At 42.3% G+C, this 267,118-nt stretch overlaps 3 protein-coding genes and 1 long non-coding RNA gene across 11 annotated transcripts in view; 2 read left to right on the top strand and 2 right to left on the bottom strand.

Annotated features, from left to right (window-relative positions):
• Positions 1-23,266: 23,266 nt before the first annotated feature.
• ADGRG2 (adhesion G protein-coupled receptor G2) lies at positions 23,267-137,257 on the top strand. Its single transcript, XM_046673055.1, has 29 exons — positions 23,267-23,304; positions 58,322-58,366; positions 69,109-69,227; positions 92,793-92,828; positions 95,411-95,449; positions 95,547-95,570; positions 97,006-97,044; positions 99,265-99,306; positions 101,577-101,630; positions 104,646-104,701; positions 105,572-105,627; positions 108,135-108,174; positions 108,648-108,685; positions 109,952-110,046; positions 110,583-110,649; positions 116,036-116,427; positions 118,933-119,104; positions 119,306-119,462; positions 120,353-120,496; positions 121,092-121,214; positions 121,872-121,917; positions 122,021-122,124; positions 123,178-123,299; positions 124,426-124,694; positions 127,415-127,514; positions 128,085-128,368; positions 131,349-131,450; positions 132,431-132,583; positions 135,516-137,257. Exons 3-29 carry the CDS (start codon positions 69,110-69,112, stop codon positions 135,698-135,700), a joined length of 3,057 nt encoding a protein of 1,018 aa, XP_046529011.1. The 5' UTR covers positions 23,267-23,304; positions 58,322-58,366; position 69,109; the 3' UTR covers positions 135,701-137,257.
• Positions 137,258-141,054: 3,797 nt separating this feature from the next.
• On the top strand, positions 141,055-221,807 carry PHKA2 (phosphorylase kinase regulatory subunit alpha 2). Of its 4 annotated transcripts, none has more exons than XM_046673052.1 (33): positions 141,055-141,159; positions 141,593-141,815; positions 166,301-166,459; positions 169,229-169,276; positions 170,495-170,663; positions 172,580-172,662; positions 174,971-175,051; positions 176,177-176,275; positions 178,263-178,409; positions 179,900-179,953; positions 180,553-180,675; positions 183,176-183,271; positions 186,548-186,655; positions 188,692-188,770; positions 191,490-191,624; positions 192,517-192,626; positions 193,777-193,921; positions 194,174-194,252; positions 197,243-197,412; positions 198,183-198,362; positions 201,493-201,581; positions 202,556-202,689; positions 203,115-203,271; positions 204,024-204,103; positions 204,306-204,384; positions 204,491-204,620; positions 205,187-205,288; positions 207,602-207,720; positions 208,499-208,528; positions 212,136-212,306; positions 214,426-214,479; positions 215,175-215,375; positions 216,160-221,807. In XM_046673052.1, the coding sequence occupies exons 2-33, from the start codon at positions 141,738-141,740 to the stop codon at positions 216,328-216,330; spliced, it is 3,660 nt and encodes a 1,219-aa protein (XP_046529008.1). In that variant the 5' UTR covers positions 141,055-141,159; positions 141,593-141,737; the 3' UTR covers positions 216,331-221,807. The 4 variants fall into 4 exon arrangements, 3 of the variants coding, with proteins under 3 accessions (XP_046529008.1, XP_046529010.1, XP_046529009.1); XR_006890287.1 differs by lacking the exon at positions 141,055-141,159 and having other exon boundaries at positions 141,173-141,815; positions 216,160-221,135; positions 221,501-221,807; XM_046673053.1 differs by lacking the exons at positions 141,055-141,159; positions 186,548-186,655 and having other exon boundaries at positions 141,173-141,815.
• Positions 208,537-214,408, bottom strand: LOC124245599 (uncharacterized). The gene is made up of 3 exons (XR_006890288.1): positions 213,152-214,408; positions 211,855-211,909; positions 208,537-208,856 (listed from the first exon to the last, which is right to left on the bottom strand). It is a non-coding gene; the product is annotated as an uncharacterized LOC124245599 (long non-coding RNA).
• Positions 221,808-246,583: 24,776 nt separating the features above from the next.
• Positions 246,584-267,118, bottom strand: part of PPEF1 (protein phosphatase with EF-hand domain 1) — a 121,738-nt gene continuing 101,203 nt past the window's right edge. For all 5 annotated transcript variants that reach the window (XM_046672691.1, XM_046672689.1, XM_046672690.1 and 2 more), the window contains 6 exons: positions 265,234-265,419; positions 263,696-263,838; positions 256,636-256,742; positions 249,555-249,718; positions 248,349-248,433; positions 246,584-247,186 (listed from right to left, as the gene is read on the bottom strand). In XM_046672691.1, the coding sequence (XP_046528647.1) occupies positions 246,978-247,186; positions 248,349-248,433; positions 249,555-249,718; positions 256,636-256,742; positions 263,696-263,838; positions 265,234-265,419 (894 nt within the window). In that variant the 3' untranslated portion in view covers positions 246,584-246,977. The remainder of the gene's footprint in view (positions 247,187-248,348; positions 248,434-249,554; positions 249,719-256,635; positions 256,743-263,695; positions 263,839-265,233; positions 265,420-267,118) is intronic.

Raw genomic sequence — 267,118 nt, forward strand, 5'->3', positions numbered from 1 at the left:
CAGCGTGGTTTGATGAGCAGTGTCATGTCCGCGCCCAGGATTCGAACCAACGAAACACTGGGCCACCTGCAGCGGAGCGCACGGACTTAACCACTCGGCCACGGGGCCAGCCCCAAAAGGTACAGGGTTTTTATCAAAACCAATCAACTTGGTAATTAAGCATTTATATACTTATTTTAAAGTGTTTTTTTTTAACTTAACCATTTAAATGAATGATTGCATAAGAAAGAAACACTTTAAATGTTATTTTATAGATCAAATAACATTGCAGAGTAGCTAAGGTAGAAAATAGTTACAAAACACAGCTCCTAATTTTATAGATGTTAGGACTGCATTGCAAAAGGAATATAAAAATCTCCAAAAAGATCTGAGACCTCAAAATCCTATCTGCTGATTTCTGCCTGAAACTTTGGGATAGAGTTTCATTCTTTTAGGTTAAACTCTTAATGCCTGTTAAATGCAAATACCGCCCCTGGAAAGTAGTAGTTTGTATTAGATTTGGCTGCATGTAACTGAAAACCCAAAATAACAGTAGTTAAACACGTAGGAGCTTATTTTTCTCTCATGTATAATGAATCCTGAAGTAGGCAGTCCAACGCTGGGAAGGAAGGCCCATCATCATCAAGAATCCATTCCCCTTTAGTCTTTTTGCTTTATCATCCAAGGCACGTGCATTCCATCTCCAAGTTATAGTCAGAGCCCAAGATGGCTCCTGAAGCTCAAGCCATCATATATGTATCCCAGCCAGCAGGAGAGAAGAAAGAAAGAAAGGCAAAAGGCCCACGCCAGCCTCAATTCTCTTCTAAAGAGGTTTCCTGAACATACCATCCAACAACTTCTCTTTATATCACATTGGTCAACCCTAGCTGAAAGGTAGGTTGGGTAATGTAGTCTTCTCACTGGTCTCACTGAGATCTAGAATAACACTAAGATTCTGATCCTAAGGAAGGAAGGTAACAAGTGTTCTTGACCACAGAAGGATAATATTTTCAATCTTTTGTCAGTCATTTAAACATTAGTGGGGATAAAGGACCTGAATAAATTATAATAGGAAAGAATAGAAAAGCCCTGGGGTCTGAGAAGGGTAGAAGGAAGAAAGCAAAACTGGATTAGGGAAGGAAAGCTAAAGAGAAGATTCAGTGCTGGGCACTTCCTAGTTAAGCAAGAAGAATTTGTGCAAAGAAGGAGGAAGGGATAGAGAAATAAAGGAAGGAAGGATGTATGGAAGGAAGGAAGGACAGGAGGAGGTAAGGTAGGAAGGACGGAAGGAGGGATGGAAGGAAGGAATAGCTCTTTTGTAAATGCTTTGGAAATAGAGACCTGTTTTATGATTTTTCTATTCCTAAAAGCTCCCAGTCCATATTCTTGCCATTTAAGTAGTTTTGGAGTAAAGTTTCTCCTTTCTTTGAGATCTGACATATTTTGTTCTATCTTGATGATGTCACATCATTGTGTCATCTCCTTGTTTATATCACTCTCTCCCACTAAATCATGCATTCTCAATGGGAGCAATATGGCTCTCAAGGGACCAAAAATCTTAGATATGACAATGATTTATGGCCCTCCAAAGGGCCACAAATACGTAAACAGATGCACTGTGGATTTGAAATTTCATAGCGGAGGGTCTATTGGGGGAAAAAAGGTCCACAAAAGCTCCTTAAGGGGAAAATAATGAAAAAAGGGTTGAAGTCTGGAAAGAAATTTCATTTGTTATGTGTTGCCAGAATATGTTCCCTAGCATGGTACCTGGTACCCAGAAGGTAAATGAATGTTTGTTGAATCAATAAATAAATGTCCAGGGGGACAGCTTGAGAGAGAAGTCCAAAGATACAAAGAAATGTTTTATTAATATCAGCTTGGAACTGGATCTAACCTCTGCCCTCACCAATTATGCCAGACAGCAAATGAACTCCATCTGCCCACCCCAGAATGTAGGCATCTTGATACAAAGGTCGATGCAAAGATAGCTGCTGAAAGAGAGAACAAAGATGAAGGCAGAATTTAAGCAGGAGAAAAGGAGTAAAAAAGAAGTATTATTTCTAAAAGTAACAGAAGAATAGAAAAGAGAAGGCCAAAATGGGAAATGTCAACAATTCTCTGTCCCCATGTATCTCTTTAGTTTCCATCTCTCTCTTCTGTTTTAATATTTTCTCCTCTTATAAAAGTTCTTAGTTCTGAGCAATCCCCAGGAAGAGACTGAAACTTCAAAAGTAATTTGTCTTTTGGAACACTAGGGGGAATCTGAAAGGTACTTCTCACAATGGACACAATTTTATTTGAAGCAGGGGCTCCCAAGCTTTTTGGAGTTTTGATGTGTGGTTGTTTGAACATATCGACTAAATGCTGGTTGTATATAAATACATGTGTGAGTGTGCACACACACACACACACACAACAAATGTTTTGTTATCCTATAGAAATAACCCGAAAGGAAACACTTTCTGTGGGGCTTTACAATTTTGATCTCTCTGGGGATCCCTGATGTATTCATTTTGGTAAATCAGTTCTAGATCATTCCAGCTGATAGGGACTTAACCAACACCTTCTTACAAAATTTTTTCAATAACAGCTTTATTAAGATATAATTCACATAACATACAATTCACTCATTTGAAGTGTAAAATTCAGTGGTTTTGGTATATTCACAGGGTTGTGCAGCCATTACCACAATAAATTTAAGAACACTTCATTACTCTAAAAAGAAATCCTATACCCACCAGCAATCACTTCCCATTTTCCCTCAACCCTCCCCCTCTTGCCCCTGTTCCAGCCCTAGGCAATAACTAATCTACTTTCTGTCTCTATAAATTTGCTTATTCTGGACATTTCATATAAACGGAATCATGCAATATACAATATGTGGCCTTTTATGACTGACCTCTTTCACTTAGCATCATGTTTTCAAGGGCCATCCATGTGATAACATGTATCAGTACCTCATTCCTTTTCGTGGCCAAATAATATTTTATTGTATGGATATGCTGTATTTTGTTTAACCATTCATCAGTTGATGGACATTTGAGCTGTTTCCACTTTTTGGCTATTATAAATAATGCTACTGTGAACATTCATGTGCAAGTTTTTGTGCTGGCATATGTTTTTATTTCTCGTGGGTGTATACCAAAGAGTAGACTTGCTGGATATATGGTAACTCTATGTGAAACCTTCTTTCTTCTTTTGGAGGAAGATTGGCCCTGAGCTAACATCCGTGCCCATCTTCCTCTACTTTATATGTGGAGCACCTGCCACAGCATGGCTTGCCAAGCAGTGCATAGGTCTGCACCTGGGATCCAAACCTGTGAACCTTGGACCGCTGAAGCAGAACATGCGAACTTAACTGCTGTGCCACCGGGCTGGCTCCTGTGAAACCTTTAGCTGGAGATGGTATTTAAGGTGGTGTCTTGGGCCATTTCTGGGTGTTATTCATTTTTCCTGGGTTTCTCCCATGTATACTGGAGGTATACATGTTATTAAACTTCTGTTTGTTTTTCTCCTGTTAATCCGTCTTTTATTACAAGGGATCTCAGCTAAGAACCTAGAAGGGTAGAGGTAAAATTATTTTTCTTCCCCTACACAAACATTTTCTCCCATTCTACGAGTTGTCTTTTTATTTTCTTCATGCTTCCTTTGAAGCATGTCGATGCGAAATAACCAATAGCCATTCTATAGATAAGAGAAATAGAGGCCAGCCCCATGGCTAAGTGGTTAAGTTCATGCACTCCGCTTCAGTGGCCCAGGGTTTTGCCGGTTTGGATCCTGAGCGCGACCAAGCACCACTCATCAAGCCATGCCGAGGTGGCATCCCACATAGCAGAGCCAGAAGGACCTACAACTAGAATCTACAACTCTGCACTTGGGGGCTTTTGGGAGAAGACGGAAAAAAAACAGATTGGTAACAGATGTTAGCTCAGGTGCCAATCTTTAAAAAAAAGAGAGAGAGAAATAAGGTGAGTTTTACTTGAGCCAGAGTGAAGATTATAACCTGGGAAGGCCTTTTCCAGAAAGGAAGAGAGCATTCCAGAGAAGCATGGTTTTCAGTACAGCTTTATATCTTTTTAGAGCAAAGAACATACATTAAACACATCCAGGATACATTTTCAAAGTTTCAAAGAGGTATTTAGTTGCAAATTAGCAGGTCAACATGACCCCAATATCAGGAAAGAGACTCATATAGGTGTTACCATGCTTCAAGGAAATATGCCTTCTTATCTTAAGAGAGTGTGTTACCCAACAAAGGAGGTTGACTACCTGCCACAAGACAAGCCAATAGTCAAGAGGCAAGGAGGTAGGAGAGAAAGCGTTTTTTTATTACAGCTTGCTAGCAAGGGGGAAGATGGCCAACTAATGTCCAAAAGAACCATCTTAAGGGGGACACAGAACCTTGAAGCAGTTAGATAGGCCAGTGAGTTATAGGGAAGGGGGTTAAAAAATCTTGAACCCCCTGGTGTTGCAGACTGGGAGTTGCCTCATCAGATCTTTCAGTTGTCATGGATATCAGCATAGAATCTCTGTCCAGAGGCCATCACATTCCTAGAGCACTCAAAAGAACAAAGTTATCATCTTATCGCAGCTGGGAGGGGCCATAAAATCTACAGAGCCTGCAAATGCCCAGGAGACAGACCCTTATTTATCTAGGCAAACTAAAGCAAAGATTCAAAGGGGCTGGTGAATCAGAGTTATTCATAGTTCCAACATGGCGTTCTTCTATAAGATGGCTTCCCTTATGCTAACTTTCAACTATGCCCATATCAGTTAACTCAGCAGCGCTAACAAGTGCATTCTTTAGTGGTTAAAGTAGATGTGCAATGTATGTTTGATAGGCCATAAGTCAGGCTTCTTCAGTTCAAGGTGAATCAGTTTGAAGCCGAATAGTTACCCCATACACCTCAATATGTGAAAATCTCTTGACAAGCGTAACAATTTTTAATTTTGATAAAGTACAATTTATCTATTTTTTCTTTTGTTGCTTGTGCTTTTGGTATCATGTCTAAGAAACTATTGCCTAATCTAAGGCCAAGAAGATTTAGGCCTATGTTTTCTTCAAAGAGTTTTACACTTTTGGCTCTTGTATTTAAGTCTTTGATCCTTTTTGAGTTAGTTTTGGTATACAGTGTAACGTAGAGATCCAACTTGATTCTTTTGTATTGTGGGTATCCAGTTGCCCCAGCACCATTTGTTGAAAAGACTGTTCTTTCCCTATTGAATTGTTTTGGCACCCTTGTTAAAAATCAACTGACCGTAAATATGAGAGTTTATTTCTGGACTCAATTCTATTTCATTGATCTATGTGTCTGTACTTATGCCAATGCCACACTGTCTTGATTAATGTAGTTTTGTAGTAAGTTTTGAAATTGGTCAGTTTGAGTACAAATTTGTTATTCTTTTTAAAGATTGTTTTGGCTATTCTGGGTCACTTACATGTCCATATGAATTTTAGGAACAGCTTATCAATTTCTGTAAAAAAGACAGCCTAGATTTTAGTAAGGATTGTATTGAATCTATAGATCAACTTGGGGACTATTGCCATTTTAACAATGTTAATTCTTCTGATCCATGTACATGGATGTCTGTCCATATATTTATTTATATTTATTTATTTTTTTTTTGAGGAAGATTAGCCCTGAGCTAACTACTGCCAATCCTCTTCTTTTTTGCTGAGGAAGACTGGCCCTGAGCTAACATCCATGCCCATCTTCCTCTACTTTATATGTGGGATGCCTACCACAGCATGGCTTTTGCCAAGCGGTGCCATGTCCACACTCGGGATCTGAACCAGCGAACCCTGGGCCACCAAGAAGCAGAACGTGCGAACTTAACTGCTGCACCACCAGGCCGGCCCCTATATTTATGTTTTTTAAGGAAGATTAGCCCTGAGCTAACATCTGCCACCAATCCTCCTCTTTTTGCTGAGGAAGGCTGGCCCTGAGCTAACATCTTTGCCCATCTTCCTCTACTTTTTATGTGGGACGCCTGCCACAGCATGGCTTGACAAATCATATGTAGGTCCGCACCCAGGATCCAAAGCGGTGAACTCTGGGCCACCAGAGCAGAATGTGTGAACTTAACCACTGCACCACTGGGCTAGACCCTGTCCATTTATTTAGGTCTTCAATTTCTTTCAACAATGTTTTTTGTAGTTTTCAGAATATATTTTGAATTTCTATCTTTAATTTTATTCCCGAGTGTTTTATTCTGTTCAATGCTATTGTAAATGGAATTGTTTTAATTTCTTTTTCTGATTGTTCACTGTAAGTATATAGAAATACAATTGATTTTTGTATATTAATTTTGTATCCTGCAACCTTTCTAATCTTGTTTATTAGTTTGGATTTTAGGGGATTTTTTGAGATTTTCTATGTGTAAGGTCATGTTTTCTGTAAATATAGTTTTACTTCTTCCTTCCTGATCTGGCTGCCTTTATTTCTTTTTCTTGCCTAGAACTTCCAGTACAATGTTGAATTGAAGTATTGAGAGCAGATATCCTTGTCTTATTCCTGATTTTAGGAGAAGTCATTAAGTATGACACTAGCTGTGGTTTTTTTGTAGATGCTCTTTACCAGGTTGAGAAAATTCTCTTATATTCCTAGTTTGTTAGTGTTTTTATCATAAAGAGGTGTTGAACTTTTTCAAATGCTTTTTCTGCATCTATTGAGATGATCATATAGTTTTTGACCTTTATTTTATTAATATAATATATTACAGTAATTAATTTTTGTATGTTAAACCAACCTGCACTCCTGGGATAAACTGCACTTGGTCACAGTATATAATCCTTTTTATATGTTGCTGGATTTGTATTTTGTTGTGGATTTTTGCATCTGTATTTATGATAGACATTGGTCTGTAACTTTTCTTTATGATGTCTTAGTCTGGTTTTTTTGTTTTTGTTTTTTTGGTTTTTTTAGTGAGGAAGATTGGTTCTGAGCTAACATCTGTTACCAATCTTCTCTTTGTGCTTGAGGAAGATTGTTGCTGAGCTGACATCTGTGCCAATCTTTCTCTATTTTATATGTGGGACACCACCACAGCATGGCTTGATGAGTGGTGTGTAGGTCCACACTCAGTATCCAAACCCATGAATCCTGGGCCGCCGAAGTGGAGTGCGTGAACTTAACCACCACACCACCAGGCCGGCTCCTTAGTCTGGTTTTGATTTTAGGGTAATACTGGCCTCAGAATGAGTTAGAAAACATATCTTCCTCTTTTATTTTTTGCAAGAGTTTGTGAAGAATTGGTATTAGTTCTTTAAATATTTGGTAGAATTCACCAGTGAAGCCATCTGGGCCTGAGCTTTTCTTTGTGGGTAGTTTTCAAAATTATTTATTCAATCTCTTTACCTGTTAGAGGTCTACTCATATTTTCTATTCTAGAGTCAATTTAAGCAGTTTGTGTCTTTCTAGAAATTTGTCTATTTCATCTAAGTTATCTAATTTGTTGGCATACAATTGTTAATAGTATTCCTTTATAAATCTCTTTATTTCTTCAAAGTTGGTAGTAACATCTCCTCTTTCATTTCTGATTTTAGTAACTTGAGTCTTTTCTCTTTTCTTCTTGGTCAGTATACCTAAAGATTTGTCAATTTTGTTGATCTTGTCAAAGAACCAACTATTGTTTCCTTGATTCTCTCTATTGTTTTTCAAGTTTCTATTTTATTAATTTGCACTCTAATCTTTATTATTTCAATATTTTCTTTTATAGGTGAAAAAACCGTAACTCTAAGAGGCAAAGAGAGTTGCCCTAAGAAATTAACTCACATACATTTTATCCTTCCCTTTAAACGTAAGTCTTAAGCTTTGGAAGTATGAAATGAATTAAGTATCAAGACTGAAGATGCACAGTCCAGGGTTTTCATATGACCCTGCCCACCATAATTAATTAATCTTGTGTAAATGGGTGTGTTAGAGAGTGGCTAGCTAGTCACTAAAACTAGATCTTCTTCCTCCTGGGAACCTTGGTAGACTGCATTTCACAGCCTCCCTTGAGTTAGGTATGTCCATATAACTGAGCTCTAGCCTAGCCAATGAAATGCAAGCAAAAGTGAAGTGCACCATCCAGACCTGGCCCATAAAAACTACCCATTCACAGTCTTCTCTCCCTTTCCCCCATCTGCTGGCTGTATGTTAGCCCCCAGGGCAATCTTGAAAATCACAAGTTGAAGATGGCAGAGTCTTTCTTACTGGCTGTGTTTATCCTATTCATCCACACTCAAGAGTAGTGTAACCAAGTTCCTTTGTGATTTTTGTTAGAAAGAAGAAAGAATTGAAACTTTCCAGAAGTCAACCCTGAGATGACTCTAAACCCTGTAGGTGCAAAGTCTTCCCACTTGCATCTGCTGTAGCCTCTGTGTGCCTGGATCTTTAGAATTTGCATGGCAACTTAAGAGGTATAAAGGGCTGCCATATATTATCTCATTTAATCCTAAAAACAGCCTTAGACTGTAATGTCAATAAGAATGGACAATATGTATATCTTGGTCATCTCCTCATCCCTGGTGCCTCCCATAGTATCTGGCACATAATAGTTACTCAATAAATACTTGCTGAATGAAAGGATAGGCAACCTTGATTCATTTGAGGGCATGGAGAGAAGGATTTACAAGAACCTATTGGCAGTTTAAACCACAGTTTTTATGTCTAGAGCAATATTGAGTGTAAAATATCAGTGCTTGGCACATAGTAGGTATGCAATAATATATATTATATATATGTACTATATACATCATGTATTATATAGTATATATAATAATATTATTACATACTTTAGCATAATTTTACTAATTTATTTATATAAATGTATATGTTCCTCATCATAATTGGCATTAGAGTAACTTTAGAACTCAACCTTCTAGCTAGAGTAAACCGGACAAATATGCAGAATCCAATAGGAGGCATTTAAGTGTTTCAGCCCTCTGAGATAATACAAGATTTCATAATAGAGTGAAGCTGTAGATAGAATAGGTAAATCCAATCACATGGTAGAGCAATCTGGATTGAAAATTTTCGTTGACCCTTAGATGAAAAAGGCAAAAGCAGTCACAGAAGTAGATAAGCCTTGACTTGAACTTACTCAGGGAATTCTGAGAGCCAAACTAACCTTATTTATGGGATCTGAACTTGGAGTTGCCCATTGGGATAGCCACTATGAAAAAATGCATGTGTATGTGGTGCCATAAGGCAGTTTAGGTTGTAGGAAAGATCACTCTGAATGTCTGTAGCTCCAGATCTCATATTCTGACCACATCTCAGTCAACCGAGAAGGTAACCCTGAGATTCGCTAGGGGAGTAACACCAAATTGCTTGTGATGACATTATTGTCTCCTTAAATAGTACCTTCCACTCAGGGCATCTCCACCTCGGCAGTATTGGTATTTTGAGCTGGATAACTGCTGCGGGGCTGTCCTGTGTATTGCAGGCTGTTTAGCAGCATCCTTGGTCTCTACCCTCTAGATGCCAGCAGTACTTTTCTCTACCCCAGTTGCGACAATCAAAAATATCTCTGGACATTGGCATATATGCCCTGGGAGGCAAAATCACCTTCTGTGGAGAACCACTGCTTTAACCCTAAGAAGATTTACAGTTAAGTATATATAGAGAGAAACAAATCAAACCCATAGTGTTAATATTTTTGTCTTATGTGTGGGAATTCTCTGTGTATATCTACTTGGAATATTTAAGAGAATTTTGAGTATTTGTTTATCTAACAGATTAGCCGTATGTTTCTAATTTAAAACGTGTACATGAGTAATTGATTTAGGCTTGTGACAACCAGTTTACCAAGTTTGCAAATAGTATTGGAACATTTGAAGGGACTTATCTAGAAGTTTAATTTATTAGATTTATTAGAATCAGTGACATTCTTGAGGAATTTGTTTGTTAGGAAACATTTGATGTACTTAAACAAAAAAATAAAATATGATAAGTGTATACATTTGGTTTAAAATTATTTAAAGGAATTTAATTAATTAATTGTAAGAGTCCCTGTAAAATCATTGGTAAAATGCAGTTATATGTATGAAGAAAACACCAAGATTTGTAAGTTGAACTTAAAAGCTTAAGAAAGATCTTGGTTTTTAAGTTTTTAAATTTGTTAATTTAATTTGAATTGAATATTATTTCCAAGAACCAAATTAGCCTCTGAATAATATTTTCTGTGTGCAAAAGCCATCCTCGAGAACACAAAAGAACTTCACATTGATAATGAGAAGTGAGTTGCCTCATAAGGGGTGTGACCGATGGTTTTACAGTCCCTGGGGACTCTGAGGAACAGTCTTACGTCCCCTTATCTCACAGAATCACTTTCTGGAATGATGAATAAAACATATGACTAAAAATGAGAAAACTGAGGAGGATATTGTGGGGAAAAGTATTCTTTCAAAATGAGGGAAAACAGAAAGCATTAACATTTTGGGCTTTTTAAAATTTGAGAGAAAAAAATATTGAGGATAAGTTGTCAATATTCTCCTAAATCAATTTTTTAAAATAGGAAATAGGAAGATATTGTGTAAAAGTCTAGAATAGTCTTTCTTAACTTTTAATGTGCACACAAATCACTCAGGGATCTTGTGAAAATACCAATACTGCAATGTGACGGGAGGGAGGTGGTAGCTAACGCTATGGTGGTAATCATTTTGGAATATATAAATGTATCAAATCAACATGTTGTACACCTTAAACTTACACAATGATATGTGTCAATTGTATCTCAATAAGGCTGGAAAAAATTTTTAAAGTTTTTTTAGAGCTAAAAGCAACACAATTTTCAAGAGAGCTCTGTGTTTATAATTAGATATATATATGATATATATATGTTGTACTGTAAAGAAAAAAAATTATGATGCAGTAGATCTGGCGTGGGCCTGACATTCTGCATTTCTAACAAGCCCCCAGATGATGGTGTCAACACTAGTCCCCAGACCACACTTGAAATAGCAAGAAGTCAGAGGATCAGGCATTACAATTCTGTTCATTAAAGACAAGGTACCCTTAACCTTCATAAGCAAATACCAAAAGGACTTCTGCCCTCATAAGGGAGAGGAAAGGAGTGAGGAGGTTCTTAGCTGGTGACCTTCCTCATTCACATAGGTGCTGATGGAGGCTCCCATCCTCAGAGGCATGGATGCTAGCAGCCAATATCAACTCTCTTATGTTGGACCAAGATTGCTAAATGTCAACACTCTTAGATCCTCATATTGGGGCCAAGGACTTTGAGTATTCCAGAATACTCAATATTCTAGAACAGAGGGGTTAGGCCAGCAAAGAAAGTATAGAGTTTCTCTTCTTCCCACAAAACATCAAGGTCTTTGCATCTCAGTGTCTGACTTCTCTTGCTGGTTGAGCCTTGAGAATGTGAAATAAATGGGGCTGTGTCTGAAAATTCATGATCAGTAAAAATATTTAACAATCTTCTGGGTGAAAAACAAAAAGTAAAAATGAAGTGTTAGAAGAATGAGAAAATAACCTTACCATAAAATGAGACTCATTTGGTGAAGTGTCAGGTGGCAAATGCTATATTCAGTGAGCGTGGAGTTTAGGGTTATATTGATTTCTGAATCTATTTGATAATATGGGGACCCTAAGTCCAGAAAACACGAAATCTAGTCTTTTTTTAAATTACAATGTCAATGAGTTCTTTGGTTGTCAAATTTCACTTGCATATAGTTATCCTCAAAGGGTAGGTACAGCATTTGAAACAAAAATGAAAAACATTTAAACTAATAATGGTGTTCTTGCTGTCTGAATAAACTCCGCTTTTAAAATATACCAAACATGGTAGTTTTAAAGAACAATCCTAGTTATGTGAAATACATTTTTATTTTTCTATACTGAAAAAGAACTGTACAATTGTCAAGGGCACTGGAGATAAGCAACACAGAGATAGATTCTATTTAATTTACCAAAAAAAAAAAAAACAAAAAAACAAACCCAAAACTTGGTTATGGAGTATTTCCCCTTGTAATTAAAACATATTTGTAATTACATCTTTAATAATGAGTAACTTTGGAAATAAATATTTATTTTAGTTAAAGAACAGCCCAAAGACTAAAATATTAATGCTAGGTTTAGAAAAATTTGAAAGGCAGGGATGGAAATAGAATGATTTGAGAGTTATTAGTACAAATATTAGTAACGGCTAACATAGATTGAACATTTACTATGTGCTAGGTAGTCTATTAAATCTTCAACACCAATGCTTCTCAAATTGTAATGTGCATAAGAAGCATCTGGAGATCTTATTAAAACGCAGATTCTGTTTTAGTAGGTCTGGGGAGGGACCTGAGACTTTGCATTTCTAGGAAGCACCCAAGTGAGGCAGCTAACAGCTGGGTTGTGTACCACACTTTGAATAGCAAGGTTCTAGTTGGATCATCTCATTGAATTCTCACAATAACCCTATGTACTATTAACGTCTCCATTTTACAGATAGAGAAACTGAGTCCTGGGGAGATTAAGTGATTTGCCCAAGTAGTGGGGCTGGCATTCTGACTCTAAGTCTACATTTTTAAATTGGAATGATCTAGCCAGTGGTTCTCAACTCTGGCTGCACATTAGACCCACCTAGAGAACTTTTAAAAATACTGACGGCCCCACCATTTAAATCAGATTCTCTGAGGATGGGGCCTAAGCATCGGTATTTATTTCGAGTTCTCTAGGTGGTTCTATAGGGCAGTCAAGTCTGAGTACCACTAATCTGGGTCAATCCCACTCTTTGACAAATAAGGAAATTGAGGCCCTGCCCCCCAAGAGTCAATGTTTGTGACAAAGAAGTTAGGTCTCTTGATTCAGTAAATATCCTTTTAAAAAAAGCCATTGTAATACGGACTGGGGTTGGTGAGGGGGAGATGTTTAACTCTGTTGAGGAAAACTATAATTTATTTATTTATTTTTTGAGGAAGACTAGCCCTGAGCTAACATCTGCTGCCAATCCTCCTCTTTTTGCTGAGGAAGACTGGCCCTGAGTTAACATCCGTGCCCATCTTCCTCTACTTTATATGTGGGACGCCTACCACAACATGGCTTGCCAAGCAGTGCCATGTCCACATCTGGGATCCGAACCAGCGAACCCCAGGCCGCTGAAGCGGAACGTGCGCACTTAACCGCTGCACCACCAGGCCGGCCCCTATAATTTAAATCTTAATAAATTATCAACTAACAAAAACCTAGAGGGCACTCACTAAAAGATACTAAAGAGGATCTAAGTTAAAACTAATTTATGTTATTTTGAGGAAAAAAGGTACATGACTGTGTTTCCAAAAACAAAGCAGGATCAGAATGAGCCTCAGAAACCCAAAAGAATGTGAGGGGTGGTGGATGTGCTGGATCTTAGCACCTTTAGTCTCTCCTGGGAGAAAAAAAGAAAAGAAAAGAACAACAAACTGTACTTTAGTTGGGTACAGTAAAATTGTGAAAATCTCAAGAAATTTCACATTTACCCCTAGAGTGCACAGGAACACCAATTTTGAAGATTTCTGGATTCGCTAAGAAAAATTTATACTGTTCATGAAATGATTCATCCATTCATTCAACAAGTATTTGTTAAACACCTGTTATGTGCTAGGCACAAGATCCTACAAATATGGCAATGAACAAGACAGATATAGAAGTTATAGTCTGAGAAGAATGCTTCCCCTCCTAATGCTCCAGCCCCTGACTTCAAGGGGAGGCATGTGACATGGGCTTAGCCAATCATAACACTCTGTCCTCCTCACCATTTGATGGTCCAAGCCAGGCCAATGAGAGTCGTCCTTGGGATTATTATACAGCAAACCAGGGAGCAGGAGTTCTATTTCTTTTCTGGGGTTGCTATCTGGGCTAATATAAACTGGAGGTGTCTACAGCCATGCCTCATGCTGCTTAGCATGGAAGAAGCCCTGTATAGAAGGTAGAGATTGGGACCAAGTGCTAAGTGAGAAAAAGAGAGAGAGAGAAATTTGAAGACATAATCTAAATTACTGTATCCAGAATCCATTCCACCTCTGTTCTTCCCAGATATGTGAGCTCATAAATTCCCTTTCTGACTTAAGTTAGTTTGAGTCAAGTTTCTGTCACTTGCAACCAAAAGAGCCCTGACTCAGACTTATAGACTCATTGAATGAACAAGTGATGTGAACCTATGAGTTCACCTAATTCAGTGGCTCTCAAAGTGTGGTCCCTGAACCAGCAGCCTCGGCCTCACTTGGGAACTAGATAGAGATGCAAATCCTGGAATCTTACCCCAATCTTATTGAATCAGTAAGTCTGCAGAGAGGGCCCAGCCATCAGTTTTAACAAACCCTCCAGATGCTTTCTATCCACACTAAAGTTTGAGGAACTCTGTTGTAATACATCCCCTTCCATGAGATGTGAAACTAGAAGCCCAGAAAAAGGAGATAACTTGCTAAAGATCGCAAAACTAGCTAGTGGTGGCCCCAGACCCTCTTAGTAATCCAAGTACTGTTGGGTTTGGGAAAAGCGGGCCACTTGAGTTTTGAGGGAAGTAACACATGGATTGGCAAATAAGAGGGGGAAAATATTTTGGGTCAAATAATACAGTATGGTTGGAAACACTTGCTGTGTGTTTCCACAGGAGTTTAGAGAATATTTTACTCATCTTGGCTCCCCAGCTGAGCCAACAACAATGTGCTAAAGCTCCATGGCCAATGGCAGGAATCCAGGAGAGTCCTTTTTGTGTGCCAGCAAAGAGGAATTTCTTAGAAAAGCTACAGAAATTATGCTACTATCACATTTCGCTCTCTGAAGTGAAGGAATAAAGAAGGCGAAACAAAAAGCAAGGGATTGCAGTTATTCCTAAGAGTCCCACCTCTCCAGTTGGGAGAAAGGGATTTTATTGTTCTTGTCAGGGCAGACATTCCCGGGAGGGAAACTGGGCACGTAACCTGGTGACTTGGAGAATAACTTGCGTTTTTTGAACTTTTTTTTCAGGTGGAGGGAGAGAGCAGCAGTATTCCAGAGTGTCCCTGGAAACTCTATTTAGTAGCCTGCTTTCTGATGATTTCCCCAGCCTGCCCTGGGGATGTGGCCCATCCAGAGGCAAATCTAAGAGAAGAAAAGCTCTGGCACGAATGTTTCTGAAGCTTCTTTGTCTCTCCTTCTCCTGCTCTTGAGTCTACAGATTGGCATAGTCGGGAGCAGAGCAAAGGGTCAAGGGAAGTTGTTGGCACTACCAACTTTAGAGATGATAAGCTTTTAATAGTCAATATACACTTTTCCTTTGATACATTTATTCAGCCAAGGCCAATGCCATCCAGGAAGGCACCTGGTAAAAAAAAAACATATAAATTCATGATTCACACATTCATTCATTCATCAATTATTTATTGAATACCAACTATGTGCCAGGCACAGGTCTAGGAACTGGGACACAGCAGCAACAAAAATAGTTGGGGGAAAAAACCCAAATCAAAAAACTTTTTCCTTACGGAATGTATGGAACTTACTTTCTGTCTTTTAGGGGAGGGAAGCAATAAAAAAAAACAAGTAAGTAACATAAGTTAGTTGGCAATTAGTGCTATGGAGAAAAAATAAAGCAGAGAAAGAGTAGAGAGAGAGCCAGCAGTGGTGAAGGAGGGAGTTTGAAAGTATAAATAAAGAGGATGGTCAGGGAAGTCCTCACTGGAATCCAGTGTGTTCTTGGTCATCATCCCTCATGAAAGATCTCTTGAAGCTGGAAAGAGAAATAGATTCAAACTATTGCTCAAGAAATAACTACTGATACCTACTATGGTATAGATAAGTACTCATCAAATATTCCATGTGCTCCCTACATTTCCCAGCCTTCCCTGCAGTTAAGTTGGAGCCGTAGGACTAGTACCGGCCAATCAATTGTGAGCAGAAGTGATATGTATGAGGCCCAGGTGCCTTCTTCAGCCTTCTCTTCTCTGCCTTGGCCATCTTGGAGGCACACGTTCCTGATAGATTCCCTTTAGGATGGAGGAGGGTCCCGCCTCAGACTTCATGTGAGGGAGAAATACACCTTTGTGAAGTTAAGCCATTGAATTTTAGGGTTGCCACTGCAGCCAAGCCTAACTTTATTTGACAAATATGTTGACTATATCCAGACACAGGGGTGAAGACTGTAGGGGAAAAAGGAAACAGCAGGGCTTTCTCTCAAAGTACTACTATACTCTAGTCGAAGACTACAACTGTGACTTGAACTCAACATTCAAGGCCAGGAATCATCAGAGCTTAACAAATGGTGCAGACAATGAGGGCTTTGGAAATTAAGGGGAGGGAAGGCCATCTGAAGTTGCCTGGCACCCTGGGACTGGCAAATAATTGTAGAATCCATCGAGGAGAGGGCAGAGGAGGCTTTGAAGAAATAGATTTTGAACTTGCCCTTGAGAGAAGTGTAGGATTCAAAGAGGCAGAGGATGGGGAAGGACAATGTGGGTGAGGAGTAGAACAAACACAAAGATAAAGCTACGGGAATGGGCAGAGTGTGTGGGGATCCTGACTGGAGTTGAGGATTCACACAGGGGACTAGGTTGAGGACAGATCCCAAGGGCTATGAATGCCAAGGCAAGAAGTCTAGGCTGGATTCTATCATTGATAGGGAGCACTGTGGACTGGTCTAGGAGGCCAATCGGACCGTTCACAATTGAGATGCAGGGGAATCTGTCAGGAAGTTCCCGCACCACGTAGCTGTGGGGGACTGAAGACTTGAACCAGGGAAAGGGGGATGTAGTGCCTCTCCCTTCAGAGTGAGGTCCACGGACCAGCAGCAAAAGCATCACTTGGTAGAAATATAGAATCTCAGGCCCCACTCCAGATCTACTGAAACAGAATGTGCATTTTAACAAAATCCCCAAGTGATTCACGCACATTAAAGTTTGAGGAGCACTGGTTCGGTGGACACCAGCTGATGGTCTACCCTCAACCCATTCCTTTTTTCCCCTAGTTTTTCTCAGGCATTCCCCTCTCTTCCACACAGCCCATGTGACTCAGGGTACACTGATCCCCATCCCCAGCTGCAGAGTTAGTCCGATGGGTCTACCCCAGTGGTTCTCTAAGTGTGGTTCCCATGCTAATAACTTCAGCATCATTTGGGAACTTGTTAGAAACGTACAACGAAATGTCAATTCTCAGGCCCCACTCGAGACTCCTGAATCAGAAACTCTAGGGCTGGGGTCTTGCAATTTTTATTCTAATAAGCCCTCTCGGCGATTCTGATGGAGGCTTCTATTTGAGAAGCACTTGTCCTCAGCAATCACGTTAATCACATTCTCCTTGATAGTGATTGGTTATTGAATCTAGGCTTAAGCCAATCAGTGTCTGGCATTCCCCGGGCAGCTGAATTGGTTCAGAGGTAGTCATGTGACCTACGTTGGCCCAATCAGACTGAAGAGAAGGCTATTTACTCCACAGTTGGAGGAGAGTTTTTCCCTCTCCTTCCCCTTCTAGGACTCTGCTCCTTCCCTTACCCCTCTTGATGAACACAAGTGATTTTGCCGGTTGCCTTCTTTGCTGCTGACTGCCAACATGTGACCATGAGGGAAACTAGGCTGAGGGCAGAGTTGGAAGAATCACAGTGAAAAGGAGCCGGAATCCTTGCACTGTGCCTCTGGTCTTCCCATTCCCTGAGATAACAAATTTCCTTATGATTTAAGCCAGTTGAATTTGTGGTTTCTTGTACTTATAGCCAAAAATTTCATAACTACAGGTGAGACCAAGGAAGTATGGAGCCAATGGGCATACCAAAAATATTCTAGGATGATGAAGGATTTATTTAGTTAAGAGGCATTTTTTTCCCAACGTTTCCAAATACTAGACCCGGGGGGAATAACTGTTACAACTTCAAAAAAGCAACTTAGGACAAATAAAATGGAGCATTACTTCATGCGGTGGGTTCCCAATTGGTGACTTAGCTAAAAAATACACAAATAATCAAATAATTTTTTTTAAAGGGAGAAGGACTTAGGGCACCTTCTTAGGTGCAATGAGAAAAATGGAGTAATATATAAGATGAGCCTGGAGTACACTGGGGTTCCAGAAAGTAAGGAAGTGCTCACGAAAGGATAAGGACACAGAAACCAACCTGAAAGAGCTCCCAAGGACTGAAGCTGAGACAACACAATAAATAATGGTAGCATTGGATTTTAACCCACAGACTAAAATAATTACACACGAGCCCATTCTGATATAAATAAAAATAATTGATTAAGTAAAGAAATGGGAGGGAAAGTACAGCTCTTCCTATAGAAGAATTCCAATGAATTAATGTAGAAGGAATGAGAGAAATAGACAACCAGTAGAACACCACAGTAATCATCATTGCCGGCATGATCCACCGATGGTTGCCAAAATTAATGGGAGAAGGTTTGATGAGAAATAGGATATTTGCATAGTCTCAAAGTATCTTCTTCAGGGAGGGAAATGGACATATAAGACAAACTAGGGGGTTAGAAGGGTGTGTCTGTCCAGAATTTCCCCCTAAAATATGCCCTGCGGTTTCAGAGACAGGTAAAACAAAAGATTAGGTTTAAAATTGCATGAGTTCCTTCAAGAAACAAAAAGAGCCATCGCTGTTCAGAGATCTTCAGTTAGGACTGAGCTGAATGTGGCCTGTCCCAGAAAGCTGATTCCTGTCTCACTTCTGAAGAACGCAATGGGCTCATCTTCCTCCCCTCAATCTCCACTCCAACCCCCAAGGCCTTGGATTGCTCACTGCAGGCAGGGTGGTGGGGAGTTGCACAAGCTAATGCCAGCGTGCAGATCAACTGGGATGCACTTAGTTTCCTCTGGATTCTGGGGTTATTTGTGTTGGCACAGGGCCACGCTCAGCTCTTCCCAAGTTGGAACACATTCTCAGAAAGGGCTGGTCCCACCACCCTCATCTTGGTTGAGGCCAAAGTCTGGTTTCATTTTTCATTAAACTGCCATTTGTAATTTTCATCGAACAGAATGACAACATGTCCAACTGTCTTTATTCAGTATTTTCACAAGAGAGAGCCTTTTTGCCTCCCACGAGAGTGTGATTTATTTATCTCTGTCATTGTGCAATAGGTTCACTACCGTTAGAACTAGCGCAATGTTCTGGAGAAAAATTTTGCTGTATCACACGGTGACTTCACTCACATTGGCGATGACTGGTTTCTCACCTAAATCCACCAAATAGCACAGGGGATGGAATCGCAGTTCCAGAGACTTCTCTGGTTTGATTGAGAGTGCCTGGAGGGCTGGGACCACCTCTTGCCCATCTTCATCTGCCCAGGGTCTGGCACATAGTAAGTGTGGTCGTCATCAGTGCTGTTCGCCAAATACCTTCTACCTCTCCACTTCCTGGATCCTTGTGAGGCTGCATTTCCTGACCCTCTATGCCTGGGTGCAACTATGTGACAGTTCCAGCTGATGAGTTGGGAGCAGAAGTGTTGCACATCTGGGCTGGAGCATTTAAATGCTTGTGGTCCAGGGCTCTTTTCCTTCTAGCTCAGCAACAGCAGTGTTTGAGAAGGTGGCCCCTCAGTCAGCCTGGATCCCTGAGTGACTGTAGTAAGTAGAGCCCCACTGCTAACCTATGATGATCACATAGTGTGAGTCAGACATAAACCTTTGTCGTGATAACCACAGAAATTTTGAGAGTTGATTGTTACTGCAGCACAACCCAGGCTATCCTCACTGATACTATAGGTGTAAAATAAATGTTTGTTGAATGAATGAATGACTTAAGCCAGAAGAGACTTCTGAGCAGTGGTAGCTCTAGAATTTCTGTAAGGAGAAAGTCAAGTGTGGTAATCTGATTACAATTTTGTGGGAAGTGGAGGCCATGTGGGCTGGGGGACTTTTCTTGTTTTGTTTGTATAGTACACTGTTAGATGCCTTTTATTTGTGGTGTTGGAGTGTTGATGGAGATTATGGGGGGCCTAAAACATCCCAAACCAAGCCTTGGCACTACCACTGGAGTTTAGATTGGCCTCGTTGCCCCCTACATATTTTACAAACGGGAAAACTGAGACGCAGACTCAGTGTAGTCTAAGACTACACCGATTAGTTAGTGGCAAAGCTGGTAGACACCAACCCCCTCACTTCCTGATTCTTTATTTGGTGCTTTCGCCACCCCAACATTCCATCTTTCATATCTAGGCATTAAGACAGCAGGAGCTTGTGAGTCACACTGTGACTGATTGCGGTCCTGACTCTACCACTTACTAGTTGTGGATCTTAGGAAAAGCTACCTAACATCTCTGCGCCTCAGTTTCCTCAGCTGGACAATCCTCAGTGGGTTGCCATGAAGCTTTAGTAACAAAGTATAAAGTATGTTAAAACCTAACATGCCTGGCATGTAGCAAGTATAAAGTTAGTTATCATCATCATCGTCATCATGCTACTATCTCCTCATCCCACTATCTCAACTTGCACCCCAGTCTCATGTTCTCTTGGTGCCCGTTTCCCTTGGAAAACAATGAATCTGTTTGAGACCACTGTGTGATCTCACATTTTTAGACTGTTTGGCCACAGGTAAAGTTGCATTTGAAGTTCTAAGGAGTGAGCTGGGCCCTGAGCACTGGTGAGCTATCCTCCTCTGCCATCTCCCTTTGCCAAGAGAGCCCACACTAAGGGGTCCACCAGTGGGAGGGGGCAAGGAGACAAAGACTTCTGACCTCCCTACTCAGTCTGTCATGTTTCCTGATCGACCAATGCCTGGGGATCAACTCTATCACTGGCTAAAAGACCCTGGGGGGCAGGAGCCAAAATCACCCACTCTCCAGTTGCTGGGACATCAGCCCACCGGTTGTGGATAAGTTTCAACCGCAAATCCTGGGCACCCACAGTCTTCCTTCATGTCACCAGACAGGGCTTGTGTAGGAGGTGTGTGACCAGGACTCCCTCTCATGGAAAAGGCAGAGAGCCCCATGGCTGGAGGCGGGGGGAGGGGGGGCGGGGGGGGGAGCGGGGTGCTCCTCAGTCACAGGCTCTTTCCTCTTCTGTTGGTCCTGATGGCAGAGTTATGTTGATCTTTGATTTGAGAGTGTGTGTCAAGGAGAACGACAGTTTCACTGGAAGTGCATCAGAATATGAATTTCTAATTTTAGGCTAAAGAGTGTCTCATTTTTGTTTTTTAAACATATTTCCTTAAAGTGACTTTTTTAACAGCAAGATTGTTTAAAGGAAAAGTATACTTATTCACTTTAGAATATCACTCTTTAGAAATTCAGGCAACTCAATGTGAGCCATACATATTTTAGCTTTTTATTGAAGTAAAACATAAATAAAGAAAAGTGCGTGTATCATAGGTGAGCAGCTCAGTGAATTTTCACTAATAGATCCATGTAAGTACCCTATAAATGCTTCATATCCCCCTTGTAGCTCCCTCCAGTCAGCAACCCCTCAATGACCACCATCCTGACTTCCAACTTCATAGCTTGGTTTCGTATGTTTCCTACTTCGTACAAATGGAATCATGTAGTGTGTATGCATTCGTGTCTGACTTCCTTCGCTCAATATTGTTGATGAAGTCTGTCTATACTCAGCACAGCAGTGGTTTATGCATCCTCATTGCCGTCTGGCATTCCATTTTGTCACTATACCACCACAATATTGATGGACATTTGGGTAGCTTCCAGTCTGGGGCTATTACAAATACACTGCCATGAAGGTTCTCGTTCATGTTCTTTGGTAAACACATGCGCTCATTTCTGCTGAGTACACGCCTAGAAGGGGAATTGCTAGACATAGGGTAGTTGTACGCTCAATTTTAACAGATTCTGGCAAATAGTGGATGAGATTTCTGGTGCCTCTACACAATGTGAGCCCTGTTTTCTAATAAGTCAAACATATGCAGTGTTCAGCTAATGCAAATGGAAACAATTTAACCCTTTGGAGTAACATTGAATCTGTTTATTAAAATATACTGTTTTTCCTCTCATCATAATTCTGCCTCGAACTTGTTATGTAACCTGGATGAGCTTCCTGACCTCCACTCCCCCTTAATCCAACCAGTCAAAAGTCTCTCTGAAAACACTTTCCATTCATTTATCCAGTTAGAATGTTGTGAGTGTGAGTAAGTTGGTGTTTGCAAAACAAATCCAACCCCTCCTGCAAAGCGGAGTATATATCTCGCCTGTGTCGTGTCTAACATGGCAGAGTCAGCCAGGAGGTGCTCAGCAGATCCGCACTTTATAAAAATCCTCTCCAGAGCCGTGAATGCAATTCAGAATCTAGAATTTTGTTTGGGTGGTAAAGAAAAATGGAATATTCTCCTGTAGGTTTTAACAAAAGAGAATGGTGCTTTTAAAGTGATAAAGTATTTTGCAAAAATAGGAGTTATTTGACTCTAAAGAGGAGGGCTGGAGAGGGTAGTGGGGGGCAGTAAAAAGAGCCAGAGAAGGAATTCAGAGTGCTTACTTTTTTCCTGGTCTCCAATTCTTATTGGAGAACAGAGCCAAGCCCCCCCCCCTCCCCCCGCAGGCCTCCGTTATCCATCTACAACATGAGGTACTCTGATAAGCTGGTTAGGTGATCTGTAAATCCTATCCGCTCTGGTTTTTATTCTGTGACAATGCAGAGGGAGGAGATGCTGTCACACAGAAAGAGTAGAGGGGACCAGGGACAACTCACTTCATATTATCAGCCCCCCCCCCCCCCACACACACACACAGACACCCAGCAGGCAGAGCGCTGGGGATCCCAGTTTCTAGGTATCCGACGTAACATGTCCTTCACTAGATAACTATGGTGCTGAATCCTTTCCAAGGACGTTTTCCTTTTAGGGATCTCTCCAAATGCCCCTCCAAGTGGTCTGACATCTGATCTCTGCATCAGGAATATTGTGGCAGAGGGGCGACCTCAGGGTTCCCACCCATCACAGCGCACCGTGCTGAAAATGGTGGGACAGGCATTTGGGTACCAGGGCGACCCCTAAAGGTGAGCGGCTGGGTCTGAAGGTTGGGGTCACCAAGGAGCGCGGCGGACCGGACGCCGGGCATCCGAGGGTCTGGCGGTCCAGGGAGTCCAGAAGCACCGCTGGGGGCTTCTACTGCGGTGGGACGGGCCGCCGGGTCCGCGGACCCACTTCTCGCCCTGCCCTCCCGCCCGGAGCTCCCCGCAGGGCTCCGTCCAGCAGAGCCGCTCGCTCGCACCCTCCTCCCTCCGCGCCCCGCCCGCTCCCCACCTCCGCGTCCAGCCTCGCCGCCGCCGCGCGCCGGACGCGCCACGCCGCGCGGGCAGCTAGAGAGCGGGCGGGCGAGCGGTCCGCGAGCGCCGGGGGCGGCGCCCAGCCCGCGGGAGGGAGGAGGAGGGACGCGGCGGGAGGGAAAGGGGAAAAGGAGGGCCGGAGGGCGCCAGCAGCCAGCCCGTCGGCAGGGACCGGCAGGTAAGCGCGCGGCGCCGGGATGGGTCTGTTCCCTCAGGTTCCCGAGCCCCAGTCCGGGGAGCTGGCGACGGGCGCGGGAGGCTCGGGTGTAGCGCCTGGACCTGGAGGGCGACGGGACAGCGGGGCGAACGCTCCCTCCGCCCGGTTGCGGCTCTGAGCCGGGGCCAGGGCCACCCTGAAAGGCAGAGCCAGAGGGCCGAGCCCCGGGGGCTGGCACCCCGACAGTGGGAGAGTGCGCGCCGTGGGAAAGGGGGCTCCGGCGACGCGTTCTCCGAGGGGGGGACGTGTGTATTCGAAAGCTTCAAACGGACTCAAACTCTCCCCACCTCTGGGAAAAGGAACCGCCAGTCTTGTTCACGCGGGCGGTCTTCGAGACGCGACTTGCGAGGACTCAGTTTACCGCGCCAGGCAGTGGGTGCGTGGGAGCCTGCGGAGTGCGAACGCTCCCCGGGCCCGAGCCGGCTTGGCGCAGCGCTGCCTGGCGGGACCCAGAACAGGTGGCCCCGGGCGCGGCGGGATGGAAAGGCAGCCCGAATCCTGGGAATGAGCGTGGGGGAAGGAGGAGGCTGCAGTCTCGGGCGAGCGCATTTCGACTGGGACTTGCCATTTCGAGGCTCCGGAACTATCTCTAAGGGGAGAAGGAGAAAGAGAGGTCACGGGCTTCCCCAGAACCAGATAAGGCAGGCGGCACTTTTTAGTATGTACTGTTCACACGAATCCCCTGGGGATCTGGTTAAAATGCAGATTCTGATTTTGTAGATATGAGGTGGGGCCCGACAGTCTGCATTTCTAACAAGCCCCCAGATGATGCTGATGGTGCTGCTCCATTGACTGCACTTTATATGGCAGGCCCTGCGGAAGTACTTTTTGTCCAACAGGCTGAAAACCTTAGGAAAAGTGGGAGATTGGGAGAGGAGGTCCTAAGACTTTACAATCCCACCTCCACGCGCAACACACACATTAAAACGATTGCTACTCATTTAATAGCAAAATGCTTTACTTTCCTTACCAGGTTACTAGCCAAGTACATTATCTGGTGGAAGAGCTGGTTTCATGGGCATGCAACCTGTATTTGGTTTCATGCTCTGTTGTCGTTGTCAAAATTCTTAATAATTTTTGAACAAGGGGCCTCGCATTTTCATTTTGTACTGGGCCCCACAAATCATGTAGCTGATTCTGTCTAGCAGTTACCACAGGCAGAAAGAGCCTGTTTCTTTGATCAGGATTCAGAGCTGGTGGGTGATGGAAAGTGGTTTATTAAGGAAAGACTAGCTAGATGTCCCTCTAGCAGTTCCTCAACCTTTCTTGGCTATTTTAAGAAGTAAGCCTATGAGTATAACCTCAGTTACACATGGTATGCCAATATTTACTGCTTTATCAATAATTAACTGTTTATTAAGAGCTTAATTATTAATATGTACAATACAATTAAGTTTGATGTTATAATAAATCATAAATTAAGTGACAAAGTGTGTGTTATTTCCAAAGGATTTGAGGAATCGTTTTTAGTGTCTCAAAGTTTTGCTTAGTTAAGATCTAAAATGACCTGGACATTGCTTGCTTTGGCTACTTTGAGCAGCTCAAATGCAAAGCTGGAAAACAAAATGTTGCCAAATTTTGTAGCTGTTCAGGAGTATTGTTTTACAGGGCCTCAGTGCCATGCCAGCCTGGATCGGATTCTCTCTGCTTTTATCATTCCCACATCCCTGCAAGGTGACTTTCATTAGAAGGGGGATAGAGCAGATTTCGCTATTGAAAAACGCTGAAGAAATGCAAGGCCAGCTTAGTGTTTTCTCTGTGAATAATTCTTGCCAAACCCCCACAGATTCCAGGTGTGTGTGCTTTTCAAAAAAAAAAAAAAAAAAAAAAAAATTGGAAACACAGAGAAGAAAAAAAAAACTTGAACTTTAATTGTGGATATGATTTTGTTCAGCAGAGGGAGAAAAAGTCTGAGAAGTGGAATTTCATTGGCGGGTTTGGCAGGGTAGGGAGAGCTGCTGTGTTTTTGGTACCATGAACAAGCTTTCCAGAAATGGCAGAGCGAGTTTGCTCAGGTGTTAGGGAGAGCCAGTAAAGAAGCTGCTTTTCTATGGCCGACTGGGGCTCTGGTGTGGTTGCAGTGTGGCTGAGTCTGGTTTAGGACTCAGGGGGACATCACTACTAGGTTCCTGGTTCTTTCACTGCTCACATGAAACTGACAAACACGTTTTTGCATTTTGCTCCCTGAGAGTGCCAAGTCACTTTCAAATACACGCTACAAACTGGGAAGAGCACCATTATGTTTAAAAAAAAAGAAGGAAGGAAGAGAATGTGTTTCTGTGATGTCAGTAATTCTCGAGATAGAAAAGAGAGAATTTGTCTTTAAAAAAAATCCTGGGAGCTGGTTTCTATGCCTCTCTGAGGAAGACTTTCCCTACCTCAGAGAAAAAAAATTTTCTTTTAAAATCTTCATGGTTTTTAAAATATGTGGGTCTTTAATCCACGTTGAACTTATTTTAGGGGCATGGTATGAGGTGGGGGGGTATTGGAACTTAAGAAATGGGCTAAACATTTGGGGAAAATTATAATAAAATAAATTCCCTAAAATAAGATTCTGTGAACACTGTTCCATTTTATAAATCTACTTAATTCTTGAGTTGATTCCGTGTTTTTAAAATTGAGGTAAAATTTATTTATGACAGTCACTCCTTTAATGTAAAGTTCTATAAGTTTTTACAAGTACATATAGTCATGTAATGACCACCATATCAAGATACAGAAGAATTTCATCACTCTAAAAAATTCCTTATTGACCCTTTGTGGTCAATCCCTCCCACCACTCTTAGCCCCTGGCAACCACCGATTTGTTTTCTGTTGCTATAAATTTGTCTTTTCCAGAATGTCCTGTGGATGGGTTCATATACCATGTAGCCTTCTGAGTCTGACTTCTTTCCTGTAGCATAATGCATTTGAGATTCATCCATGTTGTTGTGCGACTCAGTAATTTGTTTTTTTTTTTCTTTTGAGGAAGATTAGCCCTGAGCTAACTGCTGCCAATCCTCCTCTTTTTGCTGAGGAAGACTGGCCCTGAGCTAACATTCGTGCTCATCTTCCTCTACCTTTATTTTATATGTGGGACGCCTACCACAGCATGGTGTGCCAAGTGGTGCCATGTCCGCACCCGGGATCTGAACTGGCGAACCCCGGGGCCGCGAGAGCGGAACGTGTGCACTTAACCACTGTGCCACCGGGGCGGCCCCTAATTTGTTCATTTTTATTGCTGAGTAACGTTCCACAGTTTGTTTATCCATTCACCAACTTTCAGTGATTATGACTAGGGCTAATATAAACATTAGCATACAGCTTTCTGTGTGGACATAAATTTTCATTTTACTCAGGTAAATACCTAGAAGTAAGATTGTTGCTGTATTGTATGATGAATTTAACTTTGTAAGAAACTGCTGAGCTTTTCCCAAGTGGCTGCACCACTGTGCATTCCCACCAGCAATGTATGAGAGGTCCAGTTGCTTGGCTTCCTTGTCAGCACTTGGTATTGTCAGTTTATTTTATTTCAGCCATTCCAGTGGGTTTGTGGTGTCATCTCTTTGTGGTTTTAGTTTGTACTTCCCTGATGACTAATGATGTTAAGCATCTTTTCATGTGCTTTTTGGTCATTTGTGTATCTTCTTTTATGAAATGTCTGGGGTTTTTTATTGTTTGTCTTATTACTGAATCATAAGAGTTCTTCATATATTGTATATCTGGATACAAGTTCTCTGTCAGATATATGCATTGCAAATATTTTCTTTTAGTCTGCTGCTTGCCTTTTCATTTTCTTTCTTTTTTTTTTTATTGTGGTAAGAACACTTAGCATGAGATCTACCCTCTTAACAAATTTTGAAGTGCACAATACAGTATTGTTAACTACAGGCACAATGTTATACAGTAGATCTCCAGAACTTACTCATCTTGCATAATTGAAACTTTATACTCATTGAGCAGGAACTCCCCATCCCTCCTCCCCCAGCCCCTGGCAACCACCATTCTACTCTCTGCTTCAATCAGTTTGACTATTTTATTTGACTTCTACCTCTTATAATTGAAATTAATGACTTTTTTTTTTAAGAGCAGAAGTTTCAAATTTTGATAAAGTCTACTTTATCAGGTTTTTTCCCCTATGGATAGCACTTTTAGTAGCCTGTCTAATAAATCTTTGTCTACCTCAAGTTTACCAAGATTTTCTCTTGTGTTTTCTTCTAGACATGTTACAGTTTTATCATTTACATGTAGGTTTCTGACTTCAAGTTAATTTTTTATGGGTCAAGGTTCACTTTTTTCCATATAGATAGCCAATTGTTCAACACTATTGGTTGAAAAGACTGTGCTTTCCCCCCATTGTATCCCCTTGGCCTCTTTGTAAAAAATTAATTGTCTGTATATGTATGGGTTTATTTTTGAATTCTATTCTGTTCCATTGATGTGTATGTCTGTCCTTATGCGAATACCACACTGTAGGTCTTACACATTCTTGTTAGGTGAATTTCTAGATTGTTTTGTGTACTTTTTATTGCTTTTGGACATTATGTCCTTTTTTTCCCATTTCATTTTATAATTACTATACTATTATATAGAAAGGCTATTTAATTTTTTGGTAAGTCTATCATATCCAAGCCATCTTACTGAACTTTTATTAGTTCTCATAGTTTTTCAGTTGGTTTTCTTGGGTTTTTAAGATAGACAACCAAACTCTCTGCAAATGGCAATAGTATAGGGATCCCCTCCCCCCAATATTTTTTCCTCAATTTTATTTGCTTGCCTTTGGGTAGGTTTCCTTCTAGGACAATGTTGAGGAGGGGTTTCTCATTTGGGTGGGAATCCTTCTAATAGTTTACCACTAGGTATTATGCTTACTATAGAGTTCTGGTCATTACCATTATTATCTTCAGCAGGTTTCTTTCCATTTTTAGCTTTTAAACGTCTAGAGTTTAATTTAAAAATTTCTTGTTCTTCTTGGAATTTTTTTCATTGAAAGCCTAACAGTTTTGAGGTGCGTCAGTCTCGCTGGCTTTGGAGGGTCATATTTTGATCTCCCTGGAGGAGAAGATAGCATGGCATAAGTCAATTCGTTTTATTTAGACTGCAAAGAAACTACCATTGGAGCTTTTTATAATGTTCTCATTTGGGGGGCTGCCAGGTACAGTGCTGAAGGGAGAGAATAAAGGGACAGTTTATAACCTAGTTATGCATAAATAAGGTAGCTTTTTGTGGTGGTTTTCAAACTTTCCTACCCACCATTCATAGTGAGAAATACATTTTGTAATTCAACTCAGTATGTACATACCTATGTATAATTCAAACAGAATCTCACAAAGTATTATGCACTTTTCCTTTGTGCCATATATTCTGATATTTTCAATTCTCTTCCATCTGTTCTATTTCATTTTAAAAGGATGATCATGACCCTCTAAACTAATTTGACCACTTTCATAAAACACTGGTTTATAAAACTGTACATTTAGTTTCTAAGCCCCTAAACTGCTGAACTGTCCAGGACAGATTCATTTTATATCAGATCCTGCTATGAGGCAAAGTGAGTTCATTTATAATACCCTGAGATAATCAGAGCTACCCACATTTCTCTCTTAAATTACTCTATAGCCTCTAAATGAGTCTCCCAGCATCCACCCTTGACCTCACAGAATAGCCAGTAAATGCAGTCTTGCAAACCCATTGCTCGAAACCCTCTAATCACCTCTACCACAGTTGGAATAAATCCCCAGATCCTCACTGTAGCCTCTGAGGCCCTCTGGGTCTTGACCCCAATTCCTCATACACTTCTCCAAGCACTCCAGCCTCCTTGCTGTTCCTCACCCAAGCCAAGCTTTGGCCTGCCTCCCAGCCTCTGCATTTGCTCTGTCACCCGCCTGGAGCACCGTTTCACTAGATATGCACATACCTTGTTCTCTTGTTTCATCAGGGTCTTTTCTAACCCTCATTCTAAAATAGCATTGCCCACCTACCACCAGAAATATCCACCCCCTCATCCCACTTTTGTTTTGTTGGCAACACTATTATCTGCAATTATATTATTTAATTATTTGTTGACTGATTCCATGTCTTTTTTTCCCTGCTAGATTATAAGTTCCAAGAAGGCAAGGGCTTTGTGTATCCTGCTCACTGTTGTATTCTCAGAACCTAGAAGAGTGGGGCATAGTAGATGCTCAATAAATATTTGTCGACTGGATGAATGAGTGTGCCTAGAATCTAGAACAAATCAGGCACTAATCCTAAGAGAAATTCAACACACTCTGCCTTTCTGTTTAATTTTAGTGTGGAAATTTCTTTTGGTTGCGCATGGGGTATATTTTAATGTAAGCAGTTCGTTAATCAGCAGACATCTGGCATCCACTACGTTTCTGACTCTGTGATAATAATAACGGTAGCTAATATTTATTGGGCAGGCACTGCTCTTCCTGCTTTAGATATGTTAACTCATTTATTCCTCCCAATTTCTCGAGGTAGGTACTATTATTACCATTTTATAGATGAGGAAACTGAGGCACAGAGAGGTTAGGTACTTTGCCGAAGGTCATACAAAATGTTAAGTAGTGGATCCAGGGTTTGAACACAGACCATCTGATTTCAGAGCCTGTGTTCTTAACCACAATGCTCATAGCAACAAGGAGTATACACAATTCCTGAACTTTATGAACATGTAATGTTTGTGGCCTTTGTTCTCTTACCATAGTGGTTCTCAACCAGGGCTGATTTTGCCCCCCTGGGGACATTTGCCAATGTCTGGAGACATTTCTGGTTGTCATGACTGGCAGGGTGGGGGGAAGTGCTACTGGCATCTAGTGGGTAGGGGCCAGGGATGTTGCTAGACATCCTACAATGCACAGGAACCACCCACCCCCCGCCGGTCCCTCTTACTCCCCAACAGAGAATTATCTGGCCCAAACGTCCATAGTGCTGAGGTTGAGAAACCCTGCCTTAGCACAGTAGTTCTGAAAGCTGGCTGCCCATTGGAATCACCTGGGGAGTTTTCAGAATAAATACTGATGTCTAGGTCCAGTTCGTGACCTTAATAAACCTTACATGGGCCCTCAGCAGTGCCCGGCAAGCCTCCCATGCTGGCAGAGTGGATTTGCTTTTCTAGTCCCCAAAACAGCTGTTTGACACCTTTTCTTTCCTCTGTCCCGCCTACAGTAGCTGCTGACTCTGGCTCATTGGACAGGAACCTCCTCATATTCTCACCACCCGAACTCCCAACATGTGTGTGTTTGAACAAATAGTCATGGTGCTCCCCACTGTTACTGTGGATCTGGGAATGAAACGTCCCCAATGTGTCAAAGACTGGCTTCTTTTCTGGGCTTTGGACCCCTCATCCTCTTTGCCTTCTCAAGGACATATTCTTTTTTTCATTTTTTAAAACTTTTTGTTTGGAAATTTCAAACTTTCCAAGTAAGTTGCAAAAGTAAAAATAGTACAGAGAATACTCATATACCCTTTGTCCAGATGCATCTATTGTTAACATTTTACATTTGCTTTATCATATGCGCTCTTGCTCAAGCACATAATGTTTTCCTGAACCATGTGAGGATAAGTTACATCCATCACGGACTTTACTCCTAAGCACTTCAGTATGGGTTTCCTAAGAATAAGAATATTCTCTTATATAACCATGGTACTGTTATCAACTTCAGTAAATTTAACATTGATACAATACTGTTATTTAATCTGCCATTTGTATTCCAATTTTGACAACAGACCTGATAACATCCGTTATAGCATTTTTCCTTCTAGTACAGATCTCGTCTAGGGTTGTTATGGCAGTTAGTTGTCATGTCTCTTAGCCTCTTTTAGTCTGGAACATTTCCACAGCCTTTCTTTGTCTTTTATGACATTGGCCTTGTGGGGAAGGAAAAATAATTTTCCCTCTACCCTTCTAGGTTCTTGGCTGAGACCCCCGTGTAATAAAAGATTAACAGGAGAAAAACAAACAGAAGTTTAACAACATGCATACCTCCTGTATACATGGGAGAGACCCAGGAAAAGTGAGAAACTCCCTGAAATGGCCCAAGCCACCACCTTAAATACCATCTCCAGCTAAAGACAAAAGAAGTGTTTGTGTGTGGGGGGGGGCAGTTATGGGAGGTGACCAGGCAAAGCATAGTAAATAAGGGTAAGGTTGTGATGCAGATTTAAGTCCTGCCTTCTCCATTGATAAAGAGTTTCTAGACATTTAAAGTTATCCTTCTCTTCCTAGTACAGAGAGGGAGACACCCTTACAAATGGAGATTTCTCTCATAAATGTCATGGTTTTCAGAGCTTCTCTGATGTCTGCTATTTCTTAAAAATAATCAGCTTGAAATAATCCTTATGCCAAAGAGGCATGTTTTGGGGTGGCATATTCTGCTCCCATTCAGCATTTAGGATGAATACACACCACCCCCCTCTCCTTTTTTAATAGAACATTCATTGTTTGGGGTTTGTCTGATGATTCTTGTGACTAGATACAAGTTAGGCATTTGGGGCCAGAATACTGCATAGACGATGTTGTGTCCTCAGGGTACCACATCTGGAGGTCCATGATGTCTGGATGTTCTTCTCTTCCTTGTTGGTGATGTTAATTTTGATCACCTGGTCAAGGTGCTGTCTAATTTCTCCACTGTGTAGTGACTGGCTTTTTCCTTCCTAATCATCAGTCTGTGGGAAGACACAAATAGCCTACTCCTTATCAGTATTTCCCACTAGATTTAGCATCCAGTGATGATTTTTGCCTGATCCAATCTTTAATATGATGGTTGAAAATAATGATTTCCAACTCTGGTATTCTCTCCACATTTACCAGTTGGCCCTCAGCAAGAGCCCTTCCTTCTCCCCTATTTATTTATTTATTCCTGTGTTTATTATCGGTATGGACTCAAGAATTCCTATTTTTTTCAGTGGTTTTCAATTCATTACTGTACTTAATTATTTTGGAGCTCAAGGTGTGAAGGACTTAATTCTTAATTCTATTTGCTTCTTTCTTTCCTGCTTTAGTGAACTTCCCTCTCTTCTTTTCTGGATCATTCCCATCAAGTTATAATCATGTTCTAATATGTAATATCTCCATTGGTTCTGCATCCCCTGCCAGTCGCCCCCACATTTCTAGTCATCCCTCCTCAGGGGAACCTCTTAAAAGGCTTCACTTACTTTATTGCCCCACATTCTTCCCTTGTCCAATCTAATGAGGGTCTTGTCCTGAGGCTCTTCTTGTCAGTCCTCAATGAACTCCTTGTTGCCAAATACAGCAGCTGTCACTTCTCTGACTTATCATACTTGACTTTGCAGCAGCATTTGACATAGTCATTCCTTCCTTCTTTGAACACTTTCTTCTTGTGGCTTCCATTATCCTACGCTCTCTTGGTTTTCCTACTCTTGCTGGTAACTCATTCTAGGTCTTCCTTTCTGGCTCCTCCTCATTGGCTCAACCTTCAAAGGTTGGTGTCCCTCCAGGGCCCTGGGACTCCCTTCTCTTCTCTTTGTACAGGCTCCTGAGATGTCCCCATCCAGTCTATGACTTTATATTCCATCTAGATGCCAGTACCTGCAGCCATGACCATTCCCACCACTCAAGATTTACTAATCCATTCTTTTAAAAGCTTTGTATGTACTGTCCCCCCCATCAGCTTTGTTGAGGTATAATTGACAAATAGGAATTGTATATATTTAAGGTGTACAATGTGATATTTTGATATATGTATACATTGTGAAATGATCACCACACTCTAACACATCCATCACCTCATAGTTACCTTTTGTGTGTGTGTGTGTGTGTATGGTAAGAACAGTTAGGATCTACCCTTCTAGCAAACTTCAAGTATACAATACACTATTGTTAATTGTAGTCACCCTGCTATACATTAGATCTCCAGAACTCATTCATTTACGCTGATTTTAAGAAAAAGTAAACTTCAGCCTCCTTAGCATGGCATTCAAACTGCATTACCACTATTAGATTAAAATGTAGAATTGATCTTATTGTGTAAGGGGAATCGTCTCAAAAATATCTTGGAGATCTTTATACTGGCTCAAAAATACCATTGGGAAATACTAGAAAAAAAGGTTGATAAATTGACTAATTCTAAGAATGTTGAAAGTTTTGGGGGAAACTGGAAACATTAAAAGGCTCAGAAATGAGAACTATAGAAATGAAAAATGGAAGAAAGCACAGGAAAAATCATGCTTTTAAACATTTTTGTGCTTTTTAAATATTAAAATTAAAAAATCTTGGAACTAACAAAGACTTACTAATCCACGTGGATATCAATAGGCATCTCAAACTCAGTATTTCCAAAGCAAAATCTTGGTTCCCTGCCATTCCTATGCCAAACCTGATTCTCTCCCAGTGAGGCCCTCCCAGTATATGGCACCACCATCCACCCAATTGTTCAAGCCTGTAAGTTTCGTGCTCCACACCCAACCCATCAACAAATCTTGTCCGCTTGGCTTCCAAAGTATATCACAAGTGTTCCCACTTCTCTCTACCCCGACTCCTCCACCATACTTCAGTCCACCACCGTCTCTTTCTTGGATAATTGTAGTGGCCTGCTATAATCCAATTCCAATAGGCAGCTAGAGCATCTTTTTAGAAACATTAATTGGATCATGTCACTCCCCTGCTGGATTATGTTGTGCCGTGTTCTGGCCCCTGCTGTTCACCTTTCCCTGTTGTGGACCCAGCTCCTCCTTTTGACTCTTCCAGCACATCAAGCTCCTTTTGGTCTTTTGTATTAAATGTTTGTTCTCCCTGGAATGTTGTCTCTACCCCCTCCCTCATCTTTCTATGACTGGTTTTTCATCATTCATATGTCAGTTTAAATATCAAATCTTGGATCACTTGATCTAAAATAGCCACCAAGTCTCCCTCTATATCGTTCGTACCTTACTTTAATTCTCAACACTGCACCTATATTAGTTTTCTTATTTGTATATTTATTGTTCTTCTCTCCCCTGCCTCCTCTCCCCATGCTAGAATGTGAGCAGGGTCCACACTTTGTCCCTAATGCCTACAGTAGTATTTGGTATGTAGTAGGTATTCAATAAATATTTGATAAATGAATGAATGATACATTTAAACTGGCTAACATGATGCCCAGCAAATGGAAGACACTCGATTAATATTCTTTCTCCTGTGAGTACACTCATGTTTCTGGGGCTAAGTCTAGAAGCTTTTGGTGAGAAGAGTGATCTGATAAACACATTTATATTTATGTGTTAGGATCCTAATTATTAGAGTCTCCAGACAAAGGGGAATTAGATTTTACTGAGAAAACAAAGTGATAGAATTACAGGAATCACCAGTGTCACATTTTTCAGTGGAGGACTTTCTTGGCCCTCCTAACTATAAGACTGGTTCTCAGATATTTTTAAAAAATTGACATATTTAACTTGAGTTTTAGACACATAAATTTTCTAAACCTTATGGATATTCATGAATATATGGGGGGAGGGGAAGAAAGATTGGGAGGATGTGTGCTAAAGTGGTTTCCCTTTTAGGCATTATTTAAAGATTAGCTTTGGGCTTTTTTGCAAACTTTTGTAGTGGATTCTGTATGGTACTAAAGCTTCCAGGAAAAATCAGTACAAATGAGCTCAACTAGTGATTTTCTTATGTAGGTGATTAGCAAAATGTTTTGGGATATTTGGAGAAACCATTACCTTCGACCCAGTAGGATTTATTTTTTTTAATTGGATCAAATGCTCATTGTATTTGCAGTTCATGAATCAACATGAATCAAGAGCATGTACCATTATTTACTTTTGTGATATTTATCACCTCTGCATCATTATTAGTCATTTTCTTTCTAGCAACCATCTTTAGTGAAGGTAGGCAAGTGTGTCAAGTAGCATTTCATGGCGATATTTTGAGTGAGTCTTATTCTTTTTGACTCATCTGTGAAAGTGGATTAAGTGTGTATACATAATTTTTTAAATTAAGCTTTTTATTGAAGTACATATTGATGTACACGTTATGCACATTATAAACGTACAGCTCAATGAATTTTCACAAACTGTGCATACCCCTGTCACCAGCCCCCAGATCAAGAATCAGAACATGAGCAGCTCCCAAAGGCCCCTTCATGTCTCCTTCCAGTCACTACCACCCTCCAAAAGTAACTACTATTCTGATTCTAATGTCATAGATTCATTTTGCCTATTCTTGAATTTTATATATATGGTACCACCCAGGATATCTGACTTTTTGCACTCAGTCTTGTTTGTGAGATTCATCCACATCGTTGTGTGTAGAGTTGCAGTTGCTGTATAGTATTCCGTTATATGACTGTATCACAATGTGTCCTTCCTACTATTGATGGGTCTTTGGTTTGTTTCCAGTTTTTGGCTTTTATGGACACTGCTGTGAGGAACACTCTTGTACATATCTTTTGATGAACACGTGTATTACTACTTGGCAAATACTGTAGGGGAGGAAAAATCATTTCCCCTCCACCCTTCTGGGTTCTTGCCTGAGACTCCCCTAATAAAAGACAGATTAACAGGAGAAAAACAAACAGAAGTTTAATAACATGTATACCTCCTGTAAACATGGGAGAGACCCAGGAAAACTGAGTAACTCCCCAAAATGGCCCAAGCCACCACCTTAAATACCATCTCCAGCTAAAGACAAAAGAAGATGGGTGGGCAGTTATGGATGGTAACTAGGAAAAGCACAGTAAACAAGAGTAAGGTCGTTGTGCAGACTTAAGTCCTGCTTTCTCCATTGATAAGAGTTTTGGGAGATTTAAAGTCATCCTCCCCTTCCTGGTACAGAGAGGGAGACACCCTTACAAACGGAGATTCCCCTTATAAATGTAAATATCTATTATAAAAGAGTAACTTCTACTCAGTTTTTAGAGCTTCTCTCGTGTCTACTGTTTCTTAAAAATAATCAGCCTCAAGGTAATCCTTATGCCAAATAAGCATATTTTGCGGTGGCATATTCTGCTCTCCTTTAATACCTAAAAGGACGCTTTAAATATATATCTAATCGCTTTCACAGTTGTCAGTTATTTTCTCAGATTAGTAGCCACCTTTGGACATATTCATACATCTGTATCCATATACAATGTTGGGGCTTTTAATTCACAACTTGAATTAAGCTTTAGCATCAATTGTTTTTCTACTTTAATTTTTTTCTAAGAGCCTGTTTCTATGCTCATTTATTCCCCTACCAACTACCTATATTAAAATGTCATTTCTAAATAAGAATTTTGGCTTGCTTTTTCTTGCCACCCCCCACACACACATTGGTATTTATTTTGAAACGAAAAACACTCATGGAACTGTTGAATGTATTGTGCAGATATTGAGGCAAAGGTTTACTCACCTGAATAGTCTTGGAATGGTACAGATTTATTAAGCACTGATTCTTTTATTTATTTATTATAATTGATTTTATTTTAATATACACACATGTAAATATGGACACATATGTTGATATACACTTAAAATATGTTTAGAAAGGCAGACAACAAATTATGTTTATTATGATATGGGATATGGTGAATTTAATTTCTTTTTTTATTGGTTTATAACATTTTATAAATTTCAGGTGTACATCGTTATATATTTTGAATTCTGTGTAGATTACACATGTTCACCACCCAAAGACTAATTACAATCCATCACCACACACATGTGCCTAATCACCCCTTTTGCCCTCCTCCCTCCCCCCTTCCCCTCTGGTAACCACCAATCCAATTTCTGTCTCTGTGCGATTGTTTGTCGTTGTTTTTATCTTCTGCTTATGAGTGAGATCACATGGTATTTGCCTTTCTCCCTCTGACTAATTTCATTCAGCATAATACCCTCAAGATCCATCCATGTTGTCACAAATGGCCGGATTTCATCATTTCTTATGGCTGAGTAATATTTCATTGTGTCTATATACCACATCTTCTTTAATCCATTCATCCCTTGATGGGCACCTGGGTTGCTTCCAAGTCTTGGCTATTGTGAATAATGCTGCGATGAACATAGAGATGCATGGATCTTTATGCATTCATAAGCACTGATTCTTAATTTTACCAACCGGAAATGAAGAAAGAAGTAAATGAGGAGTTTTTGAAAAACTAAAGTGTGGTTTATTTTGTTATGATTACTACAGGTCGGCAAGTTGACACTAGTGTCTCCCTTTGTCCCAAGTTGCAATAACTTACTCCATCCAGCAAATCTGAAGTTAATTCAACAAACTGGATAGAGCAAATATAGCCTGAAGTCGAGAAAATACCTTCTACTTGCTTTTGGTAGGAGACACAGTCGCTGAATGTACTCTATGCAGAGAATAATTAGCGAATAGTATTATCTACAGCAGTGCTTTTCCAATGTACAAATTGGTCACCTGGGAGTCTTGTTAAAATACAGATGTGGATTCTGTAGCTCTGGGGTGGGGCCGGAGAGTTCTGCTGTTCAAGGACCGCACTTTGAATAGTGAGATTTTAGAGCACAGCTGGGGGTCACCTGAAACCTTTGTCTATTGCCTATTTACCAATGCTAAACATCCCTGCCCAAGTGCCTCTCTGCGCTCTCTCGTCCTCCCAGCGTCTTCCTCAGAGCAGAGACAAAGCCCAGTGCTCTTTTAACTTCAAGTAGCGACTCCTTTCAACGCCTCCTTACCTAGTCTCTCCTCAAACATTCCAAACACCTGAAGAGAAACCACTGAACTACTCAAACGCACGCCAAACCAACACACACGCCTGCCCCACCCCCCAGGTACTGACCTGAAGAAAGGAGTGGGGCAGGGCAGGCGTGAAACCACCCTTTTCTCTCCTGGATTTAGTGTTTCGTACTTCCTCATTCATTCCAGGGAAACTGGGTGTCCATTTCAACATCCTGGCCCTGACCATTTCAGTACACACCAGCCGCCTTCGACCCACTAGCTGCACATTTCTCTGCCTGAGAGCCCGCTCTGCCTGCCCATGTGGCAGGTGGGAGTGCCAGGGAATTAACACTCCCCACCCCACCCCAGGAGCAGCCCTCAACCAATGCCTGATGAAACGTGGTAGGTAAATAGCACAGCCCCTTGGCCCGTGAGTAGGATAACTCTGAGACAGACGGATCTTCTTCACTGGCTCCCAGAGTTCCCCAGGACTGAGCTTCAGTTGCCCCCAGTGATAACTGGCTTGATAATGCACCTGTATTAGCTGCCTTCTTGCCCTTGTCTCACTTCCTCATTCTCCTGTTTCCTGGGATCACATCCTAAATAAACTGCTTGTTCTCTAGTCCTTCCCTCAGAGTTACCTTCTGGAGGAACTCAAACTAGGGCAGGGCTCTTTGAGGCCAACAGTCAGGAAGTACTTTTGTTCATTTTCATAAAACCTCATTACAAGATGACACAGGAGCCCAGTGGAATTTGTTTGGGGGGGACAGGTTTCACCAGTATCTGGTTATTTTGTTGGCGTGACACCAACCATTCAGATGGCTGGAAATAAGCCCAATAATGGAGAGAATGCTTCTGTGATCCTGGGCAACTTGGGGGATCATGTCAACAGAATTGATATTCTTGGCTCCCCAGCAGAGCTGATTCTGGTCTGTCTTGTATCTCTGAGTTCTGTCCCAGAGCCCTTGACCACATCTTGTGGCCCCTGCAAACTTCATTCTTGCTGCATCCTAGTTGCATCTTCCTTTCTCTAGGCCTCCTCCCTGAGGTGCTCTGTTGTGGGCTCTGCCCAGCCCCTTGGGACAATGAGTCCTCTTTTGGACCTTCACTTTACTGTGTGGAGGCCCTTAATGTTAAGTTTCAAGGATGTTCCCACACCTGTCTTCCAAGCTTTGAGTCTGTGGTCATTGCTCCTCCTAGCTGTCTTCAACTTGTGCCCCTCCCCCTACCTTCTTCCCCAAACTGGAAGTAGATCTGAACCTTGGCATAATTTAAGCTTCTCGGTACATTTTAGGGCTGCCTGAACCCAAATTGGGGTTCTTAGTCCTTCTATATGTTCAGAAGTGTGCTACGACCCAGCCTTCTCCCCTCCAGATCTTGTATGTAGAAAGCCCCCTCCTGTGTGTGGTTCCTTGCATGTGTGGAGCCCACTCCAAGCAGGGATGTTTGTGAGGGTGGCCTGACCTGGCACTCTGGACTGGATTTCTCACAGTCTTGCTCTGCCTCTGCCAGGGTGTGCTGCCCACCAGGCTGAACACCCATTTCTTTGTTTAGGCCCCTTGGTGTTCCTAACTAGAGACCCTTGGTCCTTTGGATTTGGTATTTCAAGGGTACATGCTACATCAACAGGGCTAGTTTTAATGTAAACATCCATGAAAGCATCAAGGATGGATGGTTAGGTGATTGCTTCCCTGTGACTTTGGGCTCTCTTCCAGGCTTGCAGACTTTTTTTTCTGTGTCTTCAAGTGGTGGGGAGAGAAAGAGAGAGAGCTAGAGAGAGAGCCTGAGATCAGCAAGCTTTCTCTTCTTAGAAGGCCACAGTCGTATTGGATTAGGGCCCCACCCTTATGACCTCATTTAACCATAATCACCTCCTAAAGACTATCTCCAGATAGGGTCACTCTGGGGGTTAGGGCTTCAACATATGAATTTTGGGTGGACGCAATCCAGTCCATAGCAGTAACTGTGCCCACATCTCCCCTCACACTCCCCGCCCCCCAGTATCTCACCTATTCATGTGGCTGAATCCTGAAATCCCACAATTAGAGATTCATTTCTTTGGTTAAAAGTTGTTAAAATATAAATGGGCACAGAATTTGTGGATGTGCCTCCATGTGAGGTCTTCTGAGAATCCATAAGAATTCAAAAAGTATGAGGTCATTAGGTACCAACAAGTTGGGAATGGGCCCCACCTAGAGGAGAAAAAGGGCACTAAAAAGGAAGTTGATTTTCTCCAAGTAATGTCTGTTAACTTTGCCAAGGCCTGTTCAACTTCTCAGAATTATTTTCTTATCAGTTCCTGTAAAATAACCCTTAAAATCAAAGAATTGGTACTTAGCCTTGCTTTCTTGGATCCATGAGCGATTTGGAAGACGCTGCTTTTTAGAGGGAGTCTTACTGACTCTAGGCAAAGGGAGAAGTAGGAGTACAACTTCTCATTGGTTTATCTAGCCTTCTATCAAAAACTTTTTATCAGCCAGCAAATTATGTAGAATGACAATGGATGTTTGTAGTAATGATTCTTACGTGTTGTTGGAGCCTAAAGTACTTTTTGAATCATCAAAGATTAAATTATGTGTGGGATAATTTTCATATTGTGATTTTGGTAACGTCTTGGTTACTGTTTGTTACCAAAATGGTAATCCTTCACCAACCGGGATATTTCCTCTTCAATACTTTATCTTACTCTTCTGCAAGCATCAAAATGGTGCCTGAGGCAAAGTGAGCTCTTCTTGTAGCTTGTTATTACTGGGATCAGCTGCTTGTGAATAATTAGCTCAGGTAATCAGAACACTCTGTATCAGTTAGGCACATAGCTTTGACCTCTGTGTGGCCTTTGCTTCTAGGGGGACCCACTGAGGGTGAGACAGTACTAGTTCAGTATCTGCTGGGGAAGGTGCATGGAATTCCATCCCCTTAGGACCTACGCCATCAATGGTGTCGTATGGAGGTCCTCAACCCTGGCCATACATTAGCTTTAAAAAAGTGCACAGAAGCAAGCACTATCCTGAATTTGGTGTTTATCTTCTCTTACATTCCTTTATATTTATGTCACATATGAATATATCCCTAAGCAAGAGAGAATGCTACTTGCATGCTTTTAAACTTAATATGATTGATATCTTTCTTATTGTCATATTCTTCTGCAACTTCATTTTCAATCAATGTTATTTTTGTGAGATTTGTCCTCGTTGCTACATGTAGCTCTGGCTCTTTTTTTTTCTTTGCTGTCTGATATTCCACTATGTAAATACATCATTTATTTATGCATTCTTCTATTAATGGTCATTTAGTTGTTTCCGTTTTTGTTATTAAAAATAAAGTTGCTCTGAGCAGCCTTGAACATGTTTCCTTGTGCTAATATATGACTGTTTCTTTAGGGATTGTATCCAGGAATGGAAGTACTGGGTGGTAGGTTTTATGCCTCTTCAGCTGTACTAGATGTTACCAGATTACTTTCCTAAGCAACATTGTAAGAGACTTCCTGTTGCTCAGCATCCTTGCCAACACAGCATAGTCAGACTTTGGAATATTGCTAGGATGATATTGTATCTCTTTTGGTTTTGGTTTGCATTTCCCTAGGCACTATTTTCACTGACTTCAAATTTCATCTTTGTGAAATTCTAGTTCAGGTTTTTTGCCTATTTTTTCTATCAGGTGGTCTGCATTTTTTAAAATTGATTTGTAGATGTTTATATATTCTGGTTGCTAATTTTTAGTGATGTATGTTATAGATAACATCTCCCAGTCTGCGGCTTATTTTTTACTTTTTATAGTATTTTCTGATAAACAAAGTTCTTACATTTAATATAGTCAAATTTCTTCTTTTATAAACATAAGAGACGCACTTTTTGTGTCCCTATCCCAAAGACATAAAGATATTCTTCTATATTGTCTCCTAAAAGTTTTAAATGTTGGCTGTTGAAATAATTTTAGTCTCATTGGAATTGAGGGAGGAATCTGCGTGTGAATTGTTTTTCCATGTGGAAAATCTATTGTCCCGGGATCACTTATTGAAGAATTTATCTTTGCCCTCCTGCACTGCATCTACCCTGGCACCTCCTTTGCGGATGTGCCTCCTTTGCTATATCAAATGCCCATATACGCGTGCGTCTGCTTCCAGGCTCGCTCAGATTTGGCTTCCTGATATATTTGTCTAACCCTGAGTGAATACCACACTGCCTTGATTGCTGTAGCTTCCCAATGAGTCTTGGTGTCCGGTAGGTCAAGCCCTCCTTTCTTGTTCTTCTTTGTCAAATTGTCTTAGGCACTTGCTTTTACAAATAGACCTTATAAGTACCCTATCAAGTTCCATAAAGAACCTCGAAAAGATTTTGACTGAGATCGCCTTGAATTTGTAGCATTATAGATTTTTTCCAAAACGACTTTCACATGGATTATCTCATTTGCATCACACAACAACTTGGGACGTAGGTTAATATTACTCCCCTTTCTCAGATGGGGAAACATAATTAGAGGAATTAAATGTCTTGCTCACAGCACAAAGCTAGTCAATGGAAGAGCCAGGTCTTGTACTTTTTTTAAAACTTTTTCTTTTCCCCCCATTTTTTGTTGGGAAATAGTTCACATACCATAAAATTCACTCTTTTAAAAGTGTAAAATTTAATGTTTTTTAGTATATTCACAAGGTTGTATAACCATCACCTCTATCTAATTTCAGAACATTTTCATCACCCCAGAGAGAAGCCCTGCACCCATTCGGAGTCACTGCCCATGTCCCCCTCCTCCGCCCAGCCCCTAGCAACCACTAATCTACTTTCTATCTCTATGGATTTTCCCATTCTGGACATTTCATATAAATATAATCGTTCATTATATGGCCTTCTGTGTCTAACCACTCTCACTTAGCATCATGCTTTCAAGGGTCCTCCATGTCATGAATCACAACTTCATTCCTTTTTCTTTTCCTTCTTCATTTTCATCTTCTTTTCTTTTTCATTCCATTCCTCTTCCTTCATTCCTTTAGCCAAGTCTTCTGACTCCAAGTCTGATGTTCTTTTCATAGTTATTGTATTAAATCAATCAGTAAGTGGAAATTTATTTCTTCAAGAAGTTAAGGACACAATGAAATTATTATTCGTGAGCCTAACAATGAAGTTCTTCAGCCTCACTCCCTTTTGGCATGCAGTAGGCACTCAAACCTAGAGGCGAGTGCACCAGAATATAGGATCAGTGTTGGAGTTCTTTAGAAGAATCTTGCCAATGTTGCTTACTCTATACTAAGCCAAAATTTTGCTAAGCACTGTGTCTGGAAAGCTGAATATTGTTTAGGTTGTGAGCTGTGCATTGGATATGCACACTTGCTTTTGTAGAAGTGAAGTACGATTTTCTTCCGGTGAACATCAGGTGGTTCAGTTGAACGTATTATATAGATCTTGCTTTGAAAGAATTACATAAATCACCTTATGTAAAGAACCCTTCTCTCTTTAGAGATGTACCTATTCAGTTAAGCAATATTTTGCTGTTAATTTTAACCATGAGCTTGAATTGAACTATGAAGAAAAATGAGAATGAATGACACTACAATTTGCCAAGCCCTGAACTAAACTAGGCACAAATATATATATTTCCCTGCAAAGCCTCCTGAATCTATTCCTTACCACTCCCCAGACCATTCCCAGTGAACAACTGAACCCACATTTGCCAGGGGAGGGGGAGGGGAGAGAAGGGATTAAACACACTCACATACTCATAATTAGTTGATCTGAAACAAACCTCAAGCTATTCTCTTAACTAAACCTAAATCAAGCCGATAATTCATTTAGATTTTAACCAGCTATTTTGGAAATTGTTTTCTAAGCCTTTAGTTCTTCCAAATGTTCACAACCCACAAAATTGGTTTTGGAAATGATCCTTTTTCCCTTTGCCTACAAGGAATTGCAGTTGAGTTTGAGTTCATGCAGTTTTTCTTCCCCTAGCATTTCAGATAGCGTTCTCTTTCTCTCTTTCCTTTTTTTACTTGCTGTGTATTTGCCCTTCTTTCCCAGTGGTATGTCCAGCTCCTTCAAAATCTCTCCATTCATTCATCCATGCATTCTTTCAACAAATATTTATAACGTTCCTACTATGTGCCAGGCCCTCTTCTTGGCACTGGGGACTCAACAGTGAACCAAACAGACAAAAACTCTGCCTTCAACAAAACTTCTTTTCCAGTGGTGGAAGCAGATAGTAAATAAGTAAAATATGCGTTATGTTAGATGGTGATTAGTGCTATCTGTGGAGAAAAATGAATCAGAAAAGAGGCACAGGGAGCATTGAGTGGTTGCAATTTTAAATGGCATTTCTCTAGGTCAGGGTTGGCTAACTATGGCCTGTGGCCCTCCACATCTTTCTGTAAATAAAGTTTTATTGGCATACAGCCACACTCGTTCATTTATAGATTGTGACCAATTTCATACTACAACAGTAGAGTTGCAACAGAGACCATATGGGTTGCAAAGCCTAAAATATTTATCATTTGGCCTTTTATAGAAAATATTTATTATTTGGTCCTTTGAGAGAAAATGCAGATTTTTATGTATGATAACTTTTTAGAATTAATATCCATGTTATGCTTTTCAGCTTCCAAAGCATTGTCACAAACACCACCTCATCTGAGTGTTGCAGCGGTGTTGTGAGGTAGGTCTCGGTAGCTTTATTTTACAGGTGACTGAACCAAGGCTTGGACAGGTTACTGTCGTCCAGGGCTGCTGACCATGTAAAGTGGTGGTGTTGAACTCTAAAAGCTAGTGCTTTTTCCAGCCTCATCGCCTACTCCTGATGATAACTACAACCCAGGTTTTTAGCATCAGGGGCTTCCTAGCATACAAAACACAGAGAGGCAATACTGTGTAGGCATCAAGAGTGTGGGTTCTGAAGAATGGCTGTCCAAGTTCAAATCCTCACTCTGCTATTTATCTCTGTGACCTCAGGCAAGTTATTTAACCTCTCTGTGCCATGCCTCAGTTTCCTGTTCTATAAAGCAGTTATAATAGTATGCCTTCTGGGTAGAGTGGTGACATACCCCGGTTTGTAGCCCTGATTTATGACTGTTTTCTCTGTATTAATTAATAGCGCCTCATTTTACTCACAGGTGCTGCAGTTTGGACGTTAAATTATTTAGGTACCCTAGCTAGGGGCATTGCAGGGATCCAGTTAGTATAAATAAAATGCTTAGAATCCTGCCCAACCAGAGCCTGTATATGCTAGACCTTGGGTATCATTTCTTCTCTCACTGCCATCCAACCCATCACTTAATTTCCTTCTGAGTCATTCCTTGGTTCCATTAAGTCCAGACTGATTCCTGTCTGAAGCGATTTTGTGTGTCTGGGGAAACAGGCAAGCGAGGATCCTCCTTGCAGGGCTCCGTGCCTTCTGCCTGGAGTGCTCATCCCCAGCGAGCCTGCCAGGTTCACTCCCTGACCTCTGCGGCAGGGACTTTGCTCAGGTGTCATCTTCATGATGCTTTCGCCGGCCACCTCTCAAAAATTGCCACCCCCTCCCACACACACTTCGTATCCACTTCCCTCCTTTAGTTTCTACTTAATACTTATTACCAACACACAGATTTTATTGAGCAGCGAATGATGTTTTTAGTGTAGTTTTGCTGCTACTTGGATAGAAAAAAATACATTATGCCTGTAAGGAGATTTATTTTTCTGTTTTTAAAAATACTGTATCTTTATTGTTAAAGTTTTAGGAATTACGGAAAACTATGATGAAACAAATATATCCACCCATAGTCCTACCTCTCCCCCTAGAGTTGGCATTTTGAGGTGTATTAAGAAGAAAGAAAGTTTACACCAGCTCTTGAGGGAATGCATTTTCTAGTCTAATCATACAACTTTAGCTAAACAGCTTACAAGCAAATGAAGATACACTATATTCTCTAAGTATTATAATTTTGATTCCTTTAAGATGAACGTTTCTACTCCATATTTTCATCTGAAACTGGTCTGAGAGAAAATATCAAAAGACTGGTCCAGCCTAGTCTCATCTCTAAAAGTAAAGAAAAAAAACAAGGGAGAGCAGCTGAGTAAAAAGGAATGTCCCCCACTTAGAGTTAAGGGTTCTCGGCATGTTGGCAAAGTGTTAGCCTGCCTCCTGCCAACAATGCACGTCCTAATAGAAATGATCATGTAGTGACATACTTTCTATTTGCTGACTTTCTTTATAATAGGGAGTAAGTTGCACATTCTTTCTGTGACATTGGCTCCTCTAAGGATATAATTCAGCTCCTTATATGTTTTCTTCACAGCCCTCTTTAAAACTTGCGATTGTTTCATGTATTTGTCCGTTTACATTTTTGTTTGAGTGCCCCACTGGCCTGTAAGTTCCAGAAGGGCACAGTTGGATCTGTCTTGCTCACCAGTGTGTTCCTAGCACCGCATGTAGTGCCTGGCACATGGTATTTACTCACTAAATATTTGTTGAATGAGAAGGTGCCCGAGCAGGGCAGCACACTCACCCTCCATACAGTGGGGCTGTCCTCCACCTGGGCTAGGGTGAGGATGACCCAGGTGGCCCTGGCCCCTCAAATATCATCCTCACTTTCTCCCCCCGACCCCAAATTCCTTTAACAAATAACAAAGTCATCAATTCAACCATCCGAGTTAGTTTGAAGTGCCAGTGCTTTTTGAGACAGGAGGTTCATTAGGACCTTCACTCAGGGATCAAGAACAGACATTCGCTATGATCCTGGAGGCGGATGTGATAGGGTGGGAATGAAGAGAAGAGCACAGGAAAGGGAGGCAGAGGAGGGGCTGGGCAAGGTGGGATGGCCAGGGAGGAAAGAGTGCAGAAAGAGCGGTGGGCCCACCGCCGACACAGTCTCTTCTAGAGAAGCATATTCGTTTTCACCCACTGTCCGGGCACGTGAAGCAATTAGCAGAGTGCCTGATGCACCTAAGCAGTTGATGACGGTGATCCCACTAGTAGCTAATATTTTTTCTGAGCATGTGCTATGAGCCCCACGCTATGCTGAGCACTCTTCCTGTACTTACTCAGTACTCCTTCACAAGAATTCCTGGACACAAATATGATGATTATCCTCATTTTACGGGTAAGGAATCTGAGGTAGAGAAGCTTTCAATATCCACAACTATTTCATCCTGCACCTTGTGGTAGGCTAAAATTAAATACTGGTCCTTCTTATGACTGAGTCAAAATATTTTGCTGCCTCCCCACGCCTCCCTTTTTTCTGCAGTATTGTATGTAAAAATGCTTTGATAAGTTTATCAATGATTTGCCACTATTACCGTAGAATAATTAAAGGCACCTTGTAATACTTTTGGGAACGTGAGTTTTAAATGCAGATATTTCGAGATATTGTACACTTGTTTTTACTCGCATGAACACACTACGTCTTCTTTATTCAGGCAGGATCATTTTCATATCAAATGCTATTTTCAATCTATATTTCTAAATATAATACTATTGATAGTTACTATCAATGATGTGATAATTACTATTTACTGAGCATTTGCTATGTACCAGGGGTTGTTTTACACGTATTGATACATTTATGTGTCCCAATAACTGTAAGATGGATGCTATTGATATTATCCCCATTTTACAGGTGAAGAAACTGAGGCACACAGAGGGACTGAGTTACATGCCTGAGGTTTTAGGGGCAGCAAATGGCAGAGCCAGAATTCAAAGGCAGGGACTTGCACCCCTGAAATGGTCTGCCATTTGCTTCGTGAGTGGGCATGGTGACCTTTCTTTCCTGTGGTTAATATTTATTGACAATTCAGAGAGAGTTAGGAAGTTACTGAATATTCCTTCCTGAGAAATGCCACTAGCTGTAACCTGACTTTCCCATTTTGGCCCATTTCCTTTTAGTCCGACCCTTTCTAATGAGAACCTGGGAGACTGATTGAAATATCCTGTTTCATATTCACCCTGCACTTTTTTTTTTTTTTGCTGTAAAATTCCTCATCCACCCCTACACTAACCTATGTGACCGTTATACTTCAGATGAGAGAAATCATGTTTACTTCTCCCTCAGCATTCTAGTCATCAAGTCACTAGTTTCACCAGTGGAATCCTTTTGGCATTCCATACGCTGACTAGCAAAGTGTGGATTGTTGGTCAAGGTCTGGGTGGCAGAGGGACTTGTAGGAACTGCTTCTGGAGAGTGGCCTTTCTGCTTCAGGTTTGCTGACTCCTCAGAGAGTTCAAGGTCACACTATTGGTGCACACACAGTATCACACTGCTTTCCCTGCAGTGTATTAAACTGAGTTACAGACCTCGTAACAGGCAGGCCCAATGCTCCTCACAGTTCATGGAGACTTTGGGGTTTGGTGGCAAGCGATTAGCTTTGGAGTCACTTCACTCATGTGGTCTGCTCCTGTTTTCCCCAAATCTCCTGGGAGTTAGTCTCTTACTGCAAGGAAAAAAAATAATCCTCCCACACCACTTGCAATACCTCAGTTTTGGAAAAATCACTTAAAAAAATACTGTGAAGCCACCCATGCTGCATCAGTGCTGAAGGGTCATTTGGGAAAAGGCAGCGTCCAGACGCTTGTGGGAGGTAGGATTTTTATGGGCTGTTTGTGTGTCCAGTTTCGCAGTCTTCAGAGGACTCCTTTGGGGCTGTCAATGAAAACCATTGAACCTGTCAAGTTGTTGTTTGCCAGGTCTCCTGGAAAAACACACTGACAAATCACAGCACTGGGCGGGTCAAAGAGGATCATACTAAAAAAAGAAGAAAATGGATGGCCCTGCTCTGGTGTGAGGCCAGGGCTTGGTGCCATGGCCAAGTTCCCTGGTGAGAGAGGAGTTTCCACCATCGGAGGCTTTCCCCACCCTACCTTACACCATCCAGTCTGCAAAAATAACTCCACTTCCGGTGGAGCCAAGTAGAGTCATTTGAAGGCAACGTAAGCGAAAGGAGCAGGTAGTGTTGATGCTTGAAGAGAACGTCCTGATGAGGGAGGGGAAAAAATAGAATGAGGAGAAGGCCATCCAGCAGCAGGGAGATTTTCCTGGATGTAGGAGAGCTGCTTGACTTCCAGTTTCTGAAGACCAGCTGAGGAAACCTAAACCTATAATGTAGGCAAAGCCCTCCTTGGGAGTCTCTTCCCTATTCCTCCTCACTTTGCCCTCTCTGAGCTAACAGCGGGTCCTGTCTCAGTGCTCCTGTTTTGTCCATGCCAGACCCCATTGGGCCGTCTCCAGCATCCATGCCTGCAGTATCCCTACTCACCATCAAAGCTGACCTGATCAATTAAGTCACACTCATCTGTTAATGACCACAGTAATTGAAATTTACATTCTTTAATGGGTTGCAATGCCTTACAAAAAATAAGCCTTAAGAGGTGGTCTTTTAGATATCAGTGAAAAATTAAGAACTTTTAGGGTGGGAGAGGTGTCCTCTCACCTCAAATAGCATAATCACTTCCTCATTCGTAGAGAGCAGTGCAAACTACTGCCCATGGGCCAAATCCCACCAGCCTCTTGTTTTTGTAAATGAAGTCGCATTGGCACACAGGCACGCCCATTCATTTACGTTTTGTCTAGGGCTATTTTCTTGCTGCAATGGCAGAGTTCAATAGTTGCAGCAGAGATCTTACAGCCTTCAAAGCTGGAAAACTGACTATCTGACCTTTTACAGAAAAGGTTTGCTGAAGCCTAGTGTAAAGGGAAAGCTGATTTATATAATTATTTTGAATCTTCCTCCTTTTCTGAACTCTAATTCCCGATATATTTCATTAGATTTTCATGTGTGTATGCATGTATGACATAAATAAATCTATAGTCTCCCTTCCTTGATTATACCTCTTCGTTTGGATTTTTGTTTTATTGAATTGCTTAGACCTTCAGAACAATGTCTGAGAATGGAGATCAGAAGTCCCAGACTAGACCCCCACTTCCACTCTGTTCCCCTACAATCCATTTTCCACTCAACAGCCAGAACAGTCTTGTTAAAATGTGAACACGTCACCCTCTGTTTAAAATCCTTCAGTGACTTTCCATTGCTCTCAGAACAAGACACACAGAAATCCTGACCTTGGCCACCAAGCCCCAATGTGAACTGAGTCTTGCTTCTTCCTCCAGCCTCATCCCTCAGAGTGCTCCCCCTGCCACCCTGTGTCCTGCCCACTCTAGCCTTTTTTCAGTTTCTTGCGTGGGCCCTACTTCCTCCTGCCACAGTACCTTTGCACATATTGCTGCCTCTACTTGGTATGGTCTTTCCCTGCCTCTTTGCTAGATTAACTCCTCCCACTTATCCTTCAGGTTTTAGCATTACTTCCACAGAGAAACCTTCCCTGACCCCCTAGGTCAAATCCCACTGTCTTCACCCAGAGGTCCGTATGCTTTTCTTGGTGGCACTTGTCACAGTTGCAGTTTTCTATTTCTTTTTGTTTTTAGGAAGATTAGCTTTGAGCTAACATTCGCCACTAATCCTCCTCTTTTTGCTGAGGAAGATTGGCCCTGATAAGCAGCGTGTAGGTCCATGCCCCTGATCCGAACCGGCGAACCCTGGGCTGCCAAAGCAGAGCGCGTGAACTTAACTGCTCCACCACCTGGCTGGCCCTCTAGTTTTGCATTTCTTGATGTTAATTTTTGTATCACATCTTTTTTTCCCCACTAGACAATAAGCTTCCTGAAGGCTGGACTTATTTTGCTTTCCAGTGTATCCCTAGTACCTAGCATGGGGTTAAGAATTTGCCTGGCAGCTTCTCTGTAAACATTTGTGGGTCAACTGGGATAATGTATGCAAAGGCATGTTGACTACCATAAATCACGGTACAAATAGAAGGGATTATTGCTATCAAGAACAGATGAGGAGGAGGAAAAGTAATTCTCTTTAGATGAGGAGGTTCTATAGACAGTTTGGGAACATAAGAAGGGAGATATTGGGATAGAGTCTTCCTCTGCTTGTCTGGAAGACAGCACGGAGAAATCTAGAAAAATCTTAGAAATGTGTTCCAGAGGATATACTTCTGATTTATTCTTGTTGATGGAAGCCATTAAAATCTCTATCTACCTGACATTTTGGTGGTGAGTTTCAAAATACATTCACACATGCACCTAGAGAAGAAGAGAACTTCTCCAGGGAATCCTAAGGGAGAAAAGAGTTCCATTTAAAATATAATTTTAAAAAATGAGTATTTATCCAACCCTGGCGTCTAATTTGACCTTTCTAAACATTAATGTTGTAACCACAAACAAATGGCAGGTTCCAGGACACTAGGGAAAAGTAAGCTTTTAAAAAGTCTGAAAAAACATCATTCAGGGGAAAAACTAAGTTAGAGTGGGAATAAAGTACAGACTGTAAGTGAAGAAGAGGAAAGAAAAGCATTTTAAGGAATGACCTTCTTCTGGCTTCTGAGTTGTACTGAGCGGTTTGATGTCATTAGCAAGATGATCCTATTGATTTTCTTTTATTCATGTAGTAAACAAATGGAAATCTAAGCATTTTACCACTCACAGTGCGTTGTTTCCTGTAGTTATAAATATATCTTGTACTCACTTATCCTGGGCAGCCACATGAGGGAAGTGGTCTTGGGCTATGCCCCTTAACCCTTGGGTGCCTGGCATGAAAGGCTTGTTTTTCTTGTTAGACCTCTCCTCTGGTAGCAAGGAGCGATGGATGGAGGGGAGGGCTAGAATACATCTCAGTAATCCACTCAACAGGTCACAGTGTCAAATGACTCTCTCAGGGGGTTATCACCAGCAAATGCCCAGAGATGGGCTGCAAACTCTGCCAAGACTCTAGCCTGTGGCCTGCTGGTCCCTGCGAACATCTTGCTGAATCACTTTATGAGTGGGGCCCGTGGACCATGCAAAGTCTGCAGAGTCTGCTTATGCAGGCTTCAGAGGGAGTGGATTAGAAGAAAATGAGGCAGGCTTCAAAGAGAACTAGCCCAGGCCAATGTCTTGTACCCAGTGGGCCCTTAAATGGGGACTTGCAGTACTTGTAGAAGGAAGAGGAAAAGCACAAAGTGCGAGGGGAAATAATGAAATGAAAGAAGAGTAGATAGAGAGGAAGAGAAAGAATGAAGAGGGGGGAAAGGAAGAAAGAAGGTATATAAGTTAATTTATTCCGTATAACAAAACACACCCAAGTTTTTATTGGTTCTAAGCCACAGTCATTTCAGTAGTTCCCAGTTCTAGAGTCTGCAATCTGGGCTGGATGGTCCTGCTGGTCTCAGTTGGGCTCACTCACACACCTGTAGTCAGCTGCCAGCCAGCTAAGTGACTCTGTGCCTGGCGGTTGGTGCAGTGGCGGTAACTGGGCATGTGTCTTTCACCATCTCGCAGGCTAGCTCAGGCTTGTTTGCATGCTGACCTGGTGGCCTGAGGTCCCAAGAGCAACAAGAGAGAGGAAACTTCCGTGCTCAAGGCCTTTTCAAGCTTCTGCTTGCTTCACATTTGCTCATATCCCGTTGGGCAAAGCAAGTGGCAAGGCCGGCCCACATTCAAGAGGTGGAGAACTAGACCCCACCTTTTGATAGGAGGAGCTGTAAAGTCACATTGCAAATGGACAGGCACACTGGGATGGGGGAATTTATGGCCAGTTTTGCTTTCTACCAAAGGAGGGCAGGGCTAGAAATTTTTTTTGCTGGTAAAGTCGGCAGAGACACAGCAGTGTAGAGGTTGAGTTTGAGGCTCTCACAGTGAATTAAAAAATGATATTAATAAATCACCAAGTTCCTATCTTTCACAGTTTATCTGTCAAATATGGCTAGATAATAATGTAGCTGCCTACTCATTTCCAGTGGGAACAATAGAAACTTTACGGTTTCCTCGTCTTTTACTCCCTGGAATTGGACTGAGGAGTAGTAGAGTGTTTAGTACGTCTCAAGCGGCAAGTATATTTGGAAATAGAAACATTTTAATGCACAAACCTTAAAGTCTAGCCAAAGTGTCAAATATACAACAAAAACTTAACAAAGGAAAAATTAATATGGTGGTTTTCTTAGTTACTTGGTGGGACCCATCCTCCATGTACAATTGTTTGTTTTTCCCTCATCCATGTATCTTTTAGTCATATTTTATTTCATTATTGAAAGTACAATATCAAAACATAGTTTAAAGAGAGGGAAATGCCCAGCATTTCTTGCTACCCAGTGGAAAGAGAAGGTAAGAGTTAATTAGAAAATATCAGGCATGGCAGCCAGGATTGATCTGAGGTTGTGGTAGTTATCTAAATTCAATTTTCCTAGTGAGATGTTTTCATACAAATGGAAGAAAGTTCACCTCCAGTTAACTTTGTATGAATACAGCTTAATGTAAGACTTGCATTAAAAAAGCAAGTATATAAGTATCCTTTTTGTGAAATAGTAAATTAATGCTCTGAGAAAGAATTAATTGGTATATCCTTGCATATGCATTTACTTTTAAGGTGGTAAGTGTTTATACCCTAAAGAAAGTCATGCCTTGCTTTTTTTTTCTGCCCAAAGCCCCAGTACATAGTTGTATATCCTAGTTGTACATCCTTCCATTTCTCCTATGTGAGATGCCGCCACAGCATGGCTTGATGAGCAGTGTGTAGGTCTGCCCCCAGAATCTGAGCTGGCAAACCCCAGGCCACTGAAGCAGAGTGCATGAACTTAAGCACTTGGCCACAGGGCCAGCCCCTCATGCCTTGTTTTGAAACACCTTTAGTTCTGCCACGTCACCATGTTGGGTGGAGGGCTGTGGTTGCCTCACCCAGATGGTTGGGTCTAGTGATCAGGGAATCATTTGAAGGTGGTCTCTCACCATGTGGTCTTTAACACCCTCTTCTCCAGTTCTGGGCAGAGGTAACCTGCAGCATTCTAGCCCCTGGAATCTGTTTGGCAAGCCTCAAGCTAGGTAAGGGGAGGGAAGGAAAAGAGGGAGACTAGGATGAAGGAAAGTAGAAGAAAGGAAGAGGGGAAGAGAAGACTGGAGAGAGGGGAGGAGAGAAAAAAAGCTTTCACTGCTGCAGAAAAGTAGCATGGTCCCAACAGTTGCAGGAGGTCCATCAGCTCCTTTTTCTGGCCTGGTTCCTTCCACCTTGACGTGCACCTCATCAGAGTGACTAAGAGGTCATCTTTTTAGATGTTTCAGAAAGCAAGACCAAAAGCTCCCTTAGTCACTTCTATGATATAACAATAATCGATAGCAGGACTTTCTTCCTCCTCCCTTGGATTGTGGTTTAAACGACCTTTTAGACATCATCTCTGCCCATGGTAGAGATGGAGAATGCCATTTTCTTTCTGTGAGTGCCTTGTATACATAGTGGATATTATTCATAATCCATCACAGCCTCCATTTGGACATGCAACGCGGATTTTTCCCAGCCTGTTTGCAGATGATATTTTAAATATGTTCCATCAGTTTTCTGCTCCATCTCTCCAGGGTCCCTTCTGGTTATTCTCTGCTTTGCTCTTTATGCTTTAGCAACATCAAACTGATTCCAAGTCCTGCCCACTCCATGCCAGTCTTTGGCTCTGTGTCTTGGTTTAGGCTATTTCCTCCTCTTTGGAATGTTCTTTCCCATTTCTTCATGTAAAGGGAGTTGCACATCCTTTAGGACTGTTACGTCCTTGAGGAAACTTTCCTGGATCCATTTCCCAGGGCACTGGCTTAGGTGCCCTTCCTCGGAGCTCCCAATATGCCTGTGACAGAGCCCGCAACTGGTTCATGTGGCACTTCCGGAAAACCTGGCATTCTGGATTTAGGCTCTAACGGTCCTCATGGCTGGGCACCTTTGTGCGGGGTGCAACCTGCACAACCGTACAGAGTGGCCCTGTTTTTTAGCATGTAGTAGGCATTCAGTAAATGTTTGTTGAATGAATTCTTTTTCGAGTTTTCCAGAGCCATCTCAGAATTTAACTCCTCTTGAATGGTGGTATCCAGAACTGAACAAACCAGTCTGTGTAGGTAAAGGTCCTATTAGGCAGGGTCTGATCAGTAATGGGGCCACCACAAGGTTCTAGAACCACTCTTGTTTGTTCCTCCATGGCAATACCTACCGCTCCACAGCCTGCATATCCTAGACCTTCTGAAGTATATGCCCACACACCTAACCTTCCCCATTGTTTCCATCTGTGCCATTTGCTTTTCCTACTAGTGTGGAGAAGCTTCTCTTTGCTTATTTCTGTCCCCATTTCCAATTTATCAAGGCCTCTTTGTCCTCTGGTCCTTTCTCCCATGGTGTTGGTGTCATCACAAGGAACCGTGAGCCATTCTCTGCCCCTCATTCTGGGCCACTAAATAATCATTAGGTTCTGAATGAAGCACTGAGTCCTTCAGGATGCTGCATATCACCAGGGTTTTTTTTTCTTGGTCCTTGGACCGGCATCACATTACCCCAGAGGGCAGTGGGGCAGCTGCCCAGGGCTGCTGTTACCTGTGCACTTTGCCCCTTGCTTTGCTTATTATCCCCAGGAGGCATGGGCCCTGTGGCCAGCACCCAGGGCCTCTGAGCAGCTTATGAGCACAGGAGTTCTGATTCTTGGATGCAGCCTCTCTAAGAGCTTCCTCGGCACTGGAGCTGGGCTTTAAGTACATACAGAGATAATTTCCTTCCCACTCAAACCACTAGTACAGTCTGCTTGCCCTGTTTTTTCTGGTCACGCTGGTATTACCCTGGGTTTTAGCCAGCTTGATAAATAGAGGAAGTTGGATGCATTTCCAGCCTCCCTGATGTCATGGTTTGGGGCAGTCTGCAACTGTGGGAGGTTTCAGTTAATCCTAGCAATTGGTGAGTTTGCTGTTCTTCTCTGAGAAGCTTCTCTGTTCCATGCTATGTCTTACATAAATCGATATGGTTCCTTTTGTGACTTGCCCTTTCTTTTCAATGATGTAAGAAGCCCAAACATTGGCAGTCACTATGTTTTGTTACTGGAGTGCTGGTGCCAATGGGATCCTGATTCCTGTTTACTTTCTCTAGGAGATAAAGGATGGTGGTGACAGCAGCAAGGAGGGATCCAGAGGCTGAAGGATGTGCAGTTCTTTAATTAAGTTTAGGCCTCTGTGTCCATCAGCTATTTTCACATCATTGCTTTTGACATTCTTTTCCACAACTTGCTCAAGTGAGTTCCTGCTCCCCTGCTGGGAAGCTGGTTTCTTGGCTCTGAGACCAGAAGCCTTTGTGTTCTCAGTTGGGCCTTTCTAATTGTGTTAGAGCAGGGCCAGGGGAGATGGCATCCTGCTGAGCAAGTGATGGCATTACCTCCCATTTAGCCCCTCTGAGCTTGATTTCAGAGCTCTCTTTGGAGAACCTGGATGACTTGGCCCTCCCTCTGTTCTGCTTTTCTTTGCTAGAAGAAATATATTTAATTGTATAAGTAATACATGAATATGTGTCTGTGTTCTATGGAGTAAAAATTGGGCTTCGTTCTTTCCCGTATCACACTCCTATCTGTGGAGACTTGGTGGGTTTCCTTCTAGGCTTTTCTGTATGCATTCACATTTATCACTGTATAAATAAGCACACACATATATATATGGCTTTCCTTGTTTCTTAACATATCCTAGTATATATATTATTAAGAAACTTGATTTTTTTCACTTGAATTACATGTACTGACAATCTCTATATGTCAATACATATAGATCAATTTCATTTTTTTAAGCATTGCATAATTTTCCATAATATAGATGGATCATCATTTATTTACCTATTCATCTACTGATGAATACTTAGGCTTTCTTTCCCCTCACACAAAGTTGCAATCTCAGTGTTTATATATTTTTGTGTATATGTGTCAATATTTCTGTAGAGACAATCTCTGGAATAGAATTTTTGGATCAAAGTGTATGCATATTTAAAATTTCAAAACATAGCTAAACTATTCTCTCAAAGTTTACATTTCCACCAATGGTGTATGCAAGTGTTCATTTTCCCACATCCTCTCCAGCTTTGGATGTTATTAGGATTTTTATATATTTCATCAAGTGGGCAAAACAAAATAAAAATTGCATTGTTTCTTGCCCTGTTTTTCTACTTGAAAGTGTTCCAAAGGAGCAAAGAGAGCCTCATGTTGTTTATTAATAAACTGGATTACCGGGGCTGGCCCCGTGGCAGAGTGGTTAAGTTCGCGCGCTCCGCTGCAGGCGGCCCAGTGTTTCGTTAGTTCGAATCCTGGGCGCGGACATGGCACTGCTCATCAGACCACGCTGAGGCAGCGTCCCACATGCCACAACTAGAAGAACCCACAACGAAGAATACACAACTATGTACTGGGGGGCTTTGGGGAGAAAAAGGAAAAAATAAAAATCTTTAAAAAAAAAAAATAAATAAAAAAATAAAAAAAATAAATAAATAAACTGGATTACCAGGAGCCGTTAAGTGTGTTTTATTGTGGTTATCAATAAGCTTTTGGAAGAGGAAATGTGGTTGAGTTGTGAAATTTCATCAAAAATCCCTATGTAGAAAATCCTCATTTGCACAAATGTTAAATGGAATTATTTCTATATTCAAGTCATAATCAATTTGTTTCTTTGAATGATGTTTTTTGGTTATTAATCCTACATTCATTCCACGTTGAGCATTTATTCCATCTTTCATTTCATATTCTGGATCCCTCCTTGAGCACTGAACTTGTGTCTTAATCTGTTGACTGAAGCCAGAAGCAGATCAGCTGCTTCCAAGATTACTCTATAGATTGTTTCCTCTTGCAAATCTTGATTTGAAAATCATTACGTCCGTATTTAACATGAGGAGATACCATTGTGTGAAGTGACTGTCATCTTCTAGCTGATAGCCGTACCAGTGTTTTGGTTTTGAAGCAAAGCACGATGGAATATTCTGAAAAATACAAGTTGGATTGTCAACACTCTCTGCCTTGGGTGGGCACACTATTTCCTTTCCCCACTGCATCTGCCTTGTCCTTCACTCATGTCATTGCCAATGCCCCCACCTTCCCCTTTCAACTCTGAGCCAAACTTAATAATCAATAGAGAGTTATTTATTTAGCCCCTCTGTGGAGAAAGAATTCTGCCTCTGGCTTTGGGGGCACAAGAGACGTAAATGACCCAGTCCTTGGTATCAAGGAGTTTAGGTTCTAGGGAAGTTAAGTCACAAAAGCATGAAGAAATATCTAACAAAGCATGGTCTCTAAAAGGGACCACCATGCCCCAGATCTAACCACTTCATTGTCTAGTGCCCCTATGATACTATTAATGAAGCCTGAGATGGAGCAGTAATACAATGCTAGTAAAACATTAACAAGGTCAGTCCCAAAACTAGCTTTGGGCTTGTTTTCCAGTTTATAATAAGTTCCTTAAGAGCAGCATTTGCATCCTCCATTTCTTTTGTAACTCTACTGCCAAATTCAAGTCTTGGTACACAGCAGGGGGTCTGTAGGGCCTCTGCCAGAAGGGCTGACTGCAGTATTGAAGCATTATGGCACCAAGAAGACTCACTTTTCATTGATCTAATTTTCTTTTCTCTTCTTCACTTTCAGGTTTGTGCAGAGTCTCTCCATCTTCTCTTCTGAACTTCCTGTCAGGTGAGTGAGGCTATTTGTATGTGATAATGTTGTAGAAATGATGAATGTGTTTGCTTGGGTTTTTGTTTTCCTTTCAAATTACCCCCCTTCATTCCATATCCCCATCCCCGTAACTACTTTATTCTTTTTTGTTTTGTTTGTTTTGTTTTTAACTCCTCATTCCCACTTGGAGCCTTCTTTTTCTTCAGACATTTTCTTTTCCTTGGGGATTCTATTGTTGACTCATTTCTTCTTGGTAATCCAATTGTTTTTAAATAGGTTTCAGTAATGGGTACAGATTTTGAAATTACATGGTGCAGTAAAATCCAGGGAAGGAGACGATTGTTGACATGGAACTCTTTGGGATTTTGTTTCACTGTTTTCCCCTTTCCTTCTCCCTGGACTGGCTTGCCTACCTCCAACAGCTCTTCTCATGTTTTTGTTTTTTTTTTTTTTAAAGATTTTATTTTTTTCCTTTTTCTCCCCAAAGCCCCCCAGTACATAGCTGTATATTCTTCATTGTGGGTCCTTCTAGTTGTGGCATGTGGGACGCTGCCTCAGCGTGGTTTGATGAGCAGCGCCATGTCCGCGCCCAGGATTCGAACCAACAAAACACTGGGCCGCCTGCAGCGGAGTGCGCGAACTTAACCACTTGGCCACCGGGCCAGCCCCTCTTCTTGTGTTTTGAAATGAACTATTGAAATATTCTCTCTCTTACCTAAAGTGCTGTGCACATGCAGCTTCCAAAGCCTCCTTCCTATTAGATTTCTGCTCCCAACTCCCTTGTACATAAAAATTCTGAAGCCACTCCTGACCTGCATTTCCTGTTTCCTTTGAGACTCATAAATAGTGGCTATTTCTGGGATTTTACTGGTATGAAAGAAATCTTCTAACCAATGCAAATATTCATTATAATTAATATAAATTATAATTATCCTATTATAATTTAGGTGATAAATAACACACATAGTTATTATAATAAGAGCTAATAAGTTATTGTTATAAACAAGGTTAAAATGCCTGAGCAGGGTCATACAGCTAGTAAATGGCCAAGCTGGGACTTGAAACAGGAGTTGGCATGGTGATGACAAAAGCAAGGAAGGGCAGAGAATATCGGTTGGTGGTTCACTTTCCTTAGTACCTCACTTCCTCTCAAATATGATCTCCTGATGATACAAACCATGTGCTTCTGCCCCATCTCTGCCTCCACCCACCCTGTGCAGGCCAACACCTTGAAGATACTTTTAAGGAGAGTCTCCTATTTCTCTCCTCTACATATTGATAGAATTATTGTGCAGCAAGAGATTCCGGACCAAGTTAATTAAAAAATCTTTTCTGAGTGCCTGCTGTGGGTGAAGTTGTGGGATTTGGTGTGAGGTGGAGACCAAGTCTGTGTAAGAGAGGATATTGTATTCTGGTGCCCTGTGTTTTTTTTGTCGTCGTTTGTTGTTTTTGTCTTTTTTTAGGCCAAGTTGAGTCTCATGAACTATGAAGAGAAAGCATCTTTTAAGTTAAAAAATGGTCACTATTTATTTGGCCACACAAATGACCAATGAATCTAAGTAGTGGCTGTAGGCTATTTATTTATTTAATTGCAGTAACATTGGATTATAACATTATATAGCTTTTGGATGTACATTGTAATATATTTCGAATTCCTTGTAGATTACATCACGTTCACTACCCAAAAACTAATTATAGTGCATCCCCTCACATGTGAGCCTAATCGCCCCTTTTCCCTCCCCCCTCCCCACTTCCCCTATGGTAACCACCAATCCAATCTCCATTGCTATGTGTTTGTTTGCCGTTGTTTTTAATCTTCTACTATGAGTGAGATCATATGGTATTTGACTCTCTCCCTCTGACTAATTTCACTCAGCATAATATCCTCAAGGACCATCCATGTTGTCACAAGTGGCCAGATTTCATCATTTCTCATGGCTGAGTAGTATTCCATTGTGCAGGCTGTAAGCTCTTGAGGGCAGGAAGGATATCTGTCTTGTTGCTTGTGGTATCTTGATTCCCTAGCATAGCACCTTGCATGTAAAAGAACCTCAATAAATATTTGTAAACTAGATGAATGAATGTAGGAAATAATTCTGAAGTCTATTTACATTTAGTACTGGAGTGTACTATAAACTTGTCTTCTAATTATGCTTGTGATAATAGCTAACACTTCTTGACTATACTAAGACCTTCATTATATTACCTCATTTCATCCCTACAGGAACCCTATGATGTCGATCCTATCAGTACCTCCGATTTTTCAGATGAAGTATTTAGGTCCAGAGAGGTTAAGGAACAGGCCAAGGTTATGCTGTAAGTGGTGGAGCTTGGATTTGAAGGCAGGCAGCTGGCTCTACCATGCATGCCCTTGCACCCTATGCTATTCGGCTTATTTGTGTGTGTTGAACATATATTTACTATGAGCATTGAGGGAGGAGCCTGAAGAGAGAGGGGAGAGAGAGAAAGTAGGCTGTTACTTTGCCCTGGGTAATTCTCACCTGGGTAATGGGAGATTGCAGGTAGGACAGTGGAGAAATTTGGAGATGAGTGAGGGAACCAAAAAATATAACACCTTTCACAAGGTTTTGTGAGTGTTTACTTTAAGTGCATAGTTTATTTCTAATCTTGCACATCTGATATTCACTTGTTTTATTGAATAAAGCTTTTCTTCTGCATTAGAAAGCACTTAATGCTTATTAAGAAAATCATTTTCCACTATAAAGACGAAACAAATCATTTTCCTTCCGCTTGTTCCTAGAGACCTGAAAGCTTCATATTACAATCATGCCATGCAGTTCACTATTGACTTTGCTTTGTGCTATGACAAATGATACACAGAGCTGCCGTCTTGGAGTTCATAGTCAGCACTCACCAGTTAACCCAGTTTCTGTCGTCTTTAAAACATAGTTTTCTTTGGCATATGGGATGCTGTTTCTCTTACGACCGCGTTGTTGGCTTTAGTTCTGGGTGACTTTATCTTCAAAAAATTTTATTGCTGAAGTTCAGAATGGTTCCTTTTGCCCTATATATTTATTCAAATTACCCCAATAAACAAGATTTGAAATTGCTGCTAGACATTTTTGTGAGCATTCCAGAGAATTCTGTAAATAGTATCATTTGATTTATAAAATGGAAAAAAAAAATGTGAGGAATTGTCAGGTTTTGGCACCAGTGTTATGCTAGCCTGGTAAAAATGAGTTAGTCTGTGGTCTCTCTCTCTATTCTTTGAGTTCTTGTGAGATTGGAATTCTTGTTCTTTAAAACTCCAGTGAAAACATCTGGGCCTGGAGTTTTCTTTGTGGGAAAATTTTTGAGACTTTTAATGGTTCTACATTTATTCAGGTTTGTTATTTCTTCTTGATTCCTTCTTGGTAAGTTGTATTTTTTCTAGGGATTTGCCCCTTACTATCTAGATTTTCAAAATTATTGAATAAAGTTATCCCTAAGATCTTTTTATCATTTTTATGTTTATAGCATCTTCAATTATGTTGCTTTTTAAAAATTCTTTCTATTGGTTATTTGCTTACACTCACTGCCTCTCTTTCCCTTCCCCTCCCTCCTTCCCTCTTGATTTTGCCAGAATTGTCTTTCCAAAGAACAATCTTGGCTTTGTTAATAACCTTTCTTTTATGTCTTTTCTTCTGTATCATTATTTTATGCTTTTATTTTTATTATTTCCTTTCTTTTCCTTCTTTGGGTTTATTTTGCTGTTCTTTTTCAAACTTCTTGAGAAGGAGCTTAACTCAATTTTGAGCCCTTCTCTTTTTCTAATATGTAAATTTAAAATATAAATTTCACTTTAAAGGTCTTTAGCTCTATCCCACATGTTTTGATATATAATGTTTTTATTATTGATCAAGTCAAATATTTTCTAATATACGTTATAACAACTTCTTTGACCCATGTTATTTGTTAAATAACAAATTTAACTTTTTGTTATTACAGCTTAATTGTGTGGTAGTCAGAGAACATGCTCCTGTCCCTTTTCCAATTCTGTAAAATGTTTTGAGCCTTCTTTTATAGCCTGGTTGGTTTTCATAAATATTCCGTGTGCACTTGAAAAGGTTATATACTCTGTAGTTGTTGAGTGGGGGGGGGGGGGGTTCATATATGGTCTTTAAGTCCAGTTGGTTGAATGTGTCATTCAAATATTCTATATCCTTAGTGACTTTCTTATTTGAATTTTATCAATTGCTCATAGAGGTGTGTGAATATCTGTCAATATGATTGTGAATTTGTTCTATTTCTCCTTGTATTCTGTCAAAAATACTGCTTTGTGTATTTTGAGGCTACATTATTAATTGCATTCATTTGTAAATTTGTTCAGTCTTCCTATTGAATTGAACCTTTTATGAATGAACCATTTTATTCATAGGTAATGTTTTTTGCTTTAAAGTATAATTTGTCCGATATTAGTATAAACACTAATTTTCTTTTAATTAGTATTGGCATTGCATATCTTTTCCATCCTTTTATTTTCAAACTTTCTGTATCATTATGTTCTAGTTGTGTCCTTGTAAATAGCATATAGTTAGATTTTGTATTTTTTTCAGTCTGATAATGCCTTTTAATTGAATCATTTAGTCTGTTTATATTTAAAGAATCGTTGATTTGTATGCGCGTTTACCATCTTCTATTTCCCTAACCATTCTTTGTTTCTTTTCCTCCCCTTTCTTGTCTCCTTTCAGATTGACTGAATATTCTAAATACCACTCTTCCCCTCCGCTAGTTAGGAAGATATATGCCCCACTTCTATTTTTAGTAGTTGCTATAGAAATTACAATATCTACTCAACTTTTCAATGTCTAAAGATAATCAATGCCTTTAGCCTCCTCTAGGATAATACAAGAACCTTGAAAGACTTTTAATTTTTTAATTTCAATTTTTCATCTCCTAATTGATATGTTATATATACTTCCTATATAATATACTATAATATAATGTATATAAATGTATATATAATATAGCTTCCATACTTTTATTCTATCATATTTCACTTATCCCTGTAGGATATTATTATTATTAATGTTTTATATAGCCAAAGTTCACTTAGATTTGCCAATATATAGTGCCAACCTTAGCTCTGGGCAGCTGGGGCCTCTGGCCTGTGTCTCATGCTTTAGAGGTCCCCTCTCTGGCCCTTCCCTAGTTGTACCCCTCTCTAAAGGGCAAGAAGTTTGTGACACCAAGAAGACATGCCTGCCTGGAACCTGCCTTCTTCCTCCCCCAACCCTTGCTTCGAGATGTTCTGCAAACCCAGGACCCTGGAATTCCCTGTCCAAACATTCTATGCCTTTTTCCAGGACCTGAGGAAGCCTCTTCCCTAGGGCAAGCCATGCTGCAGGTGTACCTACTTTTAGACCTAAGGGATGGCCAAGAGATAGCTGCTTGCAAGAGAGAGGGGAGTTTGGATATGTGGGCTGGAGTGTCCACATACATGTGCACAAAGCCTCTTGTAGTCTGAGATGGAGTAATAAGGACAAACTGGGCCTCCTTTTAAACTCTTGTCCTGTATATTACAAATGGTAGGAATGGGCCTGGCCACATACTAACCACTTTCTTTGTTCTTCACCCTTGTTGCATTTCAGATCTTATATCTTTCGCCAGAATACATCTTTTAGGATTTATTTCAGTGAGGATTTGCAGTAGTGAACAATATCATAGTTTTTGTTTGTCTGAAAATGTGTTTATTTTGCCCTCATTCTTGAAAAGTAATTTCATTAGGAGTAGAATTCTAGGTCAGCAGTTGTTTTCTCTTAGCACTTTGCATAACATTTCACTGTTTTCTGACTTCCATTGTTGCTTCTGAGAAGACAGCTGTCAGTCTAACAGCTGTTCCTTTGAAGGTTAACTGTCTTGTTTTCTCCAGCCACTTTCAAGATTTGCTCTGTCTTTGATTTTCTTCAGCTTCACTATGATCTATCTAGGTGTAGATCTCTTTTCATTTATTATAGAGATTCCTTGGGCTTCTTGAATCTGTGGATAGGTGTTTTGCACCAGTTTGGGGTCGTTCAGTCATTATCATTTCAAACATTGACTCTGCCTCATCCTCTCTGAATTTTGTTTAAGTGTATGTTAGACCTTGTATTTCTTTTCTCCGCGTCTCTGATTTTTCTTTTGTGCTTTGTATCTGGAGCTCAAGTTTGCCTGATTAGGCCTGTACCCTCTGGCATCATTGGCTCTTTTGCTTACGTTACCTCCCTGAGTTTGTGCTTTGGCTTCACCTTTGGCCTGACATTCTTTTCTATCTTGTCAGCTCTTTGATATATTTAAGAAAATGCTTTCAATATTTTAATCATGATTTTTAATTGCTTTCCGCGGAAGGTTTGGCCTAAAAACCTAACCCAACACATTCTTGGAACACTGAAGAAATTTTTTTTTCTGAGATATTTGCTGTATTAGGGTCTTTCAGTAGAGTTCAAATCAAAATTTAATTATGCTTTTACTAACAGTTTCCTGATTCTTTTTTTTAAGTAGTTAAACATATAACCGAGACTCTAAAAAAACCAGCCGTGGGATTCTCTGACTTCTTTGACAGTTGAATGATCCAAGTCACTTGCTTTTTCCCCTTTTAGTTCTTGCTTTATCTGCACTGAAAACCTCTTCAGTACTTCCCTTTTAGATTTCCCCTTGTGCCAGTCTTGTTACCCAACACTTATCATGACTCAGTGTAAATATCTCAAAAGCACAAAGTTTTCTAGAACACTTGAGGAACAATTATCAGAGCTCTTGTTACTCAGGTCAAAAATATCGATCATTGCATACACCATAGCAGCCATGCTGTGATCAAATTATGCCAGTTCCCAGAGGTGCCCAGACCTTCCCTACAGTGGTATCAAGCTAGTCCCCCTCCTGTTAAATCTTACACTTTAATTATTCTATATCTACATAAATATAGATTTGTCGTTTATTGCCATTCAGGGTTGCACTGATGATATAAACTTTTTAAAATATGATCGTGATACTATTTAATGAAATTAAAGAGATCTAGAACAATTTCCTGGAGAGGTACAAGCAGGACCATGGCATACAGTCATGTAGCTTGTGCTCTGTAAAACCCTAGGGGTTGCCATTTACATCAGAGCTCACAACCCTAAAAGGGGACCCTGGATCGAGATGAACCTGGGATAATCTTTAATGAATGGTTGTCTAGTGTCAAGGTCTAGATTTTACTGTTTAAATGCTGGCAAGGAGTTTTCTTTGTAATTGGTGCTATCTCATCAGCCATCCTTGGCATTTTGAAAATTTGCCAAGAATCAGTAACTGTTCAAATCATGTTTGTTGATGACCTAGATAGCGTTGCTAACCCAACCAGAAGATGAAGAAAAGTTCCAGCTGAAAAAGATAAAAATGACTTTTATGTATAATAAGTAAGAGTTACCAAATCCACAGATTTCCCTCTTTGACCAATGATCTTGGAGACCTTATGACTTAGGATGTTCTCTAGTTTATGCAGAAGGCAATAGGAGCTGCATTATTTCAAATACCATAAAACTTTTCCCCCTATTGGGAAATATTTATTCAGTTGAGGAGATATATTCCAGATTTGACAACTGAAAGCAGTCTTTTCAGTGGCATCCGGTTTGTAGTAAGTTCTTCTTGATCCATATTCTCTTTTCAGGATGATTGCTGGAATCTCCCTTCATTCTGGCCTTTCCTGCCATCATTTGGGAGTTGAGTACAAGCTCTCTTCAGTGAAAAGGCGTGGCTTCTTTTGATCAGTGGCCCAAGTCACAGCACATAGTAACCAGTCACTATGTACTATGACTAATTTAACTTTGACCATGTATTATACACCACTGAGGTCCTGCTCTAGGAACTGGCAAAGCTCAAGAATGAGTTTGCAGAAATTTTGAAATTGTATAATAGCATTTTGAATTTGTTGACTCATTTCACCTGATGGACTCAAAAGAGTTTACTTCCAAGGAGACAAATTCTCAGGAGGCCAGCACTGTGGCCTGGTGGAAAGAGTAGGAGTAGCACCAAACAGCCAAATGACCTTGACCCATCCCCTAGAGCACGTTGGGCCTTTTTCTTCTTCTGTAGAATGAGAGTTTGAGGCTAGGTGAATCCTGAGGTCCTTTCCAGAAATAAACTGCTCCGATACTCTTTCCAGAACTAAAATTAGATACTTGTGCAATAAACCTTCTAAGTCAGCTCTGTGAATCCCAGGGAGAGTCGAGCCTAAGGCATTTGTAAGAGTTTTTTTTGTAGAGGTGTAGTTCACTAAATAAATATAGTTGTTTTTAAAAGAAAAAAAGAGCAATGCTTTTGGAGGGGGAACTGAGTTCAGCAACAAAAAGTGGATTAATTGTTAAACTTTTAAATGAAACTTTTTATGACATACATGCAAGTTACAATTCAATGAATTTCAGGAAGTGAACACACTCATGTAACCAGCACACAGAATATTACCTGTACCTCAGAAGCCCCCTTGTGCCCACTTCTAATTATTACACCTTCTCCCCACTTCCAAGGATAACCACTCTCTTACTCCATCGATTACTTTTGCCTGCTTTTGTTCCTCATGTGAATGGAATCATGTACAGTATGCATTCATTTATGTCTGGCTCCTTTATCTAAGATGTATTTCTGAGATTCATCAATATTGTTGTGTGTAGCTGTAACAGACACTTAAATTTTCCTCCAGAGAGACTGCTACATCTTTGCACAACTATATGAACATTCTCGTTGGAGTGACTCATTTGGGAGGATCAATAATATGCCATTATGAACAGAGAGAGGATAAAATTGCTGAAGAGGATGGACAAACCAGAGCATTTTACCATATTAACATAATGTCTTATTAATATATAATACAATTTATTGATTTAAAAAATGTGAGTCCTCTTTGGAAGGAGGAGGATTTATCTCCTGGTCTGAGACATTATCATGCCATGTCCAAGGAAAGAGTCACCCCCCTGGTACTGGCGATGGCTATTAAATTACAGGATTCTTAAAGACTTCCAGCTTTTCCTTGAGACTGAGAAATCATGATTTATCCCCATCTTTCCATGCCCTCCTCCCTGTAATCCCTGCTCTATCTTACCTGCACATATTAGGTGCAAAATTGGTATTTGTTGACTGAATGAGTGAAAAGTACAGCTAGCGTTTATGGTGCCTTCACAGTGCCAGCCACTGTGTGAAGGTCTCTTGTTCACTCACCACAGCAACACTATCAGGTTGGTGTTATCACAATTTGTGAGATGGGAGATCTTGGCTGTTGGAAATAACTTGTCCAAAGTCATCTTATTATGCATGGCAGAGCCAGGACCTTTGAACTCATGCTCTTTAATCTTCACCACTGTTCATGCACACTCTATCTCAGGCTGGCAGAAGCTGCAGTGGTGTCTGGGTTCAGGGATGCCCTGTGGCCAGGAGCTCTGCCAGCTGAGAACACACAGCCTGGTCTGTCCTGGCCACTTTTCCTGTGTCCAAAGTCATCTTATTATGCGTGGCAGAGCCAGGACCTTTGAACTCATGCTCTTTAATCTTCACCACTGTTCATGCACACTCTATCTCAGGCTGGCAGAAGCTGCAGTGGTGTCTGGGTTCAGGGATGCCCTGTGGCCAGGAGCTCTGCCAGCTGAGAACACACAGCCTGGTCTGTCCTGGCCACTTTTCCTGTGGCCATGTAGAGGGTGCCTGCTCAGTGGGCTCTCACTGCCCCTCCGCTTGTGCCTGAGCCTGTGGGTGGGTTGTGGTTTCCTGGCTGCCTTCTTCCTCCCTCAGCACCCCACACTAGCCTCTGCTGCTGGTGCTGACTGCTCGTCATGGGGCTCTATTGGCCAACTCCTCTACCATAAGAGGAAGGGACACAGTCTTACCATTTGCAGTTCTCTCTGTGTGTCAAGCTCCCCCCAGCCCCTGCCCCACCTCCACCAGGTGTATTTCATCCACTTAACTCCCATTCAGCCCTCACATCTCATCAGGTATGTATTGGTCCTCAATAGATATTTGTTGAATGAATGAATAAAAGTGGTAAATGAGGCTTTTAAATTCAGTTCTGATATAAACTTTGCTTTTTAAAAATGTTGACTCTGACCTCCTGACTACTAAAAATGCAAGCAGTGATAATGCACTAATATGTAATAAATAGGAAATGCAATGTACCCATCCTATTACAGCATAAGACATAAATAGGAGTAGATTATTTATAAGATTCTGTAACCCCTTCTGATTCTTAGCATAGTTTTTTTATTTTATTTTATTTTTTTCCTTTTTCTCCCCAAAGCCCCCCGGTACATAGTTGTATATTCTTCGTTGTGGGTCCTTCTAGTTGTGGCATGTGGGACGCTGCCTCAGCGTGGTTTGATGAGCAGTGCCATGTCCGCGCCCAGGATTCAAACTGATGAAACACTGGGCCGCTTGCAGCGGAGCGCGCAAACCCAACCACTCAGCCACGGGGCCAGCCCCAGCATAGTTTTTAACCAGCCTGTATATGGTGGTCATAATTACATTTGCAGTGTTTTGTGTTTTTAATTTCTTCTCTTGATATTTTGTATGTGTTGATGTTTTCCATAAATTCACACGGACTACCTTGCTATCACTTTTAATATACTATCCCACTGGGTGGTCTTCTTATAATAAACATTGTTTTTGTAACCAGTGCCCACCTGGCACTGTCATTCTCTGGAGCCAGAGAAATTTAAAGGAAGCGGGATTGCAGGTTGCTTTGAGGAACTGACCTTTCGGGTATTGCTCTGTTGTGACTAAGGCAAGCTGTGATGATATGATTTCTCCTTATTTTATTCAAGGATGTTTTTCTTTGGCGGGCACTGTAGCCATGTTGGCAGACCTGAAGAACTTTTACTGACATTCAAGATATTCCTTGTCATCATTTGTCTCCATTTTGTTCTGGTTACATCCCTGGAAGGTAAGGTGCCTGTTTCCTTCATTTTTTTTTTCTGTTTTATCTGTGTGTGTGTTTATTTAGGATTTTTTTTACTGTGGTAAAATAAACATAACGTAAAACTTACCATTTTAACCATTTTTAAGTGTACAATTCACTGGCATTAAACTATATTCACACTTTTGTGCAACCATGACCACTATCCATTTCTAGAACATTTTTATCATCTCAAATAGAAACTCTGTACCCATTAAACAATAACTCCTATTCCTCCCTCCCCCAGTCCCTGGTAACCTCTATTCTTTCTGTCTCTGTGAATTTGCCTTTCTAGGTACCTCATATGAGTGAAATCACACAGTATTTGTCCTTTTGTGTCTGGCTTATTTCACTTAGCAGAATGTTTCCGAAGTTCATCCATGTTGTAGCATGTATCAGAATTTCATTCCTTTTTAAGGCTGAATAAGATTCCATTGCATGTACATACCACATTTTGTTTATCCATTCATCATTGATGGACATTTGGGTTATTTCCACCTTTTAGCTATTATAAATAATGCTACTATGAATGTTGGTGTACAAGTACCTGTTTGAGTCCTTGCTTTCAATTCTTTTAGGTATATGTAACCAGGAGTGGAATTGCTGGGTCATATGGTAACTCTATGTTTAACTTTTTGAGGATCTGCCAAACTGTTTCCCACAGTGTCTGCACCATTGTACGTTCCTACCAGCAAGGCACAAGGATTCCAGTTTCTCTATATCCTCACCAACACTTGTTATTTTCTGTTGTTTTGATAATGGGTGAGAAACGGTATCATTGTGGTTTTGATTTGCATTTCCTTAATGATTAGTAACGTTGAGAAGCTGTTCATGTGCTTACTAGCCATTTGTATATCTTCTTTGGAAAAATATTTATTCAAATCTTTCGCCCATTTTTGCATTGGGTTGTTTGGGAATTTTTTGTTGTTGAGTTTTAGGAGTTCTTTATACATTCTGGATATTAATCCTTTATCAGATATATGATTTGCAAATATTTTCTCCCATTCTGTGGGTTGTCTTTTCACTCTCTTAATAGTGTCCTTTGATGCACAAGAATTTTTAATTTTGATGAAGTCCAATTTATTTTACTTTGTTGCCTGTGCTTTTACTGTCATATCCAAGAAATCATTGCCAAATCCAGTGTCATGAAGATTTTCCCCTATGTTTTCTTCTAAGAGTTTTATAGGTTTAGCTCTTATGTTTAGGTTCTTTGATCCATTTTGAGTTCATTTTTGTATATGGTGTTAGGTTAGGGTCCAAATTCATTCTTTGCATGTGGATATCCAGTTTTCCCAGCACCATTTGTTGGAAAGACTGTTCTTCCCCCATTGAATGGTCTTGGCACCTTTGTCAAAAATCAATGAGCTATATATGTGAGGGTCTATTTCTGGTGTTTATTTGTTTTTAAAAGTATCTACTTGAAGGCATTTCTGCATCAGCCAAATGAAGCAGCATGGTTTTTAGAAGAGGATCTTTAGAAGCTTATGAAACAAGGAGGAAAAGATACCTGAAGAAGGCGGTAAAAAGGCCTGAAATCCTGAGGCTGCAATATCTGTGGGTACAACTGCCGAAAGAATACAGTGCTATGCAAATGTAAAGAATCGTCATTAGGAATGTTATTTAAGAGGACATTATTAAAGACACACACAGAAATACCTTTCTTATTCAGAAGAGAGTGGCAGGACCAAGAAATCTTCATTGGATAAAGCAAATATCTACCAGCAGCAAACAAGAACATAAAACACATGCACACAACACACACTCACACTCACACACACGTACATACATGCATAGAAACTAAGTGGAAAACTTCCCAGCAGGCTAACACAAAATTGACAATCCTTCAAAAAGTAGGCACTGGAGCATATTGTCAAGAAGCCATGATACCTTACAAAAAGAAATGATAAGAGCAAATGTGAACTGACTGCTTACAGTGTGCCTCTACGTGCTTTACACACATCCACTCTCTTAAGCTTCTCAACTAAATCTATGAAGAGGAGATCTTAGTCTTAGCCTCATTTCCCAGATCAAGAAACTGAGATTCAGAGAGATATGTAACTTGCTCAAGGAAGTGGCTGAGCTGGGATTTGTACCCAGCTCTGAACTTTGTGCTCATAACCGTGAATCCAGAATTTTTAAACTTGAATGTGCATCAGAATCACCTGGAGGGCTTGTTAGAACACAGATTTCTGGGTCCTTCCCCCAGAGTTTTTGATTTAGTAGGCCTGGGGTGGAACCTGAAAATTGACATTACTAACAAGCTCCCAGGTGATGTTGATGCGACTGCTTCAGAGACTTTGAGAACCACTTCCTACACAACCAGCGCAAGACATAAGGAGGGAGAGAAAACTCCTCCAGATATATGTCATGGGCTACAAATGCTCTCGTGGCCATGTGGCGTTCATGTAAACTGTGCTCACACACATCATCTCCTTGGGGCATTGAAACATCACTGTGGGATTGGCAGGGCAAAAATCAAATGTCCCCACTTTACTGATGAGTAAATGTCCCCAGGGACATTATTGGTTAGGAAGCGGCAAAGCCAGACTAGATACTAGATCCTCGGTCTCACGTTTCGGTGCTTTTCCCACCGCAAGGGTGAGTGAGGAAGGAAAGTGGAACACAAGGGAAAAAGTCATCAAAATGAAAGCTGCTTGGTAGAAATAAGTCATTTTGAAAAAGTATAATTAAAAATGATGAAAACAGGGCAGGTAAGCAGGAAAGTGCATGGCTCTGAAACAAACCTGAGCAGGGAAAACCTGAGTGGATGCTTAAGCCCACTGAATATATTTCTTGCTTTGCCTCTTTCATGAATTAATTTCCTAACATAGTGGTTCTCAAAGTGTGGCCCCCAGACTAGTAGCATCAGCATCACCTGGGAGCTTTTTGGAAGTGCAGATTCTCAGGCCTACCCTAGACCCGCTGAATCAGAAACTCTGAGGGTGGGGTCTGTGTTTTAATCAGCCTTCCAGGGGATGCTGATGCATGCCCAAGCGTGGATCCAGTCTTAAAGAATTGGCTAAAACATTGCTCCTGACGGCATGATAAAGTAGAAAGGTGGTGAGATCTAGGGCCAGAGCCCTCCCCATGCCTGCCACTTGCTGTTTGTGTGATCTTGATTTGCCACTAGACCAATATGAGCCTCTATTTTCTCATCTTCAAAATGGGTATAATTGTGAGCTCCCCTGACGGGCTCTTGTAAGGCTCAATATATTTAAAAAAAAAACTGTGAAGGCAAAGATTTTTTCCCTCCATCTTTATTGACATATAATTGACATATGACATTATGTATGCAAAGGTTTTCCTGAATGAAGTGTTTTGGGATCTGGAAAGGACTAACTAGGAGTTCTTTTTATTGTCTTTCAGAACTCCCACTAAGATATTTCTTTTACTTAATAATCACTTTGATTGCACTTACCACATGCCAGCCACTGTTCTGAGCCCATATAAAAGGCTAACTCATTTAAAGCTCACCCAATAACCCTTTGAAATAGGTATTATTAGTTATTAAGCTATTATTAGCTAATAATAATGGCTATTATTAGCTCCATTTTAAAGCTGAGAAAACTGAGGCACAGAGAAGGTAAGCAACTTGCCCTAGGTTAAACATTTCAGCTGCAGAGCTGCAATTCAAACTCGGAGCATCTCACCCAAAGTTTGTGTGTTTAACCACTACACCATCCTGTCTTTCAGCATTCTTAGCCTCTCTGTTATGCTAGGCTCAGTTGCTTGGTGGTTGTGTATCTCTAGATTAAAAATAAAGGTGGAATCCATAATCGTGAGAATCACAGAATGTTGGACTGGATCATCCAGATGGCTCATAAGCACCATCTGCCTGAACAGCTTTGGACTGAGGCAGGTTCTCTTCAGTTCAGGATATCTTAGGTCTGGTCTTTGATGAAGGCCAAGGGAACTGACCTGCTGCTTCTACACTGGATAATCAGTTGTACGGTAATGAGTGCCTGCTGTGTGCCTAACGTTACTGGCTGCTGGGAGAACATCATCTCTGACTCCAGGGAATTTGCACTCCAGTTGGAGGGATGTGACTATGACACATGAGAACAATACAAACTATAACTGAGTCCTAAAGTGTGAGTCAGTGCTGTAGGGTTCTAACATATGGCCTTTGGCCAAATCTGTGGAATAGGCTGGTTAAATGTTAAGCCACCTGTGGCAGATGCTATTGGTGCTGTCCATACCCCCTTGGCCCACCCTAGAAGTCACCTGCACATCGATCCTGTGCATGCTGATGGTTCCCATGTCTCTCTGACTGAGAAGGATCTGTGCCCATGGGACCATGCTTGGCCTGTGTATGGAATAAGCCAGAAGTGCCAGGGAGTTACCCCCAAAAAAGTGGGGGATGGAAGTTGGCATTTACCTATGCCAGCCAGCTTCCTCATCCCTTGGTGGGACAATGCTGAGGTGTGTTCTACACGCCTAGTAGATTGGCAGGTTGTGCCTCGGTTGCCCACAGTAGTAACTTGCTCATTAATGCACCCATTATTGGCTTTACTCCCTTCCCTCTCTTACTTCCCTACTCCCTCCCTCTGCTTCCTGGGGTCATCCCCATTGGAAACACACTCATCTTCCAAGGTCCAGCCAAATGTTACTACCTCTATAAAACTTGCTCTGACCGCTTCAGAAGAATTAAATCTCTCTCCCCAGTGATCCTCCTTCTCTTGATCCATATCTTTTTATACTTGTCACTTTGTCTCGTGTCATCATGTTTTTCCTTTGTGTCATGAGTCCTTTCAGTGCATTGTGAGTGCCGGGTGAGAAGGGAGAGTGAAGGTTTGGCAAGGTGGGTCAGAAACTAATGGGAGGAAAACTAATGAGTACTAAGAGCCTGCTCTGGGCCAGCTCCTTCTACGTGCTTTATGTACATCATCTCATTTAATCCTCACAAAAACTCTTCACGGTAGATGATTTTAGTCTCAGTTTGCAGATGAATAAACTGAGTGTCAAAGAGCTTACGTCCTTTGCCCAGAGTCACACAGCTAAGAGAATTCCCCATTGGAATCTGTAGCCTGTACTGTTCATACTATTCCAGGCTGCCCGGTAAGTGAAGACTGAATGAACATGTCACTGAGGCATGGGGAGAACATAGAGAGGAAGCCTGGGCTAAGCCGCCAGAGAGCAGCCATTCCCCCTGGCTCTGGGGAATCTGGACGGAAAACACAATAGCTTCACCCTGGAAGCCTGAGAGATGACTCAGTAGCTCTTGACAGCAAGGAGAGGTAGGTCTGACACTCTCTTCTTAGGCCACTGGCCAGCAGAGAGAATCCTTAGACCTTAACACTTTCAGTTGTGTAATTTGGTGATGTTTGAGGGAGTCATTCTTGGTCTACCAGAAGCCCAAATGAGCTTTGGCAGCTAACTATACTTACCTCTGGCTTCTAGCTCTCCTGGGCCGTGCCAATGCCATTTTTCTTTCTTTCTTTCTTTCTTTTGGTCTTCGAAGGAGGTCTTCTTTTAGGTACAACTATTTTCCAGAGGATGAGATGACATAATAGTGGAAGATGGTTATAATTTCATTCTTGCAGAGTTGTCTTCCCCATTTGGAAACAATTACACATTTGAGCCAGTTTGGTGATCTCATGAGCTATAATCCCCAACTTACTCTCTCTCTGGGCTGGGCCTAGATCTTTCTGTGCTGCAGGCATTTCCAGTGCTGGATTCCTCTATAATTCCCCTTCTCCAAGGCCTCACTGTCTTGTTTCCTTTTATCCTCTCATGCTTCCTCCACCCAAGTCTTTGTTTTTCCTTGTGCAGCACATGTTAGAGCTGTGGGAGGTAGACTATATGCTCCTGAATGCCAGGGAACCTGTCTTGTTTGACTTTGTCCTCCACTACCAAACCCAGTGCTGGTCTCCTCTCTCAATTCTCTATCTGTAAAAATGAGATTATAAATACCATGGCATTGATCTGATGCTCAGCCAATCTCACAACTTTCTAAAATCCCAATCCCCACACACAGGCATGAGGTCATTTCTGTTGGGCCCTGACTCTTTCCCTGGCAAGTAGAAGTACTGACAAGAAGTGATAGAGACTCTAGATAGGTTGAGGGGGAAACTGAAAGCAGAGGACACTGTGTCCCACTTTCCACTTAGAACTCCTGGTGAGAACTCCTCACAGGGGCCTGTACATTGAGAGGGGACAATGATAGAGATGAGAAATGCTGTAGGCAGAGAGAAGGCTGGAGATGGTCCTCTCCAGGTCTTTCTTGTCTCTTGTGTGGCAGGGTAAGGATTCCAAATTGCCTCCATGTTCTTAGTGAGTAACTGTGTTGAGAGACAGGGGCGGGGACAGGGCTGCAAAGACCATGGTGTGGACAGCTTAGACCAGGGGCCAGATGGAGGATGTGACAGACACTCAGTGGTGAGAGCTGAGGGGACCTAGGTCAGCAAGAGAGGGACCCCCAGGCTGGGATGGGATTCTGAGAGAATAGACCATGGGGACCACTGGACACAGCCTTCAGCAGTGGATGCCAGCTGGTTCCTGGGTAGGAACCCCTCAGGGTGAGGGAGATCTCTGGAGAGGCCATCAAGAACCTAGGGCTCAGCACAGAGTGAGCTCACAGATCCAGGCCCCTTCTCCCTGCTGCCAGAAGGATACTAGCAACCTGTTCCTGACCAGAAGCCATCTTGACTGCCAGAAGGAAAAGGGGGGAAAACAAAGATTGAGCATTTACCCAAAAGACATTGAGTTAGCTAGAGGCTATTTTAGAGCAAAAAAGAGCTACCTCACATCATCAGGTTTAGGGATTCCTTTCCTACAACCCTGGAACGAAGGCTCCAAAATGAGATGGAGCCATCCTAGACATCAAAAGAAGTTCAGGGAGTTTGTTTGTTTGTTTATTGTTGCTATTGTTTGTACATCTAAATTATGTCTATAAATTTTAAACTAACTCTAAAACAAATACATATTGAACACTTACAATGTGTCAGGACACTCTGCCAGGAATTGTTGAAGGCCATCATCATATCCTGAATTCTGCTCCTCCTCATGGTATGAAGAAATATCTAGTCAGGTCCTTGAGGGTAAGGGTGACATCTTTTTTCCTCTCTGTATCCTGCATAGTGCCTAGCACATAGTAAGTGCTCAATAAACTCTGGTTGTTTGATTGGTTTTGATTTGTGACTCTAGTCTAAAGCCTAGAGATACTCTAAATCACGGGCCTCTCCTATCAGCTTACATCACCAGCATTATCCTCATCTGAACCCAGTGAATTCTGATACAACATATATTACACCTCTAAACTTTTGCGTAGACTTCAGTGAGATGGCTGTACTTTGGCTAGAATTACCCTTGAAGAGTGTACTTCCTTTCCTGCATATGATGAAGGGGCTCAACTGATTGCCTGTTAAGATTCCTTCACACTCTGACATTCTGTGAGTTCAGTTACCCAGTGGAAGATAGTCTTCAGATTCCTCATTCACTGTCCTGGGATATCGGGGATCCTTGGGTTCTGCCTTGAACTGAGAACCACTCATCTCTGCAATCCCATTTTAAGGCTGCTCTCCTAGTCAAAGTTCCTAACGTGAAATTGGAAACAATTTTAAAGTTATATTTTTTCAAACTACGTTTTTTTACATGAGGCAATTTCAAAGGCTCTTAAAGTTACAACCAAGTCAGTGAATTGATAAAAGCTCCAGAAGTAGCTTTTGCTGATTGGTCAATCCCCCAGTGGCCAGTGCTATCCTTGCCTTGTTCTTCATGGAAAAATCCCAGTGTCTCTTGGTAGGATTCAGTAGCAACAGCTCATGGTACTGAACATTGAAACAGCAGCAGCAGGGGCTGGCCCCATGGTCGACGGGTTAAGTTCGCACGCTCCACTTTGGTGGCCCAGGGTTTCGCCAGTTCGGATCCTGCGCGTGGACATGGCGCCACTCATCAGGCCATGTTGAAGCAGCGTCCCACATGCCACAACTAGAAGGACCCACAACTAAAAGATACAACTATGTACTGGGGGGATTTGGGGAGAAAAAGTAGTTAAAAAAAAAAACAGCAGCAGCAGCAAACCAACTGGACATTTATGTAGGTCTTTGTGGTTTACGAAGCACCTTGGCATATTTCATCTCACCATAGGCCCCTGAGGTAGGCAGAGAAATCTGTGTTATCCCCACTTTGCTGATGAGAAGACTGAAGCTCAAAGCAATGGAGTAACTTTTCTCTAGGTTACCTAGCAAGAAACAGTATCAAAGACCTGAAAGCAGCTCTCCAGATCTCTCTCCTCTATACCAGCCTGTACAAAGTGCTTGTTTTGGCCATACAAGTACATTTTAGCCAAGATCTTTAACAATGGTGACTTTAACCCTAAGGAATGTCCTTGTAGACCAGGGTTTGGCAAACTTTTTCTATAAAGAGCCAGATAATAAATACTTTTGGCTTTGTGGACCATGGGGTCTCTGTGGCAACTACTACTGCAATACGTAAATGAATAGGCCTGACTTTGGTCCAATGAAACTTTATTTACAAGCCCAGTTGGTAGGCCAGATTTGGCCCGTGGACTATAGTTTATGGACCCCTGATCTAGATGGAGTGGAAGTGGGGCAGCACATACTACTGATCATTTATATGACAACCATTCCTTGCTTCTTTCTTGCTGGCTATAAGCCCTGGCTTCATAGAGTGCTCACCCCTTTCCACATGACTCAGGAGTAAATCCTGATTATTCTAAGCCAATCGTGGAACTGCCTGATTCAAAACCTTGCCAATATTTGATTTAGGAGTGGGCATGTGACCTGCTTTTGAGCAATAAGATACATGGGAAAATCTTCTGGGGGACTTCTAGGAAAAGTTTCCCTGCTCTTAAGATGAGATTCAAGGAAAACCAATTCTTCTTCCTTTGGACCTGCACTGTCCAATTCAATAGCCACTAGGCACAGGTGGCTATTTAAATGTAAATTAATTAAAATTAAGTGAAATTAAAAATTCAGTTTCTCAGTCATACTAGTCACATTTCAAGTCACATAGGGCTACTGGTTGCCATACTGGACAATGCAGATGTAGAATATTTCCATCATTGCAAAAAGTTCCATTGGATAGTGCTGTATCTGGACATTTTTGTGTTTGGATTTGATGCCTAAAACAGTGGTAGCTATCTTAAAAACATTGAAAGGAGCTAGTGAGTGCAGGTGGAAAATGGAGATAACCTGAGTTTATGATGATTTGAGTCCCTGAATTAACAGTATCCTGAGGACAGAAGGATGGAAAGGACCTGGGTCTTCATTGCTATCCCCGAGCTGCAGGACCAACCTTAGAACTGTCTGCTGTTGAATTCTTGTTAAGTGGGCTACATGAATGTCCTTAATGTTTATGGTTCTTTTAATTAGGTATTCTGTGACTTGCCCCTGAAAGCATTCTAACACATATGAATTAACTTGATAAAGGTTTACTATATGTCACATCATTATAAATGCTTCATGTGTCACCTTAGTGAATCCTGACAATAGCTACAATCAGGTATTAATCTCTCATTTTCTAGATGAGAGAACTGAGGTTTGGACAGTTTGAGTCACTCCCAAGTTCAAACAGCTGGAAAGTGGAGGTGGTGGGATTCTAGAACTTGTGTCCTTAACCACTCCCTCAGTGTTTAGTCCCTGAAGCAGTTGAAAATGGTTTTTACATGACTTTGAACAAAACTTTGCCACATTCATTCATCCTGGGATGGATTCATAGCCCCAAGGACTGGGTAAAAATTAAGAGAGATCTGAGGAATAAAAGCAATAGCTCCACTGATTTAATCTGTTAGGGAGTAAGTTAATGTTCCAAGAGAATATGTTGTTGAAATCTTCCTTGATGTGGATGCATCTTTACTTCAAGGAAATAACAAAAAACGCATTGATCTTGGCAAGAGGTCTCACGTTCATAAGATCACAGTGCTGTAAAAAAAAGCCATCAAGATAAATGGAGGCTGCTTTTGCAATGATGTCTGTGGCTAGTGTATTAGTTTTTAACATCAGTGTCCTATTTGACCTATATCCTTTCCACTTCTTTCCTTTTAGGAATGCACACAGCATAAAGTAAAAGTTATCTCTCGTTGCTATAGTATTTAGTCTAGTATAGAATCTTGTTAAAGAAGAGAGAAATGAAAAATATAAAATGGGCAATAGTCTTGCTTTAGTGAATAAATTAAAATTACTTATAATTATCTGATTAACTGAATCCATAGCTGTGTCGTGTTTCAACTATATAGCCTTTTTTGCCTTGCTCCTAATATAAATCATGATTTATTATTACGCTGATTTGGATTCACGGTAAAGTCTAACAAATTCTGATTTTGGGTGTACAGGCCAGAGGAGATAAGTTTGAATTAGTAAAGAATTTTCAGTTATAGGGCATTTTCAAAGTTTAATTTTAAAACTTTCAAGTGAGTTGCATAACGTCACTGGAATATAACCTTTATTTGAGGCCAGGGGCTTTGTTTTATTCCCTGTCATAAGCCCAGTGCCTGGTATACAGTGGGCCTTCAACAATTAGAATAAGTGGATAAACTTTGGGCAAATCCCGTCATGTTTTTGAGCTTGTTTCCTCACTTGTAGACTGAGGGGGTTGGACTAGTTGGGTATCTAGTCTTTTCCTTATCTATGACCTATTTTGTAATTCTTTTCTTCCAGCGAACTTCAACTCCTAAAAGATACTATCAAATGGCTTATTTAAGTAACATTTTTCCCCATTTTTGTGTTGAGCAAAGACGTTTATAACTGTATGCAGTGTTTGTGAAAGGCAGTAGAAAACCAGTGTACATATAATTTCAAACAAAACAAACATCACACTCTAATTTCCTCATGCAGCTTATTGTGGGTAAATAAACAACTTTTAAAATAACGAAATATAGTCTGAATACCTTGGACATTTTTCTAGATTTACAATATTGTACTAGGTCATCTTCAAGTCCCGTTCACCTCTGAAATGGATTTCTGTGAACTTCACTTTCCTGATGTGTAATGTGAAGAGATGGAACCCCATGGTCTTTCCGGGAGATGCTTTCTGATGATCCTAAGCTATGGAAACTTGAATTAGACAAACACAGTGTTGTAACAGATATTCTCACTAATCAAGCATTAGTGAATAAATAAAAATGTTTTACAGTAAGAATGGAAATCACATACATGCAAATCTTGGAAAGAAACCATTTTCATGATTTTTTAAATGCCCCTCTGCAAATTACTGATATCACATTGTTTGCATTAAGAAAAACAAACAGTTTATTACATAACGGTAAACTTTATACAAGGACACAGAATCCTGTTGTCTGAATTAATAATAATTATAACTTATTGTTGGAACTGTGATAAAATACTTTATGAATAATATAATTTCCTTCAAAGTAATCATCCCTATTTTACAGATGAAGAAATACAAGCAGAGAAATGTTGGAAACTTATTCAAGGCAGAGCCAGGATTTGAACCCAAGTTACTCTCCCTCAAGAGCCCAGTCTCTTAATCACATTTAAAGCTTGGTTGAGGAGGCATGCTCCTTCATACACTGGAAGTAAATGGACATGGGCATTTTATCCATATGGAGAAGATTACCAAGTCAAGAGTCACACGTTATTAAAAGTGAGGAATCCAAGATCAGACTTTCAAAGCTCATAAGAAGCCAAAGACAATATTAGGAGAAGACATTAGCATAGGAGCCACTGACATACAAAGACCTAGGGGCCTGCTAAGGATCTTCTACTTGGAAGTGCTACAGCAAAGGTTACATGGCTTCAAACAGAGGAAACTCAAAAATACAACTTTTCCAACTAAGTAGAATGCAGCATGAATATCCATAATTCCAGCCTTTCTCAGTGGCTTTTACTAGTATGTAGCTGTTTACAGAATTGGTTCATCACATGGGAGTCCCACTTGAGGGTCATGGAAAAACCATGATATGGATATTTGCTGGGAGCAAAGCTGGGGAGGTGAGTCATGAAGAAGGAGGGGAATTCATTCAGACTCAAAATAGCAAGGACTCCTCCTCTTCTGATTCATATGGATTCCCTGAATTTTGACCGTGTCAATATCATGACAAAGAACAAGAGAGAAAACGGTGGCTGGGGAACGTCATTTTAGCGTTAGTTTTGTCCTGTCATTAGTTTAAGGGATATTAATTACTCCACAGCACTCAAATTAAGTCTAATGTGGCAGAAATGGCTGGCAGCTCACCAAACTTTTTTTTTCTTCCTCGGCACACAGCTAGACTTCATTTCTCAGCCTCCCTTGCAAGTGGAAATGGCCATGTGACTGAGTTCTGGCCAATGGATGTGTGCAGAAGTCTAGCCATTAAAAATCTCCCACCTGATTCCCCTCAGTCTCTCTCTTTCTCCACTTGCCTGCTGGATGTTGCTCTCCAGAGCAGACTTAAAATCTTCACGTTGAAGATGGCAGTGCCTCTGTCAACCTGGGTCCCTGAATGACTGCATGGAGCAGATGTCCCTCTCTGTGCCCCACCCTGCCCTCTACTCTAGGCTGCTGATTGGACTTTACACATGGAAAACGAACTTCTATTTTTTTTAAGTCCCTGAGATTTCAGGGTTTATTTATTGCAGCAACTTGCCTTACCTTAGCTAATACATCTGACTATGACCCTTCTCACCAGGGTCGTTGGTACCTCTTCTTCTGCCATTGGAGGGTGGGGTGGGGCAGAGTTGGCATCTTTTCTTTCTTGAGATCATATAAGAACCCAGGTTCATACAATCTAAGAAAACTGGGGGAGTCCATTATGGTCACTACTGAGATGTTCGTTGTCCAATCAAGAGAGAGTCATTTGAGGGCAGGAGGCTCCACCAGAGCCACTCACTCCCTTTGTGCCAAGCCAGGCTAGTGGGACCTTCACAGTGTGGCATAAGGTTAAGACTACAGGCTCTGGACTTTCTGGGGTCAAATCTTACCTCTGCCATTTGTTAACTCTGACCATAACAAGGTATTTAATCATTGTGCTTCAATTTCCTTATCTGTAGAGTAGCAGTACCTCCCTCATAGAGTTATATGCAGATTAAATGAGTTAGTGCCTGTAAAACAGATGCTTGTAATGCATCTGACACATTGTGAGAACTCAGTAAACACTAGTTGTTATCACTAGAGACCAGCACAGTCTAGTAGAAAATTTCACCATAATGGAGGTATTCTATATCTGTGCTTCCTAATACAGTAGCCACCAACCACATGTGGCTACTGAGCACCTAAAACATGACTGAGGGAGTGAATTTTGAATTTCATTGAACTTTAATTAATTTAAATGTAAATAGCTATATGTGGCTAGTGGCTGCTATACTGAACAGTGCAGCTCTAGACCATTTGTTCTAACTGCTTCAGAATTTTTCTGTTTCATCTGTATAAACCAGGGTTCAATCACAGAAAGAGAATCGCTATGGACACATACACATGGGTCCATGCACACACACACTAAGGAATTTCTCACAAGGATTTGACCTTATACAACTGGGGGAGCTGGGTAAGCAGTCTCTGTAAAGCTGTTCTCTTCACATCTGATGCTAGGACTTGACATCTATGATTGGCAGGCAGTAGGGAAGGGAGGATCGATGTAAGATGGGGGAGAGCAAGAACAAGCTGGAACTCCCAAGCATGAACTGTAGCCACAAAACAGACTGAAAGCTGTGTCAGTTCTCGTTGCCTGTGACCTTGGTGGTATCCTTTCAGCACAAAATTGAATACACATCTGGCCCAGAAGTCAGAGGAGCCGAAGGAGGATCCAGGGGAAGGTGGAGCAGTTGCAGGCTGGCAGCTCCCTCATACTAATGAAGTGAGGCAGCTGATAATTACCAACCTGTGGGAGCTACAAAATGGCTGCTGCTCCACTTCTGCCCAAATTTCCCACAGGAAGCCCTCTTGTGTGCCTCACTAACCAAAAACATACAGGAAGGGGAATTTGGGCAAATATAGCTCAGCCTAGCCATGATGCTACATTTCAAAGCCACGACACATACTAGAAAGTAATGAGCTCAATTTTGTATCTGTTAATACTTCTAAATAAAACATGATGCTAACATCTCCCAGGGCTCTATCTAGTTGCTTCTGTTCTGCAGCTAGCCCAAAGATATTCTGAAGATCCTTACAGCCAGGCAACATTATCTCTAAGTGGTAAGATTATGAGTATCTTTTTAAAGTTTTTCCTTACACCTTTCTGTGGCTTAGAATTTTCTCCACATAAACCCACATTATTATTATTATCAGAAAAGAAATTATTGTTAATTTTTAGAAGCCAGCCTATGACCCTTAAGGAGACTACACATCCTACTAGAGGACAACCTAATAACATCATGATTAGCTGTGCCTTCCATTTTTTCTCTGAAACTTTGCCGGGTCTTGACTTTGTACAAGAACTTATGAAATGTAAGTTATGGTCACCAGATCTTCTAAAACCCTTTGACTTCTGCCTATTTCTTCACATGTTTCCAAAGTGATCCCAAGGATGTTTTGAAATTTGGAAGCAAATAATATAAAGAGAAAAGAAACTGGAGTGGAAGGCTTGCTCAATAGAAGGGAGAAATCATTTTTAGAAAGGTCACTAGGAAAATGAGGAATAGAGGCAGCATCATATTAATTACTGACATGAGCAGTATTTACTGTTCTTGCCGATACTGTAATAGTAGTTATCTGTGAAGTATGTCCCATTATGATTATCTCCATCCCTGCTTTCCAGATGGGAAACTGAATTGCAGATGAATTAAGTAAGTTGTCCAAAGTTACATAGTTAGCAAGTGGTGGATTTGGACCTAGGGTGTGTGGGTTTCGGGGTCTAGGTTCTTAACCTACCTACCACACTTGCAGGATTCAGCGCAATGTCACAAGGACTACTGGGATTTGATAGGTTAACGGTTGGCAGGCTGACTCCTGCTTCTCCCTCACCCCCACATCCCAGTGACGCCCCCCCCCCACAATTCTCTCATCTTATCCTAGAAGTGTCTGTTGAACCTCTCTTTTCATGCCAGCTTCCCAAGCACAAGTTCAAGTCCTCGTCGTCTCTTGCTCAATCTACCACAGTAGCCTGCTCTCTGGCCTTCCCACTTCAGATCACGCTCTTCATTTATTTCATAGCAATATAAAAAATATATTGTTTTGTGCCAGGGCCTACGGGGAGGGGAGAATGGGGAATCTATTTTGCACCCGAGTCCTTATCTTAGGCTCTGTGCTCCCAAAGAACCTAAACTAAGATGCCAAGTGGTCATTGCTTGACTATGAGCTGGCAAAGAGTGGCATAATCCAAGGGAGACTTGAGAACTCTCCATACCCTAACCACTGGTGCCCCCATCCCCACCATTCCAGGTGCTTCTGCACTTGACTCTTCCACAAGCAACTCTTGCTAACCCATAAATTTCAGGTGCTTTGGCATGAAAGAACACGTCAACTGACTAACAGCAGAATCACCTAGACCCTAGTGGGAATCAGGGAGGAGGGGGGCACCCAAGCAAATGTTGCTTTCCTTAGGCTGTATCTCTTCAGGAGGAAATGGAGATAGCCCTGGAGCACGCATTCTCTATGGAGGCAATATCGCCCCCATGGGAGTGAAAATTGGTTCTTGGAGGCAAAAAAAAATCTTATATATATATTACACAGGGCTGGGACTAGGGTGAGGCAAGTGAGGGGTCTAGGGCATAAAATGTTAGGAGACATCCACTCTTATGGCTGTGTGTATGTGTACACACCCATAAATATACACATACATACATATATATGTACTTGTTAGATGGCAAGGACTGCTGTGGATAAGGGGATGGGAAGGGCCAGGCAAAGGGGGAAAGTGTTGGGATTTTAAATAGAGTGGTCTGGGTCAGCCTCTCAGAGAAGGGGACATTTGAGCAAAATTTGAAGGAGGTGCCAGGGCAAACCAAGGGGCTCTCTGGAGGAAAAGTGTTCCAGGCAAAGGGAGCAGCAAGTGCAAAGGCCCTGAAATGGGAATATGCCCGGTGTGTTGGAGGAACAGCAGGGAGGCCAATGTGGCTGAGTGAGGGCAGGGTAGGAGAAGATGAGCTCTGGCTAAAGGGTCATCTGTTTCATGACAATGTGGGGAGATTACACAAAGAAGCACGGGTATAATGCCAGGGTAGTAAGTGTTCAATAAAAGCCAGTCTGCCTCCCTCCCTCCCCGGGGCCTGAAGCACTAAGCAACATATACCTATCAGACCGAAATAGCTCTAGACTGTGTACCACAGTCACACAAATCATGGCTAGCATTTTTAAAATGCAAAGCACAACCAAGATACTCCATATCTACACTGGCCTTGACCAGCAGCCTAGGTTACTATCTATGTGTTTAACTTCAGGAGCTCTGGGAAGAGGGGATGATGCCCTAATATCCCCTATCTGTCAGAAATAGCTTATTTCCGGGCTCTCGTCCTTCCTAAAGTGCACATCCCTCCCGGTGGAGCAGGGTGGACAGCCAGTAGGTCAGTGGCTCTTTGATTTTTTAGACCACAGCCCAAGATGAGAAGCAGCCCAGTATAGTGGGCCTGGAGAGCCTAGGCTCAGATCCTAGTTCTGCCCTTTTGCTAGTAATCTTGGGCATGTTACTTGGCCTCCCTGTGCCTCAGTTTCCCCATCTATAAAATGAGGATAACTTGCCTCATATGGTTGTTATGAGGACTAAACGAATTAATATTTATGAAGCGCCCAGTGATAGTAATGCTGTATAAATGCTTGTTAATTTAAGATAGACTCCCTTTTGGGACTCTACTTTTCCAAGAGAAAAATGCATATGAATACACACACAAATTTGCATTCAGTTTCAGGGAATTTATGGACATGCCAAAATGCATTGCTTAGACCCTTGGGGGAGGGATGGTCCGTAAAGCCCTGAGAGAGCCAAGATCATTTCTGGAGGGGTAAAGGGGCAAGGAGACAGGTGGGTGGTACTATGTGAGGGTGGGAGAAGAGCAAGAACCAGGGGCTGGGGGAGCTCAAGAACACATTTCACCCTCTTCCCATTTTGGCTAAGGCTCACCTAGAATTGCTGATTGTTTGCACTTTGGGAAGTTCCATCAGCTAGGAGCTGAAGTTTTCTTTAATGATGTCATTATTAATCATTTAATAAAAACGTTATGTCAGAGTATTTATTGAGCAGTGTTACGTGAGATGGTCACAGCTCAAGTAAACACGTTTTGGCTGTGCCAAAGTAGAAATGTTTTCATTCATTTTGCCGGTTATGTAGTAAAATCTGAAAATACAGTTCTTGGAAGAGTGTCTGTTGTCCCAAGCCCTGAAAGAGCCAATATAATAACAAAACAATATTATTTTGTTTGGGGCTCCCATATGAGTGCCTAGGCATGGTGCCTTGTTTTGAATCATCTCTCTATGGAACAGTAATTCAATCCAGAGAAGGACTGCCAGAAGTTTCAGTTGGACCTAAAATATTCATGCAAGGGGGGCTAAGTTGTATCCTTTTTAGATCCACTCTTAGAAAATTAAACCTTTATCTTTCCCATCCAACTTGACGGCGAATGTGTTAGAAGTAAATACTCATTAGTATTACCACAGTCACAGGTTTAAGACAACCAATCATCTCACGTTTTGTCTTACAACTCCTACAGTATCAAATAGTGGGGAGAAAAATGAAAACTTCAGAAACACTCAGACATGAGCTTGCATGACTTGGATGCAGGTAGTTTGTCTGAGAGGTAATCCAAGGAATCAGGAGTGAGGGAGCAGGAAGAGGGCATTAGGAAAAGAGGAAAAGTCAATAAAGGGTACATTATTGAGGTCACTGTTGTAGGCAATGGGGGCTCACAATTGCTGAACTTTTTATGTTGTTTGTGATATGTATTTGGCCACTTTAGTATACATCTATGAGATCTGTTATGCCATCTAAGTGCTGTGACTGGCGGTTATAACTACTTCTCCAAACTTCAGATTCTGAATAATGGCCATCAAAGTATTCTCAAGTCTTTCCTTCATGGACTCTGCCTCCTTGCTTTCAGATCCATTCCCCATCTTTCCCCTACTATGCTCTGTATCACAAAGACCTGACCCTTTGCAATATTTGCATTAAATTCCTGCTCTTGAACTACCTGTCATGGGTTCCTGACTGATCCCTGACTGACAGAGGCTCCTTAATGATGTCATCAGTCAATCCAAAAATATTCTGAATATCTACCAGATTCAAGGCACTGAACTGGATTCCTGGATGATAACAAATAAAGCATCAAGCAGCTTAGCATCTAATTGGGAAAACGAGACATACAGTGGAAAAGTTAAGTAACAATGCTCAATGGTGTATGTCTAAATGCCCAGTGAATGGTGTAGTTAATGAATAAACTTTAAGATATAAAGAAGAGAGTGCCCCCTCCAACAGCTTCTTCAGGCAAGGCATGATTTAGAAGACCAGAGAGCTGACATAAAGGGGTCGTCTTCTAAAACTCTCAATTTTGGAAGGGTGAAACTTTGGAATTTTATTTGAAATCTGACTTTTAAATGTTGGTAAGTAATTCAAACTTTCAAAAAACTTCAGTGTGATTCCCACTATGTGAGCAAGGTAGAACTTGTCTGGGAGCTGAATGGGGTTTGTGAGCCAATGATGTGCATTTGGTGGATGGCTTATTGCATTGGAGGAGAAGTCGGATGCAAACAATGTTAAAACCCCTTCCCGTTAGAAGATTCCAGGGTTCTAATATTTCACTCATGTATGAGGTGGTCAAAGCCTGAGCTTAGAAGGGGCCAGTGTGCATGGGAAGAAGGGACAGATGAGAGAGAGATTAGGGAATACTAATAATAATGCCCTACATTTATATAATAGTTTATGGTCTACAGAGTTTGTCATTGGAAGCAGGATAGAATAGAGGCCCAGAGGGTAGGCTCTGAAGTCAGACTTCCTGGGTTCAAATCCCACCTCTACAATGAAACCAATGAGGCCTTGAATAAGTCAGTAAACCTTGCCCAGCCTCAGTTTCTCAAGCACTAAGAAGGACTGATGCTAATGAATTCACATATCTCATAGAGTTGTTGGTTGATTAAATATTAAAATGTATATGAAGCCCTTAGTGCATTAGGCCTGGCTCATTATTTGCTATGGCTATTATCACACATACATCATCTCTCTTTAATCCTTGCAACAGCTTCATGTTGCAGTGAGAAGAATGCCCAGGGTGGATGACTGGATATGGAGGTGGGAGGTGGGGATGGGAGGAGTCAGGAGCAAGGCCAGAGGGTGAGCATCTGGTTTGTAGACTGAGCTCTATTGCTGGAACTAGCTCAGAGTTTCTGGGCCCTTTATTTAACCCCTGTGGGATTTCTCTTCATAAAGGCAGCTGCCACTCATAGTCTTCATAATTTTAGAAAACTGGATTTCTGAGTCTGGTAGGAAGAATAATGGCTCCCCAAAGACATTTATGCCCCAATGTGTGGAACCTGCAAATATGTTCCCTTACATGGCACGTTACCTTACATGACAGTGAAGATACTGAAATTGTTAAAGATTTTGTTTACCTTGGTTCGGTCATCACTTTAAATGGCGACTGCAGCCAAGAAATCAAGAGAAGACTGAGACTTGGAAGGGCAGCAATGAAAGAATTAGGAAAGACCATCAAGTGTAAGGAAGTGTCATCAGAGACTAAGGCCAAGATTATCCACACCTTTGTATTCTCAGTTATTATGTATGGTTCGAAAGCTGGACAGTGAAGAAGGCTGACAGGAAAAAAATTGATTCATTTGAAATATGGTGTTGGAGGAGAGCTCTATGGATAACCTGGACTGCCAGAAAGATGAACAACTGGGTCCTAGAGCAAATTAAGCCTGAATTATTGCTGGAGGCAAAAAATGATAAAACTGAGGCTGTCTTACTTTGGGCACATCATGAGAAGGCAGGATTCTTTGGAAAAGACAATAATGCTGGGAAAAGTACAAGGGGGCGGGACAAGAGGAAGAACAAATATGAGATGGATTGACTCCATAAAGGAAGCCACAGGCATGAGTCTACAAAAGCTGAGTAGGGTTGTTGAGGGCAGGACGTTGTGGACATCACTCACTCATAGAGTCACCAGGAATCAGAGCCAACTTGACGGTGTGTGACAATAACATAGCAAAAGGGATTTTGCAAATGTGATTAAAGTTAAGAACCTGAGATGGGGAGATTATCGTGGATTACCTGGGTGGGCTCAATCTAATCGCTAAATTCTTAAACGTGGAAGAGGAAGGCAGAGATACTGCATGAGAAGGACTCCCCCACCCCATCTCACTGTTGCTAGCTTTGAAGATGGAGGAATGGGGCATAAGCCAAGAACTGTGGGTGGCTTCTAGAATCTGGGAATGGCCCTCAATTTACAGCCAGCAAGAAAATGAGGAGCTTGGTCCTCAACTGCAAGGAATTGAATCCTGCCAATAACCCAAATAAGCAGGACACAGATTCTCCACTAGAGCCTCCAGAAAGGAATACAGCCTGTAGACACCTTGGTTTTAGTCTGGTGAGACCCGCACTGGACTTCTGACCCACAGAACTCTAACGTAACCAGTGTGCGTTGTCTTAAACCACTAAGTTCATGGTAATTTGTTATAGCAGCAACAGGAAACTGATACACTAAAGTTTCCAACTTAAATTGTTTGGCTGGTGTTACCAGCAATGCTATCAAATTCAAGAACTGACCAGGTTATGGAAGTGATGTGGGGTGATTAGGGGTGAGTTCTTGGCTATGTGGAGTTGGGGAGGCAATGACAGTAAGGCATTCACAGTGCTCAGACCCCACTTGGCCATGTGGGATTGGAGTTTGGGAGGTGGTGGCAATAACTTTGAAAGAAAGTGCCAGGGAGGCAAGGTAGGGAAAGAGACTCCATCAAGGGGGCCAGTTTCTTGAGTTTCTGGTTCCTGTGTTTGGCTTCTATTCCAAGCTTATGCACGCCAAGCTCCTGTTCGTTATAAGTGGAATATATGGACTTTGTTTGGAAAAATCACTAGGGAGTCGTGCTGAGTAAATTATATAGACAGATCACAACAATTTTATTTATTGACTTAAATTGAGACTTCAATGAATGAATAATGCCTTAAAATTGGCTCTTTGTAGGTTTCCAAAGGAAAATCTGAAAAACTTGAATGGTCTTTCTTTCTTTGTTTATGAATCTTTTTAACAATGGAAATGTTTTGTCTTCTAAGAGCGGCATGGAGCTCAAATATATGACTCATTGGAAATGACGACCACCTCTTTGGTTGTAACAAATGGGAAGTGAGTTAGGAGAGAGCCCAAGAGAAACAGAGGCTGATACTCAGGAAAATGTAAGGCCTATGGGGACATCTCTGTGTTGGACCAAAAGGAGTGATATGAAGCATCTTAATGAGAGACAGAAAAAGTGAATAAAATGTTAGTCACTGAGCAATTGGGCCCCTAGAATTTAAAAAACAAAATGCCCAAAGAAGAAAAAAACAGACAATAACAATTTAAAAATCTCTAGCTTTTATTTACCAGATTCCTTCCTTTCATCAATGTAGACCCCTGCTGGGAGCCCTGTATGTTCCATGATGGAAGAGGCCAGCTCTGCCTGTGGGCTGGGCTGGTCAAGCCCTTGATCTACATTTTGATCAGGTTTTACATCTTGATTGTGAGTCCGTGCCTATCAAACCTGTCTACTCGGAGATGGCTGACCAGGAAACTTCCTTCTCTGCTCTGGCTTTCCTATTACCCTTGAGTTGTCCATTTCCTCTAACATCTAAGAAAGAGGTGAAAATCAAATCAGCCCCCTTCCTTGTGAGTACACAGCTCTGGTCAAAGGATTTAGCAGTGGAGAAGGTTGGAATCATTGGTGGCTATGGTCAGCCACTGGGAAAAATCGTAAAGGAAGCAGTATTAGCCTCTGTTGCTCTTCAACATCACTCTCTATCCCTCTACTCTGGTACTCAAGTCTTCCTTGGTGCCTTCATGCTGTTCCCTGCCTGTGCCACATTTCTGCCCCATTCCACCTCACCTGCTTACACTGATAAGTGTCATTATCAGAATAGCCCAGATTGAATGTTGGTTCATCCCAGTACTTTTCAACATGGCCTAGTTTGGTATCATTTTGCTACATGATCAGAAGAATTCAGCCGATTGGAATTAATTCATACTAAGGTGTGAATGACTGATTTCCCTTAGTGCTCCTAAGAGTATTTTAAAAATTGAACTTCTGTTAACTCAACGGACTCTTTGATTAGTGGAATATTAAAGTAGCATGAGGGATATATTGAAGGACAGAGACTAAGAAGAGACAATTCCAATTAAATGAGGGCATCAAGGCATGAACCACTCTGTGTACATTTGCCTTGTTGGTTGCAAGGTAATTGGGAACTTGAGCATTCATTTAGTCTTGCTTTCAAGCAGAACTGTGTTTTAATTATCCCAGAAAATAATCAGAACCACCATTTAAGGAAAATAGGCTCCTGGAGGCTACCAGATATGTTTCACGGTGCAATTTTAGTTTCCAAACATAGTTATTCTTTCCTTTTCATTGTATCTCAAGATAGCACTATGGAAATAACTGTTCCTCTGTAATTAAAAGAAAAATTTTTAAATTTATAAGATAACACCCAGTGTGGGTGAAAGTTTGGGGGAGTAACACTCTCATGTACTGCAAAGGGCAGTATAAATTGCTTCGTTTTCTATAGGGCATTTTGGCAATCAAAATTCATGGAATTTCTGAAGGAAGTAGCCAAGTATGCATGCAAAAGTTTAGCCAAAAGGATTTATTGCAGCATTGTTTGTAATCATGAAAAATTCTACACACCAAAATGTCCATCAAAAGGAAATTTGTTATATAAATTAATGGTACATCCAATCAATGAATGCTATGCAGTCATCACAAATAGTATTGTGGAAAAGTGTTTAATGACATAGAACAATGTTCAGGATATACTGTCATGAGAAAAATCAGGTTATAAATAGTTTATGTGATATGACCTTTCTTATCATACATATAAATACATATATACACGTCTTCATATATCTATATACATATGTAGATATACATATACACATAGAAAGAGAAAAGAATGTATGCCAAAATGTTAATGTTGTTTATCTTTGGGTGGTGAAATTATAGGTGGTTTTAATTTTCTTCTTTTTGTTTATCTGTAATTTCTGAAGTTTCTACAATGTGGATATTATTTTTCATAGAGAAAAAAATTACTTTTCTTTTAAGGACTCTGAGCATCCTCCCAAAATAAATAACACAGCAGTTCTTGTAGTTTATACACCCAGAGGCATCTAATCCAGTTTAAGAAGAAAGAAGAAGCGGCTTAATAGGTATAGAAAGAAGCACAGTTAATGAAAGTTTAATTTATGCAGATTATACATTTACTTTCACAAATTCTGATGAATATTAGTCAACAACTAAAGTTCTTAGTCATCACTTTTAATTTAAAATGTACTAAACCATTATATAACAAAATACATAGAGTGCTGTCAATGGTTAAATTGGAAGAATTGCTTCACCAAAGACACGTCTTTGTAGAGAATTGAAAAGAAGTACTGATTAGGCTGTTGAAAATAATAGTAAATTAACATACTGCCCTCTTTTGGTAGCTATTTGCAACTCATTTTACAAATGCATGCACAAACTAAAGTAATTTTAAATTACCTTTTTCCTCAACAGAGAATGCTGATAATTCCAGTTTGTTATCACCATCTGGTAAGACTGTTATTTCATGACTTTGGGGAATTTCAGGAAAATATTTTTGGTTTTGTTTTTATTGAGGTAACACTGGTTTATAATGTTACATAAATTTCAGGTGTACATTATTATATTTTGATTTCTTTGTAGATTACATCGTGTCCACCTCCCAAAGAAAACATTCTAAAAGTTCTCCGTGCGATATAGTGTGTAGTCAGATACTGCAAAATTGTTTTCTTCCATGAAACTTAATTAAATTCTGTCATTAAACCTACATCTGAAAAATCAATAGCAAACACAGACAAGAGGACAGGCACATTGATCCCTCTACATTGCTGGACAATAAATTGTGGGTTTTCGTTACGGTAATTGCTTAAGTTCCTCAACTTTTTATTTTTAGTATTCTAGTTCACAAGTCCCCCGAAGAGTATCGAGAACATAAACATGCCAACTGTGCTTATTTTTGATGAGTGAGATGTTCTCTTAAATATACTTCCTTAGTACCGCACTGAACAAGTATTTTTCAAAAAGCTTCTGAGGGCTTAGCACTCATGAGAATGGGAAGGCAAATAAAGAGAAGTTCATAACTAGGGCCCATCTTGGCAGGAACCAGGAACAGAACCTGCATTCGAGACTGCTAGCCAGAATGGGACCTCAGGGATAAAGTGGTGCAGCCCCATCCATTAGTTGATAAGATAGTGAAGCCTGGAGCGGCTGAGTAACTTGTCTAAGGTCACACAGCTTCTTGCCCCACATCACACAGAGGCAGCACATGGCTTCACTGACTCCTGCTTCTACTGTTATTAAGTTATTCATTTAAATAAAATTAATAATAGCTATTATTTCTTGTGCATATACTATACCCCTGGGAGTCTTCAGATGTTTCATTCCGCTTCCAACCTTGCAGCATAGGGATCATTATGTTCACGTTATAGATGAGGAAACTGAGGGTCAGAGAGGATATGCTCATGTTCACACATTCTCTGGAGCCAGACTACTTGGGTTTGAATTTGGCCACCATCCTCCCACCCCCATTGCTAGCAATGTGACTTTGGGCAAGTTCCTTCACCTTTCTGTGCCTCAGTTTCTTTATCTGTAAATTGGGGAGAATAGCAGTGCCTGCTTCATTGGGTAGTTGTGAAGATGAAATGAGATAATGTATGTGCCTGGCACAGAGTAAACCCTCAATAAGTAATAACTATCATTATTAGGAGTTATTAAGTAACGGGGCAAAGATTCAAATCCAGGACTGCAAGTCTCCAAAACCCAGGCCAAATTTGCCCCCTCGTTGTTAAGTTTCTAGGGTAAAATGAGCCACTGTATTTTTCTTCAGGTACAATAGCCTTCATCAGAATTAATCATGGTGATATCTTTGCAAAATCCTGTTTGCATGGGATGGGGTATGGGGCTTTGGAAGCACACGCTGGTTCCAGTCGCAGCCTGGGTTCTGGGTGCCCTGGGGAGAGCTGCACCAACTGGAGGGGAAGAGCCAGTGCGCCAGGGATGGATGGGTGGCTGTGCCCACAGGCCTCTTCTTTGGGTGGCATCACCATTCATCAACATTCCGAAGAATTAATAGTCATTAATTAAAAACCAGCCTTGGCCAATTATTTTGTTCTCCAAGAGCAAAGGATCCCATATCCACACTTTGAATCTTATTGCTCTGGAACTGTCTTACTTCTCCAGAAATATCTTTTGTAATTACAAAAAAAAATGTAGTAAATGATGAAATATGGAAGCAATAATGTAGGACAGACAGGGTGTGTGTGTTTCAGCCAACGCATGAGCGCTCTAAAACAGACGGGCCAGCCAAGCGCCTTGACACACCCAAATGTTGTCCTTGCCTGCTGAATATCAGGCTCCCTACTGCAAAGCTTGTTTTGTTTGTAAAATGTTTGTGTTTACTTTTCCTGTGTGTGCTAGAGGTCAAGCCATTGGATCTTTTAAATATTTAAACAGGCAAAATGTGTGTAGTAGACTGACCTCTTAGCATAAGTGGAGTTATTCCACAGGAAATTTATAACTTGATTGATTGTCTTAATAGCAGCCATATTTTAAAATAACCTACCAGGAAATTGTGTTGGGTAGTACAGCATTGAGTGCTGGCAATGTTGGTTTTTTTTTTAAATCCTAAATTCACTATGGGAACAGTTGCCAGGCGTCATTATAACAGAATGACACCAATGTGCCAATAAGTTTCATAGTTCGACAAATTATTTAAAGTATAAAATGTTTCCTAGAACTCTCTGGCTGAAAAATTTTGAAAGTAGTATGTCTCATATCTTGTCGTGGTTTCTAAACTTATTTCCACAATATTCCATAGGTAGCAGCAGGCTCTGTGATCACGCGTGTCAGGTTCTGCCTTTGTAAAACGAGAGAGTTGCGCTCACTTCATCTCTTGGGTTCTTTCTCTACAATTCTCTGATTAAATGTAGACTCACTGAGTGATTATGGGACTTGCAGATTCAACTACGTAGTGGTCTGATAGCATGTTTTCTGCTTCTTTTCATAATTATATCTCAAAAGTTCTAACTCTTTAAAATTCAATAAATAACTACTTCAAAATATTCATTTGAAAATGTTTTTTTTCTCTCCTGCAGCTGAATCATCTCTTATTGGTTTTGTTCGCTACTCCAATGGTACTCCAGGCAAGATTTTGAAAAAATTTAAGCCCAATTTGTTAAGTTTTTGATTTAATTATACCTTTGTGTTATTTCTTTTTCCTCGGGACGAAAGAGGTTGAAACTACAAGCCTAAATGGTAAGAATTTTTCTGAAGCAAGTGAAAATTGATAACCCTTAATATGAATAGAAGGATAATGAAGGGCGTTGAAGGTTTCCATATTCAAATAACCAAACAAAGAAATACAGAAAAACCAAAAACTGTCCCGGGAGAGCGACCTAAACTTTCTGGTTAAATGATAAAATCCTTCTTATTGTGGAGGGAGGACAGACCTCCCCCACTCTATTGGGCACATTTTGAGCACCCTGTTTCACTTGCTCTCCAACACAGTGCCACCACATTTTATATGACAGATTGTTTAAATGTGAAAAGTACATCCAGTGACTTCAATGTGATTCAGCGTGGATTTGGAGGCACAGAGTGTTCAAAGACAGTCTTTTTACAGATGATTGTATCAATTTTTAAATAGTAGGAAATGAAAAAAAAAAACCTGGCTTCTTCATCATGCTAGAGAAAAGAGCAAAGAACTGGGCTGTGTTAGAGGGAGGTGGGCAGGGCAGCGCATTCTGTTCCCTTCCCTCTGTGGGGAGACAGCCTTCCATCTTACTGCAGTCAAAACCCAACACTTTGCACAATCCCTTAGTAAAAATAAAATCTCACCATGTGGTTGGTGGTTAAGGAGCTGAACAATCATACATGCAGTGCACACTGATGGAAACTGGTTTAAATTCATCTTTGGTCCAATGGGAAGGACCAGACCTTATCGTTTTTATGTGCCACTGACTTTTTTACAGTGAAAGAACATCTTCAAAATAGCTTTGGCAGTAGTTTTTGGATCCCATTTCATGTGAGTTTTTTTAAGTGTGATAATGTAAAACATGCCCTTTTTTCCTAAAGTTTCATCCAGAATAATAAATTATAGAATGATTTTTGTTTAAAGAAATACTAATAGAGTAGGGTTTTAACTGGATTTTTAAGTGAAACAAGATCAAAATGTGGTTTTCCTAAAATTTAGTTGAAGATAATGTTCAAGAACTCCAATTTAAACTAGAATTACTTAAAGATTGCTTTATAAGAGTGTACCATCAGGTAAAAATGTATTATGCATCCACAGGGCTCTATATTAAAGTTAGTGTTAACTGTGGAAATATATCCCTTAGGGACTTTCGTTAAAATGGAGAAAGAAAGGGACAAAATATTAAACAACATAAGTGGGTTTATTTAAATCTAATAATTATAGGAGTGTTGCTATGTTTTAGACACATAACGTGTTCAGGAAACACATTTTGAATGAATGAACACTTGCTCAGGAATTGTCTCTGGGGGTTGGAGAATGGATAGTGTGGTGAGGGGGGTGGGCAGCCAATACATTTGGTAGCGTCAATTGGCTTTTGCAAAACTCTCTAACTTCTCCAGGATTTTGGGAAAAGCGAAATGTTTAAGGAAACTAGGAAGATGCATGTTTTCATTAATCATGCCAATTGTTAGGCTAATTTTTATTATTATATTTCAGATGCTACTTCAAGCGTATTATCTACTTTAAACAAAACAGGTAAAATCAAGTTATTTCTAAATATAATAGCTTGTCTTCTGTGGCTTCTTGGGTTTCTCATTTGTGTGGTCTTCTGGGTTACTAAAGGTTATCTCCTTGCCCATTTCCTGTGCACTCAACTGGTGATTTATTACTCATTTCACCTTGACATTGAACTATAATTCTGGTGTCACAATACTCCTAAACTTCCAAACTGTTATAGCCATAGCAGTCCATTTAAAATAACATTTGTTATTTTTTTGATTATAATAGTAATACATCCTAGCTCATAAAAGATGGAGAATATAGAAAAATACAAAGAAGAGAAGAGAAATCATCTTTAATGTTACTTTCCTAAGACTATTACTGTTAATAATTTGGTATATTTCCGGGGCTGGCCCCGTGGCCGAGTGGTTAAGTTCACACGCTCCGCTGCAGGCGGCCCAGTGTTTCGTTGGTTCGAATCCTGGGCGTGGACATGGCACTGCTCATCAAACCATGCTGAGGCAGCATCTCACATGCCACAACTAGAAGGACCCACAACGAAGAGTATTCAACTGTGTACTGGGGTCTTTGGGGATAAAAAGGAAAAAAATAAAATCTTAAAAAAAAAAAAAAAATTTGGTATATTTCCATTCAGTATCATATATACATATACACTATATATATACGCACACATATATATCTTTTACACATTAGTCATAGTTTACATAGATTTTTATGTCTTGCCCTTTTGACTTCATATTAAATTATAAGTATTTTCCAATGTCCCTTACTATCAATGACTTGATAATATTCCATTGTGTACCATATGTTGAACATTAAAGTTGTTTCTACTTTTTTAGTAGAAATTGTGGCAATGAACGTCCTTGTGCCAACATCTTTACATTCATCCCTGATTTCTGTAGGATGCACTCCAAGGATTGGACTTAATGGGTCAGCATTATGAATATCTTATGGCCCTTGATATCTACTGCCCAATTACCTTCTAGAAAGGTCGTACCCAGCAACATTCCTGCCAGCAGTGGATGAAAATGTCTGTATCACTGTACCTTTGTTGAGAGCTGAGATTGTATCATATATTATTAGATCTTTCTCTCAATTCCTTAGGTTCTATTTTACATTCTTGATTATTGGTGAGGTTGAACATTTTTCCCCAAAAGCACTTTTGTTACTAGAACCAGAAGTTCATTTCACGATTGTGTTTTGTTTGCTCTGGAAAGTAAAGTATCAGGGGAAACAAAATAATATATTTAAAGGATGCTTAATGATCATGCAAAATGCTATCAGCCTCTATAATTTCCACGAATCATTGCCCATAGGTCAGTCACACATTGAAATAGAAACTCATCAATAATATATACACAATGAGGTTTCTGTAACTGTCACTATAACGTCATCATTCTTAAGGGCTTCCCCAAGATCTGAGCTTTGTGTTTTCTTCAGAAATTTCTACTCATCCTAAAAGACAGACCTTCTTTGCAAATATGTGCCCTGAACACAACCTCTTCTAATTGGCCATCCTTATAGCAAGGATTTCTGAACCTGATTTTCCATTATCTGGGAAATGAACCATGAGCTCTGTCTCCAAAGTGTGTTGGGAAGATATTCCTAAGGTTTGCTTCTTCTGAGTGTGTTAATATTTGCCTGTGAGTCATTGACTTTGAACAGGTCTGTCTTGGTTCTGCTGTGGGCCTGTTGTATGACTGTAGTTGGACAGTCTCAACCTCTCTGAGAGTAATTTTATCAATCAATACAATGGGGATAATATTGTATTAGCTCCTAAAGAAAATAGCAGGACACTTTCTTGATTTTAGAGTATAGTAGCAATATTTTAGATCCTGTGTTTACTGTTTCCATGAATCTTTATTCTGAATTACCTGTTTTTTACAACCTATCATGTGAAGGTCCTGACAGTGACTTAATTCTACATATCTGAAGTTTACATCCACGTTGATTTGTCTAGCAGCAGTGCATGGAAATTGCAGTAGAATTACACAAGCAGTGGGGTGTGTAATGGATGTGATCTAACTGGGTACAAATTCCAGACCCACCCTATGCCACTGCTATATGGTCCGTGTATGCGATTCCCATTCATTCTGCAACTGAGATAACCAATAGTGTTTTAAAGATGTCAACAGTATGATTTTCTTAGCAATTCACTAAAATGATACTCATGGCAAATTGTTTTTTAAAAACAAGCAACAATTCTGCTCTAATATTTAAATTGCTTCTTTGCAGAAAAAACTAAAATCACTATAGTAAAAACCTTCAATGCATCAGGTATGACTTATTATTAATATCAAGACTTTCTTTTTTATAACTAAAGTAAAATTAAACAAATGGCTGGTGTTTATGTTTTCTTTCTCTTTTTTCCTGCTTTTTAAAAATGAAATCTGTTCTTAATGAATAGATGTTTATGCACTGGGTACCTGAAGTTGTACTAAGTGTTTGGAGCTATATAATAATGATCAGACACAATGCCCACCCTCAAGAACCTTCTAGTCTATGAGAGAGTCAAGGCAAACAAACAGATAACTAACATGAACATGTAACATGTATGCAGATCAAGCCAATGATTACACAAGTGTTTCTGACATGGTTAAGAGGCATGGGAGATAGAAGGGCTGGTGCTAATGATTATCAACAGGATGCAATTTATGAAGGAAAGATTCTTAGTGGAGTGAACCTCAAGCTCTTTTTAAATCAAAACAGGGATGTATCCCTAGTACAAGGCTAGGATACATGATATGCTTAACAAAGGCTTCTGGTTGATTTAAAGCAAGGGTTGGCAAACTATGGCCTGCAGGCCAAATATGGCTTACTACCTGTTTTTGTAAATAAAATTTTATTGGAACGCTGCCATGCTCATTCGTTTCCATATTGTCTGTGGCTACTTTTCTTCTACAATGAACAGTAGAATTGAGTAGTTGCAACAGAGACTATATGGCCCACAAAGCCTAAAATATTTACTGTTTGACCCTTTACAAAGTTTTCTCATTGACAATTTAAAGGATGACCTGTGGTCATGTACTTGGGGGAAATTACAGATAACAACCTTAGCAATAGGAAAAAAAATTCTCAGCATGAATGAGCAGCAAAAGACACACACCATTGGAAATAAAGGTGCTGCTTAAATTCAGAGAAAGATGAGAGATGACAGAATGAAAAGCTTAGTGAGCAGTAGACCCATGGTTGTAAAGAACATTTAAAGTATTACTACCCACCATCTATATAGTCTGTAATATTTGCATAGTGTATATTTCTAGTGAGTTATGTCCATAAGCAAGTATATTTAAAATGAAACCTTTCTCTTTTGGTGTGGGTAACGTTGCTGGAAACGATCTAGAAATCTACGTGTCAGGTAACTTTTGGCACCTAAGTTCACTTTGCTCACAGAATCAAAACTTTCAGCTGAAGCATGATACACCAAACGTCAACTAAATCATTCTGGCAGAAACCACATCACATGCACTAACTCAAATTATAATTTTAGCTTGTGTCCAAACTAGGTCTCTTTGGAAAGAATTAAGCACTTATAAAGCGCAATGGAAATAAAATAGTAATCAGGCATTGCATACGTAATTCTCACCAAACCAGACCTACCAAGGACAGCCAAATATTCCTTAATATAACAACCTTTTCCCCTTGGCAGTTTTCTTAATACATTATCAGCATTTGCCCCTCACATTTTCTATAGATTTCTTATACTTCATCAAAAGGATGAAATTAATGAAGGAAAGATTCTTAGAGGAGTAAACCTTGAACTCTTTTCAAATCAAAGAAGAGATGTACTTCTCCTTTCACCAAAAGAGAAAGTGCTTCTCAGGTTAATATGTATAAAGTTTTCTGTTCTGACATGGCTTATTTCACCTCCCATTCATCACTGCCTCCTTTGTGTACACCTGTGAGGTCTGTGGTCCTAGATATCACTCCACTTTGCCCTCCTTATAACTTTTTATTTACTGGCTAGTATCACTCACTAGATTGTAAGCTCATTGAGGGCAGGGTCTGTATCTGGAAACTCCCAAAGCTTGCAGCATATGGTAGGTTCTTAGCAAATATTTTTTGAATTTTGTAGTCTTTGCCCATGTGAAATGATATCATGACATTGATATTTCATACATACATTTGCATAAGGAGTTAAGATCAGCATCAGAGTGTTCATGGATTCCCCTACCCAGGAAAGGAAGGAGGAGCTATGAGTAAGGGCTATTCCATTTAAAGTCTTGATATGTATTCATACTGTTCTGTTTATATTGGACAGGAGAGGGTTTAATTAGAAATGGGACATAGAAATTTTAGGGAGGAGTAGGGGATCAGACACTGACATACTAAAGAATAGTAAGAAATCAAGTTCCATAGCTAACCAACTGAGAAATGAAAACTCTCTCATTCCTTTAGTCTTTGTGGAATTCATCCAGCCAATTATATCCAACTTATAATATTTTTGGTCCACATTTGATGCCTAAATTTATGAATTCTCTTGACAATGTAGTATATGAGTGTAGGTGTTGATATGCTTAACTGGCTGGGTTGTATTTTCTTTGCAGGAGTCAAACCTCAGAGAAATATCTGCAATTTGTCATCTATTTGCAATGACTCAGGTTAGTTCTTGTGTACATTACACATTGTCAGATAAATTAGCTCCATAGAGAAAAATGGTTTCTTTTTCTCCTGTTGAGTATATGATATGTGCCTCTCTGATCTGCCTCTTTTCATACCACCTGGCTACTAAGAATCTCGAATGAAAACAAAAGCAAATTTTAGATCTGGCTTCCCATTGCCTAGTGAGATGATGGATTAGCTTCCTTAATATGAAAACACGAAGTTTTACACCAAATATTTTTCACCATGGCTGTAAATGTACATCTAATACTCAGAGTCGATTCACAAACATAATTAATAATGAACTTAATTATTGAAAGCTACTTCTTGTATATAAATCCCTCAGGCTTTTCCATAGGACCTTAAGTAGTATAGCTTAGAAACAGGATGTTGTCTTTTGCTAAAAATAAAACAAACCACTCTACTAGAGTGTTGAAAATCTCGTGTACACCTAGTTTAATTGGATGCTAATTCCAGGAGTGCCCATAGTGTATTTTGCCATCTCTAACTAAGACTGTCCACTATTTTTTAAAATTGAGATGGAAATCTCTTGAGAACATGCTATTTTTGAAATGGGAATATTTTCCCTTCTGCCATGGGCCAGAAGGAATGGAACACCACTCTTCTCACATTGGTTTGGCTCTCTGGGCTCCCTTCCTTGTTAAAACCAATGAAAGCAGACATGAAAAACAGAAAAACATGGTGTGGCAGGTCAGAACTGGATCATGGGAAGAGAGAAGAGGAAGGTAACAAAGTATTTTATAACGTTAAAGTCTTAGTATGACTCCATTCATATTAAAGAAAAACCCAATCATTATAGGAATGTTTTCCTTTTATTCTGTTACTTTTAGCAGTTTAATAATTTGAAAAACATAGGAAACAATTATAGGTAAAATAAGTTAAGGTTGGATAGTTTAGAAAACAAGAAGACTTTCTATTGAAAGAATGTTCCACAAATATTTTCTATTTCTGTGCATGTGAAATTTACTTATATGAGCTTTCTGCTGATAGTATGCTCCAGGTAGAATATAGCAGGAAAATATTAGCTAGTGTTGATTAAAGAGAAAAAACTTGTTGGATACATTTTACTTTCATATATTGTGGAACTCTCTTATTTCCTCCTCCTTCCTCTCTTACCCTTCTCTTTACTGAATTCTCCATAATTTCATTATTTTTATGCTTCATCTATGTTTTGGACTGGTGACTAATGTCTAGTTGAGTGTTGTGTCTACATGATGTTTGATAACTGTTTGAAAATTGAACACTTACTCAAAAGAAACTGGTCATCTTGAATAACAGATGCCAGGAAGCTGGTTGGAGTAATGTTTTCCCCAATTAAGTGACTGAATTGACCATTTGTTTTAGTGTCTGGTGAAAACAACCTCATCAGGGGACCAACTCTTTTGGCAGCAGAAATTCCACAATATCCTGCCAGCAACTAGAAACCTTCACTTCTTGCAGGTTCCAATCTGGGTTCATTAAGGGAAATGGAGGCTAGTGAAGAAACTGGGAGCTGACATGGCAGAGTTAGGCTGAGGGTCAATAGCTGGTGGCTTCCTGGTTTCTCTGCTACCACTGTGCCCCCAGCATATTTATAAAGCCCAGCATGTGCTCAACAAGACTGAAGGATGAACTTGGAGAATGGAGGAGTGAGGGAGAGAAATTGTGGGTGTCAGTGCACACACACACATGCACTAAGTTTTTAAAAGCTAAGATGTTTTTCAAAAATGGATAAGTAATTCTATGCATATATCAAGTATGTTTACTTTTAATAATTATGTACTGCATTAATTGAAATTTCAGTATCAATATGCAGAAGTTGAGGTTTCCAGTAAAAAGTTGCTGAAATAGATAAATCATGTTAGTCACTGGTCTGGTGGCTTTGTTTGGCCATTTTAAGTAGAAGTGGACCATTGGGTATTTGGCTATGGGAATCAGTTGTACTTTGGGGTGCAATTAAAGAAGATGAGATGAGGAGGCCTTCAACTCTCCAGCTCAGGAGTTGGCAAACTACTGCCCATAGTCAAATATAGCCTGCCACCTGTTTTTGTAAATAAAGTTTTATTGGAACACAGCCATGCCAATTCATTTACGTATTGGCTGCTTTCGTGCTACAACTGCAAAGTTGAGTAGTTTCAACAGAGACCACATGGCCCACAAAACCTCAAATATTTACTATCTGATCTTTTACAAAAAAAGTTGGCTGACCTCTGCTCTAGTTTATATGACATCTTTGCCTTCTGCTCAAGAGGCCACTTTTTTGTCTCTGTAGATTAAGAAGTGCACACAATATATTTCTGTTAAGGAGTCTCTATTTTGTTTGTTTTCAGGTAGTCAAAGCCCCTCCGAGGGCGCCCTGCAGGAAATAGGTTGACAGAAGCTGAGTTCAATATTTCCCAAAGTGAGCATTTTAAGAATAGGGTTTTCTGGCATTTCTGGGATGAAAGTCACAATGAGTTGTTCAACTGAAGAACAGATTTGCCCTGCGCACTATTTGGGTTTCAAAGCAACATCTCATTTGTTCCTAGGGAAGATACTGCATTGTTTAAAAAGAAACAAACAAAAATACCAGCAAGGAATAAATGGACTTTCATAAGGCTGCTAAACTGCTGAGAAACACTTTTTCCCTCTCTCCCTATCTATGTAACTGCAACTGTAACAACTAGAAGAGATTTTTTTTTTTTAGACGTTAACATTAGAGCCACAGTTCCCCCAGTTAGCATCTTTAAGGGAAACAAAGTTCTGATGAGAAGCATGTAGGGATAAAATTTCTTGACAAGGGGACAAGTTTTCTTTCTTTCCACATCCCCACATAAAATTTATAGTTCATATTTTCTGAAAATTATATTGGTAAGCATTGAGTAACTTTCTGATAGAAAAGAGAGTAAATATGAATAATAAAGAATTTGATAAAACTCTTTATAAAGTAATTTAATAATCTTTTTCTGTGTTGTGTTAATCCTCAAGCTCTAAGGATGCAAGTCTCAAATGTCTTTTTGAAAATTTATTTTTAGCATTTTTTAGAGGTGAGATAATGTTTCAATATGATGAAGAAAGCAATGTTACTGAGGTAGGTTTTAAAGATTTTTTAAATTGCAATCTTAAAAAGTGAATTCTCATGTATTTAAAGATTTGTTTAAGGTTCAGATTATTCATGATATTTGGCATATTTATTTTTATGACCAAATGTAAATAAAATATGTGCTGTTAAATCAGCTTTGTCAAGAGGGCTAGACTTCGTAATCATCATGGTATTTTGTTAATTATATTTTAGTTTTCACTAGGTTTGCTGTTGAATAAGAATGTTTATATGATACCATTCTATTACCTGTCAAAACTTAAAATTATATTAGAAACCTCTGGCAATAAGAAACTTCAAGCAATACATTTAATCTAAAAGTAATCTTCTGAATCTGATCGTGTTCACCCCATGGGGGATTCAGATACAGTAGCATCAGCCTTCCCATAACCTAGATGGGTTCAGAGGATCCCAGCTAACCATGGTTGGTTCATTCTGTGAATATTTCCTGAGCACCTACTATGTGCCAAGCAGTGAGCTAGGTGCTAGAAATGCAGTGATGGCTGCTATCAAGTTTACATTTTTGCATTGGGATCCTTTACTTAAGTTGGGGACCTTTCATGTAGAGAGCTTTTAATGGTGTTCTTTTGGGGGAACCCTTGGAATAACGAAAGAGAGACATTAGCACATCAGATTTGCTGATTCAGAATGTTTTTTAAAGAAAACCTAAAAACAAAAACTGGCTCAGTCAATATGGATTTGACCATTTGCTAGACAATATTCTGTGCAGTTAGGATTCACAGTCTTTGGGTTGTAGTTCTTTGGGTGGCCAAGAAAACTGAAGAACAACTTCTCGTTAGAGAGTGTAATAAAACAAAACAATATTTGTTGTATTCTTAATGATTTTATTGCTTTTAACAGAATCAAAATATGGCTAATGGCACCTTAACTGGAGTCCTGTCTCTAAGTGAATTGAAGTGAGTAATCTGCTGTTTGATTGAAAACTTAAGACATTAGCTGTGGAAAGATACTTGTTGAGCTATCTTTACTTTTGGAAACTGAAACTAGGAAAGAAACAGACCGAAAGGTTATAAGGAATTGGTTCTTGAGTTCTTTGCAAACTAGCCATAGTCACCTGTCATCAACTAATATAATAGCCCCATGGAGCTGTTCTCTTTGATGCTATGAAATTATGTAAGAGCTCCATTTGAACTGATATTTGAGTTTTAATGATTTTTGGTAGCCAGCAAGGTTGAAAGAAAAGTTCAAGGTAGGACTCCATTTATACCATTTGTTCATGTTTTCATGAAGCATCAGTGATTCAAAAGTCAGAGAGAGTACTTTGTTAAGTAGACCTCGGCTTACAAGTACAAGCACAGACAACGAGAAATGCCTTATGAATAAATGCTCCCAGTTAGACAATAGGTCAAAATATTGGCCAGCTTGTTGATCTAGGCTAGGAGACAGTCTTACCCTCACTGTCACTGGGAGGGGAAACTTCATGTCTTTGCCCTCATGCAGGGAAGCAGCCTCAGAGATAAATTCATCTACTCTCAACCTTGCCTCTACCTCTCAAATGAGATTTTTGCAAACTTTTGAACCAAATCCAAAAGCCCTGGGGAGTATCCCTGATGACACTGAAGAGAAAAACCTTTCCCAGGTAAAAACAAAACTCTTCTTAAGGGTCATCCTCTCAGTTAGCATTTTGACCTGCCTGCTCCTGATGATTCAGCAATGCCTGAGTGGAGAGGAACACCATGATTCCACCTGGTGGATATCGGACATCTCTAGGGCTCTTCTGAGTTTACAGTGGCAAAAAGTTTAGTGAGAACTGGTATGGGCAGGGGTATTGTTCATGTCTTTTATGTCTTTCTTTGACCTCTTGATGAAAATCTAACTTTTCTAACTATTCAAAGTATATATGTGAAATAAAAGGCAGAAGATATCAATGTCCCAGAAGGATTTTAAACTTTAGATGGACAAATAATAGTGATAAGAAACATTTTTTAAGCTCACAACTGTATGAATAGAACATAACTTAGAGTGCTTGTAAGTAATTCATCTTAATTACGAGATTTGAAATATAGATGAGGTCTTTTCAAACCACCAAGCATTTGTTGAGCACCTACTATGTGCTGGGCCTTGGGGATACAAATGAGGATGAACTCTCTGAGATGGAAAACTGGGTCTAGAGCAGTGCTTATCAACCCTGACTGCATATTAAAATCACCTGGGAAGCTTTTAAAAATCCTGATGCCCAGGCACATTCCATAACAATTAAATCAGTATTTGGGGGCTGAGACACAGGCATTGGTATTTTTGAATGCTTCCTGGGTGGTTCTAGCATGAGGCCAATTTTGAGGATCAGGAGTCTAGATTCCGGTAGGAAAAATGCAGGATGCAAACAAATGATAACAATACAGCATGATCCCTACAATGAAGATGACATGTACAGGGTACCAAAAGGTGTTCTAAGCATCTGCATATAGAGCAGGCGGAGTGGATGGACCTGACTTGAGGGGCCAGGGAAATCCCCAGAAAGAAGGTGACCTCTGAGCACAGTTATAGAGGAGTGGCTCCTGCCAGCTCAGAAAACTAGCTGACTACTATTGCCACAGTCCTTCTCTTCTTCCCTCCAGACCTTCCGTGAAGCCACCTAGAACTAGTGCCCATTCCTTGGAGCAGGGTTTCTCAGCCTCAGTACTATTGACATCTTGGGCCTAATAGTTCTTTGTTATGTGGGGCTGTGCTGTGCATTGTAGGATTTGTAACAGATCCCTGGCCCGTACCCACGAGATGCGAGTAGCACCCTGCCCCCAATTGTGACAATCGAAAATGTCTCCAGATATTTCCAGATGTCCCCTTGGAGGCAATCACCCCCAGTTAAGAACCACTGCCTTAGATTGAATTCTTTAAGTAGATTTCTTTCATCCTAACTCCATGTGAAGCTCTGCCATATTGAAGAAATCAAAGTGTTGTTGGAGTGGCATTGGAGGAGAGGAATAAGGGAAATTCCTAAAGAGGAGTCTTGAGGAGGGGAAGGCAGGGCTGGAGAGTGAGGAGGGCAGGTGGCATCAGTTGGAGAGGGAATGAGGAAGAAATCAGAGGCACAGGGCCCCCAGGGTGAGTAGCTGGTCCCTCTCAGAAATTTTGCCTGGGGCCAGCTCTTCTTCCTCTGGCCCTCTGCCAGAAGAAGCTGCCTGGGGGTTGCAGCAGCCTAATGAATAACAAAATTGTTCAACCATAATTTATATTTTGCTCTTAGCCAGAACAATATAGCTTCTGTCTGGTTAGTTTCTCTTGTCATATAAATAATTTATTTTTCCCACATAAGAATCTCTTATTATAAGCCGTGTTTCTTCAAAGTGAGTACTGCAAGCAATAAATATTATATGCTTAATTTAATTGCTAAAAATCTAACTCGTTTTAAATTTAACATCATTAATGATCTCCTTCATGTCAATTTCTCTCTTTTTGTTAACAGACGATCAGAACTCAACAAAACCCTGCAAGCCCTAAGTGAGGTAATCATAGTACATCCTGTACCTTGTTTATAATTATTGTTATTGTTTGGGAGAAAGCATGGAGTTCTGCATTCCTGAGGAGATTATGTATTCAAATTCCCTTAAATCTGTAGTGTAGAAGAGTGAATGGACTAGCTCCGTTATGCCAAAAATCAGAACTAGGCGCAATGGATGGATGTTACAAGGGGATAGATTTTTCTTTATATAAAACCAAAAGTTTCTTAAAACAAGGGCTCCAAGAGAATGAGCCCTTCTGTGGTGGATGAGTTCCCTGACACTGGAGGTATCCAAACAGAGCTCGTCTGGCCTGAATAGCTTTGATTATACATAGGGAATCGGGTACGAATGTGAATTGAATGGTCCCTAGGGGTTCTTATGGTTCTAAGATTCTCTGATGCTGTGATTGGTCTTGGGTCATCTTGTCTGACGTTTTCAACCGTCAAAGTAACATACATATATGTTTTTTGTTTCAGACTTATTTTATAGTGTGTGCTACAGCAGAGGCTCAAAGGTCAGTCATTTTTAATACTTTTATAAATATCATTTTTCCCTACTCATGAGAAATAAAGTATTGAAGAGTCTTAGGTTGCAAATTCAAAGGCATTCCTCCAAAATAAATACATATTAATGACATTTTGGATATATATGTTTTTATTCTTCCAAACACTGATCACTCGTGTCACATCCATCTTCTCATTTCTCTATGAAGCAGAGCAGTGGGTGGTGTCAAGCCCATTTGCCTCTAGTTCTATGAGGCTAAGGATCATCAGTGTCCTTAGCCCCAGTGACCACCAACATGACCAAGAAATGGCTTGCAGCGATCCAGTCAGGGTTAAGGCCAGACAGAGAAGAAAGAACATAATATGGAGCTTGGGAGAAGAAGGCGAGAAAGGAAAGGAAGAGATTGGAAAAAAAGAGAAAAGAAGAAACTAAAAAGTGCATGCAGGGGTAAATCAGAGATTACCCTCCAGTTATTTGAGTTTGTACAGATTATCATTTTAAATTGTGTCCATTGGCTGTCCTGGCTGCATAAGCCAAGGACTATAGGTCAATAATCTCACTATCTGAATTCTGAGCATTCCATGAGAGAAAAAATTCTAGAAAATGATGCTTTCTACTCATCAAACTATTTGTTGGTACAAATAATGGCAAGTCTTCCATGAAATTGTAGATCAAATCCCTATCCACCATATATATTTAGTTCATTTCTCTTCCACTTTTCATTATTTGCAACATAACATTTTTTCACCTAAACCAAGACTAAAGTAAAAAAGAAACAGAATGTCTTAAATTCCTAGTTATGTGATAATTTAGATAGAATTTCCAGAGAGATTTTGGATTTCAAAGACCTTGATGTTGATCTAGGCTGGTATGTGAAAGGGCTCTCATGATGGAAACTCAAATGCCTACAGACATCAGGCAAGTAGCCAGCTGGGGGTAGGACTCTAGATGTCAAGATGCTTGTCTTTGCGACCAAGTTTCATCCCTGCCTGTTCATTGTGTGGGCAGGCAAAACGAATCAGCAGCTCTGTGTGATCAGAGGGTCTCTGGTTTGCAACCTCTGTGAATGTAAACCTCTATGAATGTCTCATCGTAGAAAGTCTTTTGGGTAAAGTTCAGACCCTGGTAGGTGGGTGTTTACAAGCTTATCTGGGTGACTTTGCAAATTAGCAGTGTCAATGCCCCCTTTCCTCACTCTAAGTTTGAAAAAACAATTAGAAATATGTAAGTAGCTTTCCAATTAAGTAACATTCTGGTTTTATATTTCTTTTTACAGCACATTAAATTGTACATTCACAGTAAAACTGAATAAGACAGTGAACATATGTGCTGCAATGGTTGCTTTGAAAAAAGTAAACATTCGGCCAATGGGTAAGTTGTCTCTATCTTTATTGCTATGTTCATTTTCACATGACTTCGATGTGTTCTTTTTAAAATTGAAAGTATAATTAATAAATTTATGTGTGTTACAGCTTTCTGTTTTGACTCTTGTCCTTGGGCAGTTTTTAGGGAGCTCTAAAAGCTGATTTTCCCTGCTTTCTTAACAAACTTTCAGTATAACAGGATAAAATAAACCCTGTTGAGAGGGAGAATTCTATTTGGAGTGTTTGATCGATTGCTGCTGGAATATTTTTACTTCTGAATTCCTCTTAGGAGTTGCTGGAGAGCAATTGATATTGCGTGCATATAACCCCCCCAAAATTATTCACTCAATATTTTTGAGCACCAACTATGTATATGTAATTGTCAATATAATGGCATCCAATTTATTTTATCATCTGTGTTAGACAAATGCTCTTTAAAATGCAGTCAGTGTACGATCTGTGATACTTGATGGATCTGAGCTTCTGCCTTGCCTTCTTCCTGACCATGCGTTTTCTTCTTTCTTTACTTTTTGTTTCCTCCAGAACAGTGCTGCTGTTCCGTCAGCACACCCTGCCCTTCCTCCCCGGAAGAGTTAGAAAAACTGCAGTGGTATGTAGCAAAGATGCTGACCCTTTTCCTAAAAAATAATAACAATGATAACACTTAATTGCCACGCTGGCTAAGGAATCTTGGGATTTTGACCATGAAGAAGGGGCTTGTAATTTTAGGGAAAATGCACACTTTTCTGTTGTATGAAGTTTCCATTTACACCATTGCCTTAAACCAATGGTTTGCAGTCTTGGTTGGACGTTAGAATCACCTGGGGAGCATTGAAAATATTCTGATTCCCCACAGCCTCACCAACTGAATGTGGCATCATACTTTTAAATTTTTCCAGTGTGGTAGATGAGAAATGGTATCTCAGTATTATTTTAATTTGCACTTCTCTTATTAAGACTGTTTAAATGGTTTTTTCCCCATATGTTTGGGGGCCATTTTTGTATCTTTTTTGTGAATTGTGTGTTCATGTCTTCTTCCCATTTTTTTTTTACTGGATATTTGATCAATTTTTAAGAATCCTTTATATATTGTGGATATTAGCCCTTTGTCTGTGGTATATGTTGCAAATATTTTCTCCCAGCTTGTCCGCTCTCTTTTGACTTTGTTTATGATGTTTTTGTCATGCAAATTAAAAATTTTATGTAGTTAAATTTACCAGTCTTTTGTTTTAAACTGCTTGTAGATTTAGAGTCACAGTTAGAAAGCTCTTCCCCACACCCAGGTTAAAAGGAATTCACCCTGGTCTTTCTAGTACTTGTATTGTTTCTTCTTTTTTTTTTTTTTTTTTTTACATTAGATCCACTTGAAGTTTATTTTTGTGTGTGGTATGAGGTATGGATCTAATTTAATCTTTTCCCAGATGTCTACCCAGTGGTCCTGGCACCATTTATTAAAAAGCCCATCTTTTCCCCAGTGATTTGAGGTGCCACTTTTGTCATATGCTAAATTTTGATATCTATTTGGGTCTAATTCCATACATTAGATGTTAACATTGGGGGCAGCTGGGTGAGGGGTATACAGAACTCTCTGTATTATTTTTGCAATGTTTCTGTAAGCCTAAAATTAGTTCAAATTAAAAATCTTTTGCAAGTCTTGATTTCCAGTCTCCACCCTCAGCAATTCTGATTTAATTGGTCCAGGCACAGCCTAGGCATTCAGGGCTTTAAAAGCCCTCTTGGTGATTCTAATGTGCAATCCAAGTTGAGAATCACTGCCTTGAACTCACCACCTCACTGGAGGGAAGCTAGGAGATGGATGCTTCAAAATGGAGATGACTCCAAAAGTCACGGATAATGTGATCACATGTATACAAAAATATACGTGGAAAAAACCAGGAAGTGAATGAACGAAAATGCTCATGAGGGTTCCCAGGGATTGGCCTGCCTGCTGGCATTATGGGTGATATTTTCTTGTTTACTTTTTCTTTGCAGCATTTTCTATACTTTTCTACAGTCAGAAAAAATGTATTTAAAAAAAGGACATACATTTTTTCAATGTGAAGCTTCTCATATGGGAACAGAAGGCTAAGTGTTTGCTGTCTGCCCTGTGTGGACTACATTTCTGGGATATATTAAAACATTGGGCCTCGAGGAATAGCTAAAGGTCTTTAGTTAAGGATGTGTATCATTTTCTGTAATAAAAAGTAAAGAGTGTTTGAGTTTTAAGGTTAACATGCCCCCTTAAGCTGGAGGGTTGAGCCCGATTTGGGAGGTGGAATTTCTGGAAGTACCAGGATTGGATGAGGAGACTATGGCTCTTTTGAGGGAGCCCCACTGACCTCTGATGGCTGCCCATTCAGAAAGCTGTTAGGAAGAAGGACATAAAAAGACAGCAAAATGTGAACTTGATGTCTGTAGGGCTCAATTATTAACTAGCTGTATATCCAGGTGTGAGAGCAGGTGCTTCTTTACCTTTTGAAGTCTAAGTTCTTCCTCTGTAAAATGAGGAAGTGGACTAAATCAGCACTTCTCAACAGTCACTGCAAATATCAATCACTGAGGATCTTGTTAAAATGCAGATTATGGGGGCCGCCCAGTGGGGTAGTGGTTGGGTTCTCACGCTCTGCTTTGGCAGCCCAGGGTTTGCTGGTTCAGATCCTGGGTGGGGACCTGCACACTGCTTATCAAGCCATGCTGTGGCAGCATCACATAGAAGAACTAGAAGGACTTACAGCTAGGATAAACAACTATGTACTGGGGCTTTGGGGAGAAAGAAAAGAGGAAGATTGGTAACAGGTGTTAGCTCAGGGAGCATCTTCCTCACCAAAAACAAAAAAAAAATGCAGATTCTGATCTGGTAGGTCTGGGGCAGGGCCTGAGAGTCTGCATTTCTTTTTTTTAAGTTTTTAAAATTATTTTTTATCTTTTTATTGTTTTGAGGAAGATTAGCCTTGAGCTAACATCCGCCACCAACCCTCCTCTTTTTGCTGAGGAGGACTGGCCCTGAGATCACATCTGTACCCATCTTCCTCTACTTTATATGTAGGATGCCTGCTACAGCATGGCTTGATAAACGGTACTAGGTCCATGCCTGGGACTGGGCCAGCGAACCCTGGGCTGCTGAAGTGGAGCACACAGGCTGGCCCCGAGAGTCTGCATTTCTAACAGGCTCCCAAGTGAAGCTAGTGCTGCTGGTTCATGGACTCCACTTTGAGTAGCAGGGATCTAAACCATAGAGCAGTGGTTCTCAGTCCAGGCTGTACGTTGGAATCATCTGAGGAGTTTTAAAAACATCGATGCCTACCTCCCACCCTCAGAGATGGTGATGTCATTGGTCTGGGGTGCAGCCCAGGCTTCCAGATTTTTACAAACTCCTGGGTGGGGTGATTCTAATGTACAGCCAAATTTGAAAACCATTAGGCTAGAATTAGATGATGGCTCAGGGTCTTTCTGATACATTGGTTCTTAAGATTGGCTATACATTAGAAACACCCGGGGCGCTTTTAAAACATACTGATGTGTCAAAGTGGCCTTCTGGAGTGTTGGAAACACTCTATATTTTGATCTTGGTAGTGATGATATAGGTGTATACATAAAAATTCTTTGAGCTTTAAATATAAGATTAATACACTTTACAGTATATAGGCTACATACCTCAATAAAGAAGCACAGTAAAATGAATATTGATGCCTGCACACACTCCAGAGATTCCGGTTCAGTTGGCTTGGGGTGGGAGCCCCAGCACTCATGCTAAAGTGCTCCCTGTTTCTAATTACTGCTGGCATTGCCCACCACTGTTCTTCCGCTCCCTGTGTCCTCACCCAGTGGACGGAGCGCTCCGACTAGCAGAAGTGACAAGAGCAATACAGGGCAACCTCTTTATGGTTGAGCCCAGTGAATGGGAGCTCCATGCTAGGGGGTCTGGCTGCTGCAGGCCCCCAGATAAGTGGAAGGAAATTTAATTTACACCTTGCAAAGCACCTTTGCCACAGATGGGTTGCCACAGTATACAGGTTAGGGAACAGAGTCTCCGAGAAGTTGGGTGGATTGCCCAGAGGAGTAGTGAGAGTTGGAGTGCCAGCCAAGGCTTCTTGACTCATCATCTTTCTCACTGTCTGGCACCGTTTTGTCCACACTGCTGCTCTGAACCTTGGGCTGTGCAGAGAGGCCTCCAGCCAGATGGGACTGCTGGCATTTCTTTTTATGGGTGTGACTTGCCTCAGGTCCCTCAACCTACTATTCTTCCCTCCTCTCACCCAAGAGAAGCTCCAAGAACACATTCTCGTTGGTGTTCTAAGTCACCATCTAAAAATGGATCCATCAGAGGGTTCCCTGGGTGATAATTTGTTGCTCCCTCTAGTTGCTCCTCCCCCCACCCCAAGACTGGTGGATCTTGTGCCAGATAGTAGATGAGTTCTTCTTAACCTTCCGTGCCATGAAAATACATGAGCCTGGGAACCCCACCCTAAGACCAACTGAATCAGACACAGAAGAGTAGGCCACAGAAATCTCTCTATATTTTGTAAAGTCCTCTGGGAAATTCTCATGCACAGCCAAGGTTGAGAACCACTGGGCTAAAGCAACATTGAGGGCATAGCTGATTTACAAGTTGGGTACCAGCCCTTTGGCCCCAGCTTGATTCATTTTTTCATTCAACGCTTCTTGGTCACTTACTATGTGCCAGTTACTACAGTGACAGGCTACAGCAATATAAAGTTGATTCCAACAGATTCTTACGCTCATCAGTGAGTTGTTTCACACAATTTTACTGTACTGTTAAGTTCAAGTTCTTCTTGAAGCAAAATTCAATCAATTAAAGACAAAAAATTGGCAGTGTGATTTACCTTTCCCAGCCAATATCACACTGCATGTGAATGAGCTAAATTTGAAGTTTCATGGAAAGGAAAAGTTTATTTGTGACCCACCAAGACTAGCATGAGAATTTGCTGAGATTAAACATTCCAGGGACCGGCCCGGTGGCGCAGTGGTTAAGTGTGCACATTCCACTTCTTGGCGGCCCAGGGTTCACTGGTTCAGATCCCAGGTGTCGACATGGCACCACTTGGCAGAAGCCATGCTGTGGTAGGCATCCCATGAATAAAGTAGAGGAAGATGGGCATGGATGTTAGCTCAGGGCCAGTCTTCCTCAGCAAAAAGAGGAGGATTGGCAGTAGTTAGCTCAGGGCTAATCGTCCTCAAAAAAAAAAAAAAGATTCCATTATACAAATCAATAGTAATGATTTTTACACATTTTTCTAATGTGAGTCAATATGCAGAAGATTGTAATTGTAATTGACAGAATTATGTACTTTGGTTGCAAAAACTATAAGAAAAATTTGAAGAACGTTTTATTGTTACCGGTAAATTTAGAACAATTTATGCCATACCCTCAGTGAATCTGTTATGGACAGACATAATTTTGAAATGGATATGTTTTAGCTTCAGACTCAAATCAGTTTTAAAAATGATGAGCCAGTTTTGTCAATGTGGATTTGAATATTAAAGGAAAATAATATTTTGGTATTTAATTCAGTTTTTAGAAAACTTTAAGTATGTTCGGAACAGTTTGGGCATGTGATTCTACTTTTTGGAGAATAAGTTTTGTAAAATCTAAAATATGGAAACCACTAGTTGGGGCACAGGGCATTTAACAGCTCCTCTCCCCCTGAAGCACATAGAAGTGTCACAAGATCCCCTGAATTGAGTGATAAGTGATAAATGATAGAGACCCAGAACAGCAGTGAACCAGAAGTGGGCATTCATAAAAGAGCATCCCTCCTGGCTAATTCCTCTCCCAAGGACGAGGTGGTGGAAGTGGGAAGGGGCAGGGGGCCAGGGGCAGGTGCACAGAGGGTGTGCAGTGGCAGAGGCTGGGACTGGCAGGTCCTTGATGGAGCCACGTCACTTGGTGGTATCAGATGGTTGTCAGAGGAGGAGATTCGCCTCTCTGTAGCTCATTTGTGTCTCACGTGCATCTCTCTGATTCTTTCCTTTAGTGACCTGCAGGATCCCATTGTGTGTCTTGCTAGTCATCCACACGGCCCACCATTTTACTCTTCCAGCAATTCCATCCCAGTCGCTCCTCAGGCCACCATTCTTTCCCAGGTCTCCAGTACCTTCTCTTTTGCCGAACCTCTAGATCAACCACCTGTTACCCAGAGCCCTCCTTCTCCAACAGGAGTGATTCACCTTCCTTCTCCCCAGCCTTCAACTCCTGTAGCTTCCAGCGCTGCCACTGATATGCCCCTCCAATCTGGAGCTCTCTCTTCCCCTATCCCCCAAACTGATCTTTCCCACACCCTGCCACCTGTGAAATCCTCACTTCCGTCTCCCACCACGTCTGCCCCTGTGAATGTCATCACGACCAGCACACCTCCTGACAAGACAGGTAAATATGAGGAGCCAAGCTGCTCCAACGTCTGTGGTAATTCTGGCTACCTGAAATGCAGCTGCCAACCTGCCAAATCAAGATATCTATAATAAGACCATGTTGAGCCTTTATGATGTCTGGCTGATTTCGAGAGCTTTCCTTCAGGCTTTCAGAGAACATAGATATGGCTGAGTTTGATTGTTTTGACCAAGAGAGTGGAGAAATAGCTCTGAGGCAAGCAGAGATCTCATTTTATCGAGATGAGTTATTTTATAGGTTTCTTTCGCCTACAAAAGGTTTTTGGGTCACTGTTTTCAACATTCTGAAGAGAAAGCTTTTGAACTATTAAACACAGTAGCTCCATTTAGACAGAAGACAAAAGAAAAAATTGTTCTTGAAAATCAGTCAGTCACAGAGTGGCAGAGTTGGGACTGAGCCAAGGTAGCCGCGAGGAGGGGAGAAAGACTCAGAAGGCCTAGGCATGGGTCTGCACAGGCCCTCACAGCCAGCTTGATCAGGGGTAAGCCATTTAGCTCCTCCTGACTCAGCCTGCTCTGCTTAAAGATGGAAATAATCACGCTACTGCACTAGGTTGAGAACGACAGTGTATGTGAGAATGCCATGGAAACTGCAAAGGGCTCCCCGGACCCAGAGTAGGCTTAGGGTAAAGAGATAGAAGAGGGAAAGAAGCAGAGAGAATTCTGGATACTCTCAATTTCAACTCGGTAAATAAGAAGCAGGTCTTCCTCTAGGATTTGGAGGGTAGGAGGCAAAACCAAATTCTTGGTGACGGGAGATTGGAGCTTAGTCTATGGTCCCTGCCTCCTCCACCACAGTGGATTTGGAGCATCTGTCAAATGACTTGATAGTTCTTCGAATTTGCACTTCTCTCTCTTAAATAATTTTCAAAATAAATATGGACATTTTAGACCAAATGAAAAAATCATTGAGGCTGTAGTCAAGAGGAGGTTCAAAGGCTGATGAAGTATAAAGTAAAATTTAAGTCATTGGCCTGGGCCTAAAATGCCCACCTTTCCAAAGCTATTCCCACTGACCCTCAGAATCAACCTAACAGACTACACAGAAAGGCCAGCAAAGTGGCCTCCTGTGTCAGTGCTTCTACTCCCAGGACTTGGGTTTCAGCCAATGAGACAACAGAAGCAAAGTGACATAGGCATAAAAGATGTGTTGGGGTATTACCTGCTAGCTAAAAAGTAGATATAACAACGATTCCACAAGAGAGGAATGATGAAATATGATATGTCACCTCAACACAATGACTATTACACAGCCCTGCCTAAGAAAAGCTAAACAGAAACTTGGGGGCATTTTTCAAGTCTTGAGTGAAGTGAAGATAGCAAAATAATAAATAGTTTGCACACCATTTTTATAACAGTATTTTATAATACGTGGATAAAGATTAAAAGGGAATATGCAAAATAAATAGGATGTTAGGAGGTGGAATTAAGAGAACATTTTGTTGTTGGACAGGTTTATATCATTGTTTACCAATTAAAAACACTATTAAAAATCAGGCTTACAGCTGGTAGTCCAGCTATTAATTTCATAATATTCTCTTTTCCACAAAAGAGCTTCTAGTGACCCACACAAAATCCTATACATATGATAGAAATTAAATAGTCACATGTCGCTTAACAGGGACAAGTTCTGAGAAATATTAGGCGATTTTGTCATTGTGCAAACATCATAGAGTGTACTTACAGAAATCTAGATGGTATCGCTTACTACACACCTAGGCTATATGGTACTCTTCTTATGGGACCACCGTCACATATGCGGTCCATTGTTGACCGAAATGTTGTTATGCAGTACATGACTGTACAAGTATATTTGTGCTTATATGAATATACCCTAAATACACTGATGTGCTTTTGCATTTATTTTAAGTTAGGTTTCTTGAAGTATAATTTATATACAGTAAAATTCAGAATGAAATTTTTACAGTTCTGTGAGGTTGGATAAACACCCACAATCACATAACCACTATCATGATATATAACATTTCCACTATCCCCAAAGTTGCCTTGTGTCTCTTTGTTGTCACCTCCTACCCACTACCCCCAGCCCCTGGCTACCACTGATCTGTTTTGTTTCCCTATAGTTTCAATTTTTCTAGAATGTCACATGAAGAGAATCATACAACATGTGGCCTTTCTAGTCTGTCTTCTTTTACTTAACATAACACATTGGAGAATTGGAGATCCATCCATGCTGTTGCATGTATCAGTAGCTCATTCCCTTTTATTACTGAAAAATGTCCATTGTGTGGATGGACCAGAGTTTATCAATTCTCCAGCTGATGGTCATTTAGGTTGTTTCCAGTTTGGGACTATTATGAAAAAGGCCACTATAAACATTCATAAACAAATCTTAAGACATGTTTTCATTTCCCTGGAGCAAACATCTAGGGGTGGGTTTGCCAGGTCACAGAGTCTATGTATATTTCTTTGTTAGTGATTTTTCCATTATGTGTTCATAAAGTGATTTGGCTCTCTGTTATAGAAATTGTTCACAACAGCAGTATCAGTGTTTCTGATCTTGAGAACCAAGTGTCCCAGATGGAGAAGGCTCTGTCCTTAGGCAGCTTGGAGCCTAACCTTGCAGAAGAAATGATAAACCAAGTCAGCAAACTCCTTCGTTCCCCGCCCGCCTTGCTGGCCCCTCTGGCCCAAAGGTATGACTTAGCAAACACACATGGTCATGAGAGGGGACCCTCTAATGATAACGATGCTTCTTACATGATTAATTATAGCCAAGTATTTTTCTCCCATGTATGAGGTTCATAATGATTTGTTAAGTTGCTACTCTATATTCCTCTTAGAATGGGGAGAACAAAGTGGGAGTGCTGAATGTGAACTGCCACTTATCTTTACAGATTGCTGAAAGTAGTGGATGACATTGGCTTACAGCTGAATTTTTCAACCAAGACCATAAGTTTAACCTCCCCTTCTTTGGCTCTGGCCGTGATAAGAGTGAATGCCAGTAATTTCGACACTACTACCTTTGCTGCCCAAGACCCTGAAAATCTTCAGGTACCTCCTAATTTATTGTGGAAAAAGCCTTTTCTTGTATATGACTGTAGTCCCTGTGCACTTCATGATTGAGGCGATTACTGCTTATAGTCAGGGGTGATGTTCAAAATATTTAACATCTAGAACAATGAGGCAGCACAAAATCAAAAAGAGGACATTGGTCTTGGCTGGAGCAGGATCTCAGAGGTCCTTGTTGCTCCCAGTGTTAACCCTTTAGCAGCTGGATTGTGGAAGTTTCGGGTGGGGGTGAAATGGGGGAGGTGTCCAGCGGAGGGGTCTAGGCAGTTGGGAGAGAGCAGGAACATCAGCTACTCATCAACCCACTTCAGTATTTTAACAAGCGTTATGACTACCCTGGTGTGACTAGTGGGACTGAATATCAATCCCACTTCTAGTGTTTTCTATCCAACTCTTAGAGGAATTGGGGGCTGGAAATGCCCAAGTAAAACCAAGTCTTGCCTTTTAATTTAATTTTTATAGTCTTCCCTTTACAAGCCTAGTGCATGTGGTTCTATGAAGACTTTGCCCTAACAGGTCACCAAATTGATGTGTCTGCTGCTGTGGTCTCTGGGCTCTGCAGTTATCCTGCACTTTTTCTTTTTTTCCCCAGCTTTATTGAGATACAATTGACATGTAATATCCTGCACTTTCTGACTGTTTCTGTGTATCCTTAATATGTTTCCCTTCCTGCTCTCAGGCCTCATCTCCCTATTCCACGTCCTCTCTAGTTTCACAGCAATCAGAGAAATGGAAGAAGAACTGATTTTACACAGAGACACCACAGATAAATGCCCTTACAAAGGATCCTCCAGCTTAATTAGTTGTAGTGTTTTCCATCTCTTCATTGCACTGACCCCAGACAATTTTATTATCTTTTACTTGATTTTCAGGTTTCTCTGGAAACTCAGGCTCCTGAGAATAGTATTGGCGTTATTACTCTGCCTTCATCCCTGATGAGTAATTTACCAGCTAATGATGTGGAGCTGGCTTCCAGGGTTCAGTTCAACTTTTTTGAAACACCTGCCCTGTTTCAGGTAAAGTTGCCATGAACTGCTTTTGGTTCGGGTTTTATTTGTGGGTGGGGGCATTTTGTTTCTTTTAGTTCTCACATATTCTTAAGTGTGCTATAAGTCAAATGAATTGCTGAAAAATTGCAGTTTATTTTTAAACAGAACCTAATGATGCTGGTTATGATAACAATTACTGACACTTGCATAGCATTTACCAATTGTTGAGCACTATTCTAAGCACTTACAAATGTTAACTCTAATCCTCTTAACAACCCTGTGAGGAAGGAACTATTAAACTGTTATCCGCATTTACAGACGAGGACATGGAGACACAGAGAGGTTAAGTAACTTGCTCAAGGACAGACAGCTTAAATGGCTTAATGTTATGTTCCTTTTGAGATTCATGAGGGTCCTGTTGTGTCAATCTGTGAAATTTAACTCAGTATTTAGAGCATCGTGTAGTGGAACAAGCTCTGCTCCTTGGGAAAGTCACTTTACTCCCTGACCCTCAGTTTCTGACTAGGTTGTATAAACAGTCTTTAGGGTCCCTTCTAGCTCTCAAACTCTTTGATAACATTTCTTTTTCCCCTGCCTTCTTGTTGATTCTTGGGTGTGCTAGGACCCGGCCCTGGAGAACCTCTCTCTGATCAGCTACGTCATATCCTCCAGTGTTGCGAACCTGACTGTCAAGAACTTGACAAGAAATGTAACGGTTACATTAAAGCACATCGACCCGAGCCAGGTGGGAGAGGCCAGTCTGGTCTGGACATTGACCAGAAACACCTTGTGCAAAGTATGCCTGTAAGACTTGGCCTGAAAAAGGCAGATCTAGCAGAACCTTAAATTCAGTTAGGGCAGTATGTAAGACTAGAATCATGTAGTCACTCCATTGGGTTTTAGCCTGCCTAATAATTGACCACCTAATTTCTAAGAAGGAGCAGTGCAAAAGCAAGCTCTTGTCAATTGCTGAATTTCCATGCATTTAGATCTGTGGCTGCTGCTCTGATTCTCACCTCCAAAGAGAAAATCTCTCTCAGTTCAGTTCATATTGAGCGGCATCTATGACCTCACTACTCAAAGTGTGGTCTGCAGACCCACAGCATCAGCATCACCTGGGAGCTTGCTAGAAATGCAGACTCTCAGGCCCCACCCCGGATCCACTGAATCAGAATATGCATTTTAACAAGGTCTCGGGATGATTACTATGCACGATTGCTGAGTTTAAGAAGTGCTAACCGATAGGAGACTCACTTGCTTCTAGGGACCAGTATAAAATAACTCTCCAAAAAATCAAGAATGAGATTCTGAAATGAAAAATATCATAGTATTTTTTCCAAATTGCTTTTCAGTTTTTTCAGTTCAGCAAATTAATCATTTGTAATTTATCTTTTTACTGCAGGATGACTTAACAGTAAGATGTGTATTTTGGGATTTGGGCAGAAATGGTATGTTCCAGTTATAACTTTTTCAAAGTCTTGAGTGGATGGGGGAGGGTCATTGGTGCTGTGGCCTTGCTAATGGGACAGATATTCTTCCCAATGCCAACAGGTGGTAGAGGAGGCTGGTCATCTGATGGCTGCTCTGTCAAAGACAGGAGGCTGAATGAAACCATCTGTACCTGTAGCCACCTCACAAGCTTCGGCGTCCTATTGGTAATATTCCCGCACTACTTGGCCTTGGATTCTGGGTATGAGGGGTAGCTGGGCATCATACCATGATATCTAATCTGATGGATGACTTTGATAGACCCACAGATATCATGATATTGTGGCAAAGTTATAAACCAATGAACTTACTCTTCTAATAAGCAAATGTACTTAAAGGAAAATATTTCAACATGGAAGTATTTTTACACATTCTATTTTTACACTTACTGTTTTCTTTTTTAAGTAGCTAGGTGGGCTAGGGAATTCAGATTAAAATGGGTAATAAAAACTGTTTAGTTTGCAATGCACTTTAAAATTTTGTAAAACACTGCATAAATGATCTTATTTAATATTCACGACAGTCCTACAAGATAGGCAGAATGGGGTGTTGTTATTGTTACTTTAATGAAGTCAGAATTAAGACTCATTTGTTAGGTAACTGTCCACAGTCATAGAACTAAGAAATGTAAGAGCCAGGAGCCAAATTCAAGTCTTTAGGCTCGTAGCCCAGTGCTTTTCTAGTGCACCATAATGCAATGATCAAGAACATGGGCTTTGGAATCAGCCAGACCTGAATTTGGATCCTGGCTTCTCCACTTCCTCGCTGTGTAACCTTGGGCAAATTACTTAACCTCTGTGGGCCTCAGTTTCATTATCTTTACATGATGATAATTGTGCATACCTTGTAGATTTGCTGAACAAACTATGAATGGGCACTTAGAACAGTCAATAAATATAAATCATGACCCTTTTATTTATTTAAAAATATTTGGTCTTGATGGGGCTGGCCTGGTGGTGTGGTGGTTAAGTTCGGGCGCTCCACTTCAGCAGCCTGGGGTTTGTTGGTTTGGATCCTGGGTGTGGACCTACATACTGCTCATCAAGCCATGCTGTGGTTGTGTCCCATATACAAAATATAGGAAGATTAGCACAGATGTTAGTTCAGTGACAATCTTTCTCAAGCAAAAAGAGGAAGATTGGCAATAGATGTTAGCTCAGTGATGATCTCCTCACCAAAAAAAAAAAAAAAGGTCTTGAAAGCAATATTTTATTTTTCAGGACCTATCTCGAACATCCTTGCCACCTGCTCAGATGATGGCTTTGACGTTTATCACATATATTGGTTGTGGGCTTTCATCGATTTTTCTGTCAGTTACTCTTGTAACCTACATAGCCTTTGAGTGAGTATCCACAACTGGAAACTTGGATTATGGGATGCAGTGCTCACCTCCATTGCTAAAGTGTATTGATTAAGCACACTCCTCAGCCTACCTTATCCTGTCCACCCATCTAGTGGGGCCACGTTAAAACGTCATGGGACTTTTTGATTTATGTACTTGCTTCCTTCCACTAGTCTGTGCACTCACTGAAGGCAAGGGTTGTGTCTTACTCATCTCTGTGCTCCAGAATGATGCCTGGTACCTAGTTGACCTTGTTGGTCAAAGCAAGAATGACATTCCAAATAATAGCATCTCCTTCTTGGCCTACCAGAAGGGTCCCTTTGGTCACTTTTAGGGGAGAATTCCAACAAATTCCATTGGAAAAGGAGGAAATAGGCACTTTTACTACATTAACTAAATGAAACAATATGTATATGTAAGTTCTGGGATTTAGATTTTGGACACTGATCAGAAAATGCACAAATTTACTTTCAGTGCCAAACTTAGGGTCCAGCTGTGACTACAGATCTTCTAGTGGGCCTTTGGAAATTTTAATAATGAGACTAAATTACCTAAGGCCAGCCATTACTCAGAATGATTTCACCAGATCTAATTTCACACACACATAAACATGTACATGTCATCAATTAGCTGTATTTTCCTATGGCTGTTTCATTTAGCTATAGTTTAAACTCTTCTTTCCATGATCTCATTTTAACTAAAAACATAAGATAATAGGGAAGTCTGGCTGTGTTTTAAAGATCTGAATATAGGAGCCTATTATATGAGAAGCAGCAGCAATGCTTCTCAAAGTAGCTTGGGAGAAATAGGGGTGGGTACTCAGTAGATTCCACGACAAACTATTTAAAAGGATGGGTCAACAGTCAGCATGTAAAAAGTTCCACAGAAACATAAACGAATGTCCCATATGATTATCATAGATGATTCTGTTTAGATTTTTCCTTTGTTGTTGTTAATTGTTGGTTTTGATGTCCTCCCACACAATACACACATGCACTCAAAGAAAGGAAGTTTATGCATGTAGATGTTTAACAAAGAATATCACTAAATTGCTTAGAACTCAGATATGCTCACAGAAGGGTTGGCAGAATGTGATGCTAATTCTTCTCTTGTCCTTTCCTTTTAGAAAGATCCGGAGAGATTACCCTTCCAAAATCCTCATTCAGCTGTGTGCAGCTCTGCTCCTGCTGAACCTGGTGTTCCTCTTGGACTCGTGGATTGCTCTGTATGACATGCGAGGCCTCTGCATCTCAGTGGCTGTATTTCTGCATTATTTTCTCTTGGTTTCATTCACATGGATGGGACTGGAAGCATTCCATATGTACCTGGCCCTTGTCAAAGTGTTTAATACTTACATCCGAAAATACATCCTTAAATTCTGCATTGTCGGTTGGGGTATGTATAATTTTGCTTGCACATTGCCTGGGCTTTCTCTGCTTTTTCTCCAGTGTTTTGGTTTTTAATCAGGTAGAGACAACGATGAAGCAGGTCACACTTGGTGGGTTTCTAAAACAGCTCTATTCTTCTTACGTGTTGCACTTCCCAAAGAGCAACCTTGTCAAGTCTCTTTCTAGAACACCTGTATATTTCCCCTGGATTGGTTATGAACATAAAACCCTTTGAGGTTGGGGCTATGAATCTTCTTTGTATCTCCAGCAATTAGAATTGGGGCCGGTACACAGAAAGGTGCTAAATGAATTGAAAAATTTAGCTTGGTGATAATGAGGCCAAACTCTCAGTCCCCGAGCTCCCAGCTAGCCTCCCTCTGTTCTGTACCTCCCAGATATCACACACATATGACAGAATGCTCAGAAAGGCAAAGTGAGAGAATGTACAGATAAAACCTAATTAACTTCATCATCACACTGGCACAATATTTCAGAGCATGCCACCTGTGGGCGGTGGGTCACAAAGTTTTAGACTCTCCAAAGATCTTGAAGGTTTCTTCATTCAACTCCCCAATTGTAGGAGCCTCCTCGACTTGATTTATCCTTGACTAAAGATAATCTAACCTCTGCTTGAACACTTCTTTTATTGAGGAGCTCATTACCTTTGTTGAAAAACAAAATTCAACTGAGTAAATTTTAAAGATCTTATTGACTTTATTCAGCAATTCATGAATTGGGCAGCATCCAATCTAGCAGACAGAAAGGAGCTCTGAGGAGCTGTACAAAGTGAAAGACTTTTATAGGCAAAAGGGAGCAGGAACAAGGAAGTTATACTAGCAAAAAACTGGGCCGGTTATTGCAAGGTCACCTTCCTTTAGGGGACAGCAGGAATCTATCAGGTGGATTACCTCATAGTGACGATCAGACGATTCCTGATTGGCTGGTTTAAGATTCCATTTCTGAAAGAGATGAAAATGTAACTAAGTCTTGGTTTGGTGATGTGGAGCTTGGTAAGCCACTCCATTTGGGGCCAGTTGTCTTGTGTTTGATACCTTACAAAGCAGCCAATAACCACTTTCTAAAGCTCTACAGTTCTGTTTTTCCAATAAGTTCATTTGGCTCCCTGGTGGCACTTAATCAGGGTCTTGGTTTTGCTCTCTCAAGCAAAAAAATAATAAGCTGATAACCTCTTCTGCCAGAGTCCTTTAGATTTTCCACAAGTAATATTTAACATTATGTATGATGCCCTATTTTTCAATGCATTTTCACACAAGTAACTCCGTGAATGACAAGCCAGTAAGGTTAGCAAGGCAGTTATTGCTAACATCAGGTAAAGAAACCAGCTCAAAGTGATGACGTGATTTATCCCAATTTACACAGCTTCAAGAACAGCCGAGCCTGGCTGTCTGATTTCTTATGCATATCCCTTTCACTATATGACAGCCACCATTCCTCCCAGGCTCCCTCCTCTTCTTCAGGCTAAATATTTCTTTCACATATTCCCTACACAACAGGATTGCAGACCCTTTGTTACCCTTGTTACCCTCCTGTCATTATATTTTTGTGAAGAATAACGGAATACCACCTTTCCAGAAAGATAAGTCACTTCTTCCCAGAAAAATAAGTCACTGCTTCTGACACTGGGTACAGATTCTATCTTTTTTGTAGATGCCTGAAAGGTTGGACTCCCATATCAAGGACAAAATCCACACTTCCAATATTTTAGTTTTTGGAAAGTGTCTCACTTAGGAAGTCATATGCCAGTGTCTCCAAAAGGTACAAATATAAAAGAATTAAATGAAATATTATGTTAGATCGTACCAGGCACCTCAACCTCTCTGTGAGAAGGAATTGTTTTTTATTTACCACAGCCTTGAGACTGGATGTCAGGGTGGTCTCTGTGTATAGTGTGTGGTGTCAGCGTGGGGTGGGGGGAGGTGATGGGGTGGAGGGATGAGAAGGATGCCTTCCCAGCCATTTTAAGCTGGGAGGAGCCTTCCCATTGTGTTTCCTCTTAGCAGAAGTGCCCATGGGCCCTTGAAAGAGCTAGCATAGTGGCAGTCACCACCCCCAAATCAACCAGGTCAGGCTCCTCAGTCCATCAATGGGTTCCAGATAGTCAATTGAGGACTTTTGGTTCATAATGAAAGATTGATAACCCTAGTATGTTGACTATTTGGTTTACAGTTTGGAGTCCTTCACTTTGCCTGCCACTTGACTCTTAAAATTACATTCCAGATGTGTATAAGTTAAGGGTAACACTAGCTGCTGTAGCAGACAAACCCTGAAATCTCAGGAGAAGATAATTACTCACTCATGCACAATCCAGTTAGCAGAAACAGAGGGGTCTTTGGTCTTGCAGTTATTGAGGATCCAAGCTGCTAGAGACTCTGCCTCAAGACAGGGCTTCCAAGGTTGCCCTGAATTTGGGAGAAAAGAGAGTAGAGGATCTCACAGGAGGTTTTTATGGGACAGGCCTAGAGGTGGAGCCAATCACTTCTGGCTCCACCATATCTCATTGGCCAAGAAGTCATGTAGCCACACATACCTAGCTGCAAGGGAGGCTGGGAGATGTCTAGCCATGTGCCAAGAAGGAAAAGAAATTGGGTTTGCTGAACAGCTCACCAGTCTCTGCTACTAGAATGAAATAGAACGTGATCTCTATTCTTTCTTCTCACCACCTTTGGTTATTAGAACTGTGTGTGACCAGTGTTTCCCATCTTCCAGGGGTACCAGCTGTGGTTGTGACCATTGTCCTGATTATATCCCCAGATAACTATGGGCTTGGATCCTATGGGAAATTCCCCAATGGCTCGCCCGATGACTTGTGAGTACAAAGCCCCCAAGGGAATGTTAAGTGAACTGGAAAACAAAATTCTCCAAGAAAGTGGAGGATCTAATCAGCATATCAACTCCAGCTCTCATCCTAATAAAATCCAGGAACATTTACAGCTGGCTTCACAGTTATATATGTAATGAGATAAGCTAGTTGGAAATGTTGTGCTACTACTTAAGTATTCAAGAAACAAGTTAGAAAGAAGTATTTCGAAAATACTTTCATAAGTCTCTAATGAAAATGAAATACCAGCTACATTATATTAGTAAAGATTCATGGAATAGAGTAACTAGGAGTTCAAGGGGGTAAAATCCTGAATATTTTCAAAGAATATTTTTTAAATACCTTCAATCACCAAGTGTCCTAAAATAAACTAACTCTCTTCGATTTTTTTTCCTAGAGCTATAAATGGTTCTGGAAAACAGTGGCTTTATCTTTTTTTCTCTTTTGTACTTGTAGGAAATATTTCAGTAAAGTGATATAGATTTTCATTGTATCGTTTTGAACCATATTTCAGCATTGTAATATGTTTTCCCCTGTTTTCTGCCCCCCAAATTCCAGTTGCTGGATCAACAGCAATGCTGTATTCTATATTACGGTTGTAGGATATTTCTGTGTGATATTTTTGCTGAACGTCAGCATGTTCATTGTGGTCCTGGTTCAGCTCTGTCGAATTAAAAAGAAGAAGCAGTTGGGAGCTCAGCGAAAAACCAGTATTCAAGACCTCAGAAGCGTTGCTGGCCTTACGTTTTTACTGGGAATTACTTGGGGTTTTGCCTTCTTTGCCTGGGGACCAGTTAACGTCACCTTCATGTATCTCTTTGCCATCTTTAACACCTTACAAGGTAAGCTGTACAGCACACTGAATGATGCCAGTTGAACTTAAAAATATCGCTACTAAAAGTTATCTGCAAAGTGGCTTATTTAGTAGTTTAAGATATATGCACTGAAAAACAGATTTATCTTTGAGAAGGGGCGTTTTGAGATCCTTGGAAGAAAGGCATCCACTAAATTCGAGAAGTGGTACTTTTTTCTTCCTATCCATCATTATCCCCTTGGAGAGAACATATTGAAGGGAACCTGCCAGGAGCTCTTTCTGGGAGAGTCAATTACTCTTCCTTCACTTGGTTCCTCACCTTCTGTATTTTTTCACTTTTTACTGAAGTAGAACATGCATACAGAAAAGTGTACATACCATAAATGTCCCTGTGAGGTCTCACCACTCGGACCTAGTAGCTCTGTGTTTCAGTTGAAGACAATGATAAATGTCAAGTCAATAGACAGACCCAAGTGGCAGCAGCCTGGCCCAGTGGCTAATCCTGACAAGTTGGTCTGCTGGGACATGCAGCAGGAAAGGGGCAGGCTCTGTGTGTCGCCCTCTGCTTCTGCACTTCCCATTGTTAATAAAGTCCAGCTGCAAGTCATTTAGGAATCCTCTTGGTATTCTTTAGAAAAGCAAATTACTAGTTCTTTTAGCACAGTGTTATAAAACTTGTCAGCTGTGATTAATTTTTGTGTGTGTGAGGAAGATTGGCCCTGAGCTAACATCTGTGCCAATCTTCCTCTATTTTGTATGTGGGACGCCACCACAGCATGGGTTGATGAGCGGTGTGTAGGTCCACACCCAGGATCTGAACCCTTGAACCCCAGGCCGCCGAAGCAGAGCATGTGAACCTAACCACTAGGACACCAGGCTGACCCAGCTGTGATTAATTTTTGTTTTTGAGAAAGATTAGCCCTGAGTTAACATCTGCCACCAATCCTCCTCTTTTTGCTGAGGAAGATTGGCCCTGAGCTAACATGTGTGCCCACCCTCCTCTATTTTATATGTTGGACACCTGCCACAGCATGCCTTGATAAGCAGTGCATAGGTCCATGCCTGGGATCTCAACTGGTGAACCCTGGGCCACTGAAGCTGAGTGCACAAACTTAACCTCTACACCACCGAGCTGGCCCCAAGTGATTTTTTTTTTTTTTTTGAGGAAGATTAGCCCTGAGCTAACCACTGCCAGTCCTCCTCTTTTTGCTGAGGAAACCTGGCCCTGAGCTAACATCCGTGCCCATCTTCCTCTACTTTTTTTATATGTGGGACCCCTACCACAGCCTGGCATGCCAAGTGGTGTCATGTCCGCACCTGGGATTGGAACCGGCAAACACCGGGCCGCTGAGAAGTGGAACGTGCGAACTTAACCACTGTGCCACCGGGCCGGCCCCCCCAAGTGATTAATTTTTAATGGAAGTACTTTGACATTAGAAGCTGAACAGGCTAATAGGTTTACATTACAATAACAGTTCATGTCCCTTGGTTTCCTTTTATTTCAAATCCTCGTTGGGATGCCTTTTAATTGCATTCTCATCTGCTTGTTTTCATTTTTTCCATTTGCTGTTAGCTTCCATAGCATCCTCCTGTAGGTAGGTCAAGGAATAGATCATGTTGCTGGTTTTCAAAGAAACTCCAACCTGAGATGGAATTGAAATGCCTAATTTGGCTATCAGTTCTTATTTGGAGGAAGCCAGTTAATATGCTTGTTGGTTACATACAGTTGTTCATTTTTACCTACAATTGGTATATCCAGGTGTTATACTACTATTAAAGAGAAAAGTTTTATTTGCCAACAGTGTCCTGTGAAAGTAAGAGACACTTTAAGAGAAAAAAATACCTGCCCAAATCACACTAATCCTAAACAGGAAAGCAAGGTACCTACTCTCACATATTTCGTGTGGAAACTGAACCTGCCTCTTTCTCTTCCTTTCCCCAGAATGTCTTCTCATTAGAATATGAATGGATAGAAGGAGTGTATTGCTTCAGTTATAAAAGGAGACAATGCCTAATTCACAGGGCTTTGGGGGTGATTAAAGGAGACAGGTGTGCAGGTTCTGATTTGGGACTTGGGAACCCCATTTTCATCTCACTCATACACGTTGTTTCTCCCCTAATGCAACCGAGGGTAGCCACCCAGGGTGGCAAATGAACAAAGGTGTACAGTAGTCAAGATATCAGTCCTTGGGATGGGAATGGGTACCCGACTAGAAGCAAACCTGATATTTTAAAATGAAGATTTTAAAGTAGATAGGTTGGGGGTTGGGGAGAGGGAGAACTCAGAATTCATCCATTCATTCAGCAAATATTTATTGGCAAAAACCTTGAGGAGTGTTAGCAATGGGGCTGTGTGGGAGCCCTGTGCCTGCCTGACCTGGACAGAGGTAGGTGGCAGGCGAAGCCTGAGGGCCGCTTCAAGTCTGTAGTGTTGCCCTCTTCTTGGCCTGGATGCCAGTGGAGAATTTCCTTGAGCAGGTTAGAGGGAAAGTGGAAGGCAGACAAGGAGTGACTGCAGTGCCCCAGGCTAGGGAAGGAGAAGGGAAGGCTCAGGCAAGGGACAAGGCTGTGGGCTGGAGAGGAGTAGTGAGGGATGAGGGATGTGAGACTAACAGAGGAGATGGCAACTGACAAAACTTGGAAATTGATTATAAATACAGATGGGTGGACAGGTAGAAGCCTAGGTACCAGCTGGCATCCCGGGTGGATGGCTTGTACTTCCAAAGATAGGGAAAGCTAAGGACAAGATGTGAGAGGAGAGACAGTGAGTTTAATTTTGGAAATATGGAGTAATCATTCCTTTCATAAGTATTTTTTATCTTACAAAAAGAGTCCTTCTAGGGTGCCTTTCAGTAGCAAATTTTCCCAGGGCTTTGGACTTTTTTTCAATTTGCAAAATTTCACTTTGCCTATAGCTGCCAAAGATATTATCTTTTGTGCAAAGCAAACTCAAGACATTCAAGTCTCAGTTTGGAATTCATTGTGTTATGGGTTTTTTTTCCCTATAGGATTTTTCATATTCATCTTTTACTGTGTAGCAAAAGAGAACGTCAGAAAGCAATGGAGGCGGTATCTTTGTTGTGGAAAGTTACGGCTGGCTGAAAATTCTGGTACAGATTTACCTTACTTTTTCTCCTTCTCTTAAATCTTGAGGAAAACATTGTATAAGTTAAGATCCAAAGTAATCAGTGCCAAAGAGCTATCAGATCTGGAAATCAATGAACGGAACCTGCCCAACAGAAAATTTCGGTTATGAACACTAGGGAAAAAACCTAGTGAATTAAAAAATAATTACTCATCTCTGGGAACTTAGTGAGCAATAGAATTAATGGGCTGGCTGCTTCTTGAATGAGGCAACAGTGAAATTTTTAGAATTTATTTCCTTTTGAGCTCGTTTTCCATTTACCCAAAGTAATTCTTAATATTTACCTTCATAACTTTTTAAGTCTTGACTCAACCTTTTCTCCACAGGTCTTGGTTGTAAGTTGCTTAATTTGTTACTGGGCCAGGCTTTGTATATAAGCTTTAGCATACATTTGGTTGTTTTGAAGTTTTTTTCCAGGTATGTCCTACTGAGTTGTAGAGCAAATAGCTCATTTTTAAGAAAATAAGAAAAATGAAGTGCTGTTTGAAAACCTAAATTCTTTTTGTATGAATACAACCTTTGCAGTATTTCAAAGATCTGGTTGCATAAGATCTGTACTCAGAAAATGGCAGTATATATAGTTCAATCATTTGCTTGGATTTAAGAACCATTAGTCATCACAACACAGTCGATTTGTCTTCTTGTGAAGACAGTCCTTGGCTCTGAAGTACTACCTAATTCAGTGGATATTTATAGACACAATCAAATTAGCTTGGCCTTTAGTTCCAAGAGAATATAGGTAACTTTTAAGCAGGCAATCATTTAAAGGAAAAATGTATATGGTCATAAATGAAAATACATTTTATCACACCCACTTGTGAGATGCGTGATTTCTCTGTAAGATCTGGAAGTGAGAGATCAGTTGCTAGAGGGGGTCACACTCTGTCTCTTGTATTTGAGCTTCAACATTCCCCTTGTTTTCCTGTAATGCTTATTCTGCTGTAGACTGGAGTAAAACTGCTACTAACGGTTTAAAGAAGCAGACTGTAAACCAAGGAGTGTCCAGCTCTTCAAATTCCTTACAGTCGAACAGCAACTCCACCCACTCCACCACGCTGCTAGTGAATAACGACTGCTCAGGACTCTCGAGCGGGAATGGTATGTCTCAATATAGGATTTCTCAAGCTAGTTTTATCCTTTAATGGCATTTTTGCTAAGCAGAGTGAATAATTACATATATGACTAGTGGATCAAAATGTGGTTCCCTTATAAAAGAGAAAGTTTATTAATCCAAATTGATTCATTTTAGAGCAAATACCAGAACAATTGTTTTGTTTTCTTTTTTTAAGATTTTGTTTTTCATGATGGGAATGGATGATGACCTAAAAGTTTTAACGCTGCAAATCCTGATTTAAGTATTGCCCAAGGACTTCAGTGCTGTGCTATTTCTGTGCAATCAGTGCCTAAAATAGCTGATAAGACTATATAGATTTTTAGTACATCTATACTCATACACATCTTCAACACTTTTAAACCTTCCTATTTTTTGCCTGTCACGTTTGTTCATTCTTTTCCACACTGTGGCTGCCTTGTGACAGTGCCCAAATCCCCATGGATATATAAAATACTGAATGATGAATTGTGACCAGTATTGGTGACCATATATGTCACCAATATATGAACAGATTATTGCTGCCACACCTCCTTTACTCACTAATTCTGACATTTCTAGCTAAAACTTCCAGTATGTTTTCTTTCATAAGACTGGGGCTGTTCATGCCTCATAAAAGCTTATCTATTTCTATCTTCTTAATATATCTTTTGCATTTTTATAAAAACTTAAATTCTGCTAGTATACTTTCTCCTTCCCTGGAGAATTTGCCTTTATTCATTATTTGAGGATATTAGTTATTTTCATGACAAATTCAAATAAATTTGTGAGAAGGTTCATACACCTGCCAGATAGTTTTCCAACCACCCAAAGATGGGAGGTCCTGTTGGTTTGCATAGACTTTTAAAATACAACAGGATGCCTCTAAATCAAGGTTTCTCAACCTTGGCACAATTGACATCTGGGGCTAGATAACTCTTTGTTGTGGGGGCTGTCCTGTGCATTTGGGGATGTTTAGCAATATCCTTGGTCTCCACCCACCATATACCAGTAGCACCCACCCATTCACCCTCAGTTATGACAACCAAAAATGTCTTCAGACATTGCAAAATGTCCCCTGGGGGGTAAAATTGCCCCCTTCCCCTTTGTTGAGAACCACTGCTGTATGAGAAACAGCTGCCATGTGGCCTTAGCTCTTTACTATAGATACTAGAGGGAGAGCTCTGGGTTCTGTGCCAAATGGCTATATCAGGAATGACTCAATGTAGGTAAACAGAGTAGAGGCAGTGGTAATCAAGGCTAGTTAATAAGTAAGTGTGAGAAAGTAAGTTCAAAGTAGGGAAATCAGAGGTGTGAGGTAAGTCATCAAGAAGCCTCAGAATCACAACATATCAGTAAAGCCTACCGGCTTGGATAAAAGTGTTTGGGGCTCTTACAGCCAGATTTTTCCATATTCTAGAAAGAACTCAAAGATGAAGGCTCACTTGCCTAGCCTATCAATATGCTGCCATCCTTTGGACAGTCAGATTTGACGGAAGCAGCACATTTTGCACAGGTGTTTGACATGGCTGATTTGACACAGCTATTTTTGATGGCTGGCAGTGGGGGTGGGGGTGCATTTGAGGCCACCAAAATGGCCAAGTGTTTAATGCCATGTACCAGAGGCGTCAGACAGACATCCCTAACTCCCCAGTCTGCACACCAGGATCTGGGATGGATGAGGAATGGGATAGGCAATTTGAAAAAAGCAGCTGGAAGTTTAATGGTTTGTTTATGATACCAGGTCAGATTGTTCCTGCACCAAAATGCCTAGCTCAGGGCAGCTGCCTCAGACAGTCACATGCCCTATTTGAGCTGTGCCCAGAAATGGAGCTATGTTAACCACCTAGTTTGGGTGAATAGTACATATTTCAGTTATGTCTTAGAGGCTTGGGTACCAGCAGCCATCTCACTTGGTACACGAGGCCCCAAGTCACAGTTTGGAAGAAACATCACATGTTGACTCCTTTATTTCTGAGCCATGTAACTTTGAACAAAGCTTAATTTCTGAAACCTTTCCATCATCTGTGAAATGGGGCTAATAATAGCACCCATCCCGTAGGGTGATAAATGAGATGAAACTGATGAAGTTCTCAGCACTGTTAATCGTTATTACTATTATAATTATGGCATGAACTAACGAATGGGCTTATTATTCAGCTTTCCACATTGTATTCCAATGGTATAATGGTCAGAAGGATGGTGTCAAGTAGCTAGAGGGTCTCAGTAGCTGCGCCACCGCCCCCCCTGCCCCCCCCCCCCCCCGGCCAAATCAGGGCTTGCTCAGGGTAGCAGAGGCCCAGGTCCAAACCACAATTTCTTTAGAATGCCTAGCTTCTCCCTGGCCTGGACTCTGAGGCAGAATTGGTGGTTTGCTCTTGGGAATCAGTCCTATTCTGATTTGGTCAGAGGGGCTGGTTTAGCCTGTGAGAGACAATTTTTTCTTGCCATGACTGTTGTCGATCTGAGTTTCTCTGGTACAGAGTTTTATTTTATAGGAATCTTAGAGAACCAAGAACCTTGTAAGGGGACGTATGGGGATCTCTGTTAACCTGAACTTTTGGGGGGAGACCAGAATATTACACTCGGTTATCTTACACATATGCTACTACTTGAAATCAATATATGTTCACCCAGAGTTAGGAAATGGGCCTTTTAAAATCAAATATATTGCTTTGCTTCATATTTTGACCATTTCTTTTTTTTAAAAAACTGCCATAGAGAACTGGTTTCTGAATCATTCTCCAGTTTGTTTTGCCTACTTTCAGTGGCCTTAGGGAAAAAATGAAAAGTAAATAAAATATGACAATATAGCACAAATATTTTTTTAAAAGACATACTCTATGTGTGCATACTGAAGAATAAAGTGATGTTTAAGTTTACTTTTTAAATGCTTTCTGTGGATGCTTCATGACGCCAGTTTTGTTGCTCCTTACATAGGGAATGCTTCTACAGACAAGAATGGTGTTTCTTTCAGCGTTCAGAATGGAGACGTGTGCCTCCATGATTTCACTGGAAAACAGCACATGTTTAATGAGAGAGAAGATTCCTGCAATGGCAAAAGCCGTATCGCTCTCAGAAGGACTTCAAAGCGGGGAAGTTTACACTTTATTGAGCAAATGTGATTCCTTTTTCTAAAATCAAAGCATGATGCTTGAGAGTGTGAAAATGTCCAATTTTACCTTTTACACAATGTGAGATGTATGAAAATCAACTAATTTTATACTCAGCAACCTCTGGAGGAGCATAAACTAATTGAGGGCAATGGTTACTATTAGAAGAGGAAACCAAGACATTATACCATGGTTTTTAGACATTTGCAATTTGGTTTCACATCTTTCATTTTAAAAGAAGATTGCTTTTAAACAACACACTAAGAATAAGACTCATTTAAAAAACAATCAAAAGTAGTTCACTTCCAGCCACATTTTAAAGAGGCTAAGTTATCTTTGATAACATCAGATAAAGGAACTGTTGACTTCAGCCTGTCGGTGAGTTTAGTTGTGCATGCCTTTGTTGTAAATAAGCTAAATTCTAGTGACCCACATGTCAAAAATCTTACTTCTACATTTTTTGTATTTATTTTCTACTGTGTAAATTTATTTCTTTGTAGAATTGTGGTTGCGTTATGTCTAATGTGATAATTCAGAAAATCCTTGCTGGTTCAGTGAATTCTAAAGCTCCTTTTGGAGATTACATGGGATGTGAAATACAGAAACGTCACTGAAATCAGGAAATAATGATGCCAGCCAGACTGGAAAAATGTAAGCAGACAGTGCCACAATTAGCTCATACAGTGCCTTTGAGTGAGCTATAAAAAGGTGCCCCCACTGGGCAGACACAGCCCCATGGGCTCATGGTTTGACAAACAGAGTGGGGGCCATATTTTAGCCCCACTCACTCACCCTCTTGGATGTACCCTTGTGCAGGGTACAACCTGAACAACCATACACGGCATCCAATACCGATACCCATCTCCTGACCTCATCCCTAGTCATCAGATTATGGAATCTGCACCAAGATGTTTAGCTTAATACCTTGGCCACAGAGAGGGATGGAACTGTAATCTAGACCATATGTCAGGAAAATTGTGAATGTGGAGGAGATACATACACTGCCACTTCTCAAGTCCCCAGAGCCTTTCAGAAAAGGGGAGTAGAGTAGGATTACTTTTTAAAAGAGATGTATATAAGGAAAATAATCATATTGCTGTTCTTTAAAAGACAACTGCATGGTACTTTGTTGATTGTTATGACTGGTACACTCTGGCCCAGCCAGAGCTATAATTATTTTCTAAAAGGTATCAAGTTTTGACGAGTGTATAGTGACAAGAGGGAGCAGCTACTGGGAATGGTGAACTATCCTGCAATGCTATTGTTTCCATATGTATCAAACCCTGATTGCTCCTAGCTATAGAGGGTCCATCTGGCTTCCCACCTACAGCTGCCTGAGCAGTGCCTCAAGTATGTCCTTATTAGGAACATTTCAAAACCCTTTAGTTTAGTCTTTCCCTAAGGTTCCCTTGCATATATTTCAAGTGAATGTTGTATCCCAGACTAACTGTAGTAATAATGTAATACACTTCCATGAGTGCTGATTTGCCTTTGCAATATTTCTTCTCCGATTTATTTAATTGTCTTGTATTTATACGTTAAAATCGCCAAAATAAATTTGCAATTAAGTCCTTTGAGAACTTTCACAAACAGAAAACGTTTGAGATCTCTTTCCCTGGCGGCATGGCATGGAAGCGGTTGGACGGGTCTGATTAAGACGAACACACGGTAACATCTTTTGGCAAACAGCAGGCACACTGTGACTGTGAAGTTAGAGCAAGGATTGTTCTGCCTCACGAGATCAGTTGCTGAGGTTTCTTTTTCTTTTTTCCCTTACTCTTTCAAGATTATCTCTTTAACACACGTCGCCATTGGCCCACACAAGCCCCAGATTTGGATCCCCTCCAAGTGTCTGCTTCCTCAGCATCAAACAGAATTTCAAGAAGGTGAGGACAGGATTTGGGGTTTCTGGGGAGCACAGGAAAGCCACAAACATGGAAGCTGGCCTCAACTCCACAAGAGTTCTCTGAGCAATCTCTCCTTCCCCGATGCTCAGCTGCCTCAAAGATGTTGAGTACTAAATTGATGAGGAAAGTGGTGAGATAGTCTAGATTTGGGAGGCAAGATCTCAGAAACCAAATCTCCTGAAGCAGATTATGTAACCAAAGTGTACACACAAAAGGATGCACAATGTCCTATGTCTTTTAGATCCCGCCCCCTCCCTTATTTTCTTATTGTCTTTTGTGTCTGGGCTGCAGTCCTTAAGCCAAATTCTCTTGTCTACTTTTTTACTTCAGACAGCAAAGGGCAGGGCAGAGAGAATGTTCCTGAGAAGCATCCTCCTTTGGGTTTAAAATTGTTCCCACAATCTAAGACTCTACTGAAGGAGACAGAAGTGGTGCCAATATGAGGAGGCAAGGAGTGTCACAGCAGTGGCCAGTATTTGAAGAAGTATTTCCTCAGAACATTCGAGAAGTTTTTTCCCAAAACACACTGCAATCAGTAGTGTTTGCATAACTTCAATGAGCAGCATCATGATTGTTCTCAGCAAAAATGGTGAAATGGCTTCATTTGGGATACTGGGTTGTGTCTGACGAGGTCACTTAGGAGACAGGTGAGTTTGTTGAAGGCCATTTCGATGAAGAACTAATTTAGTGAATGAGCAATTTACCAAATGGACTAGTGTGTTGTCATTTTGTCTCCATAACAGCATTTTAAGGACTATTTAGTTTGTCTCTGCCTCAGCTGCTTGCTGCTGCGGTTGGAGGCTGAGGACAGGAAAAGGAAAGACTGAGTGGACTTAAGAACATGGATGGGAAGAATTCTTATCAGTATATTCTTTTTTCTTTTCACCTCAGCCTCTAGGTACAACATCAAAAAGTTGAGGCAGACAAAAATTGAATACCCTCTTCCAGAATATATTCTTTTAAATATATTTATAAATATATTCTTCACTATGAAGAAATCTTATGCTCCCTGGTGTTTCCTCTCTTTACTGCTCAGTTTCCAACTAGCTACAGGAAGCTGAAACAGAGGCAAATTCAACATTCTTTAAAATATTGTGATGAAAAACAAAATGATTTCCAGTTAACTAAAATTGCCATAGAAGTAACTAAATTTGGCAAATTGGCTATGTTCAGCTAATTGATTCAGAATGGACCCTCTCCTCTATGTCAAAGATGGAGTGCTTTTCTTTAGAGTCAAAGACCTGAATCCTCCAGGACAAACATTTGTTGGTTTCCACTTTGGACAGTGACATGTGGCTCTCTGGGAACTTCCTTGGCAGAAGCCCCTGTGGCAGAACAATGAGCAGACCCTCTGGCTGGGGTCAGAAGGGTCATACAAGGTATCACTCTAGGGTCCAGTTTTGGGTTTTCATCCTTATGAAGATCATGAATCAGCTTCAGAAACAACAACATACCCCATCACATTCCATATCTGATTCCTCACAAATGTTTGAGAAATGACTTGGAGACAGGTTTATATTGGGTCACAACCAGAGAAAGGCTTCATGCATCTGGGAACGAAGATATAGAGGTTTTGTATTTCAGGGACATAGGATACTAAGATACGAGTCTGGTTTTTATATAGCACAGCTTCTAGTCCAAAATGAATCACTAAAGTTCACTTGGAAATTTAAAAGCTAAAAAGTAGCTTCTTGGTTTTATCTGAATTTCAAGCTTATTGAAAACTGTAGCTTATATGATAATATGTATTAAAGCATAGATCAAAGCCTAAGAATGTAGGCTGGCTACACACCGAAAGGGGTGCATGTTTGTATAGCAGAATTTACGAAGAATGAGATAAGAAACTGAAAATGTTTCTATACTGGATGGAAATGCCAGGTAATGAGCAAAGGTCATCAGTTATTTCCCCCATGGCTGCAAAATGGACTCTTGAAGAAGCATTCAGTGTGAACAAAAGCAGTAATGAAAAGAAGCAATGATCCCAGCTTTTAGATGCAGAAGAATGCATGAGAGTTCTCGTAAGAGTACACAGTCAGATTCCAAAAGAGCTTTAATGGTGATAACAATGTCTCGTTTTATTTACCTCTAGACCATAGCAAATTCTGCATGGAAGCACATCACATGGATTGCTGCATAATTTAAGAGCCAAATAGTATGTGAGATAATGAGGGGTTTGGTGCTTTAGTTGAGCAACACAGATTTATGTTATGAAATTTCTAAAATGAACTTAATTAAGGACTGTACATAGGGGACCCAGCTGAGCAGGACTAATTTTCTTTCTTTCAACACTAATTGAGCTACAACTACGTGCTCAACACTGTACCCAGCATGGTAGGAGATAGCAAAGACTGTTTCAGTGAATACTTACAATCCACTTAGAAAAACATACTTCACATGAAAACAAAAATAACTATATGAGGCAATATGTTAGTGTCAAATGATGATGAAAACAGCTATGATTTATGAAGTACTTTTCTATAAGTCAGGCATGGTGCTAAGGGCTTTACATTCATCCTCTTGATCAGAGTCACCCTAGGAGGTAGGTGCTATTATTATCCCCATTTTACTGATGAGAATATTGAATTTCAAACAACTAAAACAGCATACTGAAGTCCACACTACTGTGTAAATGGCAGAACTGGAATTTGAACTCACTTTGAACTGACTCCAAGATCTAAGTTCTTACTAAAGAAATTGTTATGGGAATTCAGAGAATGGGGAGGCAGGAGGTGAGCTAGCCCTTAAAGAAAAGATAGGCTTGAGAGAAGCAAGGAGGAGAAGGGCTCACGTTGTCAAGCGTACAGTAAACGCATGGAGACTAGCAAAGAAGCTTGTGCAAATGATTACATTGGCCAAGGTGTCCAGGAGAATTCATATAGGGCCAGATTTTGGTGGAAAATGAATACTGGGCCGAAGATTGTGAACTGTAGGTAATTTGCGGCCATGAGCAACTGTAATGCCAACTTGCAAGTTGTAGGCCTGTAGGAGATGGACTGCAGGCCTGGCCTGGTGAGCGGCGCCCAGGTGATTAGGGGCGAGGCTGCAGGCGCCGGGGGCAGCTGGGGGACCCTGCCCCGGTCGCCCCCTTTCCCTTCCCGGCTGTGCCCCGCTACTCGGCTTCCGCTCGGCAGCGGAGACGCGGCCCGCGGAGGGGCGCCCAAGCGGCTGCAGTGGGGGGCCCTATTTCTCCCGCCTCTGGTGAGCTTGGCTACCCTGCCCCGGGGCCTTCTCCGGGCCGCTGGATGAGGCAGCCTCATCCACTGCTCGGAGGGCTCGGATCCGCTGCGGGGGCGTATCTGGGGGCGGGGCCAGGGACCTGACTGTGAGCTCATCGCAGGGCGGGGCCGCAAGCGACGCACGGTGTTAGGAGCGTTCCGGGTCCCTAGAGGAGCGGTCCCCTTACCTTCCTCCTCAGGCCCGCTCCGCGGGTTCCGCTCCGCGCCAGGGGCGGAGCCGGAGGCGGGCCCAGGGGCGGGGCCGAGGGCGGGTCCAGGGCGTCCAGGTGGCCGCCGCGGAAGGGCCTGTTTCTCCAGCTTCCACTTGGGGTGAACGGCCGGCGGGGAGGTAAAGGGCTCAGGGATGCAAACTAGTTCCCGTCCGGAGTCAAGCTCTCTGCTGCTTCCGCGGGCCACCCCTTTTTTCTTCCCCCTCAGGCGGGGCCTCGGAGTGTTCCGTTCCGCGCCGGGGGCGGGGCGGGGCTGCGTGGGCCGGGGCTGGCGGGTGGGATAGGCTTGGCAGCCCGCCCGGGGGCCTCCGCCGGACCGCCTGAAGACAAAAAAGTCTCGGCTGGGGCATCGGCGCCCCACTCCCAGAACCCGGTTCCCCTCTTCTCCCGCGGGGCCGCGTGGGACCCGCGAACGTCGGGAGCGCTGCGGGCCTGGTCCAGGCGGGGCCGCCGTAGCGCTAGCCCCTGTGGCCACCCCCGCGCCTTCCAGCTGTGCGAAAACGCTGGTTGGCTTGCTTTCCAATCGAACTTTGGTTCTATCATTTTAAAAAGTTCCGACCTCCTACTGTCGAGTTCCATCCCGAAAACCGACTGAGGCTCTAACTATTTGGGAACCAGGCCGTCTTGGCGGCTGCAGCCCTGGTGTCCCACCTCCGCGCAGCAGGTCGGGCGCCGCGGCCCCGGGAGCCTCGCGGAGATGAGGAGCAGGAGCAATTCCGGGGTTCGCTTGGACGGATACGCGCGGCTGGTGCAGCAGACCATCCTGTGCTATCAGGTAAGGAGGGGCCACCCCGCGCTGATCTCTCGTGGCACATTCTCTACCCAGTCCCCTTTCGTGTCCTGAGACTGCAGTTCAGAGGTTTCCTCTTTAAATCCAGTCCTTGCTGGCCGGTAGTTACCCCCACCCCGTCCTCTTTACGAGTCAGGAGACCGAAGGGCTGTGCGGCTCCCCTTTGCCGAATTCTTTGACCACTGTTTGGGACCGAAGACAGAAAGAGCTCCCTGGGTGCCCTAGTACAAAATGCGTCTTTTTGCATTGCCTCTGATTCTTTCGGGTGAGGGAGGAGGTGTGTGTAGGTTGGACAGAGCGCACTGAATGATGACGGTGAACTCTGGACTGCGAGGGCAGTAGACAAGCGCAAAGAAGCTCCTGAGGTTTGCATCCCGCTCTGGAGTGTTGAGCGACTGCTGCCGCCCATCCCATGAGTTACCTTGTTAGGAGACCCACCTGCGAGGGTCGTAGGGCTTACCCTAGTTGCTATTTTACAGTTGAGAAAACTGCAGGCCAAAAAGGTTACTGCATGTAGTAGGGAGACCCAAATGCACGTCTTCTACTTCCAAGTTCAAGGGCACCTGTGAGGCTGACCATGTGGTCTGTGGTGTGAATATGCCTGCTGTTTTGTATTACTGGGCTAATGGCCCATCATGTAAGACCACTGGACTATTTTTATTCCTATTGAAGACAGCATCTATGTTGCTTGCCCTCAATCAACAGCAACTATTTATAGGACCTCCGTGTCGGAGAAGGAAGTAGCATTCCATGGTTAGAGGCCCGGCATGCAAGTTGGGAGCAATGGTTACTCCCAAGCCACTGAGTGTTTTCCCTACTTAGCCAGTTTCTCAGCTTAGTTTCCTCGTTCAGGAAATATTTATTGTGTACCTATTATATGCAAGGCACTCTGTCAGATGCTGGGCTTACAAAGAAGAACAAGTGCTTGTAATGCAGAGAAATTTATGCGTAAGGTATAGGTTCAGAGTCCCTTGTCTGAAACCCTTGGGGCCAGATGTGGTTTGCAAGTCAGAAATGTCCAAATTTTAGAAAGGTAATATACATATATTATATATTCTATAATAACTTCAGTGGGCAGCACTCCTTAATCAAACACATTATTATTCCCACGTCAGAATGTGACTGTTCACACTGAGTAGGAAAAGTAAAGGACAGCAAGTAGTTTCACATCAGTTCACGTTATCTTTTGCCACTGAACGAGCTTGCTGCAAACACTTTAAATTTTCAGAGCTTATTGGCTTTTTGGCTTATTGGCTTTTGAAATGGGCACAAAGGATTATGGTCCTTATTTGGGGAGTTTAGCCCAGTTTGGGGAGCAGAGGAGGAGCCCTGGAAGAGATGATGTTCCAGATGAGAACTGAAGAACGAGTAGGCAGGCAAATGGAGGTTATTTTTTGCCTTCCTCTTTGGAATATATTATAATTACATCTACAAAGTGTTTTAAAATCCGAGTTGAAAGGCCTTTCTCTTCATTACTGTGATGGAAGGGGCTGTATGGAGCTTGCTTCTTGTGTCACACCTGGGGTTGAGCCCCTAGCTCTGCCTTGAATGACATATGCAATCTTTACTCAACCTCTCTGAGTCCAAGCCCTCATCTGTAAAATGGGGATAATAACACCTGTCTCCACTGAGATATTGTGAAGAAAAAGTTATTGCCCTGTATGTTGCCTGGGACCCAGTAGGCAATCAGTAAATAGTGAATGCTATAGGTGGTGTTATGACTCTGATTTAGGCCACACATTGCCAGGCCACACGTCCTTGCCTCACCACCCTGGGCCATCACGCTCCCTTTCCTGAATGCCCTGATACAGCTACTAATTGCTTTCTGATCTTTGAACATAATTATGTCTCCCCATTGATGCGGTGCGATCCTTAAGCACAGAGACCTCACCAGTTTCTTCCTTTTGTATCAAGCAGTGCTCCAGGCACATGAGAGGTCCCCTTAAGGCCTTGTTGATAAAATACTTCCTGCAGGCTCTCAGCCATCCTAATGACCCAGCTATTGATCCAGGCTTGTCTTCCCTCAGGAGCAAAAGAACTGTTTTCTCATCAAAGCAAATCTGCAGCGTTGGACTTTCCTCTCCAACATTTTAATGATTAAAGAAAAGTTGTCTGAGCCTTTAGTTGTATTTAATTTGGGGGTAGTTGGTGAGAAGTCCCTATGTTTGCCCTCTTTTCTCGTGCTGACTGCATCATCAAAGTCTTTTGGCTAACCGAAATCCTCCAAGTGCCTTCTGCTGGGAACTCCCATGAGCCTGCACGTGCAGAGTCGCACTCCTTCCCACCTTCTGCCTCGCACCCATCCCGCCCCAGCAGCTCGTCTTCACAGTCGTAGAGCCCTAACCCATTTAGGGCCTCGTCATCTTTTCTGAGTGATCCTAGGCAGGTCACCTACCCACTTTAAAAATGAATGAGCAATTTTATGTTATGCATATTTTACCACAATAAAAAAATGAGCTGGACTAGTGATTTCTAAAGTTGGTGCTGTATCTCCCCATCTCCTGTAGATATGTGCAGATGTTAATGAGGCATTTTTCGGTGTCAGCTGTTATAAGCTCTGAACTCAGTTTCTCATTTGCTTTTTAAATGAAGATCGACTTACACTGATTTCACTTCTTAGAAATCATTCAGTGTTTAATATGTCAAACTCAATCATTCTGTTAGATCCAGTAGTTTGTTCATTGTAGCTAGCGTGTCAACTAATTCTTTTTTCTGCATCTGTGAAAGAGAAGCACTTTCTCCATTAGTCATTTTCCAAATATACTTGCTACTAAGTATTATTTGAATCTTTAAGACACTAAAGGAAAGAGATATGTTTATAAAAGGGTCTTTTTGCAGGTTTGGTTTTGTAAATAGAGAGAGTATAAATATACAATCTAGGGAGTTTCTTCAAATATTTATTAACTTAAAAAACAAAAGAAACTCCTAAATTTATTTTGGCCCCAATACTAACTTCATATGTTTCTTCAATATCAGCTCTGTTGGAAGGCTCATTAATAAAAATGTTAAGTACGAAGTGGTGATAAGAGCATATGGATCAGAAAGAAAAATAATGATCAAGGGAGTGTTCACTGTAACTAAAGAATATTTCGTATAAAAAGCAGACAATTAAGAGACCAGGACAGTAACTAAAAATTGCTGTTTAGTGGCAATGGAGTTTAAAATGAGAAGAATAGGGTAACTAAAACATGGAGTATGGAACAAATAGTGACAATAAGAAAGACTAATTTGGGGGAAAGTTTTAAAAAGATATGATTAAATACTAGAAAATAATAACATGGCAGAAGAATGAGAGGAGACTGGGGTTAAAGCATTCTAAGGCCCTTATCATGTTAAGAAGGAAGGATAGAGGTATTATATATTTTAAGTCAAGAGTTCATATTTAAGCATTACCACTTAAGTGATATAAATGGAATATATAACTTAAAACAATGAAGGAATAAAGAAAATTTGATCATTCCAAGAGAAGGAAGGAAAAGAGTGTTTGAGGAGAGAGGGAAGGAAAACAAAACAAACCAAAGCATAGTAAGTGTAAAGGACAAAACAAGAAGATTGAAATAAGTCCAGCTATATTAGTAATCACAAGAAATGTAAATGCTTAAATTAGCCAGATAATAGAAATTATTAACATATTTTTATTGTGGTCATAATAGTTTATAACATTGTGAAATTTCAGTTGTACATTATTCTTTGTCAGACACCATATAAATGTGCCTCTTCACCCCTTGTGCCTACGGCCCAAGCCCTTTCCCCCTGGCAACCACTAACCTGTTCTCTTTGTCTGTAAGTTTGTTTATCTTCCACAAATGAGCAAAATCATATGGTGTTTGTCTTTCTCTGTCTGGTTTATTTTGCTTAATGTAATACCCTCAAAGTCCATCCATGTGGTTGCAAATGGGATGATTTTGTCTTTTTTATGACGGAGTAGTATTCCACTGTATACATATACCACATCTTCTTTATCCATTCATCAGTCGACGGGCACTTGGGTTGCTTCCACGTCTCGGCTGTTGTGAATAATGCTGCAGTGAACACTGGGGTGCATAAGTCTCTTTGTATTGTTGATTTCATGTTCTTTGGATAAATACCCAGAAGTGGGATAGCTGGGTCATATGGTATTTCTATTTTTAATTTTTTGGGAAATCTCCATACTATTTTCCATAGTGGCTGCACTAGTTTGCATTCCCACCAGCAGCGTATGAGGGTCCCCTTTTCTCCACATCCTCTCCAACATTTTTTATTTTTTGTCTTGGTGATTAATAGCCATTCTAATGGGCATAAGGTGATATCTAAGTGTAGTTTTGATTTGCATTTCCCTGATGATTAGGGATGTTGAGCATCTTTTCATTTGCCTATTGGCCATCTGTATATCTTCTTTGGAAAAATGTCTGTTCGTATCCTCTGCCCACTTTTTGATTGAGTTATTTGTCTTTTTGTAGTTCAATTGTGTGAGTTCTTTATATATTATGGAGAGTAACCTCTTGTTGGATATATGATTTGCAAATATTTTCTCCTACTTGGTGGGTTTTCTCATTTTGATCCTGGTTTCCTTTGCCTTCTAGAAGCTCTTTAGTCCGATGAAGTCCCACTCGTTTATTTTTTCTTTTGTTTCCCTTGTCTGAGAAGACATGGTATTCGAAAAGATCCTTTTAAGGCTGATGTCAAAGAGTGTACTGCCTATATTTTCTTCTAGAAGTTTTATGGGTTCAGGTCTTACCTTCAAGTCTTTGGTCCATTTTGAGTCTATTGTTGTGTATGAAGAAAGATAATGGTCTACTTTCATTCTTTTGCATGTGGCTGTCCAGTTTTCCCATCACCATTTATTGAAGAGGCTTTCCTTTCTCCATTGTATGTTCTTGTCGAAGATTAGCTGTCCATAGATGTGTGGTTTTATTTCTGGGCTTTCAATTCTGTCCCATTGATCTGTGTGCCTATTTTTGTACCAGTACCATGCTGTTTTGATTACTATAGTTTTGTAATATGTTTTGAAGTCAGGGATTGCGATGCCACCACCTTTGTTCTTCTTTCTCAGGTTTGCTTTGGTTATTTGGGGGGTTTTTGTTGCCCCATATGAATTTTAAGATTCTTTGTTCTACTTCTGTAAAGAATGTCATTGGGATTCTGATTGGGATTGCTTTGAATCTGTAGATTGCTTTAGGTAGTGTGGACATTTTAACTATGTTTATTCTTGCAATCCATGTGCATGGATATCTTTCCATTTCTTTATCTCATTATCAATTTCTTTTAGTAATGTCTTATAGTTTTCCTTGTATAGGTCTTTCACCTCCTTGGTTAAATTTATTCCTAGATATTTTATTCTTTTTGTTGCGATTGTAAATGGGATTGTATTCTTGAGTTATTCATTGTGTTAGTTTGTTATTGGAGTATAGAAATGCCACTGATTTTTGTCAGTTGACTTTGTACCCTGCAACTTTGCTGTAGTTGTTGATTATTTCTAATAGTTTTCCAATGTATTCTTTGGGGTTTTCTATATATAAAATCATGTCATCTGCAAACAGTGAGAGTTTCAATTCTTCATTGCCTATTTGAATTCCTTTTATTTCTTTTTCTTGCCTAATTGCTCTGGCCAAAACCTCCAGTACTATGTTGAATAAGAGTGATGAGAGTGGGCACTCTTGTCTTGTTCCTGTTCTCAGAGGGATGGCTTTCAGTTTTTTCCCATTGAGTATGATGTTTGCTGTGGGTTTGTCATATATGGCCTTTATTATGTTGAAGTACTTTCCTTCTATACCCATTTTATTGAGAGTTTTTTGTCATGAATGGATGTTGGATCTTGTCAAATGCTTTCTCTGTGTCTATTGAGATTGTCATGTGGTTTTTGTTCCTCATTTTGTTAATGTGGTGTATCACATTGATTGATTTGCAGATATTGAACCATCCCTGTGTCCCTGGTATGAATTCCACTTGATCATGGTGTATGATCTTTTTAATGTATTACTGTATTCAGTTTGCCAATATTTTGTTGAGGATTTTTGCATCTATGTTCATTAGCGATATTGACCTGTAATTTCCCTTCTTTGTGTTGTCCTTGTCTGGCTTTGGTATTAGGGTGATGTTGGTCTCGTAGAATATGTTAGGAATTTTCCTGTGTTCCTCAATTTTTTGGGATAGTTTGAGAAGGATAGGTAATAAATCTTCTTTGGATGTTTGGTAGAATTCTCCAGAGAAGCTGTCTGGTCCTGAACTTTTATTTTTTGGGATGTTTTTGATTACTGTTTCAATCTCTTTACTTGTGATCTGTCTATTCAGATTCTTTATTTCTTCTTGATTAACAAATTTTTTTAAAAGATATATGTGGTTTATAAGAGATAAAACCTAAAATAGGATACTGAAAGGTTGAAAGTAATTTAGTGGGACAAGATATACCAACAAATGCTAACCAAAAAGAAACTGGTGGACTTGTACTAATATCAAACAGTAGATTTTGAAATTTAAAAAGTTATTAGGGATAAAGAATGTTATTACTAGATGATAAAAGGATAATTCACCAAGAAAATAAAGCAGTTTTAAATCCACAGAATACTAACAACATAGCTTCAAAATGTATACAGCAAAACTTGACCTAATTGTAGGAGAAGTTAACATATCCATAATCATAGTGGGAATTTTACAACTCCCCTCTCTCAGATACTAATAGTTCAAGCAGAGAAATAATTAGGACATAGAAAATTTGAGCACCATAAGAAAGAAACTTGATCAAGCATACACATGTAGAACTCTGCACCCCGCCAATAGAGAATACTTATTTGTTTCAGCCTTGCAAAGTATATTTTTCAAAAATTCATTACAAATTAGGGTATGAAGGAAGTCTCAAAAATTACTGAGGAATCAGCTTTATACGCACCACATTTTTTGGCCAAAATGCAAGAAAATTAGCAATACAAAATGACTGCTAAAGCCCCCCCAAATATGTTTGGAATCTTACTAAGCCCACTTCTAAATATATCTAAATAGGTCATGGATATATATATATATTATATGTATATACCGACACACACACACACACACACACACACACATATATGTCATGGATCTAAAAATAAATTATAATAGAAATTATGAAATGTCTAGCACTGAATAACAACAAAAGCATTCCAAATATACAAATTTATGGGATATAGCTAAAGTGGGATTTGAAAAGAAATTTGTATCCTGAAGTCTATATATTAGAAAAGAGGAAAGATTTAAAAAATAGTGAACTCAAGATTGAGAAAAGGTCAACAGAATGCACCCAAGAAAATAGAAGAAAGGAAATAATAAAGATAGGAGCAACAATTAATATAATATAAAACAAATAATAAAGATTGACAAAACCGAAAGCTGTTTTTTAGAAAAGACTAATTAAATAGATAAACTTCTGGCAGGGTTGATGGGAACAGGGGAGGAGGGACAAATAAAGAATATTAGGAGAAAATGGAAGATGGAAAAATACTATGAATAATTTTGGGCATTAAATTTGAAAATGTAAATGGGCAGTTTTCTTGATAAATGTTACCAATGTTAACCCAAGAAAAAATTAAATCTTAGTTAGACCTATAACCATTAAAGAAATTGAATGAGTCGAAAAAAGTCTAGTCCAAGATGGGTTTATAGACTAGGACCAAGGAACATAAAGAGGTTTATGTATTCATTCATCTTTGAAAGTGAAGGAATTTGGCTTCTGTTCTGAGTGGGAAGGGAAGCCATGAGAGGCTTTTGAGCAGATGAATGACATCTGAATAGTGTTTGAAAAATCTCACTTCACTGGCTGCATGGAATATTGACTGTAAGGAGCAAAGGAGTGTAGCAAGGTGACCAGTTAGGAAGCTTCTGCAGCTGGAGCATGATGGCTCAGACAAGGGTGGGGGCAGTGGAGACAGCTGGGAGTAGTGGAATTTGGGGGAAATTTTAAAGATAGAGATAATAGGACTTACTGGTGGATTGGCTCTAAGATGTGTAGAAATAAAGAAGTCAAGAATGACGCCAAGCTTTTTGGCTTGACAACCGGTAGGATGGAATTGCCATTTACTGAGATGAGAAGATTGTAGAGGAGCAAGTTTGGGGAGGAAGATAAGGAGTTTCTTAAGTCTGAGGTACCCATTAGGCATCCAAGTAGAAGTGGTAAGTAGGCGGTTGAATATATGAGTCTAGAAGTCAAGGAAGAGGTCTGAGCTGGAGATAAAAATCTGGGAGTTATTGGTATATATGTAGTGTTTAAAAGGCCATGAGGCTTTATGAAATCACAGGAGTGAGTATAAACAGAAAAGAGATGATGTTCAAAGAGGAGCTTTCCAAAAATGGAGAGATCCAGAAGATGAGGAGGAGCCACCAAGGGAGACTGAGGAGAAGCAGTGTGAGAATTACTGGAGCAAAGTGCTCGAGTGAGTAAGAGGGCTGGAGTGTAGCACACATGTGGTGGGTGACCTTAGAGAGGAGCACAGAGAGTTTATCTGTTAAAACAAGAGGGAAGGCAGGGTACATGGGCACCATGGTCTCTTTCAGTTGTTTCTACTTTCTCATCGAAACACGAGGCATGGTCATTAGCTGAGAGGGAAGATAGGGAGGAGTTACCGGAGGTTTGAAGAAAGAGGAGAAGGTTTGAAATAGTCCTTTAGGAGAAGAAGGGAATGATGGACCAGGGATTTCCAGTATGATTGTTGGACAGTGCTAGGGGTCATTAATTTTGAGTGAGTTCAATCAGTATGGCTGTGTGTTTTTCTCCAGCCACATTTAGCTGCACAGGTGCACCCCTAGAGTAGGCGAAGAGTCAGATTTAACCAGAGCTAGAGTTTTGCCCCGTGAGCACAATGGAATGAGAAGGAGCAAGGGATCAACAGATAACCCCTATCTTAAATAAACTTTCAGATAAAAGATAAAGAGGGTTAACTCCCAACTCCTTTTATATGACCAGTATCCCAAGATACCACAGTCGAACAAGACATATGAAAAATAATATTTATGGAGGAAATTCACCTATGAATATTGATGCAGAAATACAAAGTAGAATACTAATAAAATCCAGCAATGTATAAAAAGGTACATCATGATCAAGTGGAGTTTACCCAGGAATACAAGGACATTTACTGTAAGAAAATCTCTTAATGTAACTTACCACATTAAGAAATTAAAGGAGAAAAATCATGTGATCATCTCAATAGATGTAGAAAAGCATTTGATAAAATTCAGCATCTATAAATAATTTTTTAAAAGCACCTCTTCGCAAACTAGGCTATCATGGGAATTTTATTATCCTGATAAAAGATAATCTTAAAAAAATAACCTACAAACATCATAACTAAAGTATTGGTGAAAGATTAGAAAAAATCTCTTTAAAGTCAGGAACATCTGAGATCCTCACTATCACTCCTTCTATTCAGCATTGTAATTGTGACCCATGTAACAGACATGAAAAAGAAATGAGAGGTAGGGGCCGGCCCGGTGGCGCAGCAGTTAAGGTCACACGTTCCGCTTCTTGGCGGCCTGGGGTTCGCCGGTCCCGCTCCCGGGTGCGGACATGGTACCGCTTGGCAAAAGCCATGCTGTGGTAGGCGTCCCACGTATAAAGTAGAGGAAGATGGGCATGGATGTTAGCTCAGGGCCAGTCTTCCTCAGCAAAAAGAGGAGGACTGGCAGTAGTTAGCTGAGGGCTAATCTTCCTCAAAAAAAAAAAAAAGAAATGAGAGGTATAGAGATGATCGTTATTTGCAGATAGAAGTGCCATAGAAAACCCCAAACTACTGGAACTAGAGTTCTCAATTTTTAGAGTAAGTTTTGGGGTGATTTTTTATGCAGCAATAAATAACTAATACAGAAGCTTAGTCCTGAGAGAATCTTTGGGGAACCAGCCACTTATTTAGTTGATTGGATTCAAGTTTCAATCTTACTTGAGAGCTTGTTTCAGTTTGGTTAGATAGCAGGTGACATCATTGCTTAGCTTCTGGGTTTGTGAATATTCTCTTTTCATTACTTCTCTTAATAGCAAAGAGAAGTTCCAGAATAACCAAAAAATATTTTAAGTCCAACTCTCCTCTTTCACGGTTTCCCTTTAATTAAGTTGATTCCCTTCATCATTTATAGTAATTTTATGTATTATATTTCTATGATTGTATTCTACAGTACAAGCAATTCACAGAAGAGGAAACTAATTAATATGTGAAATGATGGCTCAACCTCACTAGTAATCTGAGAAAGTAAAGCAAATCAAAACAATAAATTCAGACTGACAGATTGATAATTATAAAGCATAATTCTAAGTGTTGGCAAGGTTGTAGAGAAGGGGTAATTCTCATACACTACTCATAGGAAAATGTATTAATTAAGACAGACTAACTGCTAAAACAAACAAAGCCCGAAATTTCATTGACTAAACACAGAAGTTTATTTTTCACTTATAAAACAGCCTAGTGTGGGTCCAGGTCAGTAGAGGTGTCATCCAGAGACTTGGGCTACCATTGGCTCTGGCATCTTCAATGTGAAGCTCCTGAGGTCACCCTTGATGTTGACATCCAGCTGGTGGGTCAGGAAAGGGTATGGAAGATTGTTTATGAGAGAGTTTTACGGCCAAGGCATGGAAGTTGTGTACTTCACTTCCACTCACATTCCTTTGGCTAGAACTCAAACACATGGTCACATCTAACTGCAAGGGAGGATGAAGAATGTAATATAGCTGAATGCCTAGGAGGAAGAGGAAATTCAGTTAGTGATTAGCTAGTAGTCTACGCCATAGAATGTAAGTTAGACTATTAATTGGTATAATCACCTTAGAAAACAATTTGGAGATATTGATGAAACTGAAGCTAATGCATACCCTATGACCCAAGAGGTCCAGGTCTAGAAATATATGGTAATGATGTGTTCTTGCACATTACCCAAGGACTTTTGTTGAAGCATTGTTTGTAAAAGGGAAAAATGAGAGACAATCTAAATGTTCATCAGTTTGGAAATGGACAAATAGAGATCTAGCCACACAATGGAATACTATACAACAGTTAAAAGGAATGGCCTAGACTTACATGCATCAAATTGGATAACCTTCAGAAATTTAAAGTTGAGTGAAAGAAGAAGTTATAGAAGAATAAGTATGGTATGCTACTGTGTGTGGAGAACTTTAAAAACACCCAGAATAATGTTCTGTCTTGCTTATGGATGCATATATTTGTTGTAGGAATTTTTAAAACATGGACAGGAAAAATACACTCCAACTTTGGAGTAGTATAGTAGTTCTCAGAGTGTGGTCCCCAGATTCCTTAGGATCCCTGAGCCCTTTTCAGGGCTGATGGATGGTTGTCTGGTCCGTGTGTCGACTTGAGAAAGAAAGTGCTCAATGGATAACGTTTTCCCCTTTCTGGTGTAATCCAGTGCCCTGCCTTCTGCCACCTCCTACTTCAACTCCTTTCAGGTGCAGCCAGGAGGAGGGTTTTTGCTGTGTCCTTTTTAGGACAACCTTTAAATATTTTAGTGCCAGATAAAAACATTTGAGTAATTCAGTGAAAAAAGTCCTTGAATCCTCCATTTACAAATAGAAGACTGTAATCCATACAAGGGAGAGGTTTAGAATTGTCTCAAGTTTCAGGTTCCAAAAGATCACCTGGTCAGTTCACCTAGTCTCGTATAACTTGTGAAGACTCCCAGCCAAGATTGTTGAGGAGACCTTTTTCAAGATCATCCTGCTGGTGAGCTCGCAGCCCCATGATAAGCACTCTGTTTTGTTGGAAACAGCCCGGAGTGGAGATAAATACTTTAGATAGACCAGACTGCTGTGAATGCCAAATAAAGTTGCAGTCTCCTTACTTTGCATGTTAAAATAGTGAAACTTTAAAAGGCTATTTCTTTAAATATCATGAGGCAGATGTGAGATTTATTTCGTGAATTTTACTAACAGAGTGAAATAAGTCTCACATTTGCCTCACAATGGGTAGGTAGAACATAATTAATGTTCATAAAATACATTTAGAGAGCAATTCTTAATCAAGTGGGTTACAGGCCCGTTTGAGAACTAGATGAAGGCTGAGTATCCTATCCTCTCCTGAGAAAAATGCTCACACAAAGATTCCAGGAGTCTCATGGACCTCTATCTCCCTGCCCACCACGGCCCATCTATGGGCTCTGAGCAGATCCTCTAGAGAGCCCAGATTCCAAGTGACATGTGTGATGCTTCCGTGCTGTGAACCCAAACCTAATGGAATAAAAGTCAGTCTCATAATTGAAAATATCAAATAGTGACACTCACGATTCTTCTGCTCAGGTGAAAGGTTACTAGAGTGGCACCCAGGGAATCCAATATCTCAAACTTCAGGTGTCAGCCAGAAAAAGACTGACGGCCCTACTGAGTTTGAATGTGTTCTGAAAGTTTCCACAACACCAGGCTAAGGACTAACATCTCAGTAATCCCACACTTACTACAGGAATTGGCAAGAGAGGCAAAGAATTAAAATCTCCTAAGAGAGTGGTAAAGTCATTTGCACATTTGATTATAGCTAAAGGGCTCAGAATGGTTTCTGTGAGTTTTGAAAGTTTTAAGAGGAGCAGTGGGATCTGGAACAAAGACGGAATAATGCTGGAATAAAGTGGAGCCTGCAATGCTTGGCTCTCCTCCCAGTTTATTTCCCTAGAAGCCGTCATTCAGTCGTAAGAGGTGGTGCACATGCCCAGGCCTGGGACAGCTTGTAGTTTGTGCAGTCTTTGTAAACTCAGAGGGGGAAAATCTAATAAGCAGCAGTTTAGAAAAAGACATCATTTGAAAGTGAGAATTACACACCTGTGATCTTCTTAGGTAAAGCATGAGGCTGCTTCATGTTAGAGCTTAAGTTTTCAACATTATTCTCTGAATGCCTGAAGATTGCATATCAAATTATACACAATTTATCTTTGCATATCAAATTATACAAAACCTATCTTTTAAACTAATGGAAAAAGAAATTGTTGCTCACACAATCAGTAGTCTCAATTACAGATGTAATCATTTTAAAACAAATGCTATTGTAATTCCCACTTTGAAAAACATCTCAGGCTGGCCCCCTGGCACAGTGGGTAGGGTTGGTGTGCTCTGCTTCGGCAGTCTGGGTTCATAGGTTCAGATCCCCGGTGCAGACTTACACCACTCGTCAGCCATGCTGTGGCTGTGACCTACATATAAAGTGGAGGGAGATTGGCTTAGGTGTTAACTCAGGGCTAATCTTCCCCAGCAAAAAAAAAAAAAAAAAAAAACCACAAGTCCAAGGCATTGCCCTTTCCCATCACCTTTAATATTTTGAGCAGTAGTTGCTAGAACAAAATTCCAGTACAACAAATGAATTTAACTGGTTTAGAGAGTTTTTATAAGAGAATGTTTCACTTTCTATTTTTTGCTTTACCAACACAGGGGCAGTGGGAGGTGATGGTGAGTAATCATGTATTTTCAGCATTTATCCTAGTCTCTTGTGGGTATTTGATTTGAATAATTGAACAGTACTTTCCTCCCTTGAAACTGAGCAAGGCAGTGACATGCACTTAGCAATTCTGAATCTAAAGGAAAAAGGACCCAGGGTAGGGGTTGGCTGGAGGCCTCTGACCTCTGTCCCTAAGAGCATAGGAAAGGGAGTTCTGGGAGAGGCTTCACAGAGGAGGGAGCTTGTGAAGGAGAGGTGTTTGCCAGGAGGCCATTACAGGCAGAGGGAAGAGCATGTGCACAGGCTCAGAAGTGCAAGAGCAGAGCATGTGCAGGCAATATGAATTTGGGTGTTCTGGGGGGCTAAGGAGGGAGTATCAGGTGATTAGACTGGATGTGAGGGGAAGAGCCAGCACATGATGAGCCTCACATGGCAATCTAAGGGGCTTGTATTCTAGTTTGTAGGATTGGAGAATTCTGAGCAGGGCAGTGAAGTCTTGAGATTTGAAGTCTTCCTGTGCCCCCCTTTGTGGAGGATGGTTTGGAAGGAACCAGTACTAGAGGCAGGGAGATCAGTGAGGAGCTCTTCCAGTTTTCCTGTGGGACCAAGGTAGGGGAAGAGGGGATTCATACTCTCTGTGCCATTTTTGGTACGTAGAGGACAGGATTCATCTCTTTGCCCTTCAGCTAGAAATTGAATTGCAAAATGTTAAATTAAGTAGTTTGGTGCTTCCATCAAGCGTATGTATTTTGCCCTAATATTACCTCAATCTTGGATGTCTTTAATAGCATCAGATAAATGTTCTTACAGTATTTAGTTCCCATGACCATATAAGCATTTGCCATTGTATTTGTCAGGATTCTTTCAGTTGTAAGTGACAGAAATCCACCTCAAATGGCCTTTAAGCACAAAACAGAATTTATTGCTCAGATAACTGAAAATTCCAAGGGATTGTTCTGGATTCAGGCATAGCTGAATTCAGGAGCTCAAATGATCAAGTATTTCTCTTTTCATTTCTTGGCCCTGTTTGACTCAGAGTGGGCTTTATTCTCTGGCAGGCTCATCCCATGTGGTGGCAGAGGTGCCTCCTGGGCAGCTCCAGGTTATATTCTGCTAGACTGGTGGCCTCTGCAGAAAGAAACCTTTTCCTGTAGTGACTCCAGCGAAAGTCCTGACTGAGAATGACTCTCAGTTGGTCCAGCTTGGGTTGTCTGCTCATCCCTGAGCTGTGCCCAGATTGGCCAGGCCTGGGTCACATGTCCTTCCTTGCAGCTGGGGCCAGGGCCAGGAGGCAGGCACTGATGGGTCAGGCCCACCAGAATCACACTGAGTCAGAGCAGGGGAATTGTAGTCCACTACCAGAAAAAGGGGGAACGGTGCTGGACAGGCAGAGGCAACAGCATTTCCATTAGGGTGGGGATGAAGTAAAGAACCCAAGGAGACCCATGCTTTCCAATCTGCTTTGGACCGTACTTTTTTTTTTTTTTTTTTTTTGGAAGATTAGCCCTGAGCTAACATCTGCCGCCAATCTTCTTCTTTTTTCTGAGGAAGATGGTCGTGAGCTAACATCTGTGCCCATCTTCCTCTGTTTTATGTGAGATGCCTGCCGCAGCATGGCTTGACAAGCGGTGCATAGGTCTGCACCCAGGATCCAAACCAGTGAACCCTGGGCTGCTGAAGCGGAGCATGCACACTTAACCACTGTGCCACCGGGCTGGCCCCTGAACCCTATTTTTTATAAAAAGGGAAACCAAGGCCCAGAGAAGTTAAATAATTTGCCAAGATCAAACAGCTAATAAGTGACAGAGCAGAGATTTGAACCTAGGTGTGTCTTACACTGAGTATTGCCCTTAATCACTACATTATATCCTACACCTCCCTGTGGGATGGCCCTCAGAGTCCTTCTGCCCAAATAATGCCAGAGACTGAGCCCACATTACTTATAGCCCTATACATTCTATTTGGAAAATTCTAAATGTTAGGAAGTTCTTTTATTGAGTTGAAATCTGACTTGAGTTTGGTAGCCAAAAAAATCAAATCCCTCTTTCAGAGGATAGTCTTTCAGCTCTTTGAAGGTGCTAACTTGCTCTCCCCTAAGCCTTCTCTAAACACCCATATTCCTCCCCTGTTCCCATGAGATGTGGCTTTTAGCCTCTTCATAGCCCTGATCACCCTCTGGGTATGTCCCAGATAGTGAATGTCTCTTTTAAAACATGGTGCTTGTTAGTGACAAAATATACCAGATGTGCTCTGCCAGGCTGAGGTTCATTGAGACTTATTTCCTTTGTTCTGAAAACCCTACTTCCATTAACACAGCATTGGCTTTCTGGTATCCTCTCACATGTAGTTGGTAGGTTGCTATTAAAACTTGCAATCAGTGTTGTACAGTTGAAGTTTCTCGTACCTAAGTGTTGGGGCAAGATGTGCCTGGGTCACAGGGGAGCTGCTGGGGTCGGGCAGGGAGGGTGATTTGGAAAAGAGAGAAGAGGTTCTGTTGAAAGATTTGTTGGGGTCCTGGGGGTGGGAGTGTATGTGTAAAGGGAGTTGGGTCAATTCAAATGTGTGGGAGTGATGGCTAATAAAACTAGTTCAGTGGACATTTGTTAAACACATGAGCCCAATAAAGAAATTCTTGCTGAATTCTGTCTAGTTTGTTTTGACCTACTGTCCAAGTCCATAAGCATTCTGCTGTTCCACTATTGGCTCAGCATCCACTTTGCAGCCCTTACCTGTCTCTCCCCTCCCATGCACACATCCTCTAAGGAGCAGTGGATGTCACCATTCAACATCTCTGCTCTCTTCAGTTGTTAAAATCTGCCCCATCCCCTGCTTGCTTTGAGAATCATCTTTGTATTGCCACCAGCCAAGAATATTGTGTAAGTGTTGTTTCTTGAGCTTGTGTAATGGAGACTCTTTTATTTTTTTCATTTTTCAAGTAGGTAATTAGAATATTGAATATGTGTTTTTAAACTACACACATACCACCCTAGGGAGTCATGTACCCTAACTTCTCTGGTCATCCTCTACCACTGTACCTCTCCCCCCACTGAAATTCACTGCTCTACCTTCTGCCTCCTTAAACTTCACCTCCATCCTGTGAGGTTACTATTCTCTATTTCACCCATCTCACCTCTGAGTCCAGCAGTAAGCCATTTCCTGTGTTTGAAGCAGCTCCTTGTTTTATTCACTTTTCTACTTTTAAAGCAAAAATGAGGCTTTACCTCCTGTTTGAAACATTCCCAAGGTTCATGCTGTGCATGCCTGACTTGCTTCTTCAGGATTTCCTGAAGAAAGATTGAACAGAAGAACATGCATAATAATAAAACAAGCATTCCTAAAGGGAAAATTACTAGTATTAGGTATGCATAATACAAATATAGCTAGATAGATAGTATCTACACTTTTAGTATCTTTGAAAAGATACTTCAGACTATAAATCAGTAAAAATATAGCCTTTATTAAATATTTGTTCATTTATTTATTTAGCACTTAACTAGGCAGGAACCTTGTATTAGAGTGGTAAACAAAAAAGACAGACTTTGCCCTTAGGAAACTTAAAGTGTGGAAACAATGCTTAAGATTGTGCCAGAAAGATATCCCATATTCATGGATCAGAAGACTTCATACAGTTGAGATAGCTTTACTGCCTAAACTGATCAACAGATTCAATGCAATCCTGTCAAGATCCCAGCTGCTTTTTTGCAGAAATTGACAAGCTGATCCTAAAATTGATATGGAAATGCAAGGGACCTAGAATGGCCCAAACTTGAAAAAGAAGAACAAAGTTGGAGGACTCACACTTCCTGATTTCAAAACTCACCAGAAAGCTAACAGTAATGAAGACAGTGTGGTACTGGCATAAGGATAGACATACAGATCAATGGAACAGAACAGAATTGAGAGTTTAGAAATAAACCATTACATTTTTGGTCAGTTGATTTTCCACAAGGGTGCCAAGACAATTAATTGGGGAAAGAATACTCTTTTCAACAAATGGTGCTGAGATACTTGGATATCTACATGCAAAAGAATGAAGTTGGATCCCTTCTTTATACCATACATAAAAATTAACTCCAAATAGACCATAAAGCTAAATGTAAGAGCTAAAATTATAGAACTCTTAGAAGAAAACATAGGAATAAATCTTCCTGACTTTAGGGTAAACAAAACCTCCTTAGTACAATATCAAAAGCATAAGTGACAAAAGAAAAAGATAAATTGGACCTCATTAAAATTAAAAACTATTGTGCTGCTAATGATACCATCAAGATAGTAAAAAGACAAGCCACAGAATGGGAGAAAATACTTGCAAATCATATATATGTTAAGAGACTTGAATTCTTACAACTCAATATTAAAAAGATAAATAGCTCTATTTAAATATTGGAAAAGGATCTGAATAGACATTTCTCCAAAGAAGATATACAAATGACCAATAAGCACATGTAAAGATGCCAAATATCATTAAGCTATCAAGGAAATGTAAATCAAAACCACAGCAAGATACCATTTTACACCCATTCTCATAGCCGCAATCAAAAAGACAGTAATAAGTTTTGGCAAGGGTATGGAGAAATTGGAACCCTTACTCATTGCTGGTAGAAATGTAAAATGGTATAGCTGCTTTGAAAAGCAGTTTTTCAGTTCCTCAAAATGTTATACACAGAGTTGCCATATAACCCAGCAATTCCACTCCTAGGTATATACCCAAGAGAACTGGAAACACACATCCACACAAAAACTTGTATGTGAACGTTCATAGCAGCATTATTTATAATATCCAAAAAGTGGAAACAACCAAAATGTCGATCAAGTGATGAGTGGAAATACAAAATGTGGTATGTCCATACAATGGAATATTATTTGCAATAAAAAAGGGATGAAGTAGTGATACACGTATAACATTGATGGACCTTGAAAACGTTATGTGAAGTGAAAGAAGCCAATCACAAAAGACCATTCATTGTCTCATTCCATTTATATGAAATGTCCAGAACAGGCAAATCTATAGAGATAGAAAGTAGATTAGTGGTTGCCTAGGCTGGGGGATTCAGCATGGGGACAGATGGGAAGTGACTGCTAGTGTGTATGGAGTTTCTTTTTGGAGTGATGAAATTGTTCTAAAATGATTGTGCTGATGTTTACATAAGTCTGTGACTGTAGCAAAAACCATTGAATTGTACCCTTTAAATGGGTAAAATGTATAGTATGTGAATTGTATCTCAATAAAGCTGTTTTTTAAAAAAAGAATGTGCCGGAAATCACAGAATACATTTTTTTCTCCATCACTATAGTTTTGTCTTTTCAAGAATGTCATGTAGGTGGAATCATATGGTATGTAACCTTTGAGGGTGGCTTCTTTCACTTAGCCTAATGCCTGTGAAATTCATTCAAGTTGTGCATATTAGCAGTTTGTTCTTTTTCATTGCTGTGAGTAGTGGTCTTTATATGGACATATCACAGTGTGTTTATCCTTCCCCTGTTGAAGGACATTTGAGTTGTTTCCAGTTTTTGGCAGTTATGAATTGAGCTGCTTTAAAGGTGCCTGTAGAGGTCTTCATTTCTCTAGGGTAGATACCCAGAAGCAGGATTGCTGGGTCATAGGGTAAGTGTATGTTCAACTTTATTAGAAACTGCCAAACTGTTTTCTAGAGTGGCAGCACCGTTTTGTATTCCCACCAGCAATATATGAGGATTCTGGTGGTTCCGCATCCCTGGTAACACTTAGCATTGGCAGTATTTTTTTTTTAGCCATTTTAATAGGTATATAGTGGTATCTCATAGTGGTTTTAATTTGTATTCCCTTAATAGCTAGTGATATTGACCTTCTTATGTGCTTATTTGTCATTCATATATCCTCTTTGGTGAAGTGTCATTCAAGTGTTTTTGTTTTGTTTTGTTTTTTACCAATTGTTAAATTAGGTTGTTTCTTTTCTTACCATTGAGTTTTGAGAGTGCTTTGTGTATTCTGGGTACAATTCCTTTGTTGAAAATGTGACTTGCAAATAGTTTCTCCCAGTCTGTAGCTTGTCTTTCTATCTCTTAACAGTGTTTTTTAAAGAGCAAAAATTTTTAATTTTGATAAAGTCCAGTTTATTGATTTTTCTTCTGTGGATGGTGCTTAACTCTAGGTCGTGAAGATTGTTCATCTATATTTTCTTATAAAAGTTTTATAGGTTTACATTTTACATTTAGATCTATGGCCCATTTTGAGTTAATGTCTGTATAAGGTATGGGATTTAGATTGAGATTCCTTTTCTTGCATGTGGATGTCCAATTTTTCCAGCACCATTTATTAAAAAGGCAATTGTTTCTCCCCTTGTCTTTAGACCTTTGTCAAAAATCAATTTCTCATATTTGTGTGGATCTATTTCTGGACTCTTTTCTGTTCTAGCTACTATGTGTCTATCTCTTCACCTCTGGTTAGATACATACACATTTAGGATTGTTATGTCTTCATGGTGAACTGACCCTTTCATTATTATGTAGCATCCTTCTGTATCCCTGGTGATTTTCTTTCCTGTGAAGTCTACTTTGTCTGATATTAATATCTCAATTCCTTTTCCCTCTTTCCCCTACCCTAAAGAATAAGAATTTCAGTTTATTTTAATACTTTTTTATAAGCCAAAAAGCAAAATGCCAGTGGTTCATCACCATCATTATCTCTGATCACTTCAGATTCAGTGATGGGTGGGCTGTCGGGGGGGGGGGGGGGGGGGCCCTCCCCCCCCACCCCCGGGGGGGGGGGTCACCATGACAGCACAGTTCACAATTATTCACATAATAATTGTTCACGTGATAGTTGTTAACAATTATTTGTTCCCATCACTGGAAGAGGATTCCACATCCCTACCCTGTTGAACTCAGGAGTGGCCATGTGTCTTGCTTTCTCTGACAAGTTGGGGGAGGAAGTGATATGTGTCACTTCTTAACCAGCAGCCTTAAAAGGCAGCTCATGGTTCTCTGTGTGTTTCTTCTTCTCTGCTGTGAGATGGGCAGTGTTGTGGGTACAGGCTGCTTCAGTAGCCTGGTTCCTAGAGGGAGGGTAGTGCAGAGCAGAACCACAGCTGGCCAGGGATGGACATGAGGTATGGACCAGAAATAAACGTTGTTATTATAAGCTACTGAGATTTTTGTGCAGTGTGTTACCACAGCACAGGGGCCAAGCCCTGGGCCCAATCCATTCTAGGCCTTAGGGCCCTACTCTTTTCTCATAAACAGAAGCCAAGAAGGGCACTTTCCCTAAATTAGAAACGAAGAAGTGGTGGAGAAGCTAAGAGGGGCCAGCAAATGACTGAAGTTAAAGGACAAACTGCCCAGCTGTTGGCCCCTTGCCCTAATGAAACACAATTTATGTTCGGCTCATCTGTCTTGAGCCTCTTCTCCTAGAGTTTCAGGATGTCATTGTCACTTCCCCTGCAGCAGGGGCACAGGCCTGTGCTATCTAATCCTGTGTTGACATTACTGTTGACTCTTCATAGCTCTGCTTGTAGTGGCTGTTCACTGGGATCCCCCCTGTCCTCTTCCTTCGTGACCCCACACCTGTCACCTCAGGAAATAGTTGTCGAGTGGCTCTTATTACAGAATTTATCACTGATATTAATTTATTTTTTCAGGTGAAGTACATACAGTTTAGTAAAATAAAACAAAGAGAAGATTTATATGAGTGAGCAAAATTCAGGGCTAACGAAGGGGAAGGACAAAGACCCAGGGGTGAGAGCATGCAGAGTTGCCAGGGTTTTTATCTCAAACATACCAATGGGATAAATACATCCACTAGCAGTATTTACAATAAAAATAAAAGAGGGCACCCAGGCTTTGTTTTTTCCTAATAAAAATAATGATGGTTACATTGAACTAACTTATAAATTCTTCCCCTAACCACGTATCTTCATCTGATTTCCTGAAATAACTATATGAAAAAGAAATAATGTGAATGATATTAATATAGTTAGCAGTTATTAAGCACTGATTTGTGCCAGACACAATCCAAGATGCTTGATACGAATTAACTCATTTATCCTCACAAACAACCCTATGAGGTCTAGGTACTGTTCTGATCTCCATTTGATAGATGGAGACACTGAAGTAATTTGCTCAGGGTCACAGCTGGATTGTGGTAGAGCTTTGAACACAAGCAGTCTGTTTTCAGTGCCTGTGCTCTTAAATACAATACACGAAAGTTATGTGTGGGTATAGCTACAATTAAATTATATTTTTAAAAGATTGGAAAGCAGCATATGGTTAAAATCTTCATATCTGTAGCCAAAGGCTTAGCCTGGACAAATCTACACCTTCCTCCTGTTGCCTGCAATTTGCCTGTTTGTGTTTAGCTTGTAAAATGGCATCAGATATAGAGGCCTTTTGTTCCCTCTCCCTTTAGATAGCTAATGAAGGCAAAAGACCCCAGAGCTCTAAAGAGATGGACCTGTTGGGTGGTTTAAAAAAATCAGTGAGTGAGAATGCAGGCGATGCAGCACAGTCCACCTCTAACTAGGGGAGTAACTCGAAGACAAAACCCCAGGAACGTCCTTCTAAGAAGAGACAGCCGACCGGGGATCACAGAATATCTCCCGGTCTGTGGTCATTTCTGTTGCTATAAATCACATCAAAATGGAACCTCCCACATCTTCTTCCAACGCAATGCGTTCTTTTTTATAGACTTAAAAAGAGAAGCAAGTCTTAGCTGGGGCTGCTGTAACAAAATGCCATCAACTGGGTGGCTTAAACAAACAACTGTATTTCTCAAAGTTCTGGGAGCTGAGAAGTCCAACATCAGGGCACCAGCATGATCGGTTTCTGGTGAGAGTTCTCCTCCGGGTTGCAGGCAGCTGACTTGTATCCTCGCATGGCAGAAAGAGCAAGCTAGCCCTCCGGGGCACTAATAAGGGTACTAATCCCCTTCATTAGGGCTCTGCACTCATGACTCTAAAGGCCCCCACCTCCAAATACCGTCACATTGGGAATTAGATTTCAACATATGAATTTTGGGGAGACACAAACATTCAGTCCATACAGTAAATATTCTTTTTGTTGAGTGCGGTAGCACCCCAATTTAACATGGGCTGCGTGTGCAGTTTTGAGTGTGAGGATCTCCGAAACACCCAGACTTCTTCTCTATAGTGGAACAAGGGGTTCAGATAGTCTAGCTCTGGGTGGGGATAAACTCATCCATTTCAACAGTAAGCCCAAACTAAAGAATCAAAAAAAGTCAAAAAAAAAAAGTCACTAAAGGTGACTTTCAGTTAACAGGGCAGTGACATTTCATAATCCAAACCACATTTAGTGCTGTGTGTAAGCAGTCACTGCTGTGTCATCGGAAGGCTGTTTGTCTCGGTGGACTCACGGTTGATGAGTACACCGGGAAGGAGCTGAGTTCTTTCTCTGGATCTCCTGATGCTTTCCTATTCTGGGGTTAGCCAGCTGACCTCAGAACAGATAAAGATGCTTGTGTTATACATTGTTGGTGCAAAGTGATTCTTTAAAAAAGAACTCCAATAGTCCACTAGTGGACGAGGGCTTGGACCTTTACTTAGCCATTCCTAGACTTCAGTTCTAATCGACTTTAAAATCATTGATGTGTAGTTGTTGGCTAAAAAACTATGTCAATACACTGAATGCTGTTGCCCCTGAGGGCAGTATCAGTTGAATTTTAGATGTTTTTGAAGAGGGCATAAATTAGTTAAAGGAGAAAGTCAAATATTTAATTCCTTAGGTGGGACCATTTGAAACTATGCCAGTGTGTTTTTACTTAATGACCTTGGCAGTATCGCTTTGAAAGGACCCAACAGAGTTTTTTCATGAGCGCTCGTCTAAATAATTTGGTACCCTTTTGAGTAATATATTTTTTAAGCTGTCAAGGCTCTAATTGTTATATAGTTTATTACGTACATATTTCTTTGCATATTTTCAGGAAAAATTAATAGGCTTTATCTTTATGTGAGTCTTTTCCTACCTTATACATTTTATTTCTAGGCACCGAGTTTATTAGAAGTGGCTTAAAAAAAATAATAGCTTTATTGAGATATAATTTACTTACCATACAATTCATCTATTTAAAGTATATAATTAATGGTTTTTAGTATATTCACAGAGTTGTGTATCATCACCACAATCAATTTTACAACACTTTTATCACCCCAGAAAGGAAAAAAACTGTTAACGGTCACTCACCCCCCATTTCCTTTCACCGCACCTTCTACCCCCAGCCCTAGACAACCACTAACCTAATTTCTACCTCTATAGATTTGCCTATTCTGGACATTTCAAACAAATGGAATCATACAATATATTGTCGTTTGTGACTGGCTTCTTCTAGTTAGCATGTTTTCAAGGATCATCCATGTTGTAGCATATATTAGCACTTCATTCCTTTTTATCGCTGAATAATATTTCATTGTTTGTATAGACCACATTTTGATTATCCATTCATTGATTGATGGACATTTGTGTTTTTTCCACTTTGGGGCTATTATGAATAATGCTGTTATGAACATTGTGTACACTTTTTTGTGTGTGAAGATCTGGCTTTTTAGAGACTCAGCCGCCCTTTTAAATACCAGTGACATCATAGCTAAATAGGACCCCTGATGTCATCTTGCTCAGTGCCTCCTTTTCAGGGTAGGTGCCTTCTCTGGACACACACAGCTAGAATGATGGAGTGGGGCCCCACATCCAGGTCTCTTGCTCCCAGGTTCAGTGCTTTACCAATTGGTGTGGAAACGTGAAAGCCAAAGAAGACCTAAAGCCCACAGTGCACAGATTTGTAAAAGGCTTGCAGGCTTTTTCTGTTTACTGTTTCTTCTGTTTGTCACTTAACAATAGTGTGATCTGGTCTGAAAGCAAAAGAACAAGAACTTCAAAGTTAGAAAGTTCCTTAGAGATTTTCTAGTTTAGTATCCTCATTATACAGATGAGGAAACCCCAGAGAAGTGATGTCACTTCTCTCCCCAAATCACGCTGTTGGCGGCTGAGCAAGGACTGGAACTCCCGTCTCTTTACTCCTTGTCCCGGCCATCATTGTGCCTCCTTAGGGTGAGCATTCATTGCTCAGGAGCTGGGTGAAGGGTGTTGCTGAGTCATTTTGTGTCTCTTCTCTAATAGAATCCCGTCACAGGGCTGCTGTCTGCCAGTCATGAGCAGAAGGATGCCTGGGTGCGGGATAACATCTACAGCATCCTGGCCGTGTGGGGTCTGGGCATGGCCTACCGCAAGAATGCCGACCGTGATGAGGACAAGGCCAAGGCGTACGAGTTGGAGCAGGTAATGCTGGCTGGCAGCCATGTCTTGGCTGCTCAGCACCTTTTCCTTGAACTAAAAAGCCTGCAGGGAATTAGCTAAGTGTGCAGAACAGTCTGGTGCAGGTGTCCCCTCAATTTCTGCTATAGAATATTTTGGGGAGGCACTTAAATGGTCTCAAGCTCTCATTTGTCTTTCTCTTTGAGAATTTTCCCTCCATAAAAGAACCCCAAAATCCCACTGAATAAGAAAATGAAGCATCCAAGTTTCTAACATTTCTCTCACACATGCTCTGTCAATTTTATACATACATGTATATGAGATGTCATTATAAACTAACATGATTATTTTTAAAGAGTCAGCACACCAGAACTACACGTTCCGAAGTGTATATTCTTCAAAGTAGTCCTGTTGAAAGAGTATTTATCCAAACAGTATTGCCGTGGCTTAAAACATTTTTGGAATGTCCCTTAAAAATGCCTTTCTAGTTTGAGCCATTCCAAAACAGTCTTACTAATTTATAATCACCTTTTAATTTTGAACCACATTGATGTTGTCCAATTTTTGTGCCTATGTTATCATACAGCACAATCAAGTCCTTTTATTGTTTTCCAAAATCAGAAATCAACATACACACCAAAGCAAAGATTTGCCATCACTGAGTATGTAAGAAACTCATCTGCCCCTGAGCACAGGAGGTATTTTCAGAGTGTTTTGAGCAATAACATTGAGGTAGGGAGCATTGATATATAAAAGTGTAGTTCTCTTGGCATGAGAGCCTTTGGGATTTATCTTTGACTCACACAGTCCTCGTGGCCCTCACAGCTGGTGGATCGTCAGGTCTAAGGAGAGTTCTTACAGTCCAGTCGGTGCTTGTTTATAGCAACCCAAGTGGGCGTGAGTGGCAGGCAGCCTTGACAGCAGTGGGGAGCCTACGAGAGGAAGCCTGCCTGTGGGAACAAGAGAAGGGCAGTTTGGGTTTGCCTAGACGTGCTGAGTGTGAGGTGATGAAATCACCCAGTCTTGGAGGTAAGGCATACAGCAAGCATTGACTGCTCCTCCAAGAATTTGGATGGGTATTACGTAAGTGAATCATCATTTAACAGTATAATAATTTGATGTCAATATCCTCCAAACTTCCATCCTCCTTTGAGACAAAAGTCAAAGTAAAGCCGTGCCTATACACACACACACACACACACACACACACACACACACCCTCTACCTCTCCTCTGTAAGTGATTTCTCATCCGTGTTAGAGTTCATTAGATTTTCTGCTCTGTGATTGACAATAACGAGGCATGAACAGGCCATCTTCTTTTATTTGTTGAGTGTGGTTAATGACTAAGGGAGACATCTCCCTTGATTATGGAAAATAACACGGTATCTTCCAGTGATCTTCAACAGGGATGCTATTGCATTTGGGGCTTGGGCGGTACAGTTATTCATTGTGAGACTCTCCCATGCATTGCAGGACACTTAGGGTTCTTGGTCCTTACTCACTAAATGCCAGTTGCCCCCACTCCCATCATGGTGACAATAAAAATACCTCCAACTCCACATTTCCAGATGCCCCCTCCAAGGGATGGAAATGTCACCCCCAGTTGGGCACCACCATGCTTCTTCATAATGAAAAATAACTTCTTTATTTGAGGGAAAGTCAATTGACAAATGTTCCTGCTATACACTCCAGGAAATGTTAATTATACCTCAAAAGAGTTTATGACGTAAAGTGAGATTATATTCCAGAATCTTAGGATTTTAGCGGCGGAAGGATATGAAGGGTGATACATTCCAGATTTTTCTCTGGCAATTAACTTTTGTGACCCTTCACTGCATCCTCCCCTGCAAACCATGTACATTCTGTAAGAGAGGAAATGCCCATGGCCCTAGGTGCGAGCTTCTTTCAGCCAAGCTACTTTGGCCTACAGAATATCCCATTCTCCGGCCACTTGTGACGTAGTTTTGTAGTGTTTTAATAGGACTTATTAAGACCAGTCTTTCAGTGGGCCTGAATTGTGAAGGAAGTGGGAGGCAACATAATGTATTGACTAAGAGCTCGGACTCTGAAGTCAGACGGCCTGAGCTCTGTCCCTGCTCTGCCCCCTGCCAGCTGGGAGACTTGAGCAATGTTGCTTCATCTCTCTCAGCATCAGGTTCCTCATCTCTAAAGTGGGGTAATAACGCCCACCTCGTTAGGTTGTTGCAAGAATTAGAGAGAATCCAGGTAAAGTGTTTTGCACAATGCCTAGACAGAATGTCTGATTATCATAGTGTTATTGTTATTATTTATAATGATAATAATTGGTTGCAATACATATTATTAAGAAACCTTGGCAGCTACTCGTATTTTGTAAGAACTTTACTCAATAGTCTAGTAATGGTGTCACAAATGGCTATTTTGGCAAAGCATCAGTACTTTGAGGCAGGCATAGTGGACTTAATTCATCCTTAGCATAACAAAAATACATTACTAAGAATTATGACATAAAGCTCTAGGGTACTAGGCTTATAAAAATTGTTTTGCTAAAATATCAGTGAGGAGTCACTGGATTTCAGAGCTGGGAGGTGGCGTCTGCCTTTATTTGGGATTAGTCACTTCATCAGGATTTTCTTTCTTTGTGATGGAGCAGAGAGGTGGAAATCATCTAAACAGAATACTTGTGTGTGCTCGGGATCTGCCCTCTCAGGGAAGTCTCCAGGCAGTGCTGGTTGACTGGCCACGTGGTGAGGAGGTTGTTTTCATGGAGCAGGGAAGCCAGCCTTGTTACTGATCCTACTTTATTTCTGCAGAACGTGGTGAAACTGATGCGGGGTCTTCTCCAGTGCATGATGAGACAGGTAGGCGGAAAACGAAAAATGTGTTTGCAGGTCATCTGAGTGGGCGTTTTGTCATTTTCATGGTGACAACTAACATTCTTAAAGCATTTTTAACTTTTCTTCTCAAGATGAAGACAAATTGAAAATGTTTTGCTTACTTTCTCCTTTTAAAAGTATCTTCAATAATTTTATTATACTATAGGATCACAGATACAAAGGATACTGTTTCTCAGAATCTGTTTTGAAGAGTTACTTGTGTAAAAGGAGAACATGCCCTTTTTTTAAAATGGGGAAGAAAACATTGTTTTTAAAAGCCACTCCTAGAAAGCCATGTACTATTGTTTATTCTGTTGAGTTTATTAAAGAGTTTCTTTTCATTTGAGTTGACATGTGTGAGTGTTTAAAACTTGACATTACTGTTTACTGGTATTTTCAGTGAGGGGTAAATAAAACAATGCATTGAGCATGTACTGTATACGGAACAGTGGGCTAGGATCTGCACAGATTCGAAGATGAATATGATGGGGCCAGCCCAGTGGTGTAGTGGTTAGGGTTGCACGCTCCACTTCGGCAGCCTGGGGTTGGCAGGTTCGGATCCCAGGCGATACCTAGCACTGCTTGTCAAGCCATGCTGTGGTGGCATCCCATATAAAACAGAGGAAGATTGGCACAAGTGTTAGCTCAGCGACAGTCTTCCTCAAGCAAAAAGAGAAGATTGGCAACAGACGTTAGCTCAGGGCCAGTCTTCCTCACACACACAAAAAAGATGAATATGATACCATCCCCATCCTTAATCAGCACACGCCCTGTTAGTCTTCACAGACATAGTTACTCTTTTCCTTTCAACGTAAGGAAACAAGAAGTTGAAATTTAAACAGGTCCTCTTCCTCCCCTACTTCTCTCTCTCTCTCTTTCCCTTTCTTTCTCATTGAGGGCCTGCTGTGTATCACAACTCGTGCTGGGGATACGCAGACAAGGAAACCCTTTGGCTTGACTCCTCACCCCTGCAGAACTTGTTAAAATCCCACTGGGCTGGAACATATCCGGAGATGGGCAGGAAGAATCCTCTCACACAGCACCTCTGTGTGGTGCTCACTAGTGAACACCCACTGCCTTCTTTCCCTCTGGCACCCAGAGGTAGCAGATGAGAGGCCTAGATCCAGGAGAGTGACCCTGGGTGTGGCCTCTGCCAGCCATGAACCCCTTAGCTATGTGGAGCCAGCTTGCTTTTTCCCTCAGGTGGATAAAGTGGAGAAGTTCAAGCACACTCAGAGTACCAAGGACAGCCTGCACGCCAAGTACAACACCGCCACCTGCAGCACCGTGGTGGGCGACGACCAGTGGGGCCACCTCCAGGTGGATGCCACCTCCCTCTTCCTCCTGTTCCTGGCCCAGATGACTGCCTCTGGTGAGCCAGGGCCATTTGAGCCCGTTGTAAAGGGAGTGACAATCCAGAAGGGGCGAGGAGGAGCAGGCATTGATCAGTATTCAAAATAAGCTATTTCTGTAAATAAAAAGCATGCTTCTTTATGCTATTATGTGCATTGACTCTGTGATGTGCCAGCAGTCAGCATCCTAAGCACTTGTAGAATGTAGGCTGTTGAGCCAGCTCTATTAGCGTCTCTCTGATTGATCCCAACGCTTCCTTGCTGTCACTGTCACCTAATTACTGGAGCAACCTAGATCAAATCTGCCTTCAACAGTTCAAATATCTGCAGACAGTCATGCCTCTCTTAGAGTTTTCTTCTCCACGATTAACAGGACTGGCCCTTTAGCTCTTCTTCTCACTACCCTGGTCATGCTCTTCTAGACACACCCTCCCTTATCCAAATTATATTCAAATAACATAATTTCTAGAACTCGGCAGTGTGCCCAGAGTGGTCAGTCAGTCCATAGCACTCATGCTGTGAGTGAGCCCAAAACTTCCAGACGGTGAGCATTGTTCCTCTTGCAGCCCGAGCTGTTGGCTTCCATGGTGGCTTGGACACCAGGCCTCCAAAGGTCCAGGCTTGGTCCGTCTCTGTGACCCAAATGGCCTCTCCCACAAGGGAGTCTGCTGCGATGCTCCCCTGGGGGTTAGGTCACTTAGCTACTGTCTCCCAGAGTTCTTATCACCAGTCCAGTAAACTGATGCTCCTGCGTTCAAGGCTTCCTATTTATGTCAGACTGTAAGTGTGAAACTCTAAAAATAGCAGAAATCAGCAAGTAAGAAGAGCTTTGTGAATAAACCAATTTATAAAAAATACTTTCTGGTTGTGAAAGTTAATATCAGCTCACTGTAGATATGTTAGAAAATATTAACAAAATACAAAGAAAAAAATCCCACTGCCAATTTTCATTTGGATGTGTCTTCTCCAAGTATTTTTTTTTGGTCTTTTTTTACATATTTAAGGTCATATGCATAAATATAGTCTTTTTATTACATAGCATTATAACTTAAGCATTTCCCCCATGATCTTATAAACATGCACTTTTATGTTTAAGCTCTTCACAAATATGATTTTGGTAACTTTATCAATGGATATATCATAGTTAATTGAATTATTCCTTTATTCCTTTTTTTTTTTTTTTGCAATTACTACTAATGTTGCAATACCAACTTTGACCCCCATCTCTGTTTGCTTCCTTCTGTTAGATATCCTTCAAAGGCTATTCTTACGTATTGCCAAATTGTTTCCAGAACAGTTTACTAGTTAAACTCCCCCCAGCAATGTAAGAGTGCATATCTTACCATACCCATACCAGCTTCAGGAATTCATACTTAAAATATGTGTATTTGCCATAACCGACTAAACATTCAAGGACCCAGCAAAAATCCAGCTCTCTTGGTCACTGTCTGCTTCAGCGCATTGATGCAGCCCCCTGGCAGGTCCTGGGAACTGGCCTTTCCGCAGGGTGAAGGGCATCTTCTGAAGGTGGGGGCTCTACTTTCCCTATCTGCCATTGGAGAAAAGGACCCACCCTTTGGCTCACTCAAGGATAGGACAGTGTCTGGTTGCTGTGGGCCACAATCCTTGCTTTCTTAGAACCTTCTCTGTACAAATCCAACACCTACCAGAAGGCCCTACACCTCTTTCAGTCCTTTCTGCTCATAGGCACAGGCACAAAAGTGGAGCCCTTCCTTCCTTCCTCCCTCCCTCCCTTCCATCCATTAGACATTCACTGTTATGATTTACTTCAGACTTAATTTTTGATGCCCTAGTAAGAAAGATGAAAATGGGTATAAAAGGATTTATTTCCCAGTGTGATATTTGTAATTTGTAATTGGCAGCTAGCTATCGCTTCACAACATAACTCCATAACTTCTTTGTTTTTCTTTACTAGGTTTACGTATTATTTTCACCCTCGATGAGGTGGCCTTTGTACAGAATCTTGTTTTTTACATAGAAGCTGCATATAAAGTTGCTGTAAGTATCAACCCCGGTAGTTTTTTCAGATGTCCCAGTTGTCAAAAGAATAAAAATCATATAGTTCTTTGAGGGCCAGGCTGTTTGGGGCTGACCAGAAGCTTAGCAAGATTCGAGCTGCAAGATTATGTCATCTCTGCTTACAAAGTGCACATTTGGGTCCCGGGACGCAGTCCGGGAGTTTATGTTTTTGGAATATACCACATGCTGTGCTTGACTCCGTTATGCTTACTTTCAATAAGACCCTCAAATGTCCTATGGCACGTACATGGGCCACCCTGAATTGGCGTACAGGCAGCAGCGTCAGTACCTCGGTAGGAGCTGCAGTGCCATGGGGATCTCCCCCGGTGGCCCACAGGTAGAGGAGTGGAGCCAGGTGTATGCCCCAGGCCAGGTGTGTGCGTGTGCAAATGTGCATAAACCCCGGTCCCTCCAGGCTTCTGTCTGGTATGGAAGGTGGAGCCTGACGTACTTCCAGAGAACTAAACTGCAAAGCTGACTGTGAGGGCAATGAGGAAAGGGTGGAGTTGATTTCAACACAAAAAGGCCACTATACTCCAAAGCAGGGGTCAGCAAACTTTTTCTGTAAAGGGCCAGAGAGTAAATATTTTCAGCTTTGCAGTCCCTTCAGTCTCTGTTGCCACTATTCAACTCTGCCACTGCAGCAGGAAAGCAGCTGCAGATGACATGTGAACATGCGAACATGGCTGTGTCCCAAGTAGGCCTTACTTACAAAAACAGGTGGCAGACTAGATTTGGTCTAAGGGTTGTAGTTTGCTGACCCCAGATCTAAAGCGGCAATTCTCAACCAGGGGCAATCTTCCCCTCCCAAGGGACATTTGGCAATGTCTGGAGACATTTTTGGTTGTCACACTGCAGAGGGTGCTACTGGCATCCAGTGAGTGGAGGTCAGGGATGCTGCTGAACATCCTACAGTGCACGGGACAGCCCCCCAACAAAGAATGATCCAGCCCCAAATGTCAGTAGTGCTGAGATTGACCAACCATGGTCTAAAGAAACTTGAGGAGTCTTTGTGGAAAAGGTGGGACTTTAGTTGGACCTCGGAGGATGAGCAGGGTTTAAATAAGCAGAGGGGAAGGGAAAGGACATTTTGGGTGCGGGAATAGCAGTCACAGAGGCTCTGCGGGTGCGAAGGGTGCTTGAGGAAAGGGAGTGCAGAGTGAAGGAGTGGACTTAGGGTAAAAATGAGTACAGGAGAATAGTAGAAAATAAGGTCAGCTTGTGGGCGTGCAGGGGGCACAGGCCAGATAGTGGAGGTGTGGCCATCCAGAGAGATTTGAATGGGATCCACTAGGGAATAAACACTTCGTCATTTTAGACTCTTACGCGTGGGAGTGAGCTGACTAAAGCAGTTTTTGAAGGTGAGTCACTTGACTCTGGGGTTGGAGTGAAGCTGGGTTGGCACAGAAAGGCCCAGAGGCGAGGGGTACTCAAGGAGGGAGTCCTGGAGCCCGGCTCGAGGGTGTGCACGGCAGGGGAGAGTGTAAAGTCGCTCTGGTGTGTCTAAGTCTCAATTTTCACATTTTGAAAATGTTCATCTTTGGAGATCAAGTAATAAATACTGACATTTTGGCGCGGGTCCTGTTCTTATTGGGTTATCTTTCCATAGTGCACGTAGCATGATTTCAAAACAGTATCCAGTGCTTGGGTTTCTTAAATGAGAGTGTGAATTACAAAAGCTAGGTATGTGTGTATCAAATCTCTATGTGCACCGAGTGTTCTCAGCTAGTTCATACAAGTCAATTTTAAAAGAGCAGGGAGGTTCAGATATTCTGTGCCTCCATTTTGACGTTGGCTCCTGTTACTTGCTGAGCATTTTTTCCCCTCAATAGGTAATGCTAGAAATGGGTATTAAATTATTTAAAATGGTTTGGTTGGCTTCAACCATTTATAACTCATTTCTTAAAGTTCTTTATTTTATCTTACAATTTAGTATAAGTTCAAAGAGATTAGCTAAAGGGAGGGGCAGCATTTTATTTGATTTTAAGATAAGTAAAATATTTCATTCTCTACAAATCAAGAGTTCCTTACAAATTAACTTTTAGGAATATGAAAATTGAGAGCATTTTTGTCTCACTTGAGTATTTGCTTCCAAAATTCTGCACAGAGGTCAAATGAACTGAAATCGAGGAAGAACACAGTCTGAGTATGTAAATGAATTTGGGAGCCTTCAAGAAGAGATATTCATGTTTCATTATGTCTACGATAACATAAAGAAATCATTTTTCCATAGCACTTCTCATATACCTCTTTCTCCTGCTTTGATTACTACCTTTTTATCCTGCAGGATTATGGAATGTGGGAACGTGGAGATAAGACTAATCAAGGCATTCCAGAATTGAATGCAAGCTCTGTAGGAATGGCCAAGGTGACAGTCTCATCCTGTTTGTTCTTCTTTCTGTGCGTTTTTACTGCTTTAATTTCGTTCTCTAGGAATTTGGATTTAATCTGATTAGCATACTTTTCAAAAGTCAACAGCAAGTTTGAAATTCAGGTGGCACATGTACCCCGGCCAACTGAAATTGTAGGTAAAGAATGTAGGTTTCCTACACTGAAGTCTGCATATGCGTGAAGATCAGTGCACTCCCTCCTTATCATCCATTGTTATCACCCACAGGTCTAAGCTCTGGCTGTTGTCTCAGAAGCTGCTGGATGTATGATGTCCAGTCTTCTTTTCTGGGTCATAAAGAGGGCTGAGGAAGATGACCACTTTGTAGGGCAGGGCTCACAAGTTCAAAAGTCTACAGGGTCAGGTCAGGCAAGTAACATAAGGAAGTGAAGCTGACCAGATAGAAAGATATTGGGGAGTTATTGGGGACACTGGGAACTTTCTCTAAAGGTATTACAATTCAAAATCATTTAAAAAAAGTTCTTCAGGCCAAACAAAGCACACCTGTGGGGCAGATGGAGCCTGCCAGCCACTACTTTACATCTCTCCCCCTAGACATTTCGCAGGCCTCCCTCTTTCTCAAGACTGAAGTGTATTTTTGGACAAAGTAAAGACTCCAGAGCTAGAATTTTTAAAGCAACAATAAGTATGTTAAGGTCAACTGACAGAAACATACTTAATGCTAAAAGAATTAACTATCTAAAGTGCAAGATATACTAATATTAGAAGTTAACCTCTAAAATAGGTGAAAGAAAAGCTGCCCATGAATTTAATGCCCCTTCACACACACACCCACAGCATCATGAACTTATTAATATTTCATTTTTTGGTGGAATACTAATTTCATTTTGGGAAATGTTTTTCTATTTTCTTTTTCTTGTTCCTGCATTGAGCAGCAACATACAGGAAAGCTCTGATCCACTGAAAATAAGCATAGAACACGACCGTAGGACACTGTAGCTGGATTTTAAAAATGTGTTTCATCACCTTTGGGAAAACATGTATGCTTTCCCAAACATGTAACCTGCTTAATGAAAAAGAAGTACTAGATATGGGAATGTATGTTTACTAGAAAGAAAAAGTAATTCATACCTGTGCTTGTAGGCAGCTCTTGAGGCAATTGACGAACTGGACCTTTTTGGAGCTCATGGAGGACGCAAGTCAGTGATCCACGTCTTGCCCGATGACGTCGAACACTGCCAGGTAACAGCTGAAGCCTCTCTCGCTCCAGAGAGTAGGAAGGAGACTCATGGCACAGTTCAGATTCCTCACCTTGCTAGTTTGGGGGTCTCGGCTTCTTTGCGCTTCAGTTCCCTCATCCATAAAATGGGCATACTGGGACCTTCCCCTCCTGCTGCATAAGGTGGTCATAAGGATCAGAGTAAGTCAACTTAATTTGTCAGGGCACTTTGTCAGCCAGAAAGTATATGCAAACATAGACACAACAACAATGTTGAATATATGGAGTGGACAGTCAAGGCAACCTTGTATTGCTAGAGGCAGAATCTGTTTTATGTTTTTTGAGCACGTAGGTGGTTTTCTCTCGTGTTTATTTCATAATGCCCCCAAGTCAAATGACTAGCAAGCAGTAGTTCGCTTGGGGGCGGGCGGGATGGGCAGAATGAATAGTGGAGGAGAGATGAGATGGGAGAAATGGCAAATTGGTAGAACTTCCATGAATACAAGTCAGAGAAAGGAGTGATTTGATGCGCGTTAGGGGACTCCATTAAGCAGACAGTAGGTCACCAATTGCTGGTTAATCAGCAGGCTTATTTAGTGAGGGCCCACTGTGAGCCAGGTGCTATGCTTGGGCTGTGGGAGTGAGATACATGAAAACTTGTAGGCAGAGAGCCTCCAGTGGGAGTGCATGTTTCCAGGCAGAGAGAGCCTAGGGAAGAGGGACTAGTTAAAGAACTGGGCTTGGGGGGTTAGTTGGCTATAGGAAATGAAGCTTTATTCTGAAGCTAAAGCGTTCCCCCCACTTTATCCCCCCTTCCAGCTCACTCCATTTTCCCCCGTTAAATAGTCCTTACTGGGGAATCTGCTATTTCTGGGGTATGGTTTAATAGAGTCAAGCTAGTGTGCATCTTAATAGTTGTGTAGTCTAGTGGAAATTGCCTGAGCTTTGTAGCCAGCTGGGCCTGGGTTAGAATCCCACTTCTGTTGCCTACTAGCTACATGCCCTTAGGCACGAGTCTCTGTGTCTCAGTCCTCGTATATGAATTGGACTTGGTGCCTGAATTCCTTCTTCATATGGAAGATTTAATAAGCTTATGTTTGCAGGGGTCTAGCCCCTTGTCTGTACATGTTAGATCCCAGTGTTAGCCCCTGTCTCTTCCCAAACTTTGCCTTATAATCTCAACTTCCTTCAGTTTACAGTGCCTAATCCAACCACCTTATAATTAGTCCATATTACAGTGCCTCTAAGAAACCCATTCTTTCTGGGACTGAACTAATTCTGTTGTTTACCATTTTTCCTGAGTGTTCACGCAGTCTTTCTGGATTTGACTGCTTCTTTTAAGTGGTTTCTGGGTCACCTAGTCCAACTTGTCACATTCCACACAAGCTAGACATTTCTCTGTGCTAGCCCCATATGTGTATCCTTCTCTGTCTCTATCTTCACAGCCAGGACACCCTAGCGTGCTGACACAGGTAGCCCTTAGTTCCTCCCCTGCATGTCCTAAAGGCCCAGCAAAGTCAACAGAAGGCATGGAAGGAAGGGAGAAAAGCAGTTCTTGGAGCTGGCCCTGTGGCCGAGTGGTTAAGTTCGTGTGCTCCGCTTTGGCAGCCCAGGGTTTCTCCAGTTCGGATCCTGGGCGCGGACATGGCACCGCTCATCAAACCACTCTGAGGCAGCGTCCCACGTGCCACAACTAGAAGGACCAACAACTAAAATATACAACTAGGTACTGGGGGACTTTGGGGAGAAAGGAAAGAAAAAAAAGCAGTTCTCAGCAAGGACTCCAGGCAGTACCGTGCTCTCCTCGATCCTCTTCTCTCCTGCAAGAAACAGGAGTCATTGGCTGGGTAGGTGAGATGGCCCAGCAGGGGCCATGTTGGTAGGACAAAACTCTGCTCAAAGTTGGCAGACTCACTCACATGTTCCCTTGTGAAGATAAGGTCATGGTCTCTAGATACTGTATGTACCTATTAGTGCTTCCCAGGTTAAAGCCACCTCTTTGTTTTTCAGTCTATTCTGTTCTCCATGCTGCCAAGAGCATCGACTTCTAAAGAGATTGATGCTGGACTTCTTTCCATTATTTCTTTCCCGGCCTTTGCAGTGGAAGATGTGAACCTTGTGAATGTGACCAAAAATGAAATTATTTCCAAGCTCCAGGTAAGCATTGGTCACTCTGGCGCCCTCCTGCCGTGTGATAAGCGCCCCTTTTACACGATGACGTGGAGCGGCTCACCCAGGCCTTAGTTCTCCATGAGGTCAATGGCTTGGTTTCTCTAAGTGGACTCAGAGAGCGAGGCATCCAAAGCTGAGTCTACAGGTGAGAAAAGGAAGTGTCGTGTGCTCAGGTGCTTTGGTTCTCTTCCTAAGTGGCTGAGCTTGACCTCAGGCGAGCACCTCTGCACCCCAGTTCGTACCACCCCTGTACTTCTAAGGCAGAGCTTCTTAACCTGTTAGAGATCACAGACAGACTCCTTTGAGAATCTCTTGAAAGCTATAAACTCTCTGCCAGAAAAAAATGCACATGTCCCAATATCCTCAAACTTTACACGCAATTTCTGGGAACTTGGCAATCCCAAAGTTAAGTTGAGGTTAAACAAATCCCTGCTCTGAGGTGAAATGCAGGATCTGTGACACGTTACAGCAGACTGAGAATGTTAAATACGCCAGCCAACTGAAGTTATCGGTCAAATGATCAAAGAACGTAAGTTCCCTAAGCCGAATTCTGCATGTTGATGATCCTACTTAGAGTCAGTGAAAAATGCTTTTAGCCCTTGGAAACAAAGGAGTCGAAGGGTCTTCTATCATATCTCCAAAAGAAAGTGTCTCAGTCAGAGTTCAATGGAGAAAAAGGAACCTCTAGCTTGTCCAAGTTGGCAGGGAGTTAATGCAGGCAATGGAGTGTTTAAAGGGAGCAGGTTCTAGGCCAGGACTCCCAGAACGCTATGGGGCTGGCCGCTGGGAGTCACTTGCCTCCACAGCCAAAGCTAGAGCAGCCCCCATGCCCTTAAGAAACTGGGGAAGGGACACCCAAAACTGTTATCCAGGGATTAGGGAGGCAGATTAAGAGAGCACTGCCACGGCCCTTCTTTCTTGACACCCAGGAAGCTGGAGAGGAACCCTGGAGCCGGCAGCAGGAAAACCAGCAGCCGGGGCCCTAAGCCACAGGAAGCGCCCTTTACCTCCCTGCCCTGCTCCTTGCAGGACGCAGGCTCCTTTGCATCCAGAGCCTAACTGTGAGGAGTCCGGAATGTCCTGTTGGCTTTCCAGGCTTTCAGCTAGAAGCAGTCCAGTCCAAGTATCTGTCTCAGTGGCTTCTCCAAGCAGTGAGGGTCCCTTTGCATCTTTGCATCGTACAGCAAATCAGAATGAAAGGATGGTCATTCACTGAACTCTCGGTCCTTCCTCTGGCAGCCCTGATACTCTCATGGAAAGTTTTGGCATTCCCTTCCAAGCACTGATCAAACCTGAATTTACTTTGCTTATTACTTAAAAATAATTTTTTGTACTGATACCAAAGAGCACTTGGATCCACATTTCATCACTAAAAGATTCATGCGAAAGGGGGTGAGAGGCTGACCTGAATCAAAATAAAAAGGCAAAAAGATTCTTCTGTTTCATCAAATGCATTTTTTTCTTTATCTTCTTAGGGGCGTTATGGATGCTGTCGCTTCCTCCGGGATGGTTATAAAACTCCAAGAGAGGTTGTATTTAAATACTGTTTCTTATGATTCCACAACTGCTTCATATCTAAGTTGCCACTGTGGTGGTCTCCCTCTATTGATTATAAATGATGTGTTGGAATATTGAAAAGAGAAGTCTTAATTTTAGAGTCAGCAAGCCTGGAGTTAAGCAATAGCTAGTAAGATCATCAGGAGGACAGCAAGCTGGTGGTTTAAAACCAGCTTGTAGACAGGGACAAACAGTTCTGTGGCTCACACGTTGTTTTAAAAACCAACCCTGGCCTCTTCCTTGGGTTTCTTTGCCATAGTGACTGATACAATGATACCAATAAAACAGCTAGTCGCTGAGCACTGTGAGAGGCAATTTGCTATTTATTTGTAAGACATATAGGAAGCTTAATATAATAAACTACCAAGGAGTCTTGTGTACGTTTCTGATTTAATTTTCTGAAATTTTACTGTGGAAAACGGCCAAGAATAGCATCTCCTCATAGCAGAATCCTTATCGTACCAACCTCAAAGCTGCATTGAATCAAAAGTGAGGGAAACCTAGTGGGGTACAATAGCGTTATGTATGTAATCTGACATCACCTTTCAGAAGGTTTACTGTTTGATTCCAGGACCCAAACCGATTGCATTATGACCCTGCTGAACTCAAGCTCTTTGAAAACATTGAATGTGAATGGCCTGTGTTCTGGACGTATTTCATAATAGATGGGGTCTTCAATGGTGATGCTGTTCAGGTGAGAAAATGCTGGGTGTTGTGTTGAGCATCAGCATTTTCATCCCACTGGTATGCTGATTATTGTTAGAACATAGGGTTATGCAAGAATTTAGGACACTGTTTCACTTATCTGTTGCCACTTGACAAACTTTCCCAAAACTTAGTAAATTGCAGGAACAACTATTTTATTTATTTGCCCGTGAGTCTGCAGTTTGGGCAGGGCTCAGCAAGGGCAGGTTGCCTCTGCTTCACCTGGTATCAGCTGGGGCGGTTCAGTGGGGCTGGAGGATCTACTTCAGAGAAGGCCTCGCTCACATGGCTGGCAGCTGGATGCTGGCCGTTGGCCGGGAGCTCAGGTGGCCTGTTGGCCTGCTCTGTAGTTCTCCACATGGCTAGCTTGGGCTTCTCACAGCATTGTAGTCTCTGGGCAGTTAGGCTTTTTACATGGTGGTCCTCTTGCCCCAAATGCAAAAGCAGAAGCTGCCAAGCTTTCTTGAAGCTTTGGCCTGGAATTGGCAGAGTGCCACTTCTGTTGCATTCTTTTGTTTAAAGAGCTGTCCCATATTCAAGGGGAGGGGACTCTACTAGGGCATGAGTACTAGGAGGCGGGGAGCATCTGGGACCACCAAACAGTTTCCCACAGACAGGTGGCAGTGTTGCCGTAGTTCTTTTCAGATCAGCCTGTGGTTTCGCTGTCTTTAGCTCTAGTGTAAGGGTACTCACAGCCACAGTCTATTTAATATAACAGCCTCCTAGCTGGTCTCCCAGCCTCCAGCCTTGCTCCCTGCTGTTTCCATTCTCTGCACCACCCTTGCCAGGGTGATCTTCTTAAAAGGCAAATTAGATTATGCTACTGCCTTGCTTAAAAGCATTGAATGGCTTCCTGATTGCTTTTGGGTGAAATACAAGCTCTTCATGTGTTTTTTAGGGCCGTAAGATCTGGCCCTCGTTTTCACCACTATAGCTCAATTTCTTACTCCTTACTTCCTTTTTTGAGTTCTTTGAGCCAAGCACACTGAAGTCCTTTCAGTCTTTTGAACTGGCCGTGCTATCTTTCCCCTCTTCTCAAATGCCAAGACATGCTTTTTAACCCCCACTGCCCCTCCCTCCTTCGCTTGATTCTTTCTAAGTGTCTCTTCTTTCAGAAAGCCTTCTCTAACCCTGAAAGCTGGGTCTGGTACCCATTTTCTATGCCCATGGCTCTTATAACAGCGTGGCACCTATAACTGTATTTAATCTCCACTTACCTGTCCAAGGACCCTGGTAGAGGGGGTCTCTATCCAGTTCACCAATATATTCCCCATGTCTAGTGTACTTAGTAAGTGCTCAGTAACTATTTGTTAATGCAACAAATCTGTTCAAGACAGGTTTCTTTAGCATTTGCTGCCGTGCATTCTTGGGCAAGCAGAACAGAACTGTCCTTATGAAGCTTATATGAATGATTGACAAACTCAAATGCTTTGTCAGGTCTTTTAACCTTTTTGGATCACGTGTTCTGGGGTGGGATGAGTAATCTAAGATTTATTTTGGTTTTTGAAAGCTGCCTCTGCTCGGGAATGCCAAGGGGCTTCAGAAGTGGCAGTAAGCTTGAAATGTTAGTGTTCCTCCATTGTTGCTTCTTACTCTTGTGCTTTAGTGATTATCTTGGGTCTTATGTTTCCTGTCTTAATATCCCAGAACTGAAAGATCTCAAAAGGATTGAGTTGAAAAAAAAAAAAAAAACTAAGACAAGAAGGACTCTGCTTAGTACCGTATTTTCTAGGTCTCTCAGAATTTGCTACTCTTATGCCTACACTGTCTTTCCCACTTGCTGTCAGATGACATTTAAAAAATGATGCACATGCTTTGCTGTCCATAACTTTTAAAAGAAAAGAAACGGAGATCTGGAAGGCATTTGACTGGGCTCTCCAAAGATAAAATGTATTAAATAGCTGGCTGGTTGGTTAAGGGTTTTTTCCCCCTTTCTTCTTTTCCCTTTTGATATGTAGGTTTTTATCATTGCCTTTTTAATTTAATGGAAATGTTTACATCAAGAGCTTTTATTATATTGAGTAGTGCATCCTAAGAGTCGGGGTACATGGATCATAGTACATACACTTCCTTTTCTTCACGTCAAATTCATTCAGCAAATATTTCTTCAGCAATAAATGTTTGAATGAGGGCCTTTTAGGTGAAAAACTACCCATAGGTGGAAATGGGATGCACTACTTAAGATCTGGCCTCTGCTCCAAGAAGATTGTAGTCTAGCTAATAAGACAAAATTTAAATATGTGAGAAGTTAAGAGTGAAATATTTAAATCATGAGTTAAAGACAACTGGAAAGACCAATTGCATTTAGCTCCTCCTAACATTTGCTGTCAGCAGGACTCCCAGTTCCTCCTACACGCCTTGAGCTTTTCTTGGCCCTGTGTCCTGTTTCTAACCTGTTTATTGCCAAGAGAGCTGTTTTGCTATGCTGCACTGTCGTTACAGCACTAATGATCCCTCTTTCGTGCCACGGGGGATGGGCTATTTTCCAGGTCCAAGAATACCGGGAGGCCCTGGAGGGAATATTAATCAGAGGCAAGAACGGGATCCACCTGGTGCCAGAGCTCTACGCCATCCCGCCTAACAAGGTAACCAGGCGCTGCTTAGCTGGAGCGAAGTGAGTCGGCGCTTGGCCTTTTGGTATTTTTCATCCCCCTTTCAGACCTAACACTTTTTCTCCAGGAGAAGTGGTTTCTAAAGCCTTCAGTAGTGTTCCTGTCTATCACAGGAGTTACGGCTTCAGAGCCATTCTTGACCAGGGCTGCCCAAGAGAGGCATCGGTTGAGGACCTTCAGAGGATACCTCTCCCCCTGCCGGGCCCAAGGCCGAACAAGCCCTAAAAAGCACAAAGCACTGTTGGGCACCAAGTTCTCACACATTTCCATGGAAGAAGAAACCAGACACACTCCCCCTGGGGAAGGGGAAGAGCTGTATCGGGATAGTTGAGAATCTCCTCCTTTGAGTCAAGCAGTTCCTGAGCTGGAGCCTGAGCAGTCAGTTAGAAGCCATTCTATATCAGGGAGAGAGAAACCGGTCAGTTCTGAGAGGATGCCCAAAGAGAGTTTTCTTCTATCCAGTTTCCTAAGTTGGATCATGATGGACCTATATATCGTGGTGGGAAGATTTCCCTGTACATTTCTCATGTTTAGAAGAAAAACATTCTCGATTCAAGTCTGTTTGTCCTTTGGATGTTCCTGTTGCTTCAAAGCTTCATCATTGCATGTGCTGGAGGAACAGACTTCAGAGAGCAGCATCTTGCCCCAGTTGACAGGGCTTCAGGAGATCGTAACCCAGCAGAAGCTGTCATGCAGCAGCCTGGGTTTAGGGGTTCTGTGGTTGAATCAGGCCCACACGCACATGGTCAGGGGACTGGCAGGGCCCTTCGAAATTATCTGCCTCAGCTCAGAGAGGCTGTGGAACCTGTCAGAGCTCAGACAGCACTGGGCTTCGCCTGGTACTAGGCCCCAGGTTCAGGGCCTCCCCACAACCCCACACTTCCTCCTAATGGGTGATACATTTCCAGGTGATGGAAAGTCCCTCACTGTACGATCAGGCCATGGAGCCTACAGGGCTGTTTTCTCTCTAAGTAGCAGAGACCTAGATTTCCTGCAAATGTATTCATTTGACTATGCATGATATGCATATGTTATTGGGGGAGGGGTTGTTGGTGGGGGTTGGCTAGTTACTTTCCAGCAACTACGTGTTCAAGTTGCCCCTTTTCTGGTACTGAGGCATTTGGCAAAACAAAATTAGTAATGGGAGGTAACGTGGAACGTGGAAGCAGAGCAAGGGAAAATATGTGATTTCAGGGGTATTTTACCAATTTTATAGTAGAGAATAACCATCCATCTGTGTTCTACTAAAAGGCACATTTTTCTGACTCTAGTAAATGCTAGGTGTTATAAACTATACTTTTCTTTCTGATGAACAGTGCTGGCAAGCATCGTGAGAAGTTACTCTGTATCTTTCTTCTAAACTCCACACTGACCTTTGGGTTTCTGCTGGTCATTACAACATCCTCCTTTATCTAGCGTGTTTACACATCAGCTATGCACCAATTTGAGGCACTATTTTATGTTGACCACAGTTTGTGTTGGCTGCTTCCAGGTAACAGCTGGGAGGTTTCACCCATGACCTCAGTAACATGTAGAGACCACTGGGATGTAGAGACGGCTATAGAAGGCCACCCAGACCCAAATGGCGCCTTTGTACAAATTAGAAAAAGGGCCTCATCCTTGGAGTAGCTGCAGACCCGGGCCTAGGTGGCATCCAGCCTGGATTTCAGCCTCACTCACTTCCTCAGCTAGACATGTTGTACAAGGCACCACCACCCACGGGGCCCTCCACTGGATAGCTTGAGACTAATGCAAGTGTGCCCCGTAAATGTGTCTCTAGCGGCTGCTCCGGGCCAGGCTCCAGGCTGGGTACTGGGGCCCAAAGATGGTTTCACCAGCTCTGCCTCTGTGGGTTTGCAGGCCTAGTGGAAGTTGGAGGAGCTAGTCTGTGGCATGGAGGGCAGAAACAGGAGTGGCAGCGGGAAAGGCCTGGTGCATCAGAGGAACTGCAAGCAGATCGGAAGGACTGACGTGGAGAGGGAGAGACGGATGCCTCCACAGGGAGGCAGGAGCCAGCCCATGGGTCGGGGAGGGCAGAGCCAGGCTGTCTTTTGATCCAGACACCTTATCTGCCTTGACTGTCTCTCATTCCAGATCTTTGTGGTCTTTCTAAACACGTTACTTACCTTTCAAATAGCTTTAACGTACAATCTGATTGTAAATGTCATCTTGCACACTGCAAAACCTCCAGGATTCTGTAGAAAGAAGAAAATAACTTATCTCTAATCTTCCTACTCAAAGATAACCACTAGGACATTTTGGAACATCTCCTTCCACACTATTATCCTATTTGATTATTGGTGATGCTCAATTCTGTTCAGTTTATGAGCTTAAGGCTTTCTTAATGTTTACTGCTACAGCCAATTTAAAAATTTTTACTAAATATATTAATAACATCACTGATTAATCCACGAGCAGAGAATGACTCCCCTCGTGGTGTGATTTTCCCCTTTGCAGAAAGATAAGTCATATTTCCTTCGATTGGCTTACATTTTCTGGAGGAAAAAAGTGGTCACTAACACTACCTGCAGCCAATGTTGTAATGACGAAAATACCAAAGGTCAGCATGGAGTTGACAACAGAGAAAGTTGCAGAGTGACTTTTACAACATGGAGCCAGCACTGTCCATCAGAAAGAGAACTGTAGCTTATTTTAATGAGTCAGAAGCCCCCACTGGATTCAACTTTTTGAGTCCCTGATGGGAAATTAGTGATCTGTTAGTACAATTGTTTTTCCTCAATAAATAAACAGTGCCACCTTCTGGGATTTTCTTGCATAGGCACACAGAGTTTATGGACCCCTGGGGATAGCATGATAGAGGACGCCTGACTTAGCCTCCAGCGATGCACTGCCATGGCTGTGGGCTGATGTTTTAGACCATTGCACCCATAATACACCCAGATGTACGCAGGAGCTGTGAAACTTCTTATTGCCCGGAGCTGTGCTCAAAGAAGGCAGGCCAGGCTTCCAATGCCTATCTCTCTGTCTTTTACCACCAGTGTGCTTGTAGGAAGAGCACTGGCCTATAACCAGGCCTAGATTGGAGTTCCACCTCGGCTGCTTGTAGCTGGGTGGCCCCCTGTGCAAGGCTCTTAGCCTCCTCAGCCTCCCATCCCAGCTCTCACATACAGTTGGTCTGGAGGATCAAATGAATGGCAATTTATACATCCTCAGTGTGCTCCCCAGTGTACGGTGACCTTGGCCTTTTTATCCTCTGACATTCTGACTGGGTTTTTCTCTCTTTGCCAGGTAGATGAAGAGTATAAGAACCCTCACACGGTGGACAGAGTTCCTCAGGGGAAGCTGCCCCATCTGTGGGGTCAGTCCTTGTACATCCTTAGCTCACTGTTGGCAGAGGTAGGGGACTTGGGGTCTTCACACACTGGAAACCGTCTGATTTAAGGTGCAGGGGACCCCGGAAGAGCACAGGGGCTCTCTGTGGCTGTGATGTCTTTGGCATCTTCATGGCTTTAAAGTCCGATGGACTGGGTTGTCTCTGAGGCTTGATGGCTGGGCTTACGTGTCCATATTTATAGTAAACCACTTCGGAGTCGACTGCATGCCAAGGACTGTCTATCTCCTCCCCCTCTGCCTCCGCCCCCCAGCGTTCCTGGTCTGTGGCTAGAACCTGGTTGAACTGATGGTCAGCAGGAGGCCAGAAGCTTCTCAGCCAGGATCAGCATGTGTGTGAAAGATACAGGCTTTGGGAAACCATAGGTCTGCTTCCAGTCGCCCTGGCGCAGTCCTAGGCACAGGAAGCAGAAGGACTCTACAGTGCTCTCTTTATGAGGGGGCAGCGGGCTGGTTTTTCTGTTGTGAATTTTGTGTCAGGTATTCCCTCAGCCCACAACACCCCCACACAGAAGATCTACTGCCTCTGACTCATTTCTTCTTGTTAAGCATTTTCTTGACCCCAAGCTTAAGTTTTTAAAATGCAAATGCTTTTGTGCCAACTAAAAATGAATTCCGCTCCTCAGTTCTAAGTGTGGGTGACTTTATCAGATGCGTCCATCTTTCCTGAGAGGCTCCTGCCCAGCTGAGCCCCCCGGGCCCCTGCGGAGGGGTGTGGGGGAAAGAACCCAGGACCTCTGAGTTGGGGTGTGGGGCTGGCCCAGTCCAGTGTGTTCTGCCAGACTCTAGAAATGGGGGAGGGAGCAGTGGGTCAGATACCACTGGGGTTCCTAGCATGTAAAAGAAGACCAAGAATAAAGTTATCACAGTGGAAGTGGCCCTTAGGAGCTAGGGGTGCTGAGGTGGAGCAGTTGTTCCATGGGCATGATCGTCTCCCCAATTTCATGGTCGTGTTCTCGGGGGTAGGAACTGTGTCTTAATCTTTTGCCTTTAGTAGTAGGGAAAACGCGTCTATCTCCTTTGGAAAGCCAGCCCTGCCTCTGACTAACTCTGTGACCTCAGGCAGCTCTCTTAACTTCTCTGGGCCTCACTTAAAGTGAAGAGATTGGGCTTGATCATCTCTGTGATACCTTCCAGCTCTGATTTCTGTAGCAGTGGGATGGGAAACAACTCTGCCCGTGTTTCTTCCTCTTCAATGTAAAGGCCTTCATCTTGGCCCAGCATTAGGTCCAGTTCCTCCTCAGAACTCCCAGAACGCCTTGATCCCCTCGTAGGGCTCTGATCATTTATAGACAGTGTGCGGAGCTCCACATTCAAAGAGCACTCTGCAGGCAGGAGGGAGCTTTGTGTCTCAAGACGGTCAGCCCTGGGCCAAGTCCCTGCTCTTCCACTTACCATAAGCATGTTACCTTGGTTTCCCCGCCTGTAAAATGGTAATAATGGTAGTGCCTACCTGTTAGGAGGCCTGAATGTGACAGTGCTCGTACAGGGGCTCAGCACAGTACCCAGCGCAGAGTAAGGGCTCAGGAAGTGTTAGTTACCATTGTTCTTTTCACTCATACAAGATGGTAGTGGACTTGACCAGCCCTGGAGAGCCAGGTTCCGAAAACATGATACATTTTTCAGTGGCTATCTAAATGGTATACTATGTTTCAGAGAAAATAAGCAATTGACTTGAAAAATATAAAGGAATTGGGGCTGGCCCCGTGGCCGAGTGGTTAAGTTCGCGCAATCCGCTGCAGGCAGCCCAGTGTTTCGTTGGTTCGAATTCTGGGCATGGACACAGCACTGCTCATCAGACCATGCTGAGGCAGCGTCCCACATGCCACAACTAGAAGGACCCGCAGTGAAGAATATACAACTATGCACCGAGGGGCTTTGGGGAGAAAAAGGAAAAAATAAAATCTTTAAAAAAAAAAAAAATATAAAGGAGTAAAATACTGAAAATTTTGAGCCCCCAAATATTTCACTTTCAAACTTAGGTTTAAGGTGAAATTTTAGTTAATCAGTATTTCCTAATGTTGATGCTCCTCTTTTCCTAGGGATTCCTTGCCACTGGTGAAATTGATCCCTTAAATAGAAGATTTTCCACTTCTGTCAAACCTGATGTCGTAGTACAAGGTTTGCAAGCGTGTTTACTATTCGTATTTAACTTTGTAAAACCAGTGTTATTTTTAATGCAAATTGTTCCCTATTTAGTTTGTTTAAAAGTGTATATGTATGTATGCTTTGGCCTATATCAGTTCTGTGAAATCCCTTCTATGACTCAGTACCTCCCAAAGGCAACAATATCTTTCCCAACCACAAAGTTACTTTCTACAAAGCATTTGTTTTCTTAAATCTAAATCTTGATTGCCACTGGGGCACAAGTGATTCATTAAGCCTCATTTTTCCTAACTGCCAGTCTCTAGAAAGGAGAACATGACTCTGGGGAAAACTCAGAACCCAAGTGAGGTTCACTCGTTCCTCCCTTTGAGGTCTGACTTCTTTCCAGAGCTGCAGGCCCCTGTTTTCCCCTGCCTCCGCCTGCCTCCCTTCTTCTCTGGCCAGCAGCTCTTCCAGAGAGCTGGAAGGCCAGCCTGGGCTGTGGCGGTGGTGGCACTGTCTCTACCTCCCTACATGACGTCACCTCTGTGCCTTGGGGTCCTCATGACCGGCACCCCTCACAGTGTGGTCTTGAGGTAGACTGAGGTTGCCACAGGGAAAGCCCTCAGTGCAGGGCCCAGCCTGGTAGGCACCCAGCTCACCCTCTCCCTAATTTCCCTCCTAGGGAAGACTCCCAAGGAGCTCCTGTGCCTCATAGAGCACCTCCTGTACCAGCTACTCTCATAGCACATTGTGTATAAACCTTCTTTCCTCTAGATTAACACTGTATGTCTCTTAAGCACAAGGCCCATGTCATTCTTACAGCTTCTATGTTGATTGACACACACCCACTCAGTACATTGGAAACAGTTATTGAACAAAGGAAAGGCAGTTCTCTTTGTGGCCACAGACTCATTTCACTGCGCCTGCCTGTGATGCAGCAAGAGGCCCTGCAGGTCATCGCCCAGTTGGTACGGTGCACCAAGCCCTCCGCAGGACACACCCGACCATCACAACATTCTGGTCAGGTCGAAGTTGTGACGGTTATGATTATCATCCCCATCTTACACGAGGCTTAAAGGTTAATGGACTCAAGGACCCACAGCCGACAGTTCTGAGTGCAGACACGCAGATCCAGCCTGACTCCACAGCCTACGCACTTGTCCAGAGCGTGTGCTGCCAGGTGTCCCGGAAAACCACAAGGCTGCTTTGCCACCTGCAGCCTGGGACATTGAGTGGGCCTGAGCAGCACTTTTTTTTCATGTAATACACTAGAACAGAGTAGAAAATATCCGAGGGTCTGGCCTGGAGGAAGGGCCAGTGCGGTTTCAGAAACTTCTTCACGTACGGCTGTGTCAGATCAGGAGGCTCACGGGGCTCACAGGTCTGGGTTGCACCACTGCTCTAAAAGAGTCGCTTCTCCAGAGAGTGACCGCTGTGTGACTCTGATACGTGCAGCTCCCTGCACAGCATTGGAAGCTTCAGAAGAGACAGATGTGAAGGGAAGCCACCCCCCAGGCCTGCATGGCTGATGCTCCCATTTGCTGAGGGCCTGGGATTAGCTTCCATCCCCAGTTCAGCTACAGCTGCCCAGGTGAGCATGTAAGGCTCCCCCTCAGGGCCTTGTTGTGAAGCTCGGAAGAGATCATGGATTTTAAAATACTTTGAAAAAGCATCATATGCTACGTAAATTTAAAGAGGTGACATTCAGGTCTCAATGGCATCTATATGTGTTGTATGTTCAGGTGCTGCCGGCCTGTGGGTACAATGGTGGGGTTCAGGGCGCTACCTTAACAGTAACTGAGTTCTTCCTCTGGCCTGAGCACCGCCCTGAGCCCCTCCAGTTCCCAGCAGGCTCTGCTGCAGCTGGACACAGCACCAGTCACTCTCTGGCCAGAACTCCCCTTCTCCAGTCCCCTCCCCGGGGCTCCTTTCCTTTGCCAAAGCACTGTCCACTCTCTTAGAAGCCAGCAGTACAGCAGGTACAGCAGGTGCAGGGGTCTGAGCCTCCCTTTGAGTCCCTGCGCCCTGGGCACTCTGAGCTCCCTGCCTGCTGTGGAGCCAGCTGCTCAGCCTCACCCACCGGAGACGGGGCCCAGGCTGGCCCATTGCGGGTGCAGGGCTTAGCTCTGGGGTGGCTCTTCCCTACCAGCAGGGCCCTGTGCTATGCTTCCGGGTAGGCCAGGCTGCCCCACTACCACCAACAACCTACTAGCAGGCCCACTTTCCCTTGTCTCAGGAGGGGGGAACCTCCCCCGCCTCCCCATCGGTCAGAGTATCCCTGCTAGCGCATGCCAGCATATTGCTCTTCTTTTCTGTCCTTTGAGAGCAGGGGCACAGGCTTCTCCTGGCATCCCCCATGCAGAGCTGTATCCGCTCCTGACTCCGTGTGGAAAGAACACAAAGCAGGTTTAGAATAAATGCAGACCCAGAGAGCAGCAAGACATCATTTGAGATGGGGTAACTTGGCTTGAGACCTATTGAAGACCATTTCTAGAAGTCTCTTATCGGACTATCTTGCACTTTGAGCACACTTGATAAATATGCATTGTAGTGTTGAGGGGAGGGGAGGCCAGAGAGAACCGGGAATAGCGGCAGGATGAGTGCTGTTGCTTTCAAAGCCACCCAGTGTGTGGAGAGCATGCTAATGTGTATATCACAGGCCAAAGAAGAGATCAGTCAATAATGATGCACATCCATGTTAGGAGACAAGGGCCACAATCTAATGCAGATTCTGCGTTCTTCTCGTTCCCAGTTACTGTTCTGGCAGAGAACAACCACATTAAGGAGTTGTTGAGGAATCATGGGGTAAACGTCCAGACTATTGCTGACGTTCGTCCAATCCGAGTCCAGCCAGGGCGGATTCTTAGTCACATATACGCCAAGCTCGGTGGGTTTGGGGAAATAGCAGGGTGTTTTGGTGCGGGGGCATCTTGGTTCTAGATTTTGGGTCTGGGGGAGACTGTAATATGTGTAAATTCTACAGAATTGGGCAAAGCACTACAGCAGGTGGTTCGACTGCTTCAACATGAAGGGGGATGGCTGAACAAGCACGTTCTTCTCATGCCCGAACGTTCAGTAGATGTCGCCACAGGTTGGCTGTGCGATTTGCCAGATCTGTTGTAAAATAAGGAGCCACCTGGGCCAGCCTCGGTGGCCTAGTGGTTAAGTTCACCATGCTCCACTTTAGCGGCCCAGTTTCAGTTCCCAGGCGCGGACATACACCACTGTCTATCAGTGGCCATGCTGTGGTGGCAGCTCACAAAAAGAGGCAGATTGGCAACAGGTGTTAGCTCAGGGCAAATCTTCCTCAGCAGATAAATAAATAAATAAAATAAGGAGCCACCTTTGAAAATTCACAATTGGAACAGTCATTTGTGTGTTGATAATGTGTCTAACTTTTATGTGTAGTTTCAGAAAATGCTCATTTACCCATTAAAATGGGAGAGAGTTCTCATTATTTTTTCTAAAATCTGACTTTGTTTAGTATTATGGTTCAATACTAAATAAATTAAAAGTAAACATTAATAAAGTCCTTTTAATAGTTCTAGTCCATATAGATGTTGAACCGGGTGCTATTCACATACATGCCTGAAAAGAAGGGGGGAGGATTGTTTGTCATTCATCCTTATCCTATTGTAAAGAAGGATGATGGTATTAGAAAAACCAAACCCCAAAGTGGGTTGTTTAACATAAAGATAAGCCCACTCTTAGCTGAAGTCACTTGGATTAGATGTTACTGTATTTGTTCTAACTCCAATTTCTCTTTATTTTTCAAATAGGACGGAATAAGAATATGAAATTGAGTGGGCGCCCATATCGGCACATTGGCGTCCTTGGAACATCTAAACTATACGTGATTAGGAACCAAATCTTTACTTTCACACCCCAGGTGAGAAGAGCAGGCCAGTAGTAAACCCACAAGCATCCGTTCATTAAGCTCTCTTTTCTGTCTGGTGAGCTACTTTGAATGTGGCAGAATGTGCATGCATGTGTTCAAATAGAGACATATGACACCTGGTACTTAGTAAAATTCTTTACTCATAGTAGGTGCTCAGTAAATGTGGCTTCAGTCGAATTGAGTGTGCCGTCACTTCCAGTCATGAGTCATGGTGAAATTCACACTGCTTTACAAATTTGCTGGTGACATGTCACTTGACTCACAGCCCTTGTGCACCTAATCACAGTAGTCTCTCACTCTTGCTTAGGTTGACATCAGACCCTCTCTCTAACACACAGCAAGTCTGATTTTCAGGCCCCAACCCTCTTGATGGGATCCTGAATATACTGATTATGAAACTTTTCTTCAGAGTTTTTGTTTCCAAAGGAAACTAGTCCTGTGAAACCCAAACCAAAAGTTTTTCATCCCATTCGGGCAGCAGCAGACCAACTGTGGGACAGGCCCCCCCCCACACACCTGCCTGGGCACACGGTCAGCTGTGGGGTCATGGGTCAGTAGCCCCAACTTGCTCTTTTTCAGCCTAGCCATTGCTGCTTGCTTAAATCTTGGGAGTTATTTCCCTTCGTAACAAATTTCAGACCAGAGCTGAGCATGGACTAGTCCAGAGGCCAGGAGAACCATTTGATTTTCATTGACGTCAGGCAACAGTGCCTTTAGTTCATGTTGGCCAGGCCATCAATCAGGTAAACACAGTCTCCACCTCTCACCTGCTCTCAGTGCCCTCACTTGGAGAGCGTCTCCGAGCCAGCAGCTCTGAAAGGAGTGGGAATGAGGGAGTTATTGATTTCCTTTCAGAGGCAGCGCTGTTGGGCCAGGTGCTTAAATCCCCATCTGAGGAACTGTAAATAGATCTAGCTGTGCACCTTTCTCTTCCCCACCAATGTAGCCACGACTCCTGGGCAGGCGACAGATCAGTTTGTCTGATCATGAGGAAAGCCCCAGGATGGGGTGGATTGCAGCCAGGATTGAGCCTCTTCTCCGGAAACAGAACACAAGGATTGGTGCTGCCGTGAATGACAGCTGGGGTTGTGTCGAGGGAAATGAAGGGACAGCCTTTTATCTGGTCTGTTCTGACTTGCAGTTCACTGACCAGCATCACTTCTACCTGGCCCTGGACAACGAGATGATCGTGGAGATGCTGAGGATCGAGCTGGCCTACCTGTGCACTTGCTGGCGGATGACGGGCAGACCCACGCTCACCTTCCCTATCGCCCACACCATGCTCAGTAATTCCGTGGGCTTGATCTGCCTGATTCATGTCCCGCTGTTGGTTTGCGCCCTTTTCAAAGTGTTTAAAATGAGTCCCGTGGACAGAGCTAAGTACTGGAGCCGGTTCTTAGCAGTTCGGTTTCTTAGCTTGGGACTCTTCTATGCTCTGCATATTTTAATTGGATTGTTTGATGAAAACATTGCAGTGCATGCCCCCCAAAAAAGCATTACCAGATTAAGTAAACTAATTTGTCTTTTTTTTCCCTTAGCAAATGACGGGTCAGATATTCACCCTGCAGTTCTTTCTACAATTAGAAAACTAGAGGATGGATATTTTGGAGGAGCTAGGTAATTTGTGATTTTTTTAAAAAATAAAAGTAACATTGACCTTTCTTACTTTTGCCGCCCTTCTCACATTTTTCATATCAACTGCTGAACATAGAAGCATGGCACTTTAGAGTAAAAGAGGAAGTTAAAGTTTATCTAATCCAGTCCCCGTGTGAAACTGCAATCAGCTCTACAGCAGCATTCTCTTGCATGTTGCTGAAGTTTTTACAGGTGCCAGGAGGCCTGGGGCATAGGGAGAGAAACATCAAGTCTCTCTGACCTGGCATCCATGGATGCATGTGTGGAATGCTGTGTCTGCTTCTAGTAAAAGGTGTGGAAGAAAACCCCCAGTGCCCAGGATCTAGCAGGTCCTCAATAAACACTCCTTGAATTGGCTTGGATGTGCTGTCACCTCAAGAATAATTCACAGAACTATACAAATTCCCTAGTGGCCCTCAGAGCAGAGCACCTGAATGGGGCTGCCTTGACCGTTATCCCCTCATTCTCCGTGGAATGATACCCATGCTGGTTTGCAGGCGCACAGTACAGCAGATGCTCCCAGGTATTATGAGTAAGCACCTTGAGTGATGGGGGCTCACCTCCCAGGAAAACCCCTTTTGTTTTTATACCCTATAACTGTCACAAGGTAGAGGTTTTCTCTGTAGCATCTATGCCCTGACCTCTCCGAATCCCCTGGAATATTCCAGAAGGGCCCCAGGAGACCCTCACCATCCAGCCGGCTCCAAGTGAAATGTGGCCTTTCCCAGGCTCTGGGAGGCTTCCATTTGGTCCCTGATGGAATGCCAGTTGCTAAAAGTGTTTGGGCATTGAAGTCAGCCCTTCTTCTCACATCCTCCCCCACCAGGGACCCTGCTGCCACGGTCATTTTTTTTAATTGTGGTAAAATACACAAAAGATAAAATTTACCATCTTAACCGTTTTAAAGTGTACGGTTCAGTGATATTAAACACGTTCACCTTGTTGTGCAGCCTATCTCCAGAACTCTTTTCATCTTGCAAAACTGAAACTCTGTACCCATCAAACAACTCTCCATTTTCTCTACCCCTGGCCCCTGGCAACCGCCGTTCTCCTTTCTGTCTCTAGGTATCTCATCTAAGTGGACTCTTGCAGTATTTGTCTCTTTGTGACTGGCTTATTTCTCTTAGCCTGATGTTCTCAGGGTTGAGTCACTATTTCTAAGTGCTGGGGTTGGCACCTCTGCTCACAGAGCTTGCTGTGGGTTTTGCTGTAGACTTGAAGTGGCCCTCACCCCAAGCTTCTCCTGACCTCTCTCAGGAGTGTCAGCAAGACTGTCCCCAGCATTTTGCCATCTCCATTTCCAGTGCTAGCGCTGTAACTGCAGTTGCACATTTCACCTCTAGTTTGGATAAGTTACCACTTGGTGTATGGCACCATAACCAAGAGGAAATGCCATACACCCGTAATTAACTGTTTTTCAAAATAAACTCGTTAACTGAAATCTAATCATTGTCGTAAGGATACTGTCTGCAGTTAATTTGAGTGCTTGCAGTGTGTTCTTTATTGCTTTGTATGGATTGTCTCATTTAGTCTTCCCTTTGTCATGTGGGCTGTATTCCCATTTTACAGACGAGGAGCTGTAGGCTCAGAGGGCTGGGGGCACAAGACAAACAGGTGCAGAAGCTCTGTGTGAATCCAGAAACAGAGCCCTGACCACCCTGCTGAGCTAGGTGAGGGCTTACAGGAATCAGGAGGGCCTCCTGCTTCTAGAGGATGGCAGAGGAGTCAGAGAACCACAGAAAGGAACAATGCCGCTCCATCAGCTCCCTTTCCTAATAAGTTCTTGATAATTAAAATTGACTCATCTGGGCTTTTTTTCCTTTTGGTCTGAAGGTCTTTAAAAACTGAATTGACTGGGTAGCTTGCTATCAGAAGCCTTTTTTAATTACTGCCTTTCCGCCTTTGACCTTACTCCTTTCAACTCATCAGAGAGAAACTTTCCGTTGTCATTTTCCCCTGCTCCACTTCACCTCCTCCTGTTCTCCAACCTCAGGGTAAAGCAGTCATTAGAACTGGCCCCAGGGCTCCAGGGGGAAAAAGTTTTTGCTTTATTAAAGGGAGACTTTCCTTTCCCTCAGGCCATGTTTTTTTCATGTAGTTCATTTGCCCGTTGAAGCTCAAGCACCTATGAATTCATTTGCATTGCATCCTTCAATTTACTCCCTAAACGTTTCTCTCAGCTGTTTGAACTACGTCATAATCTGATGCTGGTAGCTCCGAGGCATCCTATTGTTTTCTGCCTCTGGATCTGACATTTTAAGAAGCATGAGGTGCCGGCTTTCTTTCTGTAGGGTGGACATCCTAGTGCTCCCCTAACCTGGGGGTGGACCTGCAGAACTGGAGGCTGCTGCCCTTGCAGCGGGACCCCACACTCCCAAACCCGGTTCCCAGTTATCAGTGGATCTTTCTCAGCCTGACAATGTGATAGGGCCACTCTAGGCAGCTGCTGCAGTCTGGGGATGGCCCGCCCATCACATTGCTTCTAGAGAGAACTTTGGCTCTGAGACTTGCCTCGCATCATAATACCTGTGCCTGTGTGACCATATTGCGTGGCAGACACTCATAAATGATGGCTTGAGTGCTCCCAGAGAATTGTTGCTTATGGTTTTGTTCTGGTCCAGTCATTTTAGGGCAAAAAATCCCCAAGGGTTGGTTCTGGTTAAAAGTAGTTTGCTCAATATGTTCTGTTAAACTTTGGTTGGTTCAGTAAAATAGATTTATATTTGCTTTGGGTTTGAGAGTAAGAAATCAGAATGATTCATTTTGGCTTTTAATATGCCATGTGTTGACACTTCTTACTTGCTACTGAATTTTCATTGTCATTTCTTGACTGAGTACTTATATGGGGAAGTCTGCAGAGTGATGTTATTGACTCTGGCCGAAGCTCCACCTGGGTGTTGAAAAGTCTCTCAACTCGTAGTGGAAGTTTGTCCACATGCACCTGTATCTCTAACATAGTGTCTTCTTGGCAGAGTAAAATTGGGGAGCCTTTCAGAATTTCTCACCACATCTTTCTACACGTATCTGACCTTCCTGGATCCAGACTGTGAAGAGAAGTTGTTTGATGATACCGGTGAAGGGAACTTCAGTCCTGATAGTGATTCCGATTTGGGGGGATATTTGGAAGACGCCTATAATCAAGGTACGGCTTGGAGTGCCTTTGCAGACGGTTCATTGAATTTATTTAAACCTTGGCATTGTGATAATATTGCCCTAAGACTGAAGCACAGAAAATGATTGGTAATTAACATGACAAAAAGAGGCTTTGGAATATTAAAATGAATAAAATGCAGGTTTAAAAACCTAAACTGCAAAAGTGGGGCTTTTTTAAACCTAGAGGGACAAAGAGTTTCAGGAATGAGGACTTTTCACAAAATATATTCTGAAGACAGAAACATACTGCCTGAATTTTCAAAGGAATGGTAGAATGATCTAGGTTTGGTTGCATATGAGTGATGAAATCCTATGTATATAAAATTTCTCTAACTGAACAAGATTTTGGGTTGAAGTGACCTGTTTTTTACTTTTAGATAGTACTTGAGATTGGGGCTGGGGTTCTATAATGCTTAGCTCACTCATGGCAAATTAAAACAAAAAGATCGGGTGTTGGCTGCTGGCCCTCAGGTTGTCTTACATTATCAGTTCATCTTGGGATAATGTGCTGTAAACACTGTCTTGACCTGTATTTTCTTTTCCTAGGATGAAGTTTTCCAAACAGTAACTTTATAAATACATACATTATCTATGTAAATCTCTTTATTCTTCGCGGGTGGGGTTGGGGTGCAAATATCTATATCAAAATGTTGACTTCCACCACATCTACTCAGCACTGTGTGATACGCACAATCACTCTTATGCATTTGGAATATTTCTGCAGCTTATTTTCATTGGCTCTTTTTCTTGCTTGTCCAGTCACAGAAAGCCAGGACGAACTTGACCAGTATATCAACCACCTCCTGCAAAGCACATCATTGAAGTGCTATCTGCCTCCTCTTTGTAAGAGAACCGAAGACAGCCACGTTTTCAGTGCCATCCACTCCACTTGGGATATTCTTTCTGTGATGGCAAAAGCAAAGGGTTTGGAAATTCCATGTACGTTATTAACTCTTTTCTGCCTGTTAAAATAACATCTTTTATCAAAGTAATGCATGAGCATAATTTAAAAGTCAAAGAATTCTAAAAGACAACAAAATGCAGATGTTTCCTGCCTCACCCCATCCCTCCCCTCTGCCCCCAGTTTCTACTTAGAAGCAACCACTTTCATCTCTTAGCTGTTTCTTCTGGTATTTACGTCTCTCCATATTTCTAAAATAATGTGTGTATGCCACTGTCTTTTGATGCATTGACTTGATTCAGTATCTGTTGCCTTTCCCTTATGTGGGTGAGGATTTAGCTATCTTAAATCACCACTCCTCTATTTCGCTTTCCCTAAACTACCAATGTAGTTGTGTTAAAGTTTGATTAAACCAGTATTCACTCTTTGTATTATTTTATGTATGAAAATATTATTTCCAACTGAGCATTATAGTATACTATTATTATATTATTGTTTATACTTTTTGTTTTTTCTAAAGTTAATAGTTGCCCTATCTTTTAATTTGCCTTCCTTTCTACACCTTCTAATGGGCTTGCAATACAAATTCCCACAAGGTCAATCATATCCATGAATCTCTTCGTTCCACTACTTTTCTTAGAGCCCACAAGTCTCCTTCTGTCTGGCTGATTGCACTCTAGGCCTGTTGCATACCTGGCATCCTGGGATTTCTCTTTACTGTAATCCTTGGAATCTCCTTTGCTTATCTCTTCAGTTGGGTTTCCTGTTTCCTGAATCTGACGTGTTCCCCTTTCCCAATTTATTCCTTTGGCAGAGCACATTCTAGAATAGTTTCAATAGGTTAAAAACATGGTACAATGGAAGAGGGTGTGGTGATATTTCTGAAGTTCACTTCCCCTTTTGGCCTGGTTGCCCTCCATATCCGGAATGTAGATTTTATCCTTGGCTCTTCCTTCACCGTCATCCTGGAGAGTTCTTTGAGACATCCTTGGCTCTTGTGTTGGCTCTCCTCTTTTCTGTATCTCAACTTTTCCTCTTTTTTAGCTTACTCTCTTATTTTGGTAGTTGAGAAACAGTGCATGGTTAGTAACATTGTTGAGATCTTGCAAGTCTGAAAATATCTACAGATATTCTATATCCATTTGAGAGTTTGGCTGGGTATAGAATTCTAGATTGAAAATAAATTTCTCTTCAGAATTTTGAAAGCATCACTTCATTGTCTTCTTGCTATGAGTGTTCCTATTGAGAAATCTAAACCCACTCTGATTTCTAATCCTTCAAATATAAACTGTTTTTTCCTTTGAAAGTTTTTAGGATCTTCTCTGCTCCCAGGTTCTGAAATTTCAGTGATGTGCCTTGATCTGGGTGTATTTTCATCCACTGTGTTGGGTACTCAGTTGGCCTTTTTAATCTGGAAACTTATGTTTTTCAGTCCTGTAAAGTTTTTCTGAGAAATTTCTTGACTCATTCCCTCCCCTACATTTTCTCTGATCTCTCTTTCTGGTATTCTGTGATTCCAATGTTGACCTCCTGGAGATGCCCTCATCCTTTCTCTTCTGTCTTCCATTTCTCTATCTTTGGCTCTGTTCTGAGGACAATTGCTTCAACTTTTTGTTCCGCCCCCTCAGTTGAGGTTTTTTTCACTTTTGCTATCATGTTTCAAATCCTTGTCTTCTGAATTACATCTGTTCTTATTTCCTGCATGCAATATAATTTCTCATTACTCTAAGAATATTAATAGCAGGGCTTTTTATTTTTGGTTGTTTGTTTTTACATGTTCTTCTCCCTAAATGGCTTCCATTTCCCCCAAGTCAATTTTTCCTTGTTTTTTTGGTTTAGAGTCTTTCCTCCAATGCTGGGTGTTCCTTGGTTATCTGCTCATGCATGAGACTCTCCAAGCATGTTGGCGGGGCCTGTTGGGTTTGTGGGTATAGTCTGGGTGGATTTCCCATAGATAGTCTCTAATCTCCTTTGCCATCTCTTTTTTGACAGGTAAGGATCTTGTTGCCTGGAGCTATACAGTTACTTATCCCCCCTAAGAAATGTCCCCAGGCCTTCAGACATGCTGGTCAGCACCCCCTCCAGAGGCACACCCCTTTTTTCCCTCTTCAAAAAGACCCACCAGTCTTCTGTCAGGGTGAACAGGGCAGTGCCAGGCTGTGTGGAGTTGAGGAAGGCATCTTGGGAGCTCAAGATGGAGCTTGGGAGCTTCTCACACAGCTTCTGCCCAGTCTTCCTTATTTTGGACACCCTCTTTGGACCCCCTAGTTCCAGAGGTATGCGGAGCAGCAAGCTCCTGAGACTTCTGAGGATCCTCTGATGTAAATCTGACTGGTTCTTGGTTTTTCACACTGCAAACTTGAGGTTTGGTTGCCTTGTATCTGGTAAATCAGTTATCTTTCATCCATCAGCTTTCTTGCTTCCAAAACGTTGTTAACTATTGTCTTCTCTCGTGCTTTCCCCTATTTTTGAGGATTTGTCTTTTTTAAAAAATATATATATTATTTTCTGTAGTGTTAATGGGGGGTTGAGAGGAAGTAAAGTTAAAATATATGTTTGATTCACTAGGGTAACCTGGAGGTCTATAAATAACTTTTAAATATGCCTCATCTTTACCTTTAAAACTTCCTCTTTTCCCAAGATGATATGATGTAGCCTGGAAGACACTGATGGCTTAATGAATAAATATTGATAATCATAACATCCAAAGGTGGTGAAAAAAACAGAAGCCCTAACACTAGGTAGTGGCAAATTGAAACACATACTGGACAGGAAGCTGGGACACCTTGATTATGAGAAGGCCAATGATCTTGGACAAATGGTCTACCTTCTTTGGTTCTCAGTTTCCGCATCTGAAAGAAAAAGAGGTCAGGCTCAGTCATTCCTAAGGCTCCTTTCAGTCCCAAGATGCTGTGTAATTTTCCCTGAATTCCAGGAAGGAAAAGAGAAATTCAACTCCTCAGCCAGAAAGCAAGATCCAAGTCCTGCTCACTTCTTGCTCCCAGATTTAACACATGATGTGGCTACACGATAAATTCTTGTTGAAATTAATTGAACTAAGTAATCATTTCTTTAATTGGTTTGTATTGAATAAGAAGTACCTCTCAAAAGAGGTATTTTATCTTTCCTCCTCCTTAGAAGAGGTCTCATAAGTCTTTTGTTTTCCAGTTGTTCCTATGACTTTGCCAACTAAAGTTCTAAGTGCCCACCGGAAATCACTGAATCTTGTTGATTCTCCTCAGCCACTCCTAAAAAAGGTAAAGTGTGTAGAATCGCTTTTTGAAAAAGTGTAATGCTCTTCAATGCTTGTGTAGTCCCAAGAACTCTTTTGAATGGTTGAACTCAAAAGAAAGCATATTTCTTGAGATCCAGGACTTTTAGGGTTAGACGTTCTGGGTTTCCTTGTGAACCGGCTCACTTAGTTGGCTGGAATCTGCTTTGTGTCAGTATGCACAATGAATTTGATGTGAACCTTTATATTTTGCATCTAGGAAAATACTGACTTTCTGGCTGCTCGTCAGAATCTGTGTCACACTAGAGGAAAGAAGCTAGCTCACTATCTAGCCCTGTCCTGTGCCAGCCAGCCAAGGCCGGCTACTTGCAGAGTAGGGTACAAAACTGGAAAAAGATTCCTCAGGAGAATAAAATCTCAAGGCATTCCCCACTGGTTCCCATAATTTGTTCTTTTATCCAGAAGTCTTTCTTGATTTTATCCCACATGAATAGAAAGATTCAGCATCTGTGGGAGAATATTTTAACCTCAATTTTAGGTTAAAACTCACATGCTTTTTGTATTTGATTTGCTTTTTCAAAATTATTTTCTTGAAATCTAACATACATAGGGAACAGTGTATGAGGTGTAAGTGTAGAGCTCAGTGAGTCATCGCTGAGCCGATAGACCAACCACCCTTCCCGTCCGCTCCAAAGGTAACTGCTGCCATGAGTTCTCACACCAGGGGTTAGTTTTGCCTGTTTTTGAGCTTTGCATAGATAAAACTTACACATATTTTAACCTGTTCAGTCCAGCCTCTTGCAAACATTGACTAACACAGTGATTCACTGGTCCAAAATAGTAAAGCATATAAATAAAAAGCTACAAAAGATCCACTGAAAGCTTGGAGATGGGTGCAGCCACAAAGTTCCAAGACCAGGTTGGTGTGTCACTTCCTGATCTTCTAAAAGATCACACCCTCAACCCATCTCCCCTGCTCTTTGTCTGCCGTGTGGCCAGGCCCCCGAAGCTGACTCCCAGTGGCCCAGAGATGACCGTGGTGATGTGGACTGTGAGAAGCTGGTTAAGCAGCTGAAAGATTGTTCGAACCTACAGGACCAAGCAGACATTCTATACATTCTGTATGTAATAAAGTAAGTTTACCATCTTCACTAGGTTGAACTTTCTCCGTTCTCCTTGACTCTCTCTCCTACTCTTCTTGGCCTTCCAGCAAGCCAGGTCATGATTTTATTCACCCAGATTACCCAGGATCACCATGAACAGTCTTCCGTCCCCTTCCCTGCCTGCCCTTCCATTCCCTTCCCTGCTGGCTTGCTGGCCTCCCAGGACGAGAACGCTGGGTGAGGCCAGGATCTCACCATTTTCCAATGTTAGACTTCTGTTTCAGATAGGAGGAGTGCTTTGGTGAGATGCAACCCTCTCGGTGAGACACAGAGGCACTGGGAGGGCCCCTAGCACTTGGCAGAATGCACAGTGACTCATTCCCCTGCTTGCCGAGTGAGCTCTGCTGCAAGAGAATCTGGCCTTTAAACATTCCGGGTTTTCTCTCTCTCGACAGGGGCCCCAGCTGGGACACAAATCTCTCCGGACAGCACGGGGTCACCGTTCACAACCTCCTCAGTGAGCTCTATGGGAAAGCTGGCCTGAACCAGGAGTGGGGTTTGATTCGCTATATCTCTGGTCTGCTCAGGAAGAAAGTGGAGGTCCTGGCCGAGGTCAGAGGCATTGCGCACGAGCTGTCCATTTGTCCTTTTTAACCCCATGCCCTCTTCCACTTCCAATCTTCCTATTACGAAAGCTGGAGGCAAGCACCTCTTATTTGTAAAGGAAACCAGTTATTTAATATATAGATGGAGCAGGCCCTCCTCTCCTGACCTCCCACTGCTCTTGGAAGGCAATGAAATTCAAGTTGATTAGTTTTGTTCCTTCTTAGCTACAGAAAAAGATTTACCAAGAAATAAAATGAAAACGCTCTGGCCTGGCCCCCTCTTAAACAGAACTCTCTTATGTCTGCACATCTGCAGTACAATCAGCATTAGTATTTTAACCCCTAGGCGGGCCCTGCAAAATCCGGAACTGCTTTCTTAGAGTTCAGTGTTGTGGTAAGGTGACAGTATTTGTTATCTATGGATTATGGTGAAACTGGCAATTTAGGACTCTACTGTGGTCATTAACCCTTAACATCAGTATCTTAGGACTCATAACAGCCCATCCTGCTTGTGGCATATAAGGGCCAGGCCTAGGGCCACATCCTGGGGACACAAAGATCACTGGGACCCAGCCCTGCCTGGGTTGCTCAGTGTGGGGGTCTATGTATGAATTTTTCAAGTAAGTGGCAACATGGGTCATAAAGTTTGTAAAGGAAAATTTATGATCTTATTGGTGGTGGTGCTTCCCTGTTGGCTTTGCTAATATCTGTTTCTTCCCTCACCCCCTTGCCGCCTCGCCCTTTTTCCTAAATGGATAGGCCTGCACGGACCTGCTGTCACACCAGAAGCAGCTCACAGTGGGCCTGCCACCAGAGCCCCGGGAGAAGATCATCTCTGCGTAAGTCATCAGCCTGGGGGCCTCAGGTTTGTGGTGGATCGTGGGGAAAACATCAGTGCCATCCACTGGTCAGGAAGAGGGTCTTTTAAAAGACACTATCACTTGGGAGCTTCCAGCACGGAAAATGGGGACCTTCCCCGGAGGGCGAGGAGGCAGCCCTCCTGGGCATCTTTCATGGTGTTTGTGTCCTGCTTCTTCCTAGGCCCCTTCCCCCCGAGGAGCTCACAAAACTTATCTACGAAGCCAGTGGGCAGGACATCAGCATCGCCGTCCTCACACAGGTCAGCTGGCCAGGGAGGGACAGGGCTGCGGCCTTCTCTGGGTGGCAGGGGCCCCTCTGCCACCGCCTGGGCTCTAAAACGCTGTCTCCACATGTGTCTGCGTCAGGAGATTGTGGTTTACCTGGCGATGTACGTCAGGGCGCAGCCCAGCCTCTTCGTGGAGATGCTCAGACTCCGGATTGGACTGATCATTCAAGTGATGGCCACCGAGCTGGCACGGAGCCTGAACTGTTCAGGTGTGGTATGCGGGGGCAGACTCTCCAGCGGCTCCCACAGCTCCCGCACCCACCCGCCCTGCCTTCTGGGGAGCCCTGCCCAAGTATGCTGGAATCCAGGCTCCTGAGCCTTTGCGTGTGCTCCTGCTTTACCAGGTTCTCTTATTTAGATGTACCTTCCACCAAGCCGTCCAGCACAGGGTGGGGAATTTCGTATGTCAGGGAGAATGAGGCACTAGAATCTTCCACTCTGCTCCTGACATCTAAGTCCGTTACTGTGTCTCCTTGTGGTGAGATGTCATCCCCCATTTAATGACACCTACGCTGGGAGAAAGCCTACCGACTTTAAATATGTAAGTCAACTGTCAGATGCCTAACACTGGGATCATTACAGCATGAAAAATTATACAGTTTAAACAGCAGCATTTAGAATCACCAAGGATCAGCACATTTCAGCCCTGAATAAGTGGTGAGGTGATCCTGAGCAGAGAGGCCTGCCACAGCATCCTTTGTCACTCCCTCCCAACTCATCCTTCACCTACTGCCAGCCCAGTGTCTGGGACACTTAACAAGATGTTTGTTTTTAGGAGAAGAAGCTTCTGAAAGTTTGATGAACCTCAGCCCATTCGATATGAAAAGTCTCTTGCACCATATTCTAAGTGGAAAGGAGTTTGGAGTTGAAAGAAGTGGTAAGTAAATGCTTGTTTTATCTCTGTGGGGAGGGGACCTGACATGTCCAGCGTCGCCTGGAACTGCGTCATTTGTGTACCAGTCGACATCAGTAATCGCGATTTGAGACATAACGTATGAGGGTAAGGTCCTAATTTACTGAGAGGAACACAGTCCTAGGTTGGAGGTTGCCCTTGCAGGGCTTTGTGACCCCTCGTAGGCTTGCTGAGAGAGCTGTGGTCGCTCATGGGTGTGGTGTGCACACCGCTGCATCCTGGCCTGCTGCCCGCCTCCTGCTGCCATAGGTCCAGGTGCCATCACTTGCGCACAGGTGTTAGGAAGTGGTGAGGTGACCAGACTGTCAGGATGAAAGGGCTATCTTTTTACATCACCTGAGCACCCCGCCTTTGGTTTGGGTAGAACCATTCTCAACCAGTGCCTCCTTAGCTAACTTCACGGGGCCGGGAGAAGAACCCTCTACAACCCCACAGCACCTGCTTGCTGAGTGAGTTCGCCTTGGCCCCATCTTGTTGGCTCAGTCTTATCTCCACCGGAACCCTGTTTGCACTGCTAGGAAATACAATCGCCTGAGTCCTGGTGGAATTCTGTTCTCAAATGCTCCCTAATTATAATTGAAGCAATTATCATTTCTCCTCTTCATAATAAAGTGAAATGATTTGCAGACACATTTGTGAATTTATTTCATCAAGTCAAAGAAATGCAGTGTGGGCTGTCATTCTTTTTCTTTAATAAGGAGGACATCGAGTACTTCATGTTTTTTCCCCAGAGTGTGTGCCCACCGGCAGACAAAGACAGCCTCATGCAATCAGATGTGTTTCGGTGGCTTTTCTCCTTTCCTGAAGGAAGAGCGCTCGAGATCCTTTTCCAAAAGTCATTTTCAGTTCTTTCAAATGCACAGTCCTTGACACGTAAATAGACAAGATAAATATTTAATGGGTTCTGTTCATCAAAATAATATACATGATTTGACACAGATAATTACTAAAAATTTGTTATTAGATATAAAGCTGTAGATGCTTACAAAACTAGGACCAGAGTAATGTCACTTTTGAGTGACAAAATATGTCTAACTGCAAGTTAGGCCAGAAGAGGTCCCATCTTTTTACATAACATCATTTTGTTAATTGTCCTTGGCAGTTGTTCAATTTTTATGAATTAAGCTGAAACAGTCTTAGAATTTTGATTAAATCCTGAGATGTCTAAGAAATATTTCCAGCTAATGCCCACCCCATACAAGTCCCACTCTAGCTTCCCAGACCCCTTTGGCTTCTGTTTTCCACTTTCCTGGTGTCCCTCCCTCCTCCCTTTCTGGTAATGATCGAGTTTCCTTGGTGGGTTCTTCCTTTTCTGCTGTCCTTTAAATATTGGTGTCCCCGACTCCTTATTTGTCTCAACTCCAGGGGAGTGCCCTCCACTCCCATGGCTTCAGTGGTGGGTTGGGTGGGAAGGTGGTGCATGCAAGGGGTGCTGCCCGAGGAAGTGATCTTTGAGCTGGGCCTGCAGACAGGGAGGATGTGCCTGACAGAGGGAAACAGGACAGGAGGGAGCAGCACGTGCAAATGCCCAGCAGTGTATGGCTGGCCCAGAGTGGAGAGCTAAGAGGGGCAGGTGGGGCTCAAGTCGCTGGGGCTTTGTGTACCGCTGGGAAGATTGTTTGGGCTTTATCCTGAAGACAGAGCTAGGCCTGGAGCGATTCCAAGTGGGCAGTGACATGATCACACTTGCCTTTTAGAGTGATCACTGTGACCACAGCATGGAGAACTGGTTAGTGGGGGGCAGGGCCGCAGACAGGCGTGGTCCCAAGGCTGCTGCAGCAGGTGGGAAGTGAGGTGATGGAGGCCTCCCTGCCTGTGATGGCAGCAGCGCACTGACCCTCAGGCAGCCACATCTCCTCCGCCTCCAGCCCTCGGTCAGCTTGTTCTCCTAGGACTTCCCTCTCCAGCCCAAGGCCCCTTAATTGGGTGGTCTCAGTTTTCTACAAGGAAACTTTTGGAGAAATAAAAAATTATTTTAAAAAAATATACCCAATTCATGAAAGGGTTTTATGGCCACTCACTTTTTTCTACATGCTGCTTAAGTGATGTTCTTTCATCCATTTCCTCAAACAAGTATTGAGCTTGCGCTGTGTAGCAGGTCCTGTTCCAGGTGCTGGAAGCAAACAGCACTGGCCAGGGCAGATGAGGCCTTCCTCCTCTAACAGAGTTTCTAATCAAGGGGGGAGATCGACACAGATGAAAATGAGCACGTCACATGCATTCATCTCAGGGTGGATGCTGTGTACTTCCTAAGACCCACGTGTGTTTCCTCTCCAGTGCGACCGATCCATTCCTCCGCATCCAGCCCCGCCATCTCAATCCACGAGGTGGGCCATACTGGAGTCACCAAAACCGAGAGGAGTGGCATTAACAGGCTGAGGAGTGAGATGAAACAGGTAAGAAGAGCTCTTGGCGGTGGCAGCCAGGAAAGAAGTGGCTTCCTACCTGGGCTCAGCTCAGAAAGTGATAGAAATTGGGGCATGCAGGGTGCAGCCTGCTCTTTTTAGAGGACATGAGATCCCTCCTGTCCTGGAATCTGAGCACACCTCTGTACCCAGATATCCCAGAGCCACTCACGTGCGGTCACACGTGGTAACATATTACGTGAACATTCTGGAAAACACCCTTCCCCATGTTTGCCTCTGTTGGCGAGAGCCACTCTTTCAAGTGGGCCACAGCCGTTTAAAAAGTAGGGTCATGCAAAAGCTCGTTGAATCATCTCTCCATCAAACGTGGCCTTCAAATGAAATAAGAAGAGGAATCTAGAAATAGGATGGAATGCTTGTGATACCTGTAGTCCCCACCAGCCACAGGTGTCTCTTTTCTTTGTTTACCTTTATTTAATTCACAATAAATTCCTTCTGAACTGACCCCACAGGACTGCAAGTCAACAGCTTTTTGGTCCTAATGTGCCGGGTCCTGTGCTAGAACTTGACCATAAGCTACAGTAGGAAATAGTTTCCTTCTGACCATGACCTGCAGGGGGAAACGCACCCAGATTTTCTTCTCCATTTCAAATGATGGCTCACTCGATTGAGTCCGTGAGGCACTGGTGGGCCTCACCCTGTAGTTGGACCAACACTTCCCTGGACTGTCTAGAGGGTGGTAGAAGTAGGAGGCATCCTTGATTCGAAAGTGCTTTTTGTTTACTGCCTGCTGTATTTTTATTTTCAGATGACTAGGCGATTTAGTGCTGACGAACAGGTGAAACATCTGTCTTGTTCCATCCCTTACTGTGTGTGCTTCATGTTCTTTCTCGCTTGAATGTAGAAAGCGAGGCTGTCAATATGGAGAATCTGAATGCGTGGAGAATGGGTCTGCCCATCAAACAGGCTTGGATGGAGGGCACTCCGCAGGTGGTGGCAGGCAGCCCCAGGGACAGGCAGCCCTGGGGACAGGCAGAGTGCTGGACTTGAAAGCAGGAGAAATGACCTTGCCCCATGCCTTTAAGAAAAATCCATGTATCAGATTCTTGGGTTTTGCAGGATACTTTTTGAAAGAGATGGTCCCGGCTCTGCCTTGGCAGGAGTTTCTGTTCAGACAAAGGGAAACAAATAGGGAAAAGTAAAATGTGGTCATTGTTTATAATAGTAGAAAGAAAACTGCTATTCTTGTCCCCAGATTGCCTGGGGGAATTTCACCCTAGAAGGAAAAGAAAGAAATGTAAGAATACCGTTCTCTTATTACCCTTGGGACACTCCTCCTCCTCCTCCTTCCAGAAAATTGGAGTCACATTCCTAATGATTTAATGGCTCCATGACTGAGAGAGCGTACAGGAATCACATAATGACGTGCAGATTCTATACTTCATCCCAGGGAAAAACATACGTGCTCGCTTCTTCTAATTTATGCCCTTTTCAAGTAAGAACAGACTTTCCAAACATCTTCCTTTGCCAGCCACTCGGTGGCACCATCTCTCTGGTTACCCACATGCTGATGGCGGCTGACGGAGGGTGAATGTGGGTGCTTCCTCCTGCCTCCATTTAATGCCATCCTTGCATGTTATGGGGACAAAACGATCACCTTTCTTCTTTGATGGGTTTAGACTCAGTACGAGTTTTGTATTTGGCCACTTACATCAAGGACATATATTATTCTGTATCCCAAACTTAATAGATGCCGTGGCATTTTAAATTTATATTCACTTTTGTTTTTTCTGGGGAAGATGAGCCTTGAGGTAACGTCTGTGCCAGTCTTCCTCTATTTTATATGTGGGATGCTGCCACAGCAAGGCTGACGAGTGGCACAGGTCCACACCCGGGATCCCAACCTGCAAACCCGGGCCGCCAAAGGGGAGCGCATCAAACCCACCTAGGCCATGGGGCTGGCCCCCTCTATTTACTTTTGCGAGAACACCATGGGTGCGTGTGTGTGCGCTCAGGCACTATCTCCATGCAAGTTAAGGGTACATTCTAGATTTTCAGATGAAGAAATATTTGTTTGGCAAAAGGTCATCAGCAGATCTTCTTCATTCATTTAACAGATAGGTGTTGAATGCCAGAAGGTACCAGATGCTAAATGCTGGTTATGGGTATTTTGTAGATTTTCACAACACTTAACGTGAAAGATTAGCATTTCACAGCTGTAACTGGGAAATAAATTGTGTCCTAACTTGATGAGGCACTCTCCACATAGGACTAGAATGTGGTAACATGTCTTACTCAGAGAGAGCGCGTTTCCCAGTTCTCCATTGCACGGAGCCGCAGAGCTCTGCCCATGCCCGTCTCACTGGGGCTGTTTGCCTGGTTGGTAAGTGAGAACTTCCGTACGCCGCCACCTCTGCGCCTTCTTTCTGCTGCCATTCTGTGTCCTCCTCTCTGCTTGCGTCCTCTGGTGTCACTGCACATGACTGAGTGGACTCTCTTTGTCTTGTAGCTCTTTTCTGTGAGCCAGGCTGTGTCCAGCAGCGCGCATTCCTCCAAGTCTGCAGTAAACCACGAGTCTCACCTGTTGTCCTCCTCACCGCCACCTCCTCGTTTGTGGTGTCTGAATCCTCTTGTTGCCCTTCTCGTGCTCCCACCTCATCCTTAACTCCCGAAGATTTGAACAGGTTTAAGTGTTTTCATTTGACTGTCATTATGAGGAGAGTCTAGAAAGCAAGCCGAGAAGGTCTTGAACTGAGCTTTGTTTGTCCAGGAGCTTCTGGAACCTTCAAGGCATTGGTTCTGTGCCTTTCTATTGAGCCATGGTGGTGAACCACTGCCTGCACGTGCTGACTAGCACTTTGTACTCATGATGCCCCTGCTTGGTGTGAGGCCCCAGATCGAGTGGACGACTAGGAAACTTCTAATTGCAGAGGCGAGCCCGCATCTTCCTCCCGAAACTAGGAGAAAACCAGCTGAGTCATTGATGAGTGCGGCTGTAATTACTTTTATTTGTATCTAATTGTTGCCGTATTTAAATGGCAGTAATGAGCCTAATGGAATAACCCAGCTTAACAGCCTTTTCAAAATAAGATCTGATGAAGACAAAATGAGTGCATGGAGAAAACTCCTGCCTCCTGCCCTGCTAGCATGCTTAACATTTGGATTTCATTTTTAAACCTTTAATTTTTATGTTGTGCATTGAGAAATGAAAGTGCCAGATAGTCTAGAACAAAGATAACGTGAAGGATGAAGGTTTTCCCTTTCCCAACCTGCAGACCCTTCCGTCCACAGAAGCAGGCCGTGAGCTCTGCTGTAGGGAGGGTAGGTGGCGTGGCCTCAACTGCCTGATGCTCGCCCCCACACTGAGCGCACCCCACTTGCAGGCGTGCTCGCCAGGCCCCCACTGGGAGCCTCGCAGAGCTGCCTCTGCAGCGGTGGGCAGGCCCGCCAGTCCCTGAGGCCAGAGGCAAAACTACTGGCCCTGTCCCAGCGCTCCCCTCACGGAGGCCAGAGTAAGTCCAGCCTCAGGCGAGAAGGTGGGAAGGAGATGCCGCCCTTTCCCTCAGCTTCAGCAGAGCACGTCTTCCCAGCTGCCGTTGCCCCAGATTAGGCTAAAGGCCCGTGCTGAGAACAGGCATCGCAGAAAGCAGACTGAAAAGGACGCATGGCTATACCATAATCTCGGAGGTCCCCGCTGCGAAATGCAGATTCCCAGCCTTGACTTTCTGTCTTTGGCCCCAGACCCTCCTCTGCTCCGTGATGGATTGCATTCACGTGGCACCTGCGCTATGGGGAGGTGACTGCCACTTCTCTGTGGCACTGCAGAAGGAAGGGGGGCACGTTGGCATTTGTCTCCCGGGGCTGTGGCGGCTCCGAGGGGCTCCCCTGCTCCAAGGGCCGGGATCTCTCTCCAAGCCCTCCTGCAGCAATGCCAGGAGGCCTTGGTAGTGACACTGCCCACCATGAGCACTTCGCACAAGCCGGGTATACTCTCAGGGTGTTGTGTGTCCTCATTGAGTGAGTGCTGGCAGACAGCTCCCTGAAGGGGGTCCGACTATGTCCCCATGATGCAGATGAGCCTGAGGCCTGGAGCTAGTGCTAGGGGTTGATGCAGCTAGTGTTGAGCTGGGATTCGCAGCCCGACCCCAGAGCCCGCACCCTTACCTGCTCGGCCTCCCGCTGTCAGGTCAGGGTCCTTTGCTGCTATCCTTCTTGGGGGCTGGGAGGGGTGCAAAGAAGGAGTTCAGTAACCAAATCGGTGCATTAAAGAGTTAATCCAGCTTCAAGAAACGGCCAAGGTCAAATCAAGGAACCAAATTCCTCTCTGGGCAAAAGGTCATCTGGTATCTTTGACTAGTTCACTGAGCCGCCCTTCACTACGGCCAGCACACCCTTGCAGCACAGGCCGTGAGGCTTCTGAAGGCCGTGTGCTGTCTGTCTTACAGAGGTCCAGCACCCCGTCCTCGCCCACTGGCACATCATCGTCAGACTCAGGCGGGCATCACATTGGCTGGGGGGAGCGGCAAGGCCAGTGGCTGCGCAGGAGAAGGCTGGACGGGGCCATCAACAGGGTCCCTGTGGGATTCTACCAGAAGGTGTGGAAGATCCTTCAAAAGGTGAGCTTGGCCACTGTGCTGCAGCACACAGGCCTTGGTACTGGAGGACACGTGCTCCCAGGGAAGTGAACCGTCCCTTCTTACTCCCTTGGTGGGACGTGGTGGCACCTACAGGTATTAGGTAGCCTGCGACTACAGAACAAGCAGACACACAGCCCCGCCCTCTGGGAGCTCACAGCCTAGAGCAGGGTTTCTCCATCCGGGCACCACTGATGTCTGTGGCTGGGCAATTCTTTGTTGGAGCTGCCCTGTGCATTGTGGGATGTTAAGCAACATCCCTGGCCTCCACCCACTAGATGCCAGTAGCACCCCCTCCCCGAGTTGTGACAACCAAAAATGTCTCCAGACATTGCCAAGTGTCCCCTGGGCAGCAAATTGCCCCTGGTTGAGAACCACTGGCTGTAACCACAGCAAGTTAGATAAAGTGGCAGCCCAAGCTGTGTGGGACCACCTTTGACATATTTTAGGAACATAGAAAAGTCACAAGATAAACAAGAACCAGAGAAAACACCGTGACAGGTGACCTGGAACAGCCCCCCCAGGCCTGTATCCAAGCCATTCAGCAACGTGACAGAGTACCTCCTCTCTGCAGGGCACCGAGTGGGGTACTAAGGGCTGCCAGTCTGACCCTGAGTCCCAGGCACCCTGAAGGCACTATCGCCACACACCCTGGCAGCCTCTGCTTCCCCACCTGGAAGACCAGGGTTGGGGGGACCTCCAGACCCACTCCCCTTAGCCAGCTGGCTGCCACGCCTGTGGCCCTTAGACAGGCTGCATTCTTAAAACATCAGCAGAGGTCATCAAAAACAGATGCAAGGTGACAGCCACAGCCTCCACTGCCTTACCTGAGTGTGGGAGAGCCCGCCCGAACGCCGAACGCCTGTTGCCAAGGAGGGGTCAGCGGGGGCAGCCATGCCCCTCTGTCCCTCACCCACGTTCTGTCTCCCTCTTCCATCAGCCCCAGGGCATTCATGTGGCTTCCTGGGTCCCACAGAGTTTGTCTTTCCTCTTGCATGGGGGGACAGTCTGCTTCAGTTACAAACTTCTATGCAAGCCGAGAACCAGGGGCAGGACTGATTTTTTCCTAAAACTATTTTTGTTAGCTCATTTCACAGTAGGAGAGGAGAGAAAAGTAATCCCAAATGAGTGCATACTACAGTCCCCTTCCCAAAGACACAGCACCCTTCGGCTGGGTCAGTTTGTGACAGTGGCCCCTGGCCCATTAGGGAGCCTTTAGCCTCTCTGCTGGGTAGGGATCGGAGTCTTCCTCGCAGAGCTGGGCATGGGGAGGTCAGAGCAGCCCCCATCTTTGTGCAGCTGGACTCCGAGTCCCCACATGGGGGCAGAGCCCTCAGAGCCCACGTGGCCTCTGGTTCTCCGTTCTCTGCCTCTTGTCAGGAGCACAAGCATTTCTGGCCGCTCTGTCCTCAGCCCACCGGGGACAGGGGTGGGGCCGCCACTGCTGGCCAGGGCACTGGGATTTAGAAGGCAGCCAATTAGACCAGAACAAACTGTTCCTAGAAAATCTCCCCACACTTCCTGGGGCATCACATGCTTCCCTCCAGATTTCCACTGGCTCTATACCAGGACACTTTTATTATGAAAAAGCAGCATCTTGTATCGAGCCGACGCTTGGTATTTATATACATGGGTGTGCATGTGTGTGTCTGTGCATGTGCTTGAGTCTTCTGTGATTGGTGCTTATTATAGAAACCTCAAAAATAGATGCCTGCAAAGGCACAGAAGTATCGCTTTGCCAGCAGGAGCCATGAAAATCTCCCTTTATATGGCACCAAAGGGGGCCTCAGCCGCCAGAGCTGGGCTGCCAAGTGCAATGCGGGCTTCCACAGAGGAGGACCTGGCAGCACCCTGGGGCATTATTCCTGCGAGATCTGAAAGATGCCTGCTGGTTCCCTAGAATTGTTCTATTGAAAACACAGCCTGTGGGCAGTGAGAACAAGCTCTCTAAAAATAACTCTTGAGAGTCTGGCGTGTTCCAGCCCTCGCACAGGTTTCCAAGGCAGAGCAACTTGAGTGTGTGTGCATGCATGTATGCACGCTTATTAGTCACGTTCTGGAATCTGACTAAAATGTGATATGTGTATTATTCTGCTTCCAGTGCCATGGTCTGTCCATCGATGGTTATGTGCTCCCATCCTCAACGACACGAGAGGTACGATGGGAAAAGCCCGAACGCCGGCCTGCGCGGGTTTCCACTGAGGGCTTCATTTCAGCGACTCTAACCACTCGGGCTGCTTTCAAGCTTCTTACGTAGAAACAGGCCATTTGTAGGGCTGATCTTTTTTGCCGCTTAACCCTCAAATTTTACAGTTTCTTTCCCACATTCATGAGCATCACCTTTTCTCCTTCCCCTCAGAAACAGCATTTCTGACTATCAAGATCTTTAGGTTTGCCCTTTAAACTCCTATGAAAAGAGCAAAGCCGCATGCCACACTCGTGGATCCACGTGCAGCCTCCTCTGGCCCCCTCTCTGCCAAAAGCAGCCATGTTCCTGGTGTCTTTTCCCCATTCTTTTAAAAATTGAGTTTTAGTTTTTATGCCACCCAAGGCATGATGCCATATGCTGCAAAGAATGATGAAGAAGAAAGACAAATAAGAAACGGTCCCTGCACCTTGGAAGTCACAGTCCAGTGGAGTGGGTAAATAAGGCTAGGACGAGGCCGACTCCCAGAGCAGAGCTCCTGGCCTCCTGCTCCAGAGGATTCCTGCTGGCAGAATCTGGAAGTTGGCCAGAAAAGAGGCAGTGTCTGAGCTGACCCCAACCTTGATGGGTACTGTGTTCAGCATTGGTGACGGGGCTGTGTCTGTCCTGGCTCATTCCTGACCCCCTGCTGGTCCCTTTGGCAGATGACCCAGGAGGAGATCAAGTTCGCTGTCCATGTTGAGTCGGTGCTGAACCGCGTGCCCCAGCCCGAGTACCGGCAGCTGCTGGTGGAGGCCATCATGGTGCTCACGCTGCTCTCAGACACGGAGATGAACAACATCGGGGGCATCATCCATGTGGACCAGATCGTGCAGATGGCAAACCAGCTGTTCCTGCAGGACCAGGTGGGTGTGCCCAGGCCCGCCCAGTCACCCCACAGCCAAGGTGGGGACAGAGGCAGGGTAGCCAAGATGGCTGGCATTTGTCTCTGTTGAGGCTGGAGATTCTGTGTCCAATAGGAAAGAATACTCTCAAACAAAGAAAATGTCATCACAAATTGTGAAAAAAATGTGGTTAGAAAATGGCACAGTGACTACTTAATGAATCCACAGACCTTTGGAGATGGGCAGACCCATTTCAGCATAGGTCTTAGTGCAAACACCACCCTTGCTATGAACAGTCATGTGTCACTTAACAGTGGGGACACATTCTGAGAAATACGTCACTCAGCGATCTCGTTGTTGTGCGAACATCATAGAGTGTACTTACACAAACCTAGATGGTATTGCCTACTATACACCTAAGCTACATGGTACTAATCTTATGGGACTACCGTTGTAGATGCAGTCCATCATTGACCAAAACCTTGTTACGTGGCACATGACTGCATACGGCCCTGGGTAAACAAACCACTTACCCTGCACCCAAAGTTGAGCTGGGAGAAGCTGTCCTCTCACTATCGAGTCCATAATGCTGTGCGAACTAGGGCATGTGGGAACACAGTGTAGTGCTGGCAGCAGAGGCTGGATGTCCTCCCCTGTGCTGTCGGCTCTCCTGCCCTCAGGCTCTGAGCTCTTCTCCCCAGGCCATGAGTGGGCCTCTAGCGACCAGCCTCCAGCACACAGAGTCACCCCAGGGCCACAAGGGTGAACTCTGCTCATTCCTTGTCTCTGCCTTTTCATGCTGCAGATGTCAATTGGAGCCATGGACACCCTGGAGAAAGACCAAGCCACGGGCATTTGCCACTTCTTTTACGACAGTGCTCCGAGTGGGGCTTATGGGACAATGACCTACCTGACAAAGGCAGTGGCTTCTCATTTGCAGGAACTGCTGCCCAATTCAGGCTGCCAGATGCAATAGTGCGTCAGCACTCTGAGTCTGTCACTTGCCCCCTAGCCTCACTGGGAACTTCCGTCTGTTACCCAAGATCCCCTGTGCTGTTGCAAAAGCATGTCTCATCAGAATTACTGGCAGGGAGGAGATGGCAGTGACTGACCTGAGACCAGTGCATGTCCAAGCCACAGAAAGAGCCGATGACTCCTGTATTCCCCCAAGGAGCACCGTGGGATCACTGTCTAGGCCGATTTTGCTGGAACATTTGTCACAGCAGCTGGGCTCCTAGAGTCTGAGGAGGAATTGGAAATCGGTCTCGAGTGCAGAGCGAACTGAGAAGCCAGCTTAAATTGGCTCTCGCAGAGTTACTGAAATAGTTGGATGAGCTAGTGACACATCTTAAAGACGGAAAGATCCTTCCAGCAGCAGTAGCTAGATGAGCGGACCTTGACAAGGGCACCATCTTAACAGGATTCAGTCTGTGGACCAAACTGTTTACCAAATAGAACAATACTCTTTCTATGGAATTCTGGTTTTCTTGTGCTTTGCTTTCTTTCTTGGCCTCTTGTTTCATTGGCATGGCTATCTTCACGTGACATAATTCTCTCAGCAAGATTAAGAAAATTGCTCCCAGTTAACTTTGGCTTATGGTCTTCAAGGATTTTATCCTGGCCACCAATGAATTAAGGGTTTCTCCTGCTATATGAAAAATCCCATTTTCCAGAGTCTAGCCAAAAAAAAAAGGCAGGGAGTAGCCAACTCTTACAGCTGGGCAAACCGTTGTTTTGGGGCTAGAGCAGGCAGGAAGTCCCTCTGGAAGGCCTGTGCCCCACCTCCCATGGGCTGATCACCCTGGCAGGTGACGGTACTTTCCCCCTGTGCTCCAGGGCAGCCGCACGATGACCACGCAGCCCAAGATGCCATGGCAATTAGTGGTGTGCGCTGGCAGAAACAGCACTTCCCTCTTATGATGGAGCCAGGCTGAGGACTCGAGCCTCCTCGTGGAAGCACCTGAACTTAGCACTCTAAGGTGTGTGTGGAGTAGGTAGGTGTGGTTGGAAGCCTTGGACGTCGAGGAGCAAGGACAAATCCTGACAGGGCAGGGCCTCGCCAATCTTTTGCCGATGTCCTGGTGGATGGATTTCCCTCTAGGAGATGTCTTACCTTGGGCGGGCGGCAGGGCAGGGTGAACAACAGGGAAACAGTTTCTGTGAATAGTGGACCTGGAAGGACTGTCACCTGGTGGCCAAATGGTGAGCTCTAGCTGGTTGAGTGATGGGTTAGATTGGCGATGACTCTGCCTCTGAAACAGGAACGTGGCCATTGGATCTTTGCTTGGAAGTTTATGCGAAGGTGAAGAAAGCTGATGCTCTAGCCGCTTTGAGGGGACATTGCGGTGCTTGCCACCCCTCAGAGTCAAGATGCAGTACTGACAGTTGTTCTGGAAGCAGACGGAAGGAAGGGTGGCCTCACGTTCTGACGCTGCCTGCTAAAGAGCCTCTCTTCAGTCCAAGCCAAATACTTTGTAGTCGCCCCGGGAGAGGCGGTCTAGAGCGCGGTCTCAGTGCACTCACGGGCTCGGCGGCGTACAGGCACCGCTCACCTGGGACTTCAGTGCCTTTGTTTTGTCTCTTCGAAACCACAAAACTTTCCTCGCTGAAGTAGTCGTTACATAAGTGCAGAGGCCCGAATCACTGGATTTCTGCTCCGGTGGACTTCCGCCGTCCCTCGCTCCTCTTTCCCCCACTTCCTATCCATGTCAGCGTGTAAAACCTTTCTCCTTGGATCTCTAGATCCTCCCTCCCTTCATTCGTCAGCACGTGTTGAATGCTTTCTGTGTGCAGTTAGAGGAACATAAAGATAAATGAGACATGACTCAGTGCCCAAGGACCTCGCACTACTGAGGAAGCCCAATGTGGAAAGGTGGCCGTGCTTTAGTGGGGCAGGGACAGTGTTGAGACACGGATGTGGCGCAGGGCCGGCAAGGTGGGGCCTGCCCAGAACACTGGCATTTGCGGGACAGATCCCAGAGACAGCGTGGGCAGCCTGGCCTGCAGCTCTGGCCCATGCGGCACCATGCCTCACCCCCCGGATCCTGCAGTGCCCTGGAGCCTTCCTGTTGGTGCCCCGTCTTCCCTGGGAAGCCTGTTTGCCCCCATTTGCCTCTGAGGGTCCAGGAGGGTCAACAGTCACCCAGATTCCTAGTAGCATTTTCATAGCCTTTATTTTTGGTGTCTTTAAGACACGCTTGACATAAGCAAGGCTCATGTAATTCACGTAAGAAAGGTACATGCTGTGCAAGTCCCAGCTGCTCCTTGGGAGAAGACTCGGGAAGAGCTACAGCCCTCCAGAATGAGCCAGGAGTTAATTTAGAACATCACCTGCCTGTGGATGACGTGCAAAGCCACAGACACCATGTTTGGGCTCACCGACCAAGATGCAGGCTGGGAGAAGAGCCATAATAAGCAATTCAGATGAGCCTTCGATTCACTCCTGAAGCCTCTTTCAAATGAAATCCTGAAATAGTACCGCATTTCCACAGGCATCAAGCTGTCAGCTTTGAAGAAGGAGAACAGGCTTCTGAGGCTTAATCCGTTTGATGAGCAGCTGAGGCCCACGCCAGGAAGAGCAGCAGGTGTCTCGGCGGGTGGTAGAGGTCCCGTCCTGCCACCGTTCTGGCCTCAGCAGACTGGGCTTCCACGGCAGGAGACCGCCGCCTGGCAGCCCCTACAGCTTCAGGTCTGGGCTGGCTGGTTCTCCACCCCACTGCTCTTTCCTAACTCCCTCCTCATAGCAGAGAGGCCACTTTTGACCTTTGCTAGGGCTGGGGGGTAGCTGTTCTGTCTCAGAGCCAGAAACAAACATTTCTTTTAACATCCTCAGTTGAAAGGCAGCCAGCCACCCTACCTGCTGCTCGCCCTGGCTTTGACCCGGGTAAATCCAGCAGCAAGGAGGAAGGCTCTGTCTCTGAGTCAGACAGACTCCCCAACACCAGCAGCTCTGTGACCTGGGGTGAGTTACTCAGCCTCTCTGTGCCTCTGTAAATGTGCCCATCTGTAAGTGTGCAGGAGGCCCACACCCAGGCACAGCAGTGAGCACCAGGGAGTCAGGAACCCTCCCAACTCCCCCGCCTCTGGCAGTCGGGGGGCCAGGGGCTTCCTGTTCCCCGAAGCCAGGTATGCCCAGTGGCAACCCCGGGCTGGTGGGGGGAGGAGGAGGACGCTCTTCCTATCACACAGGGTCTCCTGGGTGGGCGTCTGTCAGGAGGCCAGTTAGAGCTTCCGCACCTCTGCTGAGGCCAAGGGACTGGAAGGAGAGATTGTCAGGCGTTAGCTGCCTGGATAGGGAGGATGTAAATGCTCCCCATGTAAAAATAGCAAAAGAAAAGAGACCAGACGATCAGGAGGCCAGAGAAACAGTTCGTCAGTTGATTGATGCCATTTATTTCTGGACAAGACGACAGGAGGCCTGGCCTCCCTGGCTGTCAGTTACAGCAGAACCATCGTTCAGTTCCATTGACTGGGGCACAAGTCTGGCAAACAGCTTTTGTCTTCTCTGCTTCCTTGCTGTCAGAGGGAACAAAAGCCCCCCACCCCTCCTTTGATGCCCTTATCTTTCAAGGCGATTCTTCTGCTTTTGAAGTTGCTGCCATCTGTTCTGTGTGTCTCTGTACTTTGCATGGTCCCAGAATGCCTTCTGCTCTCTCAGACTTGGCCACTGATAGCTCTGCCTGTGAGGGGAAGTAAAGCTGCGTTGTCACCATCTTAGACCCCTTTGTCCCCCTCAGAAAGCCATTTAGGAAAAGTCATGTCCTTGAGTTACCAAGAGAGTTCTCTGAGGAGAGAGAAGGCCTGACACTGCAGGCGGGACTCTTCGAGTCAGATGCGCCCCGAGCGTTTGCCTGATGGTTTGGGAGAGGGACAAATTCCATCAGCAAACAACCATGTGTGTGTTTTTAAGGAACATATGTGCAATTTTGGCAAAAATGCCTTCTGAGAAGGACTGGAACCATCGAAACCAATGAACTCTGAAGTCATGTGTTCATCCCTCTGCTTTATTGCAGTATGTCACGTATTCTGAAAGATGAATTGCTCAGAAAGCATTTATCGTGGGCCTACTCTGGGCCAGGCATTGCTTGGCATACAGAAATATGGACTAGTCTGGTGGGGATGAAAAAAATGTGTCTCCTGTTTGTGAAAACCTCTAAGGAAGAAGATTCTCCAGCCCCCTGTGAAGTGTTCCCAGCTCTGGTCTACCAGGACAGCCATGCCTCAAACCTAAATCTGAGCAGCTTCGGCCGTCTCGGTGGGGTTGCTGCCAGATGCCTTCACCGGCAGCTGATGCAGCTGAGGTGCCAGGCTTTCCAAAGGGCACGGTTTTGTGTTGTCCATGTGGGACCAAGCTGCATTGGCATTGGGCACTGGGCAGTGGTTGTGCCTGCCTTGTCCCCTTTTTTGAAAGACCTTTCCAGATACAAACTCAGGATAGACTTGCCAAGGAGAAATCCCAAGTCATGGCTCTCATCTCTCGTAGTCTCAGTATCACTGTTGGCCAACTGTCCGAGTTCTTATTTTCAAATAACAGAAAGCACCTCTGACTGGGGAGGATTTCGGATAAGTCACATGATCACCAGGCTTGGCAGCTCACCCACCAGGGACAAGGCCCCACGTCACTCTCATGGGCTCAACACCCTGGGGCTGGCACCACCGATGCCCCCACCGCCAGCCACTAAGACCATCGCCTCTGCTCTTTTGGAAACGAAATATAGAGGCTGCCACCTGTCGCAGAGCGGGTCTCATGCGGCCGCTAGCTGTGCATTCCGTCTCGGGCAGGTGCGTTGCGTCGGCTGGGGCGGTTGTTGGTTGTGAGGACAGCTGGAAGAGCCGCTGTCTGAGCGTTCCTCCTTCTAAAGTGGAGGTGGCGTTGGCTTCCTAACGTGGGCGATCCCCAGACCTGGGGAGGGGGTTCAGATGCTGAGTAGCCAAAACTAAGTGTCCACTATAGCTAGGACTCTCGGCTTTTATTCTTTTGTCTGGAAAAGAAGGACCTGTCTCCCACCCCCACCCCGCGCTGAGAGCTGACCTGAGAGGCGGGGTCGCCCTCTGGGGAGGGTTGTACAACAGAGTGAAGAGGAGCATGTGAGTCATCTCCCTGCCCCTCTGGGCTCCAGCTGGGATAATGCAGCTTCTCTCTTCAGGTCAAAATGTTACTAAGTCATAGTGGCTGGACAGCTGCTGCTGCCCGGGCCGCCAAGCAGACCGCATCCTGCCGCCCAGCTTCCAAGGAGCTGTCACGAAACCTCCCGGCGGAGCCCTGCACGAATTGCCAACGTGCCTCGCATCTTTTCGTGACCACTAGCCCAGCCCAGCCCCATTAGCCTTTTTCTGGACCCTGAGTGACAGCCCATCTGGGACAAGACGCAAGTGATAGTCACATCTTTCCTTCTAAGTCTTTAGCCAGCTGGGGGATTTAAAAATAAAGAACGGAACTGATCCGAAGTGTCAGCCTCTCCTGACAGTGTGAGTAATTTCCCCCGCTGTCACAGGGCCTCGCTCCCTGAGTTCTTGCAAGCATCCGAGTCACTCTCCTGGGCTCAAGGGAGCACAACCATCGAGGTGAGTCGGCCTTTCCTGCCTGTCCCCTCCCCTCCCTCTCCCTCTGTGGCAGCCGGCAAGAGCTCCCCGCTGCACTTCTTTCTCCCTCATCAAGCACAAGAGATCCAGAGCTAAAGCGGCCCGCCAGCTCCAAGGAGGCTGGAAGAGGGCACTGCGCACACCGCCGGGTGAGGCGGCATCTCGTGATCGGAGATGGAGCAGGCGGGCTCAGCAGGCCCTTGGATGCAGAAGCATCGGAGCTTGTGCTGTCCTCGCTGCCTGAATCTCCAGAAATCTCTGGGCTTTTCATCCCCCAAAGCAGTGAGCTAACTTATGCTGGGGTGATGGCACACACACACGTGCACACACACAGAGCTGTGTGTTTCTGTCCCCAGACTCCTGATGGAGACTGGAGATAGCTTTTGTGCTGTCAGCACACATTCCTGTGGCAGGCACTGTGCTTAGCAGGCTGGAGGGCAGACAGCTCCGTGCCTAGTAGGGGAAGGGACAATAAGCAAGTTGACAGGGAGAGAGGACTCCGATCAGAGCCCTGGGAGAGGAGGGTGCACTGAGCGTGGGGCCAGTGGGGGCTTCACTGAGGAAATGATGCTGGAACCGGGTGGGGGTGGAGAGGTCTTAGCAGAGCCTCTCCTCACTCAATCTCAGGTACCACTGCTCCATCAGGACGGCCCTGTTTCCTCGTGATGCAAGGGCAAAGGAGGAGGGCCAGGCTGCGCCGCGCGGGAAGGATTTGCACGGGAGCACGTTGACTCCTCCAGACCCTGCCCTGGGTCTGATGGGCCCTGCACCCCAAGCAGGTCAAGGATGAGTCAACTACTCACCTGCAAAACATTCTGGGCCACGAGGCAAGAGTTCCTCGAGAATATAATCCATCAGTATCGGACTACATCCTATAGATGTCAAAGCACCGTGCTTGGGGTGGGGGCGGACAGCTGGTCAAGGCCATGGACAAGAATAAAGCAGACAAAGAGGGCAGGGAGGCCCGGGGGTGGCGGGGACTCTCATATGGGATGATTGGAGAAGACCTCTGACAAGGCAGGATTTGATCAGAGACCTGGAGTAAGTAAGGGCCTGAGCCATGCAAGGGAAAAGCATGCCAGGCAGAGGGAACAGCCAGTGCAAAGGCCCCAAGGCAGGAGTGCACCTAATGTGTTTGCAGAACAGGAAGGAGGCCAGAGGGCCAGGAGTGTAACCATCAAGGGGAGGAGTGTAGACTTTGGCTTTTGTCCCAATCACTGGGGGGGTATGGGACAGAAGAATGACCATTATTGCCAACCCTTACAGAGAGAGATGCTTGAAGGGGAAACAGGGCCATGGGGCAGCAGCCAAGACAGAGGGGAGGAGGGCTCCATTGTAGAGTGGGCTTGGAGGGACTGCATCTGTCTGAAGGCAAGAGGGGAAGGGAGCATGCGCTGAGGCAGTTTAACTTCCTCCACCCCTTTTGTGAAGCCCACAAGCTTCCGGAGCAGCCCCTGCTTTGCTGCTGTTTAGGGTAGCTGGAAAATGGAAGCTATCGAATGACTGAATGACAGAGGCAAACTAGTCTCGCTCCCTTCCTCAGCCCCCGTCTCAGGCCTAACCCGTATGCCTCTTAGACTGCTTCCTTGCAGACGTGGACACGCGTGTACACAGGCAGAGGCAGACACTTCCAGCCATGGGGCTGCGATTCCTGTGCCACGTGAGGCGCCTCAAAGGAGCCTGTGGCTGGGAACGATCCCCAGGGCTCACCCTCAGGCTCGGCTTCGCCTGTCCTCACCTGCCCTTGCAGGAGTTTCTCCCCCACCCCAACCCAGTGGACGTCAGACCTCTTCTCTGCCATCCATGAGCGCCCACCTGCCTTTCAAGTCAGGGCCTTAGAAAGCACGAGAAAGACTGGGGCTGAGGCCTTCTAGGTTCACAAGGCGTCACGGTCTGCAAGTCGTTCAAAGGCTGCTTCCTCTGCACTTTAAATAGATGTGCTGTGCTGGGTTTTCAATTTGACGCATTGCTTTTTTTTTTTGAACTTAAAAAAGGCACAATGGAAAGCAGGCAAGCAATGCAGTGAGTCACCCCGGGAGGAGGGGGGCGCTGCCTGCCGGGAGCTGTGGTCAGGGGAACGTTGCAGGCGGGTGGAGAGAGTGAAATATGAGTGGAGAGTTGCGGCCAACAGGATTGGCTGTGTGGAGTCCCTGGAATTAGTGACTTTGTCTTCTGTGGGACTGACATCTGGGCAAACCTCAGGTGTGTTGGAAAGGTCAAGGGCGGCGACAGAGGTCTGAACTGTCCCTCCGGTCAAGTAACAGAGCCCTGGGAGCCGTAAAGGACACGCCTTTATCGTCCTACATTTGCTTGTTAGATGCCCAGTATTAGCACCAGGCTCTTACAGGTGGGGAAACTGAGGCTCAAGAGGCTTGTGAATTTCACAGCTTCTCCTGCGTTAGATCAGGACGAAAGCCAATGTTTTGAGATCCTCCGTTTATCTAGATCTGGGCAAAGAACACTGCATTTTCCTTACAAATCTACCTCAGAAGAGAGGCTCATTTTCCTTACAAATCTACCTCAGAAGAGAGGCTCATTTTACTAGTTTGTACAGGTTTGGCTGTAGATACAGAGAGAAATCATGCAGGGGACGGGAATTCTCAGTTGAGCTACAGAGATTCAAAAGCCCAGCGTTTGCAAATGGGCAGCCGGGGCAGCACATGCGCTCACCCAACTTAAGGACCAGACACACCCGACAGAGGCAGTCGCTGGGCCTCAGGGCTAGTCTGACAGTGCTCCTCAGCCCACGCAGGCCCCAAAGTGGCACCCCTCTCTTCGACCACCTCCTGGGCCCCCTGGCCCTTTCCCCACCAGGTGCTCTGGGGTCAGCCGGGCAAGAAGTCAGATCATGCTGCTGCTTAGAGATGGGCACACTTGGATTATACATCGTTCTCTTGGTGCCTCAGTTTCCTCCTCTGTGAAATGGATGGCGATTATATAAACCATTTTCACTGGGCAGTTCCAGAGATTAATCATTATATATATAATGACATCATGATAACGTATATAAGCCACTGGCACGTGACAGCAGCTCAGTAGACAGTGGCTACAGTCACCCCCCCGTCCTGGTGGCCCCCATCTAGATCTGCAGACCCCTCATCCCCAAGGGAGGCAGCCCAGGCACTTATGAATCTGGGTTTTGCATTCAGACAGGCTACTTGTTAGCTGCGTGGCCATGGATGGCCAGTCACTCTGAGCCGCATTTCCTCATTTATCAAATAAGGATGACAATAATCTTAATGCAAAGTTTACAGGACCATTAAAACATTTTTAATTCCCATTATCTAATTTTTAAAGAGAAGTCTCTCAGGACTGCACCCTAGCAAAGCTTGGCTTAGCCCACTTCAGGCGTTAGCTCCCAACACTAGAGAGGTTGAGGTTACTGCCCTGTGCTCCGCCCTGAGCACAGCTCTCTGCTGTGGACCAAGGAGGAAGCAGGACAGACAGAGGCAGGGATGGCACTTTTGGGAGGCAGAGCAAAGGGCTTCAAAGCCCCATCTTCATCTTCAACTTCTGAATTCCTTCTTCCTCTTGGAACTTGTTGCCAAGGGCCTCATGTGACAAGGGAGGTCTGGGGCCTCCCACTTACTTGGGAGAAGTCTTGCTGCCCTTGGAGAAGGGATCACCTGGCATGGGTGCAGGCCGGGGCAGCAGCTGAGAGCCAGGGCCCCTGAAATCCTCAGGCTGCATAGGGGATCCAGGCCAACCTGCCGGTGGGCCACCCCGCAGAGCTTGGGGCTGGAGAGCTGCAGGACACAGAGTTGCTTTGCCTGAGACCACGAGAACTGCCCCGCATCCAGAATGGTTCAGAGCTGGTGACCTGCCTGGTCCACCTCTTCATAAATTAGGCTTAACGATAGCAACTCCATCTCATGTGGCTGTTGCGAGGATTAAACGTACTAATATTCTTCAAGTGCTTGGATGTCACCTGGTACCATAATAAGTGCTAAATAAATGTTTGATTAAAAAAAATTTGATTGCGACACAAGTCACTGAATCGTTAGAGGGAAGAAGCCTTGAAGGTCATGGGTCATTCCCAGCCCTTTCAGAGGTGTTTCCATATCATTAGTCACACTTCGGTCTCAGCGAAAGCTCTAACCTGTGGAATTCTCAGCCTCTGAGCTCGACAGTGTGATGCGGCGAGAACAGGTGAAAGGAGACTGGAGAGCACAAGGCCCTCAGCCTGCCCGTTGTGTTTTCTGCCTTAGTGCTGGCTGGCACTGCCTGGGGGGCTCTGAAGACCTGTGTGCTCCTGGAACTCTGGGAGGCAGGATTGTACACAAGATCTTCAGTCATCTCTCACGATACTTTCAGCTGTACTTCATAGATTACCCAGCTATCAGTGGCTCAAACAATAAAGACATTTATCGTCTCATTTAACAAGTCTGGAGCTGGGAGGTTGCAGGGTTGGTTCAGCGGCTCGACAACGTCAGGAAGGATCCATGCCCTTCCCATCTTCCTTCTCCATCATCTTCAGAGCGTGGTGTTTTCTCCTGCGTGGTTGCAAGATGGCTGCCACACCTCCAAGCATCACATGCTTAAAAGACAACATCCAGACCAGGAAGGGGGAGGCAGGGCCTTCTTATTGCACTTCTCTCTCTCTTGCTTCTCTCTCCCTCTCTCCCCCTCCCCCTACCCAATCCAGGCAGGGAAGTCTTTCCCAGAAGCCCCCTAGCAAACTTTCCCTAATTCTGATTGGCCAGAACTGAGTCAAATGCCTATTTGAGACTGATCCCTGAGAAGACAGTGAGGATTAGCCGGATGGCTTTCCAACTATTGTAGTTCTCGACCTAGAACTAGTGTGGGCCTGGGGGACGGAGCCACCTTCTGAGACATCACCTATCAAATTCCGACACAAAGTTGGGATCCTGTTAATGAGGAAGAATGGGGATGGCTGCTGGCTGGGCAACCTAGAGCCTATCCTGAGCGCTTAACCCGTAGATCATGTCTTGGCCCCTTTCATGCTTCCTGACATTTCTGTGCCTTGCCTAGGGCCCTTGGTAGCTTTCAGAAAGGTGTTGCTCACTGAATACTTTGGACTCTTCTACTTGCTGCCATCAGCTCTAACCACCTCCCCCAACCTTCCTACCTCCCTGCCCGGTGGGATAGAGCATAGGAACAGACGAAGTGAGACAAGCCACGATAGAGGAGAAGATGTTAGAAACAAGCTAGAGAGAACGCTGATTAAATGGTCCAGACTTGGCAGTGAAAAGACAAATGTCGACAGATTGGATTAACAGAGAGAGGTGTGCTATCTATACGCACATGAACAGGAAAGGTTGAAAGTAAAAGGCTGGAAAAGGACACGTCAGGCAAATACTGACCAAAGAGAGCTGGTGTCGCTGTGCTCATGTCAGGTACGATAGACTTCAGGACAAAAAGCAGTATTAAGGATGACAAAGATGACTACATGATGATGAAAGATTAAATTCACCAAGAAGAGATTTCCGTGTATGTACCCAATAAAATAACTTCAAAATATATAGAAGAACCATTGATAGAACTACAAGGAGAAATCAGTGAATTCATCTTCATGGTGGAGATTTCAACACACGTCTTGACTACCAATGAGTCAAGCCAACCACAAGGGGAGGACGTAGAAGGTCCGACGAGGATGCAGAAAGTCCGAATGATGCAGTTAACACCCTTGATCTAATGGACACAGAGACAGGTGTACACAGCAATTTGAACACACACATTTGGGTTTTCCAAGCACACAGAGCATTAACATTTTGATTATATAAGCCAGAAAGAAAGAACTAGTTAAAAAAAATAAATATCATGCAAACCACAATCTCTGCCCTTTAAAAAGGTAAATAATCCCAATACACTTGGAAATGTTTTAAAAATTGTGAAATAACTCATTCACTTTTCAAGAGGAAACCATATGAAATCTTTAAAATATCCAGAAGTGAATGAAAATGAAAGTTTTACATATCAAAGCTTGTGAGATACAGAAAAACAGTGTTTGAGGGAAATTTATAACCTTAAATACTTATATTAGAAAAGATGAGAGCCTCAAGATTAATAAGCTGGGGTTCCATTTTAAGAAATTAGAGAAAGAACAACAAAATGATGAAAATAAGCGCAGATTATTAAAGTAGGAAACAAAGATACAAGAGAGATTGACAAAGCCAAAGGTTACCTTTTTAGGGAAAGTAACAAAATAGGTTAGTTTCTGTCAAGGTTGCTCAAGAAAAAAGAAACAAAAAAATCTTATGGATGAAAAGGGGGACATGACCACATGTTTAACTAGACATTAAAAAATGATGAAAGAAGACTAGCTAATTCAACAACATGGCAGCAATGTTGAAACTAGGACAAGAAGTGTTGGCAGTGCTCGGAGCACACTAGCCACGAAGGCAAAACCTGAAAGGCCTTCACCTGTCTGTGGGCAGGAACACACTCACCCAGTGGGATTTTCTGAGGGATTCAGAATGAATGAGCCACTGAGATGCCACACGTGGCTGAATCTTAGCAGTATAGCAGGATGTCTGAGAAGATTACAAACAGCATGACACCCGCTTTATAAAATGAAAATATAGAGATACACTTTCTAGGAACACATACGGATGCAAAAAAACTATTGAAAAGCCAGGGCAAAAACAAAGCAGGCAGGCTTCAGGACGGAGACCGGACACTCTGTGCACTGGGGAGACGAGATGGGATGGAGTGGAGACCGTGTGACCAGGTATAAGTTATTGTCAGGGTTCCAGCTTTTGTTCGGGGTAGTGGGTTTGCATGTGCTTATTGTTAAAAATAGCTAATCAGGGGCTGGCCCCGTGGCTGAGTGGTTAAGTTCGCGCGCTCCGCTGCAGGCGGCCCAGTGTTTCGTTGGTTCGAATCCTGGGCGCGGACATGGCACAGCTCCTCAAACCACGCTGAGGCAGCGTCCCACATGCCACAACTAGAAGGACCCACAATGAAGAATATACAACTATGTACCGGGGGGCTTTGGGGAGAAAAAGGAAAAAAATACAATCTTTAAAAAAAAAATAAAAAGCTAATCAAATAAGTAGAAGTAGGTCATGCCGGACCAATGATGACAGAAGGTTGACCGCAGAAAAGAAAGAGGCTGAAAAGGTATGGAGTTTGCAATCATCATTATCACTTTTTCCCACAACCTAGGAGACATACGGAGCTGACGCGGTGGAGCACGGGTCTCTGGCTGAGCCACGCTCTGGGTCTGCCCCCTTGCTTCCCCCGCCTCAACCCCGGCACTTGACACCTCTCCTGCCGTGTGGAGGCGAGGTGGAAGGTGAGCTGTGGTCTGGTCTGGTGGAACCTAGAGGCTGCTGAGATCAGCCGTTGGTCCTCACCGGAACCAGCAGCAGCTCAGGATTGTGTCTTGACCCTCCCTGATGCAAAAACTGCCAGAGAGCAGGACTTCTGAGATGGCAGGATTAGCCTGAAGGTAAAAGGACCAGGGAACAGGCCACAGAGAGCTGCTGAAATATCATTCAGGTGTCTCTCAAAGTCAAGGGCCACTCTAATAGCTGTCTGCCACCAGCGAGGCCAGGCAAAGGTTAGGAGGAGTTTGCTTGGAGGCCTACCGCCCGCCCCTCTGAGGGAGGCACAGGCACCGAGGGGACAGTTGGTGGGGACCACACAGCCCAATCCACTTCCTGAAGGGATGTGGAGGCTGGAGCAGGAGCCCAGGGAGAATCCAGACATCAGCCTGGGTGGAAACAGAAGAGGGTACAGGCCCAGCCTGGTGAGGCCTGGACAAGAGGGGCGGAGATCATCAGAAAGATGCAGGGTGTCACTGGGCGGGCAGTAGACCTCAGCGGTTCAGAGCTTGGATTCTGGGGCCAGAGTCTGGGCTTGATTCCCTGCTCCTCCCGCGATGAGCTGGGTGACCATGGGCAGGTTACTTCACCACTCAGGCCCCAGGTTCCTCAGTCACTGCATCTGACACATAGTGAGCACCTTCTACACGCCAGGCACCAGTCTAGACACAGGGGATGCATCAGTGAACAGAACGGTTCCTCCTCTCTGGGGGCCTCACTTCCAGCAGAAACTTACCACAAACAATACCCATAATAAATAAGTGCGTTATAAAGTACGTTAGACAGCCAGGCTTGCTCTGGACCAGAGGTAAAAGGAAGATCAAGGCATAGGAATCAGGTTGCAGTATTAAACAGGGGGCTGAGGCTAGGTGTCATCAAGAAGAAAAGATTTGAGCCAAGACCTCAAACGGCTGCGGGAGAGAGCCGAGCGGCGCTGGGGGAGAGCATCGCAAGGCAAGAACACGTGCCTGGCAAATTGACTGACCCATGGATGGTCTGTTGTGACAGAGCAGAGGGAGGGAGAGAGAGGAGGGGGCCATGAGGCCACAGGGGCAGATCACACAGGGCCTCCTAGGCCACTGGAAAGACTTGGACTCGACTCTGAAACTAGAAACCACTGCAGAGTTCTGAGCAGAGCTGTGACCTAATGTAACCTATGGTTTAGGACAGACTGGGAGTGGGCGATAGAAGCAGGAAGACCTGGTAGGAGGCGAGTGAGTGCACTCATCCAGGGGAGAGATGGCGTGCCTCGGCCCAGGCTGGTGGCAGAGGACGTGGTGAGAAGGGTCAGATTCTGGAGACATATCGAAGATAGAGCCGACATAATTTGCTGACAGATTGGACAGTGATTTGCAGTGACAGAGAGAAGAGGCGGGGATGGCCGCAAGGATTTTAGCTTAAGCAGCTGGAAGGATGGAGTTGCCATCAACTGAGATGGAGCAGGTTTGAGGGAGGGGAGCAGGGGTCTGATTTGGGGCAGGTTAAATTTGACATGACTCTTAGACATCCAGGTCGTAGCGGTACCTAGCTCAGGGGAACACTATGAAGATTAAACGAGGCCACCTGTGTAAGGAGCTTAGCCCCAATGCCGGATATGTGGCAAGTCCAAAGTCATCATCATCAACCATCCTTGTCGTCATCTGCATCATCAGCATCCTGGGAATGGGATTGTCCAAGGGCTCAGGGGAAGTAATTTTGATTTGTGCTGGTCCCTTGGCACTAAGCATCATCTCCACCCCTAAAGGAGGATGTGGCCCCAGCTGCTGACTGGAACTGGGACCCGTGCCAAGGTCAACCAGTGTCCCAACTTTGTGTGGCCCCATCTCTAGTGAGGAGATGAGCTGTGCACCCAAAGCCTAATGCAAATCCTGGTGCATTTCCCACCAAAGTCACTGCCCTGTCACTCAGTGATAAACCCTTCCACAGTCAACATTTGGAGATGTCACTGACAGTTTGGAATCGGGAGCCAGGGGTCTGCTCATCCGGACTCATCCAGTCTGCAGACAGCTGGCCAATGGAGGGCACCTGCCCTGCATTTCGGAATGGAAAGGGGAAGGTGCTTTTTCGTGAAGCAGCCACAGCACAAGGTTAATGGAGCACAAAGTTGCTGGTGAGTCCGTACTGTGCGAGCCAATGGAATGAAAAAGCTAAATGTAATTGCAGGGATGGCCAGGCCAACAATTCCAAACCCCAGGAGATTCGCAGATCAGTAGATAAAGGGCAGGCCCTGGGTCAGAAGGCCAGAGGCCATCGAGGTCCAGAGGCCTGCCAAGGTAGGGCGCTCTTCCAGGACAGGAGTGCCCCTTAGCATGCCCAGAGGCACTGTCCCTCTAGCTGATGTCTCACTGATGACCCATGGGCTGTTTCCTCCCACATGGACCCTGGAAAAGCAAAGAACCACATGTGCCAACTCCCTGGGAGGCACCAAGAGAGGATCAGCCACAGAGCCATTTGTCATGAGGACCCCAGCCTCCACTCCCACCTCCTGAGGGGGCTGGCCTCTGTGCTCGCCACCATTTGTGCCACTCACAGGGTCCTCTCTCTATCAGAAAGTGGTGGCATCTGTGTTCAAGGGTCACCAACCCCAAAACTGGCTTCCCACAAATCTCTCAGCAGCCATTTAAGCTCTGTGATTTTCACTCACGCTTCAGAAGTCAGAGAACAACTTCTTCTCTTTCGTTATTAAAATTTAAGCAACTGTTCTGCAAGCAGTAGAGTCACATTTCAGAGATCAAAATTAAAACTTCGTTTTCAACTGGTCTTCTCTTTAGGTGCCTGACAATGTTCTCAGCTTTTGAAATTCATGTGGAAAGAATGACTTTTATGGCAAAAAAAGAGCTGTTATTGAACTCTCGTTTATTCTTCACCACACCCCTCTGAGGGAGGCATTTTCCCCCTTCTGTGGGAAGGAAAACTGAGGCTTGGAGAGGGTCAGAAGTGGGTCCAGATTCCAGAGCCCGCAGAGAAGTAGCAGAGCCCAGGTTTAAGGTCGGGTCTTGTTCCTTAATGCTGGAAATCTAAGGATTCGTCCTTCCCACGGCTTCTTTTTAAAGGAACGTGGTGCAGCGAGCGCGCAAGATGGAACAGGGAACGAGGCCACACGGCATGCAGTTGAGCCCCACTATGATGCCGGTTTTCCGAATTTAACTGGGCCCTGATAATTTCCCCAACCACTGCCCTGCTGAGGCCGGCCTCCCGCATCGTGCCGCCTCAGCCTGGCTCCAGGAGAGGAGGCAGCTGGGTCTCGGCCACCCACCCCTCTCTCTGCTGAGCGGACTTCAGGCCTGAGGCCCATCCCCCGACTTCCCAACTTCCCTTCCCTGCTGCCCAGCACTGTACCCCAGCCCCAAGGACCACATGGCCCTGACATGCCCGTTCTCAGGGCACAGCCATCCCTGGGCTTGGCACTGAAGGCTCGCAGGCTTACAAGAACACTCACTGTGCGTAACAGCACTACTAGGGTCTTAAGTCCAGGATTTTTGTTCAAGTGATGTATGGAGGGCTTGCTCTTGGGAGAGACCGTCAGGAAGTGAGAGGAGCTGAGTGATGGAGCAGGGGAGGGGCTGGGGACTGGCTTTAGCCTAACCCCTCCGGGAGCTCTGGAGTGTCAATTTTGAGACACAGCAGCCCTGCCTTGAGAGAAGGGGGCTGGAGCTGCGTGCCCCTCCTCCGTCAGTCAGCCACTGGCTCCCGGGGCAAGGGGGGGGGGGGGGGGGTTACGACCTTCTCGACAGATGCCTCCCATCAGCCTAGGGCAATTCACCGGAAAAGGGTGCAGGTGTGAGTGGTTAGTACCCAGCAGTCCCAGAAGCTGGGGATGGGTGCACGGTGATGAAGGGGATGGGGGCAGCCACCAAGTGCGTCCCTGCAGCTAGCTACATCCCCTGCGCAGGCGCCCCCGCATGCTCTTTCAGCTCTGCCATAGTCCCGGGATGCCCTGCAGTTGCCCTCATTCTGCGGGACTAGAAACAGAGGCTCCAAGTGCTCAAGTCATTTGTCCAGAGTTTCACAGCCCCTTGGTAGCAGAGGGGACATCTGAAGGCAGGTTGTGTGGCTTCAAAGCCTATGCAGGGTTGCCAGAGTTAGCAAATAAAAATACAGGATGCCCAGTTCAATTGGAATTTCAGGTAAACAACGAAGAAATTTTTAATACAAGTGTGTCCTGGCTAATATTTGGGACATGCTTATACTAAAAAATCATTCCTTGTCCAGAATTCAGATTTAACTGGACGCCCCGTATTTTCTCTGACGACCCTGAAGCCTGCGCTCTCAGGCTGCCTCTGCCACCATTCGTTACTGAACAAACAGGCCAGTTGGTGGGAATTGTGCCTAATGTCAGATACTGGGGGCAAAGGCATCCTTTTCTATTGCAATGCGCACTAATGCTTTCATGCTTTGTGGAGGGGTGGCTCCTGGGTTCTGTCCGATTCTCAGGACATTACTGTGGGCGTATTCTTAGATTTGTGAAATCATCCCCTTCGGACCAGCGTTCTCGCAGAAGCGGCAGAGTGGGCGAAGTGCGCATGCGCCCGTGCGCAGCCCCCAGGCCGCAGGCCGCCGGGGTTCCCTCCGCCCTCGCGCACACGCGGGCCAGCCCTCACGACAGCCGGTTTCTCGCCCTGCATCGGTCGCTCCAGACACCCCCGCGCCGGCGCTCGGGAATCTCAGCTGCAGCCTGTGCACGGAGGGGAAGCCCGGGAGGCAGACACCCCCGTGGGCTTGAGAGCAGCCACAAGCTTCATCTGCCTGGTTGAGGAGGCTGCCTCCTGGCTGAGGGCCCCTCAAAGCTGTCGCCGCGCATGATGGGACAAAGGGCACCTGCGGTCAACCATGTCCAGTGCCCTCCCCCCTCTCCCACTGGGGGTCATCAACAAGGGTAGTAAGGGGTGGGCGCTCGAGGCTCACGAGGCAGCAGTGAATCGAGGCTATAATTAAACGAGACTGTGAACAGACTGTTCACCGAAACCTCAGCAGCTAGAACATGAGTCACGATGGTGAAGTGAATCACGCGGCCTCAGAGTTTCTATTTCTATTTGCATTATTTGGGGTTTTTCGACTTTGGCTCGGGGTCCCTGGGCCCTTTCCCCCTGCATTCGTTCTCCCTCTTTGGGGAGGAAGCCCAAGCTGGGCAGCCAGAAAGGAGGAGAGCAGGCGGGGCCTGGCTGGGACCAGGGAGTCATCTCACCAGCACCAGAGGTGCTCTGAAAAAGTACCGTCTGCTGCGAGGGGAGAAGTTGAAACTCTGGGTTAAACTGCACTTTCCTGATCCCTGTGCCGTTTTTGGTTAACTCGGCTCTCAGGACAGCCCAGCCCAGCGACCACACGCAGAGCCCAGCCTGGCAGCGGGCTCACAGCCGTCTCCACCGCGGACCAGCTATACGACTTTGGGCAACTGGCTTGACCTGTCTGTGCCTGTAAAATAGGAGTGATGTTAATGGTATTAGCCTCCTGGGCGGGGGGTGCCGGGGGGGGGGGGGGGGGTTGAAGATTAATGAGTTAATATGAGTGAAGCGCTAAGAACAGCGCTTGGCTCAGAGGAAATGCTAATGTGTGAGCTTTCATCGCCATCACCGTGGCGTCCCCCCCCCCCCCCCAGCTGCGGGCGGCCCCGCTGAGCCCAGAGGGGGCAGGACCGCCCTTACTTTACAGTCACAGGCTGAGGGAGCTGCCCAGGGCCTTGTCTGCATCCTGTCCAGTCATTTTTGTCGCAGGTGAGGAACCACAAGCCCCATCTCACGCACCTTAGCGGCCGAGCCCGAGCAGAGCACCCTCACACACACACTTCCCGCACGGTGCTCTCTCATGTGCCCCCTGGGGCCTGCTGCGCTGCCGTTCTTGGAGAGGGAAGCAGGTTGTCCACATTAGGAGACTTGCCGTACAGGGAGGCGGTGAGGGGCTGTCTTCCACTTTAAGCCACACCAGGCCGTGCAAGCAGGGTCCCCACAACCACGAGGCAACCACCCTCAGCACTCAGCACACACATTCAGGCCTCGGCAAGTCCCTACAGTGTCACCTCATCCAGATCCTCCCACCAATCCCCGGAGGCTAGCGGGGCGGGCGGGGAAGCTGCGCCTAGTGCGGATTCCCTGGGAGCTACTTACTGAAGAGCTATTTAATCTACTCAGCCCCAACATGTAAGTGGCCTCAGGGATCCCCAACTTGTTTCCAGCAGGGATCTTTTTATTATCACCCCATGTTCCCTATGCTGTGAAAGATTTCATCTACTGTGCTGCAAGTGATACATAAATTCACGTGTTCTCCTGTAGTTTATTAATTGGAGACCAACATAATGGCCAAATGAAGTTTCTGTTCAGCAGGGGATAAATGGTGTTCCCTAGCTGAGGGGCTAAGATTCCTGCCGAAAGCAAAGAAAGGTGCCATTTTGGTTGGCCTGAGATGCCTAATTGGAGCTCCATGAACAGTCTCTGGAGGGCTTCATAAAATGACAAAATCCCACAGACTCCTGTTAAGGTGACTACCCTCCCAGGAGGTTCAGGGCCCCCAGGGGGAGAGCCACGGGCTCTGATCCCACCACGGCGGTCTAAGCCCCTAAGACAATGGTTGGCAAGGACCCAAGGAGGCAGCAGTGCAGGAGAGGAAGGGACCAAATAGCTGGTGCTGGGAACAGAGCTTCGAGCCTGTGCCCAAGACAGAGACTACCCACTCTGACGAGCTGGGGCCCCTTCCCCTGCTAACAGCCTCAAAATTCATAGGGGCCCTCAGAATGCCACCTTCCTGGACCTCTGGACACAGAGCCCAAAGCTCTGCCCCTGCCCTAAGACACTCAGAATCCAAGGGTGTCCCTCTCTACTGGTAAGGACACGTTCCTAGAAAGGCAAGAAGTACAGGACCCTCCTAAGGGGCCTCCTGGAGAACACACCCAACAGGCCTGCAGTTCTGGCCATACCAGGCCCATGGAGCCATGTGACACTGAGGAGCCACACTTCCCATCTGAGATACTCAGTGCTGGCTCACTCAAGACCCTCACTGATGGGCCTTGAGAGAGACTGACCCTAAGCTGATCTGAGCATGAGCTAGGTTTATTCAGTTAGAGACACTTAGGGGCTGGCCCAGTGACATAGTGGTTAAGTGCACGGGCTCCGCTTTGGGGTTTGTGGGTTCAGATTCTAGGCGCAGACCTACACACTGCTCATCAAGCCATGCTGAGGCAGCATCCCACATACAAAGTAGAGGAAGATTGGCAAGATATGTTACCTCAGGTCCAATCTTCCTCACCAAAAAAAAAAAGAGAGAAATACTTGGCTTTGCTCTAAATCCCTGGTATTGTGGAAAGATTACTTGGCTTAGAGTCAAATGGACATGGTTTGACTTTCAATTCATGAAGTTATCTCTGCTACTTTTTCACTTAAAACTCTCATGTGAAAGACTTGAAAATAAAACAAAACCTATAAGCTTCCATTAAAAGTCTATTTAGCTATAGTAGATATTAATAAGGGGGAAAATGGAATGAATGGTAACAAACTAGAAAAAATAGAGAAAAAAACAACAGTTTAATAAAGAATAAGATAAGTAAAGGAAAATCAAGTATAATCAGTCAATTCACCAAAGTTGATTAAACTGAATTTACCCAATAAAAGATAAAGACTGTCAGAGTTAAAAATAGAAATCCATGTATATGCTGCTTAGAGGAAAAATACATAAAGTGACAAAGAAATATTGGAAATAAAATGCCAAAAAGATATCAGAAAAATGCCAACAAGCAGAAAGGAGGAAGAACAGAGGTAAGGAGAAAATTAGGGCTCAAAACACTAAACAGGATCAAAAAGGACACTGTGTATGATAAAAATATACAATTAAGAACATAATATTCATAAATAACAAATATTCAATTAAGAAATATAATATTCATTAAACATAGATGCCAAAATCATAAGGCAAAAAAACAAACTATAGAAATGCAAATAGAATAAATACAGTGGGGGAGGGATACTTTGAGTCACCTGTTTCAAAATTGGACATATCTAATAAGCAAAAAGTCCATAAATGCATAGATTCAGTGATTGATACAACTAATAACCTGGGGTGACAAATACATAGAAAGCCTGACATTTTCCAAATGGAAAATATACCTTTTGTTTGTATGTCCATGAAACATTTACAGAAATAGTCAAGTACATTGCCACAGAGAAAATCTTATTAAATCTTTAGGAATAATAAAAGAGTGAAAATTTTAAATATGGAATATTTTAAATGTGGAAAGTAAGAAACACCCCTAGAAACTCCTTAAAGAAGAAATTAAAATGGAAATTACTGCCTGGAAACTAATGAAAAGGAGAACATTTCATACTAAAAGTTACAGGACACAGTGAAAGCAGGGCTTACAGGAAAATGTATAGGTATAAATGTCTTCATTATTTTAAAAAATGTCTAAAAATGAAGGACCTGTACCAATCTTAAATTAGAAAAAGAACAGCAAAATACTAAACCAAGAGAAGTCAGAAGAGAATTAGTACAGATAAGAGCTGAAACAAGTGACACAGAAAACAAATTTCCCTCCCCAAATAGCTCAAAGGAAAAACAAACACAAGAGATGGCACTTAGAAAAGACAAACGATAAAGTCTCGCAGCCCCTGGCAGGGCAGGGAGAAAGCAGGCAGTTCAGAGGAGGAGGAATAAGAAAGATGACATAACCACACACCTGGTAGAAATTTAAAGAATCCTAAGAAACAGGAACAAGTAAATTTGAACAATTTAAAGGAAATGGATGATTTCTTTGTAAAACTGAAGCCACCACGTTACACCAACAACTTAAAGAAACCAATTATCATGGACGAGATTGGAAAGCAGAGCAGTGGTCTACCAGGACAAAGGCGCCGGAAGCACAGAGGCCCACAGCTGAGTTTTATCGGACCTGTATGTTCTTAGTACCTGCTTCTCCCAGACTGAATGTGTCCACAAATGACCTGGGGCTCTTGTCAAAATGCAGATGGAGATTCAGCAGATCTTGGGTGGGGCCCGAGACTCTGCATTTCTAACGAGCTCCCAGATGAGGCGGGTGCTGGTGGTTCATGGACCCCACGTTGAGTAGCAAGGATTTAAGTATTTCAGGCAGTAGGGAAAAAAGATATAAAGTTCCCCAGTTCATTTTACGAAGCCAGCATAACTTAAATACCAAAATCAGACAAAGCTAATTCCAACAACAATAACACATTCTTAACCTCAATTTCATTTATAAATATAGATGCAAACTCTAAATAACATATTAGCAAATAGACTCTGGCATGAAATAAAAGAATTAGAAAGTGCTTCAACATGAAGAAACCTAGCAATATGACTCTGTATATTGATAAACTGGGAAAACCATAAGCATATTAATAAATGCTAAAAGCAGCCATTCCTAATAAAAACTTTAAGTAAAATAGGAATAGATGGAAAATACGTAAACAAAGCTAAGGATATTTATTTTAAAACAACAAATATTTTCGATATCAAAACACTAAAAATATTTCATTAAAATGAAGACGACGAAGGGACGCACACTAGCACCATTATTATTTAACACTGTTTCGGGCAGTAGCTCTCAACCCCAGATGCCCATTAGCATCGTCTGGAAAGCTTTTCAAAAATACGTACCAATTCAATTCCCGAGCCTAGGGGCCTGGCACTAGAATTTTATAAAAAGCTTTCTGGCTGATGTTCATGTACAGCCCGGGGTGAGTACCACTGTCTTAGAGGCTTCAGCAAATGCAACATGTAAAGAAACAAACAGCAGGTATGATCACTGGGAAAGAAGTAGGACTGCCACATGAAATACAGAACACACACTTAAACTTGATTTTCAAATGAACAGTGAATAATTTTTTAAATAAGTATGTCCCATGCAACATTTGGGACATACTTATCCTAAAAAATTATTCGTTGTGTATCTGAAATTCATATTTAACTGGGTATTCTGTATTTTTGTTTGCTGTATCTGGCAATAATGAAAGAAGAGAGAGCAATTAGCTCTGTGTGCTGACACTATAATTGTCTACCTCAAAAACACAAGAGACTGTATTAAAAAACTTTGAGAGTTAATAATATCTGGTAAGGAGGCTAGATACCAGATATATTACAACAATAAATGGCTTTTTTAAAACTAACAATAAGTACCTAGAAATACAAATAGGAATAAGTCTTCCATTTATAATAGTGGCAAAAAAACCTATGAGATATTTAGGAATAAATTTAATATAAGAGACATAAGACCCATAAAAGAAAACCTATAATACCCTACTAAAAGACAGAAAATAATTTACAAACAAATGGAAAGTTATAGTTGTTCTTAGATAGAAATACTTAGTATCATAAAAAATGTAAGATTTCCTAAATGTAAGATGTAAATTTCATTCAATTTCAACTAGAATCTTAACAGACATTTTCTTGGAATTGCATAAAATTATCTTAAAGTTCATATAGAGAAATAAATGCATAAAATTGTAAAATTTCCCAAATGTAAATTTCATTCAATTCCAACTAGAATCTTAACAGGTTTTCTTGGAATTGTATAAAATTATCTTAAAATTCATATAGAGAAATAAATGTCTGAAAATAGCTAAGAAAACTGAAAAGAACAATAGAGTGGGACTTGCCTTACTAGCTATCAGGGAATTCTATAAAGCCACAAAAAAATCAAATCAACATAATATTAGTATAAAAATAGACGAAACTTAATGGAAATATCTAGAACATCTCGAATTAGGCACCAGTGCATCTGAGAAATTAGCATATGACAAGTGTGCTTGTTCAATTCAGTAGGAAAAGCCTGGACTATTCAATAAATGAGTCTGCAAAGAGAGTACCCAAAATACAAATAAAGCACACATCACAATATATAAAAATAAACTCCTGGAAGTAAAGACTTAAATGCAAAAAATAAAAATCTTGCAAGAAAATCCAAGAGAGTAAATTTATCACCCAGAGAGATTGGAAAGACCTTCCACAAGTCCAGAAATTATAAAAGCAAATACAGACAAATTTACTATTTAAACTATAAAAACTTTTGTATGACAAAGGTAACATGAACAAAGTCAATAGACAACAGATGTGGACAAAAATTTGTAACATGAATGACAAAGGACTAACTTTTAAAATATACAAAAATATCTTACAAACTGGTAAGGTGAATAGCCCCAAAGAAAAAGTGAGCAAAATATATGAATATACAATCCACAGAAGAGCAAGTCCAAACCCATGAAACGATGCTCAAATTCTCTAGTAATCGGGGAATATAAATTACTTAGGAGATAACATTTTCTACCCATCAGATTCACAAAACATAGAACTATAACATCTAACACTGGTGGAGATGAGGGAAAAGGGAATTTTCATACATTGCTGATGGAAATGGCATTGCCACAGATTTTTTGGCAGATAATAGAGCAACAGCTCTTAATTTTATAAGACCATTACTATACTAAGCAACAATTCGACTCCTGGCAGCCTATCCCATCAGCAGGGATGGGTTAGTGCCCCCATGTAGGGACATATAGGCAATATTTACTGCAGCTTTGCCTTAGTGGTCAAGAGCGGGAAACAAAGTAAACCCCTATTAAAAGCAGATGGCTGAGTAAAGGGTGGTCCTCCATAGCAGTGAATTATTATATAGCCATTAAAAAGAATAAGTTAATGAAAAAAATGTTCATGGCAGCACTGTCCTTAAGAACCCTAAAGACTATCGGGAGTAGAAAGGATCAATGGATTCTGGTATATTCACACAGTGAGATATACAGTAACCAGAATGAACAAACTACAGCTACATGCAACAACATTATGAAGGTCATCAATATAATGTTGCACAGAAGAATATGTACTGAAAAGTTCCATTTATATAAGGCACAAAACAAGCTAAAAAATCTGTGCTGTTACAAATCAGGATGAAGGTTACCCTCGGGCAGGGTGGAGGGTCGGGGGAAGGTAAATTGAAGGAGGCATGGGGGCGGTCTGGGACACTGGTAATGTTCTGTTTCCTGATCTGGGTACTGCTTACATGGGTGTATTCACTGTGAAAATTCACCAAGCAGTACACTCACGATTTGTGCATTCAAAAAAGAAAAATTAGAGTCATTATAGCTTGCAGGGATTTCAGCGAGGTATTGTTGGTTGAGAAAAGCAGAATGCAGGAAATTATGTTTAATATAATCCCATTTTTATGCAGCACACAACAATGAAACCACCTTGATGATGTGTTAGTGTGTATGTCGATATATGAGGACATACATAGGTCTGTGTAGGTTTACATGGGACAGATGAAATGGGGAAGGCCATAGAGTGAGTTAACATGGCTTCCCTAGGTCAAGGAGAAGGGATGATCACGTGAGGGCCACGCTTATGTTGGGGGAAGAAAGGTGAAAGGGAAAAAAGTGTGCCCCTCTTTAAAACAAATCTATAATATGATCCAATTTATGTAAAAACAACATTAAAGAGGAAGGTTATTCAGAAATAAGTTCTATCAAAGTTTAAAAACTGAGACCTAGTGAATGACACACATTGCTCAAGTCAAGTGCCACGGCATGTTATAACCATTCAGTCATCATCCAGGCAAGAATATGAAGCCTCGAGATTATTAACAAATAGCAGTGGATACAAAAAGTCTATTTATTGGCTTCTAGCAATATGGTGGACTCAGACAACTTGAAAATCCTTCTACTATAATCACCTAGAAGTACTGGGTAAAATGTAACAATTATTTTAAATGTACAGCTAGGCTCACAAGTAATAAAAGCAAATCCCCAGGTGCCAGAAACAAAGAGGGAAGTAAAAAAGCAGAGGAGGGAGTGCTTGACTAAGGGGGGCATTTATCTCCAGAATCCAGGGCTGTGGTGCTAATTCCCACACGCCGGGAGCAGATGAGGCTTCGGGCTTTGGGAGGTAGGGAGTTGGAACTAAGAACTCTGCATAAAGCCAAGACCCTCAAAGGACTAGTCTATTTATGAAACGATTTAAAAACAAGAGAGACCACAGGACACAGGACTTTGGGTGGGAAAACAAGAAAAGCTCTCCAAGAATTCAAAACCACAGGACCACAATTCACACTGCTTTTACTCTACCCACGTAGTTCAGAAACTCCAGACTAAAAAGTAACAGAAGAATTATTCCTCAAGCAGTGATACCCCTGAGGCACAAGGCAGAAGCAAACAAAATACTTCTCTGGAGAGATGCTCCCACATCCCAAATATCATGGGATTTTCACAGGAAAAAATACAAGCCCTGCTGATGATTTCACTATAAAAAATGACAACGCCCATAAGCGAATGATCCCAACTGATCAAGAGTCCGCACACACGACCAACATGCCATTATACCCCCTTGAACTCCAAATACGGCGAGACAACCAGAAAGAGATTATAAAAGAAATACGTGTAAAATGACTACAGACGAGAAAGGAAGCAATCAAATCCTTAGAACTAAACCCTATGAAAGAAGAGCAGGCAGAACTGAAAAAAATAAAATAGAACCAAAAAATCCCATAATGCATCTTGAAATAAATCTTTTAAAAAAGACTATAAGAATGATAATGAGAAATTCCTTATTAAAAGACATTAGAGGGGCTGGCCCCGTGGCCGAGTGGTTAAGTTAGCGCGCTCCGCTGCAGGCGGCCCAGTGTTTCGTTAGTTCGAATCCTGGGCGCGGACATGGCACTGCTCATCAGACCACGTTGAGGCAGCGTCCCACATGCCACAACTAGAAGAACCCACAACGAAGAATACACAACTATGTACCGGGGGGGCTTTGGGGAGAAAAAGGAAAAAATAAAATCTTTAAAAAAAAAAAAGACATTAGAGAAGACTAAAATAATTGAAAAAATACACCATGTTCATAGATAGGAAGACTCAATATCGTAAAGATGGCAATTCTCTCTAATCTATAAATTTAATGCAGTTCCCATCAAAATCCAACAGGGGATTTCACAGAATTGATAAGGTGATCCTAAAATGTGTACAGAGGACTAAAGGATCAAAGAAATTCTTAAGAATACAGGTGGGGGAGGGGGAGGGCCTCATAATACCAGATGTCAAGACTACGATAAGCTGCAGTATTTCATACACGCAGTGCTCATGAGAGGATAGACCAAAGAGACACTGGATCATAACAGAGCGCCTAGAAACAGAGCTCGCTGTGTGACAGAGGTGGCATTCCAAATTAGTGAGAAAGAATGAACCAGTCAATAAATGGTGCCTCCACATCACACCCCCAAGTCATCTCCAGTGGATGAAAGAGCCAAATGCTGTTGAAAAGCAAAACTTTAACTACTTTTGGAGAAGACAGTCACCTGTGGTATCTCGTTACCTGTGGTAGTTCTGTTCTATGTAATTGCTGTGACCACTGAATTAGCGAATGCTGAAGCATTGCTCCTGGGGAATACAGGGTTAGGTCCCTGCAAGCCTCTGGTCACAGCATTTTCATCAATGGATCAATAACATAACCTTGTTTTATGTATTTCTGTTTAAAGACACCTCATTTAGTATATATTGTTGATTCATTAACACAGAACTCAGCCAGCAGCAGTGTAACTAACGAAGCCTGAAGGAGGCTTATCCAACGTGTATTTTCTCCAGGAGGCACCTCATAGCCTTCTTGCACTGAGGAACACTAGACAGCACTCCAGCACTATGCTTGGGGTCATTTTAAACAGCAAAATCACCCACAAAAAGCACAAAAATGCAAAAAATGTGGCACTGAATAAACGGTGAGGACACTTGATTACCGTACAAGACCTGGAAGAAGGCAGAGCGGCGACAGGTTTGACCTCAGCTGGGAACATGTGCGACTCAAAATTTTCAACACTTTGTACATGGCCGCCATGAATATTGATTTTAGGGTTACAAATAAATTTTAGTGAGTAGGTGAATTTGCAGGTATGGAATCTGTGCATAATAAGGATTGACTGTATCTTTTTGATATTTCCAGGGTTGGAAAGGATATTTCTGTTTTTAGACAAGATGCAAAAAGCACAAATTATAAAGGAAAAGACTGACAAACTGGATAAATTAAAATTTAAAACTTCTCCTTGAAAATACATGTCAGAAGAAAGTGAAAAATCAAGTCACAGACTGAGAGAAGATATCTGCTTCCCAAAGAACAGAGGATTGTATCAAGAAGAGTTTTACAGTTCCTAGAAACCAGTACGAAAAAGACAAATGGCTATTAGAAAATAAGCAAAGGATAAGAACAAGGATTTTCTTAGAAGAAAACAGACTGGCCAACAAACTAATAAATGTAAAATTTAAGTGTGATTAAGCACAACTCATGTGTCAGGCAGAAGTTTTACAACATTAAATGACAATCTAGTAAAATCAAAATATTTATGGATACAACTTCCAACAAAGGCATATAATTAATTCCAGAGATTAGAAGCCCAAGGAAGAAAATGAGAGTTCCAGAAAGAAACCCTGAGAGTAAATAACCAAAAGACATTCAGGAAGCAACAAAAAAAGACTCATCCAGTACTGCCAGGGATTGGACATTTCTTAAAACCACTATCCCAGGATTATCCGTGGATTTTCATGAGATAATGGGACAGAAGCTCTGTAGATATTAGGTTGTACATATTCAGTGCACTTTAAGATTCTGTTCTTCTGGAACCACTGTCAGTACCAAATTCTGCATCAGTCAGGGTTCAACCAGAGGCCAAACGAGTAGATGTATATACCTAAAACCCGTAGAAGTGGCTTATGCAAGTACGGGAGTAAGGCTGTAGACGCCATACCTGATGCTGGGGCTCAAAGTCCACAGGGCAGGTGGTCAGGAGGGGAAGACCAGGAGCAGGTGCAAACCCACGAGCAAAGCTGGCATCCCACAAGGACAGACTGAAGCCTGAGTCCATTCTTATCCGGTCTGGCCTTGGTGATGAGGTCATCGTGCAGAAGCCAGGGCCCTTTATCACGGAGCTAAACACACACACCTGGCTCAGGAATCAGAGACACTGACAGAGGATCCAGGGCAACATAGAGCAATTTCAGACCTAGCCGCCTCTTCACACCAAGGTGAATCGGCAACTCAGCAACAGCATGTGGGAGCTACACAGTGGCTACTACTTCCCTTTGCCTTCCAAATCTCTAAAGAATCTCCCTTGTGGTCTACCTTAACTAGAAACATAGAAGAAAGAGAATTCTGAGAGAGCTAGTTCAGCCTAGCCAAACTGACACATTACAAAGTCATCACATTCTTTAATGGTTGTATGTGTCTTCAGACCCTCCTTTTGTTCTTGAGTTAGCGTTAGTAAATTATATTTTCCCCTAGGAAATAAGCCATTTACCCACTTTTTTAATGGCATAAAGTTATTCACAGTATTCTTGTGAACTATTTTTAGCAATTTCTGGTAGAGCTACAGTTCCATTTCTTTTTCACTCAGTAATATGGTTATCTTCTTATATTGTTTCTAATTTAATTGCATTATGATCAGAGAATGTAGTATCTTTGTTATTGATTGCTTGGTATTTGAGATATGTTTTGTGGTCTAATACATAATCAATTTTTATAAATGTTCCATTATGTTTGAAAATAACGTGTATTCTCTAAAATTGATTGCCAAGTATACACACACACCTATGTGATCAAGTGGATTAATCGGGTTGTCCAATCTTCTATACACTAATTTTTTGTTTACATGATCAATTACTGACAGAGGTATATTAAAAACTCCCTCTATCACTTTCTCCTAGTAGTTATGTCAATTTTTGCATTATAAATTTTAAAGCTGTGTTATTAGATGCATATAAGTTTATTATCTCTTCCTGGTAAATCGTTCCTTTTAGCCTTCAGCAATGACCTTTTTTATCCCTAATGACATTCTTTACCTTAAAGTCGATCCTGTCTGACATGAATATTGCTATGGTTTTAATTATGCTCTTTTTTTCATGCCCTCTAGGGGTTTCTTTTACTTTCTTGCTAGCTCAGCTATGCATTTAAAAAAGCTATTTGTTATATTCTATCCATTATTTCTGGGGTGTGTAGCAGGCAGGTTTGCAAGATATTTAACCTGGCATATTGATAGATCTTGAAGGTCTCAAACTTAGAAAAAATGAAACAAATCGCCTTTAAACAGAAATTTCCTATTATGTTTGATATGCAATCAGAATAGCAGAATTGCACAGTGTATGCATAACCAAGGCCCCATCTTACCAATGAAGGTGTCAAACCCTATTAATTGTAGGGCTCAATCTGAATGTATTCACTTGGTATTTCCAACAGACAAAAATTATATATATATATATATATATGCTTTTTCAAACAATATACTTCCACAGCTTCCCCCAAGAATCTGATATGACCCCCATCCCTGAAGAGTGGTTCCCCACAATTGGCTTACAGTATCGCCAAAGAAGATTACAGATGGAAATATTTTAAAGGCGGAAATATTTTATTCCATTAAGAGTTTGGTATTCCTCCTCTCATCTCACAGATGTTTCACTTTTCTCTGCTGCTCTGTGGGTTCCTTTCAGTGTATTTCCAAACTGCTCTGCTCTCCGGGTAAGGTAGCATCCAAGAGACCAACACTCAACTCAAACCCAGTTTCTACCTGGCAATGTGTAGGTCCTAACACCAGAGCCAAATCCTATCAGCTGCCATTTAACCTAGTCTTCCCAATAACAGCTTACTAGGGATTCCAATACCCACACTATACATCTGCTCGTGGCATGGATTGGGGTCTACTTTTCTCTACTATTGACTGAATTTCAAAGGTCCTGGAAAAGATTGTGTCAGTGGTTTGGGCCCAACTGTTTACAAGGAGGGAAAGCTCTAATTCTTGTTAAGCAAGTGTGCTATCTGATTTGTGCAACTTATCAAATTTATGCACTACATAGAAAGCATTTAAAAACTCATTAAAGTCAATGCTTCCATCTTTGTTTAAGTCCATTCTTTCGGCGAGTTCATCAACTTGAGAATCATCAATATGAACACTGTAGTGACTGTTGAAAAGTTTCCACATGGTACGAAATTCTTCCATGGAGATCAGGCCTAAAAGAATAGAGGAGAAGGCTGTGAGTGTTCATTTTAAGACCCACCTAAGGCAGGGGTGGGGAAGCCATATTTGTTAAATAGTCCCAATTAGAAGCTCAGTAACATGCCTGACCATTAAGACACTGGAGGAAATGGAAAAGTAAGATTTTAAACATAGGAAACAATTTGTCACTTTCAACTACCAAGTGATCCTGAGATTATTCTGAAGCGGGAATGAGTAAACAGTGAAGGGACAGGGGGAGATTGTGGACTGTGGGACTATATGTGGTATAGAAATTACAAGATCTAAAATCTAAGGTAGAGAGTCATGGAAGGAGGGCAGAGAAGAGAGCAACATCAAAGCAGAGGGAGAAGATAACCTGGGACTCAATAAGAGGACTGCAAACAATGGCTCTGCCATTTTTTATAGCCAATAATTTACTTTCATGTTTTGATTATTGATTTTTTGGTGTTCAATGGTCTCCGCAGTTGGGGATTATCTGATATTTTTTTTTGAGGAAGATTAGCCTTCAGCTAACATCTGCCAATCCTCCTCTTTTTGCTGAGGAAGCCTGGCCCTGAGCTAATATCTGTGCCCATCTTCCTCTATTTTATATGTGGGACGCCTGCCACAGCATGGCCTGCCAAGTGGTGCCATGTCCGCACCCGGGATCCGAACCAGTGAACCCCGGGCCGCCGAAGCGGAACATGCGCACTTAACCCCTGCTCCACCGGGCTGGCCCCCTCTGATGATTTTTTTTAAGTTTCAAATAAGTAATCGTGCATCAAAGCTAAGCAGAAAATGAGTTTTCATAGCCCTCAGTCCCAAAAACAGAATCAGAACTCGAGGAATGATTTGTATTGCCAAGAGTAACTATGATGTTTAAATGGACAGTGAGTTATCTTTTCATCTGTGCTGATGATTTATAAAGCAGCTATTCTTGTCTCACTAATGGCTACATAGGCCTATATAGGACCATATGGTCATGAATACAGACTTTATGGCTAAACTAAAATAACAATAATATTAAATATGAGTTTATCCCCCCCCACACACACACACCTCAAGTTAAATCAAGTTTGGATGAAGAACACAATAGATGAAAACAGAGTCTTGGTTTCAGAGAAGGAGACTAGCCTTTGCTTTCTACTGCTACTAAACTACTCAAAATTCATTTACCTGAGTGATCAGAGTCAATGATATTAAAGATGATTTGCAGGTCAGTTCGGTGTCTGTACAGAGTTTCAATTAGAGTAGACTGAGCCTAAAATAAAGATTTTCTAAATGTTAAAGTATATATAATTAATAACACAGATCAATTTTAGTAAACGTAACAAACACCAAACATCATCACCATTTCAAAGTATGTGATTTAGATAGAAATTTGAGCAGGCAGGCCCACCTTGGAGGCCAACCCTCTTTAATCAGACAAAAGCCCATGCTCTGGTGTTCTGAAGCATCTGCAGTCTGTGGTCCTCAGGGGACAGGGCCAAAGCGAATCAGGAAGCAGTAAATAACAACAGGCACCATTTACTGAGAACATCTGTGTGCCAGGCTCTGCCCTGAGAGCTTTCTATGGATTATTTCATTCAGTCCTCAACAACAGCCCCAAGGAACAGAACTATTATTATGTCCATTTTACAGATTAGAAAGCAGAGGTAAAGTAAGTTTCCTTAGCTGGTAAGCGGCATTTGAGTCCCAGCTGTCTGAAGCCAAGACCTATGAGCTTAGTCACCATGCAAACTGCCTCGTAAGTGAAGCCAAAAGCCTCCTCCGGGTGGATGTTTTAGTCTCCCACCTGCACTTTTACTTCCCTTCCCCTGCTCTTAGCTTCTCGTCTTCCCTACAGTCACCCCAGTGCTGGTTCCCATCGGCTCACTTCCAGCCCAATGTTACATTTAATTGCTGATGAGTTGTTAACTAGTAAGTACTGCATGTCTGACACTTCTCCCTGGGGTATTCCCATTTTAATAAGGGATTCTAAATTTTAAAAATCTTTAAGGTATAATACGTCAGGTCAGTAAATCTATATACTCACAGTTTACTAGGGAATATGTTGAGTATTTTAAGGGGTGTGTTATATGAAAGAATGGATGTCACATTTGCCCTTCTGCTGGACAGCATTTAAGAAAATCACATATTTGATGTTGATTTGCTTGCAGAAGCTTTTTCTTCTTTTTTCTTTTTGCCTATTCTTAGAGCGCACACATTTTTGGAACAGATCGCAATGTACCTGGGAGATCCCCCTTAGGTCTTTCCTAAGACTGCCACTCCCATCCACTAAATAATTTCACTCCCAACTTTTGAAAGGACCAAGTTACTCTTGTAGGCTGTCCAAAGGGTGTTTCGCTCCAACCAGGTTTTGGCTGGGGCTGTTCCACTTGCCTCTTTCACAGGTTTTTGAATGTGAACATCCTGGAAGCTGGACATGTAGTCAACGTTTCCATCTTTGTCTGTGGTTACCAGATGCGAACTCAGGGATCTCCATGGTAAGTTCAGCCCCAAAACGTTCTCCATGGAAAAAGCCCACTGGCCCAGAGAAAGTTTTCCTAACAAGAACAAGAAGGAAAAAGCCCATATAATTGGTTGCTAATTTGATAAAGAGATGCAACCTCCTTGGTGGAGCCAGTGGGCAGCCTGGGGTTTTGAGGTCTGGGTGCCTCCTGCTCCCTATTATGATTTGTCCTTCCAGACTGCCAGCTCTGAGAGGGAATGACTAAGAAAGTCCTCACTGCTCCACAGATCTTTCCCTCACTGTCATGTGGAAGCAATCAGACTTTGGATGTTGGATTTTTTTTTCCCTTTTTCTGATTAACAAAGTAAGGTATGCTTATAATGGAAGATTTGAAAACACAAAAGGATATAAAAAAGAAAAGATTACTTTTATTTTTAATATTTTGGCATATTATTCACTTCTCATTTCCTAGGTAATATCCTTTCATCCCCTAATATTATATGTAGGTTTTCAAAATATAAATATCTTTATTTTTTTCTGATTATTAAAGATATGCTCATTTGAAATGATTTTGAATAAACAGAAAACAATATTATTACTTCTAGTGTTTTTCTATGTATATAAACATGTATACATATATAAATGTATATATATATTTTCTTTCTTAAAGCCAAATACACATTGTACTCTAGCATATATTTTATATACATGTATTACATATGGCAATACACACACACAATAAACATATTTATTCTGACCTGATTTTTTACTCACAATAAATCATGGACATCCATCTATGTTTAATAAACATAGCTCTACATCATCGTTTTAATGGCTAGGAAACTATTCCATTATTTTCTTAGGATCATTTATAGAAGTGAAATTGCTGGAGCAAAGGGTATACACATTTTTAAGGCTTGATATATATTGATATATATATCAATTTGATATATATATTGCCAAACTGCTTTCAAGAAAGAGTATCCATTTATACTCCTACAAGACCATTGCCCACACACTTACCCGCTAAGGACATAATTCTTCTTTCTTTTTATTGAAGTTTAACACACACAGAAAAGTTCACAAAACAAATACAGAACTCAGTGAATTATCACAAAGGGAATTCTTATGTATGCTTATATACCACCACCAAGGAAAAGAAGTAGAACAATGCCAATATGGAAAAGGCCCCCTTGTGGCCCCTCGCAATTACTATCACCTCCCACTTTCCCAAGGAGAGCCACCATCTTGATTTCTAACACTATAGTTTACTTTTTGCCTTTTTTGATCTATATGTAAAAGGAATCATAAAGTATATATTTTGGGGGAAGTCTGGCTTCTTTTGCTCAACACTAAGTTCATGAGATTCAGCTATGTTGTTCCATTTAGTTGTAGTGCCTTCATTTTCATTGATGTATAGTATTCCATGGTATGAATATTCACAATTTACATATCCATTCTACTGTTAGTGGACAATGGGTTATTTCCAGTATGGGGCTATTACAAACAGTGCTGCTAAGAACATTTCTTTACATGCCACTTTGGTACATTGAACCTATAGCTCAATTTGAGGAGAATTTATATCTTGACAGCTTTGGCCCTTGAACACATAATATCCACTGATTTATTTCAGTCCTTTTTAATTTCTCTTAATAATATTTTAGAAATCTCATACATCAATCATTAGATTTCTCCCTCTGTACTTGATTATCTATTGTGAATGGTATCTTTTAAGATTTTCATTATCTAAAAGTTAATTGCTAGCTATACCAGTTATCAATTTATTCCCACTCAGCTCCAAATATACCCTTCTTTGCCCTGTTTTGTGATACTGGAGCTGAACCCTGTAAATATTTCTCCTTTGGCAGCTGGTATAATGTTAGGCTTTCTCAGTAGAGGGTACAGGAAGACTGTTCTAAGATAGCAGAAGAAATGGTTCTGATGTGCTTCACTTCTCCAGCACAGCATGGTTGCCAGAGGTGTGTGGGAAATGCAGTGGCACCCAGTCTCTAGTCAATCTCACTGACACCACAGTGGGTGGCTGCTTCTTTGCCAGCAGTGTGTGGGAGACACAGTAGTACACAGCCCAGTGGGTGTTTTGCTGGAACCCCAGTGGGTGGCTCCATCCTCTCCAGTCCTGGCCTACTAGCTACAGACCAACTCTGACCTGAGACACCTCAGTGAACTTCTGCCCCATCCAGTGGGCCACAGTCACACTCTCTCTAATGAGGTCTGAATCTTAGCCTTGGTGGAGAGTAGGGGACTCTTCCATGCTTGTTCCTTCCTGGGTACTCTCTCTCAGCCTTAGAGATGGTAGCTGCTCCCTACACTTCCTATCTCTCTATTCTTTAGAGTTCTCTATTATCCCTTTTAGTAATTAATTACCTTTTACTAGTTAATAAGTCTTTATATTAAATTTGCATATTCAAATTATTGATATGGTTTCTGTCTCCTGAATAGACTCTGACTATTACACTAGTATATGGAAATGCAATCAATTTCTGTGTATTGACCTTGTGTTCTACAACTTACTAAATTCACTTATTAACTCTAATAGTTTTTCTATGGATTTATTTGCGTTTTCTATATTCTCAATCATGTTGTCTATACATAGTGACATTTTTTTTCCTGCTTTTTATCCCCAAATCCCCCCAGTACATAGTTGTATATTTTAGTTGTGGGTCCTTCTAGTTGTGGCATGTGGGACGCCTCCTCAATGTGGCCTGACAAGTGGTGCCATGTCTGCACCCAGGATCCGAACCAGCAAAACCCTGGGCCACTGAAGCAGAGCGTGCAAACTTAACCACTCAGCCACGGGGCTGGCCCCCCATAGTGACATTTTATTTCTTCCTTTCTAATTCTTATCATTTTATTTAACTTGCCTTATTGCACTGCCTAGCATCCATAGTACAATGTTGAACAGAATCTTGAGAGTGGGCATCTGTCTTAGTTCCCTACTGCTGCTGTAACAAATTACCACAGACTTAGTGGCTTAAAATAAAACAAATTTATTCTCTTATAGTTCTGGAGGTTAGAAGTCCAAAACCACTTTTGCTGGGCCAAAGTTAAAGTGTCGGCAGGGCTGGTTCCTTCTGGGGGCTCCGAAGGGAGGATCTGTTTCCTTGCCTTTCTCAGCTTCTAAAGGCTACCTATATTCATTCCTGGGCTTGAGGCACCTTCCCCATTTTCAAAGTGCATCATTTCAGTATCTGCTTCCATCATCACATCACCTTCTCCTCTGACTCTGACTCCTCCTAGGTCCATTTTATAAAGATCATAGTGAGTACATCAGACCACCTAGACAATGCAGGATAGTCTCTACAGGTCAAGATCCTTAATTTAATCACATCTGCAAAGTCCCTTTTGCCATATAAGGTAACATGCACAGATTCTGGGAATTATGATGTGGACGTATTGGGAGAAGAGGCATTATTCAGCCTACCACAGCATCCTTCCCTCATTCCAAATCTTAGAAGGAAAGGTCTCAACATTTCTCCATTAAGTATACTATTTTTTATAGGCTTTGGTAGATATCTTTTATGAGGTTAAGGAAGTTTTCTTCTATTTTTAGTTTTCTAAATGTTTTTTAAAACCATGAAACCAGGATGAAATACATACAACAATTTTTTCTTATTTTGAGAGAATTATATGACTTCTTTAATTTTGTCAAAATGGTGAATTACACTGATTGATTGGGGGGGGGGTTTTGTGAGGAAGATTGTCACTGAGCTAACATCTGTGCCAATCTTTCTCTATCTTGTATGTGGGACACCGCCATAGCATGGCTTGATGAGCGGTATGTAGGTCCATGCCCGGGATCCAAACCTGCAAACCCCAGGCCACTGAAGTAGAGCGTGTGAACTTAACCACTACACCACTGAGCTGGCCCCTACACTGATTGATTTTTGAATGTTAAAATAACCTAGAATTGCCAGTATTCCTAGAATAAACCAAACTTGGTTGTGATACATTAATTTTTTGCTAATGTTTCATCTAGGATTTTTTTCATCTAAATTTATGAGTGGGATTAGCCTTTAGTTTTCCTTTTCCATAATGTTCTTGTTAGGTTTGGGTATCAAGATTATGCTGATCCCCTAAAATGATCTTGGAAGTGTTCCCTCTATTTCTATTCTCTGGAAGAGTTTGTGTAAGATTGGTTTTACTTCTTTCTTAAATGTATATTGTAATAGTGATAGTGAGCTATCTGAGCTCAAGCTTTCTTTGTGGAAAGTTTCAAAATTTCAGATCCAATTTCTTCAATAGTTATAAGATTGTCCAGATTTTCTATTTCTTTTTGTGTCAGTTTTGTAAGTTTGTGAGTGTGTGTGTACGTATATATTTTAGGAATTTGTCCATTTAATCTGAAGTTTCAATTCATTAGCATAAGAGTTTCCACAATAATACACCTTATGAGCTTTTTGATATCTGTAAAGTCTGTAGTAATGTCTCCCCTTTCAATGCTGACATTGGTTATTTGTTTTTCTCTCTCTCCCTCCCTCCCTCCTTACCAGGGTTTTACCAACTTTACCAGTTTCTTCAAAGAACCATTTTTTCACTTCGTTGATCATAGTTTCATCTTTTAAAAATATATGTATTTAGGGTTATCAATGCCTCTCTAATTTGCATCCCATAAGTTTTGATATGTTGCATTTTCATTATCATTCAGTTTCACCATTCTAATTTCTACCATGATTTCTTCTTTGATCCAGGGGTCAAAGGAATCTAAAGAAGAAGTACATTTCTCATTTCCAAGCCCAAGGGGATTTTCTGACTACATTATGTGATTGAGTTGTAGCTCAATTCACTATGTCAGAGAATTTATTCTGTATGTTTCCAATACAAAATTTGTTGAGATTTGCTTTATGTTTCAATTTACAGTCAATTTTTGTAAATGTTCCATTTGTGCTTGACAAGAATGTGTGTTCTGCAATGGTGGATGCAGAGTTCTTATGTATGTCTTTTAGGGAAAGTTTGCTAATCTTTTTGTCTGTTTACTCTTTTTTTAGTTCCTGAGAGAGGAGTATTAAAATCTCTCACTAGGATGGTAGATTTTTATACTCCTATTTGTTCTGTCCATCTTTGTTTCACATATTTTTGAGGCTATATTAATAGGTCCATACACATTTAGAATAGATTCACTTGGCAAACTGAATACTTTATCATTAGAAAGTGTCCCTTTTTATTTTTAGTAATGTATATTTCCCTCAAGCCTTCTTTGTCTGTTATTAACAGAACTGTTCTGATTTTGTTTTTGTTAGTGTTTTCATGTTATATATTTTCTAAATTTTATTCTCAATGTTTTGTATGTATGGTTCCACTGTCTACTGGCTTCTATTGCAATTATTGAGAAGTCTGATATCAGTCTAATTGTTGTTTCTTTGTAGCAATGTGTGTTTCCTCTGCTTGCTTTTAAGATTTTCTCTTTGCTGTTGGTGCTCTGTAGTTTTACCACAAGGGTGTGCCAGTGTGGATTTAACTTTATTTATCCTGTTCGAGAATCATTATTCCTCTTTACCTGTGAATTTGAGTCTTTCATCAGTTCTGGAGAAATTTCAACCATTATCACATCAAATATATCCTCTCTTACATTCTCTCCTCCTGGGACTCTGATTAGATGTATGTTAAACCTCCTCATCTTACTGTTCATAACTCTTAATCTTTCTAATTCTTTCTTAAGCAGTGTGTAATTTTCTATTTAAGCCACCCGTTATTTTTTTTTAATTTTTTTATTCTCGAAAATTGATCAGACCAAACATTTTGACTTCAGCATTTCAGGGCATGGAAAAGCTTATAGATTTGACATCCTGTCAAATAGGACTGCAAATGAATGATCTTCTCCTTTTTATTTTTTTAAGATGTGCTTTTCTTTTGGTGGGGAAGATTGGCCCTGAGCTAACATCTGTTGCCAATCTTCCTCTTTTTTCCCTCCCCAAAGCCCCAGTACATAGTTGTATATCCTAGTTGTAGATCATTCTAGTTCCTCCATGTGGGATACCACCACAGCATGGCTTGATGAGCAGTGCGTAAGTCCACACCCAGGATACGAACCATAGAACCCCAGGCTGCCAAACCAGAGTGTGTGAACTTAACCACTCCACCATGGGGCCCCTATTTTTTTTAAACAAGTATATTAGTATGTTTTTATATCTATTTGGTTCTTCTTCAAATCATTTTCAAATGCATTCTTTTATTTCTTTAAACATTTCTTAGCTAATTTTTATTTTGTATTTGATAATTCCAACATTTGATGACTTTGGAGAACTAAATCTGTTGTTTGTTGTTTCTGCTGTTACTCATGATAGCTTGTCTCCTTGTTTGTTTAGTGATCTTTGGTTGTGAGCTCATGGTTGATCTTTATCTCTGGATATACTAGTGGCCAAAATTAGGGATGCTCCCCATGAAGATAAATTTGCATTTGCTTGCCAGGAGTCAGAGGGCACTACAGACACAGGACTACTTTAGCCACTTTGAGGGTCCAGGTTTAATGTGGAAGTCTCAAATTCAGGTTATCCATCTTTCTGCTATCTTATGGTTTAGTCTCAGGACTGATTGCTACACTGATATTAGCATTTGCCCCCAGGAAAATCCAGCCTTTTGTGCTTGCTTTCTGCTCCATGCACCCACATGTGGTTTCAAAAAACCTTTCATGGGGAGAGAAGATGCAGCTTAGAGATTTATCTTACTGTGAAGGCTGATAAATGCATTAAAATTCTGTATCCTCTAGGATCTAGCTGTTTCTTAACAGGAGGGCCTTCCAGGGTGTCTAGTCTGACATACTACCAAAATAGAAATCTAAATCAGGGTTGTTTTTTTTAAGTTAAAAGAAGCTTACTGAAAAGGAGGAATATGCCTTTTTCTAAGCATATAATGGATTATATTTTATTTTTATCTCTATCATTCCTCGCTAGTAAAAATAGAAAACTGAAATTTTAAGGAAGCAAAGAAAATGAAAACTGATCTGTATGTAACCTGGTATGTTAAGAAATGGAAAGCATTACATAATTTTATTACCTGATTTATTGCGGTCTTGAAGTTGGAAAGCACGAATGAGGTCAGTTTTTCGTGAAATCAGTCTCTCTTTTAATATCCTGATGGCACTACTTTCCATAATATTCACCCTATGTTAACAAAACAGTTATTAAGTTAAAGTTACATAAATCATCCTGTTCTGTTTCATTTTAATGTGCTATTTACCACTTACCAGAGTTTCTACTTTAAATGAATTGTCTAGCTTCACACATACCATGTTACTAGGTGATGAATGTGTGTATATGTTTGTATGTGCGTGCATATTATGTGAAATTTTAAAAAGGATTACCAATGGTGTTTCTTATTTCAAAGATTCACATGAACAATTAATGTCCAAGAATATACAAGACAATTTTGAAGAAGAAGGAAAATAAAGAGGGACTTGCTATAAAGGATATTGAAATTTACCATAAAGTTACTGAAACAAAACAGAGAAGACAGATACATGAGTAGAACATAATAGAAATTTCATGAATATAGAGAACTATATATGGGAACAATAAATATGACAAAGGAGGTATTACAATTCAGTAGAAAAGGACAATTTTTTTAAATGGTGCTAGTATAGCTGGCTAACTGTCTGAATGCTAAACTCCTATATCAGACCATTTACAAAAATAAATTTAAAATAAAGGAGGAACAGAGGAACAAAGTACTCACGAGTCATATACCCCCAAAAAAGGGAAAATGGCAGATGTAAATCCAACCATATCAATAATAACATCATATGTGAATGGATTAAAAAATCAAGACTGGATTAAAAAAACAAGATCCAACTAAATGTTGTCTACAGGAGACACACTTTAGTTTCAAAGATACAAAAAGTTTGAAAGGGAAAGGATAAAAAAAGATATACCATGCAAACAGCAACCACAAGAGAGTTAGAGTGGGCATACTAGTAGAATAGACTTTAAGACAAAAGCTGTCACTAGACATAGAGAGGAATATTTTATAACGATAAAAGAGTCAATCAGTCAAGAAGATAAAACAATTGTAAACATCTATGAACCTAACAAGAGAACCCAAAACTACATGAAGTAAAAACTGAAAGAATTGAAGGGAGAAATAGATAATTCAACAATAATAGTCGGGGACTTCAATACTCTACTTTCAATAATAGATAGAACAACTAGGCAGAAAATTAACAAGGCTATAAAAGACTTGAACAGCACTATAAAGCAACTAGATCTAATATATATGCATAAAATACTCTACCCAACAACAGCAGAATATACATTTTTCTAAAGCACATATGGAAAAATCTCCAAAGCAGATCTTATGCTAGGCCATAATATAAACCTAAATAGATTTAAAATAATTAAAATCTTACAAAGTATCTTTTCTGACTACAAAAGAAATAAATTGGAGATTAATAACAGAAAGAAATTTGGGAACATCACAATATCAGGAAATTAAACAACACAATCCTAACTAACCAATGAGTCAAAGAAGAAATCACAAAAGAAGTTAGAAAATACTTTAAGATGAATAAAAATTAAAATGCAACATGCTAAAACATATGAGATGTACCTAAAGCAGTGCTTAGAGAAAACATTAAAGCTATAAATGCCTATATTAAAAAAGAAGAAAGATCTCAAATCAATAACATAATGTTTACCTTCAAAAACTGGAAAAAAAAGAGTAAACTAAACCCAAAGCAAGCAGAGGATGGAAAGAATAGAGGAGAAATAAATGAAATAGAGAATAGAAAAACAATAGAGAAAATCAACAAAACCAAAAACTGGTTCTTTGAAAAGATTGATAAAATTGACAAACCTTTAGCTAGACTGGCCAAGAAAAAAAGAAAGAAGGCTCAAATTTCTAAAATCAAGAATGAAAGAGAGGTCATCACAACTGACCTTACAGAAATAAAAAAGATTATAAGGGAATACTATGAACAACTGTATACCAACAAATTAGATAACCTACATGAAATAGATAAATTCCTATAAAGATATAAGCTACCAAAACTGACTAAGAAGAAATAGAAAAACTAAACATACCTAAAACAAGTTAAAAGACTGAATAAGTAACCAAACAACTTCTCACAAAGAAAAGCTCAGGGCCAGATGGCTTCACTAGTGAATTCTACCAAACACTTAAAGAAGAATTAATACCAACCGTTTGCAACAAACTCTTCCAAAAAACAGACAAGGTGGGAATACTACCCATTTTATCATATGAAGAAAGTATTACCCTGATACCAAAACCAGACAAAGATCAAAAGAAAACTACAGACCAATATCTCTTATGAATATAGATGGAAAATCAACAAAATACTAGCAAACTGCATCCAGCAACACATAAAAAGGATTATACACCATGAACAAGTGGGATTTATCCCAGGAATATAAGGTTTGCTTAACATCTGAAATCAATCAAAGTAATACACCATATTAATAAAATAAAAGAGAAAAACCAGATGATTGTCTCAATAGATGCAGAAAAAGTATTTGACAAAATCCAATATTCTTTCATGATAAAAACACTCAACAAACCAGGCATAGAAGGGAACTTCCTCAACCTGATAAAGAGCATCTACCAAAAACACATAGCTAATATACTTAATGGTGAAAGACTGAATGTGTCCTTCTCAAGATCAGGAATAAGGCAAAGATATTTGCTCTCAGCACTTCTTTTCAACATTGGTCTAGAGGTTCTAGCTAGGACAATTAAGCAAGAAAAAAAAATAAAGAGCATCCAGATTGGAAAAGAAGAAGTAAAACTACTCCATTCACAGATAATATGATCTTGTATATAGAAAATCCCAAGGAATTCACTGAAAACTATTAGAGCTAATAAACAAGTTCATCAAGATTGCATAATGTACAAAAATCAATTGTATTTCTATACACTAGAAAGGAAAAATCCAAAACTGTAATTAAGAAAACAATTCCACTTACTATAGCACCAAAAAGAACAAAATATTTAGAAGTGAATTTAACAAAAGAAGTCCAAGACTTGTACACTGAAAACACAAAACATTGTTCAAGGAAATTAAAGAAGATCTAAATAAAGAGAACAATATTCCATGTTCATGGATTGGAAGACCTAATATTGTTAAGATGGCAACAGCCACCAAATTGACCTACAGATTCAAAATAATCCCTATCAAAATCCCAGATGACATTTTTGCAGAAGTTGACAAGCTGATTCTAAATTTCATACAGAAATGCCAGGGACTCAGAATAACCAAAACTATCTTTAAAAAGAACAAAGTTTGACTCACATTTTCTAGTTTCAAAACTAACTACAAAGCTATAGTAATCAAGACAATGTGTTATTCGCATTAGGACATATAGATCAATGCAATACAATTTACAGTCCAGAAATAAACCTGTACCTTTATGGTCAATCGATTTTTGACAAGTGTGCCAAGACAATTAAATGGGGGAAGGATAGTCTTTCCTACTGATGGTGCTGGGACAACTGGATATCCACATGTAAAAGAATAAAGTCAGACCCCTACCTCACATCACACACAAAAATTAACTCAAAATGGATCAGATACCCAAATGTAAGAGCTTAACCTATAAAATTCTTAGAAGAAAACACAGGAATAAATCTTCATGACTTTGTGTTAGGCAATGTCTCCTTAGATACAACACCAAAAGCACAAGCAAAAAAAAGAAAAAAACAGATATATTGAATTTCATCAAAATTAAAAACTTTTGTGCTACAAATCATACCATCAAAAAAGGGAAAAGAGGGGCCAGCCCAGTGGCATAGTGGTTAAGTTCATGCACTCCACTTCAGTGGGCTGGGGTTCATGGGTTTGGATCCTAGGCATGGATCTACACACCGCTCATCAAGCCATGCTGTGGTGGCATCCCATATACAAAATAGAGGAAGATTGGCATGGATGTTGGCTCAGCGACAATCTTCCTCACCAAAAAAAAAAGAAGAAAGAAAGGGAAAAGACATCCTACAGAATGGGAGAGTATATTTGCAAAGCATGTATTTAATAAGTGACACATATGTAGGATATATAAAGAACTCTTACAATGCAATAATAAAAAGAGTAATAACAATTAAAATAGAAAATGGATCTGAAATAGACATTTCTCCAAAGATATACAAATGTCCAATAAGAACATGAAAAGATCCTCAATATTACTAGCCATTAGGGAAATGCAAATCAAAACCACAATGAGATTCTATCTCACATCCCCTAAGATGGCTATAATCAAAAGGACAGATCATAACAAGGGTTGCAAGGACATGGAGGAATTGGAATCCTCATATATTGCTGGTGGGAATGTAAAATTGCACAGCCCCTTGGGAAAAAAGCTTACAAGTTCCTCAAAATGTTAAACATAGAGTTACCATTTAATCCAGCAATTGCACTTTCAGGTATATACCCAAGAGAAATGAAAACATATGTACGCACAAAACTTTGTCCACTCATGTTCAAAACAGCATTATTCATAAGAGCCAAAAAGTGGAAACTCAAATTTCCATTAGCTGATAAATGGTCAAAGAAAATGTGGCTATGTCCATACAATGGCATATTATTCAGCCATACAAAGGCATGAAGTACCAATACATGTTACAACATGAATGAACCTCAAAAACATTGTGCTGAGTGAAAGAAGCCAGTCACAAAAGACCACATAGTCTGTGATCCCATTTGCATGAAATGTCCAGAATAGACAAATCTATAGAGACAGAAAATAGATTAGTGGTTGCCTGGAGCTTGTGATGGGGTAGGTGACTACCTGAGTGACTGCTGAGTATAAGTTTCCTTTTGAAGATGGCGACAAAGTTCAAAAATTAGATTATGGTCATGGTTGCACAACTCTGTAAATACACTAATATCATTGAATTGTATACTTTAAATTGATAAATTTTATGGTATGTAAATTATATCTCACAAAGCTATAAATTAAATAAACGAGATTAATTTATATATATTTATATAAATTTGTTGTAGAGATATTTTTCTAACAAAGGTGAAAATCCAAAAGTCATAATGAAATGATAAATAAATGTAATTTCATAGAACTAAAGCAAAATCAAGACACCAACAAAATATATGCGACATGTCCATAAAAATCCTTTATTTCCTCATATGCAAAGAACTCCTAAAAATTGATCAGAAAATGACCAACAAAAACCAATATAAAATGGGGGAATGATATAAATAGAAGAAAATAATACAAAAAGAAGAGAAAATGCAGTGTCCCAAAACATAAGATGGGTAAACTCAGCTGTCTAAAAAATGCTAATTAAAACTATGAGATTTACCATTTTTATCCAGCAGCTTGGCAAGAAATAAGAAAGGTAATAATATCTGAGACTAAAGAGGATGTAAAGATATTGGTATGCTGTTTTTCAGATTGTTAATTGTTACAATTCTTTTGGAGTATCTAGCAAAATTTTAAACATACAAATCCATAAATCCCACATTCTGAAATCTTATGTAAAAAAAGCACTAAGACTTATGGATATATGTATGTATGTATACACACACACACACACAGAGGTATGTTTGTTATAGCATTATTTTTAGGTACAAAATCCTGGAACCAATCTGGATGGCCATCAGTTGAACAAGAATTAGTCACTCCATAATTGTTATGGCACATGTATGCTACAGAGTATTATGCATCTGCTAAAAAAATGAGTTAGGTCCATATATACTAATTTGGAGTGATGTTCACAATATAATCTTTAGGGGAAAAAGTCAGCTGCACAAGACAGTGTGCAGTATGATTCTATCTTTGTCAAAAAAATGTACAGGGCCTGGCCCGGTGGCACAGTGGTTAAGTGCACACGTTCCGCTTCGGCGGCCCGGGGTTGGCCGGTTCGGATCCCGGGTGAGGACACAGCACCGTTTGTCAAGCCATGCTGTGGTAGGCGTCCCACATATAAAGTAGAGGAAGATGGGCACAGATGTTAGCTCAGGGCCAGTCTTCCTCGCAAAAAAAGAGGAAGATTGGCAGCAGATGTTAGCTAAGGGCCAGTCTTCCTTAAAAAAAAAATGTACGTATGTTATTTACTGCCTTTCTTCTCCCACTGGGATATGCATTTGATGAGGGAATGGACTTTTGTCTATTTTGTTTATTGCTGTATCACCTGTGCCTAGAACAGTATCTGATACACAGTAGGTGCTCAAAATTTTTATTCAATGGATGAATCATTGCTTGTCTATTTCTGTAGGAGCAAGGAGAAGAGGGTGGGAGGGTCCACTCCAGGATATTCATTTCACTTGCCTCTGCAAAAAGGATTATTGAGAGGTAGGAGGAGAAAAAATCATTAACATTTTCTTTGTACATCTTTGTTTTGTCTCACTTGTTAAGAATAAACATATTCATTTTATAATGAAAAAATCTAAAAAATATTATGTTAAAGGGAGAAAAGGAAGATAAGCTAAGAACACCATTACATGGAGAGACACACTCGACTCTTGTCATATCCACTTCTGGGTAGAGACGAAACGAAGAGGCAAGAGCAGATTGAGCTGTTTGGGAGCAGAGAAGACTGTAGGTTATGGGACTGGGTGGGTGCAGGGACCTTCTTTTTTTTCCATTCAATTAAGGACTGTTTGTAGATGCTTTATCCATCTAAAGAAATAGATGAATTGAAAATTGCTCCTCGGGGCCGGCCCCGTGGCCGAGTGGTTAAGTTCGCGAGCTCCACTGCAGCCGCCCAGGGTTTCACCAGTTCGGATCCTGGGGTTTGGATCCTGGGCACGGACATGGCACCGCTCATCAAGCTATGCTGAGGTAGCATCCCACATGCCACAACTAGAGGGACCCACAACTAAAAATATACAACTATGTCCCGGGGGGCTTTGGGGAGGAAAAAAAAAGAAAAAAAATTTTTTTTAAATTTAAAAAAAAAAAAGAAAATTTCTCTTCTTGGTTTCAAATATGAGCACATTCACTGCTTGGTGTCTGAAACTATTTCCATTTTGTTTCTACCAATGAGTAACCAATAAGTGCTTGTCTCCATTCTCGTGGCTGCTCTTAGTCACTCTGGACTGGTTCTACTTGGTCACCAGTACCAGCACTCAGAATTCTCCTTAGAGTATACACACCTTTGGTAAAGAGGCCTTGAGCACGTTGCCCTAGTTACTTGGTACTGGAAAAATTGAGGGGTCATACCAGAGCCCAGTCTGATGTAAGCTCCTCGATTGCTGCCTTCTTCATAATAATTGGAAGCAGAAAATACAGTAACAACCTGATTAAAGAAAAAGAGGGTCAGGTTCACAGAGAGTTAGTCCTCAAAAGGTCCTTCAATAAAATCAGAAATAGCTCAATTCTTAAAAAGCAAAAACCAAAGTTCAAAATCCATACAAATGATCTAAATCTGATGGGATTTCGTGTGACTCCATTAGAGAGAAACAAGGCTTTTAAATCAGTGTCCCCAGGAGTATTAACTTCTAGCCACTCATCCTTGCAGTTCATGGCCTTGCAATCCTGTGTACAATTTTAGTTCCATATCTTAGAATACTCCTTAATGCTCAATTTTGCAAATTCTAATTTTCCAAGAGGGCAAGCCTTTATTTTCTTTCCTTGTGATATTTGAACATTCAAATAAAACTTGTCTAGTATCACATTTTTTTTTGCTTGGAACGGACTGATTTAGAGGGCTTAGGGCCTCACACAAAACCAGTGCCTTAAGGGCAGAGAGAGAGTGGCTAGAATAAGGGATCACACACAACCACTCTGCTGGGAAGGAACCAGCCTTGGAGCCCTGGTGGAGGATGGGAGGGTAATACTAGTCTGTGACAGGAAACCAGTCCTGCCCTAATGAGCATGTCACTTCAGACAAGCCACTGCTATTTCCTCTCCATTTGCTTATTACAAAGAAATCCTAAATAACACTTGCCTTAACCATCTCACAATGTTAGTATGAGCCTCAAATGAACAGAGTTAAGAAAAGTGAAAGTATTTAAATAAAAGGAAATGCCACATAATTTGATATTCCTTTTTATTTATTGCTGTTCACTATTAGAAAGAGGGGCATCCGAGGACAATGTGGGACAAGAAACCAGTTCCTCAGTCCTCACCTCTTTTAGCCTTATCAGACACCACTGAAGGAGCACAACACGCTCCATTTTAGCGGCTGCAGCTAAACTGACCTCAGCGAGTGCCTTGCTAGAGATCACCTACTCAGTGAATGGAAGGAAAGTATGTTTGGTGGCTCTGCCCTGCAAAGGGAAAGCACAAAAAGGTGGGAGAGAGCAAACCGGTCTCCCTGCTGCCTTCCACGTCCTCTGTGAGGGTAAGTGCAGTCTTAACCTGACTGTACCAGAGAGTTGCCTTGCGGTTAGTAAAGAACAAAGCATTTCTATGAGTGTACTTGGTGTCATGTGTCAGAATTTCCATCTGAGGTTAGGGAAGATAAGAGAAACAAACCAAATAGCTCTCAGTATGAGGGACAGTGAGGTCTCTACAAACAACCTATATGAACCCTACAGTCTCCTATTTCTGTCCACCAGAGTATGGCCTTTTGTTTTGGTACTAGGGAAAACATCTTCCCATGGGCCTCTACGTCAGACACATCCTATAAAAAAAGACTCTGCTTGGGGGGAGGATATCTGTGATGATGTCACCAACAATGTCAGCTTACCTTCCCATCATGGCAGATTTCGTACCCTTCGGGCTTACATTCATGAGACCTAACAAGCATCTTCAACTGGTATCTATTAAGAATCTTGGAGGTAATATCTGGTCCAAAATAGCAGCCCCCTCCTCGACTTGTGTTTGGGTAACAGCCTCTTTTGCCTCTGGGATCACTCCACAGAATATCGATAACCTTGGAACAACAAACCAGATTAGGCTGCTGCTTACAGGTGAGAGTCTATCTTTCCAGATTCTAACTTCTTTGCCAGAAAGATTAACCCAAGTTACCCCAAAGTCTTACTGTTTCTCATTCCTCCTTCAAAATTGTTTCATACTCATCTCCATGAATCCTTTCCAGAATAATTTTAATGCCCATAGCCACCACAATCCCTTTCCGCTCATCCCCAATAACCAATGTAGCGATAACAATAACCAATGCAGCAATACTTAGCAATCATAAAGAGTCAGCCCTTGGCTTTTTTTTTTTTTTTGGTCTTTAAAAATTCCATCACAGGGGCCAGCCCGGTGGTGCTGTGGTTAAGTGTGCACGTTCCACTTCGGCGGCCCCAGGATCGGGTGGTTCGGCAGCTGGTTCGGATCCCGGGTGCTGATGTGGCACCGCTTGTCAAGCCATGCTGTGGTAGGCGTCCCACATACAAAGTAGAGGAAGATGGGCATGAATGTTAGCTCAGAGCCAGTCTTCCTCAGCAAAAAGAGGAGGACTGGCAGTAGTTAGCTCAGGGCTAATCTTCCTCAAAAAAAAAATAATAAAAATAAAGTAAAATAAAAATAAAAATTCCATCACAATTATTTCACAGTTTGCTGACTCTACAAAGGTCTTTTCTCTTTAAAATCTTCCCTGTCCTGTGCAAAGGAGAAAGTAGCTCCCGACAATGAATACACATTAGGTGTTCTTAATATGTTCAAAGAAATAAAGTAGGTCTCTCAACTGTGCCTTTGGCACTGGTTTTTGTCCTGTTGAGCACATGGCATGAAGAAGCCTTTGCTTTTTCCTACTATAAATACAGACAGCTATTCTTCCAAGAACACCTCCTAAAGCATTGCCTTCACTGTTTGCCCCCTTGATAAATACATCCTCAGTTTCAGCAATACCTTTAGTCACTGATTGCTTTGAACAGTGTCTTCTCCTAAATCCACAAGTACTTTATTAGCATAACATTTCCTTTTGGGACCGAAAAAGGCAAATACAGGCTACACGATGTCCAGCACTGAAGACTCAAGTTTCTACGAATATTTTTCATAGAAAATTGGGGGCTCCTTCTTTGTGGCTCTGATCTACATATGTTTTGACAAATAAAAATGGCAAGCAATAGGAGATATTGGAGTATATGAGGAAGACGTGGTGTAAACCTAATTTGGCCTGACTGTTTTTTCCAAAAGGGCCTGACTGTGGCCATTGAGTACGCATTGCATATCTGCTTTAAAACATTTCCTATGGCAAGAACAAAAGGCCCTTGAGATACAGGTGCAACTTCCCCCCACATTGGCATTTCCTTAGGGATAAGCATCTTTCCTTAGGCTAGGAACTGATTGCTGCACTCACCTTTGACCACCCAGCTCACCTGTGACCACTCGGTTAGAGACAACAGACTGCCACCCTGCTGTGTTCACTGAGACAGAAGACCTACCTGCTGTTTCATCAATTGCTGTGCAGTCTCGCGACTATTGTAAAAGCGACAGAGCAGTCTCGCGACTATTGTAAAAGCGACATTTCAATCCTATGTGAAACATCCTCTCTGGGGGTATATAACCACTCTGTGCACCCCACTTCTTCGGGGCCCTTTCTTCCTTTGGGAAGAAAGGCCCCGGGCCATGGTCCTCAGATTTCAGCTCAGAATAAACTCTTCCAAATTTTCATTTATAGATTGGTT

The sequence above is a fragment of the Equus quagga genome, chromosome 10 (genome assembly GCF_021613505.1).
Source record: "Equus quagga isolate Etosha38 chromosome 10, UCLA_HA_Equagga_1.0, whole genome shotgun sequence".
Classification (NCBI taxonomy): domain Eukaryota; kingdom Metazoa; phylum Chordata; class Mammalia; order Perissodactyla; family Equidae; genus Equus; species Equus quagga.

Coding starts and splice junctions, on each gene's coding strand:
- ADGRG2 (XM_046673055.1), top strand. CDS start 69,110: ATGTTTTTCTTTGGCGGGCACTGTAGCCATGTTGGCAGACCTGAAGAA. Junction 120,497..121,091: donor AAACACCTGCCCTGTTTCAG/GTAAAGTTGCCA, acceptor TGGGTGTGCTAG/GACCCGGCCCTGGAGAACCT. Junction 121,215..121,871: donor AGCACATCGACCCGAGCCAG/GTGGGAGAGGCC, acceptor TTTTTACTGCAG/GATGACTTAACAGTAAGATG.
- PHKA2 (XM_046673052.1), top strand. CDS start 141,738: ATGAGGAGCAGGAGCAATTCCGGGGTTCGCTTGGACGGATACGCGCGG. Junction 204,104..204,305: donor CGGGAGAAGATCATCTCTGC/GTAAGTCATCAG, acceptor GCTTCTTCCTAG/GCCCCTTCCCCCCGAGGAGC. Junction 205,289..207,601: donor GTTTGGAGTTGAAAGAAGTG/GTAAGTAAATGC, acceptor TTTCCTCTCCAG/TGCGACCGATCCATTCCTCC.